General features: G+C 37.6%; 27 protein-coding genes, 3 long non-coding RNA genes, 1 other non-coding gene and 5 pseudogenes across 57 annotated transcripts in view; 17 read left to right on the top strand and 19 right to left on the bottom strand.

The window, feature by feature from the left end:
- Positions 1 to 5,781, bottom strand: part of LOC137737920 (Transducin/WD40 repeat-like superfamily protein) — a 6,128-nt gene extending 347 nt beyond the window's left edge. The window contains exons 1-16 of one of the 4 annotated variants that reach the window (XM_068477504.2): positions 4,791 to 5,781; positions 4,662 to 4,713; positions 4,260 to 4,520; positions 4,085 to 4,161; positions 2,916 to 3,938; positions 2,639 to 2,780; positions 2,312 to 2,557; positions 1,929 to 2,223; positions 1,661 to 1,782; positions 1,375 to 1,497; positions 1,086 to 1,217; positions 867 to 989; positions 670 to 780; positions 439 to 585; positions 238 to 363; positions 28 to 144 (exon numbers count right to left, since the gene is read on the bottom strand). In XM_068477504.2, coding sequence (XP_068333605.2) covers positions 28 to 144; positions 238 to 363; positions 439 to 585; positions 670 to 780; positions 867 to 989; positions 1,086 to 1,217; positions 1,375 to 1,497; positions 1,661 to 1,782; positions 1,929 to 2,223; positions 2,312 to 2,557; positions 2,639 to 2,780; positions 2,916 to 3,938; positions 4,085 to 4,161; positions 4,260 to 4,520; positions 4,662 to 4,713; positions 4,791 to 5,530 — 3,837 coding nt within the window. In that variant the 5' untranslated portion in view covers positions 5,531 to 5,781. The remainder of the gene's footprint in view (positions 1 to 27; positions 145 to 237; positions 364 to 438; positions 586 to 669; positions 781 to 866; positions 990 to 1,085; positions 1,218 to 1,374; positions 1,498 to 1,660; positions 1,783 to 1,928; positions 2,224 to 2,311; positions 2,558 to 2,638; positions 2,781 to 2,915; positions 3,939 to 4,084; positions 4,162 to 4,259; positions 4,521 to 4,661; positions 4,714 to 4,790) is intronic. The other 3 variants (XM_068477505.2, XM_068477506.2, XM_088682563.1) reach the window with 3 other exon arrangements.
- Positions 5,782 to 11,710: 5,929 nt separating this feature from the next.
- On the top strand, positions 11,711 to 12,544 carry LOC137738045 (uncharacterized). The gene has a single exon (XM_068477649.2). The coding sequence runs from the start codon at positions 11,844 to 11,846 to the stop codon at positions 12,207 to 12,209; it is 366 nt and encodes a 121-aa protein (XP_068333750.1). The 5' UTR covers positions 11,711 to 11,843; the 3' UTR covers positions 12,210 to 12,544.
- Positions 12,545 to 17,690: 5,146 nt separating this feature from the next.
- On the bottom strand, positions 17,691 to 20,359 carry LOC137737418 (chaperone protein dnaJ 49). 3 transcript variants are annotated; one of them, XM_088683230.1, is made up of 3 exons: positions 20,120 to 20,359; positions 18,786 to 20,021; positions 17,691 to 18,480 (listed from the first exon to the last, which is right to left on the bottom strand). In XM_088683230.1, exon 2 carries the CDS (start codon positions 19,838 to 19,840, stop codon positions 18,788 to 18,790), a length of 1,053 nt encoding a protein of 350 aa, XP_088539356.1. In that variant the 5' UTR covers positions 19,841 to 20,021; positions 20,120 to 20,359; the 3' UTR covers positions 17,691 to 18,480; positions 18,786 to 18,787. The 3 variants fall into 3 exon arrangements, with proteins under 3 accessions (XP_088539356.1, XP_068332978.2, XP_088539357.1); XM_068476877.2 differs by having other exon boundaries at positions 17,691 to 18,201; positions 20,120 to 20,289; XM_088683231.1 differs by lacking the exon at positions 17,691 to 18,480 and adding an exon at positions 18,487 to 18,673 and having other exon boundaries at positions 20,120 to 20,256.
- Positions 20,360 to 21,581: 1,222 nt separating this feature from the next.
- LOC137736183 (uncharacterized) lies at positions 21,582 to 27,070 on the bottom strand. Its single transcript, XM_068475507.2, has 6 exons — positions 26,938 to 27,070; positions 23,011 to 23,180; positions 22,638 to 22,681; positions 22,504 to 22,535; positions 22,132 to 22,432; positions 21,582 to 21,994 (listed from the first exon to the last, which is right to left on the bottom strand). Exons 1-6 carry the CDS (start codon positions 27,068 to 27,070, stop codon positions 21,655 to 21,657), a joined length of 1,020 nt encoding a protein of 339 aa, XP_068331608.2. The 3' UTR covers positions 21,582 to 21,654.
- A 1,361-nt stretch (positions 27,071 to 28,431) lies between these two features.
- Positions 28,432 to 30,619, top strand: TCTP (translationally controlled tumor protein). Its single transcript, XM_088683203.1, has 5 exons — positions 28,432 to 28,701; positions 29,433 to 29,506; positions 29,811 to 29,939; positions 30,016 to 30,173; positions 30,313 to 30,619. The coding sequence occupies exons 1-5, from the start codon at positions 28,674 to 28,676 to the stop codon at positions 30,428 to 30,430; spliced, it is 507 nt and encodes a 168-aa protein (XP_088539329.1). The 5' UTR covers positions 28,432 to 28,673; the 3' UTR covers positions 30,431 to 30,619.
- Positions 30,620 to 37,032: 6,413 nt separating this feature from the next.
- On the top strand, positions 37,033 to 43,310 carry LOC137737458 (kinesin-like protein KIN-13A). 9 transcript variants are annotated; one of them, XM_088682574.1, is made up of 14 exons: positions 37,033 to 37,519; positions 37,637 to 37,909; positions 38,031 to 38,249; positions 39,107 to 39,292; positions 39,470 to 39,574; positions 39,702 to 39,779; positions 39,952 to 40,033; positions 40,304 to 40,466; positions 40,908 to 41,237; positions 41,412 to 41,630; positions 41,733 to 42,327; positions 42,425 to 42,490; positions 42,675 to 42,858; positions 43,023 to 43,310. In XM_088682574.1, exons 2-13 carry the CDS (start codon positions 37,691 to 37,693, stop codon positions 42,855 to 42,857), a joined length of 2,445 nt encoding a protein of 814 aa, XP_088538700.1. In that variant the 5' UTR covers positions 37,033 to 37,519; positions 37,637 to 37,690; the 3' UTR covers position 42,858; positions 43,023 to 43,310. The 9 variants fall into 9 exon arrangements, with proteins under 9 accessions (XP_088538700.1, XP_088538702.1, XP_088538701.1 ...); XM_088682576.1 differs by having other exon boundaries at positions 37,066 to 37,519; positions 42,992 to 43,310; XM_088682575.1 differs by having other exon boundaries at positions 37,066 to 37,519; positions 42,675 to 42,891.
- A 259-nt stretch (positions 43,311 to 43,569) lies between these two features.
- Positions 43,570 to 48,496, bottom strand: LOC137737207 (ubiquitin-like-specific protease ESD4). The gene is made up of 9 exons (XM_068476621.2): positions 47,331 to 48,496; positions 47,037 to 47,116; positions 46,863 to 46,956; positions 46,609 to 46,707; positions 45,854 to 45,946; positions 45,649 to 45,768; positions 44,521 to 44,624; positions 44,342 to 44,414; positions 43,570 to 44,049 (listed from the first exon to the last, which is right to left on the bottom strand). The coding sequence occupies exons 1-9, from the start codon at positions 48,129 to 48,131 to the stop codon at positions 43,987 to 43,989; spliced, it is 1,527 nt and encodes a 508-aa protein (XP_068332722.2). The 5' UTR covers positions 48,132 to 48,496; the 3' UTR covers positions 43,570 to 43,986.
- Positions 48,497 to 50,241: 1,745 nt separating this feature from the next.
- LOC137737061 (uncharacterized) lies at positions 50,242 to 55,778 on the bottom strand. Its single transcript, XM_068476413.2, has 13 exons — positions 55,323 to 55,778; positions 54,815 to 54,998; positions 54,628 to 54,696; positions 54,437 to 54,535; positions 53,963 to 54,042; positions 53,039 to 53,873; positions 51,953 to 52,632; positions 51,531 to 51,615; positions 51,361 to 51,412; positions 51,197 to 51,246; positions 50,967 to 51,014; positions 50,671 to 50,865; positions 50,242 to 50,591 (listed from the first exon to the last, which is right to left on the bottom strand). Exons 1-12 carry the CDS (start codon positions 55,577 to 55,579, stop codon positions 50,689 to 50,691), a joined length of 2,616 nt encoding a protein of 871 aa, XP_068332514.2. The 5' UTR covers positions 55,580 to 55,778; the 3' UTR covers positions 50,242 to 50,591; positions 50,671 to 50,688.
- A 3,890-nt stretch (positions 55,779 to 59,668) lies between these two features.
- On the top strand, positions 59,669 to 64,455 carry LOC137737746 (Tetratricopeptide repeat (TPR)-like superfamily protein). 3 transcript variants are annotated; one of them, XR_015954790.1, is made up of 4 exons: positions 59,669 to 59,847; positions 60,379 to 60,452; positions 60,612 to 63,435; positions 63,901 to 64,455. XR_015954790.1 is itself a non-coding variant. In XM_088682572.1 (3 exons), the coding sequence occupies exons 2-3, from the start codon at positions 60,434 to 60,436 to the stop codon at positions 63,242 to 63,244; spliced, it is 2,652 nt and encodes an 883-aa protein (XP_088538698.1). In that variant the 5' UTR covers positions 59,669 to 59,847; positions 60,379 to 60,433; the 3' UTR covers positions 63,245 to 63,682. The 3 variants fall into 3 exon arrangements, 1 of the variants encoding a protein (XP_088538698.1); XR_015954791.1 differs by having other exon boundaries at positions 59,727 to 59,847; positions 60,390 to 60,452; XM_088682572.1 differs by lacking the exon at positions 63,901 to 64,455 and having other exon boundaries at positions 60,612 to 63,682.
- Positions 64,456 to 65,373: 918 nt separating this feature from the next.
- LOC137737002 (ARM repeat superfamily protein) lies at positions 65,374 to 67,129 on the top strand. Its single transcript, XM_068476342.2, has 5 exons — positions 65,374 to 65,786; positions 65,873 to 65,979; positions 66,063 to 66,210; positions 66,324 to 66,518; positions 66,624 to 67,129. Exons 1-5 carry the CDS (start codon positions 65,571 to 65,573, stop codon positions 66,912 to 66,914), a joined length of 957 nt encoding a protein of 318 aa, XP_068332443.2. The 5' UTR covers positions 65,374 to 65,570; the 3' UTR covers positions 66,915 to 67,129.
- Positions 67,130 to 67,352: 223 nt separating this feature from the next.
- Positions 67,353 to 70,256, bottom strand: LOC137737001 (ABC subfamily C protein). Its single transcript, XM_068476341.2, has 4 exons — positions 68,944 to 70,256; positions 68,606 to 68,865; positions 68,022 to 68,231; positions 67,353 to 67,829 (listed from the first exon to the last, which is right to left on the bottom strand). The coding sequence occupies exons 1-4, from the start codon at positions 70,130 to 70,132 to the stop codon at positions 67,698 to 67,700; spliced, it is 1,791 nt and encodes a 596-aa protein (XP_068332442.2). The 5' UTR covers positions 70,133 to 70,256; the 3' UTR covers positions 67,353 to 67,697.
- Positions 70,257 to 71,653: 1,397 nt separating this feature from the next.
- On the top strand, positions 71,654 to 71,848 carry LOC137738504 (U2 spliceosomal RNA). The gene has a single exon (XR_011068953.2). It is a non-coding gene; the product is annotated as a U2 spliceosomal RNA (small nuclear RNA).
- Positions 71,849 to 74,187: 2,339 nt separating this feature from the next.
- Positions 74,188 to 84,844, top strand: LOC137736798 (isoleucine--tRNA ligase, chloroplastic/mitochondrial). 2 transcript variants are annotated; one of them, XM_068476068.2, is made up of 22 exons: positions 74,188 to 74,414; positions 75,457 to 75,655; positions 75,826 to 75,980; positions 76,059 to 76,160; positions 76,509 to 76,578; positions 76,826 to 76,938; positions 77,106 to 77,174; positions 77,388 to 77,495; positions 77,920 to 78,070; positions 78,836 to 79,064; positions 79,189 to 79,475; positions 79,585 to 79,721; positions 80,148 to 80,295; positions 80,659 to 80,790; positions 81,274 to 81,402; positions 82,177 to 82,304; positions 82,405 to 82,563; positions 82,844 to 82,969; positions 83,166 to 83,239; positions 83,393 to 83,639; positions 84,075 to 84,254; positions 84,348 to 84,844. In XM_068476068.2, exons 1-22 carry the CDS (start codon positions 74,328 to 74,330, stop codon positions 84,594 to 84,596), a joined length of 3,279 nt encoding a protein of 1,092 aa, XP_068332169.2. In that variant the 5' UTR covers positions 74,188 to 74,327; the 3' UTR covers positions 84,597 to 84,844. The 2 variants fall into 2 exon arrangements, with proteins under 2 accessions (XP_068332169.2, XP_088539305.1); XM_088683179.1 differs by having other exon boundaries at positions 74,222 to 74,414; positions 82,177 to 82,322.
- Positions 84,845 to 86,170: 1,326 nt separating this feature from the next.
- LOC137736799 (putative histone-arginine methyltransferase 1.4) lies at positions 86,171 to 91,360 on the bottom strand. The gene is made up of 14 exons (XM_068476069.2): positions 90,812 to 91,360; positions 90,512 to 90,574; positions 90,196 to 90,298; positions 89,822 to 89,965; positions 89,527 to 89,630; positions 89,324 to 89,422; positions 89,169 to 89,238; positions 88,947 to 89,043; positions 88,447 to 88,501; positions 88,159 to 88,242; positions 87,241 to 87,422; positions 86,961 to 87,133; positions 86,730 to 86,881; positions 86,171 to 86,493 (listed from the first exon to the last, which is right to left on the bottom strand). The coding sequence occupies exons 1-14, from the start codon at positions 91,013 to 91,015 to the stop codon at positions 86,389 to 86,391; spliced, it is 1,635 nt and encodes a 544-aa protein (XP_068332170.2). The 5' UTR covers positions 91,016 to 91,360; the 3' UTR covers positions 86,171 to 86,388.
- Positions 91,361 to 98,566: 7,206 nt separating this feature from the next.
- Positions 98,567 to 100,373, bottom strand: LOC137737227 (xyloglucan 6-xylosyltransferase 2 pseudogene; annotated as a pseudogene). The gene has a single exon (XR_015955152.1). The product of XR_015955152.1 is annotated as a xyloglucan 6-xylosyltransferase 2 pseudogene (transcript).
- A 4,048-nt stretch (positions 100,374 to 104,421) lies between these two features.
- Positions 104,422 to 107,088, bottom strand: LOC148691927 (translocator protein homolog; annotated as a pseudogene).
- Positions 107,089 to 107,445: 357 nt separating this feature from the next.
- Positions 107,446 to 110,174, top strand: LOC137738446 (uncharacterized). Its single transcript, XR_015955344.1, has 2 exons — positions 107,446 to 107,525; positions 109,660 to 110,174. It is a non-coding gene; the product is annotated as an uncharacterized LOC137738446 (long non-coding RNA).
- Positions 109,165 to 111,588, bottom strand: LOC137738444 (MDIS1-interacting receptor like kinase 2). Of its 2 annotated transcripts, XM_088683589.1 has the most exons (3): positions 110,413 to 111,588; positions 109,640 to 110,049; positions 109,165 to 109,425 (listed from the first exon to the last, which is right to left on the bottom strand). In XM_088683589.1, the coding sequence occupies exons 1-2, from the start codon at positions 111,152 to 111,154 to the stop codon at positions 109,652 to 109,654; spliced, it is 1,140 nt and encodes a 379-aa protein (XP_088539715.1). In that variant the 5' UTR covers positions 111,155 to 111,588; the 3' UTR covers positions 109,165 to 109,425; positions 109,640 to 109,651. The 2 variants fall into 2 exon arrangements, with proteins under 2 accessions (XP_088539715.1, XP_068334180.2); XM_068478079.2 differs by having other exon boundaries at positions 109,414 to 110,049; positions 110,413 to 111,573.
- Positions 111,589 to 132,197: 20,609 nt separating this feature from the next.
- LOC137738445 (heat shock factor-binding protein-like) lies at positions 132,198 to 135,252 on the top strand (annotated as a pseudogene). Its single transcript, XR_015955354.1, has 6 exons — positions 132,198 to 132,334; positions 133,630 to 133,677; positions 134,116 to 134,139; positions 134,224 to 134,266; positions 134,817 to 134,954; positions 135,066 to 135,252. The product of XR_015955354.1 is annotated as a heat shock factor-binding protein-like (transcript).
- Positions 135,253 to 136,878: 1,626 nt separating this feature from the next.
- Positions 136,879 to 137,455, bottom strand: LOC137736719 (rapid alkalinization factor). The gene has a single exon (XM_068475957.2). It carries the CDS (start codon positions 137,398 to 137,400, stop codon positions 137,020 to 137,022), a length of 381 nt encoding a protein of 126 aa, XP_068332058.2. The 5' UTR covers positions 137,401 to 137,455; the 3' UTR covers positions 136,879 to 137,019.
- Positions 137,456 to 139,548: 2,093 nt separating this feature from the next.
- LOC137736928 (small ribosomal subunit protein eS21y) lies at positions 139,549 to 140,942 on the top strand. The gene is made up of 4 exons (XM_068476252.2): positions 139,549 to 139,680; positions 139,783 to 139,854; positions 139,956 to 140,088; positions 140,665 to 140,942. Exons 2-4 carry the CDS (start codon positions 139,805 to 139,807, stop codon positions 140,725 to 140,727), a joined length of 246 nt encoding a protein of 81 aa, XP_068332353.1. The 5' UTR covers positions 139,549 to 139,680; positions 139,783 to 139,804; the 3' UTR covers positions 140,728 to 140,942.
- A 261-nt stretch (positions 140,943 to 141,203) lies between these two features.
- Positions 141,204 to 142,269, bottom strand: LOC137736182 (putative F-box protein At1g67623; annotated as a pseudogene).
- A 682-nt stretch (positions 142,270 to 142,951) lies between these two features.
- On the top strand, positions 142,952 to 145,871 carry LOC137737648 (threonyl and alanyl tRNA synthetase second additional domain-containing protein). Its single transcript, XM_068477190.2, has 8 exons — positions 142,952 to 143,221; positions 143,350 to 143,496; positions 143,628 to 143,740; positions 143,938 to 144,030; positions 145,035 to 145,137; positions 145,222 to 145,296; positions 145,423 to 145,518; positions 145,661 to 145,871. Exons 1-8 carry the CDS (start codon positions 143,129 to 143,131, stop codon positions 145,715 to 145,717), a joined length of 777 nt encoding a protein of 258 aa, XP_068333291.2. The 5' UTR covers positions 142,952 to 143,128; the 3' UTR covers positions 145,718 to 145,871.
- Positions 145,872 to 147,985: 2,114 nt separating this feature from the next.
- Positions 147,986 to 151,986, top strand: LOC137738031 (putative protein phosphatase 2C 40). The gene is made up of 4 exons (XM_068477633.2): positions 147,986 to 148,414; positions 149,420 to 150,604; positions 150,783 to 151,047; positions 151,713 to 151,986. Exons 2-4 carry the CDS (start codon positions 149,423 to 149,425, stop codon positions 151,838 to 151,840), a joined length of 1,575 nt encoding a protein of 524 aa, XP_068333734.2. The 5' UTR covers positions 147,986 to 148,414; positions 149,420 to 149,422; the 3' UTR covers positions 151,841 to 151,986.
- Positions 151,987 to 152,644: 658 nt separating this feature from the next.
- Positions 152,645 to 153,726, bottom strand: LOC148691926 (uncharacterized). Its single transcript, XM_088683587.1, has 2 exons — positions 153,658 to 153,726; positions 152,645 to 153,514 (listed from the first exon to the last, which is right to left on the bottom strand). The coding sequence occupies exons 1-2, from the start codon at positions 153,710 to 153,712 to the stop codon at positions 152,859 to 152,861; spliced, it is 711 nt and encodes a 236-aa protein (XP_088539713.1). The 5' UTR covers positions 153,713 to 153,726; the 3' UTR covers positions 152,645 to 152,858.
- Positions 153,727 to 159,258: 5,532 nt separating this feature from the next.
- On the bottom strand, positions 159,259 to 161,278 carry LOC137737730 (uncharacterized). Of its 2 annotated transcripts, none has more exons than XM_068477280.2 (7): positions 161,001 to 161,278; positions 160,845 to 160,883; positions 160,647 to 160,700; positions 160,507 to 160,560; positions 159,799 to 159,852; positions 159,637 to 159,708; positions 159,259 to 159,548 (listed from the first exon to the last, which is right to left on the bottom strand). In XM_068477280.2, the coding sequence occupies exons 1-7, from the start codon at positions 161,055 to 161,057 to the stop codon at positions 159,453 to 159,455; spliced, it is 426 nt and encodes a 141-aa protein (XP_068333381.2). In that variant the 5' UTR covers positions 161,058 to 161,278; the 3' UTR covers positions 159,259 to 159,452. The 2 variants fall into 2 exon arrangements, with proteins under 2 accessions (XP_068333381.2, XP_088538519.1); XM_088682393.1 differs by having other exon boundaries at positions 159,259 to 159,542; positions 161,001 to 161,274.
- Positions 161,279 to 168,910: 7,632 nt separating this feature from the next.
- On the top strand, positions 168,911 to 170,394 carry LOC148691925 (uncharacterized). Its single transcript, XR_015954742.1, has 3 exons — positions 168,911 to 169,052; positions 169,533 to 169,617; positions 170,265 to 170,394. It is a non-coding gene; the product is annotated as an uncharacterized LOC148691925 (long non-coding RNA).
- Positions 170,395 to 178,791: 8,397 nt separating this feature from the next.
- On the top strand, positions 178,792 to 182,835 carry LOC137737663 (vesicle-associated membrane protein 724). 2 transcript variants are annotated; one of them, XM_068477206.2, is made up of 5 exons: positions 178,792 to 179,213; positions 180,640 to 180,781; positions 180,886 to 181,006; positions 182,295 to 182,357; positions 182,453 to 182,835. In XM_068477206.2, exons 1-5 carry the CDS (start codon positions 179,024 to 179,026, stop codon positions 182,600 to 182,602), a joined length of 666 nt encoding a protein of 221 aa, XP_068333307.1. In that variant the 5' UTR covers positions 178,792 to 179,023; the 3' UTR covers positions 182,603 to 182,835. The 2 variants fall into 2 exon arrangements, with proteins under 2 accessions (XP_068333307.1, XP_088539443.1); XM_088683317.1 differs by lacking the exons at positions 182,295 to 182,357; positions 182,453 to 182,835 and adding an exon at positions 181,781 to 182,106 and having other exon boundaries at positions 178,797 to 179,213.
- A 6,618-nt stretch (positions 182,836 to 189,453) lies between these two features.
- Positions 189,454 to 190,140, bottom strand: LOC137736536 (flowering-promoting factor 1-like protein 3). The gene has a single exon (XM_068475788.2). It carries the CDS (start codon positions 190,090 to 190,092, stop codon positions 189,769 to 189,771), a length of 324 nt encoding a protein of 107 aa, XP_068331889.1. The 5' UTR covers positions 190,093 to 190,140; the 3' UTR covers positions 189,454 to 189,768.
- A 7,772-nt stretch (positions 190,141 to 197,912) lies between these two features.
- LOC148691924 (uncharacterized) lies at positions 197,913 to 198,857 on the top strand. Its single transcript, XR_015954680.1, has 2 exons — positions 197,913 to 198,176; positions 198,284 to 198,857. It is a non-coding gene; the product is annotated as an uncharacterized LOC148691924 (long non-coding RNA).
- Positions 198,858 to 201,891: 3,034 nt separating this feature from the next.
- LOC137738421 (protein SRC2-like) lies at positions 201,892 to 203,097 on the bottom strand. The gene has a single exon (XM_068478058.2). It carries the CDS (start codon positions 203,030 to 203,032, stop codon positions 202,154 to 202,156), a length of 879 nt encoding a protein of 292 aa, XP_068334159.2. The 5' UTR covers positions 203,033 to 203,097; the 3' UTR covers positions 201,892 to 202,153.
- Positions 203,098 to 210,307: 7,210 nt separating this feature from the next.
- Positions 210,308 to 211,620, bottom strand: LOC137736448 (uncharacterized). The gene is made up of 3 exons (XM_068475714.2): positions 211,235 to 211,620; positions 210,998 to 211,128; positions 210,308 to 210,831 (listed from the first exon to the last, which is right to left on the bottom strand). Exons 1-3 carry the CDS (start codon positions 211,392 to 211,394, stop codon positions 210,544 to 210,546), a joined length of 579 nt encoding a protein of 192 aa, XP_068331815.2. The 5' UTR covers positions 211,395 to 211,620; the 3' UTR covers positions 210,308 to 210,543.
- A 280-nt stretch (positions 211,621 to 211,900) lies between these two features.
- Positions 211,901 to 217,476, bottom strand: LOC137737584 (uncharacterized). Of its 4 annotated transcripts, XM_068477117.2 has the most exons (5): positions 217,338 to 217,466; positions 217,070 to 217,122; positions 214,951 to 215,733; positions 213,519 to 214,190; positions 211,901 to 213,386 (listed from the first exon to the last, which is right to left on the bottom strand). In XM_068477117.2, the coding sequence occupies exons 2-5, from the start codon at positions 217,073 to 217,075 to the stop codon at positions 212,436 to 212,438; spliced, it is 2,412 nt and encodes an 803-aa protein (XP_068333218.2). In that variant the 5' UTR covers positions 217,076 to 217,122; positions 217,338 to 217,466; the 3' UTR covers positions 211,901 to 212,435. The 4 variants fall into 4 exon arrangements, with proteins under 4 accessions (XP_068333218.2, XP_088539213.1, XP_068333216.2 ...); XM_088683087.1 differs by lacking the exon at positions 217,070 to 217,122 and having other exon boundaries at positions 217,338 to 217,476; XM_068477115.2 differs by having other exon boundaries at positions 211,901 to 214,190.
- A 12,520-nt stretch (positions 217,477 to 229,996) lies between these two features.
- LOC137736180 (nuclear transcription factor Y subunit B-4 pseudogene) lies at positions 229,997 to 230,586 on the top strand (annotated as a pseudogene).
- An 8,441-nt stretch (positions 230,587 to 239,027) lies between these two features.
- On the top strand, positions 239,028 to 246,195 carry LOC137736754 (cullin-1). Of its 3 annotated transcripts, none has more exons than XM_068476011.2 (20): positions 239,028 to 239,306; positions 239,707 to 239,883; positions 240,001 to 240,100; positions 240,435 to 240,620; positions 240,892 to 240,939; positions 241,017 to 241,220; positions 241,313 to 241,390; positions 241,532 to 241,621; positions 241,733 to 241,813; positions 241,941 to 242,003; positions 242,620 to 242,655; positions 242,729 to 242,815; positions 242,898 to 243,047; positions 243,155 to 243,210; positions 244,185 to 244,305; positions 244,428 to 244,589; positions 244,694 to 244,837; positions 244,972 to 245,190; positions 245,293 to 245,460; positions 245,567 to 246,195. In XM_068476011.2, the coding sequence occupies exons 2-20, from the start codon at positions 239,744 to 239,746 to the stop codon at positions 245,666 to 245,668; spliced, it is 2,235 nt and encodes a 744-aa protein (XP_068332112.2). In that variant the 5' UTR covers positions 239,028 to 239,306; positions 239,707 to 239,743; the 3' UTR covers positions 245,669 to 246,195. The 3 variants fall into 3 exon arrangements, with proteins under 3 accessions (XP_068332112.2, XP_088538776.1, XP_088538775.1); XM_088682649.1 differs by having other exon boundaries at positions 239,046 to 239,306; positions 240,892 to 240,915; XM_088682650.1 differs by lacking the exon at positions 241,733 to 241,813.
- A 5,971-nt stretch (positions 246,196 to 252,166) lies between these two features.
- LBO1 (2-oxoglutarate (2OG) and Fe(II)-dependent oxygenase superfamily protein) lies at positions 252,167 to 254,538 on the bottom strand. The gene is made up of 4 exons (XM_068476857.2): positions 254,192 to 254,538; positions 253,706 to 253,953; positions 253,019 to 253,346; positions 252,167 to 252,800 (listed from the first exon to the last, which is right to left on the bottom strand). Exons 1-4 carry the CDS (start codon positions 254,447 to 254,449, stop codon positions 252,540 to 252,542), a joined length of 1,095 nt encoding a protein of 364 aa, XP_068332958.2. The 5' UTR covers positions 254,450 to 254,538; the 3' UTR covers positions 252,167 to 252,539.
- Positions 254,539 to 263,857: the final 9,319 nt, after the last annotated feature.

The raw sequence follows: 263,857 nt of genomic DNA, 5'->3' as shown, positions 1-263,857 counted from the left end.
TATATTACACGGGTTTAATGTGCACACCTTGATTAATCCTGTCTCGGTACCACATAAGATAATGTCGTTTGCTGTGAGTAGGCTGGTGATTCTACTTCCTGCTGAAATTCTTCCCACTTTCTGCTGTGACCCTCTTAACCATATCTGTTTTCGCGAAGCGTTTGTTTCTCAACAAAATTGGACATGCTGAAATTTTCATTTTGGAACATTTTGCGTGCGATAACGGAGTACACTTACCTGAATGCAGTTTGTTGCTGGGCTGCAGTTAAGGTACATGAAGTCTTCCACTATTCCCATTTCCTTTACTCGTTCTCTTTTCCCGGTTTTTAGTGACATTTGAGGTCTGACGTGTCTTCTCCATTCCTGAATATTATACACAGTTTAATCAAGTGAAAGGCTCTCTCTCTCTCTCTGTGGGCTTCCAATTGTAATCCTTACCTTCAAATTTGAACCTTCCACGATCGAACTTGCACTGTAAAGCCAATCTTTGTATGTTACAATTGCAGTGATAGGCCTTTTTTGCAGCTTCCAGAACTTCCTTGCTGCTTTGATCTCTTGTGCCCGGTTGTTCATGATGGAAAACTCCTAAACACAGTGAGATGTCACTTAATGTTGTTTTAACGAGAGCATGAGCGCATGATTTAGTATATACAAGACCTTTAAACTGACCTGTATACTTGAGTCCTTGCACCCTGCAAAAATCTTCCCCTGAACCACTGCCATGCACTTCACCCTTTTACTCTTGCAATTATATTTGGCCTTTCTTGATGCATCAAACACCTGGAAAAAGATACGTCGTTCTTAGCTTGACACTTATTCAGTAATAAGTTTCCATGGATTTATCAGTAATGTGGCATTGTAAGTACCTTAATTCCATGGCCATTGGTAGTTGCAAATATCATTTGACCGTGCGTATTAAGGTGCTGAACTGGTTTCTTTGCTGCTATCACCTCAATGCACTCCAATTTCCTGTGAACCACTTGCCAGACCTGCAGAAAGAAGTCGCATTTTGCAATTTAATTTATTTTTGTATTGCATACAAAGTGAAGAAACGTAAGTGTCGCTTCTGCAAAAATTTACCATACCCTAATGGTTTTGTCCAGTGATCCGCTTATAAGGCTGTCCCCCGGTTCAACAAGCGAAAAACACGTTACTGCCTTTTTGTGCTCTTTCACGTCCCATACAAGGGTGGCTGATTGCCCCTTGATGTTCCATACCTGTTGGATGAACTCACAGACACGTAAATGATCGCGCCATCATATAAAATTATATTCAAAACGTTTGATCGATGTAGATTCTTCACCAAGAAATAAGAATATGCATACATTATATGATTACTGAGTGCCTGAAGCACATAATTTTAAAATATCACACCTTAATAGAACCATCTGAGTATCCACTGCAAAGAAATCCCTTGTAATAGATGAGGGCACATACAGCTCCACTGCAACTGACACCGACCTCAAGGATTTGTGTGTGAACACACGAAATACGCTGCTTTACCGTTATAATGATTCCAACAAAGACAATATATAAATCTGTTAGTAATGCTCACTACTTCAAAAAGGAAAAGAAATCGCTGAAATTGCACCGGATAGACTGATGGCAGACTAATCCGAAAGCTCTCGAGTAATTCTGCAGACAAAGTTTGAGTACTTACTGATAAAAATGGCTGAACATAATCAGCTACTTTATGTAATTCTTCCGCCATCCATGTTACACTTGACAAGCGTCTTAGTGATTCTCGCACTCCTTCCGAGAAATGAACTAATTTTTTCATCCCTACATGATCAAACCATTTGAGTTTGCATAGAATGAACTGTGTTCTTCACGTTATGTTACCAATCTGAAATTATAAACATGTGCTACTCGTTGAACGTTCACACTTGACAATCTCGTGCTTTTTAGTTACAAATGAGAAGCATTACCTTTACCAGAAGCATAGTTGTATATGCAGAGACATGCTAGAACTCTTTCTTCTAGCTCCATTCCGGGATGCAAAAATTGCTCAACTCCGCTAAGCAAGATCTCACAAGCGGTAAATTTTACGCTCTCTGGACTCTTCACGATTTCAAATCCAAGCCATGCAACAGTTGTTAGACAATCCCTTGAAACACTCCTTATTGTACTCTTTAGGCCCTTTGCTAGCGAATGGAAAACCGGATTCCCAATGTTAATGATGCTTCTGGCAATTTTGCTGCACCATGTGTCTGTTCCAGCATCCTGTAAATTTGTGCAATTTTCTCTATTGGCACATTTTGTATTGATTGATCGTAGTTTATATTATAACACATTCGAGTTCAAGCCTCACCTCTAAGCAATCATCCGACCAACAAATGTTCTTGATCATATTTCGTTGATACGAGGAAGTCAAGCATGCCTTTTTAACCAACCATCCTATTGTGTATGGTTCCCCTGTCCAAGAATATGTTCCACCGAGATTCGATATAATGAATGCAGATAATTGTTGTGCACCACAGCTTTCTTCAGATGCCACTGACTTGAGAAGAACCTGCACTGCTTCTTCTCTGAATATACTCTTACAAGTGGAGTTATCCTGCAGATATTCATTCGCTGTCAATAGGAGTGTGTGTTGTGTTAGATTCCTACATAGCTTGATGATATTTGTTCTACTTACTAGTGTATCTAAATGAAGCAGAAAATTTGCTGCCAAAACTTGGTATTCGGGTTCAAATTGTTTGATACACAGCATGAGTGAGTTCATGATGTTCGTGTTTCCTTCGCGTTGTAGCCTCTTCAGCAAGGTAATCGTTGATGACCTGAAAAATTAGAATTTGATGTTAGACAGCCTCATAATTATTTAAAATTCTACATTTCTTGATTTCATTCACAAACTTTAAATGACTTGAATTGTTGTCATAAAATCTATTGGAATTTGAAGAATATTTTCATACCGTGGCATGCAAAGAGCATGATGGAAAAATTCGAGTGCTATGAACTTGGCATGCTTCTTGTTACTTTCCAGAAGCCGGACAAATGGAGCCACAGGAGCTAATTTCGATATATATCTTCGGCTATCTCCATCATATTGTATGCATTTTACAAGAATAGTTGCCAAGGAGATCAATTCTTCAATGTTGGTGTCTCTTGCAACATCTAGGAGCCCTTCAAGAACATTAGGAGAACTGATTTCAGCCAAGTGCATGTTGTTCGTGGCATGGTCGAATGCAGTTACTAAAATTTCAGTAATCATCAGGCATGCTGTCATAGGAGATGGCAGTGATCCTGACCTACACTTGTAACTATTCGAAGTGCACATGATCCCCGCCAATGTAGGTAAAAGTTCGAAAGTCTTAATTTCTGCAGGAGTTGGATTCATTAAATAAAATAGTACTGCTGCCTCCTGCACATTTCTTTTGAGAGCACTTGCGAGATCAGACAACTGCAGACCTTTCTTCTTGACATCTTCTATAACCGACTTATTTGCTGCAGCAATGCTGGTTAGTATTGAAATTGATGCCCTTATAACAATGTCCTCTGTCGAACTAGAAATGCCTGCTAGCAATTGATCCAAGATCATGTCTTTCAAGACAGCGCAGTTTTCTCCGTTCTTTTTGCCCAATATTTCGTATATTGTTGTCACTTCTACAACATGATCTTCCTCCCATTTTCCTAATCCTTCCGAGTACAATAATTTTGATATTGCCTTTTCGGTCATATGAAATAGTTCACTTTTGGAGTCTTTTGCAGGGTGTGAACTTACTTCATGACCACGAAAATTATGCTTTCTTCGTGCACCACTCTGTTGGTGATCCATCTGGTTGATCATACAATGCTGCCGAAAGGTCTTTGATTTTTTATCTCTGTGTTCGAACAGGGTTAAGTTTAAACTTTTGATTGAACTGGCGAATCCGCTGGCAAGTAACGCAGAGTTATTTACTTCCAGGACTTCTTTATGCACTGACTCCTGCAGCTTCCTGTACAGTCAGTGCTTGTAAATTAGTACAATATATTGAGTTCTGACATTAAATTTTGGGTAGTGACTTTTACACTCGCATTTTCTTCTTCTGAAAAAAGAGAAAAACAAAACCAAAAATAGGTAGATTTGAGAGTATGAACTAACCAGTCACAAATTTCTGACCTGGGAAAATCTGCACTACTTCTTGTGGTTGTCAGTGAACATTCGCCGTAATCCATGATCTGCGAAACAAAGAAATTATGAAATCTTAAAACGAAAGCTTACTGGTTTATTGTAGTAACTAAATTTTGTTAAGATAGTAATGTCTTTCGAAGAAAACCTCTGACTCAATGTCATAAGCAGAAAAATCGGAGCATGAACCCACTGAAGTTCGCATATCAGATTGCGAGTCATTCAACATATCGTGGAGTCTTTTGATACTGGAGCCCCTTTGAAGCTTCTCGACATTAAAACTTGTCACTTGATCTAAATCCTTTGCAGTTTTCTCATATTCTTCAAATTCCCGGATGTAGATGGAAAAAGTCTTCATTTCATCTCCCATGCCACCGCCAATATCCTCTCGAGGATCAAAAGGATGCACCTTTACATGGCATCACAGCAAACAAATTAAACATAATATGCAAAAGGGTTTTTCTGATCCAAACTTCTACAGAAAGTGCGTACGAGAAAATCTTTCGAACTTGTGTCGCGTGTTGAATTTAGACATTGATATTAGGCTTACCTCCCAGTGCTCAATTGTACTCGAAGAAAACGAGCTGGTAGATTTTTCATGCCTGTTACAAGGAGTGATTATTCAGTTTTAGTTATAATTAAGGCCTTTAACATCCAAATATACTCGAGAAGTACTCACATAGAATATTGAGGCTCAGTGTCACATTCCCACCGAGGAGTCTCTCCGTACAACATGACCTGATAATACATCAGCCAATCTCTCCACACCCTCGCCATCCGCCCTATTGCTTCATCGTCCTCATGTTCCACGTAGGGAAAATTTGACCCCGCGTTCCCCCTCCCCCTTGTTGCTTGCTTCCCACACTTGGCGGTGCGTGATGGGAAGAGCCTTTCGCAGAGTTCGGGTGCGAATTCTGTTTGAACAAGCCCCGGGGACACCAGCACTGCCTGCAGGAAATGCAGCGCAACCTGCCACTCGTCCTCCTGGAGCTTCCTGACCAATGAGAGGTAAAAGTAAGAGCAGCAGACCAAATACCGGTTGTGAATTCCAGCTGTGACACCGTGCTCGTCGAGCAGCGCGGGAACCTGCAGCATTTGCTCTGCCTTCTTCAGCAGAGCTGCTTTCTCATCCAAACACTTTTCTTGAATTGCGGCTTCGATGCTGTCAATGCCCCAGTAAAAATTCGATAACACAGACTGCTCAGAGAACTCAAAGAATTTGTGTTTTCTAGCAGTGGTAAACTTGGTGGCGCATCTCATCCGGATAGAGTTTCTGGTTTTGGCATTTGATATGAGTTTGTGGATGAAGTTGTTGACCGAAACGACAACCCCCCATATGGACTTCAAGTTCAGTCTCTCTTGATCGTGGGATGAAACCGACCCCAAAACCATTGGAGCAGAAGAAGAGCTGGCTTCCATTTCCAAGTCTGATTTCTTAAGAGAAGAAAGAGTATTGCCTTGGAGGATAAGGGCGGGAGAGATGAATGAGACAACTATAGGCTCTAATTATTCTAGAGTACATTAATGCATGACATACGCCGTAGAGTTTAACGATTTTAGGTGCGCTCAAGAGTTCAAGGAAACTTAACGTCGTTAACGAGTGGATGTGATTCACTTACAAGGCAATGTATGTCGTATACTACACATGGATGTACAATCAAAAGATCGTTGATGAGAGAGAGATTGAATGTTTTGTATATAAATAGTAGTGTCAGTTGAGTCTTTTCTTTTGCTGTCGAGGTTGAAATTTGGATCCATTTTTTTTTTTTCCCGTGACTTTGATCCAGGAAGTTCCAGGCTCCAATGGACCCCCAAATTTGTTTGCTTGCTGCAGAAGACAAAAACTAGACCGTTGCCACCATTGATGGAGGGAAAGATGATAAAAGAAAACATCATTCTTGTGGTCACCTTTCACACATCCTAAGAAATTTCTTAACCCAAACCCCCCATCCCCTCCCATCTTTGCTTTGCACAAGCAACCTAAACCAAGTTTGATTGTACATAATATTGGTAGTATTCTCTCATCGAACTTATATTGCGTGACGAATATTTGTATTGTCAAACTATGAAACTGTATTGCTCGTTTAAACAAGAACTATATAACCTGGTTGATAGTCCTATTTTAGAACTTAACAATATAAACACGTTACATTGTTACACAACTTACCAAGAAAACTTCTATAGTATTTAATTATTCAAAAGGGGTACTTTGACGTGTATCAATTTATGGCACGAGAAATTATGGAGACCATACTGTTGATTAATACGAGAGAACTGAGCTTAAACTTTTTTTAACAATGAGAAGATAAGTATTACGAAACCAGCTTAGAATTTAATAGGAAATTAATAATACAATTGCTAATAGTTTCAGAAGAGTGCAGCAAATTGTACTAATTCTCCGTTGGCGTGAATTGACAATGGTGCACTACGGAATCACAGATAGCATATTGACTTGTCAGAACAGCCGAACAGGCCATGTCATGTGCGCCAGACCATCTGATTCTGATTAACAAACTTTTATTATCTTTTAGGTACTGCTAAGAAGATCAATTATTTAAATTATATATTGTAAATTATATAATGTTGTTGTTGATGAATGAATTATTATTAAGTGTTGATTAACATGTTTATTTTCTATTGATGACATATCTAGTGGCGTATCCAAAATTCGAACATTGGAGGGTCCAATGTTAAAGATTTAAGTTTTTTAATAGAAACAGAGCGTGAAGTGCGCAAAAAAATTTCAATTTATTCGTTGAGGAATTTTGTTGATCACTTGGTAGACTTATTGTTGTCAGTCAAACCATGTCGCGCACATATTAACAAATATCGACATATGCTAAAGCGATATGATGAGTGCTTTCATGAGAATATTTCGAGTGTCATCGATACAATGCTGTCGAGATATGCCTAACAGATGTTACATCAAACACTTGGTAGACACAAAATGGAATCGTACCAAACATCCAAAAGGTTCTCAAAAGACCTTTCCATGTATATATTTCGAACTCCATGTGATCCCAGGACCACCTTGGTCCAATGTATATCTGCCATTGCATCTGAACACATCACATAATTTACCAATTTAGTCTAAAAAATTAATCTACCTAACATAACCTATATTTTATTCTTTACTGAATTTCCACTGAGATCGTTTTATTCTGCTGATAGAATGATTAGTTCAGAGACTTGGCCAGGTTAAGCCAGGTTAAGATTCCTTTTACTAGTTTAAGCCCTATGAAATCTTGAGAGTTATAGACCTAACTATAACTTTATAGTTTATACTATCAGTTGAATGTGCCGCAGTGACATCTCTCCAGAGATGCATGCATGCAAGTCCTTTGCCTGAATACGGTAAAATATGCTTGTATTAACATGCAAGTGCACGGCAACCATATTCCAAATTTCAATGTCCGCCTAAAATCTGGGTCCTCAATTTCGTATTTGGTGTGATGAAGGCCTGCATTGTTGAAGCTGTCACGAAAGGGACATGACTCCATGCAGCTGCACAACCCCATCCCCAAGCTACTAGTGAGCGAAATAAGAAACAAATCAAAACAACGAGTAGTTTTACGTAGATCACGCTATTAATCACATCTTTTATAAAGTTGAGAATTGGTTATATAAGTTAGTTCTACTTTGAATTATATTCTACGAAGATTTCGTGAATTATTTGTCAAATGTTTGCATTAAGTTAACCAATTATTATTTAACAAAAAAAAATGTCTAATCGATTATTAAGTCCGTGATTTATCATATAATTAGTTTAGTTTATATTGAATTGGTGTCTAAGACTAAAAGAGGTCGCTATAGCACAGATTGGATTTGGACACTTTGTCTGTCACGGGCACAACACGTAAATGTTAGCTTCTAAAAAAATAGAAGTTGCAATCACATGCATCTGCCAAATCAACAACTTGGGAATGATGTGATTTTTCTTTATTTTATATTTTACAATATTTGCTCAAAATACACTATTGCATTTCTTTCATCAACATTTCATCAATTTAATCACTTTTCATCTTTCGTTTTCAATCATAGCAAACATAGTGGATCTGTGACTCTTATAAAGTCTTTAAATATGGTAGACCTGAATTTATTCAAGTCGCTTCGAGCAGTATGTTCTTCTCTCTACATTTAAATTGAAATTCGCATTCCTACAGTTTAGATCAATTTGATGTAAAATGTTGATTGTACAAAAAAAAGTCCTTAAATATGCAATTCGATGAATTACATTTCCTACTATACATATGAAACTCATGTGAGCGCAATCACATTGATTAAAGTTGATATACTCTTCCCTCATGCACACCCGAGTTTGAATTCCACTAATTTCATTCTATCTATCATTAAAACTTCTATACCCAATGTTTGAACTTCTAAAATGTTTCAAGTTCGAATATCTTTTATCTCATTGATTAAGTTCTTTTTATAGTCAAAGCAATGAGGTTTAAGGTTTTCATTGATAGAAGAAGAGTTACGGTCAGTGATTAATTAAGCCCACATGATAACATGATTAACAATTCCTTTCAAGCAATGATCCCAGAAACACATGAAAATATTAATTAGCATTAATCTGTGAATGGTTTTAATTAGCATTATGGAATATTAAGCAGACCACTTACATAAATCATATTTTGTAAAACATATGACACGATTATTAATGATTGAAATGTTATTTAAGTATTCATTAACATTTTTTTTTTTTTGATAACACATCACATATTTTATAAATTTAGTCTTAAAAATTAACATTACTCCTTTTAAAAATATATGTGGCCAGGCAGGGGTGGGCTCTGACCATTTTCAGTTGGACCTAGACTGGACTAGAATGGTATCAGAAACTTCAGTCTAAAGCCTGGCTCAAATTAAAAGGTCAGTTGGGGCCATACGAAAAATTAGGAGCAAGTAGCTAAGCCAGTGTCATATCAAAGCTCCCGGTTGAAAATGATAAAAGCAATAAATCAAGCTCACTTTATCTAATCTTTTTTTTTTTTTTAGGTAAATTACATTTTCATTTTTGCAGATTTATCTGCCAAACTATCAAGTTAATCTCTATTTTTTTTGTTATACGGCATTAGATGAGATTACTTTCTACTTTCATGTTGATGTTATAGGTCGTTATTCATTTCTTTCTTTTTTTGGTCGATATTTATTTCTATCTATATCTAGAAGTTGAGATTTTATAAGAAAATGTTAATACTTGTTGTCCTTCGATATGACTTCGTTTAACAAAAAAGGGCCTACTAAGTGCCACATTGAGAAAGTAAAGTTAACCGTAACCGTAGACCTTCAAGCCAAAGACCTAACTTTGTGGTTTGCTATTTCATTCGCATTGAGAGTCGGTGCCACCTTTTCACTCGTTATGGTTGCTTTTCTGATCTACGTCTCAAATTTGTGCTTTTGTTCTCTTGTTTTCAGTTGGTGTCCCTTCTTTTAAGCCCCAATTTTTGAACCCCTATATCTCTATTCTTTCTTTTTCTCCTTCTCCACCCACCACCACCGTATCTTTGTCTCGTCTCCCTTTTTTTCATCTCTCTTGTGGCCCCCTCCTTCGCCCATTGACAAAGGCTGTTGAGAGTATGAGTTTCATAAGGAAAGAAGGAATTTTGAATATGCTTATAAATAATTGGATTGCTTCTTATATTACCAGTTGATTTTATAGTGAAAGTCCAACTTTCCTCATGATATCAGAACATATTGTCTCATATGTGAAACCCACGACCACACGTGCTCTCGTATTGTCTAAGTACTAGGTTTGAAAATTCGCCACACGTGAAGGAGTTTGTTGAGAAACCTTGCACATGCTTATATATAAATGAACTATTCTACGTATTACCAATTGATTTTATGGTAAAACTTCAACTTTCTTTTATTTCTCAACCACTACTCTCCGCTTCTCGGACCAACAGCTGCCTCCGTCAAGAATCTTGCTCGATGGTGCTTTTTGGCGCCAAGCTGCATTTAAAGTGCAAGTTGCAAGATTTGGTTGGATTATGGAAGCGTTTTTTACGCTGGTGGCTAGTTCATTTCCATTTTCCGTTCGTGCCTTTGGCTCTTCCGTTTACAGGGTTCTCTTCGGTGGTTATGGATTTTGGTCGGATGGCTGTGCGGCTGCGATGTACCGGATAGAGGTGCTCCTGCCGTGTTGCTTGCTAGATTTAGGGTTTTCTATTTTGTGGTGTTGTGGGCTGAGGCGAGCTTTACTTTTTCTGTTTATGCTTACTTTTGAGCCTTTGTAATTATCTTCTTGTTTTGGGATGTCTTGTTTGGCTTTTAATGAATGTTTTATTGACAAAAAAAGACGTGGGCAGTGTAATTGGCATTTGATTTTCCAAATATTTGATGATCCCACTGTCATTATGATGTGGTAGCCCATGCTGCTTTGAACAGTTTTTTTTTTTAAATTCAAGATTTCTTTTTGTATTTTGAACAAATTAAATTCAAATATATTAATAATAGCTGCATTTCTGCCTTTGTGGTTAGTGTTTATTTCCAAGTAGTGAAAGCCTAACGTTTGATTTACATTCGACTAGGCAAAACTCTAGTTATGTGAAATGTTATCATAGAGGCGAGTTGAAGGTCCAGCTTCAACAACATTGATATTGTCTCCAACTTGATAATTATCACATGCACAATCCGTCAGATGTGTGATGTTATCACAGGAGATCTCCATGTTATCACAAAAAACCTCGATGTTAGTTAGAATGAAATTAAGATATTTAAAGTATTACTTCTTTTTTTCTACGGCCGATGTGGAATTCAACAATGTTCGACTCCTCCATCCATAAATATCGCTTGTATAAAAAAATTTTACGTAAAACTTGCAAATCCCAAAGTTCGATGCTCTTAATTCCCATGTTCACTTCTCAGTTCCCAGCACTTTCGTTTGAATGTGACTCCAACATGGCAAGCTGTGTGCCCAATATTTGTGGTAGTGGCTGCAGCCTGCACTAAGCAGGTACCTTCCTAAGTTCCTAGTCCTCCTTCCTTAACGCGTCAATCCTCTTCTATGTCCACAAACGGACTCGGTTTGACAAAAAAACACACATATGTTTTAAACTTTTCACATTTGTCGAACACCATTTATCAGAGTCCGGCGAATAAAATCAAAATAAATCTATTTCTTTTTCTGAGAATTTCTTACCACACAGAAAAATAGTCTAAAACCATGTCCCCTTAACAACTGACCAGAAAAATATGTCCCTTGGCTTTTACGTTATTTTTTCTCTTTGTTTTGGCCAAGTTTCACTTTGACCCATACCGTTTCAAGTTTTGTGATTTTATATTGTAATTTTGGCGCCCAATAACTTAATTTAATCAAACATCTCGATAAAATTATCGTTGCAAACTAAAACTATAGTGACCAAAATAATAACTCGTTCCTTTTATTTTTCTAACAAACTAAGATTTAAAAATAATTCGGTCCTTTTCTTTCTAACCAAAGTACAAAAAGAAAGTTCCATTTGAATTTCGATTGCTGCCCTCCCTTATCATCGTCATCCACCCAAATAAATAAAAAAAAATAAAAAATTCAAATTTAGATCTCCGAATCGGAACCCAAATAGCATTCATATAATAACACATCAACTTTCTCGTTCTCCAAGCACTCCTTTCAAAAGCACTTCCTTCACGCTCCTCACCCAAACGCGTCACAGCCAACCCTATTTTAATCCCCCCACCCCACCAAACCAAAAACACAAAAGTCATACCAGAAAATACAAACACAAAAATGATAGATCAAGAGAGGCCAGCCGGAACTCCCCCTCACGGGATTCTGCTAGCTGTGGTGGTCGTGGCGGTGATCATGGTGCCGTACTTTCTAGGTGACCAAGGAGAGGCCATAACCGAAGGTATCTCCGAGCTTTTGAGCCCGTTGGGTCTTCTCCTTCTCCCCATTATTCTCCTACTCACTATTCAGTTTCTGTCATCGGACAGCGGCTCGTTCGTCTCCTCCTTGTTCTCGACCGGGGAGCCCGACACCATCCACAGAGTCAGTGGCTCGCCGGTTGGGGTTGCATTGTTTCTCGTCCTCGTCATATTCCTTCTTTACAATAGGGTTTCGATCTTTGGCGGCGGCGACGACGGGGATGATTAGTTACGGCGTAAATCCGGCCGAGTTTTAATGCTTGTATTTGTGTATTACAGTTAATTATACAGCTTAGAAGGGATTTAGGAGTATTAGTATTGGGGTACGTCCTCAAACTTCTTTTCATGTATGAATGAACCTGGCTTGGGGGTGGGGTTGAATTGTAATTAGAGGGAATAACGAGGTGACGAATGGAATTTCAGGGTGATAACATGAGGATATTTTGATCATTTAAAATAGTTGAGGGACAGTGTCGGTGCGAGGAGCGTCTTGCCTGCCATCTTCGCTCCGTACTTTATGGCCTTATTTGTTGAAATGAGTGATTTCTGCACATTCCGTTTTTACTTTATGCACTCTGGTTGAATTTTAACTTTTGATTTTTATTTAATTTGTTCAATTGCTCAATTAAAAAATCATGTTCAAAAGTGAAAAATGGTGACAGAAATTACCTCCCTTATTCATTCTTTCACTCGAGCACGTGGATGCTTTTTTTTTATTTTTAACAAATAATAATTTATATTAAAGAAGAGAGAAACGAGCTTAGCTTCACGATATGTTAGTAATAATATCGATATGTTAGTAATAATATAATTTATGTTCAAAAGTGAAAAATGGTGAACAAAAATTACCTCCCTTATTCATTCTTTCATGTGGGCACGTGGACGTTCCTTTATTTTTTTTAATTTTTTTATAACAAACAATAATTTATATTAAGGAAAAGAGAAATGAGCTTAGCTTCACAATATGCCAATAATAATGTAATTTAAATTCGTTTTTGTGAGAATTAAATCTAAAACTTCTCATTTACAAATGAAAAAGAATTTAACTAGACAGTAGTACTAAGTATCTCGCGAACACTCTTTTGATTTGATCTAATTTACTCTTAGATGCATTGGGCTCAAGATTGATAATTTTCTTTTTAAGTAATAAGTTTCATTAGTCTTGTAATTATATTTATATTTAATAAATTATCTTGTAGTTATATTTATGTTTAATAAGTTTAGTAGTGAAGAATTTGGGATGCAATCTTTGCGTATCTGTCCTGAAGAAAGTGAAGTGGGAACGTGATACAAAATTAAAAAATGGTGGAGAAAGAAGCAAACGATCCTTCCTTCTTTGTACTATATTATAATTAAGCAGATGCAGTGGACTGACATGAACATGTGCAGGGTTTGCGAGGGCCGGGTTTGGCAAATTCAACTATTATAACCTTTTTAGGTCATATTTGAGTGACGGACTTTCTAGAGACAACAGATTGATATCAAGTTAGTAATGAACGGATCACAAAATATTAGATGAGAAAGATTAGAATGTGAGATATAGACATTACAAAGGCATGTGATCGGAATTCAGACTCAAAGACCTTGAGTGGAATGAATGGTCGAACGCCGACTCTTGAACCGGCAACTGCCCACTCTTGCCCTAACGTGCGTCCGCCCCTGCTTAGAAGGATGACCCAAGCTCGTAAAGAAATTGGGTAGGGAGGTATCACAATTTCTGACATTGAACGTCTGATGAAGTTATAATGAGCAGTAGCAAGTAGCAACCAAGCATTTTCACTCAGGACTAAAATTGTGAAGATATCATATATTCCCATGCCATTTCTAACCCTTGGGCTAAAAGCTAAAAATTTTAGCCCATAAACAGCTTTTCTACTCCAACCTTTCTGACCTAAAATTTTAGCATCAGATTATTAAAGAATGAACTTAGGCTAATTTTTTTCTTAAATTAACTTTTTAAAAAAATTATGTAGACTATCGTAAATTAATTTTTTGAACATTTTAATCTAAAAATATTTAAATTTCAATAAATATGGAAAAATCACTAAATCGATACATGAAACTCATGAAACACTACGAAAGAATATGAAAATCATGATAGAGATGTATAAACACAAAATACATGAAACACACAAGACACACATAATACATGTGAAGCATATACAAAACACATAATACAGATGAATGAAGCACACACAAAACACATGTGAAACACATGGCACACACGAAACACATACCAAAATATATACAAAACACATGAAACTGAAACCTTCAATCATCTTCTATATAAACACAGGTTGAATATCAAACCATCACACAACATATTCACCAATCTTTCAACTTTCAAAGTGTTTTTGTTTCTTAAAAATCCTCAATATCTCATCAATAAGTAATAGAAGAAGGCGTAACAGGGCAATGTGGATGGCACAATACCAAGCAAGCCTTGACAATGCAGATGCAAAAAATGATCAACGCAGAAGCCGAATTTGCAAGCTCGCTTATGCAATATGAGCACCATGCTGAATCTAGCTATCGTGATTTTGTCAATGGACATTCATTTGTGCATCATGATAGAGAAGAGTGTCATGATCGAATGATGAATGATTATTTCATCGAGCGTTCGAGATATCCTGCTCAAGATTTTCGGAGGCGGTTTCGGATGAGGATAGAGCTTTTTGAAAGCATCTTGAACGTAGTTGTCAATCATGACCAGTACTTTGCAAAGAAGAAAAATATCGTAGGCTGACAAAGTCTATCACCTCATCAGAAGCTCACATCTACATTTCGAATGCCAGCTAATAGGTGCTCTGCAGACTCAATTGACAAATATTGCCGACTTGCGGAGATTACTGCTATTGAGAACCTGAAGCATTTCTGTAAGGCAATTGAAGCCATATATGGAGCCACATACCTCCATAAGCCAAATCGTGAAGATTTGAAGAGGCTTCTACGCAAGGAAGATAAAAGAGGTTTCCCTGGCATGATAGGAAGTCTCGATTGTATACATTGGGAGTGGAAGAGTTGTCATACAGTTTGGGCTGGCTAATTCAAGGGCCATCATAACAAGCCAACCATTGTGCTCAAGGCTGTGGCGTCTTACAACACATGGATTTGGCATGCATTCTTCAGCGTTCCTGGATCAAACAACGATATCAACGTTCTTTGATCTTCTCCTCTGTTCGATGATGTTGTCAATAGATGGGCACTAGAATATCATTAAAAGGTAAATGGTAATAGGTATGAGATAGGTTACTACCTAACTGATGGTATTTATCCTAATTTGTCTACATTTGTCAAAAGTTATTCTCATCCCGATAGTGCGAAGAAGAAATTATTTTCACAGAGGCAAGAGTTTTACAGGAAAGATGTGGAGAGAGCGTTCGAGATCCTACAAGCTCGATGGGCCATTATTAGAGGGGCTGCACGATTGTGGCATACTGAAGACCTCTATTCAATCATGATGACGTGCATAATTTTGCACAACATGATTGTGGAAGATGAGTACATTGAAATTGAAGAAGATTCAGAGGAAGATGTGGATGATGACCAACCAACACATGCAAGAGATATGGCAAAAGATGTAGAATATCTTGCTGCAACCACATATGAGACCCAACAGGATAGGGTCACATTGAATGAGTATATGAGACGTTTAAATAGAATTCAAACTCCTCAAGGTCATGACACACTCCGCAAGGATTTGGTTGAGCATATATGGTGCCGAGAAGGTGAACGTTGATGATGTTGGTGTATTAATGTGTTCTTGTGTTAATTTTAAGTGCGCTATGTTGTTATTTTATGTAATAATTCTAAGTGTACTATGTTAGTATTTTCTAGTAATAAATTGAAGTGTTTTCTTGTGCAAAGTCTTTTGTCTAGTACGTTTTCAAAATTATTGAATGTCGTTTGAATTATTGAAGGCATCTATTGTACATCAAAGTGTGCAATAATACGTACAATAATTATTGAAGACATCTAGATTAATAGAAACAATAATTAATAAGCCATAAATTTAATACACATGACAATTAATAAAGTACAAAAACTTAATATAAACGACAATTTATAAACCACATAAACTTAATACAATCGATAATTCATAAACTACATAAACTTAATGATATCCACCATTTTGACTTGGTGGTGGACTTGGGATATAGCCTTGAGGTGATTTATCATCTTGAAATATACTCCTTATGGCATACTTTCGCAAAATTTCCTTTTGCTTACCACGTACGAACTTCTTCATCTCTAAAGTGTATTTGTTGAAATCCTCCATTATGAAATTAATTTCGAACCTCTCTTGCTCCTTATCCCCTTCTTCCTTCATGGCCAAACGCATTCGGGTAGCTTCTTCTTGCCAAAAGCTATGGCTTTTGAACAATCTTGCAAATCCGGTAGCAATGTGTCCACTCATCAGCTCTTGGGACTTCCCTTTTTCTCTTTGCTTCCTTTTGTTTATCTCTTCCCGAGGGCCTTGTAATAGAAGAAGTTGGGGTCATTTCATTGACACCTTCATCTCCATCATTTGTCGGTGCGGCTTCACGTTGAAATAATCTTCCCCATTGTTGGTCCGCATCGGTTGTCCACCTTGGACAATCCTTGAGGATGTCCCAAGCATGATGCAACTTAAAAGGTTGATTTTTTGCTGTTACTCTTGTCTTGTAAATTGTCATTACTTTGTCACCCTATGCAAAAAATACATAAAAACAATTAGTTGAAAAATAATATTATGTACATGACAAATAAAATATCAACAAAAAAACTCACAATTTATGCGGCACTCATTCCACTAGTCATGTCAGTCACGGCTCTCTCCAAGATTCCCTTTCCTAAAGTGCATGCTTTGTTGATAGTTTTCCACCGATCGTAAACGCCACCACCTTCCCTCCCGCCACGCCATTGTAGTTTTTATGAAACTTTTCAATGATTTTATCCCACAAAACCTTTTTATTTTGATTCATGCCAACTGCACCATCTTCACTAATAGAAACTCATACCAAGCATAAAGCAACATCTTCCTCACAGGTCCAATTACGACCTCTAATATACACAAATATATAATAAAAAATAAAAAAAAGTTTGATTCTAGGTCGTTGGATCAACCAACTGCCTATTGATTCCATCCGTCAGATCAATAAAACTGTTGGAGCACCTGGGGAACGTGGCCGACAAGCCAGTCGGGCTGATAGCTCGCGCATCGCACGCGTTTGGCGAGTGAGTGAGGGGTGTGTGGCGCACAAACGCCCGGTTTCAGGCGCACCGGTGGGGCCCACACTGATTTCTATGCTAAATTTTGGGTGGAATTTGGCTTTGGTTTGGCTCTTGGCTTTTAGCCCAAACATTTAGGTTGGGTTGGGTTGAGTTTTTGGGGGCGGGGGCAGGGGCGGAGGCGGGGGCAAAGGGGAGGGGGGGGGAATGTAAAACTTTGGCTTTTAGCCCAGGGTTGGATTTGGTCTTAGAGATGTTCTTACCCATCCATAGGACACTAGTGACCTTCTGTTTTGATCCCCTGAACAGGTCCAAGGCAAGCAGACTCTTGCGCTATACATGTCACATGCATACTCGGAGGAGGAGGACTCGTCTATGCGGTACACGGAGCCAGGAGTCCGCGACAGTGAGGATTAAACTGTTCTCTAACAACTCTATGACACTGACATAAGACAATAGTGCTAAATCAAAGCAACATAGTTTCCTCCACACTCAAAAAGACGCAAGAAACGATATAAATTCTTCGAAACAACAAATAACCAACAATAAAGGCAGATGCTTAAGTTGCATGGATCGCTACTTGCATACAGACATGCTTTCTATCTGAACCAAATACAAGGAAACAGTAAACAGCAACTGCATTGTCTGATAAAAAGAATACAAAGAAAACTGTAGGGTTTTAAGGCGGAAATAATCACTATCACAAACCTATTGCTCAACTTTTCATAAACTTTCGTAACTAGTATTGACCTCACAGGTTATTTCAAGAGTTGTGTACACTGTTATTTCTAGCCAAATGATATGCCATTCGGGTGCTGAAAACCCTCGCTACCACTATCCTGGACCACATTCCTGAACAGCTGTGTGGCCAGCTAGTAATATCGGAGAGGATATGCAACCCTTGGTCACTTCCAAAGAAGTCGACAGGAGCATTTACAATATCAACCAGCTGTACTTTGAGTCCAGGTTTGACGTAGTGGCACTAAACATCCACTTCAGCCGTATAGTCTCTGCTTAATAAAAAGTGAAAATACAGAACGTCGTTAAATGGTTAACTTGAAATATGATACCAAATTACCAACCAACAAAGAAACAAGACACATGGATTCAAATTAACATATTTGGCCAGGGTTAGAAACAAGGCTGGGAAGGATCTACAGTTCTACACTAAAACGAAAGCACTCAAAGTACCCAAACACGGAAAACTGCTTTTAGTGTTTGGCACTGCAACTTACGTATTGTCCATGAATTATGCTTCTAGGGACTTAAATTTCAAAACTGCACGGTTGCTGAGAAATAAGTAGGGGTCAGTAATTTGTGCTGAAAACACACATAGCACGAAAAGGAAAGAGCAACGTTAAACTCCCGTAGAGGATCATGCAATTCACACAATAGGTCCACATGGTAAAGCTGCTTAAAAAAGATGAGGATTCAGCACCCGGATACAAGGCAACTGTTTAAGTTGATAATTCAACCAGTAGGCTGAATTCAGAAAAAGCTAAGGTTAGGACAGTGGAAGACGTGTTCTAATCAAGCAGACAATGAACAAGCAAAAGTTATAGATCTTTCTTTTTTGAAAAATAAAATATCTAACCTTCATGCTACTCCAAGGTTATTCAATTTGTCGCAGTGAGGAGTAGGTAGATTCTTCCTCCAGTGACGCCTTTGAAGCTCAACCCGACAGTAGTGTACAAGCACATTTTTGTAATCCTTGATAACGCTGTTCTCTATGTTATCTCGAGCAACACTTCCAACAGGATAACTCTCATCAAATGCTTGCGATTTAACAAAAAATTCCACTCCATATTTCTCTGTCGTCTTGGGAATCTGGTAGTTGTAATTCTTCTGCAATGAGTAGACAGGCTCCGAGAAGGGCAGATATGCTAACAACACAATTACCAAGAAAGGTAATATTTGAACAAGAAGCATGATGTTAGGTCCCCCTCCCTGAGACTCCTCCCTCTGATGGCCAGCTGGTCTACTAGTCCTATAAACACGACCTGTCCGAAACATGTCTGATTGACCAAAGAACGCCCTGAATATCTCATCAGGGTCAAAATCATCGTCAAAAAAGTCATTCCCACCTCTCCTCCTCCTCCTCATATTATTGTGCTGCTGGTTGTACTCAAATTCATCAACCAGTCCAGTCTGATCATACTGCCTCCTCGAATCTCCATCACTCAAACACTTGAAAGCCTTGCTCACTATCTTAAAAGCCTCTTCTGAACCAGGAGCCTTGTTCTTATCAGGATGAACTTTCAGTGACAATTTCCTATAAGCCTTCCTAATGTCCTCACCCGAGCAAGTCTTCTCCACGCCAAGAATTGCGTAATAGTCTTTGTTTCTCTTAATCTTCCTAACCAACTGAATATGCTCTTCGGTATAATTAACCTCCCCATTCAAACCGCGGTCCAACTTTTCCACACCGGCCCCCTTCCTAATCTCACTAGAACCCTTCTCATCAACAGAAGATGCGGAAGACCCCGAATTAATCGCCTCACACTTAACCAAAAGTGCATCAACTTGCAAATTCTGATTAAGCCGTTGTGCTATCTTAATAAATTTCAACGCACGCCCTTTGTTGCCGGAAGCAATTGCTTCTTCGGCAATTCGAACACACCTCAAAGCTTCATCCTTATTACCTTCCATTGTCAAAAACCTACTGCTGATTCAACAATTCAAAAAACCCAATGCCCAAAACTCGGTAACAAGAACAAGAGATGCTGGCATGGACGAACCAGTGTTCGAATTGGACAGATCCCAATCTCAATTCGAATCCCCAAATGGGGGTTTTCGGTTCCGATTATCCAATCGGTGAATTCAATTTGTCCTAATTTAAAGGAAATAATGCAGATTAAAGATTCTGATGCATACACATTGAAACAAAATTAAGGTCCAAATTGTTGAAATAATTACGGAGACAATTACCTGGAAAATGGATCGGAAACTCGAAAGGTGAGTGCTTGAATGCGTGTGAGAGAGAAGGTTTCCGAGTTTTGGACACGAAGGGACCAACAGCAGAGGACTCAAACAGCGAGTCTCCATTTGATCGCCACCATTGAATGGTCATCCAGCCAATTAGACCACGCCACGTCGGTACTTGGTGCAGAAGAATTTTTCCACTTATTACAAATGTTTTTTCGGTCAGAATTATTATTACAGAGGTTCAGTCGATTGTTTTCTTTCTTTTTTATTTTAATACAAGGGAGTTTTAACGAATCATTCTTAATACGGTTCATTTTTAACGTTAATGATATTTTTACTTTAAAAAGTCACTTATGGTACTATTCACCTACAATACAGTTTTGTCATTTTGGTTAAAACTCAGTTTTCAAACATTTTTCATTAATTTTCCTTTAATACAATTATATTTTACGGTCGAGCATTATATTTAATATCAATGTGATGATTATATTATACTTGTAAACATTAATTTAAAATTATTATCAATTTATAATGAGTGATACATTATGTAGTTTTGCCCATATTTCCACTATTTACCGTAAACTAAATATATAATTGTATATAAAAAAAAAAAGGTTTTAATTGCCATAGTTTTTTTTATTTTGAACAATATTTCAATCTCATTTAGATTACGAGAGCGAAATTCAAACTGTGTTGCATAGGAGAGTGTATATTGCTCCTTATCAAGGTTTTAAGAGGCGTTAGGCGCTAATAGGACAGTAGGTGCGGGTCTTGCACCTAAGCGTTTAGGCGGTGGCTTAGGCGGTTTTTTTTAATTATAATTAAATTTATTATATAACATATAAATAAAGTATATTTATACTTAAAAAAATACATAATATGGTATTGGGGTTAATTAAAAAATAAAATGACATATAAATTATAGAGTATCAGAACATATTAAAAACATGGGGAACAATCATATAACGAGTGTTCATCCAAATATTTACAAGTCTCTTATAATTTAGTGAAAAAATAAAATGCAAAATGAAACTTATTTATTTTTTTATTTTAGTGAGAGTCGCGACCCGCCAGTGCCTAGGCAGTCCTAAGTTCAATTTCTTAATTTTCAAATGCCTAAGAATTAATCAGGGTATAACAACAACTCGTATACAGATAAAATTACATTTTTACTCTCTTAAATGGTGATAAGTCAGTCTTTTGGGCTTGTGGGATAAACAGGCCGAATTCAGCGTCCATGGCGGAAGGGCATGATGTTTAGCCCTCCTTCAATATCGTTTGTATCAAAAAAAAAAAAAAAACAAAAGAAATGCATAAAACAAGCACGAAATAACAATTTACAAGGCATTCCCCCCTTCGGACCAAACCCTATTTTATTGGTTTTTGCTTCGGTTGCTTACATAAAACAAGCATGAAATAACAACTTTATAATGTATAGAAAGTTTATGCTTCTCATAGAAACAAACGATGCAGTTGCAGTAATAAGTATTAGTTATTGAAGGGGTAGCAACAAAGCCATTTTCTGCTCTGGCATCGGCTTACTGATTTACGTCGGGGAAAAAAGAAGTTAAAGAACCGGCATCTTCTGGAAACAGTCGTTGAGGTTGGACCCCGTTTCCCTGGACAAGGTGATGACCGTTGGTTGCTGATGACAGGCTAGAGTTCATGTTCACAGAAAATGGAATGGAGTCTGCAGTCTGTCCAAGTGAAGTTGTTGTATGCCCTGCCCGAAGCCAGTGCATCAAGTCATTTGATCTTCCCATGGAAGCATGCGCCGCTTGTGAAGGGAAATTGGTTGGCAGCTGCTGCATCATTGGGAAGTTGGGATGAGGGGGATCATTGCTTCCTTGATAAGCGAAACCAAATGGGGATTCATAACTGGTTTGAGCACGCACGAGACACGGAAAAGGTGCATGTAATTAAGATACAAGACGGTATTTAAGAAAAATGAAGGACAATGAACACAATGCAGTTTTCAATATGACTTGGGAGATTTGAGTATATCGAAAGCTTACCCGCCCTCAACAACTCGAGGAATCAATGGTGCATTTGGCATGCCAATATAATCAATCCCGGAACTCAAGGTTGCCGATGGATATGAAGACCAATTAGCACCGCCGGTATAGTCACCAGTTGAAAACAAATTGGTACAGCTATCACAAATTAAAGGTTCGGGTCCCCAGTCAATCCGGGAAGGATTCGAAGGAAATACCTCGCTGGGTACGGGAAGGCCAGTCCATTGATTGTAGGTATAAGGATTACCAGAAAAGACCGAATAAGGGTCGAGCAAATCCGCTTCAAGGGGTGGTTCTGAGCCTGTCGTGAAACTAGCTTTATATCAACTGATAATTTGAACTTAAGGTGAAAGCAAAAGAAGATGAACTTACTGTGACGGGTAGGCGATAACCATCCCGTTTCCCTGCAAGGTTTGAAACATACATATATAAGGCAAAGATCCAAAGAGGCACTAATCATGTTGTGAAGTTCAGTAAACTGCTTGGAGAGTCGAAACAGTGCTTACCATTCACCATGATGGAAACGGCGTAGCATGGTTCCCTGTTGCCCCTGAAACATCCACAAACGTATTTACGAACTAAGAAATATTTGTACAAAGAGCATTAAACATCCAGGTATGGTGTGCAATGGACAATGCTACTCACGAAATGGATGAAATTTACAGTCTAACAATATAAATTGGTTTTATCTATTTACAGATTTATAAACTACGCGCATTAGTTATCGCATCTTGTTCTGCAGGGGTGTGCACATCGTATTGTATCTTGGCTCGTACTCGCGATTCACTCAAATTTTACAACTTCTGTGAAGCTTGTTTGATTTGAAAGAAGAGAAAAAAAAAAAAAAACAATATTGATAAATGCTGTGATTACTTTTACCATGTCAAGGAACTCTATAGGACTGTCCTCATAATCCATCTCGTCCTCAGATAGGTCGAGCTCACGGTCAGGGCTACGAGATACATAGTACCTCCATTCGCCATTCTCAATTTCGCGACAATTAGGGCATTCCATGACACCCTTTACATTGAATGCAGAACCAATGCAATCTGAAGAGAAAAGCCATAAACCAGCATATGAATGGTAAGCATAAACCAGCACACTACATTTAGACCAAAAGCCATTTGAAATAGCTCCAACCAAGTTTAGTGAGAAAACCAACAACTATTAATTAACTCAATTTAAACACCCTTGAGTTCTAAGGTTTACATCAATGCTTTTGAAACAGCCGATTCTCGAACAACTTAGGCACACAGAATCGCAAAGCAAATTTCGGACAACCCGATTTTTCGAAATCCTCCAGTGTTTTCCTGATCCACATTTAAACAACACAGATAGCCTTGTTTTTCATGAACACACATTCAGGACATTGACTATTGAACTCGTAGTGTCGGTAGTTCCAGCATCAACACACATTCAGGAAATAACAAAACAATAATTGTGAACAAATATTAATTCCATAAGGAAAAATTAGTATCTGGTCCCTAATTACTAATGTTCATTGATTGATCAGTTCCCTAACATTAATGTATTAATTAATTTATATGTCAGTTACATAATTTTTTTGAAATAAAAATTAGTAATTGATTTAGGATCTTTGTGACATCCCGTTCCGAAGATATCAAAACGTACGTGTGAAAAGACACTTTTACCCCTACTTCGTTCTTTTTTCGTTATTGGTTGTTTTGTGTGATGTTGGCATGTGTTGGGCCACACACACACACACTCTCACTCTCACTATCTCTCTGTCCCTTTCCCTATCTCTCTCCCGTGAACCCCATTCCTTCCTCTTCCTTCGAACACGTACGGACACACACACAAACATACTAAACACCCACAGATCGAGGGAACCAAGACCACGGTCAAGCTCGTGAGGTTGAGGGGAGTGCAGCTGTACCATTTTCAGGTAAGATTATCACTGTTTTCACGTTGATTTCACAAGGTCCGATTTGGGGTACTATTCATGCAAACGCATTTTCTCACGTTTTAAGGGAAATGGAGCTCGTAGGTAGCTTGGTGTGGTCCCAAGGAGTCTCGGAGTAGTTCGTTTGAAGAATTTGGACGTCAGGATCGCCTTATTCGAAGTTGGCCGGATTTGGAGTTTGGGGACAGGTAAGATCTCGTAGTTTTTGGCTCTTAAAAGTTGTATGGTTGTGTTCTCCTAGTTTTAGGCGTCATTTTGGTGCAAAAATCACGAAAAATGGTTGAAAAACGAGAGAGAAATCGAAGTTAGAAGTTTTTCCAGTTTTCTGGCGCCGGAGGTTCGCCGGAGAAGGCGACGGAATATTCCGTCAAGTCTGACGGAATATTCCTGACGCCGTTAACGGAATCTGTCAAAACTGACAGAATATTCCTTACGGCGTCAGTTGACGCCGTCAGCGTGCCAGGCACGTGCCTGCGCGTGGCCGGCGCATGGGGGTGCGTGCGGCGGTGGAAAATTTTTCTAAAAATTTGGGTGTGATCCTGAGGTTGTGTAGAGCACGTTGGTATATTCATTTGTCCAATTTGAGCAATGTATGAGAAGTTATTACGAGAAGTTGGTTATGTGCTTTAAAATTAACGTTTTTATAGTTGTTTCGCATATAGGTGATACGTATCCCGAGGACGAGCGTGGTCACTCGAGGCAGGGAGGCTACGACCCTTCCACATACCAGTGAGTGGGCTTTTGGTTTTCCGTATATACCTATATACTATATTTTTCCCAGAAATTGATTAAATGGTTATCAGTTACATGCCATGCATTACATTATCGTTATTCATGCATTGTTGGTTACGTTAGTAGTTGTATATATATATACATATGCATATTGGGTGCTGTGGACGCACAGGTAAGTGTCAGGTAAGTGTTATTCATGTTTATATTTTAGTAGTGGTTTGAGATGCTCAGAGAGCTCATAACCTGCACCCCCAGTGTTAGTGCTCCCGCCCAGAGTAGGGCACAGTCCTTCACGTGATGTTCACCTCCCGCACCACACGCTCAGCTTGGATCCAAGTTAGGTGCACAATCCTGTCGTACAGACCACATTAGGTGGTTCCGACTCCTAGGTAAGCCGCGATTATTCGCACAGCCTTCACGTGATCGTAGCACTAGAGCGTATATATATGTATTACACCCAGGCCTGTCGTACAGACCACTTTAGGTGGTTCCGACTCGTGGGCAGGTTCAGTTATTGAGTTTGAGATTTGAGCTCTACATGCAGCCGTACAGGTCACGTTAGGTGACTCCGGCTGCCAGATTATATGTTATTGTTATGATTTATACCTGAGCACTTGCATTTCATTCTGAGATTTTGACATGGCATATTCTTGAGCATGATTGGCATATCTATATACTTACGTATATATGTTTATTTTCTGGGAAGTATACAGGTTTTACGGCGAGGGGTTAGAATGTATTTTCTAAATGGTTTTCGAAAAGCTTTGTTTTTGCCCACTCACGCTTTTGTTTTGCGTCCCTCCAGGTTCTAGTTGCTTAGCAGTTTCGGTGGTTTCCCAGAGGGCTTTCCCGGCATTTCTGACATACGCTCACCAGCGTAGGGTCACCTTCGAGTGTACTATTGTCGAATCATTTTCTTTGGACTGCTGTAGACTTAATGCTCTGAACTTAGCATCTCACTTACGCTAGCACTTGTTCTTAGTACTTTGTATGCTAGTTTTTAATTATTCGTGCTTTTTATATTACTATCTTATTAGCTTCCGCACGTGCACATGGTTACGTCACCTCCGTGTGACGGCCAGCACGCCCTGATCTCGGTCGGGGTGTGTCAATCTTAATGCTCACACCCTTGTTAAACTCCTAATTAATTTTCAATTCAAAACATTTCCCCAAAAAAAAAAAAAAAGGATAAGTTTGTACCCATTAATTTTTTATAAAATGATTTTCAAATTTTTAATCTTAAATGTGCCCATTCTTAAATACACAGATTTATTACATGTAAAATGTATCATTTTTTAATATAAAATGTACGCATTTTTATATAAAATTCATTCATTGATTAAAGAATGTATCCATTCAAGTTTAATGGAAGAAATTTAATAATGTTATTAAGCCTTTATTTATTTATTTATTTATTTTTTTATTTTTATTTTTATTTTTATTTTTTTGTGTTTTTGAAAAATGTACTCATGTTTTGGTACAATAATTTTTTGGTTAGTTTTGATGAACATACCCATGCTTATATACACACACACACACACACAATATATATTAGAGAGTATAATTTATTCTTTAATATTTTTAATCTCATACATTATGAATTTTAATTAAAATCTCATTCATATAAAACAACCACAAATTTCAGTTTTTAATTTTAAAATATAATAATCCAAATAGAAATACATTATTACATTAATGTCAGGGATTTGGATCAAAAATTGAAAACCACCAAAGTTTCAATAAAATAACATTAGTAGTTAGGGACCGCATCTAATGTCTCCCACTCCATAGTTATATTTACATACACAAGTATATGTGTGTGTGTGTATATAGCAAATCCCAAAAACTGGAATTTTTAACATGTTGTGCTGACCGCTAAAAGAGGAGTGTCAAAATCGATATCCTATAAATATACAAAGGATACACATACACAACATTAGGAAAATTTTTAGTTAAATAAAAAAAAATTGTTCAAAAGTAAAGGAAATTAAATTAAAGAAAATGATTTTTTTTTTTTGGTCACGCTTTTTTCTCATTTGACACATCACGGTTATTTTTGTTCATTGATTCTTCTTCAAACTCAGCTCGATTGAAATGTCAGAAATAAACTGGGTGTGCATGCGAAAAAAATGGTATAAAAATTAGCTCACCGAGGTGAAACAAGTGAGAGCACTGAAGCTTGACGATAGTGCGGCCACAGTTGTCAGAGACTCCCTCCATGCAGATGGAACATTTCACGGCTGTGGCATCGTCGGATGACAAAACGGACGACGGAGAATCCATTTGCGCTCTTCAAGCACACGAGAAACGGCAGGGAGAAATAGTGTAAAGAGGAGCAAAGAAGCAGAGATGAGCAAAAAGACAGAGATATTTATACGGCCAGAGTACCAAAGTTGAACAAATTTGGGTTTCTCCCGCGTCTGTATATGGTAACTTGTTTTATCAGAGTGGCAGGTGTATCAATGCAAATTAAAAGAGGGTTTGGTTTCCCTGTGGTTGAGTCTATGAGGGTCGTTGAGGCGGTGGAATAGGCGGCTGACACGTGGAGGGGTTTTTGATATGTCGGATGGTGATTGGCTGGTTGATGTTTGGATTTGTAGGCTTGGTGATGTTTGAACATTTTTAAGTTGTATTGATGATGAGTGGGCCAAGGATAATCTGACGGTTGTGATTCAATCTTCGATGTGCTCTAGAAAATACATTGAATTTTTATTTAAAAAATTATGCGTACATGTGAGCGTTACGGTAGTGTAATGCGTTCCACGTAATTGTTATCAGAGTCATAATATTAAATGCGGGAGGATATTATTCGCTTAACAATTGACGTCTGTCTGTCAATACGTGAACAATGTATTGGCTTTATTTGCATCCTCGTGAAATTTGTGTGACAATCAAAGTCATATAATGTAATTTCCTTGTTTGCCTTGCGCAATTGAAAAAGGATAAGAAATTTGGTTGTAAAAATTTTTAAATTGTAATCGCGGTCGGTTTTTGTTGTTGATACTCAATTTCAACAAAGGTTCGATTAAATGACTTGAATAACCTCAAAAGGAACAACGAAGAACATGTGACGATTTTGACCAAACCAAAAATTACATGCATACATATGGGTGGAAAGTTAAGCAAATCTTAATAATTGAGCAACTGAGTACTTAAGGCTGAATTAACTCTAACAATGAAGTAATTAAGGATAAAAGAAAAATATAAGGACAAACATGATATATTTAGGAAATGGTTGAGAAACCCTGTATATAGATAAATGTGCAAACTATTCCACCAAAAACAATAAAAAGATTATTGTTCAAATTAGTAGATAACTTCCTTTAACAAAAAAAAAAAAAAGTAAATAATGTCCTAATTAAATTTGAATTAATTGCTTTGACAAAAAAAAAAGGGAATTGTAATTGACACTCCAAAAATCTCATTCTACACTCCAAATTTTCTATATTTGGAAAGAAAAATACACTTGTGAGGAGTGTAGAATGAGATTTTTGAAGTACCAATAACAATTTCTAAAAAAATTGAATTAATTGGGCCCGGTTTTATTACAATTCAACAGGCCTATTTACGGCCCAAATTAAAGTCCAGAAACTCCTAACAAAGCTAGAACTAGTCCGACCCAATCATCCAAAAATCCTCGTTCTACTCGGACTTGGAAACGAATATCCCCAATGGCTTAGAAGAAATTGTACAGAAAAGCGAGTACATTCCCGTAATTTCACAGTTGCCCACGATCCTGCCATTCCGTGTTCTTCCCAAACCCTCGCCTCGCCTATATATATCGGTTACCAGGGCGTTCTCAAACCCTCTCATTCCTTTACTGCGCCGCTCTCTGCCCTCCTCTCAAATCCTAATCTTTGTTGTTGGAGCGATCCGAGCCGCAATTATGTTGGTTTACCAAGACCTCCTCACCGGTACAAGTTTTTTCCCTAATCTTGTCCTGCTTATGTTCAAATTAGGGTTTTGGGTTTTGTTTTTCTTTTTTTCGGTTCCAAAATTAGAGTTTCGATTCGTTAGTTCTAATCTGTATGAAAAAAATACGAAGTTGGATCTCTGTTTAATCTCCAAATTTTAGGTTATGGTACGGATCTTGCTCCAATTTGTTGCTTTCCCGTCGTGTAAATTGTTTTACAAATCCTTCGATTTATTGCTGCGCTAATTGTTTTGATTTATTTAGTGGTGATTGTGTGCATGTAATTTGTTTGTGGGTGCTTTTGCATGTTGTTTATAATTTATGAAGCTTCGGTGATTTATGGTTTTCGAACTCTTTCGGTATATATTTTATGTAATTGGGTACTGGTACGCATGTTAATTATATTGTGCGAAGCTTTTGAATTTTAAGTTAGACTTGCTAATTTATAATTTTGATATGTTGTTGGGATAGTCGTGTAATTAGAAAATATTGGGATTGGATATATCTTTGGATATGGTGGATATTGTGACGCAATTTTTGAACTTATTGTGTAAACTACTTGAACAGTTGAACTTAGTAAAGTTTATAGATTTGTTTATGATGTCTGCTGGATCTGTTTTTATTTATTTATTTATTTTAATTTTAAATATGATGTTCTTGGTTTCTTTAACTAATTTATTTAGTTAAATTTCTTTTATCAAGTTGTTGACCAAATTCATGCTTCTATTTTAGGCGATGAGCTTCTCTCGGACTCGTTTCCATACAGGGAAATCCACAATGGAGTGCTCTGGGAAGTTGATGGCAAGGTGAGTTGGTTGATTCTTTAGTTTTTTTTATTTTCGTTCCCCACTTGTTGAACTGTCTTTGTAATTTTATTGTAAGTTTAACCACTCGTTAGAAATATTTAGCTTTGTTTGCAATGTAATTTGAAAGTTGAATGTAGAAGTTTAAGCTTTTTTTCCTGCGGGGTGTCGTCAAGGTGGTTGTTATTGAACTTTGTGGTTATAGGTTTATTCTGATACGGATCACTTGTATAAGGTTAATATGTTGATTGTTATGAATTGCGTAGTTGATTAACTGTAAGTTGTTTGAATGATTTTTGGTTTGCAGTGGGTTGTTCAAGGAGCTGTTGATGTAGACATTGGTGCAAATCCATCTGCTGAAGGTGGAGGTGAGGATGAGGGTGTTGATGATCAAGCCGTCAAGGTTGTTGACATTGTTGACACATTTAGACTTCAGGTATGTGCTTACTGTACTGTTGCTCTCCAAGGTTCGTTGTGAGTAGAAATTGATGGTTATTTTCTGATGCTTGCAGGAGCAACCTCCATACGACAAGAAGCAGTTTGTCACATGGGTGAAGAGGTATATCAAACTGTTGACACCCAAGTTGGAGGGGGAGAGCCAAGAGGTGTTCAAGAAGAACATTGAGGCAGCAACCAAGTTTCTGATCGGGAAGCTCAGCGACCTCCAATTGTAAGTTTTGTTGATATTGCGCCCATGGTGATTGATTGTTCTGTAATCATAATCTGATGTCGTGATCCTATCAGTTGGGGGTTCACTCGTTTCTATGTTACTTAAATGATATTAACATTGAATCGGCTGTTGTTTGCAGCTTTGTTGGGGAGAGCATGCATGATGATGGCGTTTTGGTCTTTGCCTACTACAAGGACGGCGCGACCGACCCAACATTTATCTACTTTGCTCATGGTTTGAAGGAGGTCAAGTGCTAAGCAATTGGCAGAGAAAGTTCAGAATGCATGTTGTAATCCTAGTCTATATTATTGCTTTCTTTACTTTCTATGTTTAAAATTGGGGGATGAAGTCTATTTTTGTGCTTTGTTTTGTTAGAATATTGCGCGTTTGTTGACTCGGCTTTTTGCCTATCTTGGTTTTAATGGTCTTTCGACTTGGATTTCTTATTTATGTGGTTCTAAATTTTGATTGAGAAATAACATTGTGTTCTACATTTTCTTCACGCTTTTTCCGGAGGTCTGGAGAGAGCTGCAATCAATAGGATTTTCCTAATCCTCCATTCCCGAAAGGAAGAATGCGAAATTCTTTTTTTTTTTCTTTTTTTCGCAGGAAGGTAAGAAGTTTGCTCGGTTAATAAATGAGTACTGAGCTTGTTTGTCCTTGTCAAACCTTTGCGATTTCACTGTGATTTGAATGCCTCCGGTGGTTTGGAATATTCCGAGGATAATCGGTCCTTGTTTACAAATATACGCTGACGGTCCTTGTTTACGAATATACCATCTGACTTTGGACAGAGAAACTCTAGCATTACGGTTAATAATATTCATCTCCATCAGGAATTTATAGATTTTATGTTCGATTCTCATAGAAAATTCTCATTATTGTTGCTTAGTGATATTTTTATTTACTTGTGAGTAAATAAATCTTAAGTTTGAATGTCGTAAATGATAAGTTCGTAATCAATTTATTCTCTCCACCCTCTTTTAAGTGTAAATACTAAATATGAATGATCAGTCGCGCACACGAATGTGAGGGTTTAGGGTTAAAGGTCTTAAGCTCAACTTGCTCCTCCCTATCACCGCTTATACAAAAAGAAATCAAATAAAAATAACAAGAAAATGTATTTTCCTGCTCAGCTTTCTGTAGGTAGCAACTCGAGACTTCAAATCAAAAGTGTTAGCTGAAGTCGATTTCTGAACTTATGGAACACACTCACGCATTTAGGATATCTTTCAACCACATTTTAAATGTGGGATTCAGCTTTCAAGGCTACAAAATATAGATTGTTTGAGAACATCCGTTCGGATACTGAATTAGATGCTCAATGGGTATGTGTAGTGGTGGATTTAAGATTCGAATATTAAGGGATCACAATGTTAAAGGTTCAAGTTTTTTAAGATAGAAAAGAATGTGGAGCGTGCAAAAAAAAAAAAAAAAAAAAAAATTCAGTTTATTTACTAAGGAATTTCTTCGAACACTTGATAAGCTTGTTGTTGTTAGCCGAACAAAAAACAATCTTATGAGTATTCTTGAGAGAATTTGAAGAGTGTTGTTGACGCAACATGCGGGAGGCATTTCGTCAAACATTTGGTTTGCACAAAAAAAAAACTCGTACCATACATTTAGAGGATCCTTGGAAGACCTTCACATGTATGTTTCTCGGACTCCGACTAGTCTTAAGACGACCTAAGTCCCAATATGCATTTGCCACTGGATACGTGAGACCATCTTCATGTTTGGTAAAACCAGTTGTGGGATTTATGAAACCTGCTACATATCAAAGCCATGAAGGAGGAAGCTCAAACCCCTTGGACACCCTAGATTTTGTGGAAAAATGAGCTTGGGAACGATATATTGTTGTATTTTCATGTTTGGGAAATTATTTTTTGATGCACGAGAAAATAGAGAAAAAGTGCAATTATCCATCAACTTGATTTTTATTTTGAAAAACTAAAAAAACATTAAAAAAGAAGTGACATTTGCTGATGATGGCTTGCTTTTTATTTACAACACTTAATTCACCTGTAATGTAGTTGAATTATTTATTTATAAAATTATATATATATATATATATCACCTTCCTTATTGTTATATTAGAGAGGGGTCTACAGGAGCCAAAATTACGAAATTTGATTACCAAAACAAAGGACGGTGGGGGAGCTAATTAGCCTAATTTAATGTGGAAATTAATTAATGTTTAATTAAACTTTAATTGAAATGAAAAGACTCCATCTGATCTCAACCTAATCACATGCTTTAAGTTAAAGCAATCGTTGTTACCCCAAAAAAAAAGTGTACCAGAAGGATGATAGGTTGAGATATATATAAACGGTGATAGGGATCAGTTTAGAGAAAAATTAGATGAAACTAATTAAATTCAATGTTAAATGATGTGTCATATTTTAGGTTAGATTATTATTATGGTGGTCTAGATGTAGCGAAAATGCGGGTCTATGTATAATCTCTAAATATAGAGATTCGGATCCCATTAGCATGTATGACTGTAGACCCAATTTACCAGAAAAATTAAATAAAGATCAAAAGTAAAGAATGAGATTTTTTTTTTTTTTGAACAAATGAGATTATTTACAGTAAGAGATGGGAGGTGGGCGAGTTAAGCCTCGCAATGTGCTAGTAATGATGTGATTTAAATCCGTCCTTAGTGAGAATCGAACTTAAGACCTCTCACTTATAAATAAATTTAAAAAAATCACTAAATTATAGTATTAAATGACCAAAAGTGTGTTACAAGTAAAAATTAGGAATTAGATATCAAATCAATCGATTCATTCCTACGTTAATTAAAGTATATATGGGCTTCCAAAAAAAACAAAAATTAAAGTATATATGGAGCCAAAAGTGTGTTTGATGATGTATATGTTTCGTGGCCTTTTCGATTCCAAGAGGGAGGACGATAAAGTATTTCGATTATGTTATTGCGTACAGAACAATCTCATGTATTACTCATTAATTAATGGATGTCTTACTCTTCTGATTTATATAGTAATTATATAAAGTTTATATTTATCCGGTCTAGTATATCGTATTCGTATTGAAATACATATTTTTACCAATGAGTCTTTAATACAGTAGTAGTTGTCTTTACTTGATTAGAGGAGGTCGCATGTCGAACTTACAAGAATATGAAAAAGATACATATCTAGAGTAAGTTTGATACCTAATTGTTTTGTTCTGACAATGTTTGTGAAGATCTTGAGTGAGTTAACCCCCATCAAAAGATTAAGAAATCTTACAAGGGTGCTTAGAAAACTAGTTTACACCTAGTCAATAAGCTTTAGATTGAAACTTCAGCTTTCTTAACAGTATTAGTGACTCGTGTCCCACATCACCCAAATATATCCACATTCTCATTGAAGTTGGTTATTGTATTACCACCCCCGACTCCCGATTCCTTGAAAATGCGAAATTGAATTTCTAATTTGGTGTAGACCTTACTTCTCTTTTGATTCCTCTATAGTTAACGAATACATGAATTATCCATAATCAAGTCCAATTCCTTAACAAGTCATGGATTTTTTTTCATATTAAAAAGAAATTTCTTTATAAATTGTCAAAAATTTACATAAGATAAACATGTCAAGGTAGAGCAAACCAAGAGGCTACACATGCCAAATACAATACAATTACTTAAACACAATGGATCTAAATCCAACCAATAGGAAAGAAATTCACGATAACTACACATTGCAAGTAGGAGAACTATCATAAATGCACCAAAAGGGGAAACCCGCAGCATCATATGGTGCAATCGTTGACAAAGAAGCTATATTATGAGTCACCTGCAATCAATGTTGAGCTTTCCCCTCATAGTTCTTTGCCTAGTGTACAAACCAAAACTGGTGTTACAAAGAACTCACCTTGACAAAACGAGAAAACAACTACAACCATAACCACAAAGACTCCTCAATAAAGTGAGAGTGCGACTACAATTACGAATGATTTCCTTAATAGAGTGAGAAAACAATCACTCAATAAAGTAGGAGTGCAACTATAACCACGAATGCTTTCCTTAATAGAGTGAGAAAACGATGACTACTAAACACACAAGAAGGAAAAGCGAAGAGATGATGGATGCTTAGATTTGTGTGGAAAAGTGAACAATTTTCCTCATTAATTTTATGTTGAGTTCATATTGTATATGTCATGGACACCTCCGTAAAATAGCAAAGTAGACATATAAAAACATAAAGTTAGGGCCCATATGATAACCTTTTTTTTTAATTTTTTTTGCTTTTTCGGTTTGCTTTTTTTTTTTTTTGAAAATTAAAATTTGTTTGATAATTACTTTCAGTTTTCAAAATAATGAAAATTGAAAACAAGGCTAATGTGACTTTCAGTTTTTGGTTTTCATTATTTAATTTTTTTTTAAACTGAAAATTAACAGAAGACTTAAAGTAGTTACTCAATAAAATCAATTTTCAATTAAAAAAACAAAAATGAAAAATTGAAAACGAACTGCTTATCAACTGAACACTTAGAAAAGCAAGGTTTTTTAAGAATTATTAATTTTTATCTCAAAAGGTCCACCTAGAAAGCTACAGGGTTCGTTTTTATGTGTATCTTTGCTGTCATCATCTTTATCACTAGTATGAATGATTATACAAACCCATAATTAATCATACAAATTACGTGGGGCTATCCTTCGTGGGTATCATCGACAAAAAAATAGGTTTGATGAGCGTAAATGCATAAATATGAAATGTTTAATTAGGTGAGCTTTTTTTTTATTATTTTTTTTATTTTTATTTTATATGAAAGTTAGGTAAGTTTAACATCTCAAATCTTGAATCATTGAGTGTTTGCCCGGTTGTATTTTGGGTGACGCTTGTAATTGCTTTGATCTGCACCAATAGTATCTCAAGATTCAAGAACCTTTTTTTTTTTTTTTTTTTACAATTTATTCTATTCTAAATCACTCTAGTTAAGTGTAAAGCGAATAAACACATTGTCCAACCAAAAAGACATGAATAAATTTCTTTCATATTGTTCGTGATCAGCGTCAATGCCTCCATGAGACGAACTTAGGATTAAAAAACATTTTTTTTGGTCAAACGTACATACTAGTAGCAACAACAAAATATGAGAGGGAAGTCATGGAGGAGTGATATGCTAAGGAAAATTTTTTTTGGGTAATTTTTGAGGAATGATTTAAGTAATATTTAGATAATGAAAATCTTTTTCGTAAGGATTCCAGACATCCTTCAATTATATTTATTCATCGTATATCGTGTGGTCAGACATCATGGTAAATTTTTTTGTTTAAAATTAAATATAAACAATACCTGACGAAAACTGACCGTACAATATACGGTGAACCAATGTGATTAAAGAATTATCAGAATTCTCACAAAGAAAATCCGAAAAAGATCCTCGTTCAATGTAAAATAACATAAAGAAATAACAATGTACAAACTTTCATGTGTTCATCGTTTTCGGTGGAGGGTGCAAATCTCTAATTAAACCGACCCGCACTACGACTTATTGTGTTGCCGGCTGCCATAGTGCCAAGCCTGCAACTGTGTGTAGATACATGTATTTTAGTATTACCAAATTTAGCACATTGCTTTTTTATACGTGTGATTATTCTATTTCATGAAGCCTCGTGTGTGCATGATTTCAGAGCCAGAACTTGCAGTTCCCACCGTCCTACTTCTGAATTTCAGAAAAGATTCCAGCCATATTATCTTCACACTAATTTTTATGGGGTCTGGAAGTACGAGATATTTTAGGTTTGTTTAAGCGTCAAATTTTTTATTCGATGTAAAAGATTTAAGAGATAATATTTATGTATTTTGATGTGAAAAAATAATTTATATGAAACGAATTTACCATTATGTGACGTTCTAATTCGATAAACAAATTGTTATATCGGGTAAAACGTATCCATGATACCACATTATTGAACAAGGAACCGCACAAACAGTGCACTTATTAGTGCCAGTTTGACCCCCACCATCCCTCCTCCCTCTTAACATTTAATCCAACAACACTATCATTTGTCAAAAGATTTAAAGTGTAAAAAACTTGAAACATCTCATACTCTGAAACACTATAATATTTTAAAAGATTTTGACTAGCAATAGATATTGGGTTAAATTTAGCCCAAGAAAAAGATTGAATTATATTCATCTTTTCGCCAATCATAAGGAAAGTTACAGGTGATCATAATCCCATTTATTTGGACCACACTTCGTCAATCCCGAAATTACCAAGCACTGGTTATCTCCATATTCTTAGGGGCCCTTAGCTACCATCGTGCAGTTCACTAGCAGCAAGAATCGAACTTAAAACGTATCGTGTGAAACATAAATTTGAAATTCGTTATCAACCTATGAGCCGTCTCATGATAGTTACCCTTCAATGTGCTATAGAGATGGTGCCGGTTGATTCAAAACCATAGAGATGGCGCTGGTTGATTCACCTACTATATCATCATATTCACCAAAATTCTAAAAATTATTTTAACTCCACATATAGAAGTTTTGTAAAACCCCAGGAAAAGCCAAATGAGAAAAAATGTATTTTCTGTTTAGGAAGGGAAGAGAAAAATGAAAAAAAATCTTTTCCGTTCAAAAGTTGGTGCATTGATGGGTGTAGAAAGAACGACAACCAAACACGGCCTTAGCCATCGGGTCCCCCTGTTGGAATTGGTTCCAAACCCAAGGCCCATATAAACTTTTAAAAATCCAGGTTATTTCCGTCAATTACACTATTTATACAAAAAGTCTCTCTTCCAGTTCCGGAACGACGCATTCGAAAATTAAAAAATCCGAGGACAAATTAGTCCTTTCAAAGTAATTTCAATTTTGTAAATAGCCGTTTAATAATTTTGAAATTTATATTGACATCGTTGTCCTCTTTCTCTCTCTCTGACTTTCTCTCTCTTGTTGTCGCAGAAAGATTATTTTATAATCTAAGCAAGCCGTCCAAATCTCTCTCTCTCTCTCTCTCTCTCTCTCTTCCGTGGAGCCTCTTACCATCATCAAACCCATTTCCGAAACCAAATTCCAACAAACCCTCCCTCCCTCCTTACAATCAAAATTAGGGTTTTGCTTTCTCCCAATTCGCTCGCAGATCTGATCGAAATGGCTATTCTTTTCTTTTGATCAATTGATAACCGCAGATCTTGGTTGCGTGGTTTCTTCTATTTCATCCGGTCCGGTTCGTCGGATTGCGAATGCAAGAATTTGATTGATTTTCTGCATTGTTCGGTGTGGAATTTCTGAGATCGGATTCGATCGAACTGCAGATTCTGAGGGTTCGAAATCGCATTTCCGTTGGTTTTACTTTCATGTCCCGCTTCGAATTCGACTTTTCTCCACCCTGTGAGTATATGTAGTTTCATGCAGGTCATCGTGCTTCTATTCGTTTGAAATTCTTGTGCTTTTTGCGTTTTACGTGTTTATATAAACGCATTTTGGTTCTGTGTTTTTGTGGAGCAGTTGTTGGTATTTAGATCCTGAAAATTGGCTCCTCAAAGACGGTCGCAGCGCCATATGGGTGGCCAGATGCAGCAGAGCAATGCCGCCGCGGCAACCGCTCTGTACGATCATGCCACCGGCGCTGCTGCGGGGCCTCTGCACAATGCAGGGCCGACAGGTGATGCTGGTGATGCGGTCATGGCCCGTTGGCTCCAGTCCGCCGGGTTGCAGCATCTGGCCTCACCAGCTTCCACGGGCATTGACAATCGTCTCCTTCCCAATCTCCTCATGCAGGTATTGTTAACTTGTATTTATAACCATTACCAATAAGATTGTGCTATCTTATGATTCTTATCCTCCTTTTACATGTAAGAATACGTGATCACTGATGTCTAAGTGTTTGATATTGTCCAAGGGTTATGGAGCTCAATCTGCCGAAGAGAAGCAGAGGCTTTTCAAATTAATGCGAAACCTCAATTTCAATGGGGAGTCTGGTTCTGAGCCATACACACCTACTGCCCAATCTCTGGGAGGAGCTGCATCGGATGGTTTATATTCTCCGGAATTCAGGGGTGATTTTGGAGCGGGGTTGTTGGATCTTCATGCTATGGATGATACAGAGCTTCTGTCCGAGGTATAGTTCTTAATTAATTAATGAATATTCTGCCTTTAACTCAACTTGAAATGTTTTACATGAATTGATTCTGTAAATTCATAACAACAGAAGCCAGTACATCATTAACTCTCGTGTCTACTAGGTATCAGAGGATGAGGTAGATAACTAATCGGTGACAGAGTCATTTTAGTTGAAGTTGCCTTACAACGCTTTATGCTATTATTCAATATCTGCAGAATTCTGATCAGTTGTGCACTTTGGTATATCAAGTTGTGACACCATTATTTTGGTCTGAACTTACAGCCCAGCTCTTATGAGCTAAAATAAATTGAAAATTCAGGGTGGGATGATGGGATTCCCTGGAAATGTCTCACTTGTTTTGATGGGATACCCAAATGCTAAAACTCAGATTTGGGTTTTGACTCTAAATTTGGATTGGTTAAGGAAAAGTTTTATTTTATGTTATTTCTACCCGACCATCTTGGATTTGGCAAAAAACTTATATTTGGGTTTAGAGATTCTGGTGCATTGGAGAAGGAAAAAGTTTTTTATTCAGATCCAAATCTAACATCTATGCTGCAGATGGCCAATATTGGATTCTATGGCTAGCACGGTTCCATTATTGCTTCCTTTATCTATCTGTAATTGGTCTGTGTTTTAGATTTGATATATATTTAGTTATAGCTGCAGAAAAACTGTTTGTACCTTTGTTGGAAACTAGGAAGCAAGAGGAGTTAAATTCTCACTTACTTTGGAAATGTTGTGCATAACGATTACAGCTATCGGGCCATAGGAAGAAAAGAACTACAATTTCTGTTCTTTCTTGTTCTGTTCCTTTCTTTGTCAATAAAGTGCGGTATTGTTTACATGTGCAGCATGTCATCTCTGAACCCTTTGAGCCATCACCATTTATGCCTGGTGGTAAAGAATTTGAGGATGAGTTGAATTTGACAAGTAATAGGCAGCAAAGAGTGCTACCTGATCCAGATCCATCATTTCCATTAGCCCAGAGTGAAAAGGAGAGCACGAAGGAAAACAATGTGGCTAAGATTAAAGTTGTGGTATGTGTGCTTATATCAAGTTTTTGGTGACTTGGTTCCTTATTTCTGTATGAATGCTTTGTGTCATATATCATTTTTGGCATCTTCTGTTGTGTGATTTGGAGGCATATGATGGAATGTCATGTCTATTACTATTCATGGAAATTTTGAAATTTGTGCTCTAATGGTTAATATTAGGTACGCAAAAGACCTTTGAACAAGAAGGAGCTTTCACGGAAGGAGGAGGATATTGTAACCGTTTATGACAATGCTTATTTGACAGTCCATGAACCCAAACTAAAGGTTTGTTCTCAGCATTCACAAGGCACCAGATGCTACTTGAACTTTTAGCTGAATTTTATTTTTGGGATTGAAGTCTCTTTTCCTCACATATCTTCTTTGGGTTTTACTTTTTGTTCTCATATGATAGGTGGACTTGACTGCATACGTGGAGAAGCATGAATTTTGTTTTGATGCTGTACTGAATGAGCAAGTTTCAAATGATGAGGTAACAGTTTTTCTGTAGAGACTAAAATTTTCCATGTACACAAGTGTCTAAATGTTACCTAATTCCTTTAGTGTTGAGGATACTGTTGCATATTGGGCACGGTCTGTTCCTCTACGATTGTTTATCAGTTCGACAGAATAAGTTTGATGACTTTAAATGCTTTTTGGAACAGGTATACCGGGCTACTGTAGAACCAATCATTCCCATAATTTTTGAGCGAACAAAGGCTACATGTTTTGCTTATGGTCAAACAGGTAGGTTGTTCATATGATCTTCCCTTTTAATACACTACATGATTATCAGCTTATCCTTGTTGATACTTTATTCTTTTCCATACATGTATTAGACAGTCATCAAAATGCAGTATCTTTTCATTAATTGAGTTATTAATTGTACTGAGCTTGTGATAAACTGGAGTTTAGATCTGAGACATTATATTAGTGGTTTTACTTAATGCTATGTGATCCTTTTCAACGAAGTTAAATGTCTGCATTGTTGAAGTACTAATGAGGTTTGAACTATAGGTAGTGGTAAGACATTCACAATGCAACCGTTACCTATCAGAGCTGCAGAAGACCTCGTCAGATTGTTACATCAGCCAGTTTACCGTAACCAGAGATTCAAATTGTGGCTTAGCTATTTTGAGATTTATGGTGGAAAGCTCTTTGATCTTCTCAGTGATAGGAAGTACATCTCTTTGCTTCATTATTTATTTTGATGTTATGAACATATTCAAGTTCATTGTTTAATTTTTTTTCTTTTAAATGTTTAAATTTAAATTGCTACTATATTCGAATGGGATTTGAACCCAAGATCTCGTTAGAAGAGGTATAGGCTTGTAGATACTTTGGGGAATAGGCTATTTTAGTGCATTATAATAGTCTGATGAGTAAAAAGATTGGGTGCAAGTTAGATTCTGTGGAATCATTATGGAATTTGGGTTCTGATTATGTGCAATTCTGGGTTCAACATGCATTGTGCATCATTTTCTTTTATATGCAACACATTTCTTGTCATGTCATTTAGACATAATGTACATATGTATATGTATATGTGAATTTTGGTTCACTTGGCGGTGTACTTCTATAACTGTGTTATGACATGAATGACTTCATTCCTTTACAATAGGAAACTATGTATGAGAGAAGATGGACGACAACAAGTTTGCATTGTTGGACTGCAAGAGTTTGAAGTTTCAGATGTACAAATTGTTAAAGAATTTATTGAGAGGGGGAATGCTTCTAGAAGTACTGGTTCAACTGGTGCTAATGAGGAGTCTTCTCGGTCTCATGCTATTTTACAACTTGTTGTTAAAAAGCACACTGAGGTAAAAGATTCCAGGCGAAACATTGATGTAAATGAATCTAGAAGTGGGAAGGTTGTGGGAAAGATCTCTTTTATTGATCTTGCTGGTAGTGAAAGGGGTGCCGACACCACTGATAATGACCGACAAACAAGGTAATCTTCCAAGTTTATCATTTTTTTGGGCTTTACCTCTTCCATCAGGATAATGCTTCTTAGGCTATAAAATAAACCCTTATTGTTTTTCACATTCATTATAATGCAAATGTTCTATTGGCATGATGATTTACTGACTACTGCAGTTTCTTTAATTAAAATGGGTTATTGCAGAATTGAAGGAGCAGAAATTAACAAGAGCCTTTTGGCGCTTAAGGAATGCATTCGTGCCCTGGACAATGATCAGATCCATATACCTTTCCGTGGAAGCAAACTCACAGAAGTGCTCCGTGACTCCTTTGTTGGAAATTCAAGGACTGTTATGATATCTTGCATTTCTCCAAATGCAGGGTCATGCGAGCATACACTTAATACTTTGAGATATGCAGATCGGTATGCTTTATGTAATTGTCAACTTAAATAACTCTAATGACTTTGCTACTGGCTAATGATTACACTTATGTTTCAAACTAAAAGATTATTTTAAACAAACAGCGTGAAAAGTCTTTCAAAAGGTGGCAATGCTAGAAAGGATCAAGCCGTAAATTCATTACCACCACCGAATAAGGATGTTTCATTAGCATCTTCTACACTGGTTTCTTCTGAGGTAGAGGATGTCCGTGAGCAACATCAAGAAGTTAAAGTTGCTGATACAGGTAGAAGAGCTGTGGAGAAAGAAAGTTTCTCATATATCCCTCCTACTCCAGAGTTTGACAAGCAGCCAGCAAAGTCATCATCAAGTAATCCCATCAATGTTCGGGAAGAAAGTGGGGTGCCTTCTGGTTCAATGGACAGGGAGAGATTTGAAATGAATAATTCATATGGTGATAATTACAGTCAGAAGTTGCCCAATTATTCTAAAAACTCAGTTGATACAGAAGAGAGAGTACAAAAGGTGTCGCCACCTCGTAGGAAAGTAACCAAGGATGAAAAATCAGAAAGGTTGGGGAACTGGCCGAAAAAAGGTGGTTCGGATCTTTCCACTACAAGCTCTAAGCAGCAAAGTACAGGAATTTATAACGCAAGCAATGCTGGATCCAGACAATCTGAGCCTGAAGTTCCTGATGGGAATATCAATGCCATTCTTGAGGTTGGTACTCTGTGGCCTCACTCATTTTAACTGTGTAGTTATTTTTTAAGTTCTCCTGCACCCCCTGCTAATTTTTAGAGTTCTTTCGACTGTTTAGGAGGAAGAGGCCCTTATTGCTGCCCATAGAAAAGAAATTGAGGATACAATGGAAATTGTTCGCGAAGTAAGTGAAAATTTTCGTCTTTTGATTTTAAAGAGAGTGATTTTCTATTGGCTATTATCAGTCGTGCATATCATGCAAACTCTCCGTTTTAAGTTATTGTTTGGTTTTGTACGTTCATGAACTTTGAATGGCATTTTTTTTTCATCTTTTCACATGGTGCTCATCCGTGTTGTTTGGTTACCAGGAAATGAAACTGTTGGCGGCAGTGGACCAACCGGGGAGCCGCATAGACGACTATGTGACCCAGTTGAATTTTGTTCTTTCCCGCAAGGCAGCCGGTCTGGTTAGCCTTCAAGCCCGCCTTGCAAGATTCCAGCACAGACTAAAGGAACAGGAAATACTAAGTCGGAAAAGAGTACCTCGTTAAGGCAGGCACCTTCTTTCGCTGCACACTGTATCTTGTATTGTAATCTGAACTCTCGTATACATGTTCGTTTTCATTTTTTAAACGCGCCCCTTGTGGAAAGGATTTATAGTAAACTGCATCCTTGTTAATTTCAGCTTATTCTTTCGTGTTATGGTCCCGGTACAGTTACAAAGCAGGAGGCCTGTCGGAGAGGATTTGAGGCATTGCAGACGCCGGACTTTGTTCACATCCAGGCTTCTGGCTTGAAGCACGGGAATGGGGATAGGATTCATGTCTTTTGCCGGTAATTTGTGTTTTCTTTTGTAATTCTTTAGATAAGTCCGTCGATGTGTTCTTGCCGAGTTCCTCTGGATTTTGGATTTCGGCTGTTGTGTAATGGTGACCGGGGATTTGATTGCACAATGTATTTTCTAGTAAAGGAAAAAAAAATGAAAATATAAGGTTTATATTTTATTTTGTTTGGTTTTTACTGTTCCTCGAGTACCCATGTCAGAGAGCTTCGTTAAGGGGCTTGCAACTCGAGTGCTAAAAACGCGTTTACTCTTGCATCCGAGGTTTTGAGCCCGTTTCTTTTTACCACAATTTTAACCACTCGAAGGGTTTCAAAAGCACTTGAGCAATGGTTTGAAGGTGCCTTTGAGTGGCTATATTTCTAAATCTTAGAAAACAAAACAGAATATTAGTATAACTGAATTCCCAAATCATTAGCAAGTTGGGCAAAACAAACGAAACCTTTGTTTTATAAATAGATATATTTCTCACTAAACTTGTACAATTGTTAAACCAGTTGGATCAAGATCCAAGGACCAAAAAGAAACCTGCAGTCTAGGATTTGTTCGGGCTCTCAACATTTATGTCATAAATCAAGGTTCCCACTTGTATTGTATATACAAGTAACTATTTCCGCATCGTGCTCTGATAAGCCTTTAGACTTACAGGACTCACCTCGCCAGGACAACTCTCAAATCACTAAAAAAAAAAAAACGAAGCTGGCACGACCGGCAATAACACTATGAATCAAATGTAGACATTGATGGGCACACCTACTTCATGATAACATCTATTGGTCGCTAATCGCTAATTCTTGATTGGTACAACAGCATGTCAAAAGCTTGCTTCGTAGACACAATCAGTCTGCTCTCAATTTCAGGATCTCCTTCGCTGTTCTCAATCGAAAATATGGCATGTGTTCCTGCAATGACAATAAAAACTGGGTTGAATCATACTAACTAAAAGTTGTTCAGCAGAACGAGGAATGGTTGGTAGTGCGAGTTTTTCATGGAAGACCATCCACGAGCAGGCCATACATGAGCAGTTCATTCTATTGCATACTACTACAAGAGGAAAGAACAAGAAATAAAAGGAGCCAGTACCGAGATTCTTCCCCCTAGAATATTGGCTATAATTTCCCATTTTAAAGGTTTGAATGCATGTGCAGTCAAATAAATATGAATTAGTAACAGAAGCATCTCTATACGCGTTACCTGTTTGAAACAGAGCCCAATATCCCTGCTATAAAAGTCAGCATATTTAACCATGAAAACACCACAGTCATACCTGTTATAAAGAAATTGATCAGAACAATTAATTATAAAGAGTTCGCAAAAAAAAAATATCAATAATAATTTCCAGCAAGTGTCAAGACATGCAAATGTTAGCCTACCCATTCTCCTGCTCAGGAAGGTTGTCAACATATTCTAATTCCCAAGAACTCAAATCGATATCCTCTCCACTCTTGTCCTTCACTTCATCAACATAGTATTTAGCCTGCAAATATACACAGTGAACGTTAACTGCAACTCAATTGATTGAATGGATTTACTACTTTTCCTACCATTTTCTGAGGGCCTGCCATAAGAATCAAGAAAAGGAAAAAGAAAAAGATGAATAAACTAACAGGTGGGCCTAATATCTTCTGGCCTACACAGAATATACTGTTTTTCTTTTGGCCGTCAAAATGAGGCAAATAAACAATAGTACCGGATGGATCAGCTAAATGAACAAAAGGGAAAATAGTTGATACTTCTAACTATGATGTTAAAATCGAAGTTCTGACAAGCCATTGTTTCCAGAGATGTGATGTCCATATAGACAGTGGTGGAGCCAGAACTTCATATGGGTGGGCAGACAACCTAAATTTAGTAGCCATTTCCTAAAACTGCACAATTCAAAGCCATATACCTTGAGGTGGGAGACAAGACCACTAGCAGTCTTAACATTGAGACGGCCTGGTAGCCATAGTGTTCAAAGGGTTGGTTGGGAAATCATCATGTGCAACTACGTAACAAATGAGAAGTGTATTGTCTGCACTACTTTTCGGCCTTCAAGCTTCTAGACAATTAATTCAAATATCACTTGCCACCAATTAAGATTTTTTACTATGAAGAGTTAATTGATGGTAGATGATTGATGAAATGGTTGCTCAGACATCATGAACACTAAAATGTTTCTGAGTGGAGAATGGCTTTGGATTCAATAATTTGATGTGCAGATTGCATACCACGTTAAGAGTGCAGGGAGGGACATTCTTCCCAAGTTCCACAGGCAAGGCTGACAATATGATTTTATACACTTTTTAAAACCCAGACAGTTCCCACAGATGGTTTAGAAAAGAGTAGCAGGAAATTATAAGGTACTGACAATGGCAAGAATTTTAGTATTATAAAAAAAAAATACCAATGTCCCATATCCCTTACCACAAAAAATAAAATAAAACAGGTGTTATCGAGGGTAAGCACCATGCATCAATAAATTATATCAACTGCCAGCAAAAGATGACTACAAAACGTACCAATATTCTCATCACTTGGGTATCCCTTCCCTTGAGTGAATCAAGATACTGTAACTTCTGATCTACCTTGTTAATAACTGCCAAGCACCAATGTATTTCTTTGTGGATGGGGACAAATATCTGAAAAGAAAACCACTTATGAAATAAATGTGATTTCAGTAGAATTGAGTATATGGTGTAAGGAAAAAGGTTTGATTAAAGTTACTTTGTCGCAATCAATGAGGTAGTATCCCAGCTTTCTTTCGGTAGTCCACCTTCTGACAGATTTATAATCATAGCCACCTTTCCCACTTATCAACTGCACATTAAATTTCAGAAAAATAAGAGCATGGAAAATCTTAAATCGGACAGCAAAGATGGTACCCAATCTAGGCAAATTATTACTAGGAGTGTGAATGCACAGGCTGAGTTGACAGGCCTTGCCTGCAGTTAGCCTAATGAGCACATGGCTGAGCTCTCAACCCAGCCCAACTTTAAGGCCTAAAGTTGATCAAAATGTAATATACGTAAACAACGGGACAAACAACTGGGGCATTTCGGGTCAGGCTTATATCAGGCTGATTTATTTTCTGAACTTCAAATCAAATGTTTTAAATCAGCCACAACTTGTCCTAAAGATCGATGAAATTGCAGCACAATGTGACCAATTGAAAATAAACTGGAATTAGAGCTTCATGTATTATTAACATTTTCAAAACATAAATTGTCTCGACTCTCAAGGAAGTTTCATAAATCAAGGAGTGACTATATAATTCATAATAGTGCGCACTTATCTAGACAAGAAACTAATCATATCAGCAAATATTTGCCAAACTCTTCTGACTGTAAAAAAAAAAATAAATAAATAAATAAAGAAAAGAAAAAAGAGAAAAAGAGAGAACTAAACAGGATATGTATATACAAATATGTGCCAAGAACCATGACTAAAAGATATAAGAAGACTACATGCAAATTACAAACCTTTGTATAGAAAAATGTGTTGAAGAAGTGACATTTTAAGAACTTTTGTGGTTCTCTCTTCTCCCTCTCTTTCAGCAATTCAAGGTACACGTTTATGACCTGAAAGCAAGAAAGTGCACGTTATCAAGAAACTAAATTACCAGTTTGGTAAGCCCGTATAAGTCCACATCAACCATTAAAAACAAAATCTAATGAAGAAACTTAATCTTCGTCATTGCTAAAAAAAAAAATGTAAATACATAACCTAAGAATACCTCATCCTTCAACCACGCGCCTGGTCTAAGGCACTGCAGAAGTTCACCTGTTATCTCTATGTTTGAGTTCTCATGAGTTACCAAGATCCTCTTCCTGTTGAAGGAACCCCAACAATGTTATAGTTTACCATACACCAATTTTAAATGAACCAATATATATGCATAAATCCATACCGGTTGGAGGAAGAAAATGCTTGCTCAATCTCCGCCACTTCCGCCTTTCTAAGAGGGACAAATGGTTCAACGGGCACAACCTAAAAAGAAATGGGAATAGCTTATTAAGACTCTCAACCACATAATTCGTTACCAATCATTACTTACAGGTTGATACAAGCTTTTTAACTTTAGAATTAGTAACAATTCTTCAAACTACATACCAAGCATATCCCCAGATAACCAAAGAAATGAAAATTATACTTTATAGTTTATAACAGGTAGAAAGTTAATGCAAAATGATAAAACATTCACCTCCACTGGTTTCTTTTGTGGACGCAGCGATTCAAGCATAGACCGTTTCTTCCAATGGAAGTCAATTTGGACATCCAAATATTTCAGTTTCGGAGCCCGCCTCTCTACACTCTCAATCAACAGCTTGTATGCTGCCTTACTTGGCACACCCGCCTCACGATTCAGCGTCAGTGAGTCCAACATCTTCCCTGCACTGTCCTCTTTGAAAGCAGTATTCGTAGTTGTGGTCAAGTCTGAAACCACTGAAGAAGCCGATGGATGAGTAGCCTGAGTTCCATAATCCACCATCTTCGTATCCAATTCCTGCCCATAATCCACCACAGAAGGCCCTTCTTGGTCATCTTCCTCTATAGCCACAACTTCTTCTATGCTTGAATCCTCGGAAACCCGATCATCTTCAACCTCCTTATCCAATTCAATCACCTCCTTGTCCTTGCTCGAATACCGAAAGGCACCGAAGGCAGCGTTCTTTGCCTTGTCCAAACGGTTACTCGGTACATTGCCCATCGACCGCTCTTCAGGAACCCCTCTAGTTTTCGGACTCAAACCACGAAAGGACCCGAATTTTTGTGTTCTGCAAGGGGCGTGAACTCTAGGCAATGGGGGCTTTATATCCGGGTACCGAGAGAGCCTCGAACTGGCGCTTTTAGACGAGACGATGAGTTGGTTCGGGCTCTGATTCACGTGAGACAATCTGGGTCGCTTCGAGCTTTGAAAATTAGGCAAATTCGGAGATGGGTGCGCACAACTGAAGCTCAAACACTCGTCCCCTCGCTTACGGTTGCTGGTTAGCGCTCCCATTGATAGACCCGGAGCTCAAAAACCCTAGAAATTCACATCTCATCTGATGAAAACCATGTTAGGGCAAACAATCACCTGGCGAAACTTAAAACCCTAAATGTAGCGCAATCGGAATTCAAAATTAGGGTTTTTGGAAAGCAGCGAAGAGGGAAAAGTGGGGAGAGAATGGTTCGATTGGAGCTTGTTGAAATCGGAAATTTGAAGGGAGCAAAAACCCTAGAAACGCACCAGAAAATCTGTGGAGACAAAAGTGTTCCCGCTTCAATGAAGGGGTTGAGTAGAATTTTTTGATTTTGTTTGGTTGGAGAGTAATTTTAATTTTGACGCAGTTTGTGTTGGGATCTGCATTTCCCAATTTTGCTTGTGTGCTTTTTACGAAACTTTTCGGTTTTAAGCCCGCTTATTACTATGTAGTGTATTATTTCTCACTTAAAAATAAGAAATTTTAGGTTTGAATCTCATAAATAACGAATACGATACCAAATTAGAATGTCTATTATGTGGCTTAACCGAACTTCCCTTCGTTATAATGTAAAAATATAAATGTATTAAAAAAATTAGAAAAAGCAGCATGTGTTTTAAAACACTTTAAGGATTTTTCAAAAGAAGCACTATATATGTGTTTTTTGCATGAAGTTTTTAAAGTGTTTTTCAAAAATCTACTTGGATTTTTATTAAAAATTAATTTTAAAAACATTTTTACTAAAAACGTTTTTAATTATTTTATAAACATTTCCAGATAAACTATACATTAAGAAAGAAAAAAAAAACGACTCACCCATAAGTTTTAACAACTTCCGTCTTGACTTTCTTAATGTTTACGAATAATCAGTAGTTCAAATCTTAACAAGTAAATAATAAATTAATTAGGAGAAAAATTAGTTTCGAACTAATTTCTAACTTGGTTGATCATTAATTATATAAACATGCCTACTTGAAGAAATGTGTATGAAAATCGTATACGTTAAAGAGCAAGTGCGAAAGAAATTTTTCATTATATTATGTGATAAACATAATTTTATGGCTTGAATGTCAAAATGATCAATGTGTTATAGTCATATGGCCAATTTAGTCTCCGTGTTTTCGATTTGGCTAATTTAGTTCTCGTATTTATCTTTGTTAGCCAATTAAGGACATTTCATTTTATCTCTATTAAAAAATTCAAAAAAAAAATTATAAGAGATATAATTACCTTTTCTCCTTACAGAAAAATGATTTGAGAAATAACACATATAAGAGATAAAACTTCCAATATGAAAAAATGATTAAGGTTGTGATATAGAAAAGAGAGGGGGTAACGTTAGGGTCGGGAGTTGGGAGGATAATAAATTTTCTTTTAATTTATTTTATTTTATTTCATTTTAGATATTTTAAATCAAGTAAATTATTTTATAAATAAGATTATAATAATTTATATTTTTTTTTTTTTACAGAAATTAGATAAAAATGTCCTTAATTGGCTAATAGAGATAAATACAAAGACCAAATTAGCCAAATTAAAAACACATGGACTAAATTAACCCAATGACTAAAACATAGGGACACAAGATGCTTTTTTTTCTTTTTCTTTTTTGTCGAAACACGAGGCATGTATCTCAATATATGCAGGGAGTCAAAACTATTTAGTACTACAAAAATGAACAGTCATGATTGAATTGGAGAAATATTATTTTTGACAAATATTTTTGCTTGTCAATAAAATTGGACTATCCAGTAGTCCGAAAACCTTGAAATATTGAATGCTTACCATGTTCCTTCATGTGAAAGAAGACAAGAAAAGTGAGACGAGAAATTTGGATGAATGTTGCTCAATGGATATAGCCATAGGTTTGAATAGACGTCTAGCAGCCGCACAAGACTGCTACTAAAACAAACATCGAATGCTACAGAACTCACCTGTACCCTTTTGCATCAGTGAACGTAAAGATTGCAAGTCTTCGCTGCTCTCTAAGCGCGAGTATAAGCACGTAACAAAGATCGAAAGATGTATCAAATGCCCACCCGTAATCCAGCAGATAAAATACATTACATAGTCCACTTAGGGCAACACCACACATACGACGATATAGGTGAATATTTGACTAGCTAGCATAGCATTTTAGGTGCGAGCTTAACCAAATCCACTGCACACATTGTTTACTCAAACATTCGAAAAATAATACAAAGACAATTTTTCAAGGGAAAGGACTTTAACACACCATTTTTCTCCACATGCACACCCCACGCCTGTTACCGACTGTTTGATCAAACGAATACAGAAAATCAACGAACAAAACCAAACAGAGGATGCAAATGGAGAAAAATGGTGTGTAAACATTTCCCTCTTTCTTTCCCTCAATACAGTATTTCTTCGCAAGAGAATCCTTAAATAAACAAAAGACAACTACTTGTCAACACAGCAAAAAGGTCCAATTGTCACCTCGTATGTCGAAAGCCAACTTATTCGGTTGTGGCTTTTATCTGAAAAATAAGAAAATATCTGTGTCAGCAAGGAGGATAGTTACCATCATGTTCCAGATAAATTTACCACTGAAACTACCTCTGTATAATTCATTATTCATACAAGCTGTACAACAGCAGCCACTCTTAGGGCCCCGTTTTGGAGAAGATCAGCAAGCTCGTCAAACAGCAGAGCCGATCGCCATCCCCAGCCCTTGGGAGCTTTTGGTAAAAGCGTGCCTGTTTGCTTGAAACTCCCAAACACCATGACTTCCCTCTTTGATGGGCAAATTAACTGCATCATACAGTATATGAAGCATGGTTTCAATATACAAGGTTCGAGCGTAACATGAAAATGGGCTAAGCTGACAATGTTTGGTCACTTTGGAATGTTACCTGATAGCGGGCTGTAACCTTTTCACGAGAATCAACATACATCTGCACCTGTTTTGGGCATAAACCGTAAAGTATCAATTAACAACTATATGAGTCACAAATGCTGAAAAAGGGTGATCCTTTAAATGTGAAGATAAGAAACATTCTTCTCCATAACTGTGAAGAAGCATTCTTCTCCATAACTAAAATAACCCAATCATGCTCGAACAGTCAAGGGAAGGCTGGCTAACCTTTCTGAATGAATCAGTAATCTCTGCCTTACGTCGGTGAATAAATAATCCTGAAATAACAAATATATGATATGCATTCAGCTTAAGCAACAAATTTAAAATATAATTCAGGAAAGCAAAATAACATGCTTCCAAGGTATATATCATTAAGCCAGGAACAGTACCAAGTGTTCGACGTCCTTGAGGATCTTCATCATTAAAAGCCTGAACGCTAACCTATAAATTGGAACAGAAAACCCAATCTGTCTGAGAGCATGGAAATTGGAAATCGGACAAGCATCACCACATATGTAAATCTTATATTGACAAGAACAATAAGTTTGTACTCAAACACCTTCCATAAAGAACCAGCATAAAAGACTTCTGAAGAATGCTTCACTTGGCCATCACTAAGCCTGTGCACATCCTCAAATTGCACCCTGTAAAAAAAGGGCGACTTGTAATTAGTAGGATAGACAATTGAGCATGATGACCAATCATTACATCCATGTTATAATATTGTTAATGACATTCAGACTTGAGCAGATTCAACTCAACCATCCTCACACACACAAAATCCAGTTCCAAGCAGAAAGGAATTGCATAAGTAGATGTGCAAAAGCACTGATATAATTAGGTAATCAATTTGTAAAGGAGACTTTTGAGCTAGTAGATCATAGGACAGCATCCCAAAAAGAATGTATGATTCTTATTTTCCAATGAGAGTTCAAAATCTAAAGCGCAGGTGGAAAGGAGTAATGGAAAGAGCTCACATACCCAAAGCGGAAAGGAGGGAAGTGACTTAAAGGTGTTTTCATATCCAATGAGATGGAAGAACTGCTTGCATTATCCCACTCAATCCCAAGCGCATGGTCTGACGACTCTACCATCTGAATGGGTACACCACTAGTACTTGGCACTGACATGGATGTTCCAGCCATTCTGCTTTGCATATCCATCTCATAGCCTCTCTCTGTTTGCTCCCCATGAGAATTAGCTACATTGTTCCCTCCTTGGCTTAGCCCAACTAAAGCTGTTAATCCATCTCCAGACAGGTCCCCATTATGGTCAGCTCTAGCCTCTGAATCATCATTAGCAAGAGACTGCTGGCAATTTCTGTTGCCCATGCCAAATGGCACACGGGAAAAGACAAACCGAGTTGGAGGCCAGGCAGTTGCTGGTACAAATGTAGTTCCACGTCCGATACCAGCAAGCCCATCAATAGGACCCCTGACATGCACACGTACAGGCCTAAAGAGACCATTTCCTTCACCTGCAGCAGACTCAGCAACATATACACCAGGAGAATTATTCTGATTATGCTCTTGCATGTAGTATCCGGTAGTAACTCCTTGTGAGAATGAAAATTGCTGTCTGCAACTGCACGCTATACTTGTAAGACAGCAATTTTTGCACGTATCAGCACCAACTTCTTGGACTCTCTGGCTTAAAAGCATCTACATGATTGCATACCAAACAATTAAGTTAGTAAAAAAATAAACAGATAGGTTTTCTTTGCGACATATTGATATTTAAACACACAAATAAACAAATAAGACATCTCTTCAAAAGCATAACCACGGGCAACAATGTGTGTATGGAAGAAAGAGATGCCTGGCTTTCTCATGGTGAGAGGTGGGCAGAGAGCCCTTGCAGTCAGTCTGCCAGGGCCTGTAAAAATAGTTTCTTCGACTGAATCAATTTATCAGCACTATGGTTTATAAGATATTTTTCCAAATGGTTAACTAGACCAATTAATAGGGATACCATGTAAGAAACTGTAATGATTGCTCTTTCATTTCCCCCACACTTGTATAGCAAAAGAAAGATGGAATTAAAAAGAAAACAGATATAGAAAGAAACCTGCAGCCAAAGACCATCGTTTACAGCTTTGCAGGGGAACCCCAGTTCCTCAAGTTGCTTTCGTACATTCAAAAGTGCCTCAAAAGACATGTTGCAGTATAAAAGAGATCCGCCTTCAAATATATTAACAAATGCATCATATTCCTCCCCACCAACCCCAAAGTTCCCTTTAGCATAACCTTTAACCTGTCTTCTCCCTACAACCCTGCCACCCCATGAAAGAGGAGGCATGCCACATCTTCCCCAATCATTTGGCATGAGCTCACTAGTGGAAGAGTTCATTGAAGAGCATTGCCTTGACTGGTCCCTGGCAAACCAACTGTTGTTATTTAAGTGATAGCATGATCCTTCATCAGATGGGCCTTCCATAGCCACTCCATTTGCCCCCAGTCTACTTGCTCCAACACCAACAGGCATTTCAGCATAACATGAGGTTCTCATGACATCTATTTCCGATAGTGAATTTTTTAATGATGAAGGACCACCCATGCTGCAGTTGTATCCTGGCTCCAAATTGGATTGAGGGTCCGCAACTTGTTGGACTTGCTGTTTGGAATTTGAAACTCTTGTTTGGAAATCAACCACACAGTCTGCAAGCTCTATCAAAAGACTACGAGCAGTATTATGGCCCTCTACATCATCTTTTATAGTTAAGCGCCCGACTTCAGACTCCAACCTTTTGTTAGCGAAGCTATCAATCAGATTCTTTCCCTTTGCGTTAGAAGAATCAGATGGAGTATCCGTTCCTGCCTCAGAACTGGAACTTCCATGATCATAGTCTTCCTGTTTGCTTTGAGCACCTTTTGCAAGGAATGCATAGAATGCCAGCTCAAACCTTTCCACAAAGGAAAAATAAAGAACACATCAGAAGGAACTCAAGCTGTAATTAATAAACCCGAGTTAGAGGCCGTCAATGCTCCTTACCGTTTCTCTTCACTGGGTACCCAGAGCTCATCAGAGGTCAGCAATGCAAGCAGGGTTTGAGCTGAAAGTTTTGGAAGCACCTGTCCATGACCATGTCAGGAAATAGAATATGTAGCAGTAGGTTTGCATTAACAAAACTGAAAAACCTTAAAATATACTTAATCCTTATAAAATCAAATAAACTGAGTCATTGACAATGGACAGATCCAAGAGAGAAGAAAAAATTGAGCTATGCTATCATAATTAAATAAAATAACAGAGCTTAAGCCATATTTTTCTAGACTGGGTAAGGTTAAGTATGCTAATATTACAAAGAAAAACAAATAAATTCCTTCGGCATCCACTGTTTTTTCCTTCTCTCTCATCTTTTCTTATGTTGTCATGTTATATGATCTCAAAGGAAAACAGAAGGAAGAAGAAAATGTGAGCAAAACCCACAAGTGATTACTACAAAATAAGCACACCATCTTTTACCTCTTTCAACTCCATGGAACCACTTTGACAAAGGTAGCCCCAGCAAGCATTTCTTACCCGTTCTCCATGTATGCCATAATCTTGGCTCTCCGCGAACACCTAAAAGCACAAGTAGACATTCTCAATTACAAAAGAAAATGGTAGCATGTGGGTCATACATAAACAAAGAAGCGGCACAAGCATTTTCAAACCTGATAGGCTAAGAAGTTTGAAGTCCATAATTCAGATATAATGAAGTCTGTGCATATTGCACATAAATCCTGCATCAAAAGAACATCAAGCCGTAACCTAAATGCACATAAAGGGACGGGACTTCTAGAGTGGAAAAGAAAATAGTCACGCAAAGTAAAAGAAGACATCAAAACGAGAAAATGATACCTGAAGGTCAAGAAAAGAAGCGGCAGCCAAAACACGAAATGCATTGTTATCATTAAGCTTGGGGTGGTGACCGTACAGATACGCCAAAGCCATTGCAATTGCTTCTCCGTTAACATTCTTATCGTCAATATGTAAGGTTAAAACAGGGGCACTGGCTTCTTTCCAAGGTCCATGAAGCATGTTCCTGCCAGACACATTACAGTCCAGCATATGAAGATTGCACAAGGTGATTAGTCACCTAATTGCTACATAATTACGCGTGCATTATCGAAAACAAAAGTAATTTCACCAACTCCCCATTGCCAAGCTCAAGCTTAACAGTCCAAATGCCAATCTAGGTACTCTCCATATTTACATACATCCACATAACTAATCAAATTAACAATAAAACCCCACAATTATCAATTCAACATCATCCAACAACGCCGACGAAGCCGGCGAGGGGGCGAATTCCAGTTGCATTTTGGTAAATTGACAAAAGGGGTTTAGGGAATTTGGGACAACGGACCTGAAGTAGGGGCTGCGGGAGAGAATGAGGCGGTGGAGGTGGTAGGTGGAGCCCATGGCGTGGACGACCATATCGGAGAAGGCACCGGAATTGAAGCCCTCCGTCTGTATGTGGTCGCAGAGGGCGGTGAGGTTGCAATCCAGCGCGCGCAGCTCGCCGCTGGACCGGTCGTTGTCGGAGTGCTGCGAGGGCTGAATCGTCATTTTAATCTGCGGCCCGTACGACCGCGCCGGCTTGGTCGGGTATTGCGGGTCCATGTGAGCCGCAGCACCACTGGATTTTTTCCGATTGCGAAGTCTATGAGAGTGTCGATGGGAGTGAGAGAACGGTGTTAGGCATCAGAGAGACAGCGTTTGTTGATGCGCTGCCGTTGTTACTTGGTGTACACGAGAAACGCGACATGGATGGGCGTGGGTCGGATCCGCTTGACTTGACCCCTTTAGATCGCCCCGAACCATCTTCGTATATTGTGCTTTTTATTGCACAAACACCACGTGGAATATATTTTTGGCAATTCCACACCGACGCACTCCAATTTTAGAACGTGCTATTCACACATCTTATTGTACTTCTCACACATCCTTTCATAATTTTTGTTCATTGATCTTCTTTAATTCATCCGATCTGACGGTCAAAAATTAAAAAAGTGTATGAAAAATAAAATGAGATATGTAGATATCACAATCCCCGATTTTAATGCCACTGTCAATATAGTAATAATGTAATATGGTAATCTACGTTTGAATTTTGATTAAAATTCACTCATTACACATCACGTGACACGTGGGCCTTTCAAACAAAATTTTCAACATTGATGACCTAAGGTGAAAATCAATCATGTTGAACTAAACTCGTGCTAAGATATCTTTTCTCTTTCACAAAGCTCTAAAACAAAATTTAGATTTCAAAAGTACTTGAAGTATCAGTTACAAGGGTAGAAAAAATTACGTACAAAATTGGTTGTGTTGTAGTCTAGCCCAAATTTGGTGAATAATAAATAGTAGGTATGTTAGACACTGCCAATTAGGTTTATATATTCATCGGAATTTTGAATTCGCTTTAGATACAGAGTTAGTGACGACAACTCAGTGAGGAATATGATGATATGTCATATTTCTTATAATACAAAATGTTGTCGTTTAAAGATTTGTCTAGCTTTGCTTTGCTATCTGGTTTATTTTTGTTAGGAAGCTGAAACCAAATGCCTAATAAAAAGGGTAAGGCTTTAATGCTACGTATCATCCAAGCTAAAACCAAAGCAACCCACCATTATAGATGGTGGGTTGTTTCATGGCCATCTTGTGGTCATCCGAGCTATCACCAAAATGCTTATATTTTATTAGCACTCCACATATTGTTGAATAAACCCTTTGAAAATCAAAAACAACACCATCGGTCCTTCAGCGGCTCTCTCTCTTTGTTTCTTTCTAGAAACCCAGATCCTCAAGCTTCATCCCCAACTTCAAGCTCAGCCGCTGACCCTTGCTTTTGCTTGGGGTAGGCAATAGCCCGCTACTCTTTCTTCCCTCCTCGTTCCCTTTTTCCCTTCTCTCTCCTCTGCCTTTTCCATATATTTCCTTCGCTCTCATCTCATCTGCTCTATCCCCTTCCCTGCATCCACCTCCTATTTCTCTCCCCTTTCCAGTCTCTTTCCTTCGTTTTTATTCCTAATTTTCACCTGAGTTTATCTTAGTTTCCATTGAGTCGAGTCTCAACTATCCCCTGAGCTTGTCTTAGATTTGGGTTTCATGCCCTTTATTCGACGTTTTTTGCCTACTTTTACGGCTTTCTCTTTTTTAATTTTATTTCCACCTTCCTCATTAGTAGTGATACTCCATCATCATCCCACCATGTACTCGAATCCGCGGGCTTCGATCCAAAATTGGATTCTAGATCAATTACCCTCCTTCACTTTCCCTCATTTAACCGACATGTCGGATCCCTATCGAGGCCAAGTGTTAGGTATTTTACATACTCCCTTAGCCTCACTCTCTATCCATATGATATTTTGTTTGTATATATTTGCAGGGGTTTATGAAGGGACTTTGGATCTAGTGTCTATTCTCTCGGTTCGAAGTTTGGCTTCCTCCAAGGGTGTGGCGGCAGCGGCGGTCTGGTTTATGTTGCTTGAGACTAGGGTTTTGTTGTTGTTTGTTATTGCAGCCTACGGGCCTCCCGTTGTATCTTGGGTTGCTACTCTCACTTTGCTTGGGCCTTTTACTTTATCTGTTGTAGTTTATCGGGTTCCTTTTGGGTGTTTTTAGAGAATTGTTATTAGCACTCCAAAAATCTTATTTAGCACTTCAAACTCTTTCTATGATTATAAAGAAAAATACACTTGTAAGGAGTATGTAATGTGATTTTTGGAGTGCTAATAACAATTCCCTTTTTATAAAGGGAACTTTAACGAAAAGCTCTCGGTACTGTTCAATTTAATGAAAAATTACATTTTTACACTAAAAAGTCACATCATGGTACTATTCACTTTACCCTTTATTTTATCCTTATCGTTAAAACTCAAAGTTTTCAAGCCATTTTCATTAGTTTTCCTTTTTATAAAAGGAGAAATTAGGTTCGCATCCCTCATTTTGCTATTTCATTGATTAAAACTTTATTCCTTTTCAAATTTTGATCAAGGTCATTGGGTATTAATAACATCATTAATTATTTTAATAATGATTTATTTTTATTTTTAAATATATTCCTTTAGTGTTCAAAATGTTATAATTAGTATATTTATATTTATGGCTAAATTTTTTATCATATATTTTTATTTTTAGTTTGTACCTATTTTTAATTTGCAAACCTTTTTAAATTTGTACCAATTTTCTTTTCAGTTTTACTTTGTACCCATATATTAATTTCTTTTTGTGCCCATATTTTTTAAAGTTTTATTTGTATTTGTGCCCATGTGTTTATTGTCACGTGACATTGTATAATTAATCAATGATAGAAAAATTACATATGGTATATGTTTTATGGCTAAACTTTGTATCATATATTCATATTTTTAGTTTGTACCACTTTTAATTTGCAGCCTTTTTTTAATTTTGTAGTATTTTCTTCTTAGTTTTAATTTGTACCCATGTATTAATTTCTTTTTGAGCCCATATTTTTTAAAATTTCATTTGTACTCATATTTTTTTAATCTTTTATTTGTCCCTAATATATTTATAATGTACCCATTCTTGTACCACTTTGTTATAAGTGAAAAGTACCAATTTTTTTTTAACACTATGTCAATCAAAATGTTTGAATTTTTTATTGTAGCCGTTTCTAATAGTATTATAATGAGAGATTTTAAATTTATAGGATTATAAATCTCATAAAATATCAAACAATTAATGTCAAAACTATAAAACTATAAATACTAATAGTAATATAATGAGGTATACAAAGTCAAGGGACTTTGATCAAACTTTGAATACCATTTAAGGTTTTAGTCAAAGAGTGTTAGAGATTAGGAACCGCATCCAAAGTATTCCTTTATAAAATGACTATGTAAGCCTAATAAGATTTTAAAAGAGAAAATCCGCAAATATTAAGAAAAATGATATTATCACTAGGCAATTCAACCACATCAAATTTAGTAACAATTATTGAATTGTTTTGTTGTAGATGAAACTAAAGGAAGCCAATACGGTGGATGAGAAACCTAATGTTCTTCACCTAATGACACTTATGCAATCATCCTAATTGACTCTCAAACCAACTAAGGGCTTACCAATCATCTTATTTCCAACTAAGGGCTTACCATGTGATTGAGAAGGATTTGAAAAGATCAAGGTATCATGCAACTGCAATGCAAGAAAGGAAAATGTTCCCTAATTGACAAAAACCCCAAATATATAGAAAACGAAACTTTAAAATCCATAATTGACAAAGAGTATGGGGGTGAGAGGGTAATATTAGAAAATAAGTATGGTGTGTTAAGATAAATTTTAATTAAAAAGAGAGATATGGGACGTATAAAGCACGTGGGTTGTGGTCAACAAATTATGGAGTGTATATACCAAAAAAAAAGAGGCTTAATTGGATTAATAGTTTCTATGGTAAGAAGATAGTTGGAAGATAACCCTGTGGTAAAAAAAAAAAAAGAATTTAAGCTTCTATTATAAAGTTTGTTAGGATTTATGCCAAAAAATGAAAATTCCATCAAATTTTTGTTAATTATTAGCACGTGAGCTAGCCCCACGTGTTAACAATTAACACAAGGTCCATTTTAGCCTAATATGTGTATGAAGAGTTGATCAATTTTGAGTATAAATCCTAACAAACTTTACCACAAGAGCTTAAATCTCTTTATTTATTTATTATTTTTACCACAGATCTATCTTCCAACTACCGACTGTCAATCCAAATAGATAACAGAACAATACGCCGCCGTATATGTTCCTGTACCGAAACGCCGTGTTTTAGCACTATTTTCGTGCCATCGTCTTTTGCTCTTCTGATTTCCGTAGCAGATTTTGGGTTTAAACCTTAAACCCTAAACCTCCATTGCCCTGCGCTTCAAGATTGGCCGGTACGTGAATTTACAAGTACATAATATCTGTCAGAATTTGTTCTTCGGTTGATTGCGTGCTATTTTGTACTCTGAAATGTTCGGAATTTCGTGTTTCTGCAATCAAAGCTCGGCCCTCACCAATGAATTAATTCCAATTTTCTCATGCTTTCTCATCAAATTTGAAAAATGCATGCAAAATCTCAAATATAGATCATTGGTTCCTAGTTCCTATGCATTCATATGAGTTTGCACATTAAAGTTGTAGGAAGCGTGGGACGTTCTTCCTTAATTCAACATTGTAGCTCAAGTGGTTACGAGCGTTAACCCGTGCAATCGGGGGTTCTGTGTTCGATTCCCCTGGCCCAGTATATAAAAAATATAACTAATATTGAGCTGTGTTCCTCTTGGCAGATGTTTTTATTTGCTTACTGGATTGCGCTTTTGGTGTTTACTATTTATGTCCCAATGTTTACACAACTTAGCTTGCACTGTGTGATGTTTAAGTAGCGGTTTTCTGACATGGGTTATGTCTTAAACTTATTGAATTAGATATTTGGAAGGCAAAGAGCATACACGGTGATAGATTGGGCATGCATTTGTGAAGATGCTCCTAAGACAACAAGGTAATCTTGACTCACATAGATTGTTTATTCTCGATTGAGTGAAGTGTTTTGGACTTTGGTATATTCATTGATCAGATAGATAATATATTCACAAGTCTCTTTGGCTTCAATGATGTTCGTCAGTTATTACTATTTGCTTGATCTTTTTCCTTGTTGCAGTTGCAGGGATACGACGTGGCTTTCATTTGAACATTTACACATTTTCGAAAAGGTTTTCATCCTTGTCAAATGAGCCTCCGTCTGAAGAGAAAGTTGTGTCTTCGATTGATGTGAGACAAGTAGTTGATGATGTGTGCCGAGTCTTGGAGCGTGGTCCTTGGGGACCCCCCCTTGAGAATGCTCTATCGGCGCTTGACAAAACGCCTCAATCAGAATCAGTTATTGGAGTTTTAAGGAGGTTGAAAGATGTCAGTTTAGCACTTAATTATTTTCGGTGGTGTGAGAAACAAACTGACCAAGCACACTGTCCCGAAGCATACAATTCACTTCTCATGGTCATGGCCAGGAGTAGAAATCTTAATTATTTGGAACAGGTCCTGGAAGAAATGAGTGTAGCAGGAATTGGCCCATTTAATACCACATGTATTGAGTTAGTTGTGAGCTGTATCAGGTCACAGAAGCTGAAAGATGGTTTCAATCTACTGCAAACAATGAGGAAATTCAAATTCCGCCCAGCATTTTCAGCCTATACAACTCTTATCGGGGCTTTGTCTACAGTTCCTGAATCTGATCTCATGCTGACTCTCTTTCATCAAATGCAGGAGCTAGGTTATGAAGTTACTGTGCATTTATTTACAACTATTATTCGTGTATTTGCCAAGGAAGGACGAGTTGATGCTGCCCTCTCCTTGTTGGATGAGATGAAGAGTAACTCTTTTAGTGCAGATGTTGTGCTTTATAATGTCTGTATAGATTGCTTTGGCAAGGTCGGTAAGGTGGATATGGCCTGGAAATTCTTTCATGAAATGAGAATGCATGGCTTGGTGCCTGATGATGTGACATATACTAGCATGATAGGAGTTCTCTGCCAAGCTGCGAGACTAGACGAAGCGGTGGAGCTATTTGAGGAGATGGACAGACATAGGAAAGTGCCTTGTGTGTATGCGTATAACACCATGATCATGGGCTATGGCTCTGCTGGAAGGTTTGAGGAAGCATACAGCTTGTTTGAGAGGCAAAGAAGAAAGGGGTGCATTCCGAGTGTGATTGCATATAATTGTGTTCTCACCTGCCTAGGGAAGAAGAGACGAGCAGTAGAAGCGTTAAGGGTTTTTGATGAGATGAAGAAAGATGCAGCTCCCAATCTTCCAACTTATAACATTCTAATAGACATGCTTTGTAAGGCTGGTAACCTCAAGGATGCTCTGCAGGTTCGGGATGCCATGAAAGAAGCTGGCTTATATCCTAATGTTATGACTGTAAACATAATGATTGATCGACTCTGTAAAGCTCAAAAACTTGATGATGCTTGTTCTATATTTGAAGGAATGGATCACAAAGTCTGCACACCAGATGCAGTTACATTTTGTTCTCTTATAGATGGCTTGGGAAAACAAGGAAGAGTAGATGATGCCTATAGGCTTTATGAAAAGATGCTGGACGCTGATCAGACTCCAAATGCCATTGTATACACATCCCTCATCAGGAACTTCTTCAAATGTGGCAGGAAGGAGGATGGTCACAAAATATACAAAGAAATGCAGCGTAGGGGCTGTTCTCCTGATCTCATGCTTCTTAATACCTATATGGATTGTGTTTTAAAGGCCGGAGAAATTGAAAAAGGTAGATCTTTGTTTGGGGAGATTAAGACTCAAGGATTCATTCCTGATGTGCGAAGTTATTCAATCTTAATTCATGGCCTTGTAAAAGGAGGCTTTGCACATCAAACATATGAATTATACCATGCAATGAAGGATCAAGGCTGTGTATTGGACACCCGTGCTTACAACGCCATCATTGATGGATTCTGCAAAAGTGGAAAGGTGAATAAAGCATACCAGCTTCTGGAGGAAATGAAAACTAAGGGTCACCAACCCACTGTCGTTACTTATGGTTCTGTCATTGATGGTCTTGCCAAGATTGACAGGCTTGATGAAGCATACATGCTTTTTGAAGAAGCAAAGTCAAAAGGAGTAGAACTGAATGTAATCATTTATAGTAGTCTTGTTGATGGGTTTGGGAAGGTAGGTAGAATAGATGAAGCATATCTAGTCATGGAAGAGTTGATGCAGAAAGGTTTGTCACCTAACGTTTACACATATAATTGCTTGCTTGATGGACTTGTGAAAGCTGGTGAAATTGATGAAGCAATTGTCTGCTTTCAATCGATGAAAGATATGAAATGTACACCCAACCATGTAACGTATAGCATTCTCATAAATGGTCTTTGTAGGGTTAGAAAATTCAATAAGGCTTTTGTATACTGGCAAGAGATGAAGAAACAAGGGTTAAACCCTAATACAATCACCTACACTACCATGATCTCTGGACTTGCAAGGGCTGGGAACATAAGGGATGCTAGTGGGCTTTTTGAGAAGTTTAAGGCCAGTGGTGGCATTCCCGATTCTGCTTGTTATAATGCTATGATAGAAGGGTTGAGCAATGCAGAAAGGGCAATGGACGCATATACACTTTTTGAGGAAACTCGGCGGAAAGGTTGTAATATTCATTCCAAGACATGTGTTGTTCTGTTGGATGCCTTGCACAAGGCTGAATGCCTTGAGCAGGCAGGAATTGTTGGTGCTGTTCTTCGAGAAACTGCAAAGTCTCAACATGCGTCAAGATCATGGTAAAGTCGTGTGTCATGCAATTTACTGGAGGGATTTAGATGTGTCGTACTCAGTGAGTGGTGACACACAACTGACACAAGGTGCCTTCTTGTTCATTCACGTTGACGGAGCAAATATTGGGGAACGAGAGATTTTTTTCCTGAAAGGTCTTCGTCTCGTCAATTTCTTAACAAGATTGAAGGCACTCTGTGGAGGTAATGAGACTTCAAATGGAGTTACTGAAATTCTTTACATGTATCTGCAAAAAGAGTCATGACTTTAGGGAGCATGCCAACATGTTATTCCTCTGATTCACATTTGATAAAATGCTTTGATGAATTGAATGTTCGGGTTGTAACTTTTAAAATATTGGATTCTACTGTGTTGTACACGGTAAGGTAAACAAAAGCTGGGTGAATGACGTGCATGCATGATATGCACAATAGCTGGGTGAAATATGCATTTTTTTTCTGGCAAATATTGGCTTTTTTTCTTTCCCATTTTTCCTGTTGATGTGCTTCTGGCAGATTTTCGATTTCAGTGATTCTGAATTCTCAAAACAAGCATTCATGTAATGATCTTGTGCAGCAAGTGTTCTATTTGCAACTCATATGCATCCCTTTTCATAATTTCTCAAGTTCCACAGGTACTTGCATTTGACTAAATACTTGTGGATGCAGGTATAGAGTATCAAATTTGTCTCAGCTGCAGGATGTCGAAGAAACCGAGTTATAATTGTAGCATTAACTTCAGTAGCAGATATTCAGGAGCATGAGTTTAGCTTCGAGAACCACCGATGCTTTAATATAGTGTTTTGCCAATTGTTCAGGTTACCTGGTTCAGTTGAGAATTGCAGATGTGTGTTGGGAGTTGATGACCCTCACTGGTGGACGCCCGCCTCCCCAGCCATTAGAGGACCTTTATCGTTTGTTACAGTAGATGAAATCAAACTTTTGACCTAGAGAGCAAATTTTTGTGCTGTATGGCGAATTGCCTGTGTTGAATATGGTTGTTGGGCGCGCAGACTGGTGAATAACCACACATTTTCCCTTCATGTGAGTATGGTCTCTTATTTCGCAATTCAAAATGCTTTACAGTTTCTGTTATATAACTATGTAAGGGGCATACATTGCGGATTTGATGATCATCATCATTCTATATGCTGCTGGAAATTGTGAAAGTTGAACCTGCTTCATACATTGATCAGTTTGATTTGGACGGTTTTTGAAATTTAATTGATTGCTTACCCCGTACCCTTGGGGGATATTGTGTCCCACCTGTCATGTGCGGCCCCAGACACAAGATTTCGGGTGCCTGGCCCTTACATGCGAGAGGGTCTTTTGTTTGGACACAAGACTAAGGGCAAAGACAGGGGTGGGACCAGAGAGTGGGCCATGGTCAGCCTGCAAATCAGAGAAGTACGTAGGAATTGCATCATTTGGATGCCGGATCAAAGAATTTCTTCTTACATGCAGATGTGCGAGAGGGAAATTTTTTGTTTCAAAGTCGGAGGAATATTTTAATTCGACCATCGAACTTCAGAATTTCTCTTACCCTAGGCCCCCCAAACGGCAATTGCCTTTTCTCATGAGGACTTCCATAGTAAAAAAAACATCAACTTCATGCTACGTATCTTAAGGGGTGTATTCAATTGAAAATTTGAGAGAGTTTAATGGATTTTTATGAAGTTTAATTGATTTGTAGAGATTTCATATAAAATTTTGATTCAATTCCCTCGAAATCTCATAGGGAGATGTGAGATTTGTCGATGCTTAAAATACATTACAAAATCTCTCCAATTCCATCTAATTCCTCAACTTTCTCAAATTCTTTCAAATCAATTTCTACTTGAATACACCTAGAATGTTATAAACTTCTTTAAAATCCTAATTGAATGCACTCAGATTTCTAAGGATTTTAATAAACTATCTTAAAATTCTAATCGAATACACGTTGAATTTCAGAAAATCGCTTAAAATCCTGATTGAATACTTGTAGATTCATTAAAAGAATTAAAATCCCTTAAAATCTCGATTGAATACACCCGACTTAATACAACATACTCCAGTTCTTAATACAGCAGACTCACCAGAGTATAATCCGTTTTGTTGAATGTGACCGTTACAAAGGGGAAAGATCCAACGGAGCTTTCTACGGCTTTTCAAAATTTAAAATTTAAAATTTAAAAGGTAAACAAACAATTTCTTCCCCTTCTTTCTTTATCTCTATCACACACACACCAACCCTCATTCATCATCGAAACCCAGAGATTTTCAATCTCAATCTCACATCTCTTTCTCTCTCTCTTCTATCTTCTTTGCTCCATCACCGCGTTCGGTCTCCGATTTCAATGGCAATGGCTCTCAGACCCATCGACAATGCTCTCCCAACCACACCGGAAAGACCCAAAAAGCAAACCAAAGTTGCTGTTCCAATGCAAAAGCTGCAATCCGGCCTCGTAAATGACGAAAATCAGGCTCCGCTTCCTGCAACCGCGGATTCCGCCATCGATTACATCTCCTCTGAGAATCTCAAACCCTTCTCAGACCCGGATCTCAAGATCCAGGTAATTCTCTATCTCATCGGACGTCCCTTGCACGCGAATTCGACTCCCTTCGCCTGTGTATTAAAGTAATTTATTTGAAATTTCAGAGCTTGAGTGAGGGATTGGAATCAAAGGATTGGGTGAAGGTGTGTGAGTCTCTGAACAATGTTAGGCGTTTTGCACTCCACCACTCTGCTCTTCTGGCTCCTACTCTGTGAGTGCTTTCCTTCTTGGTTCCAACATTCGATTCTCTGCTGTAACAAGTCCACTAAAACGACGTCATTTTTGTATGTGCAGAGAGAATGTTGTAGTGGTGCTGGTGAAGGCAATGAAGAATCCGAGAAGTGCCTTAATCAAGACCTCGATTATGGCTTCTTCCGACATCTTCACCGCCTTTGGTGATGGTTTACTTGACTCCGCAGCCTCTAATGCATTTGACCAATTGGTGTGTACCCAAACTTTTCTTGTTTTCTTAAATTTAGGGATCGTTTGACAACAATTTCGTTTTCATTTTTTTATGTTCTGATGAACGGCTTGGATTGTTCAATGGGTTCACAGCTGCTGCAATTGCTGCTCAAGGCATCTCAAGACAAACGTTTTGTGTGTGAAGAAGCAGACAGGGCACTGAGCTCGATGGTGCAGTCCTTGACCCCTCTTCCTCTGCTTCAGAAGCTCCGAGCTTACGCTTCCCATGGCAACCCTAGAGTCAGGGCCAAAGCTGCCATTTCCATCGCATCTTGTGTCGCCAAGATGGTATATACTATGAAACCAATATGTTCTCTTGAGTTTTGACGTTGGACATGCCATTTTTCTTGTTAACCTTGTTACGGAAAATGGGATTTTGGTACCGATTTTCAGGGCCTTGAAGGAATGAAGGATTATGGGCTGGTTTCTCTGGTGCAAATGGCTGCAGATTTGTTGAATGATAGGCTGCCTGAGGCGAGAGAAGCAGCGCGGGGAATCGTAATGTCGGTATACAATGCCTATACAGAGAATGAAGAGGAGAAGCTGCGGGAGAATGAAGAGGAGAAGTTGCGGGAAAATGAAGAGGAGAAACCGGAGAAGCAGCAGATTTGGCTAAACTTTTGCCAGTCTAATTTGTCAACGATTCATGCTCAGTCCATGGTCAAAATTACTTCTTCTCAGTAGAAAGATTAGAAGAAGACGGTGGATTAGGGTTTGGGTTTTGCTGGTGGTAGAAGCTATAGTGGGAGTGCTCGTTTGGTTTGTGATTCTGCTGGTAACCTTTTAGCTGCAGTTAGAGTTTGAGAGTGCTATGAATTTACATCTTCCAGCTTCGTCTAAAAGCTGTTTTTACGTTGTTGATGAATTTCTTCGTTTAATAAAATTTTCGTTCTTGATAACATCAGAAATAGCGAAAGAGTTGCAGAACGGTAGTAATTTACCGGCAGTGCAAGTAACCAAACCAAACCCTCTCCGACTCTCTCAAAGAATATCTTTGAGATCTACAGGGAAGCAAGCGGGCGGTTATATACAGGGCGACTCAAAGACTTCACTGTAAAGAAATTTTCAGCTGTGTTCTGGTGTCTGCGATTAGAACGTGCCACAATGAAAGTCAGCAATTAATTTCACCAAAAATCGAAATCATTTAAGCTCTATTCCCACAATATATTGTCTCTCAGTACGAACAAATACATGGATTCCTACATTTGAACTATTTCCTATTCATTTGAAAGAAGAGAAATATCATAAGACAGAAATACGAAAATCTCTATAACTGCCTTTCACTATATTTTCCTACAACGGGGTCATTCAACGCTTCCCTTGCACGTTACCAAAACCACGAGGAGACCTTCACTTGAGATCAGCAGACCCAAGCCATCGTAATATCAGGAATGTGACAGAACTCTGAAACCAAAAGCGATCCTGATTGGCGGAAGAACTCTGAAAGAGGAAAAAAGTCTAAGCACTTCACTCTTGTTCAACCAGAGAGCGCAACGCTGTCTCAACTTCTTCAAAAGGTTGCCCGGCATACAGCTGAAGCTGCCCTCTCTTCACAAAAATCAGCTTCATGTTATCTGACTTTATGGCTTTGCGAAGTTCCTGCAAAACATAAAGTTGCTTTATCATCTTAACACTGATGACTTGAATGAAGGACAATGCATGTCTAATGGGAAAAATTATATTTTGAACACTTTTAAGAGTTGAAACGCCGACTCCGTTGTCCTCATGCAATGTTCAGCAGCTTCAGACTCATAAATATTGAATTTTGTGAAATCAAATTAGAATTATTACTTTGTTTGGTAAAGGAACAATATCAGCCCTGAAATCACCCAGATCTTCGAAAAAAGTTTCCAACAGTATACAGAAGTTATTGGCATCAGTGCGGTGTTCGAAAGCGACAGTATAGGAAAAATCACTCTGGCTTTGGTGCTGAGAACTGAGCTTTAAGGTATAGAGTCCGCCTTGCCCCTCACTACCAGAACCTCTACGGATCATAATAACCTGACATTGGATACATAGCAATTTGATGGTTAGTTGTAGACAAAAAGCTTACCCAAATACCAAAATAAGACACAAAAGGAAGAGCTTATTGATCCGATAAGTAAAACTTGTGAACGTAATTCATAACGGAGCATAAAAGGGAAAATATACAGCTAAAATGGCATAACTATAGAATGAGTGACTGAATCATAAAGCATAAGATAAAGATTGCAAGTATCCATTTTATGATAGCATCAATGAGTACTTAAAGTTAAATAGTTGGCTAAGATGGTTTGGTCAAATGCAACAAAGTTCAATTGCTAAACAGGCAGCACAACTTTAAAAAAAAAAAAAAAAAAAAAAAGTAAAGATAGAAAATTAAGAAAAGTTTATACCAGAACATAAGGAAGATCCAACCACCACGGATCAATATCATTCTTTGATCGATTGCCACTGACTTTGTTAGCCACTGGTTCCTTTTCAGCTTCTTTGTTTTTTGAACTGCCATTTACACTCAATGCAGCATTATCACCAGATTTTATGGTAGTTTCCTGAATTTCTTTCTTTGAGGGAGACTTTTTCTTCCCCAACGCCCTTGATTTTCTTGACTTTACCCCTTCAGAGGACTTCCCTCGTCTTGTCTTCTGGACGGTACCTACAAAGTTCAACAAATTAATATAAGAGCCAAACTAACAACAAAGTATGCAGTCTTTGTGCAATTCAAAAGCTTTACCATTTTGTGGCTCAATAGTTCCAGCTCCTATGTCCTTTCCGCTATCCATACTCCGAGTTCCTTTCTCCAAATGTTTCCCGTCATTTTGCAACAACTTGGGTTCGTCCTCTACGGTCTTGGAAACACCTTGTCCAATATCACTCTTTCGCCGGTTTTCATCATTATCCGAATCCAACAATTCTTTACCATCACTACCAACACTTGCATCTCCCGCCACTGTATCTACACCGCCCGAACCTCTCTTTATCCTCCTAGATTCACCATGCTCATCCAAACCCCCAAACCCCTTGGGATTGCTTTTCGCCTCGGCCTTAAACTTGACCTTTTTCTTAAATAGCAATGTCCCATCCTCCTCTTTAGAATTCCCAGCTTCTACATTCTCATTCTTTTCCATATTACTCACATATGGACCCTGCAACTTCTCCCTTTTAGAATTCAAACTCCTCTGCAACCTAACCAACCGCTCTCCGACCTCTTTTTCGATACCTATTCTATTCCTTGCATCAGAAACATCATCTTCATCACCAATACTTCCCTTCTTCAACTCCCTTTTCTCCGACTTTCGTGCTTCCCTCGCCATTGCTCTAATTTCTTCTATCCTCTCGTCCAATTGTATCTCGTCCAAATAAATCACATTGCCCAATTCAGACCCAACATTCGAATACAAAGCCTTCCCTTTCGATTTGCTTAAAGTTTTCGACTTCCCAGTTTCCTGATCAGGATTATCATTTCCCAGCAACCAAACGGTAAAAAAAGCCTGAAACAAATAAGCCCCAACCAAATACGCTCCAAATTTAAGGACGGACTTGGCAGAAAATTTACCAACAATGCCATTTTGCTCCGGGGTCGCCACAGACACGCTCAGTTCTTCAACTTTATCGCCTTCCGCGGCAACGACGTCGCTTCGGTCAGAGCTAAGTTCGGTGTTGGAGTCGTTCTCGGAAGGAGTTACCGGGGACTCAGTGGGAATTACAGGTTCCGTCGGGGGCAGTTCGGGAAGGAGAGGGGTTTTGGGTGGCGGGTAGGGTCGAGTTAGGGTTTTGAGGATTTTGGGGCGTAAATGGTTTCTCCGTCGGGTGGGTTTTGACGGTACGGAAACGGAGGCTGAGAGGATTGGTTTGACTGGTTTGGCGGTGGAGTGGATTGGGTGTGCGATGACAAGGGAGGCGGCGCAGTGCGCACCCGCCATTGGTGGTTCAAGAAAGGAAAGGAAATGCTGCTTTGGTTTGAATTTCAGCTGGAAACTGTACTTGGAGGGGCTGGTGCGAGCTAATTTGCGCCATGTGTGAACGTTTGGGAACTTAGCAGGTGAAAGGTCAAAGATCGACCGAAGGATTGGGTGTTGTCATATTGTGGGCCAATCTTTTCTTTTGTTGTGGCCCAATATTTTGGTTTCCTTTCAAGGCGAGCCCATCTAATTTCTAAACCTAATTGACAAAAGAGTAGGATTCTCTCATCTCTTAATCTCTCTTTCATTCTCTTCCCCGTATTTAAAGGGTTACGAATAAGACATGTCACATTTTGTGTTGACTTTTTTTATAGAGAGAAAGACAAAGATGAAAGTGTAAAAGAAGGGGAGAGAAGGGGATAAAATTAGGAGGGGAGGAGAGGGAATGTGATAGAATTAGGAGGGAAGATAACCTCACTTATCGACAAAAGGACGAAAAAAGAAAAATCGAAGAGAGAATTCACTTTGTCAACTAAAGAGAATGTCTTTTAACATTAAAAAAGTTGAATCAATAACGAGTTTGCAACCAATTTATTCCCTACCATTTAGTGTAAGTATATCAAACTTTGAAATTTGTGGATTTTTTTACCACAAGATTGAGGATTTGGAACTCAAAATTCTAATTATTTTTGTTTTGTGTTGATCCAGTGTTAATCAAGTTAATGATGAATTCAATAAGTTTTCTTACTGATTACAAGATGAAATTCGCACGTCACTTTACGTAGTTGTTATTAGCTCCTTACCCTTGCTTATTCTCTTCAATGTAATGGCTACATAGTAGCTTTCCTTAAAGAGAACATTGTGAAATGTCATGAACTTTATGTAGACCCGCCAAGTTTTATGAAGTTAGTATTAAGTTACAACTTAGTTTGAGATGATTACATGTATAAATGCACATTTACTATCTCTAATAGGAATCTTATATTTGAGGCACCCATTATATATTTCAAGTCAAATGTGAGAGGTTTTATTTAGAGTATAAAAAAAAATAGGAAGTGAATAAAACGACAAAGAATTTTGTACCGAGTTTGACATTTTTTACTTTTGATGCATTAGAATGCGGTTGTGGATGTTGAAGTCCCAAATTATAGTGTAGCAATTAACAACCCAAGAATCGATCATTGGATGAGACCTAGCATCAACTTGGATGATAATAATGTTTTGTCAAGTTTATATGGAGTAAAAGAAATGAATTTTTTTAACAGAGTATATCAATTGCTTTGTGATTCGTCAGAATACATATGTAAGAGTAGAAATTATCTTTGTTTAATCATAAACATTTGATCGCTATCCACAAATATATGTATATATAACCCCAAATAATTCTGGCCAAATGTTAGTTCAAGTTCAGAGATGATTCACAAGTAGCAGCTCTCGCGGCAAAACGTTTGCCTTTAAGAGTTAGAGTCCCACATCAACCGTGGAAGAGAATTGAGCAAGCAAACAGGCCTATAAAATGAACACCCCAACTTTGAACTAATCATACCTTTCTCGGCCTTTTGGCTAAGATCAAGTGTAGTATCTGTTCTTATCAGTTTAATATCTGATACGTGGATCAATGGTTCACATGATATTAAATTAATTTTTTTGGGAGAAAGGTCTACCACGGTAGCTTGCTACTGGGATCTTTGCGTGTCGTCCGAGCGTTGCACTATTGCTTGGGCAGGCGCACTCCACCAATTCAAGTTAAAGTTCTAATCACCGTTATTCAAAATTAGAAATTCCGTCTCAGAGGAAAAGTGTAAATTCCGTTTCAAAACCCAAATGAGAAAGAAAGCAGAAAACCCCATACAATTTATTCTTACAAAAAATAGAGACCGGCAGATAGGATATGATCATATCGTTTGGGATCATACTCATTTGACCCATCTCGTTGAACAATTAGTCATTTGCAGAAACCGACGCCAGATCTGACCAGCGAGAGAGGAGAGATTTCAGTGAAGTCGAGCGCGGTTGTTGCAGAGGGGATGGAGGCCATGGTCCATGGAGATATCGAACAACAAGACTGTTGTCGTTGCCAACGGCGGTGGTGGCCAGGCTGTTGCCACCGGCGGCGACGGTTGCGATGTCGCTACAGCTGAAAGACGAAGAAGCTGAAGATAAAGAATTAGATTGTACTGAAAAAAACGACGGCTTAGCGCCATTGTCGGTGATGGCCGCATGCCTAAGGCGAAGAACGAGATTTGGGCGGCTGCGTTTGGGAATTTTTTTAGAAAACTAATGAAAAGATTTGAATTATGATAAAAAGTAAAATGAATGGTAAAATAAATTGGTTATTTTAGTATAAAAATATGATTTATCGTTAAAATAAATAGTACCGAAAATCTTTCATTAAAATTCTTAATTTTTTTTTGTTTCCAGTTGGGGGTAAGGGTTCCTCATGTGCTTTGGACAGTGTTGTGGCACAATTTGTGACGTGTCGAATCAAATGGGCAATGGAGTGGGCCCCGCGATGGCCATGTAGTCAGTTAATTGAAAAGGAGACGAAAAATGCGATGGATGTATGATATTGAAATGAAATTATGAGTCTGCGTAAAATTGTATGTTTTAATCATGAAATTGTAATGTTTTAAATCTTAATGTTGTAGACAGATTGATGTGTCCGTTGCAGTCTTAAGTTTTTATGCTGATTGTCCACAAATTCAATGGTTTAGCTATTTAGACTAGGCGCTTTTGTAAGAAATTTTTGCTGTTTACAAGCATTTTAGTCCCACATCGACCAAAAAACAAAGAAAGCCTTTATGCTAAGGTCAAGTGGACCGCCTGATTAGATGATTGGTGACAGCTTCTTGTTGAGAAGTTTGGTAGATGATGTAAGTGGGTGATGAGGATGATTGATCGTCAAAATCTGTTGTTGCCAAGTGCAAAACTCATGAGGGCTAAGCTAATTATCTTGACTTGAAGATTAAAGAAATGGAAAAATGAATGATAGTTTTGATCTGGATTAAGAATTGTTACATCTATGTAAAAGCTAGATTGTATATATTTAATTTTTGTTTCTTTACACTAATGACAATTTTTATAATTAGTATTTTTAATAACGCTTAGGCTGTTTCGAAGGCAGGGCGACCATTAAAATGTCTCTATTCAGTGGGAGTAGGCTTGAACTCGTCTAGACGTGGTCGATGCGCGCCTGAAAAGTTGCCTAAATATGGAATTTTATCAGTTGAAATCTGAAGGTTTTAGTTGCAAAGTCATTGCACTTTGAAAAAGACGACCTCATTTAGAGTGATTTCTTTTGCTAAAGTTTCGTTTTCTTTAACTTTTTTTTCTCTTTAAACTAACCCACCGATTGTTGTTTCTCACTTGTTCATCATATTGTTTTAATATATTCTCTCATCACATTTCCGTAAAAGCATCTTACATCTTTATATTATTCTTTTCTTAAAAACGTGATTGGCCGACATAAAAAAAAAAGGATCTTTTTATTTTTATTCTTTTTTTGTACTGTTAAATATCAAACTCTTTTCTCAAATGTTATATTATCCTTGTTTTCTTACCAAAAAATTTGTTAACACTTAACATACATGCCAGTATCTTACTGAAAGATCAAATTCTACCTGTGAATTTAGATTTTATGGTGTGAATTGAGTTTTAATATCAAATACTCTTTTCTTAAACGTTAAATTTCGTTTGGGAATGCTTAGCAAGCAATTCTGCCTAAAAGCACAATACGATTTCAAATAAAGTGCTCGTTTGAAAGTGCTATTAAAATGACTGAAATGTTTTTAGTGAAAATATTTTTAGATTCTAAAAGCATTTAAAGTGCTTCTTCCAAGAAGTACATAACTTTGCTTCTTATAGGAAGCATTTAAGTGTTTTTTGAAGATTCACATGCATTTTTACTAAAAATTGGTTCCAAAAACATTTCCATCAAAAGTGTTTTCAGTTATTTTAAAGACACTTCTAAACAAATTCGAAGTGAAACGCATTTTGTTGTCAAATAGATTTTGAATGAAAACCCTACTATTGAGAAAATAAATAAATAAATGAAACGGGTTGAGCCCCGTTTCTTTGGCGGGTCGGAACCGGAAAAAACAAACGGCTGTAAGGTTTTGGCTGGTTTTATCCGCATTCCGCTTGGTGTTTCCCTCTTTCTGCTGACACTTCAGTGGTAGTCACAGTCCCCAGAAATGGCGAAGAAGCTGCTCTTCCGATGAACTTCAAATCCTTCGCCGCCCACTCTTTGGCGCTCCAACCCAGGGAAGCCGCCATGGCTGCTATTCAAACCTCTCCCTACCGGGTATACACACTCACACAAGAAATATAACTGTATTGGATATACACGCACACACCAGCACTTATTCTGAGCTCACAGTTGAGTGTTCACTTTCTGTTTGGTTCCCGAGAAAATGTTAGGAAGGACTAGAAACACTTGGAAGTTTCGGCAGGGCCTTTAAATTGTTCTGCTTTCTGTTTGAGATTTCGAGCTTCGTCTTCTTCCTACGTTTGTCCCATGGTTCCCGGGAAAAGGAACGCAGTTTTCAACTGTTTGAAGATCCTTTTGGGATATTTGTGATGAGTTTTAAAGTTGCGATTTTTGCTCCTTCTTCAGTTGTTCTAGTGGTGAAGTGATGATGTACTTGAATTCGGAATTTCAGTTTGAGTTTATACGAAAGTGGATTACAATTCGGTTTCATGTGTCTGCATAAAGTTGCGATTTTTATCGGCATATGAGAGTATGAGCCATTGTTAGAATTTTTATTGTGGCGCATCAGTTGCTTGATGGAATGTCACACAAAGACTTTCGATGGAGTTCTCTATGGTCGGAGTTTTGAGCGTCTTTTTTCTTTAATTCGGTAGAAGATTCAGATAGAACAAATAAAAATTACGAAATGTATGCAGTGTCTTGTTTATTGTAAGTGAAATTCAAAAGTGAGAGCTGACAGAACTGATTTTGTCAAAATGTGGAAACTGCCACCCATTGTTTTTTTCTTTCTATTTTACAAAGTGCAAAGACAACTCTATAAATGCTCTTAACTTCTAATTGGAATTCAACAACCAAACCAAATCGCAATAATGGTAATAACCAACTGCGAACAAATTGTAACTTACTATTAACCAATAAATTTAGATTCCCTTCCACAGTTCTGAATTGTTCTGTTTCTTTTCTTCTTCTGAACTTCTTTCGACATAATTTTACTTGAAATAAACGGCTTGATTCATGATTGAGTTCAAATTTGTCATTTGAACATTAGATTATTCTATCTCATTTAACTCCATCTTAAATCTTTTTACTATTTTCTAATAAACAGAACTGACAAATTGGGTTGTACATGGATCAGGTTCTATCGCAAGGAACCTGCGCATCTTTTAGGAGCACAGCTTCCGTTGGCCTATTTTATTTCAGAGATAGGTCTTCAGTTAAAGTATTCTCCCTCCTTAACATGGTGCACTATTCTACCTTTTCCAATGACGAGTTTGGTTTGTCCTCAAAGCGAAGATCTCGAGGACCTGTTATGGCTGCAAAGAAAGCAGCTGAAGGTGTTTTTCTGTGTTATTATTCTTATTTCAAATTTGGTGCTTGTAGCGTTGGTCTGTCACATGATTTCTAGAGAAGTCCTTTTGAAGTATTTCTAATTTTTGTCTGAAAACCAAACGCAATATTCCTTTTATTCTTCTCCTAATTATTTGGGTTGATTGTTGTTGTTTAGGAAAAAAGCAAGAAGACGGAAAATACAAGCACACAGTTGAGCTGCCAAAGACATCATTTAGCATGAGAGCAAACTCTTTAACGCGAGAGCCTGAAATCCAAAAGATATGGGATGACAATCAAGTGTTCAAAAGAGTTATTGGTAAAAATACAGGGGTGAGTTTCATACATGCCTTAGATTTAGGTATTTGTGACCTGGCGTGAATTATTGCAGACTTTTACTTTCTTGGTCAGGAAAATTTCATTCTTCACGATGGTCCTCCGTATGCCAATGGAGATCTTCACATAGGCCATGCTTTAAATAAGATTTTAAAGGATTTTATCAATCGTTACAAGGTATTTATTCCTCCTCTACTTATCCGTTTGCAATGATATTTTTACATATATTTCACATTCATTTTCAGCTTGGGTGAGGTATAACATTTCAACTTTGGATGCTGCTTAAGAAAATAAAAATGCATGAGGGTTTCATGCTGCTTCACAGTTATTTATTCAACTAATATTTTGATGAACTCTGCTTATAACATACTAAAATAAATAAAACAAAACAGCTTTAGTTACATAAACCCAGATCCTATCCTCTTTATACGTGCAAACTAAGCTACATTTGATTGTTTGTCAAAGCTAATGACCCTCTCACAAAAATAAGTAAAGTTCATTCCTGTATTCTTTTTCTGTGGGCAGCTTCTTCAAAATTATAAGGTTCATTATGTGCCTGGTTGGGATTGTCATGGCTTACCAATTGAGTTGAAAGGCAAGTAATGTTTCGATCATATTCATTTATGTATCATGAAAACCACTTTCAGAGGGAAAATAAGTTGAAGAAGCGTTCTATAGAATCCTCTCAGTTTTTCCTAATGTGGCCTTAATTGGTAAAAATCAAGGTTTTAATTTTTTTAATTTTTTTTTTATCGAGAAGTAGAAATCCAGTTTGAGTACATTTGGTTTATTTTCCTGGGTGAATGTGCTGATTAACTTGGGCATCATTTCGATCATTTCAGTTCTGCAATCACTTGATCAAGCTGCTCGAAAGGATCTAACACCCATAAAGTTGAGAGCAAAGGCAGCTAAATTTGCCAAGCAAACCGTTAAAACTCAGATGGAATCATTTAAGGTAAATACCCTTTGTCATCTCTCACAACAACTGTTTGTTTCTTGGCTCTATAAGAGTGATTCTTTGCAGATTATTTTCTTGACCCTTAAGGCTTAGTTTGCAATTTAATTATGTTGAATCCACTGCTTGAAATAATCTTGAACATTGATTGTTTCATCTGATTGCAGCGTTATGGAGTGTGGGCAGACTGGAATAATCCTTACCTAACTCTTGATCCAGAATATGAAGCTGCTCAGGTACTTACAATGTTCATGATTAATTTGTAGACAATTTAAAGTTTTAAACTGAATGTAACCTCTAGAAGATGGTCAACAATCCTATACTGTGGTAAAAAGATGTCTACTAATGGACTTCAGATAGCATTTTTTTTGTCTAACAAACCTTAAAAGGAGAAATGAAATATATTAAAAAAGGCTAAACTTGCTCATTTGTATCGTATCATTTCCTAGATAGAAGTATTTGGCCAGATGGTCCTTCAAGGTTTCATCTACAGAGGCAGGAAACCAGTTCACTGGAGCCCCTCATCACGAACTGCTCTTGCAGAGGCTGAGTTGGAGGTAAATTCTTATCTGCTTAACATAACTATATAGAAAATGTCACCGCTATGACATGTGCAGTTTGTTACTCTGTGTTGCTTCTGAACAGTTCCAAATTCTGACCAGGCTTAGATTGTGCTTATCTCATGTTCACATCTATGTATAAATGTGCTTCATTTATCCAGAGAAAACAGTTCATTTGGATAAAAACAGTTCATATGGCCTTCAAGATTTTCCAGTTTATTAATATTATAGATCTGGTTAGAAGCATAGATTCCTTCATGTATTCTTTTCATAATGTATTTTCCATCCTTCTGTAAATGTTGTCGCTTTTTTTTGTGATGCTTTTGTAAAAGGATGTCAATTTTCATGTTTTATCTCATTTTGCTTTCTTACATTGTATTGGTATAGTTCCTATTTACTTGACCGAAACTTTTATATGCAGTATCCAGAGGGGCATGTTTCAAGAAGCATATACGCCATTTTCAAATTGGTCAGTGCCTCTCCAACCTCAGGTGGCTTATTAAATGAGTATTTCCCAGATGTGTGCTTGGCCATTTGGACAACAACTCCCTGGACTATTCCAGCCAATGCTGGTGGGTTTCTTTGCTGCCTATTCCAAAAATCTAAATTATTGGTAGCAGCATATTACCTACAGTATTTTTGTACAGTCTTTACTCATTATATTAGTTTCTTTTTCATTTGTATGGATCTCAAGGTGATAACAGCATACTAAACTATAGTATTTGTTTAAACTCATCAGGAAAGTACCACAAATAGAAAGCTCTATGCTTATATCCTTCTCTATTCTTTACAAATAAGCTGTTTACTGAAGCTGCCCGTAGTTATTTTGCTAAAATTTTCTTCAGCCTAGATTTTGCAAAAGAAACTTCTTGATCTTAACTCTTAAGTCGTTATTAGTCAGTCATCTTTGTTCTTAATCCGTTTTATGCCTTGTATATAGGAATAGTGTCAACTGTTTGTAATTAAGCATTAGCTTGATTTGGAAATTTGGATGAACTTACTTTGAAGAGAATGTAACATTAAAATCCTCACCTCTTATCACTTGTAAATTGTAATATAACCTGCTACACAGTTATTTGTAATTAAACATTAGCTTGATTTGGAAATTGGATGAACTGACTTTGAAGAGAATGTACCATTAAAATCTTTGCCTCTTCTCACTTGTAAATTGTAATATAACTTGCTACACAATTATGGATTCTCATCTTGCTGGTAATTGGTGTTAATTAATATGTGTTTTCCTACATAATGAAGCATTCCCACTTGTAGATATGACATATGAGCACCTTCCTTGGTCATTTAAGTAATAATTTTACTCTCCCTGTTTCATTTCACAGCGGTGGCAGTGAATGCCAAGCTTTTATATGCCATCGTTGAAGTACAGTCACTCTCAGAAGATTCTTTATCTGATGGAAACAAAAAGGGAAGGCCAGGAAATCTTTTGAAGGAAGAAAAGAAGCCTTTCCTTATTGTTGCTTCAGATCTTGTGCCAGCGTTAGAATCAAAATGGGGTGTGAAGCTTGTTGTTAGGAAAAGGGTGCCAGGTTCAGATCTTGAAAACTGCAGGTTATGGATTTAAAATGATACCTATGAAGAAGATGTATTTATTTAACATAATTACCTCCCTTTTTCCATCACTGATGAAACTGAAAACTATTGACTGAGGTGTGATTTCTAATTTTCATTTCAGGTATTTCCATCCGGTTTTTAATAGGGAATGCCCGGTTGTCATTGGAGGAGATTATATTACGACAGAATCAGGAACAGGACTGGTCCATACAGCTCCTGGACATGGCCAGGAGGATTATGTCACTGGCCAGAAGTACGGACTACCTATGCTTTCTCCTGTAGATGATGATGGAAAGTTCACTGAAGAAGCTGGAAAATTTTGTGGGCTTGATGTACTTGCGGATGGTAATATTGCTGTCGTGAAATACTTGGATGAACATTTATCAATTATCATGGAAGAATCCTACCGTAAGTTCTTTCTTTCCCTTGAGCGGATGATAAGGGAACTTTCCTATTATTTTTTCTTTTGGGTTATAGCAAGCTGAGTCAGTGACAAGCTCTTCCTTCTGTTATGCAGAGCATAAGTATCCATATGACTGGAGAACTAAAAAACCCACAATATTTAGGGCAACTGAGCAATGGTTTGCTTCAGTAGAAGGGTTTCGCGAGGCTGTTATGGATGCAATTGGTCATGTAAAATGGATTCCACCTAAGGTATTCGTGGGGACGGCGTCTTGTATGACTTTATTTATTGTATGCATAAGAAGGTCATTTTAGTTATCTCGGACTCTAACATAGTTATTGTGCCCTTTGCCAGCTTGTTCTTTCTGTTCAATGTTGCTTCATCATCTAGCAGAATTTGAATCCTTGTTTTTGCAGTGTTTCCCAGTACTATATGACATCTTCAACCGCATTTCCTCAACTTACACTAAGTTTCATAATTATTTCACTCATATTTAGCACAAGTCCCAATTCGCCTTCATTAAACTTAGTAAGCGGTTCAGTTCAGCCAGCCTAGAAGGAAAATGTGCTTGGAATTGTGAAGTTTATGTATTATGTTTTCCTACGAGTTTTACCAGTTTTAGATTTGGTCATTATTTATAGGTCTGGATTTACATTAGTTTACATGCTATTGTTCAGGCAGAAAACAGAATTTCTGCAATGACTTCTAGCCGCTCTGATTGGTGTATATCGCGGCAAAGGACATGGGGTGTTCCAATTCCAGTCTTTTATCATGTGGAGTCAAAGGAACCTCTGATGAATGAAGAGACTATTGAGCATATCAAGTGTAAGAGCCAGTTAGATATACACTTCCTCTTTCTGTCTACTTATTTCCAAATATTAGTGTCTAATTAAGATCTTATATAAATTAATATTTGCTTTAATTTTGAGCATCAGTTGGGAATATTTCCAACTGCATATGAGATGAGGGTTTTCTCACTCTTTCTAATGCACGGTGTCTGTCTGTGCACACACAGGTGTGTATTTGTGTGCTTTTTGTACATATAAGAAGATAGCTATATAGATCAATGAATGAATATCCATATGTACAAAGACTGCTCAAATGATTAGCCTAATTTTAATTATTTTAAAGATGAATGGTGTATTTAATAGATTAAATTTTGATTCTTTCAGTCCTCTGTTTTTGCAGCGATAATATCCGAAAAGGGTAGTGATGCGTGGTGGTACATGAAGGTGGAGGATCTTCTCCCCGATAAATATCGTGATAAAGCATCTGAATATGAAAAGGGGACTGATACAATGGACGTATGGTTTGATTCAGGTATTGATGTAGCTTTTATTTAACTTTGTCAGCTCTACCTTGTGCTGCTATATAGGAATATTCTCTATTACTCAGTAATGGCATGAATATAGATAGATAATTTCATCATTGATGATTTTTTTCCCTTACAGAAGGGTAGTCTGGAAATATCTCATTTTGCATCTCAATCCATTTGTATCTTCATGGTCATTTTTATCATATTGAAATATGCAACTTCACTTGTTTGGTTGAAACATATAGTGGTTCGTTGTTGGTTCTGTTGTATAGTTGCCTTGCCTATTCCAGAACATAATTTTTCTCAGTCAAATATTCCAGAGCATAATTGAATTTTGTCTTTTCGCTTACCATATTATCTATTGGGATTAGTAGGTGTTTACTACTTTGGATGCATGTACATAACTGCATCTAACTTTTTCAGTTCTGTAATTTAATCTTTTATGTTTCTTTACATGGATTTAAGTAAATTGTTAAGTTCTATTTCAGGCTCTTCTTGGGCTGCAGTGTTGGGGAAAAGAAATAGCCATAGTCTTCCTGCAGATTTGTACCTTGAAGGTATGGATCAGCATCGTGGGTGGTTCCAGAGTTCTTTGCTAACAAGTGTTGCTACTAAAGGTAACGAGAATCTGGGCATGTTCATTTATCTTCACTATGCAATATAACATTAAATATGTTTTTCTTAATAATAATCAATAAAAAAAAGAGAGGTTGATTTGTATCTTTTTTATTTTTATTCTGTGTAAATAGCACATTTGTGCATTACTCCTCATGTTTGAATTGTGATTAATTTTGGGGAGGTTTCACACACACATTTTCACTGGAGGTCTTGTTCTTTATTTAAGACAATTAAACATCATGTGGTTCCCTTCACTCATACCTGATGGGGTTTGTAATTTGTACTGTTCGCAGTTAGTTGAGTCTTTTGACAGAAAAAAAGAATCACATGTCGTAAATAACATGTGCATTTTTTTTGTGTGCAAGATTTATGTAGGATGAATATGTTTAAAATGGCTGCATTAATCCTTCCATTGCATTATCTTCTTACCCTTGACTTTGAGTATTGGCGTCATAGCTGAGCTGAATAAAAATAGTACATTGAGAATGCAAACCAGACTTAGATTGGTTGCTGGGTAAGATCCTTCGAATTAAATATCTTGACTGCCGCGTTGTAGCGACTACAATGTACTCTAGTCTCTAACTATAGTAGTCGAACGTTGAGGGAAATGGTATGTAATTTAAATAGTTTCAGCAATGCAAGTATATACTTGTTTATGTCCAGTTGTTCATTCTTCTGTATGGATTTTAAGCCACGGAGGATGATTTCATTTTACAGAGAAGTATTTGTTTCAAACAGTGACTACATGAATATATTATTTTTCTTCAATACAGGAAAGGCTCCATATTCCAGTGTTATAACACATGGATTTGTATTGGATGACAAAGGTTTGAAAATGAGCAAATCTTTGGGTAATGTAGTAGATCCACGGACTGTGATTGAAGGAGGGAAGAACCAAAAGGTAAGTGATTGTTTTAAGGTAAATTTAAACCTACTAATTACCACCTGAACCCATCCTTCAACAGTATCTGGATACTAAACTCTTGTTTCCCTGCTGGCAGGATGGCTATGGAGCAGATGTCCTGCGTCTCTGGGTTTCTAGTGTAGATTATACAGGCGATGTAACAATCGGCCCTCAAATTCTCCGTCAAATGTCAGACATTTATAGGAAGACGCGGGGAACATTGAGATACCTTTTGGGAAATCTTCATGATTGGAATGTATGTTCAACATTCACAATCAGTGCTTTGGAATTTAGACGTCTCACCCTATCAAAAATTCTACATGTTTAGTCATCTTAAGACTCCCATCTTTACTACCGCTTGCTGGATAAATATTTTTACTCTCTCCTGACCCCGAATACACAGATTGGTGCACATGCACACAACTTATGTATAAAACCTGTTTATTGCTTCTTTTTATAAGTTTATGCTCTGTTTCAGGCAGTTTTATCTCTTGGTCTGTTGTTTTCACTTATATATAACTACATCATGTTGGCAGGCTGATAGTGCTATCTCATACCACGATCTTCCCATGATTGATCAGTACGCACTGTTTCAGCTTGAAAATTTTGTGAAGAACAGTAAAGAGTGCTATGAAAACTATCAGTTCTTTAAGATATTTCAGGTGAACTTTCTCTTAACCCTGTTGATTTGATTAAGTTATGTTTCTGTTTAAAGTGTATTGTTTTATGCTCAATTAGATGACAGAATTTTGGATTATCTTACGGTTGCTACTGAATCCTGATTGTATGTCAACTTAGCCCCCTTAATTTAGCTGGAATTCCATGCAACTATCTAATTAGCTTTCTTCATATTCTCAGATCATACAGCGGTTTGTTGTCGTTGACCTGTCAAACTTCTATTTTGATGTCGCCAAAGATCGCCTTTATGTTGGGTAATTCATCTCCTGCTCAATCTACCAGTTTCTAAGCACCTGCATTACTTTTGTGCCCTCCATTGGTCTGTCAGCCTCATGATGTTTATATGCTTTTACATTACAAGTCTTCATTTTCTAGAATTAGTGATGAAGCATAGTTTATCATTTCAGGGGCACAACAAGTTTTACTAGGAGAAGTTGTCAAACAGTTCTTGCAGCGCTTCTCCTATCTGTAGTGCGAGTGATTGCCCCGATATTACCTCATTTGGCTGAAGATGTATGGCAAAACCTTCCGTTCCAGTACACTGACGAAGATGGCTCTGCTGCCGAATTTGTTTTTGAATCAAGATGGCCAGCTTTGAACACTTGGCTCTCTCTTTCGAAAGAGGAAACTAATTTCTGGGAAAAAGTTCTTGAGGTAATCACCATTTTGTTTAATGTTCTTCACACATTAGTACAATTTGGGGTTTGTGCAGTCCGTGTCCTTGTGCCATATTACAACTGAGTTGTTTAAGGGAAAACCTTCTTGGAAAATTTAAACTCCTTTCTTATTGATTGTCAGTGAAAAAATTAACGATATCATAAACTTGATGCTCTTGAATCTCATCATCATTGTTCCTCTCTAAGCCAAAATTAACGATATCATAAACTTGATGCTCTTGGTTGTCTGGCTTTGACGTTTCGTTCTTGTTTACTTTCTTTTCCTGACAATGGTTTATTCACCTGTAAAATAATAAGATAAATCTAGATTCTAATGTTAGAAGTGCTCTTAGAACAATGAAAGAAATGCCACGGTTGATATCCGTCTCTGATGTATTTCACTTGTTTCTAATGCGTATGCACTTGTGAGCAGTTGAGAACTGAGGTGAACAAAGTCCTGGAGGTTGCTCGTGCGGAAAAGCTAATTGGCTCTAGTTTAGATGCCAAGGTCTACCTCCACACTTACGATTCCGGTCTGGCCTCTAGATTAGGTGAAATGTCTGCGGCCAACAACGACGCAGACACACTGCATCGCATATTCATAACATCTCAGGTAAGTTCAATTCCTAACCACTGGTTCACCTGGTGGCTAAACAGACATGATCCGCCCTCTGATCACTATTTACATTTGTCTATATGAATGCAGGCAGAGGTTCTTCCTTCGTTGGAAAATGAGCTGATTGCGAACATACCTCACAAAGGAGAATACCTCATCGGAGAAAACGTCAGAGTCTGGATTGGAGTGGCTCGTGCCGAGGGCCTAAAGTGCGAAAGATGCTGGAATTATTCACCTCAAGTTGGTTCCTTTCCAGAGCACAGCACGCTTTGCGGCCGCTGCTATAATGTGGTAAATGTTCAACACTCTCCATCTCCGGCCGTAGCTGTGGTCAGTTGAGATTCCGTCAGTTCGACATTTGCTCCGATTCCCTTCCTTTCTGGGTTGAGCAGACAAGTGTAGTGCATATTGCTTAGAGCTGCATTTGTACAGACTACAGAGCATCATTGAAGATTTTGACGAATATTTCAAGCAATACAATAATCCAAGTGTTGTACGGAAAATTCCCTACTTTTTTTTAGGAAACTACAAGGTCCAACTATAATGGTACGTTAATGCAGGATCTAACAGTTGATTTTTCGGACCAATCAGTAGCAAATTTGGAAACTCTGCACCGCATCCTCCGTCTTACTGTGTAAAGCAAAAAGGACATGGAAATGTGTGTCAACCTAACTTTGCATAGCATTCAGGGAGTCAACCCTAACAAGTATTATTTTAACTGAAGGTGAGGCCATAACTTGTTAGAAAACCGAGAGTTTAACCGGACAAGGAATGCGTTTGGATTTTTTTAACCCCAATCTAAGTTGGGTCAAACTAGGTGACTGGTTAATTAGCATTCTAAAATACTAGGTCATACGTGTCACAATCTTAAAGGTCAACTGAAGTTCTAGGGACATTTTTGTTATTTCTCGCTTTCAAGAATTAAATTACAGTAAAATGATCGTAACATTTATTCTTTTGAGAAGGAGAAGGCTAGAAGGATCATATTTTTATACCAAATTTGTGTATCATCTACCATGATAAATGAAGTGTATATATATGCCACATCAATTAAGAAATTTTTCTGACTGGATGTCGACTATACACATCACTTGTCACATTAGATATTTCGAGAATATAGTGTAAATATGTGGTTTCCCTGGCCATTACAGGCTTCAGTTTTATATACGAATTTTATCAGTGCACGTAAGACTGAATCTGGGACGCACCCAGTAATGTCATAAGATGGTTGTCTTGTCTAAAAATAAACAGTATATTTCTTTGCAAAAGATCACCATCTCAAGTTAGCTCCTTTCCAGCCGCTGCTATAATGTGGTTAATATTCAACGATCTCCATCTCCAGCCGTGGCTGCGGTCAGTCAAGATTCCGTTGGTTCGACATCTGCTCGAATTTCTTTCTGGGTTGTGCAGACTGGTGGCTTTTGTACAGCATATTGCTTAGAGCAACATTTGTACAGAGCACCAATTGAAGATTTCGACGAATATTTCAACCAATACAATAAACCAAGTGTTGGACATGGAGTCCAACTAGAAAGGTACGTTCCATGCGAGATTTGACAGGAGCAATGATCCATCAGATCTCTATATGCAAAATCTAACCGTTAATTTCTCGAAGAACCAACAGTGGTACATACCATGAATTCTTTGTTTTACTGTGTAATGCAAAAGGACATCGAAATGTCTATCAACCTAACATTGCATAACATCCGGGGAGTCAACCCTATTGGAAAACTGAAGACATTACTTTCCATGGATCATCAATGCCAGACAACCGGGTGGCCATGTAGCAACCCTAAACCCTACAGGGTAAAAATACCAACGTTCAGGGAAGCAACCCTAATGGACAGAGGAACAAGGCTTATCACAGGTGGTCCGAGCCCCCAAATCAGTTCTTAAAACGTAAGACATTTGGGTACACTCGCAACGGTGTCTTATTGATAAGCTGGTGAAATCAAGATAAAATTGCATAAATATGCTGCACAAGCCACTCAAATGAATATCTAATTTACAGGGGTTAAACCCTAGGACATGGAGGAAGTGAGAGACCAGTTAAACGGGAAGTGGTGGACGACTAACAGGGAACCCTAGCACTTGCTAGAGTAAAACAGTTTATGTTACAAACAAACAGAGATCAAATGTTCTTCAAAGCCCCCGCGGATTTGGCAAATTCTTCCAGTAAGATCTTTGAGCCTGAAGTCGGTGAGGGTTGCGCAATAAATTCAGAATCGTCCAAATCCTGGGAGTTAATGGGTATAATGTAAGACCACAAACCAAGTTAGTATATACTCTAACAGCTAGAGCAACGGCATTTTTCTAGTAAACGATTGCAGGACAAAACCTGGTATATCTACATTTTTTTTTTGTTGCTCCTAGAAGACGGTAGTGATTTAATTAATCATTATGCTTTGAACCGAACTACAATAATTCAAATATTCAGAAGGACAGGGTCCAGTTGACCGTGATAGCCCTTACCTGTGTCTGTATTTGCTGATGTGGTTGCTGATCTTGGGCAATTGTGTAGGCTTGCGGTTGCGACATTCTATAGTAGGGCTCTTTGAGATCAAGTTTACAAGAAGACTGCTGAATTATACCTCCTAGCTCAGCCCCAGGGCCCCATGTTTTAGCTGAAGGTGAGGCCATAACTCGTTAGAAAACCGGAAAAAGAAATCTGAAGCCAAAACAAGTATTATATTAGACACTGACCTGCCAAAGTGAGATATATTGTGTAACTCTGAGAATTGTGGGCAACCATGTGGAGTCGGCCAGTGATTTCTTGTCCTGCCATCACATAAATTGGCTGAGAGAGAACGCAGCGTAATTGGTACCAATGGGTCGTTGGTGCACCAGGCGCGGTGGTAAGCCACCTTTGTACGGTACTGTAAATAAGCAATGTGAAAGCAGTTATGAGACCCACAAATTTGCTTAAAAAATGAAATGCAGAAGATTATATTCATTCCACAAGATCATTGATTCAGATGATTACCTCCCATCAAACAAGACATCGAACCAGCATGCTAACCCATGCACTCTAGTGCCTACAGCAGCTGTAAACCGTAAAGGTATGTCGATTTCATACAGGTCCTCTTCGCTTGTTTTGGTAAAGTCAATCACATGAGACATTGAAGGAGCCACCAGTAATCTTGGATCAAAAGCATCTACCACAGGCTGTTCGAGAATAAAACAGAATAATTCAGCACAACATCAAGTCCTAGCAACCCAAAACAACCACCAATAAAATGTCTTGCACAGATATAATTTTGGATCCTGGAAGTTTTAAATAATCCCTCACCAAGGAAATTCAGCCATTTCGGTCTGAGGGGTTTGCAAAAGCCTTGGAAAGTTATTGATGTTGCAAATGTCCAATTATTTTTGTTGTTTCATTTAAGAGATGCATAAACCCTTAGCTCAAAGGCCTAGGCAAGTCAATAAAAGTAGCTGGGTTCTTAAAAAACCATACCGATCAACTAAGGGAATTAGATTCTTAAATAGTGATGGCAGAGGGTATGTGGCTATCCCTTATTTCACTAGACCATGAAAAGTGAAGAGCACACCAAGAGTTTACCAAGAACAGGATGAATGGGAGATGCACAGAGTGACAAATCAAGTTTGATTAGGTTTATCGTCAAGCGTAATTTCATGGAATAGGAAATAGGAAGAATCCAGGAAATCCTAAAACTAAAATTCAATTTAACAAGTTAAAAAAAAAAAAAAAAAAAAAAAAAAAGTTTAATTACTCAAGTTCTTATTTAACCTACACATGTAAACTATGGTTGCAAAACACAGCAATATCTCAAAGTAGGCAAATAATATCAGTTGCAGACAACAAGCTTTGTTCAACCCAGAATTGAATAACGTACAAGTTTTGCAATACTTTTAAGTTATGCATAAGAAATATATAGACCTGTGAAAAATATCCCTGGAATGCAGATCCATACAACGGTTGCAAATCAACTCCATAATAATTTTGTTGCTGCCAGAAGAGGGCCTGCATATTTACAAAACAAGAACATTAATCTACATCAAATAAGAGAGGAAACTGATTGCACTACACGTTTATAACAGCAATCTAATAGAACTTTTAGATCAGCTGCATTGTGCATGGCTTGTAGGTTACAAGTTTCTGAATGGTTATCCATGCATAATGTCCTTCCTTATATAAATTAACGAAAAATGATGACGACATACGCACCTTATTTGCTATTTCAACAAACAAATATTCATCACTGAAAGGTGCCATGTGAATCCTGCGGAAGTAATCAACTTGAATTGATGAGAAAAACAAAAGTAACAGATATAATGATTTTGAATAGGTACTAATAGTAATCAATATACACTAGGACCACAAGCAAATGAAATGAAAGATCTAACATAGCAATATAGCATCACCGAACAACCCAAGAGAAAAATAATGTGACCGGGCAACATGTAGGTAATATGATATAGAATATTTTATCATGACTAGTAACTAACATTACCTAACTAATCCTGATCTGAACTAAAATAATTTTACTGCTGGGAACCCACTTCTTGTCTTAAAAAAGGGTAAATATCCCACAGCTGACATCTTTTTTTTTTTTTTTTTCTACCCAGAGTTGATATTTTCAAAGAGTGTCCCATGATACAAGTAAAATAACGTACACAAGAGATACCAGAAAACAAAACATAGAAGAAATTCAAAGGTTAAATTACCTTCCCAATGTGGGGAACATTTTCCCATTTGGTTGAAGAAACCGATCTCTTGCAATCACATAGGTTTCCAGCATTCTTTCATTAATTAACAAAGTGCCTAAAGCCATGACAAAGAAAAGTTTCCATTAGGACTAGTTTCAGACTATCAGCGGAGCAGATACATCAAGAAGAGCAGGGCAACATCCATTTGAATGTCTATAGCAAATATATATAGAGGCTTACCCATTGGCTCTGAGATAAGGATATCTGCTTTCTCTGGCAAGTCAACCTCCTCAATTTTACCTTTGATTACCTACATGTTGACATATGGTCCCATTAGAGGACAGGAATGAAGAAAAAAAGGACAAAACATTCAGAAATGACATCAAAAGTCTCACAGTTATCCTTTCACCAAGTGAAGGGTTCCCTGCAATTAGCTTGCGTGCATAATCTGCCATTTCAGATGCTTCCACAGCATAAACATGTTTAGCACCAGCCTATATTGGGAAGAAAAGAAATAGAAGATCGAGAAGAGGTATGGCAAAACAAAATATGAAAGATTACTATACACAAACTTAATTGATCAAAGAGCTGAGTGTACCTGTGCAGCAAATAATGACAAAATACCACTACCAGCACCAACATCAACAACCACGCGACCATTAAAATCCACACGATTTTCTATGACAGCAGCATAATAGGTTCCTGAAGAAGAAAAACAGGGCACTTACTAACATATTCATCATCAACTCATTGGATATTTTTAGTGAAACTAATAAAATTTAGTGTAAATACTAAATTTACAAATGGATTCTGAAGCTCAAGAATACGTCTCAACTCCAAAACAAAAGAAACGTGAAGTTGAAAATGAACAAGAATATAGTTAGTGAACTAACCTGTCCGAACATAATCCTGTAACATGTTCTGTTGATGTAGCAATTGTCCATAGTAATGGAAATACATTTTAGCAGAAGATGGCTCTATTTTGTCGTCAAACTTGCTTTTGGTAGATGATAGTTCTCCATTTGGTAACTTTTGTCCTGCAAGAGTGCACAAAAACGGATTAATTGACAAGAATGCAATGCCGCATGACAAGGAGCAAGACAGTCAAAGTATAGGAGTATTTGCATGGAAGAAATCATAAGACATAATCATGTCACAACAGAATAGCTACGTTCTAGATGTGCAATGATATTCATCTAGTACTTCTTCGGTCAATTCATCCACAAACAAAAGAAATACATCCATAAGTAAACTTTTGGAACAGAACCTTGATCAACAAGGTCCTTCTTCCATTGCTCAAATGCATGATGGAAGGCTGCACTCTCCTCCTCGTTATTAAAACGAATAGTGACTCCCCTTGAATACGATTTCTGGTTCAAAAGAAGTAATGTTAAAAGAAACAAACATCTGACAGATATTGAATGAATCCTATAACAATGTTGCGCACAAAGGTACAAACAACGAACAATGTTGCACGAAAAAGTACAATCAACGTGAAAATCCACTGCGATACATATTTGGCACTGTAAAAGTTTGCAAAGTAAAATCATCAAAATGCAAACGCGTAAAGTTATTTCGGTTACCTCTTCATCGGTATCAGAACTTTCTGTTATGCAAACTGACTGCACCGGGCCTAACTTGAATAGCTACGAACGAAAAAACACATACCAAAATCAAACAACAAACTTAATTACAACATTATATCAAATATTATACTACCGACTAAATCAGGTATAATTAAAATTTTAAAGCAGTAAAGCCAGGGTAAACTGTTATCAACTAGATATTTACTTTCCTTCACTTTCTCGGCAACCAAACAAAGCTGAATACTTCTCAACTTAAAAGGCTAAACTGAAACAGCATACTCCAAATAAAAGGCAAACCTTAGCAGTTTGGAGATCGACATTGAGGCGGGCATCGGACTCAGCCTCCTGCTGAAACCGGAGCTCTGCCACTCCGTCTTCGGGACTGAACCGAGCCACCGCCGGTGCCAGAGTAGTAGAAGACGACAACGAAGCGAGCTCGGAGGCGGATGCCAAAGCAAACTCCTGCTGCTTCTTCGCTGCTTCTCCTACAGAGCTCTCCATTATCTCCTTCTCCAACCTCAATCGGGATATTTACTAAATTAAAAAATCAAAAGAATAAAGGAAAAAGAAAAAAAGGAAAAAAAAAAGAAAAAAGAAAAAAGAAAAAGCAGCGACTGATTATTCGAAGACAGTGGAGGAGTGAGAAAATTAGGGTTTGGTTAGAGAGAGAAAGTGAAGGAGGGAAGGGGCTGGAAAATTTGGAGAGCCGCCAGAGAACGAAACATACAAGAGAGTTGGGATTTTATACTGAGAGAGCGAGCTTTGAGGAGAGTTGAGTTCACACTCTTCAGAGAAAGGTTCCAATGTCGACATGTGCTGACGTGTCCATTGTGTTGGCGGTGAGTTGAGAATTCCAATTCTCCCGGAATCTTCTTTATGAAAATTCTGAAATTCATAAATTATATTCGTTTATCGTATATTATATAATTAAAATTTTATATTTTGTTTAAAATAAAACATAAAACTGATTGTATGACGTATTATAAACACAATTTATAAATCCACACAAAAAAAATTGGGAGATGATGAGTTGAGGTGAGGTGATGTGGTTACTTTGCGATTGCTGGATTCGGCTGTGGGACCCAGGGTGAAGCGGAAGGGTTTCCTTGCTTGTTCGGGGAGTCGAAATTTTAAAGGCAGTGGGGTTTTGGGTGTGTTAACGGTTTGTATGGCCCAAATTTAACAGCTTGCATGCTTTTGCTTTTGAGATCTTCTTTTGCTACTGGGATGTTCATGGGCTGGACTCACCACCACTAACTTGTACAATACACTGTGTTGGGCTGGGTCAGGAATCCGAGCCCAAAAACTTAGGTAAATTTTAGAATATGTTACAGAAAATTACTTTAGCTATTGGATTAATCATAGTTTCATACCCTATCGTTAAAACATTTCAATTTCATACATTATTTTTAAATTTGTTACAATATCATACATTCTGTCAATTTGTCTGTCAACTTATATGTTAAATACTGACGTGGCTTGAAATGAAACTCATTTTCTATTAAAAAATTAATTAAATATTAAAATTAATTAAAAAAAAAAACCTCTTTCTCTCTCGTTTCTTCCCAGATGCCCTCTCCTTCCCTCACCCTTGTTCATCGCATCCCAAAATCCCATCACTCCCTCCTTCTCATACCATCGCATACCAAACTCAGAAATATAATATCATACCACATCCCCACCCTCCCCCGTCTCCTTCACCTATTCTCTCCATCCAATTCCCCATCCTCACCTCACTCCCTTCCCGGGCCACCATTCACAGATCCGACAAACCCACACACCTTGGATGTGGGATTCAGTAGGCAGAGTCCGCGAGCTCAGCTTAAGACGTTGGCGAAGTCCGGGAGCTCGACTGGCGGGACTACAAAGATGTCGTCTACGTCCGCATCGGGGGCGTCGAAGCCGGCGGCTTCGGTGTTTCCCATTCTGCCGTCGTCGCTGGGGTTGAATAGAACAAGACGAGATCGGGTCCGATGCCACAGGGAGCCTTTTTGGGGTTAGGGGTGAGAAGGGGTCGGCGCTGGGCTCGAGCAATTTGTCGAGGCTGGGCGTCGGCGGTCGGAGTTTACGGTCGGGAATTGGGAGGAAGAAGAAAGTTGCTGCAAGTCAGAGTAGTATTGGGTTTGGGATGGGATGGTATGAAGAGAGGAGGGAGTGATGGAGGAGGAAACAGCATCTGGGAAGAAAGGAGAGCGAAAGAGGTTTTTTTTTTTAATTAATTTTTTAATAGAAAATGAGTATTGCCTCAAGCCACGTATTTAACAGATGAATTGACAAACAAATTGGCGAAATGTATGACATTGCAACAAATTCAAAGATAAGGTATAACATTGATATGTTTTAAAGATAGGGTATGAAACCTTAATTAGACCAATAATTAAGGTAATTTTTTATAATTTACCCTAAATTTTATATAGGAATCTGTTATATCTTGATCATTATATTCTTAATAAAAAAAAATCCCATGATTTTAAATCAATGAAGTAACAACATTGGTGTTTGTTGAGAGAATTTTACGTTGGATATCGTCATTTTATTTTCAGATAAATGCTCATATTATAACATGGTTTCAAACAAATTATTAATATATGAGACTCAACAATCACACATACTATGCGTGTCACAAAAGAAAAACTAAAGACAAAGGTATGATGAGAGTATCCCTGAAAAAGCATGTTGAGCATTCTCTGGTAACTAGGAAAATAGATTGTTTCAACTATGACATGTGGACCATCTCCAATGTAGATGTTAAATTTAGTTTTGACAACTAATGGGACAAAATAACATTTTATAAAGTTTTATATTTTAACCGAGATGTCAAATTATAATGTTTTTTGGTTATTTATAAAATCAAGTGGGTCAGAACTCAATAATAAAATAATCAATAAGTGAAAAAAAATAAATAAAATAAAACAAAACAAAATTTTGACGTTGTCTTCAAATTTGATAGATGTAACGAGCCGTTGACATGTTATAAGTTTTCGTTTATTTTATTTTTGTAGCCCTTGTTGATACGGACGCGCTGGCGTGAATGGAATCGAATTTGGAGCTAAAACAAAGCTTCTTCGATTTTTGAACGTCAAGGGCATTTTTTTGTAATTTCACAAATGGAGATATTTCTCCACTTTAGGCCTCTACATGGCTGACAAATGGCATTTCCCCACCCCATTTTTGGGGTATTTTATCACCCCACTCATGAACCCTCTCTCTAGAACACTCTCACACTCTTATTGTCTCTTATTTTCACTATCTCTTTGTCTCTCTCACCCTCACCTGGAACCCTCTCCGAGAACCAACTACCGAGACCACCAACACTGGCCTTTCTCCCTCCGGCGACCACCACACCACCATCACTTTTTCCCCTACGAGTTCTACGAACCTAGAACAAAGAGAAACCTTCACTTTTCTCTCTCTTCTTCGTTGCATAGTACCTTCTTTGTGCAAAAAGTTGATCCGGCAAGTTCTCACCATTTTCCGACGAGGTAAGCTTGATAACAACTCTAAATCTTCGTAGATCGTGTTTAGGTAGTTTTTGCAACATTTTTGTGACATTTGATGCATAAACCAACTCGGAAACCATTCTCCCAGTTTTTTCCTCGAATGACTGTGGGTTGCAGGCCATTTTCTAGTCGATCCTAACCTCGACTCGACCTCATCTTGGTATGACTCGAATCCTCACTCTCATAGCTTCATTTTGTTTTTGAATGGCGAGTTTTGGTTAAGTTTTGACCCCAAAACAGAGTTGAGGAAGTTTCTTGGTCAAAACTCACAAATTCCGGCCTTCCTTTTCGCTAGTGACCCTACGATCCGATTCAAAACCTGGCCCAAACCTTGGGCCTATGTAACCCAAGCCCAAACCCGTACCAAGCCTAATTTATTAGCCCTAAACCGGATCCAAACCCAATATCCCAGGCCAAGTCCTACACCCAGCCTAATCCAGTTATCCAAGCCCAAACCTAACCCTGATCCGATTAGAACCGGACCCAATTCCAGTTTCCTGAGCTGGTGCGTGGGTGCATGTCATGGATGGCGCGTGGAGCACATGCACCTCCATCGTCGTCGACAAAGGCGCCAGCGAGGTTTCCGTCGACTCAACTCAGTGCGTGGCATGCCGAATCTGAATCCGCTATCCATTTTTCTAAATTCCATCGTTTTAGTAAAGTTTCATTTAATTGTCTTCATTTGTGTTTAGGTGCATCGGTTGGAAGTGATCCAATCCTCTCTAGTTCGAGCAGCTCTCTGGTAGTGGAATACTTATGAGTAGACCCCTTCTTAATTGCACGTTTTTATAAAATATTAGGTTTGCATGCATTTCATATTTCATGATTTGAGTATGTTTTATATTATGTTTTTACAGATTTCTATAATTATGTTTTGAGGAGAATTTATGAATTATTTAAATTGCTTTTAAGGAAATATTAATGATCTATCGAATTGACATTTTATTAAAGGTTATGAATCTTCGGATTTACATAATTGAAATTCTCTGGATTTACGAATGTGAATTATCATGGATTTGTGTGTTGAGGCTTTGAGCTTTTGAGCTTCAGTGATTGGATATGAGTTTTAAGGTATGTTTCGGTGCTTATATAGCAGGTTATCAGCTTTGAGCTTTTGAGCTTCAGTGATTGGATATGAGTTTTAAGGTATGTTTCGGTGCTTATATAGCAGGTTATCATACAACACATACACTCAACCGGGTATGTAAATGTCAATGGTCATAGGACACAGTTGATGATATGAATGATATACCCCTAGCTTCACTAGCCCGGGGCTAGTGTCGGTGTGATGTGTTATATGTATATGTTTCTTCTCCGGCATAACCCGAAGTCATACAATTTCACCTTTGAGTGATGGACCCCCCATTTCTTCTTCAGCGTAACTTGGAGTGTACATCTTCACCTTCGGGTGATGGACCCACTGCATATACATATATATGTTATATCCTCTTCTATGGCGTAACTCGAAGTCGTATAGCTTCACCTTAGGGTTATGGACCATGGTTTCTTCACTAGTGTAACCCAGTGTCGTACAACTTCACCTTTGGTGATGGTTATGCCTTCAGGCCATTATGATACTCCTAGCTAAGTATACCATTGATTTGAGTTACAAGATTCTTGGGTTTTGCCTCCGAGCAGTTCGATACCACTTTTAGAGATGATTTTATTGCTACAATTATTTTGACATGCTAGAGTTTTTGGCAAAAACCCAATTGTAGTATTATATATACATTTTCAAAACAGAGGGTTAGTATGTTCATAAATAAAATAGTTTTCGTATTATTAGTATTATTATAAACTTATGGTCCACTCACCTTTTCTGTTTTTGTGCCCCCTCGGGACATAGTGACGATGAGTATGACCCAAGCATCAAGGCATTTTCTTACCAGTGACCTTGCATCCCTCCACTTGTGTATGGTTTCCTTTTATGATCATTTGATACTCGATGCCTTACCTTTCTCTATCACTTTTGTTTTGTGGTATGCTCTGGAGATATTCGTACATCTTAAAATTAAGCAGAAACTATACCTGATAAAAACTGATCGCATGATGTACTATAAACGAACACAATTTACAAATCTACACAACAAAAAAAATCCGAAGAGGGTGAGTTGAGGTGAGGTGATGTGGGGATTTGGATCCTCGGTGGATGCCCTCTCTGACGATCCTAGGGATCAACGAACACGGACCATTGATAAAAAATCATGCGGTCCCAATTAAATGTTTTTTATATTTTTAAAAGTAAAACACCATCATTTTGCGTGAAAAATATTAAAAAAAAAAATTGTAGCCGCACGATTTTTTATCAACTATCCGTGTTCGCTGATCCTAGGATCCCTAGGGAAGGAGTCCAGCAAGGATCTAAATCCATGATGTTGTTACTTTGCGATTGCTGGATTCGGTTGTGGGACCTAGGGGGAAGCGGAAGGGGTTTCCTTGCTTGTTCGGGGAGTTGGAAATTTTAAAGGTAGTGGGGTTTTGGGTGTGTTAAAGGTTTGTTCGGCCCAAATTTACCAACTTGCATGCTTTTGCTTTTGCTTTTGAGATCTTCTTTTGCTAGTGGGATGTTCATGGGCTGGACCCACCACTACTAACTTGTACAATACACTGTGTTGGGCTGGGTCAGGCATCAGAGCCCAAAAACTTAGGTAAATTTTATATAAGAAATTTGACCGTTGTATCTTCCGTCGTTAGATTCTTAATAAAAAAAAATCCCACGATTTTAAATCAATGAAGTAACTACATTGGTGTTTGCTGAGAGCATTTTACGTTGGATATCGTCATTTGATTTTCAATGAAATGCTCATATTATAACATGGTATCAAAATAAATTATTAATATATGAGACTTAAAATGTGTTACAAAAGAAAAATTAAAGACGAAGGTACGATGAGAGTATCCCAGAAAAAGCATGTTGAGCATTCTCTAGTAACTAGAAAAATAGATTGCTTCAACTATGACATGTGGACCATTTCCAATGTAGATGTTAAATTTAATTTTTACAGCTAATGGGACAAAATAACATTTTATAAAGTCTCATATTCTAACCAAGATGTCAAATTATAATGTTTTTTTGGCTATTTATAAAATTAAGTCGGCTCAAATTCAATAATAAAATAATCAATAAGTGAAAGACCAATAAAAAAAATATGTGGGCCAACATTAAAATAAAACAAAAGAAAATTTTTACATTGCCTTCAAATTTGGTAACAAAGTGGAAAATGTCAATTCATTTAGGATTTTAACATCTTATCTGAAATTAGAAAACCACATTTTTTTTTTGTCAAAATAATCCCGTAAGATTTTTTACATATCCTTTGGAAATACTCTTATGCAATTAAAATGTGTTAATCACAATTAAGGTTATGTTTGAGTAAGAAGTTGTTAGTTTTAAGAGACTGAAATCAAGTTAGTAAACAATGAACAACAAAATGATTTTCATGCAAATTACAAATGTATGTATAAAGAATTGCAAATCTGTACGTGAAATCATTTACAAATTCCTCCTACATACATTTGCATTTAACCTTAAATGAAGTTGTTTTGAGTCCGTTCAAAACCGTCTCAATCACACACACCCGCCTAATTAAACATCAAAATTCATCACTCCAAAGAGAAAGGAGGAACTCAATATATGGCATATGCATTTTTTTTCCAAACAAAACCCGGGAATCAATACTAAGGATGTATTCAATTGGGATTTTGAGGGATTTTAATTCTTTTAATGAATATATGGGTATTCAATCAGAATTTAAAGTGATTCTCTGAAATTCAAGGTGCATTTAATTAGAATTTTAAGACAGCTTATTAAAATACTTATAAATCAAGGGTATTTAATTAAGATTTTAAAGCAGTTTATAACATTCAAGGTGTATTCAATTAGAAATTCATTTTAAAGAATTTGAGAAATTAGAGGGAATTGGAGAGATTTCGTAGTGTATTTTAAGCATCAACAAATCTCACATCTTCCCTTGATATTTCGAGGGAATTGAATCAAAATTTTATATGAAATCTCTACAAATCAATTAAACTCTATAAAAATCCATGGATTTATAAGGGGGGTGTATTCAAATGGGATTTTGAGGGATTTTAATTCTTTTAATGAATCTAGGGGTATTCAATCAGGATTTTAAGTGATTATCTGAAATTCAATGTGTATTCAATCAGGATTTTAAGATAGTTTATTAAAATCCTTAGAAATCCGAGTGTATTCAATTAGAATTTTAAAGAAGTTTATAACATTCTAGTGTATTCAATTAGAATTTGAATTTAAAGAATTTGGAAAAGTTGAGGAATTAGAGGGAATTAGAGTGATTTTGTAGTCTATTTTAAACATCCATAAATCTTATATATTCCCATGAGATTTCGAAGGATACGAAATCTCTACAAATCAGTCAAACTTCATAAAAATCGATGAATTTATAAATCCATTAAAATCTCTCAAATCCCAATTGAATACCCCCTAAATCTATTAAAGTTTCTCAAATTCTCACACCCCCAAATTTGAAGCTTAATATTCCTTCAAAAAATCATTAACAAAAAACATCAAAAGTGAAATACAAATTGACAGTATTATTAACTTAATAAATTAAAAAAAAATATTAGCAAAAGCAAAAAGTGGAAAATCAGGAAGATGATGATGGCCTGATTCGCCTGACAGCTTTGAAAGCAGGGTGCAGCAATCCAAGCTTGTCTTTCACCTCCAGCGGATTGCTACTCTCATTCCTTACCCTCTTCACTCTCCTACTTCCCAGCGACTTATGCTCGAACCCGTACATCTGCAACACCTGATTATCCCCAAAATTGTACGCCCGGTCCATCTGCTTCAAGCACCGCTCCACCGGGTAATCCCCGAACTTCCCGCACGGCTTGCACCCGACGAAATGCGTCACCAGCGGCCACCGGTGGTCGCCTAGCCCCGGGTGGTGGTTCTCGATCATCTCCTCGTATCTGTCCACCAGAATCCCCCAATAACCGTGGAGATAATACCCGTTTTCCAAGTACACCTTCTCCCCCCAAGTGTCCCTTCCTTTCGCTAATATATAAACCATGGCGGACTGATCGTCGGCTTCGAAAACGGGTCGCCCTTTGAGCTCCCGGGTCAGGACCTTACCCGCCTCGTCCCGGATCTTCCCCTTCGGACCCATCGGCGCCCAGACGTCCAGCATGTCGAGCGACCATTGGCAATTTCTGAGCAGGAACGACCCGGTGTTCAACCCGATCCAGTTCTTATCATCGTACACCATCTCGTTCCATCCGTGCATAACGAAATTGTGATCCTTGTATCGCTCCCAGGGGACCTCGAACGCCATGTCGGTGAACATGGCGTCAGAATCCATCCACCAGAGGAACTCCACCTCCGGGTGGGACAGGAGGAGCTTCCGGATAAGCGGCAGCTTGGCCCAAAACCCGGCCATTTCCGCGTCCAGAAGGACAAAATTGTAAAAGACCTCGATCCCGTGGAGGCGGCAGTAGTCGATTTTGTTCTTGATTGATTTCAATAGGTAGTGGTCACCAACCGGATTTTCGCACGGTTTGGGCGACGACCCGGTTACCAGCAGGACCCGGGGCTTATTGGGTCCGACAAAATTGGGGAAACTCGGGTTTTTCTTCAGCCAATCGGATCTCTGCTCGTCCCAGTCCGATATTTTGGGGCCGAGACTGTACGGCTGTTTCGGGTCGCGCTTCTCGTCTTCCGTTTCCGGCTCGTCTTTGAGGATTTTGGATATGTCGAACTCGGCGTAGTTGTTGGACTGGCCGGCCTGGTCGGCATCGTTTTGGTTGGTTTCGGGCGTGGCTTCCTTGAGCACTCGATGGGGCTCCACGCGCCGGTTGTGCGTGTAAAACCGTTCGCGGATGTCGTTGAAGTCCTGCTCTGGTGTTCCGAACTTCCCGGCTCCGACTGTGCCGCGCAGGACGACGACGGTTAAGAACAAGCACAGAAACGTCACTGTTCCCTGCCGCAAAGCTCTCTGGATCTGGCGGGCCCGGCGAGGCCCAAAGCACCGGTCCAGCATTCTGACTCGCCCGAGTTGAACCGGAAGGTGGATGCAAGAAGTGCAGCGTTTGAGGCTGCCTTCAGGATTTTGTACTCCGAAGGAGGTTAGGATTGTAAATATGGAGGAAATGGTTGGCGTTTAGGGGGTGAGGCTTAGAGAAGTGAGAAGGCCAAGCGTCGGTGCTGGCTTAGGGGAATGAAGATCAGAAATGTATTTTTTATTTAAAATACAAGTTGCGTATTATTTAAAATTAATTTCTAGAAGTTGTATTTTTTATTTACGTTCTTCTCGCACGTCATCGCGTTGGAGGGAAAAACTACTCGGCGGTCCAATCGTAGGGGGGACTCGTCATCCCGCAATCCCGCCAATCTTCTTCTTTTTTTTTTTCTTTTTTTTTTTACAGTAAAATGAATGAAAGTTCTGTTAAATTATATAATAAGTAGTTTAATTTGGTATCAAATTTGTCATCCATAAAATCCAAATCAGCGACGATTATACTTTTTTTTTCCTTTTATAATAGTAATTTACTAAATATATTGATCAAGAAATATAATTTAATGTGTTGTGCAAGGGTTGAAGGCTAAAACTAAGCTCGACAAAATGATGATATAGCCTATCAATTTGTTTTTTTGTCGAGAATTATAAATTTAAGGGTGTCCCACGCTTTTAAGGCTTTGATTGGGACTATTTTAACCTCATAAGACAATTTTCAAATGAAATGTTAAATTTTAAATTTAAATTTAAATTTGAAGGCTTACAAGGCACTTTGACATCTTTTATACTTTTGCTCTTCAACCGATATGTCAAATTTTAAACATAAAAAATAATTCATGTACCTTCTTTGCATTGGGAATGAAAAGAAACAAAAGGATATTGCTTTAAACTAATAAAAATTTAATAAAAAGTATTTAATAATTAATTAAAAAAATCTGAAGGTGCTGTCAAATTTAGTAGCAAAAGGGAGAGATATCGATCCATGTCATGCCACATCAGATTTGGCTTCTTAGTTGGAAAACATTAATGTTGTATTTTGTTACCGTTATTGTTGATTTGGATAATTTGACATCTCATTTGAAGATGTTACAAGGTGTCTATGCTTTCATTTTGACTAGGCAAATTTTATAAGGCAGACATTGTTTTCTGAATTTGAGGCTACATTATTAATTAGCCAAGCCCACACGTCTCCCTTAGATATGCTCTAAAGGTTGACCTTCTATTTTGCCAGACGGTGCAATGTACTTTTACCATGCAAGTTGTTGTTCGATTTAAATTATTTTTAATGTGGCAGGTTCATTATAAGTTATTTTTCAACTTAGGATCTTGATGAATACAATAATAAATTATTATAACTAACTGATTGTGAACTTTAAACCATTATATAATACTCTGCAAAGTTGCCAAAAAGGAATTTGCCAAATGAGATGCATCATAAAGTCGTGGGTACTATTTGAGATTGAGATTTTGATACCAAAAATATTTGGGTGATTATTAACTCATTATTGAGATTTCATGAGTTGTTTCAAATCTAAACAATTATTTGCACTCCCACTTTTGGTGCAAGTTCTTAATTGTATGATAAAAGTAATTTTTGTATTAACTGCAAACGACATTTTATTACAGTGGTTGAAACAATCATGTTCATGCCATGATGCATGTATTTCTCACTAATTCTCTTTTTTTTTTTTTTTTTTTTTTAATAATTAACTATTCAACCCATTACAATTATGCTCATGCACCAGGATGTCCTCATCGATGCCCTTTTTTCCTAATAATTTTCATTTTTTCATCATACTACACATATTACCAAAAAAAATTAAATCGGCGAAATTTTCATAATGAGTTGAATGATGCATGTACAATGTTTTGTTGATATGTATTTTTTTTCCTCCACTATAGCGTTATGAGCCACTTGTACAACACGATGTTGATTCACATATTTCATGTAAGTAATTCTCGTAAACATAAATATTTGAATTCTATAAAATTCACTAAACTAGGAAACAATATTCGTATTTTAACAATCATACGTACGAAAACAAGAAAGTCAAGCAAAATCACGAGGCCTCATTTGTTTAGCTAGCTAGAAAGCAGAAATGTTGTCATGATCACCAATTCACCATGTGACCACGAAAACGAGACTCAGCTAGAGAGATCATGTTCACGAGGCCACTTTTGTTTACGTAGAGATCATGAGAGGCTTCACTTCACAGTTTCACAGGCTCACAACAAGCAAATCAAACTCCAAATTAAGTGAAGAAAACCAAAAGCATGTGTTGTGTTTGTGTGCCACTTTAGACAGATTAATCAAGTCACATGGATCTGTCTGTGTCCGCGTGTGACGTTCTAACAGCCAATTCCAATTTAACTGGCCACGAGGCGAGGAGTTAACACCTAATGTGATGGCTTCTCCATCAAACAAAACGGAGTTTTGACTGATAGCATGTGATGGGCTGTCTCGAAAATAAAACGAAGTTTTGACTCATAGCACATGTGATCGGAGTTTTGACGTTCTAAGAAATTCCGTTGTGCTGGGCTGTCCCGAAAACAAAACGGAGTTTTGACTGATAGCGTGTGCGATATCTACATGTGGCAATAACTGGCAAGCACTACGCGACTCCAATCACTTTCTAACCTAGATAATTAATATAAATAATAGACCAAGTTTCTTTTTGCACTTTATTAATATATGGATTAATCTTCTTTAATCATCTTTTCTATTCACTAATCTTCTTTAGTCAATTCATGTCTTTATCTCATTGGAAATCTTTGGCATTTGGATGTGTTGGAGAACAATTCAGAAATAAACAACAATAACAGAAATAAACAGAACTTGAAATTCTAATATTTTATTTACCAAATATACTTGATGTGCAGAATGAAATTATACAACAAATACATAAACTAATATAAAAATACAATGATACTAACTTGATCACAGAAGGTAGAGGCTAGCGTAAAAACTATGTCCTTCGAACAGTATTTTCGTCCCACTCTTGTGCTTGTGGTTCTACAACGTCTGCTCGACCAGGATACAACTACCAAATTCTACAACCCGCACTGGATTATAGAACTCTAGCGAATTGCTTTGTGTGTTTACTCTCTGGAAATTTTGTAAGGAAGATAAGGAGGAAGAAAAGATGATTATGACTTGGATACTGTGTTTACAAATATATAGGCTGTTTCACACCCTTTCAAATACCTGTTCAGTGTATTTGAAAGCACACAACTCTTTCTAATAGCTGTATCTTTTAGTCAAAAAGTACAACTCTTTCTAACAGCTGTGTCTTTTAATCAAAACGTTTTTTTAATTAATAAATTAATTAAAAAACTTAATCCGAAAATTAAAATTAATGAATCTGATTAATTTTAAATTCCAAGGCCCCAAGGCCCAAGGCCCTTGTCTTGATTAATTAATATTAATTGTATTTAGGCTATATTATATTCAAGCCTAATCCACACAACCATAAGGCCCAAGCCTTCAATCCATTTCCAAATAGTCCAAGTTCTAATTACTAAGAAAAGGGAATAAGCCTATATAAAGGCTTGTGAAAAAATACTATTGACCAATGTGGGACAAGAGGATCTCAAACTCCAACAGGATGTAGAAAGCACATATGAGGGAGAAAGATTTGCATGAAACGAGTTATGTGCAAGTTTTTCTTCACATGCATGATAATGTATTACTGAATGAGAACGCTACGTGATTGTAAATTTCTAGTTTCATGTAAGTTGCTCTCCATATGAGGATACCCACACAACATTCTAACTTTATTATACCATATGGAGTGTGATATCTGCACGTCCCTTTTTACTTCTCACACACACTTTTAATTTTCAGCTATCGGATCGGATATTTGAAAAAGACCAAAGGACAAAAATTAACAAAAAGTATGTGAGAAGTTAAAATAATGTTTGGAAAGCACATCCCATAACATATATTACAAGAGAAGGAATTGAGCATATGAGTTTGGTCACATCACTCATAAACTCCTTTTAATTTTCATCCAAAAGTATTACAACATTGATAATTTCATATAAAAAAATATATGGTAAAAAAACTGATTACATGTCTAATAAAGGCTAATGGCTAATTAAAAATTTGGAGTATTGTATACTCCATATCACCAATTTTTGTTAAAAAAAATGTTCATACTTTTGTTGTGTGACTACAATAAAAAAATATAAACAAGTAAAAAATTGTATCTGTGTTGTTTTACACCTCTTAGGTTGGAGAAATTATTGCATACAATTGTTGTATACAACTTGTATTTAAAAACAACTTGTATTTAAAAAACCTAGTCGCCTAACTTGCATGCGAAAAATTATGCGACTAGCTTTCTTAAATATGCTGATTTTGGACAAGATTTGTTCCCCAGGGCGATTGCTAGTTTCATTCATCCCCGTGCCTCTAGCCCTAAAATCCTAAACCTAACCATGAAGGCATGAATAATTAGTTTGTGTGCATTTCAAAAGACGCAAAAGCTTGCAAGTAACAAGGGCAAAATATGCCACCCAAGCCAAACATGGTTCTACAAGATCTTTGGCAAACGCATTCACACGTCGAAAGCACTTTATAGCAGGCGAAAAGATCTCCAAAATGCACCAAAGGAATCGTCCAATCCAAGTAGCCCCGGTCCGGCGCACAAGAGGATCCCACAAAATGCTCAATGATATTTGAGTAATGCAAAGTGACATATGCATTGGGCTGTTCATGGAATCCACCGTCGGCCCAAACAAGCAATGAGGAATGAAGAGAAAATGAGGCTATGGGCACTTTTAGTGTAGTAAGGTCTCTATGGACAATAGGCAACTTAATATCCTTAAATAAATAGTAATTGTCAAAATGCATCTCAATCCCAATAGCTCAACCAATTTGTATTTATAAAATAATAAAAGATAGTTATATTTTTAATTTTAGATAATAATAAAAGATTGTTTGAAAGTATTTGAAAATATTGGAATGCAGTGTAAAGTGGAAGTAGTTAGGTATTTATGGAATTTTTTTTTATGATTTTTTTATATTTTTAACTAGCTTTTTTATAATTTTTTAATTTTTTTATAATTTTTAATAATTTAAATTGTGGCTGATATCATGATGACGTCAGCTTGAGTCTAATTGCCTCAATGGAGTGGAGTGTTTTGGGAAGGGGGAGGAGTGGATTGGGTTGCCTATTCCCAAGGCAATAAGCAACATTAGGGTTGCACTAAATGTATGAGACTAGGGCCATCTCCAATGGTGAGGGCTTCATCTCCAACCGAGCTAGCCAAAGGGCTATAGGCCAAAACATAGCCTGTTTTGACACAAAACTCATCACATAGCCAGCCAGCCTTGCAAGTTGGCCCCAGCTATGCTACTAGCTGACGTCATGTAGCCTATTTATTATTTTTTAAGGACAAAATTTAGAAAAAAAAAAATTAAAGATTCTAATTTTTTCCTATAAATACCTTAGTCATTTCTACACAATTTCTCACATCATTTTCACATTTTCATACTATATTACCTCATTTTAATGTCTAAGTTTGTTAACATACAAGTAAAATTAAAATATTTAATAACATGGAACTTAAAACAACATTTAGCGACACGTGACCCTCAAAATATGTCCAAAAAACTTATTTCAATATGATAGTTTAATTCAATTAACCGATAAAATTAAAGAACAAACTTAAATAATAAATTATTGAGGGGCCTAAAAAATAGTCCATTCGGTTGGAGATTGTGTATATAATATAGATATGGTCTAGCATTATTCATTGAAAAATAATTTCTTGCAGAGCTATAATCTAGACGGGGAGGCTAAACGTAGCTCCTTCAGTTGAGGTGGCCTAAAGGTCCAAAAGCTAAAAAATGGTCTGATTTGCCCAAAAACTTATCTCTAACCAATGATTAGACTATAATTGTATGAAGCCCACTAGACTATTATTTGGCCCAAGAGGAGTTAAGCTGACCAAATGTAACCCTTTGCTTAGCCTTTTTTTTGGAGCTCAGCTCTTCAGTTGCAATACTTGATTCAAATTCAACGATTAGATTTGAAAACATTTAATGGTAGTTTAACTAAATTAACCAATAAATTTAAAGTATAAACTTAAAACTAATAAATTACTGAGGGGTTATGTTTAGTCACTTCGGTTGAAGATGATATATGAGTATAGTCTGACACTGCGCATTTAAAGATAATTTTTTGGGGAGAGTATAATTCTAAACGGGGTTACATTTAGCTCTTTTGGTTAGATATGGCCTAAGTTGTGGAAGCCAAAAGGGTTTGGCCAAGGCCTTGTACTTGGAGCCTGAGCAAAACAGGAGAATTGTGATTGTGGTTAAGGAGAGGGGGATTGCAATCCCGATGGATAGAGACCGGGGAGCTCTTTTGGCTTTGGAGTTTTTGGTGTCTTGTTTGGTGGTGATGGTGGGGGGATGGATTGGACATTGTTGAATCGGTGGTGGAGGAGGGGATTGGAAGCCATGGATGGCAAGAAAATTGTGGGGGAGAAGGGGATGGGATGTTACCAAAAAGACACAAGGTTTAAATGATGATAATATCGGGACCAAAAGTAATGAACGTTAATGGAGCAAATATTGGGTTTTTTTTTTCTTAGAACGTGGCTTGGTATGCGAAATTGCTTTCTTTTCTTTTTGGCAAATTAACCATTAAAAAAAAAAAATGGAAGAGACTTATATAGTTCAAGTGCTCAATAAAATTTATTCTGGTGACGTAGAGTTTGTGTTCAATTTCTGCTCCCTAAGTATTGTTTTGACAATAATGATTTATATGGCACGGATATACCTTTACATTGATGTTACGTACTAAAAATAGAAAGACATGTGTTGGTTTTCCTTTATGTGTCCTTGTATAATTTGCACAAGATACGCGGCAGTAGCACATCGTGCCATATAAATTACTCTTCAGGTGACAAACTCTATAAAAGAAGAAAATGTTATTTAGCAGTCATAAGGGCTTTTGACAACATTTGGTAAAAGAATTTAAAAAGCGCCTCTAGTTCGTAGAAATGTTTTTTAGAAAAAAAAAGTACTTGACATGTGCTTCCCTTGTTCGTGAAGCACCTCAAAGTACATCCATTTGTATAAGAAAAAAATAACTTAATAAAAGGACAAGAGAGTAAAATTCGTCCGTTAAGTAAAAAAAAGAAGGTAATTTTATTCCAATAAGTAATAGCCACTTATTATTACGATCTAACGATCTTCATCTTCACTTGTAAGTAAGATGTCCTAAGTTTGGTTCTTGCTGAAAAGTAAATTTGAACCACGTTATTGCTAATCTATTATGAGGCTAAGCTCATTCCATCCTTCTATTGTTGATAATCTCGTTTGTTAAAAGGAAAAAAAAAAAAAATACCAAGAAGCAATAGGGACAAATTGGTAATTGGCAGCTTTTATACCAATTCCCCTCCTTCCAACCAAGTACTACGTGTACGCCCTTCTCCGCTCTCTGTACTCACTACACTGCACAACCGAGGGTCTCCAAAACATTCCCCACAGAGACTTCGAACATGGTAATTTCCCTTTTACTCGTCAACGCATTCTGTAATTTTCACTTATTTGATCTCATGTACACTTATTTCATTAGGGTTTCGAAAATTTCACTCACTTTCATCGGTAAATGCGTTGCTAATGGACTCCGATCTGCTATTTTATGCCGTATATTTCTATTTTACTAATCTCGTACTGTTTTGCTGCTTTGAAAGTTTGAATTCTATCGATTTTGCGAGTCATTTTCGTTTTGTATATAGCGTTCTGTTTGGTTGCTGAGAAAATTGGTGTGTGTGCGTGTGAAAACATTTGCATTGTTTCTGCAATTTTAGTTAGGAAATTCAATTCGTGTGGCAAGTAGTTCTGATGTGATAGTTGTTGTGATGGAATTTGAGTACTTGCTTTTCGCTCGCCAAATCCTTACTTGTTTTCGTTAGCATGTTTATAGTTGTTGTGATGGAATTTGAGTACTTACAGCTCTAACTAAAGTTCATCAGACTCAAATAAATTTGGAATTCCTTGATGGTGTGATATTTACGGTGTTGCAGTAAATTTGGTAGCTTGGTGGGTACTCATTGAATTGTAACTAGTGGAGCACTTATTAAGTGGGGTAACAAGTAATGAGAGATCCAGACCTGTAAGAAATGGTATAATCGTACCCAATTTCAATAACCACAGAAGTAGTAATTTTCTCCCCCAACCCCAAAAAGTGCTGTATCCCCTTTATACTCTGCACCAAGCCTATATCTATATGACTGATGAGGCAACCGTTAATTATCTGAAACACAGTTCATACATGTACGTCTTATAATTTGGGTGAAATATAGACGGTCACGTGGCCATATTCCAAGTACACTGGAAAATTGTTGGTCGATCATTGATTTATGTGCGTGCTTTGCAAACAATGTTAATTAACTAAAATTCTAAAATTAACGAACATAAAACAAATTCGCATAAATACCAAATACGAAAAACTAAATACTGAAATCCGGGATGAGATTTCACAAAGGTGGCCAACCCTGGGGTTAGGGTTTTGCCCAACACATGGAGGCTTCCCATTGGCCAAGGTTGTATCATCCATAGGATGGATGAGGAAAGAATTATCCCGAGATACTTATTTAGGAGATAACATCTTGGGATTGTGAAATGAGCGCTTTGGTGATTAATTCTATCTTTCTGATGAGCTGTTTTGGGATTTCCTTGCGACTTGCAACACGGGATCTTGTTTGGGTTCGCGTGAAGGCAGCCATGAACCATGTAGTGAAGCTGCTAAAGCTGGGAAGAGAGCCATCAAATTTCACCCGAGTTACTTCATGCTGGGGTTCACCTTTCCCATGCCGAATCTTTTCTAGGAGGTGATCTGCTCCATGAAATGTGCTCTTGCTTAATGTTTTGCACATGAACATGGAAAAGCATGTATATGTACTACTAGTCTACCAATTAATTTTGGTATTGACTTAGGAGCGTGTTTGTGATTGTTCACTGTTATGTGATTTGGCTATTTTCACCTTTTCTGCTGTGCATTAGAGAAATCGTGCAAACACGAATCTTTACCTCCGGCCTTGATTTTGCATTTGAAGGAATCTGAATGTGAAACCATAGGCTGCCATACTTGTGGGAAACGCCTTACTTACTATTTTTCTGTTGTTAAGAGAAACATGATTTTGAGGGAAATTGAGGCCTCTTAATTCCCTGATGTGATATCTTAGAGAAAATGATAAAACTCACAGCCGTCTTCTTCTACATTTGCAAAACAGAAACAGGGTTTATTAATGTAATGACTGGTATTCTTTTTGTTTCCTTCAGCATACTTCTCCAGATTTTTACTTGCTTCAACTTTACATATCGCCGTGTCTTCGAAATTCCAGCGCACAACTCAATCAGGCTAACTCGAATCATCCGATATTGAGATTTATTCATCATCTGATGACAACAGGTTCAATTAGATTGGCAATGCAATTTGGGTACTCTTTGTCAGAACATGCATAGAGTATCTAAAATTTTAAATCATGCAAACAAGTACGTAAAAGTACATAGAGCCATAGCAAACAAGTGCATGAAATAAATTACAATAACAGAACTTTCTTCTAAAAGGAAGACTCGATGTAGGGAAAACTTATTTATAGGAAATACCCACTTTCTTTGATTATCATGCAGTTAAAGGATCCAGAGCAAGCAATTCGCCGCAGGTTATCATACGTAATGGCTTTGACAAATGCAGCTTCTGAGTTGAGAGGAGTTGAGAAACTTGTTTCATTGTTGGACGAGATTGCGGACTGGGATGCAAGCATGAAAACGCAATCTTCACAAGAGAGAGAACTTCCATTCCTTCTTGATGCGTTGGAGGCGCAATGCGTTGGTCCAGAACATCCACAATTGGCATTTGATGGGTTGGTAATGCAGATGATGATGACGAGAACGAATAAGGCATTGTTGAGAATGATGAGAAAAAATCTCCGGGATGCCTTCCCATAATTATTTCAAATGTGACCACTCCAAAGCTATAAACATCGCATTTCTCAGTTACTTCCATTGTATATGCAAGCTCTGTTCAAAATAAGCTCATAGCAGTGGGATAATTGGTATGGGTATATAATAAACTATATAAGACTTCAATGTCTAGAACATTTTGTCATCATGAAGAAAAATGGAGGAGAAATTTATTTTGATCACTAATTTAATCTTAATATAAAGCAAGCAGATTCTAGATCACCAGTAACAACCAGATTATCTTGTACATAATCACAAAGTTCTATTCCAAATCAAAATGTAACTCCTGCCTATGGACGAAAATGAATAGTATTCAGAACAAAGTTATCCCGGAATAAATTAAGAAATTTATGCAAGATGTCAAAATCATTGGTCTAAAAGAAAAAACAAAATAATATATAGAACAAAGAACAATTTTACCTGGTGCAATATATCCATATGTGCCTGCAACGGCAGTCCAATTAGTTGAGTCTCGATTCAAAAACTTAGTAGTGCCAAAGTCTGAAACAACGGACTCATATTCAAAATCCAACAAAATGTTCTTGCTTGATATATCCCGGTGAACAATTGGTTGCACAACGCCATGGTGCATATATGCCAAGGCATGAGCTACACCGTTAACAATATTCACCCTTTTTCTCCATCCCACTTCTTTAGCTTCTTCATCTTTGCTCAAAATTTTAGCCAAGCTACCTCTTTCAAGAAACTCGCACACCAAGAACGAGTGCCGGTGGTGCAAACAAAAACCATAAAGCTTCACAATGTTCCGGTGTCTTATCTCTGTCAGTGCTCTTATTTCATTCAAGAATCCCTCCTCCAAGTTCTTCTCGCCATCCCACAATTGATGGAGTTTCTTCACAGCCACTGTGACGGTAGATGACAACTTTGCTTTGTAGACGCTTCCTTGTCCTCCGCTTCCGATGCAATATATGGAATCAAAGTCTTCTGTCACCCTTGTGATTTCCTCGTACATTGATTTTCCATCAAAATTCAAAACTGAAAACGATACTTCTTTATGCATGCTTTTTTCTCCTTTATCCTGATGCTTCTTCTTTCTTTTCACTACGAAGACAATTATTGTACAGATAGCAGCAAGAATGTAAAGTGCTGCTAAAAAGGTGAATGTGATTACAAATAGCAATTGAAGCGTGCTCTCAACCATTGAGTGATTCTGATCCAAACCGAGCTCAATAAGAGATTTTTGTAGAGATAGAGAAGGGTAAGGTTGAGGTATTCAAGATTGGGGAAGGACAAGAATGAAATTCCGTGCAGCGTACCTTGTGTACTGGAATTGGTAAGGTTTATCGCAACGACACTTCCAGCAGGATTGCATGAAAAGATAAAGATCTCATGGCCTCTCTGTTCAATTTTGTGTACATATTATAGTCTACTTCTAGGGCTTATTATAATCCTTTCACTAGCTATTCAAATTAATTCGACCTGCACAAAGAAAAAGGGGTGGGAGAGAAGAACAAAAATACAGGACTTGCAGAACGTTGTGTTTTCCACAAGAAATTGACATCTCCATGGTTCAGACCATGGAAAAGTCTTTGCAATTAATATTTTGTTTCATGACTTTGGAGTCCTCCATAAATTAACTTGCTCCAAGTCGAAGTCTTTGTCTCTTATATACATACGTTACATGCAATTTGGCAATCTGTCTTCAAATTTTTTCTTCAAAGATGCCTGCAGGTCTGCTACCTGAATGATGTTCAATTGACACTTTTTTATTTTTTATTTTTTTTAAGTATTCTCCTGTATTTCATGACTATGATCAAAGATTATCTTTAAAGTCAAAGTATTTCTTTCATATGTCCATCGAAAATGGCACTGTAAGTGCCAACAATGATGAAATTACTAAATTATTCTTCTCCATCACATATTTGGTGGAATGGACATAATACGACTAATGTATTTGAGTGGCCTTAAAAATGAGCGTGTGTGTACGGTTAATTGATTGAAGAATTGCACATGATTGATTGCAAATCATTCAATTCTGAAATGGACTTGTTTCGTAGTATGCAATGCGTGTTGCATAAGTAATAATTCAATTCTGAAATGGATCGAGGGGAAACGACTTTGTAATCATTCTAATATACATGAATTTCAATTAATTATTGATGGAATAGCCAAATACCAGAATATTTAAAACACTGCTGAATAAACCCCCTTTATAATCTGCATCAATGCCTATATCTATATGACTGATGAGGCAACCGTTAATTATCTGAAACACAATTCATACATGTATGTCTTATAATTTGGGTGAAATATAGACGGTCACGTGGCCATATTCCAAGTACACTGAAAAATTGTTGGTCGATTAGTAGTTTTAAGTATTTGATTTATGTGCGAGCTTTGCAAACATTTTTAATTAACTAAAATTCAAAAATTAACGAACATAAAGCAAATTCGCAAAAATACCAAATACGAAAAACTAAATACTGAAATTTGGGATGAGATTTCACAGAGATGGCCGCCCATAGGGTTAGGGTTTTGCCCAACACATGGAGGCTTCCCATTGGCCAAGGTTGTATCATCCGTAGGATGGATGAGGAAAGAATTATCCCGAGATACTTATTTAGTAGATAACATCTTGGGATTGTGAAATGGGCGCTTTGGTGATTAATTTTATCTTTCTGATGAGCTGTTTTGGGATTTCCTTGAGACTTACAACACGGGATCTTGTTTGGGTTCGCGTGAAGCGGGTGAAGGGATGGAGTAGCCATGAACCATGTAGTGAAGCTGCTAAAGCTGGGAAGAGAGCCATCAAATTTCACCGTATTACTTCGTGCTGGGGTTCACCTTTCTCATACCAAATCTTTTCCAAGAGGTGATATGCTCCATGAAATGTGCTCCTGCTTAATGTTCTTTGAACACGTTGTGCATGATGTTGGCGTTTTCAAACTTGCGCAGATTATTCGACTTGGGGCTAACCGTGCGACAGTGCGTGATGCTTCAGCAAGCCAAAAAAGGCTGCAGTGCTTGCGTAATTTGAATCCCTTATCCATGCCTATATGCCTATTGTATCTTCATTTTTAAAAATTCGTGATATGCTCACAAATTCTAACAAGGCTTATTTTTTTGGTATGCTCCATGGAACTCGAACTTAATCGCACTTTCTCCTTTGAATCAAAAATATCACCGTTTTACACGATGTAACTCAATTTTCGTTTCACTTTGGTCGGATTTGTCTATTCTGTCGAAATACGGTGACATGGAAGGGTAATTTAGTAATTTCATCCTACACGGTTTATTTTTGTTGCCACGTCACCACAGAGAATGGCACTCTAAGTGCCACCTAGGATGAAATTACTACATTATCCTTCCATGTTAGCATATTTGACGGAATGGATGGAATACGACCAAAGTGAAGGCGAAAATTGAGATTAAGTTGTTTGGTACCAAAACTAAGCCTTTTAACACTAATATGCCCTCCTGTGTTTTGGAGTCTTTCTTTTTGTGTTGTGCTGGTTTTTCCCATGACTTCATTTAATGTCATTTTCATTTGTTTGTCACTGCACATGGTTTAAGTGGCCTTAAAAATGAGCGTGTTTGTTGGGTTAATTGATTGAAGTATTGGACATGCAAGATTGAAAGATTATTCAATTCCGAAATGGACTTTTATGATGGTTCGGGGAAGACTTCGGAATTTTTCATAGGTACGCCTGATCAAGTCAGTCTTTGTGTATTTTCTGTGCTCGTTGAACTTAAATGAAATTTGATGAAATGAACTTATGATTGAAGTTAGTTTTTACGAATAAGATGGAACGAGTTCTTAATCGATTGTTATTGTATTATGAAATGAAGTTGATGAAATGAACTTATGATGGAAGTGAGTTTTTATGAATAAGATGGAACGGGTTTTTAATCGATTGTTATGGTATTATGAAGAGATTTGTTTGGTACACATGATTGAATTAGAATGGATAACCTACAATATTAAAGGTATGTTGAAGGGAAAAGTTATAAAATTACGGCCACCTAGAGGGCATAAGATGAATTACTTATGAAGAAAACTTACTCATTCTAATTCTTTAATCCCCTCCAAATGAAAAGCCATTCACTTCCACCTTTAATATGCCTTGAAATTTGAAAGTTCTTTATTCCAATCCAATTAGGTCATCTCCAACCGAAGGCTGGTCATAGGGCTCATTTTAGCCATCTGGTCCTCCAAGAAATTAATATTTTAATGAACAGTACAAAGCCATATTTCATACCATCTCCAACCGAGGGCCAAATGGCCATAGGTGACACACCCCGACCGAGATCGGAGCGTGCTGGCCGTCACACAAAGGTGACGTAGCCATGTGCACGTGCGGAAGCTAAGAAGTAGTAATATAAAAGTACGAATAATTAAAAACTAGCATACAAGTACTAGAATAAGTGCTAGTTAGTGCGATACAAATTCAGAGCAGGTCTATAGCAGTCCAAATAAAACAACAACAGTAGTACGCCCGAAGGCGACCCTACAATGGGGAGTGTCTGTCAGAACGCCGAAAAGCTCTCAAGGGAAACCACCGCAACGGCTAAGCAACTAGAACCTGGAGGGGCGCAAAACAAAAGCGTGAGTGGGCAAAAACAATTCTTTCTAAAACCATTTACAAAATACTTTCTAACCCCTCGCCGTAAAACCTGTATACTTCCCAGAAAATAAACATATATACGTATGTGTAAACATGCAAAACATGCTCAAGGGTATACCAATCATGCTCAAGATATGCCATGCCCCAATCTCAAAGTGATATGCAAGTGCCCAGGTATAACCATATCAATATCATGTAATCTGGCAGCCGGAGTCACCTAACGTGACCTGTACGGCTGCATCTAGAGCTCAAATCTCAATCTCAATATCTAAACCTGCCCACGAGTCGGAACCACCTAAAGTGGTCTGTACGACAAGCCTGGGTGTAACATATATATACGCTCTAGTGCTACGATCACGTGAAGGCTGTGCGAATAATCGCGGGTCACCTACGAGTCGGAACCACCTATTGTGGTCTGTACGACAGGCCTATGCACCTAGCTTGGATCCAAGCTGAGCGTATGGTGCGGGAGGTGAACAACACGTGAAGGACTGTGCCCTACTCTGGGCGGGAGCACTAACACCGGGGGTGCAGGTTATGAGCTCTCTAAGCATCTCTAACCACTAATTAATGCAATCGTTAATTAACACTTACCTGGCACTTACCTATGCCTCCACAGCACCCACATATAAATATGTATATGCATGCCACTACTAATAAATGTGATGATGCCTAAACGATAATAATAATATGCATGGCATAAGGCAAATAACCCTTTTTAAATCAATTTCTGGGAATATAAATGTATATAGGTATATACGGAAAACAAAAGCCCACTCACTGGTATGTAGAAGGGTCGTAGCCCCCCTGTCTCGCGTGTGCACGCTCGTCCTCTGGGTACGTGTCACCTAGATGCGAAACAACTATAAAAACGTTAACTTTAAAGCACATAACCCGTTTCTCGTAATAACTTTTCATACATTGCTCAAAATGGACAAATGAATACCAACGTGCTCTACACAACCTCAGGGTCACAACCATATTTTTAGAAAAAAATTTGGACCCCGCACGCGCCCCGCACGCGCCAGCACAGGCACGGACCTACGCGCCCCCCACGCGCGGCCACGTGCCAGGCACACTGACGGTGTCAACAGACGCCGTCAGGAATATTCCGTTAAAACCCCGGAATATTCCGTTAAAACTAACTGGTTCCGTTAACGGCGTTAGGAATGTTCCGTCAGAATTGACGGAATATTCCGTCGCCTTCTTCCTTCGATCGCCGGCAACGTCGCCGGCGCCGGAACCTGGGAAAACCTGCAACTCAGGTTTTCTCACTCATTTTTCAACCGTTTTTCGTGATTTTTGGACCAAATGAAAGCCCTAGACTAGTAGAACAAGTCCCAACAAGTTTTAAGGGCTAAAACTAAGAGATTATACCTGTGCAATTTCTCCAAAACCGGCCAACTTAGAACAGGACGATCCCGACGTCCAATTTTGTCCAACGAAGCACTCCGAGGCTCCTTGGGACCTCACCAACACATCTACAAGCTCAGAAAACCCAAAAACTTAATGTACAAACTTTGCATGAACAATACACAATTCGGACCACTTCGAAACGACGTGAAAACTAAATGTTTCTCACCTGAAATTGCTACGGTTGTGTTCCTCTCGACCTCACGAGCTTAAATATGTCCTTGGTTCCCTCGATCTGTTAGTGTTTAGGGTGGGTGTGGGTTTGTCCGTACGTTTTCGAAGAGGAGGAAAGGGAATGGGGCTCGGGGAACTCACAGAGAGAGAGAGACAGAGGGAGATAGTGAGACAGTGTGTGTGTGTGGCCCTCAGCTTGCCAACACCACACAAAACAATCAAAACCAAATAACGAAACGAACTAGGGGCTAAAATGTCATTTCACTAGTACGTTTTTAAAAATCCCGGGACGGGATGTCACAACCTTCCCACCTTAATAGAATTTCGTCCCGAAATTCAAAACAACCAAACAGCAGCCCCTAGTGGCCAAAGAACAAACGAGGGTACAAATCCCTCATTCGATCTTCTGTCTCCCACGTGGCTTCCTCAACGGAATGATTCCTCCACAAAACCTTCACTAAATTCACTGTCTTGTTCCTCAGGACCTTTTCTTTCCAATCTAGTATCGTCACCGGCTCCTCGTCGTACGTCAAATCTGGGTTAATCTCAAGCGGTTGAGGAGGTATCACATGAGATGGATCAGCAACATAGTGTCGGAGCATAGACACGTGAAAAACATTATGCACTCTAGCCAACTCCGGAGGCAACTCCAACCTGTAAGCTACCTCACCAACTCGTTCTGTGACCGCGTATGGTCCGATGTACCTAGGACTCAGTTTCCCCTTCTTTCCGAACCGCACAACACCTCTCCACGGTGAAAGCTTCAGAAATACCCAATCTCCGACCTCATATGTTCTGTCCGTAGCACGCCGATCCGCTAGACTCTTCTGCCTGTCCTGAGCTGCTTTCAGGTTAGACTTAATCACCTGAACATTCTGAGTAGTCTCCTCGACAATCTCTGGACCCACTAAAACTCTTTCTCCAACCTCTGACCAACATAACGGTGTGCGACAAGCTCTGCCATACAAGGCCTCAAATGGCGCCATGCCAATGCTCGAATGAAAACTGTTGTTGTAAGCAAATTCCATCAAATCCAACCTTTGGTGCCAAGCGTCACCAAACTGCAACACCGAAGCTCGCAGCATATCCTCCAATGTCTGAATAGTTCTCTCTGACTGTCCGTCTGTCTGTGGATGATACGCCGTGCTGTAAAGTAATCTCGTGCCCAAAGCTTCCTGGAAAGCTACCCAAAACTTCGACGTAAATCGTGGATCTCGATCCGAAACAATACTCACTGGGACACCGTGGTACTTCACAACCTTCGAAATGAACAACTCCGCTAAACGGCTCAGAGAATACTTCTCTCTCACAGGAATAAAATGAGCCGACTTAGTGAGTCGATCGACGATCACCCAAATGCCGTCAAAGCCATTATGTGTACGCGGGAGCTTGTACACAAAATCCATGGTGATATTTTCCCATTTCCACTCTGGAACGGGAAGCGGCTGCAACAACCCAAACGGCTTCTTCCTTTCTGCTTTAACTTGCTGACAAACAGCACACCTGCTCACATACTCGGCTATCTCCCTCTTCATACCCGGCCAATAGTAAAATGGTCGAATGGTATGATACATTTTCGTAGCTCCTGGATGCATGGCATAAGCCGAGATATGTGCTTCATCGAGAATTTCTTCCTTCAACTCCACACTCTTAGGCACGAACATTCTACCTTCTAGCATCAACATGCCATCCGAATCACGAACTCTGAGGTCTCGCCTCCTTCCTTGCTCTCGAGCTTGAATAAGTTCTTGAGTCTCCTGATCAGTTACTTGGGCTTCAAGCACCCGATCAACAAGTATCGGCCTAACTTGGAAATTAGCAAGTAATGCCACATCTCGATCTTCGGCTTCTAGCCTTACCCCCGTAGTACGCAAGTCCACCAAAAGAGGAGCACGACTAGCGTACAACGCATTAATACGGCCCTGTGACTTCCTGCTAAGTGCATCAGCCACTACGTTCGCACGACCAGGATGATAATCAATCGTGCAATCGTAATCGCTGAGCAACTCCAACCACCTCCGCTGACGAAGATTGAGTTCCTTCTGAGTAAAGAGATACTGGATACTCTTGTGATCCGTAAAGATCCTGCACTTTTCTCCGTAAAGATAGTGCCTCCACAACTTTAACGCAAAAATGATAGCAGCCAACTCCAAATCATGTGTAGGGTAATTCCTCTCATGAGGTTTCAACTGCCGCGAAGCATAAGCAATCACCCTACCATGCTGCATCAATACACATCCCAAACCATTCAAGGAAGCATCGCTATAAACCTCGAAATCACCGCTATCGTCTGGGAGTGCCAAAACAGGTGCATGAGTGAGACAATGCTTCAACCGTTGGAAACTCTGCTCACACCTATCATCCCATTCAAATTTAACATCCTTCCTTGTTAACCTCGTCAACGGCAAGGCAATCACCGAAAAATCCTTAACGAACCTCCGATAATACCCTGCCAAACCAAGGAAACTTCTCACTTCGGTGACGGTTCGCGGTTGCTCCCAACTCTCTACCGCTGCAACCTTCTGAGGGTCAACCAAAATACCCTGAGCAGAAATGACGTGCCCCAAGAACGCAACTTGGTCTAACCAGAACTGGCACTTGCTAAACTTAGCATATAACTGGTGTTCCCTCAACCTTTTCAACACCAAAGTAAGATGTCGAACATGCTCCGCTTTCGACTTAGAATACACCAGAATATCGTCAATGAAGACAATGACGAATCTATCCAAGTAAGGCTGGAATACTCGGTTCATCAAATCCATAAAGGCGGCTGGTGCATTCGTCAACCCAAATGGCATAACCAGAAACTCGTAATGACCGTAACGAGTCCTGAACGCCGTCTTAGGGACATCATCCCTACTGATCTTCAGCTGATAGTAACCAGACCTCAAGTCTATCTTAGAGAACACGCAAGCACCTCTCAGTTGATCAAACAAATCATCGATACGAGGCAAGGGATAACGGTTTTTAATCGTCACCCGATTGAGTTGCCTGTAGTCGATGCACAGCCTCAAAGTTCCATCCTTCTTCCTCACAAACAACACTGGAGCACCCCAAGGCGAAGTACTAGGCTGGATAAATCCCTTATCTACTAACTCTTGCAGCTGAACTTTCAATTCCCTTAACTCCGCAGGAGCCATACGATAAGGAGTTAAAGAAATAGGATTGGTACCTGGAATCAACTCAATGGTGAACTCTACGTCTCGATCTGGGGGTAACCCAGGTAAATCCTCAGGAAATACATCAGGGAAGTGTCTGACCACTCTCACATCCTCTATTCTGCTAGCAACAACCTCATCCAGCACCACATGAGCCAGATACCCCTGACAACCCTTAGTTAACAACTTTTTCGCTCGTAGCGCCGAAATAACGCCATATCTCACTCCACTCTGCTCACCCACGAAGGTAACCACAGGTAGTCCAGGTCGGTGAAACGTAACCACTTTCCCATAACAGTCAATGTTGGCACGATAGAAGTGCAACCAATCCGTGCCCAGAATCACATCAAAGTCCACAATATCTAACGGGATAAGATCGGCTGACAAAGCAACACCCTCTACGATCACTGGACACCCCGGGTACACACAATCTACAACGCAACTCTCTCCCCTAGGCATAACAAACTCTAAATCATACCCTAGGGGTGTGGGGCGAGGTTGCGTCACTTGAGCAAATGTATGAGAAATTACGGAATGTGTAGCTCCACAATCAATTAAGACTCTAGCAAAACAACCAAGAATGTTCAACGTACCCATAATCAAGTCTGGGTTGTTCTGAGCGTCCTGCAGAGAAATATTGTGAAGACGCCCCTGTCCCTGCTGACGCCCACCGCGGCCTCGGCTCGCCTGAACACCGCGTCCCTGAGCACCACGCCCCTGACTGGGCTGGCCTGACTGTCTCGAAGATCCTGCACTGCTAGTGGCAATCTCCCCCTGCTGATACTGTCCTCCCTGATACCACTGTGAACCACCCGCTGGGGCTGGAGGATACGGCATATAGCCGCCCGAATACTGGGGATAGCCACCCTGGGGATAGGGATCCTGAGGGTACTGATACTGCCCAGGAGCATAAGGGACAGCATCACCCTGATAGTGGTAAGCACCACCTCGACCCGTCTGGTCGTAGCTACTAGTACCCTGAATCTGCTGGAGCGGTGCAGGTGGTGGCATAAAGGTCTACTGCGGTTTCTGCTGCTGCTGACCCTGGGGACAATTTGCCGCTCTATGTCCCACCTGTCCACATGTGAAACAACCGTTGCTACCACGTCTACACTCACCGAAATGTCGGTTGTTACACCTGCGGCAAATAGGGGCTCTGCCTCGCCCACCATCGCCCTGCCTCTGGCCTCTAGCGCCACCAGAAAATCTACCCCCACGACCCTGCCCAGTGGCACTGAAGCCACCACTCGAAGAACTAGAACTAGCTCCACCTCTCTTGAAGTTCTGAGTCTGTCGGGGCCCGAGCGATGCCTGACCTTTGCCTTTGTCATCTTTCTTCTGGTTGCCGTCCTTCTCTTCATCCGTATCGCTCGACATATTCTCGGAGTCCTCGATCCTCAACAGTATCTCATAGAAGTCCCGATAAGTCTCGCTGTGGACCGTAGACGCCATAGAACGCCACTTCTTCCTGGTGCCCAGACGGAAAAGACGGAGCATCTCCGCCAGATTACCAGCGACATCAGGGTGATAACGGGACAAGTCCGTAAACTTACGGTAGTACTCATTCGCTGACATCTTCCGCTGTTTCAGTTCGGAAAACTCCTGCTTCTTACGGTCAATGTACTCAGGGGGTACATACCTTCTCCTAAACAACCCCGTAAACACGTTCCAATCAATCCTCTGATCCGGAGTCAACCTACGAAGCTCCTGCTCCCACCAAGCTGCCGACTCCGTATCCAGAAACCAAGCGGTCGTCTCGACCCACCTCTCCATAGGCAAGTTCCCCTGATTATGTAGCACCCGGAAAGTCTTCTCTATGTGTTCTAGCCAGCGCTCTGCGCTCTCGGGTCCCTCACTGCCCTTAAACTTATCCAGCTTCAAGTTGTACATAGTCTCCAGAGGAGTCCTCTGGGGAGGGCGCATCACTGCCTGAAGGGCTGTAGCAAAAGCTTCCCCTAACTGAGTAATATCGGGAAAACTAGGCTCAGAAGAGCGACGGGGTTCCCGACGAGGCGGCATAGTTCTGACAGAAGACACCAAAATTATTAGAATACTCACAAGGACACAGGACTGCCAAACCTAGGCTCTGATACCAAACTGACACACCCCGACCGAGATCGGAGCATGCTGGCCGTCACACAAAGGTGACGTAGCCATGTGCACGTGCGGAAGCTAAGAAGTAGTAATATAAAAGTACGAATAATTAAAAACTAGCATACAAGTACTAGAATAAGTGCTAGTTAGTGCGATACAAATTCAGAGCAGGTCTATAGCAGTCCAAATAAAACAACAACAGTAGTACGCCCGAAGGCGACCCTACAATGGGGAGTGTCTGTCAGAACGCCGAAAAGCTCTCAAGGGAAACCACCGCAACGGCTAAGCAACTAGAACCTGGAGGGGCGCAAAACAAAAGCGTGAGTGGGCAAAAACAATTCTTTCTAAAACCATTTACAAAATACTTTCTAACCCCTCACCGTAAAACCTGTATACTTCCCAGAAAATAAACATATATACGTATGTGTAAACATGCAAAACATGCTCAAGGGTATACCAATCATGCTCAAGATATGCCATGCCCCAATCTCAAAGTGATATGCAAGTGCCCAGGTATAACCATATCAATATCATGTAATCTGGCAGCCGGAGTCACCTAACGTGACCTGTACGGCTGCATCTAGAGCTCAAATCTCAATCTCAATATCTAAACCTGCCCACGAGTCGGAACCACCTAAAGTGGTCTGTACGACAAGCCTGGGTGTAACATATATATACGCTCTAGTGCTACGATCACGTGAAGGCTGTGCGAATAATCGCGGGTCACCTACGAGTCGGAACCACCTATTGTGGTCTGTACGACAGGCCTATGCACCTAGCTTGGATCCAAGCTGAGCGTATGGTGCGGGAGGTGAACAACACGTGAAGGACTGTGCCCTACTCTGGGCGGGAGCACTAACACCGGGGGTGCAGGTTATGAGCTCTCTAAGCATCTCTAACCACTAATTAATGCAATCGTTAATTAACACTTACCTGGCACTTACCTATGCCTCCACAGCACCCACATATAAATATGTATATGCATGCCACTACTAATAAATGTGATGATGCCTAAACGATAATAATAATATGCATGGCATAAGGCAAATAACCCTTTTTAAATCAATTTCTGGGAATATAAATGTATATAGGTATATACGGAAAACAAAAGCCCACTCACTGGTATGTAGAAGGGTCGTAGCCCCCCTGTCTCGCGTGTGCACGCTCGTCCTCTGGGTACGTGTCACCTAGATGCGAAACAACTATAAAAACGTTAACTTTAAAGCACATAACCCGTTTCTCGTAATAACTTCTCATACATTGCTCAAAATGGACAAATGAATACCAACGTGCTCTACACAACCTCAGGGTCACAACCATATTTTTAGAAAAAATTTTGGACCCCGCACGCGCCCCGCACGCGCCAGCACAGGCACGGACCTACGCGCCCCCCACGCGCGGCCACGTGCCAGGCACACTGACGGTGTCAACAGACGCCGTCAGGAATATTCCGTTAAAACCCCGGAATATTCCGTTAAAACTAACTGGTTCCGTTAACGGCGTTAGGAATGTTCCGTCAGAATTGACGGAATATTCCGTCGCCTTCTTCCTTCGATCGCCGGCAACGTCGCCGGCGCCGGAACCTGGGAAAACCTGCAACTCAGGTTTTCTCACTCATTTTTCAACCGTTTTTCGTGATTTTTGGACCAAATGAAAGCCCTAGACTAGTAGAACAAGTCCCAACAAGTTTTAAGGGCTAAAACTAAGAGATTATACCTGTGCAATTTCTCCAAAACCGGCCAACTTAGAACAGGACGATCCCGACGTCCAATTTTGTCCAACGAAGCACTCCGAGGCTCCTTGGGACCTCACCAACACATCTACAAGCTCAGAAAACCCAAAAACTTAATGTACAAACTTTGCATGAACAGTACACAATTCGGACCACTTCGAAACGACGTGAAAACTAAATGTTTCTCACCTGAAATTGCTACGGTTGTGTTCCCCTCGACCTCACGAGCTTAAATATGTCCTTGGTTCCCTCGATCTGTTAGTGTTTAGGGTGGGTGTGGGTTTGTCCGTACGTTTTCGAAGAGGAGGAAAGGGAATGGGGCTCGGGGAACTCACAGAGAGAGAGAGACAGAGGGAGACAGTGAGACAGTGTGTGTGTGTGGCCCTCAGCTTGCCAACACCACACAAAACAATCAAAACCAAATAACGAAACGAACTAGGGGCTAAAATGTCATTTCACTAGTACGTTTTTAAAAATCCCGGGACGGGATGTCACAATAGGCCTCGTTTTAGCCCTGTCACAAAAAACCGTGTCTAACCAAGGGCCAAAGGGTCAAACATAATTTATTATTTAAAAACTACAACTTAAATTCAAATCCAATGGCTAAGTGACGTCAGCATGATGTTAGTTAGCCATTGGTAGCCGTTGGATTTGAATTTTTTTGGGATATAAATAGGGTGGATATTGGGTTATAATTCACATACATTTGAATTCAATCTATTTCAATTCAATTTCTTTTAATTCAAGTTTGCAATGAATTCCAACTTTGAATCCTCTTCGGATTCCAACTGGGGGTCCTCATCTAATTCCAAAATGGAAGAAAAATGGGTGCAGATGAGACAAGAAGATGAGGAGTCTGATGAAGAAGATGAAGCATGATGCAACATATAAAATAGAGCAGCAGCCATGGCTGCGGCCATGGTGTGTCAGCCAACTGCGGAACAACCTCAATGGGGTGGCTCTGTTGCTGGTCGCTCTTACAAACCACGAAACAGAGCGATGACGCATGCCAATCTGATGAACAATTACTTCAACCCCAACTCGATGTACATGTTACTTAATGTAATTTAATGTTGTTTAATATTGTTTAATGCTGCTTCATGTTACTTAATGTTATGTAATGTTTAATGGTTTAGGAAGGTATAGGGGAAAAAAAAAGAGTTTATAAAAAATTTTAAACAAATTTTGTAAAAAAAAAAAAAAATAATAATAATAATTAAAAAATAACGACTAGCTTACCGTTGCATTTGAATTCCAGCCCGGCCCGAGGCCGGCTTGCTGGCTCATTTGGGTCGCCCGGTTGGCCCTTTGGCCCTTTTTTGTCCAGTGGGGCCCACAAGACCTTTGGCCTGACCCTCGGTTGAAGACGGTTTTAGGGTTATTTTCTGTCCTCTGACCCTTTGGATCCTTCGGTTGGAGATGACCTTATGTGTATCAAACGAGCCCAAAGATCAGGGATGAAGCCATTATTTGGAAATGGAGCTAGCTAGATTCTAAGCTTATTTTTGTTTTCTTCCGTCTATGAAAAATCTTGCTAAAATTTTGGCCAAATGAACTCTAACACATTGTATCATGTAATCTGAGTTTCTTAACTATTTCGGATTTTGATGGAAGAAAAAAAAAAAAAAAAAAAAAAGGAACAAGATAACCATTTCGAATTTTGCCTTACTTTTTTTTGGCTTGGGACATGAGGACAATAACCAAGGGAAAGGTGAGATGAAAGTGAAAAACAATTTAAAATATTCTTAGATCTTAGTTTTCATCTTGTACGTCTTTCCTCGTACATTTTCTTCTACATCTCCCACAATTGTTACTCCACTCTTATATATATCCCACATTACTGTCATGTATTTCCTTCTCAAACACAAAAATTAAAATTAAAAATGGAAAATGAAATGGTTATCAATTAGACCTGTAATATTAAGGAGAACACAATTGTGTACCACATTTGGCACATCTTCCATTTGTTAGTCTCTTAAAAGTGTTTGAATTTTTTTTTAAAAGACTGGTCACAGACATACATACATATATACATACAAATGGTAGTTGTAGCAAAAGTGATAAGCATGCCTTGGTTGAACCCTTTTACCAGTTTATGAAAAGCATTCAGTCAACGTATTTGAACCAATGCAAAAAGAAAGGGTATTCCTAAACTGACCTCAAAGTCACTGGTAATATTTTCGGATAGGAATGTGATATTCACACACCTCATTTTACTTTTCACATACTCTTCTAATATTTGGTCGTCGGCTCGAATGAATTAAAGAAAATCAACGGATAGAAAATAGCAAGAATGTGTAAGTGTGGTGTGTAGATAACACACTTTCGGATAATATTCTCCATAGCAAACAATTGCATGAAATAAATCACAATAAGGGAAACGTCTACAAACTTTCTTCTAAAAGGAAGACTCGACAGAGGGAAAATTATTTATAGGAAATACCCACTTTCTCTAATTCTCAGCCAGTCAAAGGATCGTGAACAAGCAATCACCGCAGGTTATCATATGCAATGGCTTAACTTCTGAGTTGAGAGGAGTTGAGAAACTTGTTTCATTGTTGGACGAGATTGCGAACTGGGATGCAAGCAAGAAAACACAATCCTCACAAGAGAGAGAACCTCCCCTGCTTGTTGATGTGTTGGAGGCGATATACGTTGGTCCATAACATCCATGATCGGCATTTGATGGGCTGGTAATGTAGATGACGATGACGATGAAGACAAAGAAGACACTGACAAGAATGACGAGAACATATCTTGGGGATGCCTCCCCATGACTATGCAACCACTCCAAAGCTATAAATATCACATTTTTCGTTCACTTCCATTGTATAGGCAAGCTCTGCTCAGAATATGCTCATAGCAATGGGATCATTAGTATGTGGATGTTATAATGACTTGATGAAGAGAAGCGTGGTGTGAAAGCTAGAAGTTTATCAATTTAGCATGAAGGAGAGAAAGAGAGTTTGCATGGATGCATGGTTCTAGGTTGGATAATCTGAGTTTCCTGGGGTGGTAACAAGGCTCCTAATGGCTAGGATATTTAGATGAAAAGTTATAGAAAACACTAAGCTTGTAGGGGTGATGATTCTTGAGGTTTCAAGGATGTTTGCACTTAGGGAGCGATTTCCCTAGCTTGGTGCATCACCGTCTAACATTGTTTCTCTCTCTGGCCTGTATTGTGTTCTTGGATCCCCTCCTATAACCCTTCGATCTCTCTTTTGTAGGTGAATCACTCATTTCTAGGGTTCCTAAGGAATCTCTAATTGTGGTTGTCTTTCTTCCCATTTTCCTCTTGTTCTTTTGCCATTTCTGTTTTGGTATAAAGTAGCTAGGTGTCGTTACCCTCACGAACCCTGCACGCGCCTTCTTCTCGAGACGTTGCTTTCTGGGTCAGCCTTCCACAAGTGTTACTTCTAGTAATGTGTCTCCTGTCTTTGAGGCGTTGATCTTATGCGCGAGTTAGGAAGGGAAAGTCAGCCTCCTTCCTCATTAAATGCTTGCTCTGTTGGCCTTTTACGTGATCTTAGGGCTTAGAGTTTGGTTCCTTTCTAACTAAATTGGTTGGCTTGCTAGGGAATGAGGTAAACTAAGTCTATTCTATTTCAAGCTTGGCCATGTGGACTTCAAAGGTTATGGGCTTGGATCTTTGGGCTCCTAAGCAATTAAAATTTATCCATAATCTTGACTTTATACAGACTCGATAAACTTCAGTAATTATCCACGCCACAATTCACTTGATAAGCCCTGGGCATGTGACTTGGGCTTATTTTAGCATGAATACTAGTTACCATGATAAGGCTTGGTGTGACGAATATGCATGGGCATGGCATGCTTTATATAGATGTACGATTTAATTACCGTAGTGTGGCATGATTGTGTGAATATATTCATTTCTCTATTTCACATATTTGCATGTATTTAGGCTTGACTTGAAGCTTGTATAACAATTGGGCATCAAGACTTGATTGGGCTTGCATGTGACATTTTTTGGGCCTCAACATTAGCCATCTTGATTATTTGGGCTATGAGAAACCTTGAATAGGCTGAATAATCAAACTCAAGTTCAAGACATTTTTAAATGTGGCCTTGCTAATGGGACTTTTCCCATTCCCACATTGCAGCAACAAGCATCGTGATGATGTATACCCTTGTTTCCCATGAACGTCTCATCACCAGAAGGAAATGCTGGGTATTCCCTCATTCCTTCACGACAACTGCTTTAAACCTCTTTCCTCCCTAAGAGCAACTCCACCCCAGCCTCATAGGCTGGCACCCAGCCCAAAATATGGACCGACCTCCCCTGTTTTTGCTCCACCCCAGCCCAAGCCAAGCCATAGGCCGGCCTAGAATCAATAAACCCATGGGATAGCCCATCTGATGTCATGCTGACGTTGGGGTGTACTATTGATGACATTTTGGTGAAGTAGCTTATCTATATATATTTTTAGCAGGATGATACAGATGACCGGAAACAAAGCACTGCTGACATGACAGCTTTTGTGAGTTCCGGTTCTAGTCTTTTTGCTTTATATGTTAAATTAATTTGTACTACTTCTATATGGCCATATGGATGAGTGGTGGGCATGTTGAAGATGATGGTTATGCGGCATTTAAGTATTAGGTATCCTAATCTTTTAATGATTGATATTCACTTTCACACACTTCCTACTTAAAAAGAAATTCTTTAGCATTTTCTGCAGTACATATCATTAATGTTAAAACTCAGGCAATCACTAAAGATAATAGACCAATATCCAATCTTTTTGCATAAATATTAAGTTCACTAAATTTGGTGTTATAAGGTTAAAGAAACAGCATCCTATTCCTCTGCCAATACATCAAGTTTCTCAATACATCAACTTCAAGTGATGGGGATCAACTACCGAAGGCTATGGACGCTCTATCAGAAATTTAGGGGGCAATTAGGTAATCACAGCAACTATAATATTATAATACGCACATATAAGAAATTCTTTTTCTTTGCAGTTTCTGTTGCATATGTAAACTTTGTGTTCTAAAAACTGAAAACAATATAGTACATTGCAATAATATGAATGGTTAGGGTAACGATAAAAGGTCAAACCAACACCAGCATATCCAATGAACAAAACGCGGAGGTATACAATGTTGACTATAGCAGCAAGCATGCAACAACATACTAAAAGCTTACAACTTTGATGTGACATCCCGTCCCGAGATTTTTAGATCGCACGTGTGAAATTACAATTTTGCCCATAGTATGTTTTTCGTCACGTTGTGGGGTTATTTGTGTGTGGTGGCATGAGTTGGGCCACACACACACCTGCACATTCACTGTCTCTCTTCACTCTCTCTCTGTCTCTGTCCCGTGTCTCTCTCTCCCTTTCTTCTTCTTCTTCTTCTTCTTCCTTCGACGTACGGACAAACATCAAAAACACTCAAACCATCACAGATCGAAGGAACCAACTACACCATTCGACTCGTGAGGTCGAGGCGAGCTCAGCCATACCATTTTCAGGTGAGGAATCCTTGGTTTTCACGTCGATTCATCAATGGCCGTTTTGGGTACTGTTCATGCAAAGTTTGTACATTAAGTTTTTGGGTTTTCTGAGCTCGTAGTTGTGTTTGTGAGGTTCCCAGGAGTGTTGGAGTAGCTCGTTGGACGAATTTGGACGTCGGGAAGGCCTGGTTCGAAGTTGGCCGAGCTTGGAGTTTTTGGACAGGTATAATCTCTTAGTTTTAGCCCTTAAAACTTGTTGGGGCATGTTCTACTAGTCTAGGGCTTTCTTTTGGTGCAAGAAACGTGGAAAAAGGTGGAAAAACGAGTGAGAAATTGTGAGTTGCAGGTTTTCCAGCGACGGTGCCGGCGACGGCAACGGCGCCGGCGTCGGGGACTGAGTGGAGAAGGAGACGGAATATTCCGTCAGAGTTGACGGAATATTCCTGATGCCGTTAACGGCATCAGTTAGATTTAACGGAATATTCCTGACGGCGTCTGTTGACACCGTCAGTGTGCCTGGCACGTGGCCGCGCGTGGGGGGCGCGTAGGTCCGTGCCTGTGCTGGCGCGTGGGGGCGCGTGTGGGGTCCAAAAATTATTTTAAAAATATGGTTATGATCCTGAGGTTGTGTAGAGCACGTGGGTATATTCATTTGTCCATTTTGAGCAATGTATGAGAAGTTATTACGAGAAACGGGTTATGTGCTTTAAAGTTAACGTTTTTATAGTTGTTTCGCATTTAGGTGACACGTACCCCGAGGACGAGCGTGCACACGCGAGACAGGGGGGCTACGACCCTTCTACATACCAGTGAGTGGGCTTTTGTTTTCCGTATATACCTATATACAGTTATATTCCCAGAAATGCTTTAAAAAGGGTTATTTACATTATGCCATGCACTTTATTATTATCGTTTACGCATCATTGCATGCATCATTAGTGGCATACATATACATATGCATATTGGGTGTTGTGGATGCAAAGGTAAGTGCCAGGTAAGTGACATTCACGTTTATGTTTCAGTAGTGGTTGAGATGCCTAGAGAGCTCATAACCTGCACCCCCGGTGATAGTGCTCCCGCCCAGAGTAGGGCACAGTCCTTCACGTGATGTTCACCTCCCGCACCACACGCTCAGCTTGGATCCAAGTTAGGTGCATAGGCCTGTCGTACAGACCACTTTAGGTGGTTCCGACTCGTAGGTGACCCGCGATTATTCGCACAGCCTTCACGTGATCGTAGCACTAGAGCTTATATATATGTTACACCCAGGCCTGTCGTACAGACCACCTTGAGTGGTTCCGACTCGTGGGCAGGTTCAGTTATAGAGTTGAGATTTGAGCTCTAGATGCAGCCGTACAGGTCACGTTAGGTGACTCCGGCTGCCAGATGTTATGATATTGATGTGATTTATACCTAGGCACTTACATCTATTATGAGGCTTTGGCATGGCATATCTTGAGCATGATTGGCATACCCTTGAGCATGTTTTTGCATGTTTATACATACGGTTATATGTTTATTTTTCTGGGAAGTATACAAGTTTTACGGTGAGGGGTTAGAATGTATTTTGCTAAATGGTTTTCAAAGAGCTTTGTTTTTGCCCACTCACGCTTTTGTTTTGCGCCCCTCCAGGTTCTAGTTGCTTAGCCGTTGCGGTGGTTTCCTTTGAGGGCTCTCCGGCGTTCTGACAGACACTCCCCATTGTCGTTTTTGTTTGGGCTGCTATAGACCTGCTCTGAAATTGTATCTCACTTACTAGCACTTATTTTAGTACTTTGTATGCTAGTTTTTAATTATTCGTACTTTTAGATTACTACTTTATTAGCTTCCGCACGTGCACATGGCTACGTCACCTTTGTGTGACGGCCAGCACGCCCCGATCTCGGTCGGGGTGTGTCATTTGAAGAGAAAAAAAAAAATTGCAGGGCCTCCAAGTAAATTCCAGATAAACCCATAGCTCTAAGTAGATTCCAAGTTCGAGATTTCTATACCTCGAACCGAAGGTGGCATGGCGCCTGCTACTCCAAAACTTGATCCTTGATAAATTGAACTTCCTTCTTCGATCTAACAATTGAAAAAAAATAGGTATATTAAGCATCTTGTCATCTCAATGAAACACCCTTATACACTATACACCACGTTCATATTAGAAACAGAAACCCAATTTCACACAAATCAATTAGTAAAACCTTCAATAACAATATACGATAATAATTCCCAATTTTTACAAATTTTGTAACATTTTCCCCCAATTTTCCCAATAACTGCCTAATTCTAAAGAAACCCAATAAACCCAGCTGCAACAGATCTTCGAAACCACCAATAAAAACACATAATTGACCAATTATACAAACAATCAAACATTTATGCAATTCAACACAAATAGATAATACAGAAAACAAGAGAGAGAAAGTAGAGAGAGAGAGAGAGAGAGAGAGAGAGAGTTACATAAAATTAAATCCGAAATTGGAGTCACAAATACACAAGGTGAAAAGGGTATCTTCGAATTGGATTTAGGAATTATAGTCTCAAAGACCCAGAAACTCGAAAAAAGGGATTACCTGTTCATCTTTATCAGGTCGTTTGTCATTGGTGAGATGCAAGGCCTGCTCGTGGTCTGCGTGGCGTAGCTCAGACCTCCATCACGGTACAGAAAATGAATTCATGAAAAAAAAAATAAAACTTGACTTTTGTTGTTTTCAAATTATAATGGACTGTTTTTTTTAAAAAAAAATTAGTCCAGTTTTACAAAATGGGCCTACCAAATAGGTTTTTTTACCTTAAAATTTAAAAATTGTTTTTGAGTTAAAAACTTTGGACTCAAATCCATTTTATATAGTTCAAGTGCTCAATAAAATTTATTGAGCACTTGAACTATATAAGAAGTATGCTCAATAAAATTTATTGAGCACTTGAACTATATAAGAATGACTTATATGACACGGATACACCTTCATGGTGATGTTACATACTAAAAATAAAAAAAAATGTGTTGATTTTTCTTCATGTATCCTTGTATAATTTGCACAAAATGTGCGGTAGTAGCACATCGTGCCATACAAATTACTCTCCACATGACGAACTCTATAAAAGAAAGTTGAAAATTTTATTTAGCAATCATAAGGGCTTTTAACTACATTTGGTAAAAGAATTTAAAAAGCACCTCTCGGTCTTAGAAATGTTTTTTTTAGATAAAAGTACTTGACATGAGCTTCCCTTGTTCAAGAAGCACCGCAAAGTACCGTTTTAGGAAGCATTAATAAGATGTGCAAGTAAAATACATCATTTGTATAAGAAAAAAAATAACTGAATAAAAGGACAAGAGAGTAAAATTCGTCCAGGTTAAGTAAAAAAGAAGGTAATTTCATTCCAATAAGCAATAGCCACTTAATATTACGATTTAACGGTGTTCGTTTTTACTTGTAAGTAAGATGCTTTAGGTTTGCTTCTTGTCAAAAAACGAATTTGAATTATATTATTGTTAATTGATTGTAAGATTAAATTCGCTCTTACTCTCTCTTCATATTATTAAAAAAAAGAAAAAATCCCAAAAAGCAATAAGGACAAATTGATAATTGGGTAGCTTTTATACCCCTTCTTCTTCCAACCAAATACTACGTATACGCCTTTCTCCGCTCTCTGTACTCACTACACTGCACAACCGAGCGTCTCCAAAACCTTCCCCACAGAGACTTCGAACATGGTAATTTCCCTTTTACTCGTCAACGCATTTACACTGATTTCATTAGGGTTTCGAAAATTTCACTCACTTTCACCTGTAAATCCGTTGATAATGGATCCCGATCTGTTATTTTATGTATATTTCAATTTTACTAATCTCGTGCTGTTTTGCTGCTTTGAAAGTTTGAATTCTGTCGATTTTGCGAGTCATTTTCGTTTTGTATTTAGCGTTCTGTTTGGTTACTGAGAAAATTGGTGTGTGTTTGAAAACATTTGCATTGTTTCTGAAATTTTAATTTGGAAATTCAATTCGTATGGCAAGTAGTTCTGATGTGATAGTTGTTGTGATGGAATTTGAGTACTTGCTTTTCGCTGTTCGCAAAATCCGTACTTGCTTTTCGGTAGCATGTTTATAGTTGTTGTGATGGAGTTTGGGTACTTACAGCTGCTAACCAAAGTTCGTCAGACTCAAATAAATTTGGGATTCCTTGATGGTGTGATATTTACGATGTTGCAGTAAATTTGGTAGCTTGTCGTTGTCGGGTACTCATTGAATTGTAACTAGTGGAGCACTTATTAAGGGGGGGTACAAGTAATGAGAGAAGCTCAGTAGTGTCTTCTACTACTTTAGTAAGGAGAATCGGGTAAAGGCTGGATGACCCTGCAATGGTGTGGGTCAATGGTGTGATACACGCGATTATCATCCTGAAAGTGTCCAATGTCGATACAGAATTCACAAACTTATGCATAATTGTGTATGGGGAAAGTAATGCATGTTCTTTGTGGAAGCTTGACATGTAAAGATTAGAGAAGCGTGGAGCAAGTACTTTTACCGTATTATGGTTGCAGACAATTGCATTGATATGCCTGTTGGCAAAAGTTTCAATATTATTTGTTAGAGTTTGGAGTTTCTGGAACAAATTTGTCTTTGGTGAATTTCGGAATCTTGTACAAAGGTTGAATGAAGTTCGTTCATCTTCCCTTCAGTACATGAGATATCAAGGGCACATTTGTAAACTTGTTGGATGAGATAAAAATAAAATGTTTGGGGGCAAGATCTGGGCTTACATGTCAGTGACATGTCCAGTTGGGTGAAAGGGCCCATACTGTGCAGCCCGTTGTAGCCTTTGGGGGTCAAAATAGAAGTCAGTTAAACTACAGTCGCTTCACATTTATCAACTGAAAATGGTTTCCTCCCAAGTTCCTTTCATATGAACTTACTGTATATTTTGTCTAATCCAGCACCATAGTATGTACTAATAGTTATACTATTGATGACATTTTGGTGAAGTAGCTTATCTATTTATTTTTTGGCAGGATGATACAGATGACCCGAAACAAAGCACTGCTGACATGACAGCTTTTGTGAGTTCCGGTTCTAGTTTTTTCGCTTTATATGTTAAATTAATTTGTACTACTTCTATATGGCCGTATGGATGAGTGGTGGGCATGTTGAAGATGATGGTTATGTGGCTTTTATGTATTAGGTATCCTAATCTTTCAATGATGACGGAAATTATTTAAAAGTTAAAACTGAACGATGAAGAGATTAGCAGTTGGTTAATTTGATGATTTGTTGTTTTTACCACTATTCACAAAACCATAATACAATATTAAGAGGTGGGCATTTTTTTTGGTTTCTCAATTATTGGTGTTTACCATGTATACTTGGTAGTTTTGATGCCCACATATTTACATAATATTGTCACTCCATTTGCGTATTAGTTTCATAGCTGAATTTTATACAGCAATCGAAATGCCACCAGATGGTGAGTTTTATACTCTTTTGTTTGGTTTTTTCAGGTCCAAAATCTTCTTCAATAGATGGTGAGTTTGTCATACATTTTGGGAGGTTTTGTAATTGAAATGAAGTCCAATGGACTGTGTAACTTATGTTTTTGAGTTTTGCAGCAATCCAGGTTCTAGACAACGTCCGACTCCATCATTACAAAGAATATCCTTATTGTATTGCTTGCTAATTTCAAATTGATCATTATATTATTGTACACTGGTTTTATGAATTATGTTATACTAGTTTTGTTATATGATATTAGAGAGCAAAATTATTAAGTTGGTAGCATTTGAATTTGGTCCATTTGGCTGTCCTAGATTTCTGTTCTGCTTGCTTGGCAGCGTATCAGAAAATTACGTGAGAATCTTGAGGAATGTTATAGATTATGATTAATCCAATCATCTTTCGTTTTTTTCTGTCAAATTCTTCAGTTGGTGGACTCCGTGATTGGTGATACCTGTCATATTTATACTTGATTAATAAGGTTATATATGTTCTTTTAATTGTTGTGGGAACCATGTTTGTTTGACCTATATCTTTCTTGATCACATTTGAATTATTCTTTGCGCAGGACTTGTAATTTCTTTCGTACATTGACTGCGATGAGATATATGGAACCAGTATTATTGTTATTGTGATTATAAATACAAAAACTAAATAGATCACATTGGTTTGGATTAAATTGGTTTTTGGTTTCCTTGACCTTATGCACTTGATGAGATGGGCAGCAGGATCGACGAGTTGGAGCAGAGCATCAATGACCTCAGAACCGAGATGGGAGTGGAAGGATCGCCATCTCCTTCAGCCTCGTTGAAGCAAAAAATAGAGCCCAAGTCAGCTCATGATTCAGGCAAGGAGTAACTATGTCATGTTGTGTTGCTTTAATCGATAGGGTGTGTTTACTGCCTGATTTTGAGCGTTCGTTTGGCTGTTCCATTTGGATCCAAATCATACTATATAGATGATCACTCGGAGCAGATCTATACTCCATGGATTTGTAAGCAAGGCCAAATTTGATTGTCATTTTCTGACAGCAATGTAGGAAGCCCTTTTGATTCTCATTTCCTCGCTTGTATTTTCATGATGTGTCTTACTGGTGTGATGCCCTTTATCATTGAAAACCTTGGCACGAGGGGGGCTGAGTCTAATTTTGAGGGTTTATTGATCGACTAGCTCTTAATCTGATGGTACATCTCTTCTCAAAGAAGCCAGACATTCGAACCTCATTTCCCCTGTAATAATATTATTGATAGAGCATCTTCACTTGTATCACATAACTTCGTACTTGTCCAGATTTGGTACGTTACTGGGGCAGTATTCGTTGGTATTCCAAATGAATAATGTAATCTCATGTTTTTACTTTTCCACCCTAACGTAATATCATGTTGTGGTCCTGCCAGATTCCCAAATGTTGATTGTTTATGGAAGGCAAGTGCGACAAAGACATATGAGGTGTTGATTTGATTTGATTGTGTTGTATGTCACAAAAAGGCTTAAAAGAAACCCATAATTCAATTGCGTGCTCTCACATCCACCGATTTGGACCTTCCGCAAGTGCATGTGGACGGCAATTGACGCTGAGATTCCCATTCCTACATTATATTATCACTTTCCATCCATCCATCCATCCATCCACCATATTAAAATGCCAATAAGAATGCGCTGGATTTGTGGCCCTTGGCAAACCCCAGCACCATACGAATAACGCTTGGACAATAACAATTTTCGTTTTTATTACGTGACACAATTTTTCTTCAATAGTGCGTTGGATTGGACGGATAATGAATGATTAATATAAAAAATAAGAGTTTAACCCCATTAACATTATAATTTGTCTAAAAAAAAAGTTGAAAATATGATATCTAACTGTTGTGAAAGTTAAATTTAACCGCTAAAACATCAATTAGTGCTACGTAGCATTGAAGCCATATCTTCCAAGTGTTTGTTCTAGTTTCAATATTTGGCATATAAAAGAGCTGTTATTGATACTCAACATTGATACGTAACAATTGTTTATAACTAATTATTTGTTTGTTTTTGTTCTCTTGATAACTAACTATATGAATAAATGAAGTCAAATCGTGTGGTATGAACAAATAAATTTATTTTTCGGTGAAGGTTGTATTACTTTCCACAAAGTATCGACCTTTAGATTAATATCCACCCAAATTTGTTAGTTTCTCATAATTTCAATCCCATAGGCTACCACCCCACTAAAGAAGAGAAAATCTACTACACCACGGCCTCACCAGTCGTACATAACTATATATAATCATATATGTAGGGAAGTGTTATTGGCATTTCAAAAATTTCATTCTATACTCCTCCTAAGTGTATACTCCTCCTAAGTGTATTTTTCTTTCCTAATATAAAAAGTTTGAAGTGTAGAATGAGATTTTTAGAATGCTAATAACAATCCCCAATGTATATATCTTTCGTATCCCGTAACACATAATTATACGACCGGCCACACCAAAAGAAATATCCCACAAAACAGCCACAGCCGAAATTAAAATTTTGCATCTAAATTTCATTTGCTTTAAAATCCAATCATGCTGTATGGTCTTGTTTGCACTATAGCAAGACAGTTGTACACCGCAGAGATACAGATCACACGCACACGCACCCAACAAATGTCACATCCCGCAAGTACCCTTTACAACCCATTTACACGTTTTCTGGAATCTGGATTTTTATCACAAATAATAATAATATTATTATTATTTCCTCTTATTTTCATCACAAATAATCATAAATAAAAAAAAATACAAAAATGGAAGAGCAACAATATTACAACATTTATTAAAATCTTTTCAGGTATATAACACACAATCACTCACTAGACCGTAAATAATATAATTTTTTTATAATTAAAAAGGAGGTGGAAATTAAATTTAAAAAAATAAAAATTGAAATTAGCGCCTGCAGCGAGTAATGGCGCTACAGCCGCGACGGTAGGGATTTGCCTGAGCCCCGGGTCGGCAGTTGTAGTAGGACGCGCCACGCCGCGAGCAGGGTACAGTGTTCCTCCTCAGCGCACCGTAGCTAATGTACCTCCTCCTCCAGGCTAAGATGCGCCGGTTGATCTCCGAGTCCATCAGCATCTCCGCATCCTCGTCCTCGTCACCTATCAGTCCCCCAGCCGCCGATCTCATCGAACCCCAGCTCAACTCGCCCAGCTGGTGGCCGCCGCTGAAATCAACGGCCGAAGCAATCGCTACCAAATGGGCGGCCAGGATTGCACAGATTAAGATGCAGCCAAAGAGTGATGGAGTTCTTGTTCTTGAGCTTCCCATTTTTTTTTTGGGGTTTTTGTCTAAAATATGAACTTTTTTAGAGGAACTGGGTTTGTGGAGTGGTTTGGCCTTATAAGTGACCTTTGGAGAGGAAATGCCACTTGTTTTGGGATTATTTACAGTGATATGCCACTTTACCGTCTTTGCCTTCAAGTTTAAGAATGCCAATGACTTTATGGACATCCACTAATCACGCTTTATCTTTGGGAGCTGTCATGATTAAACAAAAATAATAACGTTACAACCTCAATTTGTTCGTGATATCAGAATATATTGATTCATGTGTAAAGCTTAACGGTCATGCATGTCTTATGTCATCCAATTCATGTTGTTCACGTATTTGGCTTGAAAATTCGTCACACGTGAGAGGATGTGTGAGAATGTGAAGGTAAAAAATCTCACATTGGTAGAAAGAGAAACCTAACAAGAGTTTATAAGGAGTTCGACAACTACCAATATTGTCAATTAATTTTATAGTGGAATCTCAACTTCTTCAAACTGACATTCATATTCTTCCTTTTTTGATAAACACATTTATATTATTTCTAACTAACAATAACATTGTAAATTCGTACTAAATGGACTGTTAGGTCGGATAAAAAATACGTGCTTCGACGTCAACTAATAATATTGAACAAGTGTGTTAGGTTTACAAGACAACACACATGAGATGATATATTAAGAGTATTTCATATTAGACGTGGAAGTCTTTTGTGTTTAAAATCTCCGAGACATCTACAACCATTGTCACTTTACTTTGAGTTCAATGCTCATTCTAACAGTACATAAGAGTATGTTATATATGCGGCCGGCCAAATTGCTACACGTGCTCCAATGTCACTCACGAAATCACATATTAAGAGGCATGATGAGAGTATCTCATATTGAATAATCAAACCTGAGTATAAGTGCTTAAAGAATTAATTTATAGTTGAATATTCACATATCAAAATCATTTTACCCTTTTTCATCGTGAAAATTACATTTGCAGTTAAAAGAGTGGAGGATGATTTAGGTAAAGTGCAAAGTAAATTCATTCCCCCTTGACATTGTAAAAGGAAATCACTTTCTCTCCCACTTGAGTTAGTGCATCGGGTTGTTGGAGAATTTGTAAAATCCTTTTTTTTTTTTTTTTCTTGTCGAATGTAAAATCTTTCAAATGCTTAGTTTGATTGCTGCAAATCCAAGGACTGAACCCAACACGCTTGTAAACCAAACTTGTGGAAGCTACACTTATGGTCAAGAAGAGGATGAAATGTTTTTGTGTGTCTTTCTGACCTCCAAAAAGAATGAATAACCGTAACTTACCACCAGTTATTTCTTAATAAAAAAAAAAAAAAAAAAAAAAAAAAGCTTGTAAACCACTTCGAGTCTACAACTACGTGCCAAGCTTAACTGGCAAAACAAGGAAAAAAGTTCTAAGGTTTCGTTCATCAGACCACGTGTCTGTGTGCAACACACGAAAAAGGCTCGATGTATTCCAATTTATTTGTCTATACTCGTGGTCCCACCTTTGTGGCCAAAATAGGTCCTAGTGTAAAAGTTCAAAACTTCTTTTAGAGGATCGAATGTGACTTTTGCCAAATTGTGTTAGGTGGTGGACGTATCGACATTTTCCGAGCTATGCCGATGAGGCTCGTCGACCTATGCTAAGCAATGATGTCGAGGTCCAGCGACATCTGTCGAGCTCTGTTGAGCATCACTTTGTTGAGCCTTGTTGAGAAGTATCAGGCATGCATTTCATCGAACAATTAATAAACTCTATTGAGGCTCGTACCAGACTGTCATAGAGTTCCCAAAGGACCTTTCGAGCCGTTTCCCCTTTTTGGTAGGGTCCTAAGAGGTTGGGACCCAACATATCCCTTAACGGAACCCGCGCTTATTCCCTCGTAATTAAGAGAGACCGCATCGTACACAAAATTCTCTTCCAAAACACAGTGCCTAAAAAGTCTTTAACCCTTCCAAGTACATAATTGAAGCGTCTTAACACACTGTGTCGGCTCTTACGTCACCAGTCTAGCCCAAAGTCCAAAAATAGTCCCAATCCTCATGCCTTCCTAAATGGGCTAAAAAGCTGACCATCCAGTAACGGGTCCAGAACAGTACGCGCCATATTACCGTGGCATATAATTATTTGGGCTAATTGGGTTCATCTGATAGGCCCAGTTTTATAGTTATCACGGTCGCACTCCTCATTCGTATAAAAGCTATCAGAAACCCTAAAAAACGCAGCGCTTCTCACTTCCAGCAGTTGCCGCCACCACTCCGACTTCCCCAAAGGTATAGATTTCTCCTCTCCTCCTTCCATTCCGAGTATTCTAATCCTCGCTGATTCGATAAATTCTGACATCCGTTTCTGTGTTTTGTGGGTTTTGTTTCTAGGGTTATAATCTCGACCGCCAAGATGCAAAACGAGGAGGGAATCATCACCGAGCTCTACATCCCGAGGAAATGGTACCCATTCGAATCTAATGGGCGATTTTATTTTGTGCGACTGTTTTGTTTTTGGGATTGGGATTTTAGGGTTAAATTTTGTGGTGTTTGTTTGGATGTAGCTCGGCGACGAACAGGCTGATCACCTCCAAGGACCACGCGTCTGTTCAGATTAACATTGGGCATTTGGATGAGCATGGCATCTACACTGGCCAGTGCTCCACCTTCGCTCTCTGCGGCTACGTCCGTGCTCAGGTTTTGCCTTCTTTCCCTCGTTGTACTGTGTTAATATTTGTGCTTTTATTGGGCATTTGTGAATGTATTGGGTGATAAGAATGTGTACAACGGTTGCGGAAATTGATTATATTTGTGTGTTTTCTGTTGGGTTAGTCTCATTTGGTTCTGTCGTTGGCTTTGTAAGACTGCATTCTTAAGCTATATTACAAAGTACATGAATTCAGAGGCTGGATTTGAACCCCACAACGGAGAAAATAACATACAAGTCACACATCGAATAAGTCTTGCTGCGGTTGTAAATCCTTAACTGTGCCGAAACAATCACTTTTTATTCAGCTATCATTTTTTATCGTATCGGGACACAAGTGCTACTACAGTTTTGGAAATTGTTCGATTACTGATAAATTTTAAACAAAATCATATTGACGCCTACAGTCAAACTCAAAAATATTGGGTTACTAATGGTTTTTTATTAGGTTTTCAGTTGTTCTCAAATGATAATTAGCATCCTCTTATAATTTCGTATCGGTCATTTGCAATATTGGTATTCCATCTGTTGTGCTCTGATTTCTTGTGCTTTCTTTTGTTTTGTAGGGAGAGGCCGACAGTGGTTTGGACCGTCTCTGGCAGAAGAAGAAAACCGAAGTTAAACAGTAGAAAGAGATGATTCTTCTTCAGTTAATGGGGATGAGTTGTTTAATTTCTGAACTAAATTATGTGATGTTGAGGGTTTTTTCTTATTCAATTAGTACTTGAACGTTGCAAGTAGTTCCCAACCTTTTGGTGTTCTTGAAATGGGCTGTTCTTTTGACGATTAAGTAGTGAAACTTCTACTCGTTGAGTACCTTAATTATATTTCTGGTTTCATAAAATTATTTCCACTGAATTTGCATGATTATCTTATCATCTATGTCAAAAATTGACCTCTGATGAAATCCAGGACAATACATGCTTTGATCTAGTGACCCCAATATTTCTCTGACTCCTATGGGCATCGACATGGATTATGTTCTGTGGGTATTGCCTTCTCTAGCAAGTAACACAAGTTTAGATCCCCCTCACTTGTGAATTGTCATTAACTTTGTCAAGACTCGTGTGAATTGTCAATGCGTAGAATAATACGCAATGTTTTATCAATAGTTACGGAACATTTCCTCTCTGGATTCTGTTTCGCTCAACCCTTTCGATTTGTGGCGGTTGAGCGAGTGCAGAAGCTTGAGGCCTTTCTGCCTGAAATCGACCCCATAATGCACCAAGATCGTGCTGTACACGTAGGTTGCTTCTATGTAACCCTTTGAGGCCGTTCTCTTTAGAGACTTGATTTCGAGTTCTGTTCTCTTTCCTGTGAAGAGGTCGCACATCCCTTGCCTATACAAGTCCCTGACATTGCCGCGATCCCTGCAGTGTTCCAGATCGGGAGAGTTTTTTCCTTTCGCGCCAAGAAACCAGCGAGATCTTGCTGATGTTGACCTCCTCCAATATTTGATTGTCCTGAGCGCTTTTGTTGAAATTCTTGCAACTTAACTTGGCCGAGTAAACATCATCGAAAGAGCGCACAGCAACCTTCGCGAGTCTTCGACAAAAAGCTCGTTTGGAAGAGACTGTATGGACGATGAGGCGTTTCATGCTTTCTTCATTGATATTGTGAGAGGCCATTGATGATGCCTGAACAAAAGCCTTCTAGGTATTGAACCAAAAAAAAAAAGCTTCTCTACGTTTTGTATCTTACTTTTGCCAAGCTTAAAAGTACATTAAGATTAAAAATAAGAAGAAATATATATAGATAATCTGAGGTACAACCCAAAAAATTAGAATACAAAAACCCTAGTGAAAAGTACCTGAAAAGCAGAAGCCGAAGCCTCAAGAACTTGGGAAGGACAAAACGAAATCAGTTTGCTTTGCAGGTACAAGAAGCAATTAAATAATGTGATTGTCATTGTGAAATAGTGTGAACGCCCATATGATCTGACTAAAGATGAAATGTAAGAAAGACAAAAACACTGCTAAAGATGTTCTATCTAATTTTGTTACTACTTAAGACATGGCTTCAACATGCATGAATTGGTATTGTAGACTTTTACACGTTAAGAAATTTGTACAAAGAGCATGCAATGTATAATTAGAAAACCAAAAACGAAGTCACAATACTATTACTTACTCAAGGTCATAATGGTCATTGCCTCTCCTTTCTACACTCATTTCGCCTAACATCAATAAAAGAAAAAAAGAAAGTGATACTTGGCATAAGAAAAAATTTCAAATTCGAATTACTCCAAGCGAATACTAATCAATGAGTTAAACTACAAACGCGTCTTGATAAAACTAGCATACTTCATAAATAATGCTTTTTTTATTATAAATATATGCTAGCATCAGTTGCGAACGAGACGCACTTCAATTAGAAATTTTCGACCATGAAAAACTCAAACCATCAACCATAGAAAAATGCTTCAAGCAAATAGCTAGAACATATCCTTTTTGGTACTGCAGGCCCTCGTGTGATGTGGCATAAAATTGTAAACCTGGTGGTCACAAATCTTTACTGGAAAAAAGGTGCCAAGGTTGGACAAGTGCGACAAATTAGAAAAATTCTTCCCTTCCGACTGGTCGTATACGGCAATACATTCACAATCTCAAGGGTGTTGCTCTAAATCGACAATAGAATAAAAAAAATTTCTCAACAAATAAGGGTGAAAAGGAAGATGGTATATAAATTTTTTCTAATGATGCTAATAGTTAAAAATCAAATCTAACAATTAAAATACGTGACGATATGAGTAATGTTTTATTAACAGTCTTCAAACCATCTTTTGTTATTATAGCACGTGCGCATTAAATAACAGGTCTCATTAACACAGTAATTTCTTCATGGGAATAGATTGCGTTGCGTAAACGTAACTAAAAGGTCAAAGTTTCAAAAAAGGAAAAAATTTCAAAATTCGGCACAGGGCATTGTATTTTAGGCCGTGGACTACTAGAGCCGCCAGCGCCACCCAACTGCTTACGAGTTCCGAACGCCGCGGCGGCTCAGTGTTCAAATCGGCATTCGCCGGCAGCCATGGATTCGAGCAGCTCGGGCTCCACGAAGCTTGATTACTTCGACGACATGTGGAAGCTCCAATCCACCGCCACGTTGCTATCCGTATCTAAAGTCAGTTGCTTTTCACTTCACACTCTTTGTTCCTTTCCTTTCTATTCTGTTTGTTTCCCGAGAAAATACTGCCAGAAAATTAATGCAATCCCTAATTGGATTTTACCGTGTGCTTTGTTGTTTGAAAGGGGGAAGATGGACGAATCGCCTTGGTATTGGACCGGACGATCTTCTATCCCCAAGGTGGCGGGCAACCTGCCGACACCGGCTTCGTCGCCGTTTCCGATTCCGGCGTCAAATTCGTAGTAGAAGATGTGCGGTCCAGAGACGGCATAGTAAGTAATCAAATTGTTGATATGATCTCTCTCTCTCTCTCTCTCTCTCTCTCTCTCTATAATTTTCAAATATTTGATTAGAAAATAAAAAATTAATGTCTATGATTGGTGTTTCACTTGATTTTGATTAGGTTTACCACTACGGTTTCATTGAAAATTCCGGTGAGGAATCGGAGTCGAAATTCGAGAAAGGGAAAGAGGTGCTGTTGTGTGTGGATGAGTCTAGGCGCAGGCTTAATGCTAGGTACGCATCTACTCGAAGAAATCGGATCATTTGATTGTTTATATTTATAATTAAGTTGCTCAACTTGTTCTTTGATTGAGCATTTATTGTATAACCAAAACCAAGTTCGATTTTCGGCCAAAAAATTCCAAAGATGGTTTGCTTACTTGCTGTTTCGTGTTCTATATTTTGAATGTTGTGGAATTGTTTATGTGCAGGCTTCACTCAGCTGGGCATTTGCTGGATACATGTATGAGAAATGTGGGATTGGGTGATTTAGAGCCAACCAAAGGCTACCATTTCCCTCAGGGGTATGATTTATTTCTGCTTTATTGCTCTAAGCCTAGATTACAAAGTGTAGGTATGTTTCTTGTTGCAAAATCTTCTGTTAATATCAGGGAACTAAACGATTAGTTGGCAAGAATCTTGTTTCTAATTTTTTCCTCAATCCTCGTTTCTTGGCAATTGAGTTTCTTTGTTGTGCAATTTATATTGAAATTTTTTGTAGTTATCTTAAAATAAACAAAACAGAAAAGACACGATCACTCTTAATTTAGATATGTTTAATGTGAGCTGCCAGGATTTTTTTTTAACATAACAGCACAATGATCCTTCCTTTTGAGTGTAGTAATCACTCACTTGTACTTCAACTTTCCACGAGTCAATCTTTCTGTGGAAAACAGCACAATGATCAGTCTTCGTGGGCTTCAAAGTGAAAACTTTTCACCATCCCATGAATGAACACTAGGAACTTTTATGTTGTTGACGCATGAATTCCAATCGACATATGTAGACGGGCTGATAACAGTCACACATGTAAACACGATGATTTGATTGTAGCCGAGATCACCCCCACCCAATTGTCTTGGGCAGCAGCTGCCTTATGTAGGCCTCCAAACCTTCTCCATAAAGTCTCCTGTATGTTATGTGCTTCTAGTGGAAAGGGTTATGGGGCCCAATATAAGCCACCAAATAAATGCGCTACTTAGAGCCAATTAGGTCAATAGTGTTCCTTTGGATTGAGGATCCAGTGGAGTTGTCTTGTAGGACACATGAGGCCACTATTGTATATCGGATAAGCTTTTACCCCAAAACAGATAAGCCATACAAAAAAACCAGCAGTGGCATAAGCGATGAGTCGATGACACATGCTTCAGATTGAAGCAACACATCTTCACCAATTCTTCTCAAATTTAAATTAGTTCATTGCCAGCCTCAGTATTCTGAGATGTGAACAGTTTTTGGTCTTTGAGACACGATGTTGTTGTTTGCATATCCTTCTGAATTAGTACTTCTAAATTTATAATATTTCCAGGCCATATGTGGAATATAAGGGCACAGTTCCACAAAAAGATACAGAAAGTAAGCGAAAGGAGTTGGAGGTAGAAGCTAATGCGTTAATATCGAGAGGAGGAAAAGTGAGTTGCAATATTTAGGATTTATCTAAAGTTGCATGCTTGGTATGGGGTGTTAGATCTAATCCGTTACCATATTTTTGTAAGGTTTCTGCTGCCTTGTTACCATATGAAGAAGCGTGTAAGCTGTGTGGTGATTGCCTTCCCGATTATATTGCAAAGGTTATTCCTTACACTAGACCTGTTTTCAATACATGCTCATATTGGACCCTTCAAACTTTAGTGCTGAAAATTGTCGAGTACTAACTTCAACTGCATTTACTTTTTTGCATCTCTGATCTCTTGCAGGACAGCACTCCTCGCATTGTGAAGCTAGGGGACAGCCTTGGCTGCCCGTGTGGCGGTACCCATGTTTCTGATATATCAGAGATCAAGAGCATTACGGTAAGATCCATTTGCTTCAGTTTTCTTATGAACTGATTGATGTCCCAAATTTTTCGCAAAATTAGTAGGATGAAGTGAGTGCTTCAAGAAAGAATCTGTTGGTGTACTCTTATTCAAGTGAGGTCTTTTACTACTTGTTCAGGTTACTCAACTACGGACAAAGAAAGGATCGACAAAGGTCTTTTACAATATCGGGTGACTCGGGTCCTAATTCTTGATGTAATATTTTGCTCTCATTGATACAAAGATCTGCATCATTGTGTAAAAATTGACAATTTATATAACTTTTATTATAGAATGTTCTTGTAAAACTATAAAATTTTCGGGCTTTAAAAGGATTTTACGATTAGTGAGTCACTGGTTGTAATTTGTTTGTATTGTGTACAAGATGTATTCAGTATTTAATTAAACGGTCGCCGCTTAATTATTATATATAGAGAAACTCCATCGACACTCCACATGCATAGACAAGGAGTGCAGTTTGTCTCGTTTGGACGGATGAGTCGAAGGCGACACCATCCTCATTCGGATTTCCTGGTTTGAAGTTCCGTTTAAGACTCGAAGCTTTCATCCGGCAGCCGGAAATCGCAATGCCTGCGGGGTGTACCAGGAGATGCCATACGTGTGTGGTCCACAGTCGACATCTAAAAATGCATGAAAATTTTCATACAAAATGACGAACCCAGTCACTATTCGCCACAAAATTAAGGAAATTTAAAGAAAAGCTTTTGTTTATTTTAACGAAAAACTATATTTTTACATTAAAATGTTAATCATGGTACTGTTCATTTTACCTTTTACTTTGTCCTTATTGTTAAAACTCAAAGTTTTCAAGCTATTTTTATTAGTTTTCCTACAAAATTATTGGAATTGTACATAAATTTGGATTACACTTTTGTTTCGATCAAAAAGTTTCTTTTGATAAGCGATAGGACAATTACGTTGAATTCATCTAATTTATAAGGATGAAGATTTGAATTTGAGCTCAAAAGATAAACACCTTGTTTTAGGCAACTTAGCTTAACACAGGTGACAGTTAGAAAAAGTTTCTGTTGGCTCTTATTTTCTTTGGCTTCATATCTTTTCGGTTGAAATGTGGCTTCTCGTTAGGGTTTAAGGCCAACCTTCATTAACATGACATCTGATGACCTATTAACACAGCCAAAATAGATCATGTGATGGAGACCTTCGTTGACATTTGTTATATATGAAAAAAAAAAAAAAAACAAAGAGCAAAACAAGGACACAAGTTATATATTTCAACTTGGCTTAACCAATTTGGTTAAAGTAGTGTATTTATCTTTTTACAACTTGTGTTTGAATTATATTTTTGTAGTTTAAATATATTTAATGTAGCTTATTTTATCATTTGTTAAAAAAATAAATATAAAAATAAGAAAATATTTTCATCCGCCCAATTAAATTATTAATTCGTAAAATTATAATTACAAAATACCTCACTTGCAGTTTCCATGTGTTCCTAGGGCTAGGCCAACTAAAGCATTATAATTTATAGGTCAATGACAGGTTACTTATGTAGATGTGAGCTTTAATTAAGTTGGTTTGAGTAATGTGCTCCCTTTTCTTCACTCAAGTTTTTATTCTTTTCCTGTAATTTATCGTAGATTATCTTATCAACTGACATATTCCAAAAATGTTATTCTTATCGTCTATTTATACCATCATTTATATTATCTCTCTAATAAAGATGGAACCTTTGTGTTGTTAGGCCCTACCTCTATAAGAGCAATAGTACAAATTGATGGTAAGTGTATCATTACTCAACTGTTCACGTACAGGTAATGAGAATTGGAATTATTATGATTCTTGAGTTTATTTTCTAAAATATGAGTATTGAAATCATCAAAGTATTAGTTTTTTCTTGGGTTTACTACATATATAGAAATAGAAGAAAAAAATATTTAGTTTTTCGGTTCAAACCCGTAATCCAATACATGAAAATCATGTATCAAATTAACGAAGAGAATTAGTTGGTTTTAATTAGATTTTCTTTCCTTGCTTTATTACTAAATTTTCCGAATTTTTACTTTTCATTTCTATTAAGTAAATATGTCACAAGTGGAAATATTGTTATCAAGTGTTTCAAAGTACACTTTAGTACGGAGATTATCTTGTAACGCATAATGTGGGCAGAACATAATATCAACATTTAATGCGATGACATTACTAATTGACATAATACACATATATCACTTGTCAAATAATACAACATTAAAATACAATAATATCATCCGATAATGATAATATTATTATGAATTTAGTGAATTAGTAATACTATGTGTCGATTCACCCACACAATACCTCCTTAATGGAATTATTGTTGCTAATTATATGACTTATATGATAATTTTTGTTTTTATTTATTTGGAAGATGAAGATTTTTGATTTTTTTTCAGGGTTAAGAAAGGAATAATATAATAAGCATGATAAAAATTTTGATAATGATAGAGTTGAAATGGAACTTGGAAAACGGCATTACCGGTAAGAGGAGGAATAGACAAAAAGCCAGAACGCCAGCCAAACAAATTCCGCTCATTTCAACATATACCCCTTCCTCACCATCCATTTTCCCCATTCCCTTTCTTCTCCCTCCACCTCCATCTCCACCTCCCCCGTTTTATGTACCACCCAGATACAGATTCTCCACTCCACTCACCTCTCTCTCTCTCTCTCTCTCTCTCTCTCTCTCTCTCTCTGTCGGTCTCTCTCCTTCTCTCAGATCTGCTCTTTCCAAAGACATACCCTTTATCACTTCCATCACTCTTTTTATATATACACCTATATATATATACGTTGTATAGCACTAGCTGCATTCTGGGTTTGCTTCCATTGCTCTTCTGGAGGCCTCTTTGTTGAAGAACACCAACAAACCCAGGTGGGTTTTCAATCCCAGCTCCGATTCTTCGTGTTTTTCTTCGATAATGTATTGCAATTTCACTAATGTTTATTGGGTTGTGTTTGAACCATATTCTCTACGTTTCTGAACCTTTTATTTGATTGAATTTGCTTATTGTTTCACCCTTTTTATTGCGTCTGAAATGCAAAGAATCACTTTTGGAACCGTATATTTATTGCCAATTATTTATCTTTCGATGGAGTAATGAGGATAGAATGATATTATGATTGCTATTTGTTTTCGAATTATCGTAATTTTTTTATCTAATTTCCTTAAGCTCTAAGTTCTTTTTTCTTTTTTCACAAGGCGATATTCTATTCTAAACTAGTCTAATCTATAGGGTGGGGGGGGGGGGGGGGGGGGGGCAGGATTCGAACTTGCATGCAACGGGCCGGTCACACTGCCCCTGGTTCTAACTTTTAAGTTTCCTTCTGTTTTCTCTGATCGTCAAGTTTACGTAAGGGGACAGAGTAGTGTTCTTCACCACAAGCTATTAGCCCCCATAAGCTTCATGTTTAGTTGATCAGCTCAATTTATTTTTCTCTGTGTCTGTTTTCTTGTTGTGGATAAGCATTTGAATTATTAGTATTGATCATTGAACTTGGAGATGTATGCATTCTTGTGGCATATAGCTAGGAAAATTTCTCTTTTGGCGTTTTGCTCTCTCACACATCCAATCAAAGGCGCACACTTTTTACATCATTGTCATAAATAAAAGAATTTGGAGTTGAGAAGCTGTATTTTTACTGTTTTATTTTGTAGTTATATCAACTGATTTTCAATAGTTCCAATGTTTCACCATTGAACGCTATAATGACACACTTTGAAAAACAGCGGTACAGTTATGAATTATAAGTTCATATTTGAAAAAAAAATGGTATTCGTGCAATAACGATAACCAAATCAATTCCAAGTTGTCACGTTGCAAACATTTGAGTTAATGAATAACCAAGATGTTTGTATTTTGTATGTTTTCATCTGTAGATCATGCGAGGAGAGACTATGGTTAAAACTAAAGGAGAACTAAAAGTAAGCTTTGGCTATCAATGCAATAGCAACAGAGGCAGTTTTTGTGAGGATTCCGATGAATATGAAACCTTGCCTGAACTCCGAAGGAACAGTAGTTTCTCTTGCTTGTCTGGTGCTGCAATAGGAGCAAATGCCACTCTGGCAAACACAAATATCTGCAATGGTTTGATAGGGGTAGAAATACTTCCTAGTTGGGACTCTCCTAATTCATTTCGTAGAGTTCCCTCTTCACCAGCTATGTCGAGGTTGGATATATTATCATCTTCTCTTCAGAGTAGTATGTCAAACTTAAGTTGCAGTCCGTCTACGCCTGATTCTGATTCTTACTTAATGAAAACCACGAGTCCTTCCAGAAATGAAGGTTTTCTTAATGGTATGGAAGTACAAGTGGCGGGTGGAGCTGCTGGTGAAGACAGGGTTCAAGCTGTTTGTTCTGAAGAAAATGAGTGGCTCTTTTGTGCAATTTATGATGGTTTCAATGGAAGAGACGCAGCTGATTTTCTGGCTGGGACACTGTATGAAACCATCGTATTTCACTTTAATTCATTAGACTGGGAATCAAGTCAGGAATCCATCAAAACTTCTAATGCTCCAGATATAGATGGGTCCCTTCCATGTATAGGAGATGGTAGAAATACTATCAGCAACGAAAGATTTTCATCCAGAATTTATACACAAAAGGATTCAAGTGTTGACCATATCTCTGAGAATGCTCCATGTGCTAAAGTAAAAACATCAACTGATTCATTTAGGCACAGGGTGCTTGATAGTCTCCAAGGAGCTCTTAGTCAGGCTGAGAATGATTTTCTGTACATGGTTGACCAGGAAATGGTGGATCGCCCAGATTTAGTTTCTGTTGGGTCTTGTGTTTTAGTTGTGCTTCTACATGGGAAGGATTTGTACACACTAAATTTAGGTGACAGCCGAGCTGTATTGGCAACATATGGTGATGGTTATTTAATGAGTCGGAGTGAGAGGTTAAAAGCTATCCAGCTCACTGATAGTCATACAGTTGATGACGAAAGTGAAAGAATGCGAGTTTTGTGTGAACATCCTGACGATCCCATGACCGTCGTGGCTGGAAAAGTAAAAGGGAAATTGAAGGTCACTCGAGCTTTTGGAGTTGGTTACTTGAAAAAGGTGGTCACTCTTATTGTTTAACAATTATGTACCAACACCAAGTAGGTTAAAAAGAAGTTTTTTTTATAGATAAACTGACATTATCTGGTGTGTTTATATCTTATGCCCCTTCTTCATAATCAATATATTTTCCATTAGTGGATTTTACTGAATCTCTTTTCTTTTCACTTTTGTGCAGAAAAACCTGAATGATGCATTGATGGGAATTCTTCAAGTTCGTAACCTTATAAGCCCACCATATGTTTCCACTCAACCATCGTTGAATGTGCATAGAATATCAATATCTGATTGCTTTGTAGTACTTGGTAGTGATGGCTTGTTTGACTTTTTTACCAATGACGAGGCAGTAAAGCTTGTCCACTCCTATATCTTGAGCAACCCCTCCGGTGATCCAGCTAAGTTTCTGCTTGAGCAGCTTGTAGTAAGAGCAGCCAATTCTGCAGGTAGACATTTTTTATATCATGTGGAGATTTTGTTGTCATTCCATCCATATCCCCTACAAGTTTGCTTTGTTTCATTTCGGCTACCTTTATTAAACACAGAAGCATGTATAACTAACCCTTGATCAGATTAACCAAGATAGAAAAGCAATTGATTTGTTATTGGAGAAGGCTACGCTCACCCTCCATGTTGTGTGCTCTTAGTTCTCTCCCTTTCGTTTCTCTGCTTCGTAGGCCCTGCTTCTATGGCCTATGCGGTATTATTACCATATGGCATCTTGCGTTTGTTGAAAGATAACAGATCTTTCAGTTTAAAATAAGTAGTTTCAGTTTGATTTGTTGTCGTTTGTTAACTTCTCCTATAATGTTCTCCTCTTAATTGTAAATAGAAAATACTTTTTGGTGATGGGTGAACAAAACTCCAGTTTTGATCCCGAAATTGAAACATTTCAAGACCAAGTTTAACTTGGATGATATCAATATATACATTCCGCCCACCACAGCACACCCTAAGGCATGCATACACATTTTTCTCTAAAGTATGGTATTCTGAAGTCTTCAAATAGGAAATCCCACCACAGGGTTGGTTACATTTTATTTTATCTGACAGAATAACTTGTCTTTTTGCATAGTTTTTGTTTGCCCAGTCCTTAATACTTTCGTTGCAGGTTTCAGTATGGAAGAACTCATGAACATTCCAGCAGGAAGGCGGAGGAAGTATCACGACGATGTAACAGTAATGGTGATTATTCTCGGTACAAATCAGCGCACGACAAGGGCGTCAACTTGCGTGTAAGATTATTTTTTGTGGTGCAATAGAATGTTTAATATTTCTGGCAGTCTAGTTTTAGGTTCCAAATTGTATATAGTTGGATGTCAGAGATATACTTTGCTCCTGCTCTATAATAATGTTTATAGTTTATCAAGTTTTGCTTGGCAAAAGACTGCTTCATTGCATTCGTCTGCAAATTACATATCTTTATTATCCTTTAAGAGGCTTGTTCAAGAAGGGCAAATAAATTATATTTATTTTTTTTTTTTTGCAATTTTGGCAATTTTTACAAGATTATAACAAAGCAGAAAGCCTTGTTGCCTTGGGATCGCTGTTTTTGTTATTTTTTTGCTGATAATTAAAGAATGTTTTTCTAGCATTCAACCAAAAAAAAAAGAAAAGAACATGTTCTGGCAGCTACTGAGGAATAAAGATGGGTTGCTCTTTTTTTGACCTGAGCTTTTTCTTAAGAATGTCAATTGCAGTTTCAGATGGGAATCAATACAGTGATTGGATTCTATTCTTTCTTCTATTCTTTCCCAACTTCACAAGGAACCCTATGAGCAAATTTGAGAATGCTTTTGTAAGAAGCACTTATGTTCATGATCACTTTCAACATAAACGCTTTCAATACAAACGCTTTTATTCGAATTGAGCAAAGCTAAAGTTTCTATGAAAAGTTCTCGTGCTTCCTAGAAAAAATTTGAACGTTTCTTGAAAATCACATTCTTATAACTCAAAAACACTTTTTAACTGTTATTGAAAATCACATTCTTATAACTCAAAAACACTTTTTAACTGTTATCAAAAGCGCTTTTGATTATTTGAATGCATTTTTAGTCCTTACAGAAGCATGTCTAAACAATTAAGCATAAATGATTCTTTGTTCACAAACAACATTAGTCATGTTAATGGAATTCCAAACGTCCCCTACTTGTTCTCAACTCTAATATTCTCTTATTTCCTCCTCACTACAATTGAAAATTCTACTACGTTGTGGTATGTTTTAGCCGTTAGATCTTGATTTTTGGCAACTCAAACCTCACATGATAAAACATGCATTAGGGTTTTCATCACTGAAAACCTGCAAACTCTCCAGATGTGTTGCCTTCATCCCATCAGCCTCTTGATGACCAGTTGGTGCACACGTGTACGGTGACGATGGAACATAACAATGATAAGGAGCCAGCGGGTACATATATGCCATCTGGCGTGTACGGAAGAGATCAACTGGATCTACTGGTTGAGATCCTATGCATGCTGGTGCACTAGAGCCTGCTGAACCACTCTCATCATCTTTTGGGCCCTTCCCCTTATTCTTTTTGCTGCTCACACTCTTCTCACTTTCACTGATCGGAACCTCCACGGCCGGAGACCCGCCGCCTCCGGTGGCCTTATTCCCCGAAGTTTCGCCGGGAAACTTACTTGGGTCGGTTTCAGTAGTAGTACTTGCTCTGTTTTGAGCAGTGGTAAGCTTGTGGACTTCAACTTTCTCTACACTTTGTTGGTTTGGGACTTTCTGTTTCTCCTTGTTCTTGCATTTCTCCGACTTGTTCTCTTTTCCGGTGAGCTTTTCCGGCCATTCATCTGCTTGCTTGCCTGCTTTTCTGGCCAGCTTCTTGATGAGGGTCTGAATGCCGACGTTTCCAGTGACAGTTACTTTGTTTTGCTGTGAGTCAATAGCTGTGGTGTAAACACCTGCAATAAAAGTTTTAGTAAAAATACAGTGACTAAATTGAAAAAAAAAAAATTAAAATACAGTGATCAAAGTTAAAGTCGAGGAGAAACACAGCGACTAAAATGTATTTTACCACAAAAAAAAAAGGTAATTAATTTTGTACCATCAGTTCTTTGTAAAACTTTTTTGACCTTCCTCTTGCAACCTTCACAGTGCATGGGAACTCTCAAGATCCATGTCTGAAGAAAAAACAGCGAAAATGGTGTAAAAAATTATGAAGTAGAACAGTAGCAAGTTAGTTAGAGAAAGAAGAGCAATGTGTCTTGTTTGTGTACCTGATATTTGAGAGGTTCTTGTTGAGAAGCCATGAGAGAGAGAGAGAGAGAGAGAGAGAGAGAGAGAGAGCAAATACCAGAGGTATAAAATGAAGGTAAAACAGTGAAGAGGGGTGAATGTGAGTGAGAGGAGAGATGGGAGTGTAATATAAAACACAAGTATGCGGAGGAGAGCGAGTGCGCAGCTATCAAAGTTCCTGCTCTTTTTCAACCAAAAAAATGATGTAATATTTGACTACAATTAATGATCCTTTGATGATTTATGGGGGAAGTAGTAATTAAGGTGTGTTAATCATACTGATCTCAAAAACTAAAACAATGTCGAACAATTGTCAATAATGTTACGATCTAGTGATATTTTTCTTCACTTGTATGTGAGAAATTTTAAGTTTGATTGTAAGTGAGTACTAAGTTATTATTGTTGCTTTACTGTGTGACTTAACCGAACCACTACTGCAATATATCATTGTATATTAAAAAAAACAAGTGATGTGCAATTTAATGAGATTTTAGGTGTGATGGTCATCCATTGTAATAAGAGTAATGGTAGAGAGACCACATATTTATACCACATTATAACAAGAATTATGTGACAGTCACTTCCATTCATTATAATGGATTGACATGGTTGATTGTGAACTGATAACATCACGTGACGGTGTGACAGTTACGCTTAAAAGTTTAATCAGATCGAATTGGATTATGATGTAACTTATTCCAAACAACATCTTAACCCAAACTAGAGGCCTTGTGGATCACAAGTCACATTTGTGAGAGGTCTCAAATTCTCAATGATAAATCCGTTGCTTCCCAAGGACATTGAATTCAAGTTCAGGCCTTTCTCTCCCAAACAACCAAAACCCTCATGAAACGAATATAATAAATAAATAAAAATAATAAAAAGTAGATTAGTTTGACCTTTGGAGTACAAAGAGGCAGTATACATACAACAGGTTTGGATACACAGAAGCCCCAAAGTAATAAATAGAAACTTTCCCACTTCATATATTAAAGTTGAGCTTGCTTGATGGGCACTTAACCTAGCAGAGGACATGGACAATTCGTTTCAGTCAATTACAGATAAAACAAATTGACACAGAAAAAGAAAAAGCTGCTCCATTTTCATTATCCCTGGAAACCAACCATACTTATGCTGTTGTAGTATAACATGAAGTCATCTTTGAATGTTAATAAATTAACACGGAAAATATTAAGGAGATCACATTTTAATAGATCGCGTAATGTCATCTCTTATATTGATATGTAACTTACTTGTATTGGTAAACTCTATTTTTCATATGTTAAAAGGGTGGTACAATACGATCCCCCTAGCGTATCCTGTTCTTTTTTGAACTTGAAGTTTTCCTCAACTCTAATATCATCTATTGGTACGTTTAATTATTTAGGGCGTGAAATTACCATTTAAATTTTATAATTAACTATGTCTGTCAATAAATAAAACAAGAAATAAATAATTAAATTGATATAGAGATTTTCTACTTTCCACTTTGGATCCACTTTGTTTTTATCAGATACTATTTGTGTTTATTTGATATAGAGATTTTCTAACCGTATGATACATGATGAATAGTTAAGGTGTGGGGATTCCTAGGATCCCCACAAAATGGATCCGAATGGGATCCAATTCCTAAACAAGAGTAATTAAAAAAGTCTAATCTTGCTTTAACTTATGATTAAGTCTATAAAGAGGTAGAGAATATATGTATAAATATTAAAAAACACTATAATTATAAATTGAAATAAACAAAAATGAAGTAAAGGATTTTTTTTGGTCAAAAGTAAAGAATAATTAAAAACTGCAATTAAAGATGATAAAACATGCAAAAATTCTGTTGTATTATGATATATGACGTGTACTAAGGGGGGGTTGTAGTCAAACTCAGATTTGAGAGGATTTTAAAAGACTTTAAAATCTTAGTGTAGTCAATTAAAAGATTTTAAAGGATTTTAGAATCCATTTAAATCTAGATGTAGTCAATTAAAAGATTTTAAAGGATTTTAAAATCCATTCAAATTTATGTGTATTTAAATAATTAAGATTTTGGAGGATTTTAATGAATTGTGGATTTTGTGGAATTTCAAAATCCTTCCACCACAATCCATTCAAATTCTTTAAAATCTATATGAATTTTGTAAGAGTCTTTAATCCTTTTAAATCCCATAAAATCTATCATTTTTAAAATCCTTTAAAATCTTGGTTTGACTACATCCTTTAAATAAATGAAGATTTAAATGTGCAGTAATAATACAACTCAAAATCCACCATGCAAAAATTACCCCTGCAGACCAGAACTCTTTAATTATTTGGATCATAAACATCGCAACAAACCCCATATTCGATTCATTAAGGGCACCTAAATCCTTGGAAAATGTAGTTTGCTGATCAATGAGGCTGATCATATCATTACGACAAGACTCTCTCCATGCATTAATGATGACGGAAGACATTTGCATGTCCCCGACACTTTTATTTTGGGTCATGTAATTCACACACTTCATTTTACTTCTTACATATTCTTATTAATTTTTGTTTATTGATCTTCTTTAATTCATACGATTTGATGATCGAAAATTGAGAGGGATATATAAAAGATAAAAATTGATGTGTGAATAGCAGTACCCATTATTTTTTGGGTAGATGCCAATTCAAATGATTACTTACTTAGAGTACGAAATTTGTTAGTCACATTAAGAGTTGCCACTACCTTTAACCACCTTAGGCCATCTCCAATCGAAGGGTCCAGAAGGTCAAAAATAGCTTGAAAATCGTCTTCAACCAAGGGTTGGGTCAGAGGGCTCGTGAAATCTGAGAGGGCCCCACGGAATCTGAAAGGGCTGGAGGGCTGGCCAGAAAAATCATTATTCCTGTCAATCCTTAAGCTAAAATTCAAATGCAACAGCTAGCTGACATCAGCTAGCCGTTGCATTTGATTTTTTTTTTTTTTTTTTACAATTTTATTATTATTTTTTATTTACAAAATTTTTCCTATAACTTCTATTTCACAAAATTTGTTTCATATATTTTTTAAATTATATATTTTTTTCTTATAACTTCCTAAGCCATTATACAACATTAAATTAAATTAAGTAACATGAAACAACATTAAATAACATTAACCAACATACAAATTATACAATATAAAAAAAACATTTAACAACATAAAACTTAAACAATATTTTTAAAAACATTTAACAACATAAAACTTAAACGCCTACTCCATGCTTCTTTTGGCCCAAAGATGTGCAACAAGATCTTGTTGTAGGTACTTGTTTGTGGCACGAGAACGTATCATTTTATAGCTCATCATGTACTCATTTATAGAGATACTACCAGTTCTTGGATTGAAAGACAAATTAGTCCCATCATATATTTTTGCACGAGCCATTCTTGACCTATTTGGATCTTCTTGGTCGTCATCGGACTCTCCATCAATATACCCATCTCGCTCATCCTCCATTATCATATTGTGTAATGTGATGCAAGACATCATGATGGAGTCCAAATTTTCTCAACTCCACCCTCTTACCGGTTCTCTAATGATCTTCCACCATGCTTGTAGAATATCGAAAGCTCTCTCAACATCTTTCCGGTATGCCTCTTGGTGTAAGGTAAACAACTTTTCTGCGTCATTCATAGGGTTTGAAGTTGCTTGGACAAGTGTCACCCACTTTGGGTAGATGTTATTTGCCAAGTAATATCCCATATTGTATTGACGGTTGTTGATGTAGTAGTCAAGTTGAGGTGCTTTACCTTCCGTCAAGTTATTGAAGAGGGGTGAATGCCCAAGAACTGTAACGTCATTTTGGGATCCAGGGACTCCAAAGAAAGCATGTCAGACCCATGTGTCATATAAGGCAACCGCCTCTAACACAACAATTGACTTTCTCGACCTTTTGCTAAAACCTTCTTACCATCCGATGGGACAATTTTTCCAATCCCAATGCATGCAGTCTAATGACCCTATCATGCCCGGAAACCCATGGTCTTCAGCTTTGCGAAGGAGCCGATTCAGATCTTCTTGATTTGGCTCGCGGAGGTACTCGTCTTTGTAAACCTGAACAATTGTGTCACAAAATTGTTCAAGAGTATCAAAGCATGTAGACTCAGACATACCATGGGTTTCATCCATCGAATCAGCTGGGGAGCCATAAGCCATCATTCGGAGTACAACAGTAACCTTCTGATGAGGTGAGAAACTAGGGCGGCCTGCTCTGTCCCGCTTTTGTCGAAAGTATGGATTGACCTGCAAGACATGACGAAGTAAACGCTCGAAGACATGACGCCTCATTCGAAAACGACGTCTACAATCCTCTTATGTGTACACCGAGTTGGGGTTGAAGTAGCTGTTCATCAAATTAGCATGTGGCATCGCTCTGTTTTGTGGTTTGTAAGAGCGGCCAGCAATAAAGCCACCTTATTGAGGTTGTTCCTCAGTTGGTTGACACACCATGGCTACTGCTCTGTTTTGTTTGTTGCGCCTTACTTGAACTTTTTCATCAGACTCCTCATCTTCTCGTCTCATTTGCGCCCAATTTTCTTCCAATTTGGAATTGGATGAGGACCCGTAGTTGGAATCCGAAGAGGATCCAAAGTTGGAATTCATTGCAAACTTGAATTGAAAAAAATTGAATTCAAAGTTGTGTGAATTATAGCCCAATATCCACCATATTTATAGCAAAAGAAAAATTCAAATCCAACGGCTAGCTGACGTCACTTAGCCGTTGGATTTGAATTTAAGTTGTAGTTTTTAAATAATAAATTATGTTTGACCCTATGACCCTCGGTTGGAGACGGAGGCAAATATGACCATGTACTGTTCATTAAAATATTAACTTCTTGGAGCGAGCCCTCTGGCCAACCCTCGATTAGAGGTGACCTTAGCGACCCAGACCCAACAGCCAAAGGCCCCAGACCGCAGGTATCTTGACAAGATGATAGATGTTCCTACAACACTTATTACGTCTCATCACTCACGATTGTTGATATAAATGTAATTAAGTTTTTCCAGATGCATGTTGAGAGATTTCACATCGGAAAATGAAAGAAGCTTTGCATTAGCGCCTAAAAGATACGAGGCTCTCTTCACGCATTGCCAACTCCAAAAACCATGAGATGGTAGGAAAACCAGCACATGGTATACATGTATAGTGCAATCATATATGCTGCCGCGGCACCAGATAATCCGATGTTATACATATGCTGCCGCAGCGCCAGATAATCCGATGTTAAGCACGCATCTTGCGGATAGCGCAATCTCAGTGACAGCATCACTCACAATAACACGAGCAATGTCGTCCTCTGGATCGGTTCTCCAGCACAACCATGTTGCCAGGACAATAAAGTAAATCATCTCACGTTGGATGTATATTAATAACGGGGATGCACAAATGAGAGGAGAGAAAAAAACTGATAGAAAGCTGCTTACGCTGAGGATATTGTTAATACTACATAATTTGATTCAGAAACGAGTTGTGCGTTACGCAAGACAAGAAGGTTGTGGCAACTTCTCTCTAAACCACCATAACAAATTTCAGATTCACGAAGAATCACAATTTACTTAGGAACGAACGTATGCCACGCGTGCTCCGGAGTGAAGTCAATCTAGCTTTCAGCTTCTTTGGCCTCATCCACCTTGGTTGAAACATTTGGTTCTTCGGTATCTTGGGCTTCTTTTTTATCTCCTGAGACATCCTGCAGCTGAAGAAATTAATAAGACGTTAATCCAGCTCTTATGCTAACTTTTTTACTCAAAAGATGCACCCGTAAGCAGTGTATGAAAACATACCCCCAAGTTTCTAAGACTAGTTGTAACATCCTCTTGCTGCTGCTGAAGAGTGGTCCTCAGATCTTGAAATTCCTAGTTTCAGTTCAAAGACTTAAGTTAGCATAAACGATCACATTTCAAAATCAAATTTGGACGAATATTGATCGCTGGAGCACAACTTACAGATCGAAGTTGATCCACTTCAGTGTTGAGGGATTTCTTGAGTTCTGAAAGCTCCTGCATTAAGGAAGAGAATTGGATCAAGAGTTGAACATGGTTAACACTTGCAAAAAGAAAGCAATACAACTATGAGCAAACAAGTTTTAGCTCAAATCCAATCAGAAGAGAGATTCCATATAACAAAACAAACACATCCAACAAACTTATTCGTATTTAGAATTTGCATCCAAGTTTGATGCACAACCCAATTTCTGTACTTCTGGCCATTTCAATCACCATCTGTCAGAAATATGTGTTTTATAGATATCAAAGGTCAATGGGAAACACCAACAGTTGTGGTTTTGAGGTTTGAGAATATGAACAAGAAAATAGTTTGTTGATGTAACCCGTAAGTGTTCTCAACAGATCAAAAGTTGAATCACACAACATAAACATCATCAACTAAGATAATAAACATACGAATTCCAAAAGCTAATTATTCAAATGCATATAAAAGAACTTTTGGTAAATTTTGATTCAGTGATCAAAGAAAGAACTCAATTGAACTAACCCTCCAACCAAATCATCTTACTTTCCAAATAACAGGCACCCAAATCGTACATTAACCACACATACATTAGCAAGAACAAATCATCCCACCAAGATTAACTATAAACTGAATCCAAATGCATGCTTTTCCAAATGTATAAAAAAAATTATATAAACACTTACATCGTGGTAGACCTTCACTTGAGTGTCTAACTTCGACCTCCAACTTTGCAAATCCTAATTACCCAAATCAGTAAACAAGCAAATTAGGCACAAACACCATTATGTGATCAGATGAGAGAAAGTAGTGGCAGTTGTTTCACCTGCTTCAACCCTTGAATTCTACCAAGTAGCTCAGACCTCGATTCATTCAATTCCTATGAACAACCATAACATTGTGCACCAAATTAAAAACAGTTTTAAATCCAAAATTACAATCTGGGGTTTTCTAATTCGAATTCTCACAACCCTAAACAAAATACATGTAAAAAAAAAAAAAAGCAACAAATAAAAAAGTTTACCGCAAGCTTGGAGCCAATCGGGGTCACATTCTCCTTGCTCTGCAATCATACAAAACCAAATTCCAAGTTGAAAACATTTTAAAAAGATTTATAAACATGAAATTACAAATTAAAGAGAAAGAAAATGGTAAGGATAAAGAGGAGGAGCGTGCGTACGGAGGAGAGTGGAGGAGTGGAGGGAATTGAGGAATCAGAAGAGTTGGCGGCGGCCATTTGGGATTGGGACCAGATCAGATGAAGATTTTTGACTTTCTGAGGTTTGTTTGAGTTGTGTTTGTTTGAAATTTGGAGATTTCAGTTCAGTTGGAGGAACAGGAGGAGAAGAGGAAGTTCAAATTTTGAATTTTGAGTGTCGGTTGGGTCGGCAAGCAGGCACTCAGCGGAGAGTGGGACTTTGAGATTGCCGCCTGTAAAATGTACTGAGTTTTGTGTGTGACTGTTCGACAACTTGGACTGTTTTTGTTTGAAAGTTGCTATTTTTATCCTTTTTTTTTAATTGAAATTATTTTTTATTATTTGTGTTCTGAGTTTATGAATGGAGAAATTCAGATGATTCAATTTTTATTTTATGGTTACTATTAGCTTATTTTATTGGTTTATTTAAGATAAATCAAGAGCACGACCTCTCTCTTCAACAATTGGATCTCTAAGTCCTTAAATTTCAAACACATAGATCTGAAGATGATTTAAATTTATATTTTTCATACCACATTTGTACTATCTAGCTAATAGATATGAGATTCATATATATATATATATATATATATATATATATATATATATTGATAGCCATATCTTTTAATTCATTTTATCTCTAAAATTAAATTCGTCTCACTTTACCTCTTAAAATTGCCAATATCAAGCTATTTTATTCTATTTACGTACATATCGTGGGGTCTGTTTTGGTTGCAGAGATAGTGTGTGTGTGTGTGTAAAGAATTATATTGGGTGTGTAAATTATAATTTAAAGTATTGCTTCTTCTTTTCTTCTTCTTTTTTTTTTTTTTTTTTTTTTTTTCAAATGATAGTAACAGAAAGAGTGGTGGTGGACTTGTGGTTGGCCGAAGTTGAGGTTTGAGAGAGAGACAGAGTGGCTGCTTAAATTCGAGCCTTCAAGAATAAGAGAGAGCCTTATTTAGGATTGAGAAAAACATCGGATGCCCAAGATTAAATCTTAATTGATCCAACGTTCATCAATTTTCTAAATTTAATTTAAATATATATATATTTATTTATATTTTAACTTTCAATTCGGAATTAAATCCTACCGTTGGTAATTATAGTATTTTTTTAGTAGCATAATATTATTAAATTAATATTTTTCTTATTGTCTAATATTTTATCCACGTGAATACCTGAACCAACTTATTAGCTTAACATGTGCTTATCGAGTTACTCGATAACGACACGATTCAATATCGTATCAACTTGAATACCCATTAAAATTAGAAAATCGAAATACCATAACTTTTTTCTCAAAACAACCAAATGCTTTCTTTCTTTGTTGTCAGAAAACTATCGCTTCTCTCTCAATTTTCACAAAAAGTACGATTGTAGTGGCCTTTTCGTTTTCACAAAAACTATCACTCTGTTAATTCGCTTATCTGTCCGGTTTCGAGGCGGTGGAATCTTAGCCTTCTGCAGCCTTTCCTCTCGGTGAGGGATCAACAGGCTATTGAGGATACACCTCTTGGTGATTTGAGTCACAAGGATCGGCTTGTCTGGGATTATAGCAAGAATGGAACCTACTCGATCAAGTCGTGTTATCGTTGGATTCAAAGTAGATCGATTGTTTTGAGGGATACTCGGCAATTTGATGCCTGTGTGGTCCCTAAGGCATTATGGAAAGTTATTTGGAAGCTTGAGGTGCCTCCAAAGCTGCGGCATTTTCTTTGGCTCACTATGCACAATTGCCTCCCTACTTGTGCTGTTCTTTTTCACCGGAGGTCCTCCCTTTCCCCAGCCTGTTCTATTTGTCGTTGTCATGATGAATCTATTGAGCACCTATTTCTTCAATGTTCTTGGGTTGAGCCTATCTGGTTTGGAGGTGCCTTGAACTACAAAGTTGATCGTTCTGCTCTTCCTTCTTGGGTGGTTTGGTTACAGGTTATTTTGTCTCCTTCTTTTAGCTTTTCTTCAAATGCCAAGTGGCTGCAGTCTTATATTGCTTTTACCTGTTGGTTTATTTGGAAGGCACGCTGTGTTTTGTGTTTAATCAGGTGCCTATTAACCCTTCTAAAGTGCTTTTTCCTGTCTTTTCTGCTTTGGGTTCTTTTTTGGTTGCGAGGACGGTTTTGGGGTCTTGCAGATCGGACGGGATAGGTAAGGCTGGCCAGGTTTCTCGGTGGTGCTCTCCTGCCTCTCCTAACATTAAGATTAATGTGGATGCTAGTTGGTCAAAGGTCTCTAAGTTGGGTTTTGTTGGGGTGATTATGCGGGATGAGGATGAGAGGTTTGTGGCTGCCGCAAGGTACTCTCTTAAAGCTTCCTCGGCTGTTGCTGCTGAGGCTATCGCTTTGCTTCGTGGTTGTGAATTGGGAGCTGCTTTAGGTGTCACATCTAACATTATTGAATATGACTCTCTTGATGCTGTTAAATGTCTTTCTTGTTCTTTGGATATGGGCAGTTAAGAGTCTTACCCATTGTTGGCTTGGGTCAAACAACTGGGGGAGTTCCAGAACTGTCGCTGGTCTTGGGTGCCCAGATCAGCTAATGGTGCGGCGCATGAGATTACGTTGGTTGGTTTTACGGAAATGAGTGATTTTGTTTGGGTCGATCGGCCCCCATCTTCGTTGATCTTTGTTTTGAACAATGATGGTTTGCCGTGTCCACATTAATTTCATTGTGGTAGTGATTGGGGTGACGCTTCCACTCGATGGAGGGGTCTTTATGTCCTATCCCTATTCATTACTTGGTTGCCTTCTTGGTGTTTGCCTCTCTGTAGGCTTTCCTGTTTTTCTTTTGGCTTTTGTGCCTTGGTTGTTTTCCCTTGCTTCCAACAAAAGAAAAAAAAAACTATCACTCTTCTCTCCTATAAAAACTGTCGCTCATCCCAAAATTAGCAACAGAAGTCCTAGCTCCACCTTTCGGTTTTCCTTTCTATGCCGCATGCTCCTGAAACCAAAATCTGTAACGAAGCGTCAAAGCCCACATCAGAATTTCCATTCTTGCAACAAAATAGGTTTGATCCTTTAATTTCTTTATTATGATTGTTTGCACTTTGCCTAATTGCCTCTGCTTTGCACTGAATGCCATGTAAACATAATCTAAAATTCATCCAATTATGAAAACTAAACATGTAAATAAACACGGTGGAGAAAAATATACTGGCTTTTCCACTTTTCCCAAATCAAAGTTACCCATAGAAAGTAAAGCAAGACCTTCCAAATACGACAATCAAAGTAATTCGTCAAAAAAGTAACTCACAATTTGATATTATTCATATACTTCTTTTTTTTTTTTTTTTTTTGTTGACAACGAGATATAACCTTGAAAGAAAAGAAAGATTATATAAGAATCTCACGAGGTCACGCAACCTCAGTTATATTTGCAATTAGCAACATATGGCAAGAAGGAGGAGTTGTAATTAGCCACTGATGGCAAGAAGGAGGAGCTTGCTAAAAAAAACTAGACTAAAAACTGCATGACAAACTCAAACTACGCAAATCATCAACAAAAAAAAAAAAAAAAAAAAATTCACAATAGATATGATGAATTTCACAAGAACAACTTTAGTGCATAAGGGCACAATAATTCAGTACTAACCTTTTTTGAGGTGATATATATTTATATACTTCTTTTTACTTTCCACAACTCAATAAATGAGGTAACGAATTTAGATTTTGTTTCCTTTAAATCTTATTAAGCCAACTCCAACCCATGGCCTAAAACCTATAATTTCCTTTCTATTCCCCCCAATTCATTCCAACCCAATTTCTAATTTGATCCTAAAACCTAAAAAAAAGCTAGATTACAGCCAAGATTTAGGCCAAGATTAGTGGTGGAGCCCATGTGAGAGTGGAACAGATGAAATTGGACAACAAGCAACCAAATTCACGTGCGCCATTTGAGGCACACTCTTCAACCAACTTGAAAGCTGCAAAGTGCAACCCCTTGCGGCCCTCACCCACATGGTCGTGTCTCCCACTTGTCTGCCAATAAAATTGAGCCCAACGACTCTTTTGGTTGATCAACGACTCACATTCAAATGGGTTGTTGGTTATTCAACAGTCCATATTTAATTTAGATAATATTTTTGTTTTATATTTTTAAATTTATTGAATCCAACAACTGATATCAAATATGATCAAATCTAATGGTATAAAAAAATATTAACGGCCCAAATTTAAATCTAACGGTTAAAATATTTATAAAAAAATATTTAACTCAAAATTCACCCAAAAACTCTAAAAATACCTATGTATTTGTAGAAACATCCACACAAAACTCACTTTTCTCCTACAATTCTTCCAATTTTTCTTTCTACCATCTTCCAAAACCATGTGTTTGTTCATGTGTCTTGTGTTTAATTATCTTTATCATGTGTTTCATATTATTTCATATTTATGGAGCCAAAAATAATCAAGAGACGACACGTGGATTTTTGGGTAAAAAGGACAAAATTACCCTCGAAGCACACCGGAATTCCTACGCATGAGCAGTGGACAATCATCTCTCAATCAAGTCAAAAGTGCCCAAATAGGTATTTATTTATAGCCTATTTCATCCATCCCTCATCATATCTTCTCCACAAGGTAACCCCTAAATCATTAATTTTTTATTATATTAATTAGCTAATTAATTGATTAATTATTCAATTAATTTGCTAATAAAACACAAATCATGAACTTCACCCACAAAACCATCCAAGTGGCCGATCCATCTCCTCCCAAGATGGCCGGCCACACCCCTATATAAACACTCTCATTCTCTCCAAAACTCAATTCCAACTTCTTTGCAAAATTCTCTAAATTCTCCAAACACTTTTCTCTAAAAATTCTAACTTTGGCATTGGAGGTTCTTCGACCAAAGCCCCCCTTCCCCCCAATTCATCGTGGGCTCGTGAGGCTCTTGGGCTTGACCAAATGTGTTATTTGTTTTGTAGGTGCAATTTTGTCCAAGAACAAGGAGGAAGAAATTTGCATCCACAAATTGGTGCTTTCATTGAGAGTTTGATTCAGACGCTCGAAGAAGACTCTTGCATTCAAAGTTTCTTATTTCTCGTTCGTTCGTAATTTTTTTATGCTTTCTTATTCCTAGAGTTTTTCAATTCTTTGAATAGAGGTGAGGAAAAAATACAATGACAGGAAATTCGAAAACCATGACGAACAAAACTTCATACATTCAAAGATCCGGATCAAATGATGAAGGACAAGACGTGGCCCCACCACAATGATGAGGCTCAAAGCATTGGCAAAAGGATTAACTTTGCCACCACAGAGCACCACCACCATGGCAGCCACAGGGACTAATGTGGCAGTGGGGAATGGCCAGCTCTGTATCAGCAAGCCCACGATGAGCAGCGAGCAACGAGGCAACCACAAGCTCAAGCACATGCCACTTTGCAACAGTAAGCCCAAGCGCTAGAGGCAGCCTAAGCCGCTGCCTCAGCAGTGCAGGCCCAAGTCTCGTCTACTTGGTGCATAGCCCAATCTGTAGCCCACACTGCAAGGCAACCAAGCCAAGCCTAGCGCGAGCAGGCCTAAGCCACTAACCCAGCAGTGCAAGCCCAAGCCTTGTTCACTTGGCATATAGCCCAATCTGTAGCCCACGATGTAAGGCAGCCGAGCCAGGCCCAGCGCCAGCCGACCCGAGCCACTACCTCAACAACGCAAGCCCAAGCAGCTGCGACAAGAAAAACAACCTAATGTTAGTGGGCCTAAGGCCAGCGTGAGCCCAGCGCTGTCTCGAGCAGAGCCCAAGCCCAGCAGTGCCCATGCACACCTCATGTAGGGCAATCCACGTTAGCTGCCCTACTTGCACCGGGGATCCAACCCGCTCCCACGATTTAATTTGAGGCCCAACCCACTCTTGTGGACTACCAAGCAATCCCAACCGGTTCAACCGTCCCAGCTTCATATTTCAGGACTAACGATTGAACTTAGGGTATTTTCACCCCATTTCTCTGGAGATTTGACATCCCAACTCAAATCTCGCACTTGAAGTCCATTACACTTCCACTACTCAATGAGATGTATTTCGTCCAAGCTCTTTCAACCCAGATGGCGAACAACATTTGTCTCGACAAGTCATAGAGTTGATAAACGCCCTCCCACATCAAACACTCTTGGTGAATCAGCTATTACAGCGTACCGAGATGCAATGTGCCCTAGACGAGGTGTCCCAATGTAGGACAAGGGTAAATGATGAACCTCTCCAGCAACGTCCTAACAAGCAACCACTTGACTAGTCACAAACCGAGCGTTCTGACGGAGTACACTTCCAATTGGGCCCCCCAGATAGTGTATATTCTCGTTTTAGCATGCGAATGAACGTGCACTCTCAGTTAGGCCTACGGACAAACATACACTCATAGTTGGGGCCACACTCCGATAATCAACATAAGCAACCTTCCAGGCAAAGTGTTCACTCGTGGCAAGGCTCGCAAGGAGCATCATCCACCTCACATCGGAGTAGGCAGCACACGGACGAAGAGAAACAGTCATTCAATCCAGCTCAAATTCAACCAGCAGCTTGTGAGTTACCCGTTCGCCTGCTAGGAATATACCACATACACCGCAGCAGTGGCATAGACGAGCCGAACACATGGAAAAGCAGCCTAGACCAGCAAGTCACGACCGGAGGCAGCCGAGAGCTTCGCTACCCCAACAAAGGCAAATTCAGAAAGAAGTAGAAAGGCTCATGACCAAGCGATTGCGTGTTTTCCAGCGCAACGAAGTTATTAACAAGACGTTCCGATAAGACATGACCAACATAAGCGGGTTATCTTTCAATGACAAGATCGAGCAGACAAAACTATCTCACATAGATTATCGAATACAAAGATTACTTCTGTTTTGACAAAGGTAGCAGCTCAGCCTAATGGCATGCCGGGGGCAAATGAATACCAGAATGACACACCAGCCCAACTACCAAGAATCGGGGGCATGCCTTGTTCTCAACACCCCAGACGATTCAATACTGAAACAGCACATCACCAGTAACGGAGCATCACTAACCTAGTGGTCCAATTCATCTTGCTGCAAACAAACTGGCCCAAGCCAGCCCCATCACTGCTTTCACAACTGTGCCTACCTACTTCACGGCTCTTGGCAGTCATTGATCTATCACCATGGCTCATAACTGTGCCAATCTTGCAACACGGCTTCCAACCTTATCGATCTTGCCATGTGGCTTGTGCCACCCAAGCCTTAAAAGGGCACACGACGAAACGTCTAATGATGGCGTAATAATTCTGGGAGCAGCTCACTGCACTTACATACTTACGTGGGTTTCACAAGCGGTTCGAAGTCTCAAGCAGATAGCCAAACAAGATCTAGCAGGCTGAGGATTATTTCAGTTGTCCAGCAATCCAACTTTCCTCAACTGCACTCACGACAACGACTTTCATGCTCTCCAATGCGAGAGGGTAAACTAATCCCCCAACACCTATCTGGGTAAGCTTTCCTGTAAAGGCCCATATTTTAAATTATATTATATTTGTGATAAGGGAAAAGATTTTGATTTTTATGTACTTATATGCTTCATTTTGTTTAATTCGGTCTTCCATAAGGTTAGATATTTAGTCACTAATAAATATACATAGGAAGTGGATGGAAGCCACGTGAAGGTCTTTCTAAGTTTGAGTTGGATAAGCTTGTGAGTTTGAGGTTCTGATTTGGAATTGGGTAAACACGGGTTGTGATTAATGAAATGATTAGGAAAAGTAATAAGTAGGATAAGAGCATCCTTATATTGTTGACAGCACCTCATCTACGTGTATGCACATATCTGTAACAGGTTAATGTTTTATCTCTTATCGCTAGACCATCCAATCAAAGTAGAGCTACTGCTGACTTTTAGCTTCCTATAAATAGGTTTTGAGCCAAGGGTGCAAAGATTAGTTTCTTACGAGAACAAAAAAAGAAGGGAATTGCAGAGAGAGAGAGAGAGAGATAAGGGACAGAGAGACCGGCCGGTAAAAAGAAGGAAGTGATTAAGACATTAATCCACTACGCCCATGTTAACGTTATGGCACCCAAATTATAGGTAATGATTTCTTATTCTTTATTCTTTCCTTAAAACTAAAATGAGGAATATAAGGGATTGACCTAAATAGAAGCAGTCAGCTCTTATTAATTCCATGAAGTTAACTCATATGTCGTGGTCCATGGGTGGTATTATTCAAGCTAGTTTGATACTTTTATAGGAATCTAGGGTTTAAGTATTTATACAAGCTAATATATATATATATATATATATATATATGCATATATGCAAAGGGTTGTGCGATTATGAAGGAAGAGAATGAAGAGTTTTCATATAGGTTGAACTGTAAATAAGAGGGAATGCATAAATGTATATATATCTACACGTGTAGATTAAGGAATTAGGAAGAAAGAAAAGGAAAATAAGGAGAGCAGGGACCTTAATATGAGAAATATAGGCTATTGAGATTTGTTTGGCACAAAGTGATCTTAACCTTGTTAATTAAGGGTTATGGTTTTATTCTTGGGTTACTGAATGCAGAAATGAATGTGGAAAATAAAGGGAGAACATCGGATTTCACAAGGTGTGGTCAATATGATTGGTTTCTGATTGCTTGCTTTGGAAGGTAGGGGAAATACGGCAGACCTTTATGAAGATTAGCTTTATTAAATTTCGTGAAGCATTATATTATTATTATCGATCTTCTTGGTTGATTAATGTGATCTAGCTTGCTAATTGGATAAATATTGTCTTTGCGTGTTTACTTGTTATTGGTTATGAAATTATTGATGAAATGCTATTTGTTGAGAATATATTATGGTATATGTGAATGATAAATGAAAGTATTTGTGAATCATTCATAATTGGTCGTGTGGTTGGAGTTTCAGTGTTCAGGAAGGAATTCTAGAAATAAGGGTAGTTGGAAATGATCTTTTGTGTAATTGAGCCAAACTCTTAGTAGGTACCAAGTCTTAAGCGAGCTCACAGTGCACAGTTTCTTTTGGGTAATTCGGGATTGGCGACGAATGGTTTTGGCAAGATGACTAACAAAGGGGGAAATGGGGATGATTGAGTTACATGGGATTAATTTGTATATTAGAACATTCGAACCACCACTGTAGAGGTAAAATGCATGGTATGGGACGTGCAGGTTATCGATAATGATTTGGTACTTGATTACATGATTATAACACGTAATTTAAATTGTCAATTTACCGTGGTAAGGTTATGTCCCTACTGAGCTGTTGAAGCTCACCTTCAATTTTTATGCAGGTTTACTAACCAAACTGTCAAAAGGGTGGACCAGATGAGACGAAATAGATGTGAGGCTAGAATTTATATTTATTTATTTAGCCTTGTAAAGAATTATTGAGTTATTTTAAATAAGAAGAATTTTATTTTCCACCCTGTTTTAGTTTTAATTTTATTTATTTAGTTTTTAGTTCGTGTTTCAGACTTGGGTTTGAATTTTTCCACGGACTCCGGGTCTGGGGCATGACATCTCCAGTGTCAGAAGGTAAACTAATTGCTCTCGAGTACGAGAAGGTAGACCAATTCCCTAACACCCATATAGGTTTGCTCTCTAGTGCGAGAGGTTAAACTAATTGCTCTCTAGTACAAGAGGGTAAACCAATTCCCTGACACCCATATTGGGTCTGCTCTCCAATGTGAAAGGTTAAAGTAATTGCTCTCCAGTGCGATAATGTAAATCAATTTCCCGACACCCGTATAGGTCTGCTCTTCACTGTAAGAGGTTAAACTAATTGCTTTCCAGTGTGATAGGGTAAACCAATTCCTGACACCCATATAGGTAAACTTTCCAGTGTGAGAGGGTAAACTAATTCCTCAACACCCATATGGGTAAGCTCTATAGTGCGAGAGGGTAAACTAATTTCTCTCCAGTGCGAGAGGGTAAACCAATTCCCCGACATCCATATGGGTAAGCTCTCTAGTGCGATAGGGTAAACTAATTGCTTTCCTGTGCAAGAGGGTAAACTAATTCCCCGACACTCATTTGGATAAGCTCTCTAGTGCGAGAAGGTCACATAGCTCAAAAGATCGAATGCTTGAAGATTAACTAGGCAGCAAATAATAAGGGGGTAGCATCCACTTTGCACTTAACAGTTCACTCAGCCGACACTTCATCTTCAGCAGCTTCAATCTTGGCAGCTTCATCATTGACTGCTTAATTTACGACAGCTGATAAATCAAACTCAAGCAGTTTCCTCATTTTTGGCAAGCAGCCCAAACGAGGCATACCAAATTGTGGCACATGCCACACCACTTCCTCGGCTTATGCCGAGCCAATCCTTGGCTTCAGTCAAACCAAGCAGCACAAGCAATGACCCCTGCCACACTACCTCATTGACCCATGCTAAGTCAACTCCTGACTCCTATCAACCGACGTGCTGCACCACCCTGACATCTGCCCCGTGACAGCATCACCCATGAGGAAGACAAAGAGAATTAAGTTTTTCTTACATCGATGCGACGCGAAAAAGACAAAGAAATCAACGGAAGACGGTTCTTTGCATAGGCAAACAAAGAATAGTGCTAGGGGAGGGGGAACAAATATCCTCTAGTTTTCTCTATTTCTTGTAGGAAAAATAATTGTCTTTTGAAGTTGATTTAATCCTGTACTTAAGGTAGACTTAAATAGGCTTTGGAGGCAATTTATTTCCCTTTCCCAGAAGAATCTAATTCCAAGTCCAAGTGAGAATCTACATCAAAGCTGGAGATCTCTATACCTGCCGCCCTTTCCTACGAGCAGCCCAACAAGTGTGGGGGCATTTATGGAGCCAAAAATAATCAAGAGACGACACATGAATTTTTGGGTAAAAAGGACAAAATTACTCTCGAGTCACACTAGAATTCTTATGCTCGAGCAGTGGACATCCCTCAATCAAGTCAAAAGTGCCCAAATAGGTATTTATTTATAACCTATTTCATCTATCTCTCATCATATCTTTTCCACAAGGTAACCCCTAAATCATTCATTTTTATTATATTAATTAGCTAATTAATTGATTAATTATTCAATTAATTTGTTAATAAAACACAAATCATGAACTTCACCCACAAAACCATCCAAGTGGCCGACCACACCCCTATATAAACACCTTAATTCTCTCCAAAACTCAATTCTAACTCCCTTGCAAAATTCTCTAAATTCTTCAAACACTTTTCTTTCAAAATTCTAACTTTGGCATCGAAGGTTCTTCGGCTAAAGCCCCCCATTCATCGTGGGTGCGTGAGGCTCTAGGCCTTGACCAAATGTGTTATTTGTTTTATAGGTGCAATTTTGTCCAAAAACAAGGAGGAAGAAATTTGCATCCACAATAGTGTTTCATGAGTTTCATGTGTCGGTTTAGTGATTTTTAAATGTTTATCGGAATGTAAATATTTTTAGTTTAAAATATTCACAAAATTAATTTATGACAGTCCACATAATTTGATAGTATTCATGACTTCTTTTTACTTTTTCTTTTGTTGACAACGAGATATAAACCTAAAAGAAAAGAAAGATTACATAAGAATATCATGAGGTCACAATGCCCCATCTATATTTGCAATTAGCAACATATAGCAAGAAGGAGGAGCTTGCTAAAAAAAACTAGACCAAAACTACATGACAAACTCAAACGACCAAAGTCATCAGCAACAAAAAAAATTTCACGATAAAAATGAAAATTTCACGAGACCAACTTTGATGCACAAGGACACGACAATTCAGTACTAAACTTTTAAAAAGATAATATTCACACATTTTTTTTGTACTTTTCACAACTCAATCAACAAGGCAACGAATTTAGATTTTGTTTCCTTTAAATCTCATTACGAATTAGTAAATTAACTAAGGCTATCTCCAACCGATCTGGCCAGAGGGCTAAAAATAGCCGAAATGACATGAAAATCGTCTCTAACCGAAGACTAGGTCAAAGAGCTCATGGACCCCACCAGACCAAAAACACCCTATCAAGCCACTTGGCTGGCCTAAATGAACCAGCCAGCCTCCTCATCTTACTGGTTTAAAAGCTACCTTTCCATCCAAGCACTACTTTGGGTAATTTAGTTATTTAATTCCACAAATATATATATATATAATGCGTATATATAAGTACATGTTAGAAGAATTACTGCTTTTATAATTTGATGGTGTTATAAATAGGTAAAAGTTAGAGAGATAACTTTTACTAGTGACATGAGCGAAGTAGGCGTAAAATATTACACTGTAACTATAACATAAGGGGATGACAAATAAAAGATGTAGGGATAGATAATGATGTTACTGATCTTTCCTTGTTCTCTATGTATCTTAAAATCATACAGAGCACTCTATTTATAGAGCAACTCAAACAAACGTATTAACTATACATTGAAATTTACAGCACACACCTCTGACAATACGATCCTGCTTCATTTCCCAAGTCAATATCACTTTGTGTGGGTATTGAAAAATCTACCAATGTTTTCAATATCACTGTGGGCATTCATTAACCCACCAGTATTTTCAACACTCCCCCTTGGATGCCCACATATCAACATTAGTTGCCTCGTTAAAACCTTGCTCGGAAAAATCCAGTGGGAAAAAACCATAGCTAAAGAAAAAGAGTACAACTTTACTTGAATTGTTGATATAGTGTTAAATATGCTTATGTTACCTCGTTAAAACCTTGATAGGAAAAACCTAGTGGGAAAAATCCTAATCGAAGGAAAAAGAGTACAACATGCATTTATCATGGGTGCTCCCCCTGATATGCATCTCCTCCTGATTCCGCATTTTTCAAATTTAGCTAAATGGTAAGTCGATGTAATCCGATACTTTGCACTAACTTCTAAAACATGCACTTTGGTAAAGACTTGGTGAACATGTCTGCCAAATTTTCATTAGAACAGATTTGTCTGAATTCAATAAATTTAACCTTTTGAAGACTCGGTGGCTACTATGAATGCGAACATGTCGTCAATGATTATTTCATTCCGATCTAATAATTCATTAATACAAGCATAATTTATGGAGATTTTTTTGCTTTCATGTACTTCTGTTTTTTCATGTACATGTGTTTCACCAAGGACATTTTCTTTTTCTGAAAGTACAGAATCATGAATTGTGGATTTGTCATTCATTTTTTCTTCTTGAATGAGTTCATTTAGATTTAGTTGTGCCATTGTCTTTCTCTTTCGAGGGGCTAAATCTTTTGAACCTAGAGGTCTACCACGCTTCAGGCTTGCACTATATGAATCATTCGCTGCCACTTTATTTTGTCCAACAGGGACATCAATTCTTGCATGTGCATTTGCAGTTGGTATATGTGATTTTGTCATTTTCATAGCATCATTAAATGCATCTGGCATTTGAATGCGTTGAAGATGAACGATCATTTTCACTTCATTTTCACATTGAATGTTATGTGGATCAAAATGAGATAAAGTGGGAACAACCCATGTTAGCTATTGTCGTTCTTCTGGAACAGTCTTTTCTCCCCCTAACGATGGGAAGACTATCTCATCAAAGTGACAATCAGCAAAATGAGTTGTAAACATATCACCTGTCAAGGATTCCAAATATCTAATGATAGACGGTGAATCAAAACCCACATAAATTCCCAGTCTGCGTTGAGGTCTCATCTTAGTACGTTGTGTTGGTGCAATAGGTATATAAACAGCACAACCAAAAACTCGTAAATGTGAAATGTTTGGCTGATGCATAAACAAAAGTTGTACTGAAGAGTATTGGTGATTGGCTATAGGTCTCAATTGAACCAATGATGCATCTTGTAAGATGACATGTCTCTATGCAGAAACTGGCAATTTTGTTTTCATAAGCAGAGTGTGAGCTATTAACTGAAGCTGCTTGATCAATTCTTCTGCTAAACCATTTTGAGTATGGACATGAGGAACAGGATGTCCAACATTAATGCCCAATGTTATGTAGTAATCATCAAAAGTTTGAGACGTAAATTCACCAGCGTTATCAAGTCGGATTGACTTAATGAGATAATCTGGGAACCTTGCTCGCAACTTAATTATCTGAGCAAGAAGTCTCACAAAAGCTATCTTCCTAGTAGACAAGAGACAAACATGTGATCATCGGGTAGATGCATCAACCAAAACCATAAAATATCGAAATAATCTATAGGATGGTTGAATTGGCCCACAAATATCCCCTTGAATTCTTTCCAAAAATGATGGGGGATTCAGCGTCAACCTTTAGTTGTGATGGTCTAATTACCAATTTTTCTTGAGAACAATCTTTGCAAAATAATGGATGTCCATTAGAGTTGGTAATGATCCTATGCATCATGGTAGATCCTAGGTGACCCAAACGGTCATGCCAAAACATGTAAACTTTTGAATCAATGAACTTCTGGTTCATGACAATATGTGATTCAACTGTCTTTATGTATGTATAATATAATCCACTCGTCAAACCACGCAACTTCTCCAATATATGTTTCTGGGTATCATTGGGGGTAATGCATAGATACTCCACATTTGCTACACTTTTCGTTTCAATGTGGTATCCATTTAAACATATGTCTTTGAAACTCAACAAATTTCGAGTAGATTGAGTAGTGTACAATGCATTCTGTATAGACAATGTTGCTCCATTTGGTAACATAATCTGGGCTTTCCTTGAGCTTTCAATTACATCTGATTGGCCTAATATTGTTGTTACCTTTAGTTTTGTAAGCATCAATCTTAAGAAATACTTTCAATCTCGAAGTATTATATGCGTGGTTGAGCTGTCTGTAAGACAAATATCTTCGTCATTGCTCTTGTTTTAAGAATGACCATAGTTCTTATCCATGTTTTTTTTAGTAAGGGGATCATGGTTAAAAGCAATTTATAATAAGAAATTTAAATGCCACTTTTATTGAATTTGAAATGCTAGTTTTAAATTACAAGTTCAGTACATCAAACATAAACGATTCAGTCAGATTGGTACACTTCATTCCCCTTTCCATAGTTAAGTCTGATACATCTAAGTGATTTGTGTTCAACTTCCATGATAAGTCACACACCGGATCATGTATATCCATTGGTTTAACCTGATCGAGAAAATTGGTCTCAATACTCTTCTCCTTGATGGAGGCTTGATATAGATCTACCAGATGTTTTGAGGTACGACAAGTACGCACTCAGTGCCTATTGCCACCACACCTATGGTAGGCTCCTTCAGAGTTTTTTTAGAGCTTTGTTCATATGAGCTTTACCTTTGTGGCGATTTACATTTTTGAAGTTCGAGCCTGAATTATGCCTTGGAACCTGGTTGTGAAACTGGACACTATGATTCTTACCTTTCTTGTTCCATCGTCCTTGCATGTGGTCACGTCTTCGTTTATGATTATTGCCACCAGATGATGTGACGTTCATTTCGAGGGAAGCAGCATTCATTTCTGGGAATGGTGCAGATCCAGTAGGTCGGGACTAATGATTTTTCATCAGGAGTTCATTGTGTTGTTCAACTACCAGGAACACAGATATCAGCTGGTTGTATTCAGTGAAACTCCACTCTCTATACTGCTGTTGTAGGAGCATGTTTGAGGCATGAAAAGTGCTGAACGTTTTTTTCAACATATCTTCTTCAATGATGATTTCCCCACAGAGTTTCATCTGGAAGCTAAATCTGAACATCGCATAATTGTACTCAACCATGGACTTGAAATCCTGGATGCTTAGGTGAGTCTACTCAAAACGAGCTATTGGAAGAATCACCGTTTTATGATGATTGTATTTGTTTCTCAATGCTTTCCAGAGAGTTAACGGATCTTCAACAGTTAGGTACTCGCTCTTTAGTCCTTCATCAAGGTGGTGACGGATAAAAATCATGGCCTTTGCTCGATCTTGAGAAGATGCACTGTTCTCCTCCTTGATTGTTTCTCCAAGATTTCTTGCCTCCAAATGGATCTTGGTATCCATTACTCAGGTAAGGTAGTTCTTTCCAGTAATGTCCATAGCAGCAAAATCAAGTTTTGCCAAGTTCGCCATTTTCTTTTTTGAAAGAAGAACTGAGATGTGTAAGAACTTGCAATAATATGCATTCTGGAGGTATGTAGTGTTAGAACTTCTGGTTCTTACAAATTTTTTTCATTTTGATATTCAGGCCAAAATGATAAGCACTTGAAACTTCTAGCTCGAGATTTAGATGATGAATGAGGAGAACGATTGTACCGCACCATTCTCATTGAAATAATATAATATAGGATGGGCGATTATTCTGCACCACTCAAGTAGCAGGAAAATTTAAATACGCAGAGTAGGGTGGGTGATTATACCGCACCACCTAAAATTGCAATGAAATTAAACAGCAGGTAAATTAAATATGCAGGGTAGGGTGGGTGATTATACCACTCCACCTAAAATTTGGGGTAAAATTAGATCAGCAGTCCAGGATAGGCGATGATACTACACCATCTTGGATTGCAGTAAGATTAAATTTGCAGTTCAAGATGAGCGATTGTACCAAACCATCTTGTATTGCATTAAAATTAACATAAATAAACACTGGGTTAGTAATCAAGAGCTACACCAAACAAGAAATCAAAGATATATGTAACTGTTAGATTGAAAACTAAAAGCAGGCATGATGCAAACAGTTCTTCGCGAGGGTATATCCAGTAGTTGAGGCAGAGGAAGAAGAAGAACAATAAAATCCTTAGAGGAAACATTTTTGTTTTCCTTTCTTTCAGCGAAGAGAAATGAGAAATGGTTAAAGAGTCGTCTTGATAACGTGTTATAAATAGGTAAAAGTTAGATAGATAACTTTTACTAGTGACAGGAGCGAAGCAGGTGTAAAATATTACATTATAACTATAACACAAGGGGATGACAAATAAAAGATGGAGGGATAGATAATGATGTTATTGATATTTTTTTGTTCTCTATGTATCTTGAAAGCATACAAATCACTCTATTTATAGAGCAACTTAAACAAACGTATTAATTATACATTGAAATTTACAGCAGACACTTTTGACAAAAAGATCCTGCTTCATTTCCCAAGTCAATATCACTTTGTATGGGTATTGAAAAATCTACCAATATTTTCAATATCATTGTGGGCATTTATTAACCCACCAATATTTTCACAGATGGGAATTTGTTAAATTAATTTGAAGACAGATGGAAATAATCTTTTCTACTACTTCGTAGTTTTAAAAAGGAGCCCAAAAAGTGATCCAGTTGTCTTGTGAATTAATTTGTGGATACATAACCACGGATGGTAAGAATCATTCCATCTCGAAAAATTATTGAGGTAGTTTAATTTAAGTTATTATATTAATTCAATTAAAATAATAAATTATATTTGGATAAATAGCCTTTTGGCCCTTTCTCGGTTAGAGATGATTTTTTGTCACAGAGCTATGTTTGACCTATGACCCTTTGACCCATTGGTTGGAGATGGTAAAAAATATGATCTGACATTGTTTATTAAAATATTAATTTTTTAAAAAACTATAAGGTTATGACGAATTACCTAATTCTCATTCGGTCGAGGATGGCCAACATTTTTTCACGACGATCGAGTAGCCAAAGTTGAAAATATTGAAAGGCGACGGAAAACTGCAAACGCTACTTGTGCGGACAACGCAGCCGCCGGCTGTTTTTTCATTTAGTAATCGGTTGTATTTCCAAGAATACGCTCCTCTGCGGACCTGGATCGCCAATTGTATAACAGCGCCCTTGCGGCTAAATAGGGGCATTACCGTCATTACACTCTACACCGGTCAAAGCAGAGAGACGCCTTACGACTTTCAGTCCAACAAAAAGCATTTTCTCAAAACAGTTTTGAATCGCTCAGGAACGAATCGCTGTCCACTAAACTCAATTAAAATAATAATTAATTCCAGACTCCACTGTTTTAGTGACTTAATGATGAACGTTAAGCATAATTAATTAAGCATCATAAACCCCGAAAGCAAAAGTTCTTACTTCATAACAAAGAAACAAAGACCAACCAGAGCCTTCGATTTTGTCTGCTACTGCTGCTTCCACACCTCCGAGCCAGCTGACTCGCCAACTCGGAAATGACTCAGGAATCGTTCATCTACAGCTTCGTGGCCCGAGGTACGATGATCTTGTCGGAGTACACCCAGTTTACCGGCAACTTCCCCGCGATTGCGGCGCAGTGTCTCCAGAAGCTTCCTTCCTCCAACAACAAGTTCACCTACAGCTGCGATCACCACACCTTCAATTTCCTCGTGGAGGATGGATACGGTGCGTAGTTCTATTCGATTCCAGCTGGCTGATCTCTTTGCTTTCTGTTTCTGTACGATTTTCTTTTGTTTTCCGGGAAAACAAACAGTCCGGGAGCTTGAATTGCATGCCGGAGTAGCTGGATCTAATGTGAAAGAGAGAAATGTGAGGATTTATGATCTGGGATTTGATTGGTTTGTAGTGGGAAGTTGGAAATTAGTGTGCTTTTTGAACTAGGGTTTGCTTGGTTTTCGGAGCCTTTGGTAAAGTTCGAGTCTTTTAAACTGTTTGTATTGAGTATGAATCCCACGACGGGGAAAGAAGGGACCTTGCATGTGCTTATAGCTATAAGTAATTGGGCTGCTTCCTAATTGTCAATTGGTTTTATGGTAAAACCTCAACTTTCTTCAGTATGGTTGCTGAGAAAATTTTTGAAAAAGGGAAAGAAGTTAAATTTTTGAGTCTCGTTTTGTTTTTGTTTTGTTTGGGCTTTCGACAGTTAGAAGACTTGGCATTTAGCTAATATTGACTAGGCTTGGAAATCAGGTGAATTTTGGTGAGTAGATTTGGTTGAATTGTTGAAAAGGAAGGAACTTGATGAAATAATTTACATAATTATGAGATGAAGAAGAAGGAAGCACTTTAAATACCATTTGAATAATAGTAAATGTGATCAACGCTCTTCCGCGTTTAGATGCTGAAAATTCAAATGGTGTTTTGAATTCTCTAGTTCACTATGAAGAGAAAACAAACAAACTTCTTAGTCTCCATGGATTGGTATCGCATTTCTTAGATTGTGTTCATTTAATAGTAGAGCCTGTACTTACACCATGCATTCTTTAGGATGCAACCCATAATTTAATTGACTGCCCCATATTTTGGATCCCTCACTTTATGGAAATAGATAGCTATTATATGACCCAAATCAAATTTAGCATCAGTTCATGGAGGCTCATAGCTTAGTTGTTAAGAGCTGTTAGGCACACCCACGCTGGGAGTTCGACTCTCAGCTCCAGGCTTTTGGCCTTCTTTAACTAAAAGGGCAAAAAAAAATGTCTATTTGTGCCTATCAGTTGGCCACAGAGATGACCTGTGAGTTCATCTAAGATAAAGCAAAGCACAAGCTTGGGGTTGAACCATTTCAATAGCTATATGTTTATTTTATTATGTTTCATGCTAGTACTATTTGCATACAAATGTCCAATTCAATAAATGTTGTATATAGCTTTAAAAGTTTATCAGTTTTAACCTTGACAATATGCTCGAGATAGTCTTAGTTTCTGTATGAACTGGATGTTAACGAATTAGTTGTACAATCTGTTATTTTCTGTAGTCTGTTGATGCATCTATGTGTGTGCCCAAATCAAAGTACTTTGAATCTGAGAGTTTTTTTAGGGGGAAGTTTTTTGGTGTCAGACCTCTTATCCGTGTTTTATGGAATTTGCAGCATACTGTGTTGTTGCCAAAGACTCTGTTGGCAAGCAGATATCTATTGCATTTTTAGAAAGAGTGAGAGCTGACTTCAGAAAAAGATATGGGGGTGGTAAAGCAGATACGGCTATTGCCAAAAGTCTTAACAAGGAATTCGGGTATGTTCATTCATGAATCATGATAGATTATGTTCAAGTAACTCTATTCTTTTGAGAACAAATTTCTGTCCAAATGGAAACTGAGATGATTTTGAAAATTACAGACCAGTTATGAAAGAGCACATGAAATATATAATTGATCATGCAGAAGAGATTGAAAAACTATTGAAAGTGAAGGCGCAAGTTTCAGAAGTTAAAAGTATAATGTTAGAGAATATTGATAAGGTATGGTTTCTTTTCTCAGATATAGTGCATCTGTTCAGTGTCAAAGTAGGAATGCTTTTAGTTATTGATATACCATCTGCATCACACAGGTCTAATTAGTGATGTTTCTGCCAGAAGTTTGTTTTTTGTCTTCTTGTTTTTTTTTTTTTTTTTTTTCGTTTTTTCTGTTTTTTTTTAAATAGCAAACACGTACATCCCGTCTTTCCAAAGTCTACTTAGACCTCCCTCAACATTTGTACATGAAAGACACATTGGTCCTCACTAAGTGGGACTAAAAAAATTTCTAAGTTGCCCTTAATCAAGTAAGTTGTTGAACTTAGCTTTTCAAAAATTTATGAAAATCTAATGATGGATAAAATCTAACAACTAGCAGTTATTAGTAATAGGAAGAGATGTGACCTCATAGTGGATGTGTCAAATGGCTCCATCATGAATGTGTGACTTATTAATGGTGGTGGTGTGGTAATGTTGGTGCTGGGGTTTGCCAAGGCGGGTGGTGGTCATCAAAAATGGCAAATCCATAGCTTTAGAGAGTAAAAATGCATGGAGAATCTTTTGAAGAGTATTATTTTCTTAATTCTTTTGGCAAGGGAATGATTTGCGTTTCAATCCAAGTGGCAAGCTTTTCCTTAGAGGAAGTAAAAAAAATTTCAGATATAGTTCCTAATCCCTAAAGCAGAGGAGTCCCAAACTAAGAAGGATCAGAAAGATATAAAGCAAGGAGACCTTGCTGGTTTGTTTGTCCCTCTCTGATTGTGATTTTGTAATTCACAGGTGTTATGGACTGTTAGAATGGCGTACGGGGGCTTCTGTCGTGATTTACATTGCTCATTGCTGGCTGTGGTGCTATATGTATTATTACTCTGTTATGTCAGCTTTTAAAATTTACTCGAGTATATAAAATTATTCGAATCGTGTGGGAGGTCCCTGATTTTTACTGTACTGTATTGGTGGTTGGAGTACTTTACTTGTTTGCAAACAAGGTAGCCCCATGCTACTAGCGTTAAGTACGAATTCATTGTTCTGTCTACTAGGCATATGGTTTCTCATTGTACAAATTACCACAGTTGAGTAAAGTAACTCTTGGTTGTCAATCCCAATAGACACTTGAACAGAAAGAGCTTCTCGTTACAACTTTGTTTATTCATTCTAGTAAGATTAGCCCAGTACGTCTTCTCGCGGTCACCATCTGGGATGTATAAACCTTGCATTATATGATTCGTTACACCAATTAACCAGGCCGTAGATATTGCATTTCATGCTTATTCCACCTACACATGCTTTTCAGGCTATCGATAGAGGGGAAAACCTGACTGTTCTTGTTGACAAGACTGAAGATCTTCGTTCTCAGGTAAGCGGAGGCAAGATCAACCCTGCCCTTTTATCTGTCTTCTGTATTAACCCCTTAGTTAAGTGCTGAATAAGTTTGCTTGTTGCATTTTTCAGGCCCAAGATTACAAAAATAAGGGAACACAAATAAGAAGGAAAATGTGGTATCAAAACATGAAGATAAAGTTGGTCGTTTTCGGAATCCTCGTACTTCTGGTCTTGGTAATCTGGCTTTCTATTTGCCATGGATTTGACTGCACGAACTAGTAGTATTTAGGCACAAAGCAATGCTTTCGAATTATGCGATACATGAGCTTCATTTCAACAGATTGTGTTGAACATGGAGGGCGAAGGAGAGGGAGAGGCAGGACGGGGGCAGGCGAGGGGATAGCGTGAGAGAGAGAATTCTTACATTTGGCTTTATCAAATTGTTCATTATATATGTTTTCTAGATTTTTATTTTAATATGGCAACAATGCAGACAAGGTTTTGGTGATTAATTTTTTCGTTTCTGAATCTTACGTGATTGATAAGATCAGGAGATTCCTAATATGTTCCAAAAGAAACTTAAATAGAACTGACTAATCCTTAGGCAAAGGGTCGAGAAGCTTGTTGAGAGTTGTCTCACATAGGTGAGGGACAAGGTTTGTTATATGCTCATATGATCTTGGGCTACTTCTTATATTGTCAATTGGTTTTGTGGTGGAACCTTAATTTCATCAAAGCTCAACGCTACTATTCTGAATATCTACTATTCTGAATACTAGATGTTCATATGCTGTCAAATGATGTCTTCCTTCTGCATGTGTTGGATATTATCGGTACTAAGCAAGACAGATACTCTTCAGCTAGTTTTTTAAATTTTTTGACACAAACAAATATTTGGGCTACGAGAATGGAACATAGAGCTCGAGTACACGAGTAAATGTTGTAAGCCATTTTAGCTACAAATTCCTTGCCTTTTTTCAGCTAATGTCGAATGTGCCTCTAATGAGTAACGATATTATGTATTGATTTGGTACTGATGTGCTTTTATAAAAAGTAGGTATAAAAAAAAAAAAAAAAAAGTTAAGCTGAAAAAGTGTTTGGTAAACACTTAAAAACAATTTATTTTCACAGTTTTAGGTGAAAAAAAGTTGAAAACGTGAAGCAGCAAAAATGAGCTTATTCTCACAGCATAGTAGAAGCAGAAGCAGTTTTTTTTTTCAAAGCACATAAATACCAAATCAGCCAATACATGTGGCCCTAAGTTGACTGTTTAAATGTGAACTTGTCATACTCTACTCTACACGCCATGCAAACCAGGAGAATTTATATGAGCAGTCTTGCTCTCCTATATACCAGGGTAATTATAGTCACTCACCTTTCAATCTTATTTAACAGTGAGTAATTATTTAACTTTTGTTGTTTTATTTTTTTTCCTTTACTGTTAGATTAAAATCAAATAGTGAATGATCATAATTTTTTTAAACCTTGATTTTCTAGGAGAACGTAAACGGTCTAAACTACGTGCTTAGGCCACTTGTGGTAATTTTCTTCCGAAAACTGAAGGATATGTTTTTCCTCGTACTCTCTCTGTATACTGAAAAAAATAAAAAATAAAAGCGATCTGGTTATCAAATGAGCCCGAACTTTTCAATTGGATGTCCCTGTACTCTACCTCCCATGGTCATCTTTCGGTGCACTTCCGACACATTATTCCCTGCAGTTTTAATAATCATTTAGAAGCATCACAAGTCATAGCCTGCCAAACTTGCTGAACAACTTCAATATTTTTTTGCCTTAATGCACCGACCTTTAAGTGCAGCATGAGAGTCCAAGTCCAACTAGTTCCATGAAATTATTTCCCAAAAGACTAGTCCCATGAAATTAAGGTAGGCGCAGCAGAAGCAACAGTTACATAGTTTGAAAAACCTAACGCTGAGCCACATAATTTCAAACCCTAGAACAGAACTTTTAGAAAAGTAACAAATAAATTATAATAGTACGAATGGCGTGCTTAGACTAATTAAACTGAAGTTTATACATCGTCCCAATGGTCTTCCCAATCAATTGGAAATTAGAGCTGGCTAGGGTTCCTTTTTGGTGGATTAGGGTTTAGGGTTCCACTAGAAAATCATAGAATTTGTATATATTAATATTATCATGTGACTGATAACAACATACATTTGTCATTACATTATTTAATCATTTTTGGCTCACCAATCATAGAGTTATTTGGTCTTCTTTTTGAATTTTTTTTTTGTCACGTGGTCAACAAACGAGTTAGAATTAAACTAGGTTAAATATTCCATTTTTTTTTGTAAGTGATTAATTAATATGACTCTTAGGATCTTCATCTTTAATTGATTGCTTTCTCAATTTAAATTCTTTCTTTAAGGTATATTAATGTAGAATATTACTTGTATTCGATAAAAAGTATTTAACTCCCTTACAAAGTAGCAAAAAAGAAAACATTTCTCAGAACTGGGGGAACATTTCGGCTTGATTTAGTTAGGATCAAAATCGTGAATATAATTGAACAATGTCAGTAATGATTTGGCCAAACCATAATAATTACGTAAGAGGATTTTTAGTTTTAAAGTTGAATTTCAATACAATTTCAGACTCTCACTTCTTCTTTTTTTCTTCACCCCTGCTTCTCTAGCCAAAAGGATAATATATTCAATACCGATACGTAGTCCCGAGTGGGCATGGAGTTACATATGACTCTGTAAATTCATTGATAATATCTTCTAACAACTATTTGACAATTCATATGAAATTGGTTTGAATGGCATTGACATGACAAAAGCTCTGATCTTGCCGTCAAAATCAAACTCATAAAAGACAAATAGGATCTCTCTTGCTCCATCATTTGTGGATAATCAGTGGATATATAATATACGTAGTATAAAAAGAGAAACAAAGAGCTCCAATATTGCTGGCTCTTCTCCATCAAATATGTGTATATATATATTATATATCGATCTTTATTCTCAGTTGGTTTTTGGTTTGTTCGATTATTATTGCCCTTTGGCACTGTTGAGAAGGCCATTGATTTAAAGGAACTGACCGCTCGACGAAAAGTGATTGTACCCCATTCAAACAAGGGATGGGCATATATACCTACAATATTATGATGAATTATGAGTTTTTATATAGACACATGCTGATATATTCTTATCCACATGAGTTTTTAGCGCCTCAGTCCTTTCGTTTTAGAGCAACTCTACGCCTTCCAATTGCCAGAAAAAATTGGATGATGTAATTCACGAAAACCAACAAAATGAGCCCCAGTACATGTGCAATTAGTCGGGCTACAGGGAAAAAGAGAAGGATCGGGCCCCAATCGCCCAACCCATCGCTTGAGACAGTCTGACGTTAGGATGATGTCACGGAAAATGTAATTTCGGGTAATAACAGATGACATGACGTGTTACAAGTCTTATTCGAAATTAAGCGTAATATTAATTTTTTAATGACAATTGTTTGAGCAATTTATTTACAGGATGAAGATGCACTCGGCCAATTACTGTTGACTAAGATAATAATTACCAATTGTCCAGTAGCCCGAACAATTATCGCCCTAAACCTAAAGGATGGAGTTGCTCTTAGGATACTTATCAGGAGATCTCTTTCCTCCATAGCCTTTCTTTATGGTCAATTACTGTTGACTAAGATAATAATTACCAATTGTCCAGTAGCCCGAACAATTATCGCCCTAAACCTAAAGGATGGAGTTGCTCTTAGGATACTTATCAGGAGATCTCTTTCCTCCATAGCCTTTCTTTATAGCACATGTTGCTTGGACACGCTCCATGCATGGCAGCTTGATGATGGCTCCAAAATCTTTGAATTCATTCATGCATGCATGTGCTTCATATTTCTCGGGAAACTATTTAGAATATCCTAAAGAGAAAAAAATAATAATGCCAAACCCTAATCTACACTTTGGACGTGCTGATCATAATGCCGAACCCTAAAATTTAATCCTAAATGACATGTGCATTGTACATTAGTATCTTGTATGTACATTATAAATAATGACGTTTTGATTATATTAGCCGAGATTTAAATAGATAAAACACTGTTATGTGATTAGTCAATGAACAAAATTAGTGAATGAAACAATTCAAACTTGGTTATGAAAAATTACTTAATGAAACAATTCTAACTTGGTGATTAATGAAGATATAGGGGTATATACTTATCGCTATATTTACGAGATGAACGGTCATTAGGGTAAACTTCAATGTAAATCTAGCGTTTCAATGTTACTGTCTTTGATAAAAGACATTCAAATTGAATAAATAACAACATGATGCCTCAAAGAAATTCAAATTAATAACATCTTTGCTTGTATATTTGAGAGTTTTAACGAAACACTTATGATATTGTTCATTTTTAACGAAAAACCACATTTTTATCTTTCTCTAGCACTTTTCACTACACCTTTATTCGTCATTTTTCATTAAAACTAAAGTTTTTTTGAACTTTTCGTTAGTTTTCCTTATATATTTCCCTAAGTCAAAACTCAAAACAATTTTTTTTGGGTATTTGACAAAGTTGTATATTTCCATATTTGGCAAAATTTTCGGTTTCGAGTAAAAGTTGATTACCATTTATTCAGATAAAGTCAGGATATTTCAAGAAAAATCTTAGTTTTGTCACCCAAAATATGCGGCTTGCTAGCTTGCATGCCTGCCTGGCTATATTATTCCACTTTTGGGCTAGGAAAACCCCATAATTTGCCTTCACTTGTTAGGTGTTCATAGGGGCAGTTTCGGCATTTTGAATGCATTTTACTGATAGGATAGACCCCGCCACTTGTATATGAACACGTGGCGGAACCACGTTGTTGGTAAGCAAAGCAAATGATTGGCCTAGCCGAATGATATTGGGTCCACTAGTCGTACATCGAGATTAATAAAATTATATTTAGTTACACCAAACTTTGTCATGATGAAACTCCCATGTGTATTTTATAGAACCCATGCATCTAAAATCTTGACACATGTGCCGTTTAAACTTAGGGCATTATTATTGGCATTATAAAAAATTTATTGCTCATAATTTATATGTGTATTTTTCCTTTTAAACTATAGAAAACTTGAAGTATTGTAGTGCCAAATAATTCCCTAATATTATAGCTATTGATGTTTTTCTTATAAGTTATAAGTTTTAAATTTGATTTTTTTTGAAAGCGAATTCTAACTAAATTATTATAGCTGACTCATATGTGGGTTGGTTTAAGTCTCTTAGGCATTAATTGATATGAAGCTTTTTACCTATGGGGACAAAAATATAAAATATATTTCATAAAACTCCACTAGTTTTGAATCATTTCAAGAAGAGACAAAAGCCCAAACCTTAACAAACCTAGACTAAAAAAAGAAAACAAAAAATTCAAAATTTTAGCCGTGCCCCCAATAGATTTGTCCTAAACTACACCATCTATAGAAACTTCAAACTGATTTTAGATCCATAAAAACTAACTCATACAAGATCAGTTTCACAATTCATGCACTTGTGTAAGATTGGTTTCACAATTTATGAACTTTTGCAATATCAGTTTCACTATTCACGCACTTCTAGAAAATCAATTTCACAATTTATGCACTTCTGCAATATCAGTTTCACAATCATGCACTTGTGCAAGATTAGTTTCACAATTCATGCACTTGTGCAAGATTAGTTTCAAAATTAAGCAATTATGTAAGATCATTCAAAATTCCTACACTTCTACAGGACCAATTTCAAAATTTCATCACTTCTGTAAGAATAGTTTCAAAATTCCAACAATTTTGCAAATTTAGTTTCAAAATTCTAACATTTCTGCAAGATCAGTTTCAAAATTCATGCATCCAAATCATCAAAACCTCAAAAAAAATAAAAAAAAATAAAAAATAAAAAAACTAGAATAAAATTAAAAATATCAATGGTTCTCATAAATCTAGGGAATATTACGAGAGAGAAGAGGAGGAGCAAGAGAAGTATGAAGAAGTAGTGGAGAGAGAGGTTGCAAGGAGGGAATAAAATAGGGAGTACCGAAGAAAAAAGAGAAGAGATATAAGGAGACAAAAAATCCATCTTTAAACATAAAGAGGTAAAATTGAAAATGTAAAGCCAATTAAAATAAACAATGAATAAGTTTTGTTCCTCTATAAAATAAATAAAAAAATTTGTTTCTCTTTAAAATATAGTCTTATAATTTAGCTTTATGTGTTTTCTCCTAATTAATATAAATATATTGTTGTATTAATGATATTCTTACCACAATTTTATACCACATTTATTTACCATCTTAGGTCGCAGATGAGTTGGACAAGCTACATCATTTAATTTCAATATTTTTATTAATTAAAACACTTAAATAATCTTATGTGGAAGAATGAGACTCCTCGTATACCACAATTATCATTTAATTAACAATCTTTTTATTAATTATTGATTAACATTTTGAAATTAAATGCTAATTAATTTAGATGATGTAGTTGTCCACATGCTAAGGTGGTATACAATTGTGTTACAAAAATATGGTAAGAATAGCATTATTGATGAATAAATGAAAAATCTTGACACACCCAACATACCTTGAAAGCATACAAAGCAAATTAAGCGACGTGTCGTTGCCCCTTTCTCTCATATTCCACGTCAACAAGACACCATCAAAAGCCAAGAATACTAGATATATATGCCATATGGAAATTCCACATCACTTGTGAATTCAAAATTCCACTCACTTCCAATCATTTAGATCAATCTTTTTCATCCACAAGACATTTGTGAGACCTATAATTAATCATTTCGAATATTTTGGATTGAAATGGATCTTTTTTATGCACGATCAATATTATGGGAAGGATAAATGCTATTAATCTACAAGCTCCTTGTACATTACAATTTATTAGGGTTTAGGTAAGAAAAGAGAAAATTACAACCAAACCTCCTGCCATAACCAGAGCCAGAACGATCAAGAGAGACCGAAAATCATAATTCCATGCAAACTTCGAAAGATTGCAGGGAGTGACCAAGGTAGACCAAAACTTCTGTGGAATTTACCTCTCTAAAAACATTACGAAATTCGCCTCTCTTTTTGGTAGAGATTTAATATAAAGGGAGTGAAACTGCTGTCTTTTGATCTTCTCGAAGAAAACAAGAGGCTGTGGAACAAAGAACACAACGCAAGAGTCGAGACCCAATTTTCATTGCACAACGATACATAATAACAATTTGTACAAACTGTAATATTACCCAACGTAACAATCAATCACCAAACACACCCTTAAACTACTTTACTTACTTAGCTTTCCCTAAACCCTAAACCAATCCAAACTAAACCAATATTCAAAAGTAAGCTCCAAACCAAAAACTTACAAACACACACAAATTAGCACAGAATCAAAGTCATCACAAATACATCCAGCACGCTGCACAAACTAGTCCAAGGACTACGTGTCCCTCACTTCAAACACATTGCGATTTTTAACAACAATGTCATACATGTGCATGGACTTGAACTTGTTGAAATCCTTGGGGAGAGAGATGAGATGGACGGTGGATCGTTTGTGGAACTGAAGAAGGTCTGGATCGTCATAGTATCTCTCCCAACCGAGTGAGTACAGCTTGCGTTCGAGCACGGCATAAGAGCTGATGACCTCGTCAGTTGGAGTGTGGACGAGCACCTTGCGTGGCCGAGAGTTGGAGCCTTGCAAGGAATCCGCCCCGTCCACCAACCGGACGACGCCATTCTTGAAAACCCAAACCCCAGACATGTTTTGTGATGAGAAGGTTAAACAACTGCAGGCAAAAGCTCGTAGGGAGGAGTGAGAATGCGTTGTTTGTATGATGTTGGGTATGTGTTTTTATAGGTAAAATGAAATGTCGTCAGGTTAAATTTTGGAGAAATGAAATTATGGGCATGTTTGGATGCGGGTATAGTAGGGTAAGGTGGCGTCCACTTGATTGCGGGGTAGTCTTAGTAAGGATACAACAAGGGTCATGGTGTTTGGGACATGCAGCCATGGACCAGTAGCAATCACCTATGGGCATATCATATATCCGATAGGAGAATCCTTGTTTTTATTTTCCTTAAATTTTTTATTTTCTCCCTAAGGCTTTAACCCCACACTGGGAATCTTTGTTTTGTTTGTGAAAAAAATATAATTAGGATGGAGACTTATTCTCGAGAAAGCTTATTAGCTAGCTAGACCAAATGACTAATTGAAAATGATCATGATTTGAACTTTGTGGTTTTGAGGGCATAAATTATTATATGGATGTATATATTTGTATGCTGCAGATTAACATGCCAATTTTGTAAGGTAGATTATTAAATATCAAGTTGAACATAAGTTTTAAGGAAAAATACTATATTCAAGGAAAAATATCAAAGGCCAATTAAATATTTAAGGATAAGCCACAAAGTTTATTGCAAGTGAACCTATGACGAAATAAAAGACATGGGCAATTACCATTTTTTCTCAAGTTTATTTCTTTTAGAATTTCATAAGGTCCCTTAAAGTCCGGGGTTGACTTTGAGGGTTTAAGGTTTTAGAAGGTCCATTAAGGTTTGGGGTTGATCATTTTCGGTTTAGGGTTATAGAATGTCCTTGGGCGCCCAAAATCTTAGAACTAAACCCTATGCCCTAAAGCGGCTAACGTCGTGACAAATTTTCCTTCTAAAAATAGTCTTACATAGTTGCACGTTTGTCACAGTTCATTGGGAAGGTTAATGACTATGAATTATGATTGTAGGGTTGGACGTTATCGTCATTTTCACTAACAAATTAATTTGACTTTTCAACTAGTACCTAAACTAATTAAAAATACATAACGTAGTGAAAAATTCTTAGTACTATTCACTTTAACGAAAAACTAAATTTTTACACTAAAAATATGATATTTTAGCTTTAACAAAAAGTCAATCCTGATCGTTAAAACTCAAAGTTTTCAAACCATTTTCATTAGTTTTCCTTTAAAAATATGATATTTTAGCTTAAAATTCTTTTGAATTTGGTATTTAAGGTCCTGGGGTCGGCTAAAGGTGATTGGATGTTGATGAGTCTTGAGGGAGAGTTCATGCATGATGTAATATTCACTTAGGTATGTACGCTACCTTATATACCTTTAAGTGGAATGTTTTGAGTTTTAGGTGAAATTTTCGTTGTAACACTTATACTCCATTTTTAAAGACATTGAATGTGACACGATTTATTTGATGCTCTCTCAAGACCTGTGTAGCCACTTGATTAGTGATTTTAGATTATTGCATATTGATCGATCGATTTATATAGTTCGACACAATATAAACAACTAATTAATGTCATTAGATAATACAATGAGACAAGAGTATAAATATTCATAGTTGAATTAATTGTCACATTCATATACATGAAAGGTATAATTTTATATGTTTTTGAAATATCATCTCAAGTAGAATAATAGAATGAAGTGTCGCTCGGTTTCAATATAGTAGTTGGATGACCGTGGAATAAAATTTCTGAGAGGAAAAAATTGAGATGCTCAACGGCTTGTACAGATATAAAAAGTTTAATGTCTTTTTCAAAGGATGTGAATGGTTGTGGCAAAAGATATGAGCTGTGAATGATGGGACCAAAATGAAAAGGATTCTAAAGTCTAGTTGTTGGAGTCTTGGAGAGCAGGATATTTGGGAGTACCATGGTAATTCACTATCTGTAGAAAGGTGACCAATGTGAATCCCCCCAGCTCCCACTAGCCAAAGCATGCGGATTGCAGTAGTGTTATCTGCCTAACTGTTGACTACTTGCCCCATCAATTTGCCTCCAATTTTTATAATATTTCTTATTGAAAAACATTACTTAAAGTCCTTATATTTATGATCTTATGCATTGCATGCCAGCACACTTAGGTGAAATGTAGTAGTTATTACTAGGTTAGCATTGTGTGTTATACGAGCCCCTTTTAGTAGGAATTCAGTTTTATTGTAGCAATAGTATTTCTGTATGTAGAAAACTATATATTTATCAAATAAGATTCGTATTATGAAGAAACTCTATAAAGTATATAAGAGGTCATATGGTAAATTTGTACATGTTCCCCATGATAGTTTCATCTCTTTTTTTGTTATTGTACACAATAAACAAAATTCATGTTCAGAAGTTGTTATAGAGTTAGCATTCTAGATATGAACAAGTACAATGAGACTCCCTATAGTTTTCGCATCTTCTATTTTGGCTAGCTACGTAGGTACCTAGCTAGGGTTATTTTGTCTTAAGACTCTTAGGGGGAGTAACCAACAACTTGGAACTTGGAAATTTCCAAAATGACGGGCAGCCATGGATTCCAGCAGAATCCAGTCCCACCCAACCAAACCAGCGGAGATGGTGTGATATATGCATATAGCATGCTGGCCCTTAGGACACACATTCTCTTTTCCCACAGTGCTATGATCAAGCCCTTGTTAAATTTTGCTTCTTCCTTCTCCAGCCACTTGGCCCTCTGAAACAGACCTCCCAATCCTACCAAACCCAGCATTTCTCCTCTCATGACAATGAACTTTGCCAATTGGGTTTCCAATTTTGTCACATCTCTCTCATGAAATTCCTCTCAACAATCTCATAAGTTTGGACCACCGGCCCGGCCCTGGTTTGCTCAAGTGTTTTTTCTTTAATTCCTTCCACAACTATGCATTTTGATCATTCTTGAAATATTCCAGAATAATCACTTTTATTTGATGGAAGTGTTTGTCTTACCATATGCATTTATTATGTTGTCAAATTGTTATCTCTAAATCGTTTATCACGTTCATTTTGCTAGGATATGTAGTTTATTTTCACAAACGGGCAACATGCATGCGTTTTATCAAGACTTCTGCTAGAAACTTCAAGAAAATGTTACCTTCACCATCCTTTTCTGTTTTTTCAGAGAAAAGCAAAGCAACCAAATCGAATTTTGAGTGCATCAAGATCATGACGTCTACAGAGAAAATTTCCACCTCAGATATCAATGATTCTCTCAAATCTAAATCCCTATTTTTTTCTTCAAACCATTTTTGTTCCTGGAAATTCCAAAGTTATTTTTAGGGAATATTTTTATATATCCTCGACCAGCTTTTTTCATCATCATGCATGGTTGTTTTGCTTTAACCCTAGCTCTCCATATCGTCACACTAAGCATGTGTCTCCATAAAGTAAGGAAAGCTCTATTACTTGTGACATGTATAAAACATGTCCATGTGATTGTCCCTCAAGAAAAGCCAATTTTTAAGTCCTCGATTTAACTAATTAAGCAAGATATTTGTATATCATCCTTTAATGTAATTTCTTCTTTAAAAGAATAAAGGAACGACCTATCTCAATCACTAAAAGAAATGTAGGTTCTCTCCTAAATATATAGTAATATATTTGGAAAAGCCCCTATGCTTATATATTCTCTCGTTATTCACGTGAATGCATTATGTACGGATGGCAAGGGGATTGTGGTTATGGTTAAGAGGGTTTTACTTTTGTACCAGAGGTTCTAGTTTCGAATTTCACCCCTATTTCTTGTATTAAAAAAAATTATGTATAGATCGAATTTAAAGCACAACTTAATTTATGCGAGTAGATGCTTTAGCCCTAATTTAGACAAAGATTCCACATTTGAATGGGGTTTAGGATGTAATCACGTTGGAAGTCTATTATAGATGTGTTTGCTAGTGTTAGGTTATGTGAAGAGGATGCTTCTATCAATTTTGAGTGAATATGCAATTTACTCCAATGTTTTGTATTTTGAGTTTTTGGACGATTTTCTCTTCAACTCTTATCTTTTTCGATTTGCTTGAATCTTTATTTTGGCCAATTTTCCCATTGAACTATTATTATTAGTCATTTTACCTCCTACCATCATATATGTTCATCACATTTCATGTAAGTTTTCATTTTCTTTTCTACAACTCTCTCCTTGTTTCAATCTCTTGATTTTCTTTTGATTTATTCGATCTCATGACTGAACAAAATTAGTAATGATGGGGAACAAAAGTAAAATGCGAAAATGCCATAATATATTTTGATAAACTCCTTGCCCATGTATTTAGACGCTTTAACAGTATAACCATCTTTCCAAAGGTTAGATTTCGCTTCTTATTGTATTAACTATATATATATAGATATTATGTAAGTATGAGATGTACGCAAATAGTGGATTGTCCTAATGAATAAACCTACATCCTACTATATTTCGGATTCAAAACCTACCCCCTTCTCTTAATCCTACTTAAAGTAGAAATATCAGTTATAATAAAAATAAAAACATGGAAGGTGATGTTTCCCTTGATGATATTCCCTGCTTATTGTTAATTAATTGGTGGACATTCAGTAGCCTAAGGTACTTATAGGAACTGTTTGTTAAAAGGACTGTGGGCTATAGACCAAAAGTGAACAAGGTAGAATTGAGCTTCCATGGTCCAAGAGCCGAAAACTAACCAAGAATGCTTCTGGGCCTCGAGTGTACGTTTAGTGGCTCGAGTCATAAGAGTTCCATTCATAAGAGAACAAACCTGATAGCCAATTTCTTGATCCTCACGCCAACATAGAGTTCTAGACTCTTCGAAACCCTTTAGCCTCTGATTATACAATCCAACACAACTTAGGAAGCCACCGGTGCTAATCCAATCCAATCCCTAAATACTAATTAAGTTTTACTGTCTCACAATGACTATGAATCTAAAACCTAAATGGAAACATGTATCTAGATAAACTATAACATCTCTCCCCTCATATTTCATGTGCCCTCCCTTCAATCCCAGCCGTTCAAAACATTTTCAAGCTGATTCAAAGCTCAGGGTTATGCCATGTAAGCAACAACAGCCTTACATTTGTTGATCAAATGTTTAACCTCGTCACCAGATACACCCAAGCATGCATACAGAAAGGCAACCACCATCAAGCAGTATATATAAGCAAGTAATGAGTTCAAATCTACTAGACGAAACCCCTACTAAAAACATTTAAATTGAGACATAATTAGGAAACTAAACAAGCAGAAGTTACTAACTCCTGTATATCAAAACAAAGTTGAACCAATTAGTAAGAGCCTAATTACTAACGTTTTTCACCTTCGAACACAAAACCCCATTTTATTAGTTTCATATTCACATATAGGCAAAAAATTAAGAACATCAACAACCATCAAATTAATCGCGTACTTCTTAAAGAAAGTTGAGGCTTCGCCGTAAAATCAATCGGTAATATGAAGAGTAGTCTAACTTACTTATAAGCCTATACAAGATTCATTCTCCCATAGGTTACACCATAAAATCAATTTGACAATATGGGGAGTCCCAACTTACTCACTTAGAAGCTCATGCAAGATCCCTCTTCTCATCAATGTGTAAACCAATTAGCCCACGAACCAGCTGACTAGGGGGCATAAGGTTGCTGCACCTACGGGTACCTGCAACCTGGCACTGCCGCTGGCATGGGTACTCTTGGCAGGAGACGGTTATCCATACAGTGGCGGTGCAGATGCAGTGAACTGATATCGGGGTGGCGTGGACGTGTATCCGTATAGTGGCGGTGCAGATGGAGTATACTTATATCGGGGTTGTGGGGGAGGATATGGCGGTGCCGTTGCAGTATACTCATATTGGGTTTGAGGCAGAACATAAGGCGATGCCAGTGCAGTATCCTCATATTGAGGTTGCCTTGGAACATACGGTGGCCCCCGTGCGGTATGTTCATGTTGGAATTGTGGCCAAGCAAACGGCGGTTCAGCCGGTGAAACCGCCACTTTATCGTAGAACTTGTATGAGAAGTGGAGTTCACCTTTGGGCTTACTCGAGGGTTTTGTGATAACATGGTAAGCCACGAACGTCATGGTGGAGTTGGGGTTGGCCATGGTGTCAAAGAGCTCTTTAATGGGAGCAACCACTTGGCCAATGTACTTGTCGCCGAGGCGGCGCTTGCAGATGAGCTTGAAGGAGAGGGCGAGGCGGCTCTGCTGGGCAAGACTCCCGTCAACGGTGAAATCCATGTGAAAGTTATTCCAGGTGGGATGAGTGCCGCAGTTTTGGGATACGAAGGATTTGGTTTTCTGCTGTTCATGGGAGTCACCGTCGAGGACGGAGACGACGGCGTAGACGGACATCTTGGTAAAGAAGTTGACGTCTTTGACGCCTTTGGCTGAGATGAGCTCCACTTCTAGTGTCATCTGCCCCATTAATCTAGAGAGAGAGAGAGTTAATAAAAGAGAGGTTAGAGTATTCGAGTATATAGGTGCTAGAGGGGATCGAATAATTCAAACCTAAATATTGGGCTATAACTAAGAAAGGAGATATATAAGAAAATTGGAGTTGTACTCCGATATGAATTCTAAGAGAGTACAGATTGCATGATACAACTAAGACATCCTTCAAAACGATTCTTTTTTTTACAAAACTGAATCATTACTAAGAACGTATATATATAGTACCTTTCTTCATCTTAAAAATGCATATATGTAGTACTCAATATGTACGATTCTAATAGTACTGATTGAGTTTTGTAGTGTTAGTGACAAAATAGGAAAGGGAGTACTATCCAGAGTAGAAAAAAATTCGGTAAGGATAAATCTAATTTCATCTGTAGGTTATACTTCTTCTCCAAGAGTCCAACTTAACTAGTGAAAATATATTCCTACGAAATACTAGTGAAAAATAAATTGGTCGAACCTTGTTTTACCCAACAAAAAAAAAGAAAAAAAAAAGAAAAAGAAAAAACGAATATCCAGTTTGGCATGTATTGTCGTTCCCACTTCTATTGAGAAAGCTAATAAGTTGATTTCATATATACTATATATTTTACCACATTCTTATTATGATTTGGTAATTATTTAAGTGAAATTTTGATACATTGATTTATATTTTTTAATGTAGGACATGTGAATTCCTCTCAAGCAAAAAGTGATCAAACAGTCAAATTTTCAAGTGATTCAAATTGAAGGATGTTCGTGAATCTCTCAGATTGTTCGTGTCAAAGTTTCAAATTTTTCTATTGAGTTTTATTTATGACGATGAAATAATGGACCAGTGCACGAAGTTGGCAAAATGACGTTTTGGGGTTATTTGGGCTTTTTGGCGTCCAATATGGCATTTTACGGGTTTGGACCTTTCTGGAGATATGTTCAGAACATCTTAATCTTTTTTGGAGCTGTTTTGAGCTTAGAACATGGCTGAAAATCCCTACACGCCATCACAACGATGCCATGAGAAAAAAAACTGCACCACCCTTTGATGATTTTGTAATTGTTGGCAAAAAAAATCCTACTATGAATCACCTTAAACAAATATCGAGCTTCCTCCTCGTACTCATTTGCCAAGCACAAAACCACCATCTCAATTTTGAACAAATGTTGCTATTTAAGGCCATCTCTAACTGATCCAGCCAGAGGGCCAAAAATAACCCGAAATGATTCGAAAACCGTCTCCAACCGAGGGCTAGACCAAAAGACTCGTGGACCCCACCAGACCAAAAAAGTGGAATCAGGGCAACCGGCTGGCTCCTTTGGGCCAGCCAGCTAGCCCCGGGCCGGCCTTTCTTTCTCTCTTCCTCCTCTTCTTCTTCTGATTCATCTTCTTTCTCTCCCATTGAGCAAAACCAACAAACGTCCTCCTTTGCCGTTGGATTCCACAAACAGAAGCTGGATCCTCCGCTGTGAATGGGGTTTTTCTTTCTGGAGATTAGATTAAGGTTTGTCAAATTCGAAATCGAATTTCCGCCGGACTCATAATCTCCTGTCAGTTCCGATGCTGGGGAAAGAAAGAAAAGTTTTAGGGCGGGGAGAGGCCGTGGCGGCGAACACCGCAAGTTCGCGGACGCTGGAGCTGAGGAAGAAGCAGTTTGCTCTGCTCCTGCACGTGGTATGTGAGCTATATTGAATTCCCCATATCTTGTGTGCATTAAGCAGTAGAATTACAACGCTTTAAGAAAGTGGGGTAATTTCCGGGTGTATTTTATGTTCTTGCAGGTGGATGAGTTGCAGAATACCTTAGAGGAAGAACAGAGGAGTTTAATTGAGGAGAAAGAAGAGAAAAGTGGAATGGAAGAGCAGCTGGGGGCTCGGAACCCATGCATGTTGATTAGAATACAATGCATCTCTCGACTCTCCGTTTCCTAGTTGTAAGATTGCGTGTTTCGGAAAAGCGCTTCCAAGATGTAGCAATTTTATGAAATTCTTATTGTTGTGCTTTTGTTTGATTCTCCTTGCATATATGAATTACCAAGGTTACCTGATGAGAAGGAAATTGCCGTAACTCTTTCCTGAATTATTTTTAAAGTAGTTGATCGTATAAACCTAATGCTTGGATGCATTGCTTTCATTGCATTTGAGTTTACTCCTTTAGTAGTGTAATATTACACAGTTTAATTTCGGGGAATTTCATACTGTAGACGAAATGCTTGTGCTTTTCAAATTCCTTGTAATCTGACTTTTTTGGCTTTGCCCAAGTGAAAGTACCTTGGATGCACAATTGCTGCATTACAAAGTCTTTACATTTGATATTGGTCTTGCAATGCCGAAGAACGAATATGATTTGTTATCACATATGCTATCAGCATTTGTAAGAGAACTTTCTATTTTATTAATGACTGTAGTTGTATTTGTATTTGTATTTGATTTAGAAGGCGATGGATTTAACTACTCAACTTCTAGAACAGCGTAGTGGGCAGACTAGACGTTTTATTAATTTATAGATCACTCATTGTAGATTTGCTTTTCGTTTTCTCCGTTGAGAAAGTAAAGTACATGTTACACATATCTTTCAAGTGAAAAGTTTCTAGAAAGTTATTGCATTCAACGCCACATTTTCATAGATTCGAAATTTTGTATAGACGCTAACAGAAAGTGGATGGGCTACTGGAAGGGAAAGAGGCAGATTTTGTGTTATGGCTTGGGGCATAGGCAAGCTGAGAATTGCGGTTAGTTTTGGGTTTAGATTTGTTTATGTTGTTGTACTTTTTTTTAATGTTTAATTTCCTTATGGTTTTTGTACAGTACGTATACAGAGTTTCAACAAATGATATTAAGATTGGGCATGCTTCTGCTCATCCCTTTCTCAATACAATTGGTACCAAAGCCCTATTCAAGTGGGCATGTTTTGCCAGACTATAGTATTTGTAGGTGAATATGTTGGAGCTTTCTTACCATCTGCAAGCATATGAACGCGAACTTGTTTATAAGGAGGTGTGGGATTATTGGAAGCCGATTTTTGGTAACATACTGGACTGAGATGGAAAGCATGCATGCGTTTGTCTGGCGTTTATAATAGTGTTTGGTGGTTACTCCTCTCGACTGTTGTTTTTGAAGTTTTGTATTGAGGTTCCTCGCCAGAGTTGACTAGCTATAGTTCACACTTTTTGTGGTAATTTAATTTAAGCAACCATAGTAAAATTATGTTTGGTCTTATGGCCCTTGGTTGGAGATGGTTTTTTTTTTCACAAGGCTATGTTTGGCCTATGGCCCTCTGGCCCCTCGTTTGGAGATGGTAATAAATATGGCCATGCATTGTTCATTAAAATATTAGGGCCAGAGGGCGGCCATGCACTGTTCATTAAAATATTAGGGACAAAGAGAGCCTTCTGGCCCTCCTTCAGTTGGAAATGGCCTCAGTAAATCATAACCACTACAAAAGTCGAAGGAGAAAGCGACAACAAACATGAAGACTCTCATTAACAGAGTGACAAAACAACCACTACTAAAGACGATGAGAAAGAAAAGGAAGAGATTAAGAAAGATTGTCGCCGGCACTGAAGTCAAAGGTTGGGATCGATCACATTAGGGTTTTTCTTTGTTTTTTTCCCTAAGGCCATCTCCAACCGAAGGAGGGCCAGATGGCTCGTTTTAGTGCTATAGCCTTCCAAGAAATTAATATTTTAATGAACAGTGCATGACCATATTTCTTACCATCTCCAACCGAGGGGCCAGAGGGCCATAGGCCAAACATAGCCCTGTGACAAAAAACCATCTCCAATCGAGGGCCAAACATAATTTATTATTTAAATTTAGAAACTACAATAACTTAAATTTAAAAACTACAACAACTTAAATCTATAGGAAAAAATGAATATTTTTTAACATTTTTTTATTTTGTTTAATGGCTTAGGAAGTTATAGGAAAAAAAATTGTAAAAAAACAAAAGAAAACCGTACAAAAGAAAAAAAATTCAAATGTAACGGCTAGCTAACGTAAGCTAGTTACTGTTGCATTCAAAATCCGCCCCAGCCCGGGGTGGCTGGCTGGCTTTCTGGGTTGGGCCAACCGATTGACCCTTTGGTTCTTTTTTGTCTCGTGGGGCCCACGAGCCATTTGACCTAGCCCTCGATTGAAAACGATTTTCGGACTATTTTCGACCCTCTAACCTTCTAGACCCTTTGATTAGAGAATAACTAGAATTTTTACATAAGGGCCCTGATAAACCAAGTAGAAAGGTATATTTTGTTGGAATATGATCAAGATGATGTTGGCTTGTAATCTATCGTATTCTAATCTCGACTACTTGTTCCCGTGGCAAAAACTTTATGTTAGAATAAAAGTATTATTGATCCATCTTTGCAGTCCATGATATGGGACGAAGTCTCATTTGACAAAAAAAAAAAAAATTATATATATATATATATATATATATATATATATATATATTGTTGGTCAATCTCATGCCATGCAAATTATTTAATTTAAAGACATAATTAAGATGAGTTTTCTCCAAATTGAGCATATTTTGTGATGGGTTTTGGAAATTTGGTTAAGGGCAGGGTGGCGGTAGTATCTATCAGCTGCTTTCGTGCTGGAATTCTCTGTGTGTTTTGGATACTTGGACCTTTTAACCCCCCAACAGTCCACCAGATTAAAGATATGATTTGTACACTTATAATTTCTCCTTAGGCGATTTCTCATTGTATTTGCTCATTAATTATTTTTTAATTTGCATAAGTAACTGTGAAATAAAACAGTAAAATGTTTGATAAAATATATATTATAAAAATAACTTTAGCAAAAAAAAAAAAAAAAAAAACATTGTTAGAGTATTTCGTAAACTTTTATATAATAAATGTGACTGTGTATTAATAGATTTGTATTAATTTAATTATTTGACAAATAAAAGTTAATTATTAATATACTTTAAAAGAAAATATATTTATTTCTGATTTATACATATCTCAAATACTAATTACTACAACACAGTACTTCAAAATATTGAAATATTTCAAACTAAATAGCTAAAATTCATTAGCACAAGTGCTCAACATTGTTGATGCACTTAAAATACCATAATCAACTGGTACATACTTTAAATAGAATAACAAACCAAAAGTTGTTCAATGTAAAAGTAGTCTAACCAAATGCATTCATGGAACTTACAGCTATGATATTTCTTAATGTTTTTATCTCATGTAATTCTTGAACATGATAATTATGAAATTATTCATCATCACTCTCAATTAATGGGCACTATACTTGCGTTTCAGAATAAATAAGCCAGTTTTTTTAAGCTTACTTTTGCTGCTTCAACTTTTTGGGTTTTATTTTCCACTCATAATTATAAAATTAAAAAAAAAAAAAAAAAAACACAAAAAAAAAAAACGTGATTATAGATATTTCCGAAATACATTTTAGACCCTAACTTCTTTTTACCCTTTTTTTTTTTTTTTTTAATTCCAGTTGTACCAAACTGGTATTTACCTATATCAAACATGATATATCATGTCACATGTTGAAAATTTCATCATATTCACAAGAAGTCAATACCGAACTTTACAATGATACCATCAAACAAAGAAAACAATTCAAAAAGAAAATTTAGTACTCTAACAAAAAGTTGAAAAGCAAACATCCAAAAAACTAAAAACCGCCACCACATCCACCGCCATCAGATACCATATCTCCAATTAGCATCCCACCAAGTAACCCTCCTAACACTCCAGCTCCCAGCCCCATCCCAAAGTTCTTCTTCTTTGCTTCCGGCTGGGGTTGCTGCATCGGTGGGTATCCATACCCGGCAGGTGGCGGCCCCGGGTACCCATACCCTGGTGGCGGTGGCGGGTACCCATACCCTGGTGGCGGTGGTGGGTACCCATACCCTGGTGGCGGCGGCGGAGGGCACCCGTATCCCTGCGTTGGTGCTGGGTACTCGTATCCAGGTGGCGGAGGCCCAGCAGAGCTGCCAACTGGAGGTGGGTATCCACCATACCCCACCACCGGCTGGACTGACGGTCCAACCACCGGATAGGCCGTTACCGGCTCGTTACCCTTTGACGAAGCCGCCGTCAGCGTCGCCTCTGAAGCCGCCACTTTGTCACCAAATTTGTATGAGAACTCGAGCTCACCTTTCGGCTTCCCTGAGGGCATTCTGACTTGGTAAGCGACAAAGTTCATGGAGGCGGCGTCAGCCTTTACGGAACCCAAGAGCTCCTTAACGGGGACGACGACCTGGCCGATGTCTTTGTCGCCGAGGCTGCGCTGGCAGACGAGCTTGAAGACGAGGGAGATGCGGTTCTGCTGAATTAGGTACTCGTCGAGAACGAACTTCATGTGGAAGTTCCAGGTGGGCTGGGTCCCGCATCCCTGGGAGACTTTGGTCTTGGTTTTCTGCTCGCCGGCGCGAGATACGTCGTCGCCCTGGAGGGAGACGACGGCGTAAACGTCCATCTTGGATATGAGGTTGACGTCTTTGATGTCTTTGGCTGAGATGAGTTCGAGTTCTAGGATCCTCTGCTCCATTTTTGAGTGAGAGAGAGAGAGAGAGAGAACGGGATTTGGAAAATGGGATTTGGGTTGGGAAAGAGAAAAGTTCAGAAGCTTTATTATATATCGGTGACAGTCTGAAACAGCAAACACTAAATTTTTATTTTTTTCTAGGCAAGCAATATTTTATGCTAAATTAAATATTAAGGGGAAGAGAGTTTGAATCCGAATATTAGTTGGTTGACGATGACTTGGTAAGAAATGCTCTTTTCACTAGATAAAGTTTTAAGTTCGAAGTTTCCTAACGTCTTAGTAAGCGATCTGTAAAACTAAAAATTAAAAAATTAATTGTGACTGTCTCTATAAATCCTGAAAAAAAAAAAAAAACCAATTATGAGTGATTCGGTAAGACTTCGCTACTAGCAATCTTTTTCAGAATTGTTTAACTTTAACAACGAAAACAATTCACCACTTGTGAAACAGTAAACACTAATTAATCAACACAGAGAGATTAGGTCAGCGCTTGGCGAAGGGTGAATCACATCTGGGAACATTTGGTGCACTAGCTTAATCAGATGCTTAATATAATATCTTCACAATTAATAATTGTTTTAAAAATAATAGATCGCCTTCATTAGAAGCAAGCCGAAATCTTCCACACAACAGATCATCTTTAAATGATTCTTGCATTCCCTCTTTGAAGATACACTCATTCTCACTTGCAAATAACGTAGTTTTATTATAAAAATTTCATAATTAGAACAGTTCAATTTTTTAATCTTCATTTGAAGATCATTCCTATAAAGAATATCATCCATGCAAAAAATTATTTCAATTGGAGATTATATTTAGTCATCCAAAATATATCAAATAAACCAATGGTGTAACAACCAACTAACATATTAATGATTACTCATTTATTTATTTGATACATTTGAATGACTAAACAATTTCCCATTCTAATGATTTTGTACGGATGATTGTCAATGAAATTTGAGAAATTGAACGGTTCTGATTATGAAATCTCTACGATGAAGTTGCGTTATTTGCAAGTGGGAATGAGTCTATCCCTAAAAGGGAATACAAGTATTATTCATGATCTTTTCTAGCAAACATTTAAGGCTTTGTTTGTAAGTACTTCTCTAAAACATACTCTTATTCAGAAGTGGTGCTTCTATTGAAATTTAGAAGCACATTTGTGAAATCCCATCCCTGGATTTCACTGTTTAAAATTACGTATTTTGTATTTTTATTCGTAGTTTCGATGCGTTTATATTTGCGGCGCATAAATATATTTAAGTAAAAGGACGAAAACGCACTTAATGGACTAAACAAAATTTTTGAGGACATATTTGATGCGTATGTATTTTTCCATTTTCCTTTAGGTATTTGGGTAGTAATCGTCGATATGAGCGCGTGAGCGTAAACATATTGTAATTTGGAGTTATAACGAATGAGATATTAACGTTTAAAGTCGAGGTCATTTTAGTAAATTTAACCTTCACTCTAGAAGGCTCCAAATTTTCTGGAGCAATCTAATTGAGCCACATGGACGGTTGTGATGAAGAGTGGAGGAGAGAAAGGAGAGAGATGGACAAAAGAGAAGGGGGGAAATGAGGGCGATTGGGCGAATGGGGAAGAGAGGAAAGAGAAGTGACCAATGGGGGAGAGAAGAAAGGAGGGGAAGGGAAAGAGGCGAGAGGCATGGAATCACCCCAACTTATTACACCTGCGACCCGACCCAATTCTGGTAACTTTTTTCGACGGTTTTCCCTCCATTTTTCAGCATTTTACAACCTTCCACCCCTACCAAACACCTACCCGACCTCCCCTCTTTTCATTTCCACCAAAAACCTGAGCCAATTTGGCTCCAATTCGTGGAAATCGAACCCGAGAATTCGATGGGTGTACGGCGGCGATCCGCCCCATTCCGAAGGGTTTTCCATCAACTACCACCATCCTCAGGTGTCTCTTGAGTCCAAGAACAAAGCCCATGAGTGGGTTGAGGCGTCAGAGCTTGTTTAAAGTCAAATCAAGAACACCCAATTCTAAGGTTTCCGGCGGATCGAGGGTGATTTCAAGGGTTTCTCGGCTGAATTGGACTTTGGCCCAAGTATGAAAATTTCTCTTCTAGACTTGCTCTACATTTCTGTGAAATTTCGTAATTTTTGGAGTTAGGCAAAATTTTCCGATGAATCTGGGTAGTCGGTCGCCGTGTGCGGCGGCTTTTGAGCCAAGACCCCACCTACCTTTCCTAGACTAATGTGGATATCCTTATTCCATATGTGATGTCCGATTGACGAAATGTCGTCATATGACTATAGTTTTGATAGAGACCGCCACTTGGTCATCATATGAATCGACAATCCGACCGTTGGATCGTCACCAAAGTTTAATATGTTATAGTATGTAATGCTTGAGGACATTAGAAACTGAAGGATCGGGAATTCAACTACGGATCTTCCCAAATTGAATTTCTAAGTTTGTAAAACTAAACGTTGACCGCCACCTGAATTTGTAATTGATGAAATTTTAGTATGTTGTTCTATGAGCATAATGAGGACCTTAGGAAGTTACGAATCCAAAATCCGATGTGCAGATCTTCCGGATCAAATTACGTAGGGATGTGGACCCTATCGTCGACCAATGGTTGACTTTTGAGCAACATGTCTTGAAACGTTCTAAATACTAAAATTAGTACCACTAGAGACTAAGTGAAGTCTAGTGGGCCTATATTGGATAATGAGTGACTTAAAGATATGTGATATGGTCATCACCCTGAGTTCATATTCAGTATCCTTTGTGAATATTACTTGATTTTATAATGTGAATTTATTGAAATGTGATTAGTCATTGATCTATGTTTATTAAACATGATTTGACTCATGTAGTGATGATATCTGTGAAATGTGGTTTGAAGAGCTTGTTGAATGGTTCGATGAAAAGTAATTTGGTGTGCATATTTGAAATGTGATTTGAATTGCATGATTGGTATGATGTGATGAAATGTGAGGGCTAGTAGTGGTCCGTTAACCCATTGTCATAGGGTTTGTTGCTCTAAAGCTTGTTTCATAACCCATTTCATTGTTTCATTTCTCGCTTCGTTGACTTGTTCTAAATTTAGTACTTGTGCTTTGTTTCATTTCATTGAGCCTTTGTAAATTGAGTACTTTTTGTTAAACTGTTGTTATGTCCTTAGTCCTTTGCTCGGTTTCGTTGAGTGATCCGGAACTGGGTATCTGCTGGGGTTCTGTTGAGTGGTCTGATTCCCTGCTCCGGCTGGATTCCGCTGAGTGGTCTGGAATCGTATCCAGTTTGAATTTCATTGAGTGGTTCGATATGCATTGTACTCCGAGATTCCGTTGAGTGGTCTGGAATCGTATCTACTTAGATTTCGTTGAGAGGTCCGGAATCCCTTCTACTCCGCGATTCCGTTGAGTGGTTCGGAATCGTATCTTGATTTGGATTCCGTTGAGTGGTCAAGAATCTTTCTTGGTGTTTTGGTTCCGTTAAGTGGTCCGGAACCCGATATTGATGGATTTTGTTGAGTTGTCCGAAATCGCACCATTTGACTTGTTGGTTCCTTGGATTTGATTTCAGCTTCAAAGATGTAGGCTTCAGTCGAACTGTGTCGCTCTAGCCCTGCATTTCGGTATATGATATGTGTTAATGATTGATGTGATTGTGGAATGATGTTGGAAAACATATGTCTATGTGAATGGCATGCTGACAAATGGTGTTTGGCTTATGATTGATGTGTAGCGTGGTATTTTATGTTTTCTACTAGAAGAATTTTACGAAAAGTTTAGAGTTTAACAAATGGTGAACTACGAATGGTTTGATCCCTATCGAGGGTATATAGGCAGTCTAACGAGGAGGTTAGATGCAGTCATAAAGTATACAAAAATTACTATGCAATTTGAATCTTGAATTTTGCCTTGTACATATCCCGGAGGCGGGGTATGTTAGATATACAGATACTTGGTGACGTTACGTGCCAATCCTGGACGTATACCGGGACCGGGGCATGACAACATTGATACTTTTAATAAAAATACAAATGCTTTGTGGAAAACTCGGAATTGAAGTGTTTCAAGAAGAAGCATAAGGGACTTCTAACCTTTTATGTATTATTGGAATCGTTTTTTTGTGATCTAAAAGTGCCTTTTAGTTATATTTTTACAAGTAAATTAAAAAAAAAAATTAATTAGGATTTAGTGTAAATTACTAGTTATTGTAAGTCAAGGAGAAAAGGAGGGTGGCTAATTTTTTATTTTAGCAAAATTATTACTGGTTACAGATGTAAAAGGGGATTCAAGTTTACTCAAAGGGATGGTAGTACTCCACATATGTTTACTTCTGGGTAAGTTTAATTTGTATGTCTTTAAAGTAAAACTATTTCTAGTTGTGATTAATTTAAGTATTATGTGATATATTTTTGGCTAATGTTGTTGATAACTCATTCATTATTAAATTAAGTATTGAAATATTAACACGAATAGAATGAGTGATGGTTGTTAAAAGTAGCGAACAACAGATGACCTAATAGAAATGTTTAGGGTTGGCTGGTCTTTGTTTTGAGCCCCAGAAGAAGGGAAATGGAAACTGCAGTTCTAGAGCAGATCGAGTTGAGAAAAAGAAGTCATTGACCAGAAGAAAAAAAAACAGAAAAAGAAGAAGCACTTGCATCCCAAAGCAGATCGAGTCAGAAAAAGAAAAAGTCATTGACCAGAAAAAAAAATAAAAAAATACAAAAAATAAATAAAAGAAGACGCACTTGCATCCCAAAGATGAATGTTTTATGCATCACTGAAGTCCATCATCTAAATTGATTCGTTCTTCCTAGTTACTTGTAAAACTTGTCTTCCAATACAAGAGAATAGTATTAAAGAAAGACTTTGAAATGTAAATGCAACGGGGAAGAAAAAAAAAGAATCTATATAGAACTCTTTGAAAAGCAAGCCAAACCGCAACACCTACCTCGAAGCAGGCTATATTTTATTTTTTTTAAAATAGTTAAATTATCTGTTTATATACAATAATTTTATATTCTAAGAAGAGAGAATTGGGTTGGGCGCATAATGAGCGATCATTAACCGGGTATTCAACTCAATACAATTACAATACGTTATCGCCTCCATGTCGAACCAAAGACATTTCACTTAGAGCAGTTCTACCGTGGGCTATTACTCGATGGACTGGCTCTCAAACAGGGTCAGAGAGCCCGAGTGGAGAAGTCCAGCGTGTGTTAGCGATGGAGCCCGAGTGGGCCTGAGGGAGAGACCTGGCGTAAGTTGCCAACCCAAGAGCTCGAAGGCCACGTGACGCAAGGCTGACGTCAGGGTGACGTCAACCATGATTTAAAACATGGGGTCACCGGAACCCTCAAGGGAGAACACCGGAATATTTGGCAGGGATTCATCCCGATTCCGATCTCGACTTAAAACTCCATTAAAAATTGTAATTTAAGCACAAAAATGATGCTAAAATGAAAAGGAACAAGATTCTACCACTATGAGTAACAACTGTGGTCGAGATTGATCACGGAGCTCGCCGGATTCTGGAAAAAAGAAACAGAAAGCATGCACAGCGAAAAGAACAAAATTTAACCCTTCATCGATGAACTTGTCCAATTAAGCTTCCAATAAGCTTAATCCACCATACAACACTTCAATTCAAAGATTAAAGCTTATAAATCCCAATTACACAAAATATCAAAATCTGCGGTAAACCCAGAAGTCAATTATCTTGCAGTGCTCTTCTCCAGAAATTTTTAGGAAAAAACAAAATCAAATTTGGAGTTGTAAAACATAAATTATAGTAGAAATTTGATTAGTGATTTCGAATTTGCAATGCTCTCTCTTTGCTTTGAGGAACAAGAAGAAAGACCTACTGGTCTTTCGATCCAAATTAGGTGCAAAATTCGTAGCTTCCTCCTTTGAGGAAGAAAACAGGGAGAAATGAGGGAGAAAAAGAGAGCGGGGAGGGAGACGGTCGGTCGGAGAAAAAAGGGAAGACAATGAGGGAGAGGGGAGTGAGAGAGTGGGAAGGAAGAAGAAAACAAATGGTAGAAGTTTCGAGAGATAGGAAGGAATTTCCAAAAAAGATAAATTAATAATACAAATTAAATAATATAATATTAATTATAAATAATAATAAATATTAATATTTGTGTGTCTATTGCCAGGGCTATTCAATGTAGAGGTGGAGATGCAAAAGACAGTTACTGTTCATTAAGGACGGTTACTGTTCACTGAGTGGATTAAATAGTGAATAGCCAGGGGGACCTTTGCAACGGTGGAGTTGCTCTTACTACTAAAGAAGAATATTACTAAATTAAAGTACCAGTTGGTTACTTATCGCAGTATCTTAATAAAACTAAATAGAATTCACACAAAATCAAATACAAATTTTCAATTCAATAAAATTAAATAAATGAAAAAAATGATATCCGTGTTAATTCACTAAAATCAATATACTTTTTTTACTTTATTGAGCAACAAAAAAATATAATAACACATGAAGTATTCAGTTGAATACCGAGCACTTTGAAATTTTCTCGAAAAGTAGGAGAAGATAGAGAGTTGAGGTCTAGTTAAAATCATGAGCGTTTATTAAGGGATTATATTTATCAGTGGAGTCAACAATAATCTAGAATGCTTAGACGTGGGTTAAAAATTTTCCCGGGAAATGGATTAGTAGGTTATCAGTGGAGTCAACAAATCAATATATACTTGTTTTGGTTGAAAATATTTGTCACGAGGTCTCATAAGGACATGAACCACATTGGCTAGTTTTGGAGGGCTTGTAGTTCAAGTAGTTAAGATTATTTACCCCAGAAATAGAGGTTTTAAGTTCAGTTCTCCCTTCCCCACTCTCACGTGTATAATAATAACCTGACATTTTTAGATCTTTTGTTGAAAGTAACTGGATACAACAATTGTCCTCGAGGGAAGAAAATTGTGCATGAAAATGCTTCCATGTTAATGCAATGATGGTTGGTCATATGAATTCTGTTTACCGGGTCCTTGCAAGATTGAAGGACCACAGAGGCAACCAAGACGCCGGAAACCAGCAGAGCACCGTGCTTACGGTAACATGTTTGACGCCTTGCGAAGAACCGATGCTTTCTGTCTGGAAAAATCTGGTTACTGTATTTACATACTCTTACGTATTTTTGGGGTCGAAGACTCGAAGTACCAATACAGTCGCCTTCCGCACTCGCGGAAACATGTCTACGAAGAGAATTAAAACCCATAACAAGCAAATGCGAATTTTTCCCTTGCATTTGCGACAATCTCAGACATGAAGTTTAGGTAAAAAGATTCTCAATTCGTGTTGCAATCGAAATGCCTCAAACACGAGGTACAATATTTCCTACACGTTTTTTCCAATGTATGGATTCCCCGAATCACAAAGATTTCACATGATTTCTCATAACATTTTCAAACTTGCATGCGAGCCATCCTTATTCAACAGAAAATCCAACTAGAAGTGACAGTGTTGCGAAGGAGAATGGTTGACGGAGCTATCTATCTGTGCCTTCTTCAACGATTGTTCTTCTGATTGCCGCTGCTGTCCTCCGGAGGTAGTGATACAAACTGCAAGATCCTCCGAACCTCGGCAACATCAACCCGGAACTTTTCAGCAATTTGGTCCGGCTCCATGCGGCCATTGTGATCCTCAGCCTTGCCCTGATGCAGCAGGATGATGTGGCGCAGCTGTGCTACATTCAGAGTCCCCGGCGGAGTAGGCCTCTCCTCATAACTGCCGGAATCGGGTTTCGTATCCCTCAGTTTTGGTAGAGGCCTCTTATACCTTTCCACCACAAATGCCTGTAAAATAATCCCAAAATCACAAATTTACAATACAACACAATGTCTCAAAGTCAAAGTGGGGCTGGCTAGTTTATGCGCTGAAAGCGCTTATGAGCGGAAGTGCTTTCTACATTGTTCCAAACGGACGAAACGAAATGAAAAAACCAATATTTGAAGAACTGACCCCACCCATTTCCAATTTGCCTCCAGGCTTTGATTTGATCCTACCCACCATTTGATTGAGCATGGCGTCGTAATTTGGATCTCGCTCTTCAAGCACATTTTCGACTGCTCCTCCTGTTCCTGCACTGCCATTTGAAACCAACAAAACACATTCGAAACGACGCCGTCAATTAACTAAACTGAGCTGAGGAAAAATGTAAAGCCAAGTGACAAAAGAAAGGCGGTAGCTTTTATATACCAGAATCAATAGCGCCGCCGACCTTGGAGATCTCGGGCCGTTCGGGGGGAACCGGAGGAGGCCGATGATCGACGACGACGGTCTTTGGTTTTGATGACGTCGTCTCGACGGTCGAAGTGGATCGCGTTCTTCCAGCAGCTCGGCGAAGCGCCGGACCCATTGTGTCGGCTGTGCTTTCTATTTTCTAATTTTTCCCAAATCAAATAAAAATCCGGTAAAATAGATTAGAACAGGTTAAAATGCAAAAACCCTTTTTACTTTTGAGGAATAGGGTTTGGTGGGAATACTGCAAGTCTGGAAGAGGAGGAAGAAGACGATCGGAGCTACACACGCTGAAGTGGCGCGTGGTGCTCTCGTGTCCTATTGTCCTACACGAAATGGCTAAAATACCCAGGAGGGGCTTATTTTAATGACGGTTTTGTTTCCTAATTTGGATTATATGATATAGTAAGTCTTTTTTTTTTTTCTTTTTTTTTTTGAACAAATGATAGTATGTACACTTTGATTAAGCCTCACAATGAGCTAACAGGAATGTAATTTAAATTCGTCTTTGGTACGAGTTAAAGAGCTCCCAGTTCAGGAAACAATGAGCATGCAAGCAAACTGTTCTAAGGAAACTTAAACGCTCAACTTATCTTTTGCTTTCGGCAGTCAACAAAGAATGCGTAACACAAATATCTCCACATTACGAAAATTTCAGATGTAAACCGATGAGAAACTGTCGACGCCAGTCTAAATCGAATTACAATTTTTGTTTCACCTTCACTACATTTGATCAGAATGCAACAGTCACCCTATAAGTTGGTCTTGCAACTCACATAATTAAGGAAAGAAAAAGAAAAAAAAAAAGACAACCACTTGTAAAGTAAATTGTACATAAGAGAGAAAGTAAACGATTTTATCAAATGCTGTTGAACTTCAACTACGATTTGAATGGAGGAATGTAACTTTATCTCTCATCATTGGTTTTCCGGTTATTTGTGCCGCTTTCTCTGATGTAATGGCCTCGGGAGATGACGCTAATACTCAGACTTTCCTATGAACTTTGTATGTAACACCATGTACAATGCAGACGAATCAAGAGACAGCTACCTTTGTTGTGTATCATGGGTTATAGTAGCCCAGCCGAAAGCAGCAGTCTCCGTTATATGCAGAAGCTCTTTCTTCAAGTTGTTTGTTGGATTTTCGGCACCTAACTGACTTAGGAGCCCATGTCAAGTTCACTGTATCCGTCAGCGTTGTTATTGGGGTTAGCACTCCCGGTTTCCTGCATGCTGAAATCCGGGAGACTAGTATCAAAACTGTCGGGAGCTCCCACCTTAGTACGAGCACGCCTGGATGGCCTTAATATGGAGTTGTCTCGGGGAAATTCATCCCTACTCTTCCGCTTCTGCTTTGTGTCGAAAAATCCATAAGCAAAAGATTCCAGTACCTTGGTGGTCAGTGGTCGGCTTCTTGTGCTCTGTCTCCGAGAGTTCATTGCAGGCTGCTGTTCAGAAATATCCCCACATTCAGAGGGCATCGTTGAATGGGAAGCAGCATCCGGTTCCTGTTTTGTTTGATCATCTTGTCTTTCTGTCATTGTGAAAGGTTCATCAGTTTCAGCATCTAGAGAGGGGGGCTTGTTCAAGTCAAAAAATGTACGGCACTGAGGATTGTCATGAAATGTTTCCACGCGCAAACTATCGCCACGTTTGCCTTCACCATTATTAACTGGACTGGCTTCTCTAGACAAAGTACTGGTGGATGATAACTTCTCTTCGGATAGATTCACTTGAGAGGGAGTTTTCCCACTAAGTTCAGGGTGGTCTTCAGAGCTGCATGCATCTTGCTGTAACATGGGACCTTGCAAGAAGTGGTTCCTGCTGGGGATGGTATCTGTGTGATTACAAGCAACTAACTTTCGACGTCTTTTTAAAACAGGGGCCACATGATTTTCCTTTTCAGAAACCATTTTCTGGATCTTTTGGCACTTCGCAGCTTTCCCGCGCCGCATGTCGTTGCCAATACCAATGTTCTCATTCTTAGATAGATCTGCAGTCACAGTAGTCAAACCTTGACAAGAAGCTTGATGCTCCCACTCTGAAGTATCATATTCAAAATATTTGTCATCGCTTCTACCCAAATGGATGGACTTCGAAACATGGATCCTCTGTGAACACAAGGAATCAGCAGAATTAGATTTATCTGTTGAAGCTTCAGAAGCATCCTCATCGTCATCATCAGAATCACTTCTGGAGGCGGAGGCGTCCAATTCAAATGGTAAGCTTCTCAGTTCCCTCACCTTGGATGTTTTCCGATTAGGCAGACTTGTATCCACAACTGTAAACTTCATGACATCTCCACTACTACGATTTGGAGTACGAGGCTGCAGATAACAGTGGCGTTGCTGATTTGGGAAGTCTTGTTCGTCCAGCTTTGTTTCATCTGTCCACCCATTTTCATTATTTGCTCCTGTTTCAAGCTCAAGAAGTTCAGGGTCTGAAGCAACTTTATTCAGGACATCACTTACCGAATCAAAGTAGTGGCTTCCCTTCACCAGTTTCCTTTTTGAAAACTTCTTAATACCAGGGATAAGAAAGACCAATGAATTCTTGGAACCAGTGGAGAAACCCGGATAAGGCTGCTCAGAATGCCACCCTCTTGCAAGCAAACGAGGCCAAACAGCTTCCCAAAAGAGATCGCTTGAGCGGGCTTTGCTTAGCCGGAAGCCCCCAGTTAGAAAGTTGACTATTTCTAGTGGTGTAAGGGAGGAGCATGCTTTGCCAGTTGGTATTTCTGGGCGAACAGGAGCAACATGATTGGACTTTAAAGTCTCTGTCGCAATGCCTGTGAGATCTTTCTTTCCCGTACCAATTCCCACTGCCTCTACAAGTGCATTCAATCCAACTCTAGCCTTTAAAATGAATACATATTCTTCTAGTAAAATTTTTCCTTCCCCAAATGTCTTTGAGACCTGGAATTGGACAAACAAAATTATTGGAACCGCACCCTGATACAAGCAAATAAATGGACAAACAATCACAGCAAAATCCAAGACATATCCCTCCTGTCCTATAAATGATTATCTGCACAAACGGTTTTCATTTTGCGTAATCAACTTTATATGTTACTGTTGGTGAATCACAAGTTACACGTTAGCAAATTAGAGATACATCAATCTTCATCAGAGAAAAAAAAAAAAAAAATCTCAGTTAGATCAGTACATACTCATCTATAATTCGTTTGCACAGTATTTGCATAATCCATAACCATACAAGCTAAAACACAGCTAAATTCAATGAGTAGGCAGTAATCTCTAGAAGTGGAACTAATCACTACAGTAACAAACACATAAATTCGAGTTTACCAATCAAGTCCACATATAGGCTACAGGAAAGCAATATTACAGGTGGTGTGTAGGAAAGTCAGTAGTTTTCCAAGGGAAAGCAAACTTACAGAAGGCATATAGGGGCTTTGTGAGAAACATGTACGAAGTGTTAAACAATTAAAGCGATACTAATCTGCCTAGAATTTTAGTAATCAAATAATAACTTAAACAATGTTGGCAGAGTGTCTACGCAGAATCTGAATTGAAGTATTCAGGAAAACAAAATAACTAGTTTAGCACACTTTTGTTTGTTTGCAGATTGATGTGTATGTGCAGACAGGCTGATATAATTCAATCTACAGTACAGATCAATACTAGCATTAAAGATTCCTAGAGATGTAATTACCTCGAGCAAAGAATTTTGGCACTCTTCTGACACGTGAGAAAACAAACGAGAAAACAACTCATGTTGCCTTGGCCCCATAAAAATTCTTTGCCCAAATATACATTTTCTGCTTCTCATTTTTTTGCATTCTTTCCATCTCTTGTATCTGTCAGACTTGTAAAACTTCCCATGGTAGAATGACAATACATCGCCCATCTGTTTACTCCCGACAAACTTCTTCACCAGAACGAGTCTCTTTCCAAAGATATATAAACCAAGAAGAAAACTGGCTTCTTCTATGCCACTCCAGCTGTCACCTGCAGAACCAGGAACCGGACAATACACACCTCCAGGTTTTTTATGCATTTGAGCCATCAGTTCTTGTTTCAATACTAACTTTTCTGACTCACCTGATGTTATCCCATTCTTGAACTTAACATCCATTGGCTCAGCTTTGCATTTTATGTTGTCACTTTCTGAAACAATCAGGGTCTCTTTGACATGTTCATATTTGTTGCTCTCAAATTCCTCATTGATCCACATTACTGGTATGGGTAACCCCATTCCTAAACCATGGGGACTACCACCAGCAATTTCTGCATCAATTGGGTTCTTTAAAAGCCGTACATAGTCAGAAACAGCTATTAGACAGGGAATTTCAGCCTGGTAGTCATCTCCAACTCTAGGACCTAGCTCAGGGTCACCAGAGACACCATATGGATCAAAAGCTTCTGGAGGAAATGAATGGTCCGCTGATTCATCGTCATTGATATCCCCATGGCTATCTCCTTCAACTGAATCCATCTGTCATACGAGAAGGAGAGAAGGGGGGGGGGAGAGACTGGTATTGTTAAAAGGGATTTCTGAGACAGCAAAAGGATCAAAGTTTTTGCTTTTGTTCAACAAACAATACAAAAGACATATACTTTGTAAAAATTTCATAAATTATGAATGCCATATGCCAACATGAAATCGTGCATTGTGATCCTGATCACATTTTGATACCATTATAAAAATATGATACCAACTGAAAAAGATAGAAAACGAGGAGGAAGAGTATTGCATGCTAAAAAAATGCTACTACTCTAACAAAATCCATTCCAATTTTACACTTTCAAATACCCTTTCTAAATTTCTCATTCTGTTGAGTCTGTACAATGTATCCAATCTGAAAAGCTCATGTTTCCAGGATCAAAAAGACTAACCAAGAAATGACGGTTCGGGTTATGAAAGCAGTCCAAAACCAATTGAGCTGCTACTATTGCAGCAGACTGGTCTTAAACACGCCAAAGGTAAAACATGCAGCAGACTGGTCTTAAACACGCCAAAGGTTAAACATTGATTTCTAACAGCAATAAATCCTAGTCAACCATTAATCCCAGAGAGAAAGAGAGAAGAAATTTCCACAACACAAATTGACACCAATGTCAAAATTTGACGAAGACCAACTTTATGTTCCAAATAAACAACAGGTAAATCGGAAATAAACGCAAACAAAAAAAAAATTCTTGCATTTATTATATTAAAAAGTTTACTCATGAACCTCAACTGACCGTAAATAATTTTTGTTTTTGGGTAACAATTATGGTAATTTTTGTTTTTGGGTAACAATTATGGTAATTTTCCGAAAAACAAATAAAAACCCAGCACTAATTTTTTTTAAGCATAAACGAGAAGAAATACAAGCAAACAAAGCATTAAGCAGCAAACCCACAACAAAATAAATCAATCCAGATCCCTTTTCGAATCCAGACTAAAATCGACGAAACTACAAAAACGCAGAAACTTTATGATAATTATCCCAAAACCCATTAAGCACATTCATATCAAAACAACAAACAATCACAACCAAAATCATAACAAAAAAACAAAAAAAAAAAAAAAAAAAAACCAAAAAGTTATAAACTTTAACAAAAATAAATAAAACCCAACATAGAAAGAAACAACAGCAAGAACAGGAAAGCATTCCGGCAAGCAAAAACCACAGAACCAGTGAGAATTCCAAAACGATCCCATCAAATTCAACTTATTTACCAAACAATGACCCTTCAAAAACACAGAGAGAACTGCATTGAATCGTAAAATGAATAAAAACAGAAACCCAGAAAACAAAAGATTTGGTTTTTTAATATCTCCATACCTCCATGGAGAAGGAAACGAAATTTGAAGCCGAACCCACGTGAGAGAGCAAGCCTGAGAAAAATGGGTCTTGGAGTTTTAGCACCAATTTGCAAGCTTTGGATTGAAAAAAAACAAAAAAAACAAAGAGTGATGCACACACTCTCTCACACACAGAGACAGCCGCTGCCTCTGAGTCTCTCCGCTTTTAGAGAGAGAAAACTCGCACGCACGCAGTTGAACATGAAAACTAGAGAGAGAGAGAGAGAGAGAGAGAGAGAGGGTTGTACCTGGGGTTTTTATAGAAGCTAAGGTTTCATGACCACGAAAGCTGATTTCGAAGGAGGCCAAAACCCAAGAAAAATATATTTGAGAAAGCAAAGTCGTTGTGTCCTTAGAGAGAGAAAATAATACGATTTTATAGGGGGGGCGAGGGAGAGGGTCTGAGTGTTTTCTCTGGACCGTCTAATGAGGTACGAAAGCGAAATATCCACGCGCCACCATCGCGCGTGACAGACTCTAGCCTGAAATGATTGACACGAGGCACTAAAGATTCCTGCTATTCGGTAGACCGGACGAGATTTGCTACATAGCTAAGGGGTCGGCCAATGATATGCTGCCACGTACGTGGAAGTTATAGGGGTTTTATTACTAGTGCGTTAAACGACAAGTCGTAGTGGTGTAGTTACTAACTTCCGAGCTAGAATGGCGAAACCATAGGGATTGTTGCATGGTGCGGTCCTACGCGCTCTGTGGCGCGTGTTGAAAAGTGAGCGTGTTTTTTTTTTCTTTTTTTTTTTTTTTTGGGAAAAAGTGAGGGTTGTTTTGGGTGGATTTATTTGTTAAGTTTTTTATATTTTCTGTAAATAATCATTTGGACGGATTTTCTTAAATATTTGTTTGCGGAATTTCTCAATGAGGAAAGGCTCGACACGTGAGGTTCGGTTGTCAACCGAATCAAGCTATGGCTAACTCGGAAATAAGCTCTTAAACATGGAGTTTGGTGAAGGGTTCAACTTAGGGCTCAAACTCAGTTCAGAAATCTTAGCAAAAATGCCACACACAATGTTGTCAATTAACAAAGTATAAGAGGTGATTAGCGGCCTAATAATATAGCACATAATGCACCACTAACCGACAACATAAATGGAAAAAACAGACTGTGTGAATGCAGTAATTGACTATCTGAGCGGAAAACGTTTTGCATGTGTCTACTTCTGCTCTCTTTTAACTTTTCGTTTCTGTTTTTTTATATGTTCGCGTAAAAAACGAAACTTTTGTCGCATATCATTTATGAAATTTGAATACATAATCTAGTTTCTGAATTCGATTTCATGACACTAAATAGAACACTTTACGGGTATACATGCAAGATAAGATAAAATTGTATTATATGAGGTAATGTTTTCTTACTAGATATCTTGACAAATTGGCTAGATTATCAAACTTTGTGCTATGCATAGGTTAGTTGTTGAGACATGAGATAATATTATGTTGTAAAACTATCAATCAATAAGATTAGTAAGGTGAAAATACATTTGAATTAATATATGGAATTGTCGTTCGTGAGATATACGATTGTCTAGTAAGGCCTTCTACATGTTTCATGAGTTTGATTCCGATAAATTTATTACTAGCTCACATCTACTAGCTCACACAAGTATAGCAAATTATAAAAATCAAAACTTATGCAGCATGCTTTTTATATATGGGAATCAAATTCCCATGAACCATTGTGGAAGGTATAAGAGAACATTACTGAAAGAGATATGTGTCCTCTTTTACGTTCTACATTTATATCATTTTTAACAAACAATATTATATATAAGTTACGACAAAATCTCACATCGGTAGTCAAATCACTTTATCATTTATAAAATTGAAGTTTTGGTGCAAAATGACAACTGTCGTTAGGTCAAATTAACAGTTAAGATAAGATTTTATCCACTTTTAATTGCAAAAATAAATAAATAAATAAAATATATTCATGCCAACCCTAAAGCCCCGAACCCTTTCCTATTAGTTGCTTTGAGACCGGGCGAGAGGGGTTAGCCAATGATATGCTGCCACGTACGTGAAAGTTGCGGGGGGTTTTGTTACTAGTGGTTTAAACGACAAATCGTATTGGTGTCCTTACGAACTTCCGAGCTAGAACGGCGAAGCCCATAGGGATTGTTACATGGTACGGTCCTACGCGCTTTGTGGCGCGTGTTGGCAAGTGAGGGTTGTTTTGGGTGGATTTATTTGTTAAGTTTTTAATATTTTCTGTAAATAATCATTTGGAGGGATTTTCTGAAATATTTGTTTGCGGAATCTCTCAAAGAGGAAAGGCTCGACTCTCAAGTCACGTGAGGTTCGGTTGTCAACTGAGTCAAGCTATGGCTAACTCGGAGATAACCTCTTAAGCATGGAGTTTGGTGAAGGGTTCAACTTAGGGCTCAAACTCAGTTCAGAAATCTTAGCAAAAATGCCACGCACAATGTTGTCAATTAACAAAGGATAAGAGGTGATTAGCGGCCTAATAATATAGCACATAATGCACCGCTAACCGACAACATGAATGGAAAAAACAAATTGTATGAATGCAGTAATTGACTATCTGAGCGGAAAACGTTTTGCATGTGTCTACTTCTGCTCTCTTTTAACTTTTCGTTCCTGTTTTTTTATCTATTCAAGTAAAAAAACGGAACTTTTGTCGCATATCATTTATGAAATTTGAATACGTAATCTAATTTAATTCAATTTTATGACACTAAATAGTGCACTTTACGGGTATACATCCAAGATAAGATAAAATTGTACTATACGAGGTAATGTTTTCTTACTATATATCTTGACAAATTAGCAAGATTATCAACCTTTGCACTATGCATAGGTTAGGTGTTGAGACATGAGATACTATTATGTTGTAAAACTATCAATCAATAAGATTAGTATGGTGAAAATACATTTGAATTAATATATGTAATTGTCATTCATGAGATATATGATTGTCTAGTAAGGCCTTCTACAATGAACTAGAAATTTTGAGTCCAATAAGAGTTAGTCCGATTGTTAAGTGTATTATACATGTTTCATGCGTTTGATTCCTATAAATTACTAGGTCACATCTACTAGCTCACACAACTATAGCAAATTATAAAAAAATCAAAACTTATGAAGCATGCTTTTTATATATGGGAATCAAATTCACATGAACCATAGTGGAAGGTATAAGAGAACATTACTCAAAGAGATATGTGTCCTCTTTTATGTTCTACATTTATTTCATTTTTAACAAACAATATTATATTCCCGGCCCTTGAAAAGGGTAAATAACTATGGCTTGCCACCAGTCGTCCCCTTTTTAAAAAAAAAAACAATATTATATGTAAGTTCTGACAAAATCTCACATTGGTAGCCAAATCACTTTATCATTTATAAAATTGAAGTTGTTCGGTGCAGAATGACAACTGTCGTTAGGTCAAATTAACAGCTAAAATAAGATTTTACCCACTTTTAATTGCAAAAAATAAAACATAAAAAAATAAAGAAAATATACTAATGCCAACCTAAAGCCCCGAACCCTTTCCTATTAGGTACTTTGAGAGTGTTTTTTATCTATGAAGTTTTTATTTTCTGATTTAATGATTTGGATTTGTTTGAGGAAATTTTTCCTAACAAGGAAAGCTCAACTCTCAATTGACGTGTGGTTGGGTTATAAACTGAGTCAAGCTATGGCTAATTAACTCGGACATGAGTTCTTAAACATGGAGTTAGGTAAACCCTTCAACTTCAGCTCTGTTCTTAAATCATAGCACAAATACTACACAATGTTGTCAATTAACAAGGAAAATATTAGAGGTGATTAGCGGCCTAATAATATAACACATAGCACACCACTAACTAACAACATAAACAGAATAAACAGACTATATGAACGTAGTAATTAACCATTTAAGCATGCGTTTAATTATATTGTCCTTTAACCTTTTCTTTTTGTATTTTTATTTGTTCACTTAAAATATGGAAGTTTTGTTTGTGTATCACTTATAGAATTTGAAGATGTAATATGATTTTTGGATTATGAAATAATGGGATCTTATTTATTAAACTCACATCACTACAACAATAGTATTTTAGATTTCAAACTCAAGCAACATGCTTTTTATACATGCGAATCAAATTTACCTGAGCCACTCCATTACTGGTTTAAATGTGTCATCCTTTGTATTCGATACATTCGTTTCATTTTTAATAGACAATATTGTAAATAATTTATGACAAAATCTCACATCGGCAGTTGAATCACTTCCTCATTATGAAGTTGAAGAAGTCTACTTTGAAACGACAATTGTCATCAAATAGATCAAATTAGGGATCTTTAACGAAAAACTCATGATATTATTCACTTTAATGAAAAACCACAATTTTACATTAAAAAATCAATCCTGGTACTATTCATTTTACTCTTTATTTTGTCTTTATCGTTAAAACTTAAAATTTTCAAACTTTTTTTATTAGTCTTCCCGTTAATTACAATTGAGATAATATTTCTCCTGCTTTTAATTGAGGATAAAATTGCGAGGAAAAAATAGTCTGTTCATGCTAACCTAAAGCCCACAAAGTCGCATTGAGAGACTATTTTGAGTTGTTGGCAATCATTTTATATTGTTGGCCTATCTTTAATTTATTTGGGAGGAAAACATAAAAATATTACCAAAGCCTGGTTTTGTCAGCCAACTCAAGTCAATCTATCGGCACGCCAAAAGTGAAGGCACTGATCAACGCTCTTCTCCTTATAATTTGAGTCCACTCGTTCACCACAACATAAAGTCAACTCAATCTTCTGTTTTTAAAAACTTGTTATGCAGCCATTTAGTTATATAATTTAGTAGTATTTCTCTTCACTTATAAGTAAAAGATTTTTAGATTCAATTCTTTCCAAATGCGAGTTTAAATCATATTATTAATAGTTCATTGTGAAGCTAAACCTATCCTTCTTTTCCTTGATATAGATAATATCTTTTATTAAAAAAAAATTATCCTACACTTAATTATTTAAAATAGACAAGAAATTATATAGTAACTTACGTACCCAAAAACAACTTATTTACAAACTAATTAACGCAAAATGGCTTGCAGCTAGTGTTTAAAATATCCACAAAATTATCGATATCTTCATTGAAATATTTGAAAAATTAAAGATCTATATGAAAGGGGGCAAAATGCAAACTTCACCTTATATCGACGAGATACATGAAAATCAATGAATATCAACAATATTTTACGGATTCACTACATAAATTTTGCTAGAATCCATTGCAGATTTGAACTTTTAATTTTTTTTTTTTTTTGATAAAATTTTCTCTAGTTTCGCTAAATCTGAATGAGTTGATTTACCCCTCCCATTGCAAATTTTCATAATTTTCATGAAGGCAATTCATATTGATATCAATTTATCTATTGATATTTCCATATGCATGTTGATATTTTCATAAATTTATATGTTGTTATTTCTACCTATATCGATATTTTAAACACTACTTATAACTCAGTTAGTTAAAAGTGTTAGCCTTTACACTTAAAATCTTGTAGTCGAATCTATTATTCCCTCCCTGTAATTTAATGTAAATTTACCAATAGTTTGTTAAAGCAAACAAAAAAACTAATTAACAATTGAATATGACGGTAGAATGACATGTCATGCTACTTATGACACCAATCTCGTTGTATTTGTTTGATAACGTTTTGCACTATTGTCGGTGAAATATTTGTTCGATTGCTATCTAATAAATTGCAGCTGTCCATCAATTATTGTTAGATCCATTTATAAAATAAAACTCCATGTACCTTTTAGCATCACAATTTTTCCAAGGGGGCTTGATTTGTTATTCCAGCATTTTTCCTTCGGCTTTTGAGTGTCATAATTATTATCGTTTCATTAATCAAGTAGCATTAATTAACTGGAATCATTAGTAAGTGAAAATGAGAGTTAATTAGATTTGCAAGCGCGTGTTGGTTTTGAAAATGTAGTTTTAAAAAAAGTAATGCTATCCACACACTTATTTTTTACTTTTCATACTTTCTTCTTAATTTTTAGTTGTTGGATTAAATGAATTGAAGAAGAACAACGGCAAAAAATCAACAAGAGTGTGTAAGACGTAAAAATAGGTGTGTAAATAGCACTTTCTTTTTAGAAATTGTCACACAAATATGATTAACTTTGGTTACGTAAAAACAACGTTTAATTTAGAGTTAATTAATATCTATTAATAAGAAATATATTTCCAAATAACATTCCAAATAATCTCAAACTTAAAAAATAAAATTCTAACTCAACAAAATTTGCATAATCAAATTAAAGTCTAGGCACCTTGCGACGTCAAACTAGGCTCAACCCAAACCTTGGGCAACATGAGATCCACTTAAAATTTAGAATTATAACCTTTAGGCCTTCGCCATCAGAACTAAAAATATATTAATAGGCTATATCATTGTTTTGAGGAGATAGATTTTGCCTATAGCGCCCAACACATTACATATGCTATTAAGGATTACATCATGGTCCAGAGAGTGGGAGGGTTTTTTTTTTTTTTTTTTTGGGGGGAGGGTGGGCGGCAAAGGTAACATGCATTACCAACAATAAAATTGACAACACAGAAGCTCAAAAACAAAAACACAAACAAACAACAGAGGCCCAACCAAAGTTGAGACCAAAACAAAGAAAACACAAAAACAACGGAGCCACTGCGTCTTCCCGCCATAATCGCCACTGCAACCACCAAAACAGCAGTCGTGCATGTCGATCCAGCCAAATTTGCTCCCCAAACAAAGCCTCGCCTCACCGATACCAACAGTCAATTCCAAGCTTCACTCCTAGCCCAGCTACAGACACCAGAGAACCTGCAGCCAAGTGAAAGAAGCTCATGGTAGTCCATGAGCAACACTGCTAACAAGGGTAGACAACAAAGAGAAGGTGGGGGGAGGGGGTGTGCAAGGAACACCCAACCCAGTGCAAGCACCAGATCAAAGCACACCAACTCGAAACACCGCAACAAATCACGGCAAAGGGTTACTGAAGCTTGGAAATTGGATGAATATGGATGAGAGACAACAAAGGGGAGAGAAGAAGGCAAATCAGCTAATAAAACCAGGGAAGAAAACAGCGGATGGAAGAGGAGAAAGAGAGGGAGAAAGAAACAAAAGAAAACCCACCAATCCCAGCTGGTCCTAGGATCGGCGATACCAAAATTTGACTAGATTGGAAACCACTCACACAACAGTGAGATTAACCCTCATATAGAGGGAAGGTCTCTCACGAAGAGAGAAGGGAAAGTCTTATCTTGATAATGGGGAGTTTTGATAAGCAAACCCAGGTTGCAGAGTGGCCAATTCTAGGCCTACCAAAAGGAAAAGCCCAAGCCAATCACAAAACTGGAAGCCCATATGGAAAGCCCAAAAATGTAATCACAAAGAAAGAGGCAAAATCACAAGAAATAGGCACATTTTTTTATCTTTTAGGCAGTTGCACAAATGCTGCACTAATATTGTCAACTCACAAACGACGAGAGGTGATTAGCAGCCTAGTAATGTAACATACCAACAACGGATAGTTTTAACACAATAAATAGGATGTGGATATAATGTAACTTACTATCTGAACAGATAATGTTACGCATGCATCTGATTCTATTCGTTTTAACTCTTTTTGTTCTTTTTTTATGTCTTCACTAGATATATATTAATTTTGTCATCTATAATATGTGGCATCTTAATATGTGATATGACTTTTGGATTTTGATTTATGACATTGAATAGTGAACTTTTAAGCGCAATCAACTGACAAAAAATGAATATATCAGGATAGCGCTTGCTAATTCTACCTCGACAGTTTTCAGATCCTTGGATGTAAGCTGACTCCATTGCATTTAAGTACTCGGTCCAGCTTTTGAATGCCGAAACAACTGCCACCTACGGCTTAACAGTGTGACTTTTCTTTGGCTGCTGAACAATTCTACCCATCAAAGCTTTTATGGTGGCATCTTTGTCTTGCAAAGTACTCTTCTTTTTGGCATCCAACTCCTCTAGAGACAACAACTTTTAACGACATTGGTTAAGAAGTTTTGCTAACTTGAGATTTGTCTAGACAGAAGCTGCACGTAGACATTCAACTTTCAGCCTTCCTGCTTGCCTCATTCAAAATGTTGTGCATTTTCCTCTCTCCCTCCAACGCTAAGTAGGCTGTCTGCCGAAGAAAGGTACTAGTGGAAAGTTGAAATTAATTGATCAGACTGTTGTACAGTGATGAGAGCGGTTGCAATTTCATTGTCAGTTGATGAAGTGGGCTCATTGAGAAGCATGTCCTTTGCTGAAGCTCAGCTATTTGAAGCAGCTTTGGAAGATTTAAGAGGATTGTTTAGGGTAGACAGATCTTCAACGTTCACGCGAGCTCGTTTCACGCTTAATCTATTGGTTCCAGGAGTGCTACCAACCTATGCAGGACTCTTTTAAAGCACTGCAATATAAGGCAGAGCAGGTCAGCATCAAGTAGCAAAAACAAAAGCAAAAAAAACAAAAAAAAAAACAACAGGAAAAACCTTATTTGAGGCCTCCATGGCAGTGTCTGTTCAATCTTGCTTCCCGTTACAAATTCCCACAGGGCCACAGCTAGTACAAGTGCATTCAATCCAACTGTAGCCTTTAGAGCGAATGAGTATTCTGCTAGTGACACATTTCCTTCCTCAAATGTCTTTCAAACCAGGCAAATGATCAAACGAAGTAAAAGGAGCCATATCCTGATACGGACAGGTAAAATGATGAATCTATAAGCATCACATACTGGTGTTTACTTCCCTTTTTTCATTACAAAATTACAATTCCCTCTCATATGGTTCTTTTATAAAATACAGATAAGGACGTTTGCTATGATTCACATAAAATAAACACTACAGGCAATTGTGAAGTTATCAGTTATATTTTCGGTTTTGTCCAGATTTATATTGCTATTTCCATCCTTGAATACACAAATACAACAACACCGCAAAGTGAATTACAGCACAAATTTTTCAGTAAGATTTAATTACCTCAAAAACATATGAGGAAGCATCCTCTTGCCTTCATCCTGTAAACATTCTTTGTACAATTTTACCATAGTAGATTTCTTCACTCGAACGAGGTTGTTCCCAGGCCAAAGATACATGAACCAAAAAGAAAACTAGCTTCTTCTATATCACTCCACTTGCCACCCCATGGAACCAGGAAACAGATAAAAGTACCCTCTTCCACTATGCTTTTGATGTATTCCAATCACCATTCTTGTTTCAAAGCATATTTTGCGACTTATCTTATCGCGTGATCCGATTTAATATCCATTGGGTCGGCATTGGGTTTTTGCATAATGCTGGCTCTTTATAAGCCAGAAATACAGTGGTTAGAAGAGGAATCACAATCTGGTACTCATCTCCAACTCTAGGAAGTACCTCAGGATCACAAAGGACACCTCCAATGATCGCACATTAGAAGCTTGTGGGACAAAAAAAACTAACGGTTACCAGATTTATCCGCAGTGCGATCCTCATGTGCGTGTGGTTCCTATAACATTTATTTACAAGGCTCAATTTTTTGCTTTCTTCCTTGTAAATCTACACTTTTTTGTGATACATTGATTTACAGCACTCCTTTTTTCGCTGCCTGTTCCATGTGACCAATCTACAGGGTTTCTGTTGCAAATGTAGCGAAGTGCTGACTTGTGTCGTGCCAAATTAGCAAATACCAATTGAAGAAAACATGCAACTGACAACAATCAATCCAGGTGGAATTTCTATTAAATAAACCGAAAAGTGGCAGTAAACAAATTTACATGAAGATTAGATGCAAAATAAGAAAAATTATAGCATTGTATGGAACAGTACCGGCATTCCATCATTCTAGAACACATTCTCAAATTGATAGCTGACATATTTGTGATCCCTGATTTCTAGCTATAATTGATTATGGCATGATTTTTCTATGTAATTAATTGAAGTAGTATCTTCAGAAGAAAGTTGAAGTTCTTCCATAAAACTAATTGACAAGATAGGAAATAGTCTAACTTCTTATAAACCCATGCAAAGTCCACATTTCCATCAATGTGAGATTCATTCTCAACATGCCCCCTCACATGTGACAAATTTTCAAGCCTAACATGTGCTCAAATATTATAACGCTAGCGTGTCATGTTACAACTTACACGTCACACATATACGTAGCACACTTGTGGAGAGAATCTATAGTTCAGGGGCAAAGCTAGAAAGACAGTTTATCTAGATCACAATTAAGTAGTGCCGGATGTAAAACTTTACTTTTGTTGCTTACTAACAATAGCGCGAGTGTCGTCAAAATTTTTTTTCAGTTTTTTCAGTGAGGCATTTCGTCATGCACTTGACTGACCCATACCATTGTGTGGTTAGAGTAAATCCCTGCTCTTTAGTGCTCTTTTAATTGTGAATATTGTTATAGTCAATAAAACAAAGAGTTAAATCAAATATGTATAAGCCCGGGAGCTCCAATTTATCAGACAACTGGGAGGAAGAGGGACATACATTTTATTATTTTAAGAAAAATAACTAACTTTAAACTTTTCTAAAAATCGATGTCATATATCTAAACATGTATAGGTTTTTCCCTTGTTCTTCTTCGTGAGTTGTCATAATCAACTTTGATATTTGCCTCATGTGCGGTCTTAGACGAGAATCAAGTGATATAATTGCACTGGAGAGATGTCGATGTTGTTTAGCGTTTTTTGAACTTGTCTATTTCACAGAGAAAAAAAAACTGAAGAAGGTATATTTTGAGATAGTTTTGTCAAATTGTTTAAAACTATTTTTTTTTTATAGACCAAAAAATTGAGAGGCGGCACGTGCCCTACTAGCCCTTTATCAGATTCGACATGAGTAAATTGTCTAATCACATAACATGTGTGACTCTTAAATATGGACAATTATAGGATAGATATATTAACACCCAAACAACAGGTGAGACGTCGGGTTAGCAATATTTATCGGCACAATCATCAGATCATTCATCTCCACCTTAAAACGAGGCAAGTAAAAATGTCAACATAAGATTAGTCGGTCGACAAAAACAGACAAATGTAATGTGAAATTAAAATAGCTATTGGCAATTGCTACATAAGCAGTTGATTAATTTTATAGGCAAATATAGATGCAACTTCCTATTAAGATATCCTACCACATAAGAAGATATGTATGCTGTCTCATTGAGTGATGTAATAAACTTAATTAACTTGATTTCAGTACACAGTAATACACAAAAACCCCTTTAAAATAATACTCTATAGAGATAACCTCTTTAAAGTTATAAAAAGTTTCGGTCCAAACTTGGGACCAGTTAAGTATATGATATTGTAATAAGTTATAATTTTTCTTAATCTCATCTTACAGAAACATACCTTCACATAGTGATAATTGTCAATTAGTACAAAAATATGTTATATCACAAATAAAAGTTTAAGATAAACTAAAATGTTTCTATAAAGTTGTTTGAAACAATACTTTAATTTTTAGAATTGATGTCACATCTTTGAATTTACGAATACATGTCATCAAGGTTGATACATTGACATTGACACGTATTGTCAACACTTTTCAAAAGGTGAAGAGCGACATGGTTGAATCCACGCGATGACATTATGCTTTGACATGATATTTATTTAATCTGTCTTTACATTCCAAACACTTTTAATTAATATTTCGAACAAATGCTTCTGATGAGCTGATTGGTTTAATCAGTACGTATCACTCTACACTTCAAATTGTAATGGATGAGGAGGCTGCAGCTAAAAGCAATCAAATATCATCAGATTCCATTAACAATTTGCTGCTGCATGTGTTAATTTAATTAATCGTACGGAATATTTTAAATAAATCAGGAACTAATAGCCTTCGAGCACGTCAAACAGTCAAAGTCGTTGACGTGGTCCATTAATTTGCGGAACATCAAACTGGTGTTTTATATATTAATTCTGCTCCAATAGATTGAGCTCGATCGAATCCGAGGGTGGCAAAACAGTAGTAATGCCGACCAAGTCGATCGGCATCACAACACAGACATGGCCTACAACAAGGTATAAGTCACAACATGTTATTAAGGTGGAAGTTTCTCCCACCAACAATTTGGCAAATTATACATGCATGTCTATTTGCTCATGATATTTAATATATCAAATGAAAATTAAGATGGCGTTGGGTGCGGGTGCAATATTCAGATACATTTTTTTTTTCATTTTATATATGGTAAAAAAATCATTAAATTGAGTGTTAGATAAGAATTTTAATTCATTTTGATTTTAGTCTCGTTTAGAGGAAGGGGATTTGAACTTCTTTTTCTCTCGATCGACAATCATGAGAAATTTGAGTTCATGTAAAGTTTTAATGAAGTAAAGACTTGGTGCTTCTAGACAATAATTAGATGGTTATTTTGGTCCATTTCAGGTATTAATATGAGGCTAGCTGGTTACAAGAATGTTGATTACTTATAATAATATTAATAATATTAATTATATATATTTTTTAGTACATCTATATTTTTACACTAAGGGGAATGAAAGTTCAGCTAAGCCACACAATGAGAAGTCTAATTTGGTATCGAATTCACCATCTACAAGATTTGAACCTAGCACATAGTGCACCTAGCTAATCTTTTCTTTGTTAGTAGATGTCTTAAGTTCAAAACTCATTTACGATAATTGTTGAATAAAAGAAAATCAGTCGAGTTCAAAACTTATCATATATAACAATATAATTAGCCATATAGGGTGCGTATTAATTAGCTAGTACGTACAAGTATTTGCTATCGAGTGCGTATTAATACATACATACATACATACATACATACATATATATATATATATATATAAACACCCGTGCCTCCATTTGTATATAAATAGAAATGATGGGAGTGTTGACTCCCCACAAGTACTGGCTCGTATCCAGAAATGGTCGACAATAATAATCCTGGAGCAAGCGGAGCTGCAAAGGATGATGATATTGATGGAGGCATCAAGGAGCAAGACCAGCTGCTGCCAATAGCCAACGTCGGGCGGATCATGAAGCAAATATTGCCACCCAACGCCAAGATCTCAAAGGAGGCCAAGGAAACCATGCAAGAATGCGCGTCGGAGTTCATCAGCTTTGTCACCGGCGAGGCCTCGGAGAAGTGCCGCAAGGAGAGGCGGAAGACCGTGAATGGTGACGATGTCTGCTGGGCGCTCGGAGCGCTGGGTTTTGATGACTACACTGGTCCGTTGCGAAGGTACTTACACAGGTATAGAGAGCAAGAAAGGGATAGAATATCATCGGAGGCTAACAACAATATTAATGAAGATCATCAAGGGATATCGATCAACAATATTCCTCATACACAAGGATCTAATTATTTCAAAGGATCTAGTACTTCTGGTTGTAATTAAGTTCGATCAGTATGTGTGCGGGCCTGCGCTTGTTGGCTAAGTGAATTGATCATATATTGTATCTACTTTCTTTTTAAATATAAGGGAAAATTATTTAGTGTCATTGAGGAGGTAATTATATGCATCTCCCACCTAATTAAGGGATTATTATTTGAGTTTTTTCATCATGTGGTTTGGAGGTTCTGCTGGTTCTAGTGGAATTTATTTCATGTGAAAGAACACATGCAACTGCAGACAAATTTAACCGAACCCTCTCATAAGATTAGTAAACTAAAGTAGTTGAATAAATTTGTCTTCTGAATTTTAATCCATGATTAATTATGGTAACACTGGTATAAGGTCGCTGTCAGTGTCTCTGTGATATGATAATTAGACCTATATGATATACTGAATATGCAGATTTTTTTTTTTTTTTTTGGTCACAGCTGAATATGCAGATGTTGACTAGATAAAGATAATAGCTAGGCTAAAGTTGTCTGTTTAATTAATTAAGGTTTAAAGATTGTTTAACCCAAAATTTGTTTGTTGCCTGTGGTTGGGGAATCAGGGACCACCATTAATTTAGTGGCTAAGAGTTAATTTTACATATTAAAAAAGTCAAAACCAATTTAGAGTTCATGTTTAATTACGTGGTTTCATTGTATCTTTGTAAACTACGTACACATATAAGTACAAATTAAGGAAGAGCTACAGAAAGAATTGGGGTTTCTAGGGCATTTTTACATTTAATTATTTCCTTTTGATGAATATACATGGTTGATATGTAACTTCTATTGAGTTTCTGAAATTAGGGTTTCTAGGCCATAACTCCGATATATGACTGTTCATCAAGTGCGAACGTTTGTTCTTGATTCAGCAGACGTATACCGTACATATTCTTCGAGGCGTTTAAATCTCTTTGAGGTTTTATTTGTTCGACTACTGTGCGTATACGGTTTACAACTACTTGCTCTTTAGTTTCTTTTTCCTTCTGAACAGCAGGAAGTACAACAGAATTATTTAGGGATGATGGATCTTAACATATATATACAATCATCGGGCCTGTATCTTGCAATAGAATTAGAGAATCGTGAAAATCAAATGCAAATTACAATGATGCTCAAGTTCAACCAAATACTTTACAAAAATTTGCTATCTCCAAAAAGTATATACATGTCACATCAAATGATATGACTGGTTTAAACTGTAATCTCGTTGACATTTTAATACTGAAATGTGTAGCAGCAAACAACTATAAGTTTTGCCACGTGTAGCAATCCTGTTGGTTGCTCTTTGAGCGCATGCAAATTAGACGATACTTACGCACATATATACTGGTGTGACAGGCGAGTCCACCAAATAAATTGCAACTTTGGAGAAATTTTTCGTTCTGACCAGAATACGGATGATACATCATGTATTTTTATATAAATAGTAGTAAATTATATTTTTTTAAGTTATTAAATTTTTAACACATATATCCCACCGTTTGTATAATGACATAGTGTACCACCATGTGTATCGGTCATACTAAAAAATCTCTCGCAATCCTGGGCTTAGATGATAATGTAACTACCGATGCTGGCTTCTTATTGGTTTTCTTTTTGACAAGAAACAATAGTATGATATTTCATTAATCAACACAAACAATTACAAGGGTGTCATTGGGTACATAGTTCCAGTAACAAATAAGAAGCCAACACCGATAGTGACCAATAGATTGATCTGGAGTGAATTTGCACAAACAGAAAAATAAGAGTAAACCCCTAGTAGACTACCACAAGCACAAAACACACAATTCCCAAGCACACAAGTGCCACAAGTACAGATTTGTCACAATAAACGATAGACGCAACATAGAAATACAAGCAGCCACAATGGTCATCGCTGAATAGCGAGACCACATAAAGTCATCGTAGTAGAGCGAAACCACATCAAGTCATCGTTGACAAACGAGACTACATAACTTATCGCACAAAGACGAAGACCAATCTAGCCAAAACAATAGCGCCATCACGGTGCACATAAGGCAAGTGAAACACAACTACACTACTCCGAGAAATGATCCACTGGTTAACTCATCATAGTAGGGGACGAGGCACTCAGGCCAAGGCCACCTACAAATTCACTGAACAATGAGGTATCGACTTCCATACATTAAACACCATAAGAGTTAGCCGCGACAGGCAGCGGAGTCGCCAGGTCCGAGATACATAAGCCAAGGCGCCATATTAAGTCGAACTGTACCGAGACGTACAAGCCGAGCTGCCAAATCAAGCCAAGTCGCACAAGCCTACTAGATCTGAGTGCACATGTCAATGCAGCCTCAGAAACCAGGTAAAGAAGGTGACACCACCATGGAAACGAGTTGATGAAGGTAGAGTCAACCTACCTGCAACACAAATCCAACCCCACACCAAGAAAAAAGAGCGCCAAATCAAAGAAAATCTTGAAAGGGCATGGCCCGGATCAGGGTATAAGTCATAAATCTATGGAAAGTTGCTCATAAAATAGTGGGAGAGAAGCACGAAAGGGGAGATAAGGTAGATAGAGGTTAGGAATGAGTGGTCGGCGTGAGGTCAGAGGGAAAGAAACTCGTGTATGGCCAGGAGAGCGAAGGCTGGGATGGGGAAGAGGGGGAAAATGAAGGGAGGAATGGCTAGGAAGAGAAAGGGAGAAGCTGTCACTGGCCCCCAGTTATAGCCAGAGGCCGGTGACTATAAAGGTAGCTAGCTAGGGTCTTGTTAAGAGAAAGAGAGCTTTCGAAGAAATAAGGGATGTAGTGAATGAATATAAAATTATGACCTCGACTTATTGGTTTTCTTTTTATTAGTAGTAGGCATGCAATGTGTTTAACAACCATGGCATGAGCATTGGTGATTTTGTCCTATTTTTCACTTTGGAATTTTACGTAGAAATTGAGTTACATGAACTGTAAGAAATTGCTTGGCCATGAAATTATTTGGAAACTTGAGATGAAAATAATCATAAGTTGCTCAACTTTTCCGTTTTAAGCATGTATTTAATTTAGGGTGGTTCTATCCACACCCTTTTTTTTTTACCTCATACACATTCCCTGTTAATTTTTGTCATTTGATTTTCTTCAATGCATTTGTTTTGACAGTCAAAACTTAAGATTTGTGCGTGGAAAGTAAAAAAAGTTGTGTGGATAACACCATCAATAATTTCTTCGGAGCTAATAACTCCTTCCTTGATAAGGATGACAACAGTTCAATTTTAAGACGGAAATGTCATATTCATCCCCATAATAATGAAAAATAACCATATCTCTAAACGTAAATGAACCATCAGAGATTATCCATAACAATACTCACCGGGTAATGGATTCCCCATTGGTTAGAGGTTATATCCACATTCGTCAATGCAAAAAAATTATTCTTTTAACTAACACATTTTAATTTAATAGATATTAATTCTGTCATTAAATATCTACATCCAAATCATTAAAAACATAATAAAACTTTATGGAGGTATTTATGACAAGCCAAATATGATAGCAAATTAAGGCAAATTGGTCCCATGAAAAAAAAGAATGGGATGCCAAAGAAAAATACAATAGCCAACTACTAGGGGAGAAAGACAATACAAAATTATGAAAATAATTTCAACACGACACAACACATAATATATATTCGGGGCAGATTCGGGGATGGATATGGATTGGGGACCCTTATTGACACGCCCTGATCCTAATATCCCCAAATACAAGGATAGACATGTGCTGGCCGACACCTAAAAGTTACGAAGCCATTTTGAACATGCATGCAACATATAAAGAAATAACGAACGTAAACAAACTATGTAAATTTGATTATAATGAAGTATGCAATTGCAGGAATGTGTTCAGAGAATACAACTAATTAAGAATAATGTGAAAGAATTAATATAAAATGATACGAACAAAGGAGTAGGTTCTACTTTGAAAAGACTCGAGGATACCTATGCAGAGGTGTCTTGACGCTGCGATTAGATGCTTCAATTCTAACTCTTAAGGGGGCACAAAACAAAGGGTGAGTGGACCAAAGTTTATAATAATAATACTAATAATAAGAGAACCATTTTCTTTCTGAACATACCAACCCCTTGTTTTGAAAACACATATATAGTACTACATAGTAGGTTTTCTGAAAATTCTCGCATGCCATGAAAAACATTCGTAAAACAAGTACGTGTAAACCAGGGCTCAGTAATGGTAATAGTCGCCCAAAGGTAAACCCGTAAAACATCTGTAAATCATATCAATGATGTATTCAACTGGAGGTATCATATTGGCCTGAAGGCATAACCATCACCCGAAAGTGAAGCTGTACGACACCGGGTTACCCTAGTGAAGAAAATAGGGGTCCATCACCCGAAGGTGAAGCTGTACGACTCTGGGTTATGCCAGAGAACAAACATATATATATATATATACACACACACATACGTATGTATATAATGAGTCCATCTCCCGAAAGTGAAGTTGTATGACTCTGGGTTATGTTAGAGAAGAAAAATCATCCGAAGGTGAAGTTGTATGACTCTTGGTTACGCCAGAGAAGAAATATATATATATATATATATATATATATATATATATATATATATATATATACATACACACACATAACACACTGACACTAGCCCCGGGCTAGTGAAGTTGGGAGTATGTCATAAATCTCATCAACTGTGTCCTATGACCATGGATGTATACATACTCGGTTATGTGTGTGTTGTATGATAACCCACTACATAAGCATCGAAAACGTATCTCAAAAACTCATATCAAATCATCGGAGCTCAAAAACTCAAAGCCTCATCTCATAAATCCATAATAATTCATACACGTAAATCCATAAAATTTCATATATGAAAATCCAATAATTCATAACCTTGTCCTAAAATGTAAACTCAATAAATCATAAATATTTTGTAAAAGCAATTTAAATAAATCACAAATTCTCTGTAAACCATAAATATAGAAATCCATAAAACATAATATAAAACATACTCAATTCATGAAATATGAAATGCATGCAAGCCTAATATTTAATAAAAACATGCAATTTGAGAAGTGGTCTACTCACAGTATTTCATTGCCGAGGAGCTGCTCGAACTAGAGAGGGCGGGGTCACTTTCCACCGAAGCACCAAAACACAAATAGAGCCCATTAAATAACCATCTATTAAAACGATCAAATTTGGGAAAATGGACAGCGGATTTGGATTCGACACGTCAAAAAACTTAAGGAGGGACCTTGGGTTCCCCCACGCGGCGCCATGAAGCGGCGGCCCGAAAGGCCACGCTACACCGTACTCGCCCAGATGGGTCGTCGGAAAATTCACCAGCGTCGCCGTGGTCTTGGTCCGAGTCGAATCTGGGCTTTAGGTTGCTGGGTTGGGCCAGTTGCTGGATTGGATCCAGGTTAGGGTTAATAGGCTAAGGGTTTTAGGTTACATGGCCCAAATGTTTGGGCCGGGTTATTGGATTAGGCCCGATTATTAGGTTGGGCTTGGTTATGGGTTGCAAGTCGGGTTTAACGCGTTGGGCTCGCGGGTAGCTGGACCCAATGAAGAAGAAGGCCAAAATCGCAGGGAAGTGGCCAGAAAACTTCAAATGGCCATAACAAGTTCATTTCTCAACCAAATTCCAAGATTCAAAAGCTAAAATGAAGCTTAAGAGGTAAGGAACATAAATATACCTAAGTGGGACATGAGTCATGGCCAAAGCTGTCTAGAAAAGGGCTCGAAGGTCGTTGGGTTTCTAGCCAAAAACTGGGGAAGGTTCCCCCAAGCTATCTCTGTGTCTAACATCCACTAAACTACTCAAAAACGTCCCAAACTCACTCATGAACACAATCTACGAATATCTAAATGGTTTTCGAGGCTTACCCAAAGGAAAATAACGAGAACTCGCAGGAAAACTCCATGAATAGTGACGGTGCAACAGTGCAGTGAGAAAGAGAGAGGAGGAAGAGCCTCAACTGGCTTGAATCGAGATGGGGAGGTCTCGAAGGTGGTGGGGTCGCTGAAGTGTGAACTATGGTGGTGGTGATCCAGTCTTCATTGTGGTGTTTGTGTGTGTGTATGTGTGTGTCTATGCTTTGAGAGAAAGAGAGAGTGATGAGAGCGAGAGTTTGAAAGAAGAAATGTGAGAGAGTTTGCAGAGATGGGGGGAGAGACAATGAGAGAGAGTAAATGTGTTCGAGAGATCGGGGGAGAAAAAAGAACACCCAAAAAATGGGGTAACCTGCCACGTGTTGCCACCCTAATGGTCCATGATGGAGAAATATCTTCAATTGGAAAATAACCAAAATGCCTTTATCGTTTCGGAACCCGTAAAATCTTTGTTTTAGCTCCAAATTTGATTCCGATTGTGCCCAAGCGTTTGTAACGACGAGTACTACAAGGATACACCAAGGAAATGAATCTCACACGACATGACAAGGCGGTCAACAAAAGTCAACGTTTTTACCTTGAAGGGCATTTTTCATAATTTCATGTTTTAAAATTATAAAGACCGAAATATTTGGGGACGGGTCATTACACCTATAACCATGTCCAAAACCTAACCGAATAATATTCATGGTTTTTCCCCATAATCGAAAAGTACCCGAATTTTCATATTCAAATTTGTCCCATTTGGAAAGTTATGTACGGTTATTGAGTTTAACGGGTTGAATTTTCATTATTGTACTTGAGCATGCATGCATGTATTTTATGATAATAAGCTCATTCGTCAGTTTATTATTATTATTTTTAGGCTAAATTACACAAAACTACATCAACTATAGGTTGAACCACAATCTCATATCTCATGTTTTAAATATTGCAATGTCATACCTCATCTTACGAATTTGTTGCAATGTCAGGTCTCCGTCAATTTGTCTGTCAAATTTTTTGTTAAATGCTGGCGTGCCTTCAATAAGGTCCCACGTGGAATTCCAACTAGGGAAAAAATGGGACCCAGTTAAAGCCATGTCAGTGTTTAATATTTTATTTAAAGAATTAAGAAAAAAAAAACCAAAGTTTTTGGCCCAACACTCCCATCCCAAAAAACCAAACCTTATCTCTCGACATCTCAGAGAGCCTATCTCTCTCTCTCTCTCTCTCTTTTCTTTCTTTCTCTAACCTATGTGAATTTCGATTACCCATTCTTTCTCATTTCTTGAGTAAAGCTGCCCTGAGGTCAGTCTGATTCCATTGAGTTAATTATGAATCGCTCTTCTTCGAGCAAAGCTTCCATGAGATTAGTGAAACCGATCGACATTTTGTTGTCATCGTGGCAATATGTTTGGAAGATGAAGGGGTATCGTTGTAGGGATCATGCAACTTTTTGGTGGTGAGGGAAGCCGAATTCTTTGTAGAGGTTGCCAACGTTATTGAGGCAGAGGATGTGGTGGGGCTTCTTGGAGATGAAGACTTTGGGTTTGGTGAGCAATCAAAAGTAGGTGTTAGACGAAGTGTTCAAAGTGGGGGATGATGTTAGGTTGGGTTTGGACAAGCTTGGTTCAGAGGGCTTTCGTCCTTCTTACGTTTTTCTTTTCTGAAAATTTTGGGGGGTTTTAGTGATGAGGAAGGACGTGGAAAATGAATCTGGGATATTAGAGATTTAAGAATCGAATTGTAATTCCAATTCACTACTCATCTAGCTTCCCCTAAATCAAAACCCGCTCACAAAACCCTAATCCTCAATTGGGCAAACATTGATTGTACTGTCCAACAAAATTTTCCTAAAGATCCTCGCCAAGCTACTAGGTCGCAACAAAAGCCTAGCTTCATCGTTTGCAAGCAGTGGCTCAACCTCCACGGCCGCCTTGTACGGTCAATCAAGCTTGTGGTGGTTGGCGGTGATGAATGTAAGAGAATAATGCCCCACACTGCAATAATTGAAATTTCACAAGTGTAGAAACAATGTGCTGAGTTGGTTTGTAGCATTTGAGAATTTATAGGTGTTGAAGCTGGTTGCAAATGTAGATGGTTTAGGTTTGATGCTTCGATTCTTCTAGTTCGCTATGGGGAGAAGAGAAGCGAGGAGAGAGAAGAGGGGGAGTGGTTACTTTTTTTTCATTAATTTTAATTTTGTTGAGACAAGAAATTTGCTTAATTTGGTAAATGAGTGTTCTCATATTTGCCACTTCACCATTTAACGATCAACTTAACAGAAAATTAAACGGAGGTTTGACATTGCAATAAATTTGTCAAACGAGGTATGACATTACAATGTTAAAAAAAAGAGTTATAAGATTGTGATTCGACGTATAATTGATATAGTTTTGTGTAATTTACACTTATTTTTATTAGGTAATGCTAAGGAAACCAAATTTTGTAAACCAAATGATGTGGTTATTGATAGTTGTATTATTAATTAAAAAATATGGTTAAACGTGATTATTTCATGTTGGTTGTATATTATTTGATTTGCAAATTTATTGTAAAATATTAATCTCCCTACCATTATGTTTATTTTTATTACAAGTTATATTAGACGACTTAAAATTAAATTAAAAAGATGATCGATCATTTAAACTCGAGACTTTCATAAGAAAATTGCCTTTTAATGTGGAATCATTTTACAGCGAAACATAAATCCGTATGCATCAAGTAGCTGTCTGCTGTGTTCATAATGTCCAAAATGGAAAAGTGCTTACATCTGAGATTATTAGAATCTCGATAGACTACTTTAACCCTATACTCCTTTTTTTCACCCTTTGCTCTCCCTTTCTCTGTGCTCTGTCGGACTTCGTCATCTTCGGCTGCCCTCCTCCTCCTCCTCCAGACCCCTCTCTCTCTCTTTCCGCCGATTAGGGTTTCTCCGGTTCCCAGCTCAGGTGAATCTCTCTGCTAACTTTTACATATCGCGACCTTGATCTCTCTTCTGATCACCGATTGATTTCACACCAGTTTCTTTAACTTATTACTGTCTGTTACGAACTGTTGCTTTTCAACATTGAGTGGAGCTGTAATTTTGGTAAATTTTCACATTTGGAGTTCGATTTCGGAAAGTTTGAGTCTTGAGGTTTGATTGTTGGGAAATTCTGGGAATTTCACTGTTTGGGGGATTTTTAATTGGCTGTCAAACAGATTAGGGTTTTATGATTCTCTGACTTTGAATTTAGGGGAAGTTGACTGAACTAGTTGATTTAGGGTTTCTGATGTGTCTGTGGTTTTTGCATTTGGGAATTTGGGTTTGGCTCAGTTTGTTGATGTTTCGGTGATTGACTTTTGCAGATTTTGGCTTCACGGTTGCGAGTTAGAGTCTGGCTGGATGGCGATGAACGAGCGGAAGACCATTGATTTAGAACAAGGATGGGAGTTCATGCAGAAGGGGATCACAAAGCTGAAGAACATTCTAGAAGGGTTGCCCGAGCCGCAGTTCAGTTCTGAGGACTACATGATGCTCTACACGTATCTGTTTCTAACTTTTTTTTTCTTTCTGTTGTGGTCATTTTTATTTGCTGTCGTTGTATGCTTCAAAGATAAATATTGCTGATTGCGTTTCGTTGTTCGTAATTTTATTCACAGAACCATATACAATATGTGCACTCAAAAGCCACCACATGACTATTCACAGCAGCTATATGACAAGTACAGGGAATCTTTTGAAGAGTACATTACTTCGACGGTGAGGAAGCAGTTAGCTAATATTTTTCCTAGTCCCAGTACTTACGGTAAAACAGATTGCATAGTGTTTACAGTGTTACAAACTGTTTTTTCTTAAGCCAAAGTTATATTCTTAATGCTCTGCACTATCTAACATCACCTAACCTGTTAGAATTCAATGCACCTTGATATGATATTCATTTGGCATGTGTAGTCAGGGCTAATTAAGCGCTCCCAATCCCCAAGTGTTGTTTGAGATGTTATATATATAATTATATATAGATATATATTTTATTTCTTTTTCTCTTACGAATGCTTTTTCTGTTGCTTAGTTTAATTTTATATGCTTATGTCAGGTTTTGCCATCTTTGCGAGAGAAGCATGATGAGTTCATGTTGAGAGAGCTTGTCAAAAGGTGGACCAACCATAAAATTATGGTCAGGTGGCTCTCTCGTTTCTTTCATTATCTTGATCGCTATTTTATAGCTCGGAGGTCACTTCCACCCCTAAATGAAGTTGGACTTACTTGCTTCCGAGATCTGGTAAGTTGCACTGGAACCCTTACATGCCATCTTAAATCAAGTTGTTTGGAGAATTCTTTTGATTGCCTCTTGAACCATAGCTCAAGCTGACTTTCATACCCTTTTTCTTTTCTTTTATATACATTCGCTTCTCCTCCCTCACCCTCAACCCATTTCTTGGTAAAATTTATATGAACGATGTCTTCAGTCATGTTCCCTTCACATCTTCAGCTGATTTTTGTGAGTTAACGGATTGTAACATGATGGGGTGATATATCATTGTGATTTTTAGGTCTATCAAGAATTGAAACCAAAAGTAAGAGGTGCTGTAATATCTCTGGTACGTTTCTGTTTTACCTGAACCACATGTTGTAATATTTAAGTTGTAATAAATTTACTGGACATTTTACAAATCAGATTGATCAAGAACGTGAAGGAGAGCAGATTGATCGAGCTCTCTTGAAGAATGTTCTGGATATATTTGTTGAGATTGGAATGGGACAAATGCATCACTATGAAAATGACTTTGAAACAGACATGCTTAAAGACTCTGCTGCCTATTACTCTCGAAAAGCTTCCAACTGGATCTTAGAAGACTCTTGTCCAGATTATATGCTGAAAGTAAACTCCATTACGCTAGTCTTATCAGTTTTAACTTTATATACACGTATATGAACTATTTGGATGAACTTAATTTTTGTGTGAAATTCCAGGCAGAGGAGTGTTTGAAACGGGAAAAAGATAGAGTTTCTAACTACTTGCACTCTAGTAGTGAGCCAAAGCTGCTTGAGGTTTGAATTTGATTATTTCTATGAATTTACCATATATGCATATATATTCCTATGGAATGTTAAGTCTAGGTAAGTCCGGATGCAAGTATCTGTAGATTTTGAAATCTGGCTGCTAATGTTGTTATTATTTGCTTAATGTAGAAAGTTCAACATGAGCTGTTGTCTGTTTATGCAACCCAACTACTTGAGAAAGAGCACTCAGGATGCCATGCATTGCTTCGAGATGACAAGGTACCTTCGGAGAAATGTTAAAATCTACATCTTTGTTCATTAGATTGAAGGAATTCTGAAAAAACTAGACGAATGTTGTTTCTTAATCATTTTTTCTTTTCTCTGTTTAAGGTGGATGATCTGTCTAGAATGTTCAGGCTATTTTCTAAGATACCTCGAGGTTTGGATCCTGTTTCTCAAATATTCAAGCAGGTTAGCAGTCTTCCTTTATTTTTTTCTGGGTTAAAGGTGATCTGGTATGTAGCATTAGCATATATTTTTCCATTTCTGTTTTTTTTTTTGTCATGGTTTTAATATTTCATGGTGTTCCATGATGCAGCATGTTACTGCTGAAGGAACAGCCTTAGTCAAACAGGCAGAAGATGCAGCAAGCAACAAGAAGGTATATGCCTTGACCATCTTTTATTTTATTTTTATACATTCATGTCTGTTGAGTAGGTTTTCTACTGAATACTGTCTACTGGTCAGACTATGTTTGAAATTCTAAATTAGAGACTCCCATAGTCCCATGTGGTAAAGTAATATAGCCATAGAAAGTAGATTCAAATGAAAACCAAACTCTTGACATGGGGGAAATAATATAGCTATAGAAAATAGGTTCAAATGAAAACCAAACTCTTGACCGAAATTTTAAATCTTTACAATCTTCCTTAAAATATTGCTTTTGCTTTCATATTTTTATGGTAATTTAAAAATTTCCTATCCATGAGGATTAAAAGCTCCTTTGCACCATTAATAGATTCAGTAAATCTGCATAGAGGGCATGATATGATATGTTATAAACAGTAAAGATGAAAGGATTGTTCATATATTTCCAAAGAGTGTCCTGTTAGTTGACCTTTCTTGTTTCATATATCGAACTAGACAGCTATTTTATAATGTCAGATTTGATTTATCAGTAGTCCAGTGATCATTTCGTTTGATTCAGATTGTTTGTTCATGTAATGGTATTCGACAATTAATTGTACGTGAACGCTGACTTTTTTGTTCCCCCACAGGCAGAGAAAAAGGATGTGGTTGGTTTGCAGGAACAGGTAATTTCTGGAACATTGCACATGTGGAACTTTTGATTTGCTTGAGGGACACTAATATGATTGTGCTTTTCAGGTTTTTGTTAGAAAAGTGATTGAGCTGCATGATAAGTACATAGCATACGTCAATGAATGTTTCCAAAACCATACTCTTTTCCACAAGGTTTGTATTTTAACAGGGCTGTAAGATTCTTATTGCTGCCACCAATTATTTCTGCATAACTGAGTTTTTTGTGCATCTGTAGGCCTTAAAGGAGGCTTTTGAGATCTTTTGCAACAAGGGTGTTGCTGGAAGCTCTAGTGCGGAACTACTTGCCACTTTTTGTGATAACATTCTTAAGAAAGGTGGGAGTGAAAAGTTGAGTGATGAAGCCATTGAGGAGACACTTGAAAAGGTCTGGACTCTTGATGTGCCATTCCATTTATTTACCTTCCATGGCCATATTACTTTTTTCTTATTCTGGTAGACAAAGTTCAGAAACAAAGGCCGATCAAACTGCAGGTGGTAAAGCTGCTGGCTTATATTAGTGACAAAGACCTGTTCGCGGAGTTCTATAGGTATGACTTTTATTGCTCAACTTGCTTCCTTTCAATCTAATGTGTTTTTGGCAGTGTTTTAAAAGGCTCGCCTCAGGACTTGGCCAGGCGGCCTCTGAGGCTCCTGAGGCTGGGCGTCAGTGTTCCCGCCTCTGTTTTGAGGGAGTGGGCAGAAGGCTTTGCCGGAGCGCGTCTGGGCGGCGAAGGCGCGCCGCAGGGCGTCCGGGGCATTCATCTGGGCGTTTTTTTCTTCAAAATCTAGGTTTTCTGAAATGTTTTATGCTGTTCTAGTTTCAACGAAGAAGAATGAGGGGCTCTCTCTCTAAATCCCATAAATTTTCATAATAATTGCTCCACTCAGCCTTTATTTCATTTTAAATACCCTATAAATACTCCACTCAACCCTTTATTTTCGCCATTTATTTCATTTTAAATACCCTATAAATACTCCACTCAATTCTTTATTTTCCTTTAAATTCCCATAATTATTGTTTTATGTCATTTTAAATACCCTATAACTACTCCACTCAGCCTTTGTTTCCTTTTAAATTACTTATAATTGCATAATTGCAACATTCAGCCTTTATTTTGCCTTTATTTTCCTATAATCGTGACCATTCATCCTTATTTTTCTTGAAGTTCTCTGTAATTGCTTACAATAAAATAAATAATTATAACATTTTGAGACTATATGACATAGTTTCCAAGTACAACTAGACTTAGTAATATAGAAGATGATATTATCTTTGATTTAGTTATAGTTATATTTGTTTTTACAGAGTATTATGTTGTTATAAATATACATGTATATAATATATATTAAAATTTTAGGTTCCATAAGGCTTCACCTCACGCCTAGGCTGGGCTATCCATTGGACACCTCGGCCACTCCCCCACCTTTTAATACATTGGTTTTTGGGAAAGGTTATAGATGATTATATTTAGTTTAAAACTAGAAGGCATTACGTAAACTATAGATGTGTAATTTCTGGCAGGAAAAAACTTGCTCGACGTCTTCTTTTTGACAAGAGTGCTAATGATGACCATGAGAGATGTATTTTGACAAAACTGAAGCAACAATGTGGTGGTCAGTTTACCTCAAAGATGGATGGAATGGTCAGTTGTCCTAAAAAATCCTTCAAGAAATGTTGTTTTTAATGTTCTCTACTTGTGTGCATGCATTTCAGGGTTACTGCTGGAGATATGACTAAGAAAGAAAAAATGGTTCTTTTTTGCAGGTTACTGATTTGACATTGGCCAAGGACAACCAAGTTGGCTTTGAGGAGTATCTGAGAAATAATCCACAGGCAAATCCTGGTATTGATTTGACGGTTACTGTCTTGACCACTGGCTTCTGGCCAAGCTACAAGACTTTTGACCTCAATCTACCCCCAGAGATGGTATACCGATTCAGCTGAGAAAATTCCCTTGGAAAATTTACTATCTGCTGGGTTAAGAATCTCAGGGATGTTTCTAACTTCTTTATATTTCACTCTTGCTTTAGGTTAAGTGCGTAGAACTTTTCAGGGAATTCTATCAAACAAAGACAAAACACAGAAAGCTTACATGGATGTACTCACTGGGTACTTGTAACATCGTTGGGAAATTTGAACCAAAAACCATAGAGCTTATTGTGACGACTTATCAGGTGATGTATTTAAGATATTAATTGAACTCTCTAATCTGTGGGCTATTTCTCGTATTTTTCTTTTGGGTTGTGAGATGCCGATCTATTAGAGTTTTATTTATTTCTAAGACTGATTTTCCTTTATCTTACTTTAGGCTTCAGCCCTGCTGTTATTCAATACCTCAGATAGACTGAGTTACTCGGAGATTATGACTCAGTTAAATTTGACTGATGATGATGTTGTCAGACTACTCCATTCCTTGTCATGTGCCAAGTATAAGATCCTTAACAAGGAACCAAACACAAAAACTATCTCTCCCACTGATTACTTTGAGTTTAACGCTAAGTTTACTGACAAAATGAGGAGGATCAAGGTACTTGGATCCTTACGTGGTATCTTGTCATTTTGTCTTCTAATTTTGTGTTTATCTGAGTGATCAGTTAACTTATCACTGTGATCACTGATCACCATGCAGATTCCACTTCCACCGGTGGATGAGAAGAAGAAAGTAATTGAAGATGTTGACAAGGACAGAAGGTATGCCATCGATGCATCAATTGTGCGTATTATGAAGAGCCGTAAAGTTTTGGGTCATCAGCAGTTGGTTATGGAGTGCGTAGAGCAGCTAGGTCGCATGTTCAAGGTTAGTGTAGTGCTTATTTTTTCTGGTTTTACACTATTTAAACCCCTTTTCCTTGGGTTCTAAATGAGTGATGTTTGTTTCCCTCCCTCCCTTGTCTCTTCTTCAGCCCGATTTCAAAGCAATAAAAAAGAGGATCGAAGATCTAATCACAAGAGACTACTTAGAACGGGACAAAGACAACCCCAATTTGTTTAGGTACTTGGCATGATGCAGTCTAAATTGATCATCCTTCAAATGGCGTGGTATCTCTTGCTGCTATAATTAGCACAAGAAGTTGGTTCAAGCAGTGGACGAGGTGGCACAATCACTTGTAAATGCCAATGCATCGGTGACCAATAGTGATTGCTTAAAAAGCACGAGCCAAGAATACTTTGTACATTTCTACCTTTGGAGTAAGGTATGGATGGCTAGTATGGGTAGTGCACTCTTGCTGGGGAAATCTGTAACTGACTTCGTAATACGGTCCCCGGTGCACCATGGGACCGTATCGTATCTTTGTTTAATTATTGCATTATCTTCCATCGCATGACTATACCAATCCATCTTTGTTACCTGTCTCTCTGCCCCACTGGAAGGAGGCGTACTTTCGGTCCCAGTGTGTCCACTTGAAATTGCATGTTGACAATCAGATATCAAATTTATCAGGTGGGTGCTTTGTCTTGATTGCAAAACACATGGCTTGTGAACTCTGAATTTGTCAATATGATTACAAGATGCTTATGCTCTTCTGCTTCATGATATGTTTGGTCGATTTGTGTTATTAGCTTCGTATTTGGTGCCTATCTATTTATTTACGTTGATGGATTTGAATGCGTACTTTAGAATTATTTTCCTTACTGTACGTGGGCCTTGCCGCACACGGCTTGTTATCCAGAGATGTTAGATTTCACTTGTTGCACACTCCTCTTTGCTAGCCATTGGGTTGAACAAATGAAGGAGAATCGAGGGCCAAAATAAAGAGGGATTGTGCAGAAGGTAAAAAATGGTGTGCAAAAATCAGTTTATTATGCTTGCGGGACAAGCAATGAATTTCGGCTCCTCCGTAATCCCAAATTACACGTAATCTTGGTACAAAAAAAATTAGGTTAGATAAAAAATTATAGAAAAATTCAGAAATATACAAAAAATATTAATTTTTTTCCTATAAATATCTCCTCTTCCACCCTGCATTTCAGTGCTTTCAGATACTTTCAATCAATCTTTCTCTCAAAAGTTTCCAATAATATCGGAAATCTATCCAAAAAAATGTTTATAGGATCACGACACGTGGCGCTATAGGATTGGTTAAAGATCTAATCGAAGATCCATCCATAAAAAGTTATAATTTCGAACAATGACACGTGACGTGACCAAAATGGTTAAAAATCATATCTGATTTTTTTTAAAATTTTTTTTTTTTAATATCAATTTCCCAGGCAATTCATTTATGAAACGAAGATGCACTCAGACAATTATTATTCACTACAGTAGTAATTGTCTTTGCCTAGTCGCCTGGACATTTAGTGTCTTAGTGGGATGGACTTGCTCTAAGGTCAAGTCATGGGCAATTTCTAATCATTGGTGGGCTGGATATGTGCGTCACATACATTAACGGTTAGAAATTGTTCACGAAGGTAAGCGACTGATGATGGTAGCATATCACTAAAAAATTTGGTATGATATAAGCCCTGACATTGGGAGGTGGAAGTAGCTTTCAGTCAGAAGTTTGAAAATGTGAGTAGTGTTTGTTACCAAGTTGATACGGAATCAAATCTTAATATAATAAGCAGTCGTGTGAAAGCCATATAATCAAAATCAAGTGATGATTAATTATCATTCCAATGCGAAACAAAGGATCAAGCCAAAAATAATTTAACAGATCTCTAGTGTAAAGTGATTACTCTGAATTACTTGAGCTATAAACTATATACTCATCTAGATTCATATACTAGAATGTGGGATTTCAATGGAAATCGCAAACAAAACTTGCTTAAACAATTAAGCAAAAAGAATGATAATAAATTTGTTAATTTTTCTCATTCTAATAAGAAAGCGGAAAGGGACCAAGTGAGAATTTTTAGGTTGGCCATACTCGTCAAAACTAGAGGTGATAAATTAATTCATTGAATTATTAATTGGTACCCGTTAAAATGTGTTTAATTTGATATTACCGTAATACTGTAATATAGAGATGAGATCAATAATGAAGACAATGATGTAAGGTAAAATTAGATTAAATGAGTCATAATTGTTACTCATTAACAACTTAATGAGTTGATTTACCACCTCTAATCAAAACTATTTAACTTTGATATTATATAATACAAGAAAACGGAAAGGTGTTATTTTTCTAGGAAGTTCAACTCAATGAAATGCCAAATGCCAAATGCCAAATGCGATACCAACAAGATGCCAAATTGCAGAAAATGGTAAAGGTAATGGAAGTGACGGAAGCAAAATTAACGGTTCTCTCTTAATTCAATAAATCAAAGAAATTCCCAACTCACAAAGTGAAGGCCAACAGAATTGCAGAGATGTCTCTCCTCCTCTACTACTAGCTTCCTTCCAAATCCATGGTGCTTTGCTCACTTTTTATAAACAAATAATCACTTCTTGTTTAATCATGCATTTCCAACTCAATAAAGTTTGTCAAACTTGAGATTTTGGGACCCATTTGCTGAGATCACCACCCCTCTCTTGTATTTTATATTCTAACCAAACAAAGGGGAAGTTAAAAGTAGGGTTTCCATGTTGGAAATGATGCATAATTAGCCCTCTGGAGGATTGGGTTGGAGACACCCTCTCCTCTCGTGTCATTTTTTTAATTACGTGACAACTGTTTATTTGGCTGGTAATATATTTTTTAATATGTGATGAATGTTTATTAAACAATAACGCTATTAAAATTAAAATTTGATTGTGTGAGAGAATCTCCCGTGCTCTTGTTGAGTAGGAAAGGAAAAGAAAGGAAGTGGTGAAGTTCCCACAATTGCTTATGGTAATTGCGAGTTAAGAAACAGCACATACCTGCCGTGAGCACCTGGTTTTTAGTTAGTGGGAAGGATTCGCATTGTCAAAAAGTCATGAATGGGTTCAAGCTTTTGCTTTTGTTTTTGTTTTTTGCTTCTCTCATGCATGAGGCAATTCCCCATGTCCCAAACTCAAAGATTTTATTGTGAAATTATATATGGAACTTCAATTTTCTTTCACATTATCATAGCAGATTAACATACGGTTGAAGTTTAAAGTTACTCATACTCCATATTATTCGACATTTGGTGTCCATACATTTGGCTTCAATGTCCCACCTTGAAAAGTTAAGTACCTTGCATGAGTTTATAAGGAGTTGGACTCCTTCCATTGTTAATTGGTTTGAGATATCAAGAGCGCTCAAAACGCTAACTAGTTAGGAAGTGAATTATTTGACGCTAACAACTTGTTTGGACCCACTACACAACAAAATATTCTCACGCGAACCATTCATTTTAAAGATCATCATTCGAAGATCACTCTTGCAAAAAATTAGTTTAGCTTTCATCTCTCTAACTATGGGCATTTTTTGTTTTGACAAACGATAACATGTGACTCATTAAAGTGGATCATTTCAAGACATTCCGCAAAATAATTTTACAAAATGTGCATTCACAACAAAGTTATTCCCGTGCAATGATACTAGCCATTATTAAATATTGAACTCGTCACAAATATATATTGATTTTATATCCATTTAAATCGGAAATGAGACTTCCTCCAACCAAGAAGCGACTACTACTCTTAAACCCGAGTTGGTCTAACTATTAGCATTTTACCATATTATTTATTGAAAAGATTAACTCTAATTCTGAATCGCATGTGGATTACCTTTAAGCATTAAATTGTAATACTCTTATAGGAAGAATAGCCAACAGATTCTTGAATCTGTGGACTGGAGCACTAATTTGGATAGTTAATTAGTTAAATTTATTCCACTAAACAAATTGCATCACCAAATCAATTGCTTTGTTTTTTCTAGTGACATTGTTCCAAGTTGCATAGGTCATGCTCCATTTGTCGGGGCAAAGTTTCTCCGACACGTACCCTAAAGCTGATTAATTGCATCATCCCTTGCCCCCAAGTAGGTCTCTTGCTTTGTTGAACTTTTGCATTATTATTTTATTTTCATGGTGAACCTTGTGGTGAGCATGACAATATCAAAGCTCATAAAATGAAACTTTGTTTTCCTAATTTACATGTGCTCCAAATATCTTAATTTTGTCGAAAAAATCCAAAAAAATTAAGTTATTGCTCTTGAATTACAAAATTGTGAAAATTAAAACTATATGAACCAAAGTAAAAGCTCGTGCAAAGTACATAAACCGAAATTATAACTAATCTCATTTTACAAAAATTCTATTATATTCTAGTGTATCTTAAAACCAAGATTTTTTTTATCGTTATAACTTTGGTCATTTGATTATGAAGATACTAGCTAAAAGATTTCCCTCATACCTCAGCTCCCATGTCATGAATAACGTATATTACTAGAGCTTCATATCACTTTGTGCTCTAGTTGTTAACACTCACATGTCATTTCAGCTAATATTGAATCACCAAAAAACATATGGGAAATTTGGAAAAAATAATCAAAATTAGAATTCTATGAATTATAGTCACTCTTTTAAATTTATGATAATTATAACCAAAATCTAATATAACAGTACTAATACACCCTTATGATTAAAACTTTTTACAAAACAAATCCAAAGAAATTCAAAACCTCACTTTAGCAACCTAGACAATTATAGCCCTCTCAAAAAGCTCAAAAGTTCAGCCAATTTCTGATGAGAAGTTTTATTAAGCTCTTGGTTATTTTTCCATCTGATATTAACAGTGACCTTTCTAAATTTTTCAAAAGTTCCAATCTTTGTCATCTTCTTCCCATCCCAGCAAAACCCAGAGGTTGGAGCCTCATGCAACGTTACAATTTGTTTTTCGAAGACAATCATATCATTTATTCAAGGAAACCACTAAGCAGTAAGCTCTTCCCCTTTCTTTCCCTCTTGCATTTCTCTTTGTTGAAGATCAAATCGGATTTAAGTACACGTTAAAATCAAATTGGGCTCTGATCTGTAACAAGATTTATAGAAAAAGGATTGTGCTTTTTGTAGATCAACTGTTTGCGGAGTTGATTTCCAGAAGAAAAGTTGTTGGAATCAGATAACACCAAAACGAGTTATGCGGTTACATCTTTAATCTTTGCAATGGTGGGTGTAATTGCTTCCCTCATTGTTAAAAGGGTACATTAGTATTTTTATACCAACTTTTGGATCTAATTATAATAAAATTAAAAAGATGACTATAATTCTATATGGGATCCAAAATTTTGATTATTTTTCCAAATTTCCCAAAAACACATCACAACTTGCTCAGTGCTGCTTCCTTCACCCCAATAGTGTGAACAACAAAATATTACAGACATATTTGCATGATTTCAATGGTTCCCACCACTCATAAAAAAAAGAGCTCTCTCTCTCTCTCTCTCTCTCTCTCTCTCTCTCTCTCTCTCTCTCCCCATTTCCTTCAACAACGGCCTTCAACAACGGGACGCCTAGCCACCTAGGGATGGGTTCGGTTAGGTAACCGAACCGAAACACATGTACCGACTACCAAACCGAAGTTTTCGAAATGGCTATTTTCAGAACTGTTTGTGGTGTTGAGGTGGCTTGGAGGTCGTGGTGCGAGAGCGAGATGGAAATGGACGGCAGAGATGGAGGTCGTGCATGAGGCCATGGTGGTGGCTTGGTCGGAGAGAGAGACTCGATCTGCAAGTGGGTGTTTGATGAGAATTTAGAGGAGATGAGGATCCTAAAGAGAGGTTTGAATATTAATATGGGAGGAGAAAATAATTGTGGTGGCTGAAATGCAATGGTGGTGATAACTAAATTGCGGTGGCGGTGGCGATAAGGGGGTGGGAGGAGGAATCTTGGTGGTGGCGGTTGGGGGCGAGAGAGAGAGAGAAGATATGGTGATGCGGCGGCCGGAGAAGTTGCAGAGAAGACCAAGGAGAGGGCGTCAGAGTTGAGGGAGGGGGAAGTGATATGTGGTGGCTGAGTGCAGACCTAGGAGAGAGTGTTAATTTTAACGGAGGGCTGACACTATATCTTAAGAAAATCCAACGGCTAATATTTACTTAATTCAATAAATTTCAGTTCGGCTCGATTTTACCGAACAAACCCTTCATAGAAACCAAATACCATACCAAAATTTTTGGTAAGTGTCGATTTCAGTTACCCAACCGTTCAAGATTATTGGATTCGGTTTTTTTTTCTGGTCAGATTTTGGTCGGGTTAGCTTTTTTTTCAGTCCTAGGAACATCGATGATTTGGTTCATCTTCTTTTCGGTTACAAAGAAAGAAAGTGTTATTCACTCTTTTTTTTACATTACACATCCTTATTAATTTTTTTAATTTATTTAATTCCACGGTAAAAAATGAAGAGATATGTGTAAAAAATAAAAATAATATGTAGATAACACAACCCTATAAAGAATTACTGTGGTTGGTGTTGGGGTTGGATTCCTGCATATGATTGCATAATTTTGCATGCTATTCTTTCTGCATTAAGAATCAGAGAGAGAGAGAGAGAGAGAGAGAGAGAACAGTGAAACGTGATATTTTCTGTTTGATATATATATTCTTGTTTACTGATGATGGCGTGTACTGCTAGTTAAATATATAAACAAACGCAATTTGACAAGAAAAGCTTGAAAACACGAAGACCCCACGGGATTGGTTAGTGGAGATTGTACAAAATGAGTTACATATAAACAGTGCATCCCAATAGTTTACACTTCCTTGACATCATCGGACAGAAATTCTTTGTACAAGACATCTGTCGAATTTTATGTTAGTAACATGATGGTACATTAAGTTACCAATAACATTTCACAACTATTTTTGTATTTCGACAGTCTACCTTTCAGTAATGAACAAACTTCCTGTCCACAAAAGAACTGCATGATCAACAACTAGTTTTTGACCTGAAACACATACATACTGCAGTGCAACAGTAGTGTGGACAGAATCTAATGAAGGGTTGGGGACTAAATGGGGTCTTGTCAATTAATTTGAGATTTTGGTTTGAATCTTGGCAAACTCCAAGGTTTTCTTGCCTTGCAACTTGTTTGTTACATAGTGTTTACTGTATTCTCCATGATTGTATCTTCTATACTTGCATGGGTTGTTTTCTTCCACCAATTCTGCCATTGGTCCAAGCTCTATCTCATAGCTAGGAGCATAAAATGTCACAATTGAAAGCCTGTCTTTCTCCTTGTGTGTCACTGCTCTATGCTCCACACTCTTGTATTTCCCATTTGTAAGAACCTGCATTTCATTTTTCATGTTAGAAAACTAACCACAACCCAAATGCCACTTTTTAATAATCAATATCAAGCAAGAATTACGCGAGATTAGCTCATCAGACCGAAGGCGCAAAGCACCCACCCCTCAATTCCGAAAAAGAGGGTGCCAAGCCTTTCAGGAGCTTCCCGCTTGTCCCTAAATTACGAGACATTTTCCTATGCAACTATATTTTTACTCACTTCTATGGTGTCTCCAATGTTGATCACAAGTGCATTAGGAATGGGCTTAACAGGGACCCATCTGTCATCTTTGAGGATTTGAAGTCCCACTGAGTTGCCCTTCCCTTGCTGCAAAACTGTGAGGGCACTTCCATCTGAGTGTGGACTTAGTCCCAAAACTAGGTCAGGTCTTGAACATGGAGGGTAATAGTTCATCCTTAGGGCTTGCACAGCCTCCCCAAACATCTTCTCAAACACATCACCTTTCAATCCAAGGCTCATGGCTATGTATTTCAGCAGATTCTGGCACAGCTTCCTCACTTCCTTTGAATAGACCTCTACACTTTCACTTGAGTGGGGGAAAACAAAAGAAAGAAAAAGTTTTATACTTTAGATTTTAATAATAAGAAAAAGAAATACTTGGCTCTTCCCAGTAAATGGACACAGTTGACATGTGAATATAAATATTTTGCTATGGGTCTTAGAACCATTATTGTCATTCTAAAAAATTATTATTCACTCCAACTTTATAAAAACACAAAGCAAACTATTATGTGTAGATGAGTGCATGAAGAACTTTTTAGAGTGTTAATAACAGCTTTCTTGAGTTTTTGATGAATTATATATGTATATGTCAAACTGTGATTTGCATCAAAATCAATACACCTAAAAAAATAATATATTTTGAAGCATGGAAGAAACTTATACCTGAAATTTTCTGGGTTTGTTGGCCATAACATGGGGTTTCTTATAAAGTTTGGTACAACCCCAAGAGCAAACATATTGCACCAGTCCAATTTCTGGTCTTCTGATAAAACAAAAGCCTGGCCATATCCCTGAACAGTCCCAGGAGCCATCGCATACTTCTTTTTCTCCTCCAAAGGCAGCATAAAAAATTCCTTGGCCATCTTCTCTATGCTTTCGAGTATACTCAGATCAATCCCATGATTAACCACCTGTCATAAAATAGCCACAACAGACCAATAATTAGCTTCCATGACTTGCCATGTTTTTGTGATGCAAGCATTATTTCTACACTAATTCATCTAAATCGCGGAAATGAAGTATGAGAGATTCAAACTTTGGTGTAGAGAGGAGAACACATTACTTTAACCGACTTGGCTACACTCAGGTCTACATTATCATGTTTTCCATGCAAGTAAACAGAAAAAGAGAGTCGTGTGGAATTTTTACCTGGAAAAATCCCCAGTTCTCACAGGCATTTGCAAGCTTGGAAATCTCACTTTTGATTTCATCTTTGGTCCCTTTTGCAAGCTTTGAGAAATTGATGGTGGGAATGTCAGCGGAGCATGGCATGGGAGTGGCAAGTGCTGGCCTCTCAGTCATGTCCCTCACAAATCTCTCAGGAATAATAGAAGGCTTGGATTTTCTGAGTTCTTGGACATCGTCAATGTGACCAACCTTGATGGGATAAATCGGTACAGGGGCCATTGGGGAGGAAGCACAATTTCGAGGTAACAAACTAAGCAAATTCTCCTCTTGATTTTTTGGTTAGTTTGTATTTGGTAGCTCTCAAGTCTTGTAGAAACCTGTATTTATAGGGAGAGAAAATCATTGATGTTAGGCACTTTGTTTTGGTCTTTGTAACTTAGTGTTGTGTTGTTACATCAAACATTGGGTGTGTGAGCTTGTGGGGACCTAGATTCATGCACTTTCTAAAATTAAGTCATACATGTAGCCCCTTGGACTAAGGACCAATCAAATCATTGGCTGGTATTGCATAAATATTTCGGTGTCTGTCACACTGCTAAATGTTGTTCTTGATTTACTCTTCTATAACAGTATGCCGATATCTCTTTTTCTAAAAGGGGATCAGCCATGGCGAGTTGTCATTTTCAAGATCGTGAAAACTCACATAGACATTTTAACCTTCACTTTATCATCATCGTGCGATTCATTAGCGTTAGAAATTAAACTTATGACGTGCTGTATGTATTACTTTTAACAATGTGTAAGTATCTACTTATTACTACCATATCATAACGACATAAAATATTAGCCATGTCGTTGACATAAATTATATATAATTCATGAATTGGTAACATCAAGTAACTGTGTGATTGTTAAACTTGATAATTTTCCCAACCCATCCTTTATTTATTTTTGTGGTATGGCATACGATGCAATAATTGTTGTTCTTGTAACTTGTAAGAGAAAGGAATCTAAGTTCCAACAGTGTGGTGTGGTGGTAGTACAAGCAATAGTCTATTGTGGCAGACTTATATGGGTGGTAGTAGTAGGGGCCATTCTCATTGGTATTCAGATGCCTTCATTTTTGCAGACCATATCTAGTGTTGTCATCATGTCTTTGTCCACCCTCATCATCCTCCGGTTACCGTATTTCAAGTGAGTTCAAATCTTTTGCATCGTAATGCTGGAGAGATTAAATTTGTAGATAAAGTTTTATAAATTAAATGGCATAAAAGTTAATGATTGGAATCATAACTATTACTTAAGCGTTGATAAACATGATCATTTTTTTTATTTGTAACACATCATTTGGTTTGTAAATTTTGTCTGTAAATTTAGACTTCTTAGCATTACTCCATCCAAAATGAATGTGCCCTCTTTGTGGTTTTTATAATTTGGTGACATTTGTCCACCCATTTAACAGTCTTAAAATGTCGTCATCTCCTCAAATTTCTTGAAAAAAATAAAATAAATACACGTGTCCAAAATGCAAGTGTCCCCCCTTCCGAGCATCAGACGCTCTCCCTCCTCTAATCAGAGTGGGATTTTCGTACTTAATTTTTTTTTGTACTTTTTACCTTTTTTTTTTAGGAATTTGTTATTAACATTCCAAAAATCTCATTAGGCACTCCAAGATTTCTATAATTAAAAAGAAAAATACACTTATAAAGAGTGTAAAATAAAATTTTTGAAGTGTTAATAATAGTTTCATTTTTTTTATCGTTTTGTTTATTGATTAGACTGAATGAGTTAAAAAGAAATTAACTGACAAACTTAAAACAGTAGTGCGAAAATCCGGAATCACTCCCTTTATATTAACTACAAGGGCAATCGTTTTTTAACAATTTACAAGGCTAACTAGTTTATAAAAGGCCATAATGTACTTGGTTAATTAAATTTTGGTGAATGTAAAGAAAAATTTGGACACAAAACTGTAAACAAGAGTCTTTGTAATCAAATGTTTTTGTGCGTTGTCAATGAATGAATTCGGACTACAGCTTCTACAATTCAACTTACCTGTTACAGGTTTTTTTGCATGGTATCATCCGTCTTTTGATCCTGACCTCCTTCCCTCCATGTCAACGTCGGCATCCTCTCTTCCTGGCCCCAAGGTGGCACAATTTTTTTCTGAATGCGACCAAGATGAAGTCCCAAAAGTATTCAAACTTGGAAACAAAACCGCACCCCCCCCCCCCCCCCCCCCCCAAAGTCGATATCTTTTGGAGGAAACTTTACCCCCTTAAAATTGCTTCACTCCATCACGACACTTGTCGCAAGTTTCATTTATATATATTTATATATATAGATACATACATACATTTGCTTTCATCATTCCATGTATGACGGAAGCTAGGGCACACCAATGCATGCAATAATATAGTTCTGTAAACTTTTACAATGTAAAAACTGAAAGTATAATTTCTTTTCAAAAGACTACCAATTAGCAGTTTATATAATGATAACTGTCTCCATTTAATTGAGGGAGGAGGATTCAAATTTGACTAACACTAATGTAAGTTTGAATTTGTTTATAGTGAGTTTGACATATCACGATAACTTGACTCATACTATTTTTGTAAACAGCTCTTCGTTTGTATAAAGAAAAGAAAAACAAAATTGTCATGGAAAAACAAGATCAAAAGAAAAGAATATATTTTCTTAGAATAATTTGAGGAAGGTGACGATGAATATGCTAAAGGTAGACAAAGAGATATTCCAAAGCAAATAGTAGAAAGTGAATAGTTGTAGATATAATTAGGATCTTGCGGCTTCGTAATTTTTTTATGTAAATTTTTTTTTCTTTCAGATTTATGTCTCGTTGTCAAATAAAAAATATACATATGAATGGGTGCTTTTTAATTATGGACGGCAACCTACCATAACACCATTGAGATTGGGAGATGGTGGTTCATGATATGTTTGATTGTTTCTTTCTGAAAAGATAGAAGACTTAGGCACCGTCAATCTCAATAATTTATATGATTGATCTTGTTGTTTGCGCAAGCAATATCAACCGACTAAATATCAAGCCAGTTTTTCAAGGTCTAGAAAGAGTCGTGCACCGATGCAGTCCATCAATTTTTAGGAGCTAGAAAGTGATGTGCACATGTGCAAAAACTTCAGAATTACTAAACGAGACTTTCTTCAAAGTAAGATTTTTTATAAATTCTTTGTAATCTCATGTTTATTATACTATATTTTATAATGTATATGTGAAAATTAAAGTTAAACTATAAGGTGATACAGATTCCATATAAAATTATATTTTGAGAGAATCTCGTAAAATTTTCTACGAGTCAGTGTTACCACTTGTTAGTTTATGCCACGTGTACTACACTTACATTTAAATCTAGGTAGTTAATATTTTTAAAATTTGTTTCTTTTCTTTCCACATATGTCCCTAATTTAATATTCGAAATCTTAACCATACCATACTATTCATTTTCTTCATTAATATTAAACATTTCCAATTCGTTAAGGACTCCCTTGTTTTTTTATACAAACGGTACTAGCTAGACTAATGGGGCGGGGGAGTGAGAGGTCTTAGGTTTGAATTTCGCGAATGACGAATTTGATACCAAATTAGGTTGTCCATTATGTGACTTAGCCGAATTCCCCCTTCCTTAGTGTAAAAATATTGATGTGCTAAAAAAATTGGCGGATAAGTGGGTTAAGCCTCACAATGGGCTGGTAAAAATGCGGTTCAAATTCAACTTTGACAAGAATCTAACCTAAAATATTTTACTTACAAGTGAAGAGGAATATCATTAGATTGTAATATTAAAAAGAAAAAAAATTGTTTTCAGACTGCCATACGGATTGTGTTGCACGATATGACCTATTAAGATATCTAGTATGTAGGCGTGAGCCCAAATTAGATTAAGAATATAATTATGTTTCCTAGTTTGGTTATAATTCTTTTAATATTACTTGTATTACAAGTTGTATCTTATATTTAGCCTCCTTGAATGAGAAGAATAACATAGCACAATTCAAACCCTAAACACTTTTATCTTGGCATCAGAGCAGGTTTCGGCCTGTCTCTTTCTCTAAATCCTATCCTCGTTCACTACCGTTTTCAGTGCTTCTCTTTGTTAGATGTGTAACAACCATTGAAACCAAGCTCAGAAGTCTCGAAACAAGAGACCTCTGTTAAAACCCCAAACCCAGGTCTCGAAACAAGAGACCACCAGACCCGTTACAACCCAAAGCCTAAAAACATATAAACCTAAACTACCAAACCGTGTGTCTCGAAGCAAGAGACACCACCTATTGGAAAAACCAAAAACTAGAAATCTAAAGCAAAGATTGGTTCCATGGCTGACAACCAAACGTTGGTTCCAATCTCTAGCAAAAAGGAGCACAGGCTGGCTAATTATGAAGCCCACAAGATAATTGGATAGCAAGGTCCATATGGAATCCACAACCCAATTGGGATGCAAGCATGTGAACCTGGAGCCCGAAATCTAAATGGGCAACAAGCAATTGAAGATGTTGGTAGCAACTTAAGCATGGGCCCGCCTAGCCCACCAGCGAAGACTCGTCAAGACTAGAACCCGAACCCAGACAATCCGAGCCCACATCTGTCTTTATTGAATTTGATTGCTTCTCAAGGGCAATCCGATAATCCAGGTAACTCTGGCACAACTTTGATTGCATCTGTTGATCTTGATATAGGTTGGATTATTGACTCTGGAGCCACTGATCATATGAATTATGATCATACTTTATTTAACTCTACAACCCCACCACTATGGGATAATATTGTCACAGTTAATGGAGGTGTTGCCCCGGTTACAAAGGCAGGTACGATTGCACTCACTTCTACTTTCTCCTTACACAACTGTTTACTTGTTCCCATACTCTCTAGCCATTTGTTATCTGTGGGACAGGTCACTGAGCAATTAGACTGTGTTGTGCAAATGTTTCTGTTTTTCTGTTTACTTCAGGATATTCGAACTCAGGAGATCATTGGGCATGGTACTAAGAGAAGGGGGTTGTACTATGTTGTTGATGTTACACAGGGTCGTGTTCATCAAGTTCAAGGTTGTGATAGTGGGAAGTTGAAGACCATTCAGTTGTGGCATCGTCATCTTGGTCATGCTTCCTTCGGTTATTTGCAAAAATTACTTCCGTCATTATTTGGTAATATTTCAGATTCTTCATTAAAGTGTAATGTTTGCACATTCGCCAAAAGTCATCGAGCTTCTTATCCCCCGAGTTTGAATAGAAGAGCAATTCATTTTGAGCTAATTCATTCTGATGTATGGCGGCCATCTCCGGTTACTACTCAGCATGGTGTGCGTTGGTTTGTAACATTTGTTGATGACTGCACCAGAATGACTTGGTTGTACCTCATGAAAAATAAAAAATAAAAGCGATGTGGGTAGTATCTTTAGAAGTTTTTATCACATGGTTTATACTCAATATTCACTCACTATTAAAGTGCTTCGATCAGACAACGGTGGTGAGTATCTTAATCAGGAATTTTCTTAGTTTTTACGAAAAAAAGGCTTTCTCCATGAAACTTCGTGCCCTCAGACCTCACAACAAAATGGAGTCGCCGAACGGAAAATTGGCACATACTTGAGATTACCCGTGCCCTTCTTATTAGTAGTTGTGAACCCAAGACATACTGGGCTGAGGCAGTCACCTATGCTATTTATCTCATAAATCGAATGCCATCGCGTGTTATATCTTTTAAAACACCTTTGGCCGTGCTTGCCGATCATGCTTTGCTCCCTTCCACCCTTCATCTCGAACTTCGAGTTTTTGGTTGTGTGGCATATGTCCATCTTCACAAAAATCAACGAAGCAAACTTAATCCATGTGTTGTACGGTGTGTTTTCATTGGATTTAGTCCACAACAAAAGGGTTATCGTTGTTATCATCCACCTACCGGACATGTCTACGTCACTATAGACGTTACCTTCTCTAAACATGAATTATTTTTTCTTCCCAGCCATACTCCTTTGGGGGAGATATTGTAGGTAAAGATTATGGATGGTTCGATGTCCTTATTGGTTTAAGTATTGACTGCCCAAATGAAGGCCCAAGGCACGGGCTGGATCTGGAGGATAATGAAGGCCCAAGACATGGACTACATCTAGAGGATAATAAAGGCCCAAGACACAGATTGGAATTAGAGGATAATGAACGGGGGCCTGCAGATAGACCACAAGACCGTGATGGAACATCACCTAGTAGGCCACTTGCTATTGACATCCCATGTTGATCGTCTTTTGCACCAGCCGACAACCCAATTGGGCTTGGGCCCCTCTCTTGTGTCTGCCAATAGCCCAAATGGGTTTCCTGCTGCGTCAAATTGCCCAAATAGGCCATATGTTATCTGTTTGAGTAACAACTCTAGTAAAAACCCCTCTCAGACTTCTCCAGTGTCAGTCCATGATCCAACGAATATTCCTAAGGTAAGTACTCACTCGGAAATTATTGAACCATCTTATATGTTGCTTCCTCGACAAAATAGAGGAAAACCACTAGATAGGTACTCTCCAGAAGGAAAGATGCGGTATTCCATTTCAAACTATGTCTCTACTTATCGACTTTCACCAAAATATTGTGCATTTGTTCAACAAATGGAAACCATCAAAACACTTACCATAGTGGAAGAAGCTTTGAAAGATTCGAAATGGACTAAAGCAATGCAAGTTGAAATGGAAGCACTACAAAAGAATAATACATGGAATGTGGTCCCACTTCCCATAGGAAAGATATCAATGAGGTGTAAATGGGTGTTCATTATTAAACATAAGGCAGATGAAACAATTGATAGATACAAGGCGAGGCTAGTGGCCAAAAGTTTTACCCAAACATTTGGGCTTGATTATCAGGAGACTTTTTCTCCCATTGCAAAGATGAATACCATTAGAGTTTTATTATCTCTTGCTGCGAACCATGATTGGCCTCTGAGACAGTTTGATGTTATGGTGATTTAGAGGAAGAGGTGTGCATGGATATTCCATCAGGTTATGGCACTGCGAGCTCCAGTGGGAAAGTGTGTAGACTTCGAAAGGCACTGTATGGCCTTAAACAATCACCTAGAGCGTGGTTTGGGAGATTCACCTAGGCGATGAAGAAGTATAGGTATCGACAGGGAAATGCAGACCATATGTTATTCATCAAACATAAGGATGGCAAGGTAACTCTGCTTATCATATATGTAGATGCTATGATTGTCACAGGTGATGATACAATGGAAATTGAATGTCTGCAAGGACATTTGTCTTTTGAGTTTGAGATGAAAGATCTTGGAGGACTTAAATACTTATTGGGAATTAAAGTGGCTAGGTCTCAGGAAGGAATATACTGACCTCATAGAAAGTATATATTGGATATTTTGTCTAAAACTGGTATGGATACCCCTATTGTGTAGAATCATCATCTAGCAATTTATTAGAATCAAGTCCCAATGAATAAGGAAAGGTATCAAAGATTGGTAGGTCAGTTGATTTACTTGTCGCTTACAAGACCAGATATTGCTTACGCAGTAAGTGTGGTGAATCAATTTATGCATGCTCCTAGTGAAGATCATATTGCAGCAGTAATGCGAATTTTTAGTTACTTAAAATGAGCCCCAGGAAAAGGTTTGATGTATAGAAAGCATGGCCATATGGAGGTGAAAAGGTATACCGATGCTGTTTGGGCTGGAAATATTACTGATCGGCGGTCTACATCGGGATACTTCACATTTGTAGCTGGAAATCTTATGACATGGAGAAGTAAGAAGCAAAATGTGGTGGCAAGGTCTTCAGCCAAGGCTGAGTACAAAGGAATGACACATGGTATTTATGAGCTTCTATGGCTTCGGATTCTACTCATTGAGATAAGGTTTAAACCAAAAGGTTCTATGCTATTATACTGTGATAATCAAGCAGCATGAGAGATAGCTAACAATCTGGTGCAGCATGATAGGACCAAGCATGTTGAGGTGGATAGACATTTCATCAAAGAAAAGTTGGATGTTAAGTTGGTTGACATTCCATTCGTGAAGATAGAAGAGCAGTTGGCAGATATCCTAACTCATTCAGTTTCTGCAAGAAGGTTTCAAGACTCACTCGACAAGTTGGGCCTAGGTGATATCCATGCACCAACTTGAGGGAGAGTGTTGGCGTGAGCCCAAATTAGATTAAGAATATAACTATGTTTCCTAGTTTGGTTATAATTCTTTTAATATTACTTGTATTACAAGTTGTATCTTATAATTAGCCTCCTTGAAGGAGAAGAATAACATAACACAATTCAAACCCTAAACACTTTTATCTTAGTATGTTATGAAAATGACACGAACACGAAAAACACGACATGAACGACAAGTCTTATGCTGCATAAACTGAAACTTGACAGGGAGTCCTTTGGTAGGTTTAACATGTGCTTCTGTTGAAGATGATTGGCTGACCGTCAGATCAAAATGTCAAAATATGAACATGAATCTGTTTCAAGGTGAATTCAGTAAGGTTCTTCAGATAAGATCTTGCAAATAAGTTCACGACACATTGATTCACCTTCTAGCATGTCAAAACATTAAAATACCAAGCTAGAGAGATAAAATTCAAATCCAAATGCAATTTCTTTGAAATTAATTTATGTATTTTCGATGAAAAGCAATTCAAGTTGATATATGTGAAGACAAGAAAAGGAAAAGTCAGATGTCACATCTTAAAAAATTGAAAATAAAAAAATTGAGAGAGGATTCAGATGGGACTGGTCACAACTCTTGTATTTCTTAAGTACGAGCGTACCTAGGTATTATTCAAAAAGAAATTAAATAAAAAAAAATAGAAGTATGGGTAAATTATACTTTAACACCTCAAGTTTGGGATCGATTTCAACTTCTTATAAAATCTTTAAAACATTTCAATTTCATACTTGAAGTACTATTTTATTTCAATATAATACATCCGTTACATTTTTCATCCATTGATTCATTAAGAGCTGACGTGGCTACCACATTTGTGCTATGTGGCTGCCACATTTGTGCTATGTGGCAAAAAAATAAAAAATAAAAAATAAAAAATAAAAACTAAAAACGCAAAACCCTACCCTTCTTCTCCTTCATAAGCCTCATAACCACCTCATTCTCTTCCACTCTCTTCACCACCCCCAATCTCTCATCCTCTCTTTTCGACCTTACAAAACCCGAGCTACCCCTCACTCTGCCACCATTTTCCGCTGAGCCACCACCCTCTTGACCCAATCCACGATTTCCCTTAAGGCCCCGCTTTTCTCCACCGATGTTGCTAAGACTGCCCCAGCGGATTCAACTTTCACTGACACCTAGAAGAAAGTGGCCTCGCACATAGACCCCTCCCAAGACCTCATTGACCTTCATGAAGCCTCGACCTGCTACCTAGTCAGGGGTTGATCAAGGGCGCGATGGACGGAGTATGAGATCTTGCCCCGGACGAGGTTGGAGTCGAAGTGGTAGAGGTGGAAGGTGGAGGTGATGATGTAATGGAGGTTGGAGGAGCGGCAACTGCAGTGGGAGGCGGCGGTGAAGTGGAAGACTATGTTTTTGGGGTAGGTAGCTTGACGGATGACTGAGAAGACGTCGACAACAAAGTTGCGGAGGTAGGTGGTATCCAATGTCATGGCGATGTGGATGATGAAGGGGTCATTGTGGGAGTTCTG

The sequence above is a fragment of the Pyrus communis genome, chromosome 13, assembly GCF_041283825.1.
Source record: "Pyrus communis isolate YQ-2024b chromosome 13, ASM4128382v1, whole genome shotgun sequence".
Taxonomy (NCBI): domain Eukaryota; kingdom Viridiplantae; phylum Streptophyta; class Magnoliopsida; order Rosales; family Rosaceae; genus Pyrus; species Pyrus communis.
The sequence above is the reverse complement of the archived record's forward strand: the minus strand, read 5'-3'. Positions and strand labels throughout refer to the sequence as shown.

Bases quoted from the DNA above. Each gene is read 5' to 3' on its own strand.
- LOC137736719 (XM_068475957.2), bottom strand. From the start codon at position 137,400: ATGGGAAGCTCAAGAACAAGAACTCCATCACTCTTTGGCTGCATCTTA.
- LBO1 (XM_068476857.2), bottom strand. From the start codon at position 254,449: ATGGCCCCTGTACCGATTTATCCCATCAAGGTTGGTCACATTGACGAT. The intron at 253,954-254,191 runs GTAAAAATTCCA...ATTTTATGACAG, and splicing joins AGAACTGGGGATTTTTCCAG to GTGGTTAATCATGGGATTGA. The intron at 252,801-253,018 runs GTGAGTAAAAAT...AATGAAATGCAG, and splicing joins ACATTGGAGACACCATAGAA to GTTCTTACAAATGGGAAATA.
- LOC137736928 (XM_068476252.2), top strand. From the start codon at position 139,805: ATGCAAAACGAGGAGGGAATCATCACCGAGCTCTACATCCCGAGGAAA. The intron at 139,855-139,955 runs GTACCCATTCGA...GTTTGGATGTAG, and splicing joins CTCTACATCCCGAGGAAATG to CTCGGCGACGAACAGGCTGA. The intron at 140,089-140,664 runs GTTTTGCCTTCT...TTTGTTTTGTAG, and splicing joins GCGGCTACGTCCGTGCTCAG to GGAGAGGCCGACAGTGGTTT.
- LOC137737418 (XM_088683230.1), bottom strand. From the start codon at position 19,840: ATGGAAGGTAATAAGGATGAAGCTTTGAGGTGTGTTCGAATTGCCGAA.
- LOC137738045 (XM_068477649.2), top strand. From the start codon at position 11,844: ATGATAGATCAAGAGAGGCCAGCCGGAACTCCCCCTCACGGGATTCTG.
- LOC137736183 (XM_068475507.2), bottom strand. From the start codon at position 27,070: ATGGATTCTCCGTCGTCCGTTTTGTCATCCGACGATGCCACAGCCGTG. The intron at 22,536-22,637 runs GTAAGCACTGTT...CAAACCTTGCAG, and splicing joins CGTTTCCATCATGGTGAATG to GGAAACGGGATGGTTATCGC. The intron at 22,433-22,503 runs GTAAGTTCATCT...GTTTCACGACAG, and splicing joins GTTATCGCCTACCCGTCACA to GCTCAGAACCACCCCTTGAA.
- LOC137737207 (XM_068476621.2), bottom strand. From the start codon at position 48,131: ATGGGAGCGCTAACCAGCAACCGTAAGCGAGGGGACGAGTGTTTGAGC. The intron at 45,769-45,853 runs GTAACTTTAATC...TTTTCTTTTCAG, and splicing joins ACCTCATTGATTGCGACAAA to ATATTTGTCCCCATCCACAA. The intron at 44,625-45,648 runs GTACGTTTTGTA...GTATATTTGCAG, and splicing joins CCCAAGTGATGAGAATATTG to GCTAAATACTATGTTGATGA.
- LOC137736798 (XM_088683179.1), top strand. From the start codon at position 74,328: ATGAACTTCAAATCCTTCGCCGCCCACTCTTTGGCGCTCCAACCCAGG. The intron at 76,161-76,508 runs GTATTTATTCCT...TTCTGTGGGCAG, and splicing joins ATTTTATCAATCGTTACAAG to CTTCTTCAAAATTATAAGGT. The intron at 83,640-84,074 runs GTAATCACCATT...ACTTGTGAGCAG, and splicing joins TCTGGGAAAAAGTTCTTGAG to TTGAGAACTGAGGTGAACAA.
- LOC137738421 (XM_068478058.2), bottom strand. From the start codon at position 203,032: ATGGAGCAGAGGATCCTAGAACTCGAACTCATCTCAGCCAAAGACATC.
- LOC137737458 (XM_088682574.1), top strand. From the start codon at position 37,691: ATGGGTGGCCAGATGCAGCAGAGCAATGCCGCCGCGGCAACCGCTCTG. The intron at 39,575-39,701 runs GTTTGTTCTCAG...CTCATATGATAG, and splicing joins TCCATGAACCCAAACTAAAG to GTGGACTTGACTGCATACGT. The intron at 41,238-41,411 runs GTAATCTTCCAA...GGGTTATTGCAG, and splicing joins GATAATGACCGACAAACAAG to AATTGAAGGAGCAGAAATTA.
- LOC137736799 (XM_068476069.2), bottom strand. From the start codon at position 91,015: ATGGAGAGCTCTGTAGGAGAAGCAGCGAAGAAGCAGCAGGAGTTTGCT. The intron at 89,631-89,821 runs GTTAGTTCACTA...TTTCTTCTTCAG, and splicing joins ACAGGATTATGTTCGGACAG to GAACCTATTATGCTGCTGTC. The intron at 89,044-89,168 runs GTAAGCCTCTAT...TCATGGCTTTAG, and splicing joins CCTTATCTCAGAGCCAATGG to GCACTTTGTTAATTAATGAA.
- LOC148691926 (XM_088683587.1), bottom strand. From the start codon at position 153,712: ATGCACTGTGAAGGTTGCAAGAGGAAGGTCAAAAAAGTTTTACAAAGA. The intron at 153,515-153,657 runs GTACAAAATTAA...CTTTTATTGCAG, and splicing joins AGTTTTACAAAGAACTGATG to GTGTTTACACCACAGCTATT.
- LOC137736536 (XM_068475788.2), bottom strand. From the start codon at position 190,092: ATGTCTGGGGTTTGGGTTTTCAAGAATGGCGTCGTCCGGTTGGTGGAC.
- LOC137736754 (XM_068476011.2), top strand. From the start codon at position 239,744: ATGGCGATGAACGAGCGGAAGACCATTGATTTAGAACAAGGATGGGAG. The intron at 240,621-240,891 runs GTAAGTTGCACT...TGTGATTTTTAG, and splicing joins TTACTTGCTTCCGAGATCTG to GTCTATCAAGAATTGAAACC. The intron at 241,814-241,940 runs GTTAGCAGTCTT...TCCATGATGCAG, and splicing joins TTTCTCAAATATTCAAGCAG to CATGTTACTGCTGAAGGAAC.
- LOC137737663 (XM_068477206.2), top strand. From the start codon at position 179,024: ATGACTCAGGAATCGTTCATCTACAGCTTCGTGGCCCGAGGTACGATG. The intron at 179,214-180,639 runs GTGCGTAGTTCT...TGGAATTTGCAG, and splicing joins CCTCGTGGAGGATGGATACG to CATACTGTGTTGTTGCCAAA. The intron at 181,007-182,294 runs GTATGGTTTCTT...CATGCTTTTCAG, and splicing joins TGTTAGAGAATATTGATAAG to GCTATCGATAGAGGGGAAAA.
- LOC137737730 (XM_068477280.2), bottom strand. From the start codon at position 161,057: ATGGCCGCCGCCAACTCTTCTGATTCCTCAATTCCCTCCACTCCTCCA. The intron at 160,884-161,000 runs GTACGCACGCTC...GTATGATTGCAG, and splicing joins CCACTCCTCCACTCTCCTCC to AGCAAGGAGAATGTGACCCC. The intron at 159,709-159,798 runs GTAAGTTGTGCT...AACTGAAACTAG, and splicing joins AAGTGGATCAACTTCGATCT to GAATTTCAAGATCTGAGGAC.
- TCTP (XM_088683203.1), top strand. From the start codon at position 28,674: ATGTTGGTTTACCAAGACCTCCTCACCG. The intron at 28,702-29,432 runs GTACAAGTTTTT...CTTCTATTTTAG, and splicing joins TTACCAAGACCTCCTCACCG to GCGATGAGCTTCTCTCGGAC. The intron at 30,174-30,312 runs GTAAGTTTTGTT...TGTTGTTTGCAG, and splicing joins AAGCTCAGCGACCTCCAATT to CTTTGTTGGGGAGAGCATGC.
- LOC137737648 (XM_068477190.2), top strand. From the start codon at position 143,129: ATGGATTCGAGCAGCTCGGGCTCCACGAAGCTTGATTACTTCGACGAC. The intron at 143,222-143,349 runs GTCAGTTGCTTT...GTTGTTTGAAAG, and splicing joins CGTTGCTATCCGTATCTAAA to GGGGAAGATGGACGAATCGC. The intron at 144,031-145,034 runs GTATGATTTATT...TAATATTTCCAG, and splicing joins GGCTACCATTTCCCTCAGGG to GCCATATGTGGAATATAAGG.
- LOC137737001 (XM_068476341.2), bottom strand. From the start codon at position 70,132: ATGGCGGGTGCGCACTGCGCCGCCTCCCTTGTCATCGCACACCCAATC. The intron at 68,866-68,943 runs GTAAAGCTTTTG...TGAACTTTGTAG, and splicing joins AACTATTGAGCCACAAAATG to GTACCGTCCAGAAGACAAGA. The intron at 68,232-68,605 runs GTATAAACTTTT...ATCCAATGTCAG, and splicing joins TGGATCTTCCTTATGTTCTG to GTTATTATGATCCGTAGAGG.
- LOC137737002 (XM_068476342.2), top strand. From the start codon at position 65,571: ATGGCAATGGCTCTCAGACCCATCGACAATGCTCTCCCAACCACACCG. The intron at 65,980-66,062 runs GTGAGTGCTTTC...TTGTATGTGCAG, and splicing joins GCTCTTCTGGCTCCTACTCT to AGAGAATGTTGTAGTGGTGC. The intron at 66,211-66,323 runs GTGTGTACCCAA...ATGGGTTCACAG, and splicing joins CTAATGCATTTGACCAATTG to CTGCTGCAATTGCTGCTCAA.
- LOC137736448 (XM_068475714.2), bottom strand. From the start codon at position 211,394: ATGGGTCCGGCGCTTCGCCGAGCTGCTGGAAGAACGCGATCCACTTCG. The intron at 211,129-211,234 runs GTATATAAAAGC...TGTTGGTTTCAA, and splicing joins CGGCGGCGCTATTGATTCTG to ATGGCAGTGCAGGAACAGGA. The intron at 210,832-210,997 runs GTCAGTTCTTCA...ATTATTTTACAG, and splicing joins GCAAATTGGAAATGGGTGGG to GCATTTGTGGTGGAAAGGTA.
- LOC137737584 (XM_068477115.2), bottom strand. The intron at 214,191-214,950 runs GTAATTACATCT...GTCCAATTCCAG, and splicing joins GCCAAAATTCTTTGCTCGAG to GTCTCAAAGACATTTGGGGA.
- LOC137738444 (XM_088683589.1), bottom strand. From the start codon at position 111,154: ATGGTTGAGAGCACGCTTCAATTGCTATTTGTAATCACATTCACCTTT. The intron at 110,050-110,412 runs GTAAAATTGTTC...TATTTTGAACAG, and splicing joins ATATGGATATATTGCACCAG to AGCTTGCATATACAATGGAA.
- LOC137737061 (XM_068476413.2), bottom strand. From the start codon at position 55,579: ATGGACCCGCAATACCCGACCAAGCCGGCGCGGTCGTACGGGCCGCAG. The intron at 51,616-51,952 runs GTATGTGAGCTC...CTTTTTTTACAG, and splicing joins TTCCCTCCTTTCCGCTTTGG to GGTGCAATTTGAGGATGTGC. The intron at 50,866-50,966 runs GTAACATTCCAA...TGTATGATGCAG, and splicing joins AGGTTACAGCCCGCTATCAG to TTAATTTGCCCATCAAAGAG.
- LOC137738031 (XM_068477633.2), top strand. From the start codon at position 149,423: ATGCGAGGAGAGACTATGGTTAAAACTAAAGGAGAACTAAAAGTAAGC. The intron at 150,605-150,782 runs GTGGTCACTCTT...ACTTTTGTGCAG, and splicing joins GAGTTGGTTACTTGAAAAAG to AAAAACCTGAATGATGCATT. The intron at 151,048-151,712 runs GTAGACATTTTT...CTTTCGTTGCAG, and splicing joins AAGAGCAGCCAATTCTGCAG to GTTTCAGTATGGAAGAACTC.